Below are 271,931 nucleotides of genomic sequence, written 5' to 3'. Positions count from 1 at the left end.
CTGTAGTGTTCTAGGTTGAAGAAGTACTTCAGAAGACTGTTCTTTAGTACCTTAGAAGATTGCTGTAGTGTTCTAGGTTGAAGAAGTACTTCAGAAGACTGTTCTTTAGTACCTTAGAAGATTGCTGTAGTGTTCTAGGTTGAAGAAGTACTTCAGAAGACTGTTCTTTAGTACCTTAGAAGATTGCTGTAGTGTTCTAGGTTGAAGAAGTACTTCAGAAGACTGTTCTTTAGTACCTTAGAAGATTGCTGTAGTGTTCTAGGTTGAAGAAGTACTTCAGAAGACTGTTCTTTAGTACCTTAGAAGATTGCTGTAGTGTTCTAGGTTGAAGAAGTACTTCAGAAGACTGTTCTTTAGTACCTTAGAAGATTGCTGTAGTGTTCTAGGTTGAAGAAGTACTTCAGAAGACTGTTCTTTAGTACCTTAGAAGATTGCTGTAGTGTTCTAGGTTGAAGAAGTACCTCAGAAGACTGTTCTTTAGTACCTTTAGAAGATTGCTGTAGTGTTCTAGGTTGAAGAAGTACTTCAGAAGACTGTTCTTTAGTACCTTAGAAGATTGCTGTAGTGTTCTAGGTTGAAGAAGTACTTCAGAAGACTGTTCTTTAGTACCTTAGAAGATTGCTGTAGTGTTCTAGGTTGAAGAAGTACTTCAGAAGACTGTTCTTTAGTACCTTAGAAGATTGCTGTAGTGTTCTAGGTTGAAGAAGTACTTCAGAAGACTGTTCTTTAGTACCTTAGAAGATTGCTGTAGTGTTCTAGGTTGAAGAAGTACTTCAGAAGACTGTTCTTTAGTACCTTAGAAGATTGCTGTAGTGTTCTAGGTTGAAGAAGTACTTCAGAAGACTGTTCTTTAGTACCTTAGAAGATTGCTGTAGTGTTCTAGGTTGAAGAAGTACTTCAGAAGACTGTTCTTTAGTACCTTAGAAGATTGCTGTAGTGTTCTAGGTTGAAGAAGTACTTCAGAAGACTGTTCTTTAGTACCTTAGAAGATTGCTGTAGTGTTCTAGGTTGAAGAAGTACTTCAGAAGACTGTTCTTTAGTACCTTAGAAGATTGCTGTAGTGTTCTAGGTTGAAGAAGTACTTCAGAAGACTGTTCTTTAGTACCTTAGAAGATTGCTGTAGTGTTCTAGGTTGAAGAAGTACCTCAGAAGACTGTTCTTTAGTACCTTAGAAGATTGCTGTAGTGTTCTAGGTTGAAGAAGTACTTCAGAAGACTGTTCTTTAGTACCTTAGAAGATTGCTGTAGTGTTCTAGGTTGAAGAAGTACTTCAGAAGACTGTTCTTTAGTACCTTAGAAGATTGCTGTAGTGTTCTAGGTTGAAGAAGTACTTCAGAAGACTGTTCTTTAGTACCTTAGAAGATTGCTGTAGTGTTCTAGGTTGAAGAAGTACTTCAGAAGACTGTTCTTTAGTACCTTAGAAGATTGCTGTAGTGTTCTAGGTTGAAGAAGTACTTCAGAAGACTGTTCTTTAGTACCTTAGAAGATTGCTGTAGTGTTCTAGGTTGAAGAAGTACTTCAGAAGACTGTTCTTTAGTACCTTAGAAGATTGCTGTAGTGTTCTAGGTTGAAGAAGTACTTCAGAAGACTGTTCTTTAGTACCTTAGAAGATTGCTGTAGTGTTCTAGGTTGAAGAAGTACTTCAGAAGACTGTTCTTTAGTACCTTAGAAGATTGCTGTAGTGTTCTAGGTTGAAGAAGTACCTCAGAAGACTGTTCTTTAGTACCTTAGAAGATTGCTGTAGTGTTCTAGGTTGAAGAAGTACTTCAGAAGACTGTTCTTTAGTACCTTAGAAGATTGCTGTAGTGTTCTAGGTTGAAGAAGTACTTTAGAAGACTGTTCTTTAGTACCTTAGAAGATTGCTGTAGTGTTCTAGGTTGAAGAAGTACTTCAGAAGACTGTTCTTTAGTACCTTAGAAGATTGCTGTAGTGTTCTAGGTTGAAGAAGTACTTCAGAAGACTGTTCTTTAGTACCTTAGAAGATTGCTGTAGTGTTCTAGGTTGAAGAAGTACTTCAGAAGACTGTTCTTTAGTACCTTAGAAGATTGCTGTAGTGTTCTAGGTTGAAGAAGTACTTCAGAAGACTGTTTTTTAGTACCTTAGAAGATTGCTGTAGTGTTCTAGGTTGAAGAAGTACTTCAGAAGACTGTTCTTTAGTACCTTAGAAGATTGTTGCAGTGCTCTAAGATTAAAGGAGCACATCAGAAAACGACAGTAACAGCTTCTAAAGTAGAAAAAGTCATCATTACTTTAGAATCTTTAAGGAACCATTGATTTAAATTAGCAGAAGAAAATAATTAAATAAAAACAGAAGAGAAAATGACAAAATTTGAGTCATAATTACAGAAAAAAAAGACTTTATAGAAGTGTCATTTATTTGATAGTAAGTTGATTAGGGAAGAAGGCAAAGGAAAATCTTTGAAGAAATTGTTAATTTACCAAATGAGAAACGACACTTTCACGAACAAGTAACAATCAAAACTTGTTTATTCTTTTAAAAGTCATCTTTCTAATTTCTATCTGCATTATAAAATTATCCAGTTAATGACTTCATCTTGTCTTTTTTTATGCTACTACCTTGTATTAAACATTAGTGGCTGTACATTATATTACATTAGTGCATACATTGGGTAATTACAAATGCATAAATTAGCATTTCAATTATCCGAATAAACGTTTACAGAAATTAACGTTCGAGATTGGGCTAGAATTGCCGAAAAATTGGGCTGGAAAAACTTTATTCAAAATTGGGTAAGAGCAGCTGGAAAATTGAGCTTAAATAACTGCAAAATTGGGTTAGAAAAACATTAAAAATTAGGCTCGAAAGCTTAAAAGTTGAAGGGAAAATAATATAAAATTGGGCTAAAGTAACTAAAATTGGATTAGAAAAATATTAAAAGTTGGGCTTGAAAACTTCAAAATTAGGCAAATAATATTATGAAATGAACTAAAATAATTGTAAAATTGGGTTACAATAACTGTAAAAATTTGGCAGAAATGAATTTTTTATAAAATGGATAAGAACAGAATGAGAATATCACATTATAAATTTAAGCATAAGCCCAATGTTATAATGCATTTAAAGCCCAATTTTTCAGTTATTTTCATTCCCAATTAATTTTATTATCTCCATAACAAAATTTAGCATAAAGCTTACGCGAAGAGCAGACATAAATTCAATTGAAGCCATTTGAATGACCCCATTTTTGGAAATAAAACGTCAATTCCCAGCAAAAAAAAAAAGAACTGGGCATGGCACAGTTTTTTCGTTAGATATAAACAGTTTATTTCGAATTTAAGCATTTATTTTATAAATATTTATTGAAAATAAAGAATTTAAAACGTTTTTTCTTCTTTTTTAGATTTTTCAACTTTATTTTCTAGGGGGAGGGAAATGAAAATTCAATGCCGGAGGCATTTCTCTTCCAACACTTCTTAGTAATAGCGTGTTACTAAAAATAGCAAAGTCAACCGATTATTTTCTTTAAAAATATTCAAAAATTTGAGGGATTTTTTTTGTTGTTTATAACACTAAAAACTATTCATTGACCAGTTAAATATTTAATTGTGTTCAATTCAAATATTCCTGAGCCGTATTCATTTGAATAATCCATCAACTAATTGTTAGATTGGCGACGAACGGGGGTCGAATTGGATACAATATATCTAATTAATATATAAAGGATCCAAATATCATTTAGGTTCCAAGTCATAATTGGCCCATCTAGTTTTGTAAATGACATTATTCTAGTTAAGTTTATATCCAATATACATACAACTATATCAGATTTTACATGCGGATTATAACGGCATAAATCCTCTTAAAATGTGGAATTTATATATTAATTGAAGGTTTTTTATTGTTTAAACGCGTCCTTTTCTATCCAATTTAGTAGCACGTTCCGTTTTATGGGCAGAAAAAAATCGACGTAATCAGAGAAATGAGCTTTTCTTTATAGGGGGATCGCGATCTACTGGTTGAAATTATTTATTAAATAAAATTAAGCGTATTTTTACAGAAATTTTAAAGTCTTGCTTCAAAATATGAACTGTATCCTTGCAAAAAGTATTAGTTTACCTAAAAATGTAAATTATAGAATATTTTGTTCGAATTTTGACAATTAAAGGCGTATCAAACTCATTAATTATTATCAACCCTAACAAATAGCTTGTACTTTTTAAAACGCAAATTGAAATTGATTTAAACTGTAAAATTATAAAATATATACATTAATAATTGTTTCTCCATCTATTTTAGTTGCATGCTCCATTTTATGGGCAGAAAAATCGACGTAATCAGAGAAATGCGCTCCCCATTTCAGGGGATCGTGATCTACCGGTTGAATTTATGTATTAAGAGAAATTAAGCTTTTAACCGGAAATTTTAAGAGTTTTGCTTGAAATCTGAAACCAGATCCTTACATAAAGTAATAATTTACCTAAAAATGCAAATTATAAAAAAATTTACTAAAATTTCGGCAATTAACGGCATATCAAACTCATCGTTTATAACCAACCTTAACAAATACTTTTTAAACGCAAATTACAACCGATTTAAACTTCAAAAACTTAACGATTTATGAAATCACTAATCCTTTAAAGCTAGCCAATAAAATCTCTCGTATTTTTACAGTAATTCGACTTCGAATTTAGTTTTTTTTTTTTAATTACTCTTTCCGAGAGCTTCACGCGGGCTTTTCCTAATTTGAGTAAGTGCTCGAATTTACGTATAGTTGTCCTATCGATCAACAACAGAAGAGGAGGAACACACACACACAGACAAAAAAAAGGAGGAAGAAGGGATCTGAAAGGGGTGTAAAATCCGAAAATCCATTCATCATATGTCAGAATGAAGGATGGATTCTTCGCTGTCATTGTTAAGCAGAGGGACTTTATATGACATTATTCAGATCCTTCTTGAAACCCGAAGAACCCTCCTTTTTTTTCTCTTCCTTTGTGCTAATTGTCATCCATTATATCCTTATTTTAATCTTTAATATTTACAGGAGCAATTAATGGATACACCGGGCTTAAGGGCAGTATGTATTGCATTTCTGTATATTGGTCTTCAGCCATTTTGTCCTCCCCCCTCTCACTAAAAGACTTTGCTCTTCCATGTATCATCTGAAATAATCCCTGGCCCAATGGATAGATTCACTGACTCATCGGCTTCTCTTCTTTTTATAGGGAAGATCGTCCCTAAATAATTGGTCCATTCTGGGTTAGGACATCCCACTGTGTCATTACCCAAGTTTGATCGTAATGATTTGGTCTTGTAAGTCATGATCTGGAAAGACATCCACGACGGAACCCAGGACAATGGAGCGTCACGTGACTCCAGATGTAAAGGCTATGGGACGACACGTGACTTCCGATACAGGCGGCTATCACGTGGTCTGTGTAAGCTTTTATATTTTTTTTTCTGTGCGCGCGCGATTGTTAGGGGATGATGTAACTGCTATTTTACTTTAAAGTGCCCGCATTTATTTGTAAGGAGGTAGCTTAATTGTTTGATTTTTATGGTTTCGCTGCGTTATTTTTCATTCCCGTTTAAATTTAAAGCGATTTATAAGTGCATTTGTTTCGGTGCTTGAAACTCTGGCAGCAATCGACGAGGCATTAACATAATCACACACAGATATAACCAGATAATAAAAGTAAATAGGGCTTATAAAACCGTAATTTACGGACCATAATGCTTAATTAAATAAGAAATAAATATAAGTTCGAGTCGTACGAGATCAATAGAAATTAGTTATGAATGCCCTTTTAAAGGCACATCAATTCAAAGTAGTGTCCTTCAAAGGCGTACATTAAACGGTGCCTTTACTTATTCCCAAATACAGAAACAAAGCCAAACCTCAACGCTTCCATTTTCCAAATGAGCTCGTTCATTTAGTCCCCAAAAAATACGCAAATCATTAGCCAAAGATTCGGAGATGATGGCACCATCACTCTGGAAACCGGGCTATTACTCAGCGCAAATTCACGAAGTGGAAGATAAAATACACATCAATTCGGATTTAAATAGGAAAATTTGATAATTTAATGGAAAAATAACCGTTGGTCACAATGGAATATGCCCATTTATCCGATGACGTACAGCCATTATTTCCTGTAAGGTTGAAAGCGCGCTCTTGTCACAGGAGATAATCCTTCTTGTGTATCGGGCATCTGTTAAATCCTGACTAATCCTTACATTATCTCTTTTGGCCACAAAAAGAGACTGTCCTTTCGCTTATGAATAATAAACGACTCGCACCTTTCAAAAAATTAGTTCTTGTTTTTTTAATTTTAATTTTAATCGTTCGATCCATTGATAAATTTCGGGCTCCTCTATCCGCCATTTTCCGCTTTTTTTAAATGTTAACGATTAAAAACCTTTATATAAAATAATTTAGAAGACAGAAGAGATTGAATAAAACGTCTTATGGTAGAGCTATGGTAAATAAATTAACATAAATCTATGGCAAATGGGGAAAATAAAGTGTAATCTATCTACACACCTATTTACTGTAGTAAATATGGAATATAAAGTATGGAAATCTATGGTAAATATGGAAAATAAAGTAAATAAATGGTAAATAAACTATATATATATATATTTTTTCAAAGAAACAAATCATAAATTATCGATACGTATGCAGCCGAACCTCTAGACAACGGCCACTGACCGTCGTTTAGAGGTTATTTTATATGCATTTTAGTTGTAAAAAATGACCATTTAGAGGTGTCCGTTATTGGAGGTTAAACTGTACGTATATATAAGAGATTTTTTTAATAAAAATTCTAATAAATATATATATAAATAAAGAGAAAAAATTTTAAAAAATGAAAGGAAACTGTTTCATTTTCATGCTGCAGCATCACTTCAGCCATAGAAAAAATCAATAAGAGGTAAAGATAGATGCATTTCTATGCTTCTATGCTAACATTTTACACGTTTATTTTATTATTTTTTAATTATTTAAGTGTATAAACTATTTATTTACATAATAAAATAAATTTATCTCCTTAAAGAACAAGAGGAGGGAGAGATTTTTCTCTTAATTTTCTTTATCGCGTGTTAATTTGTACGTAATTTTAAAGTAATTTAAACACTAAATATTAAAGATTTAAGGGAATTAAGAAGTAAAATTCTTTATATTTTTACTGGAGAATGATATCTGAAGCAAGTTACACGCTCAGTTTACTGTTGGAAGGATAAAATGGCTGTTAGAAAGGAGATTGAATGCGCTCGACATCGAACTGAAAGACTCAATCAGGATCCTTGTTAAAGCGATTTGTTGTTAATCCAGGATAAAAAAACAGATAAAATATCCTTTCATACATACAAATACATTCTTAAATATCGATTTAGAATATTTAAAAACTTTATAAATCATCCCTTGAAACGTTTTAAACATCATTAATCTTGTATATGAATATTGAAGATGACATATTGAAAATGAAGATGAATGACACTAGATATAGACGTTTTCTAAAATTATTTCAGCACCATGCTTCGTTGTAATGCGATATTTTAAGGCTTTGATCGTTGTATTTACTTTTAAAACAATTTTTTTTTTCTTTTAAATTTCAATTTTTATTCATTAAGAGTATGTTAGGAATGAAGGAGAGTAGTAGACACTTGATCTTTTCTAATAAAAATATCTTTGTTGCGAGATGTAAGAAGCGTAAAATATGCAGTTTTATAAGAAAATAATACATTTTAAGAGTTAAATATACCTTTAAAGTGATAGAAATTGAACTTAAACGTATAATTAGAACAGTAGAAACGATGAGTACTTTCGTGCTCATCACTTTCGAAAGTATGCAGTTGTTGTTCTCTCTCACACAAAAATATACACCTGTAAAGACTAAAAAACATAAAATATTCAATTTTCTAACAAAATAATATATTTTAAGGGCTAAATTTACCTTCAGATTGACAGAACTCGAATTCAAACATACAATTATTCCAGTAGAAACGACGAGCATTTCAATGTTCGTCACTTTCAAAACCGTGCAATTGCAACTCTGTAAAGTTTAAAAATCACAAAATATAGAATTGTACAGTTAAAACAACTCAAAAAGTAAGCGAAATTTAAAAATTTAGCTTTAAATTAACCGAACAAAAACAGCGACAGCTCCCATTTTCTAGAAGGAAAAAAGAAAACACAGAGAAGAATTTTGTAATGTGGCACGGAAAAATCGAGAGAATATTTGATGTAAATAAATATATATATATATAAAGGAACCCGAATTCTACAATCATGTAACCTCGGTGCATCAACAAACCAGACAGCAATGCAAAGATATTAAAGTTCAAAGAGCTTGACTAACAAGATTAGAAACGGTAGCATATACTAAAATCGATCCTACGTAGGTCCTAATCCTGACTCAGTTTTGTATGGAAATGTCTGTAACAGCTTGGAAATTTTAGAACATTCTAGGAAAAAAAAAAAGGTATAGGAGAGTCACCACCATCCAGAGAATAATTTCCAGACCAACGCTTTAACTTAGCATCACATGACGTCAGAATTGAAGCAAAGTCATGTGGTTCACAATAGGAATTAGTGGAGCCTACTCAATGATTGAAGAGGACCAGTGGAGTGGAAGAAGGGTCACTTTTACAACAGCTGGGTCTTTACAAACAAGGGTCAACCTCGTTGCTAAATATATAAATATATTTATAGGGAGGATAGAAGTGGCTAGGAAAGAAAGAAAGGAAAAAAAAAAGTCATTCTGTTAAAAAAATAAAGGAGGGGAGGAGGATTTTCGCGTGCAGAAAAATGGAAGAATGTTGCGTGATCGGTGATGGAAATAGTTAAATTCTCTTCCCCCCATTTAAATTCTCCTTTTTTTTATTAATTAATTGTGCCTTTTACTCTACGTTAAACTAGATTTATCGATTTGTAAAATTTGACGGATTGATTACTTCGCCTCTTCGTAATCTTTCTGGTTTATAAATTAAAAATTACCTGTAAAAAAACGAAGTTTTTAACGTTTTTTAGAACGTAAATAAGCGTTAAAATCTTTAATTCTTTCAGTTATATGAATAGGAATTAACGTTAAAAGGTCGTAAAGTGATCAATGAGTCGAGATTTAATATAGAGATCAATGGATTTACGGCGGTTTAAAGTGAATTAATTGATACATTTAATGAAGTTTAAGCATTTAAAGTAATTTTTAAAGCATCGATATTGTTATTTTTACAGTTTGTTTACAAATACAGCGAGTTTTACTGAAGTCATACCCCTTTTAAATTCAAGAACTGATTGGATTTTGAGATGCCCGGTCTCAAAATTCGATTTTTTACGAGAATTTCCAAAATCTTAACAAAATTCTTACGATATTTCTAAGCTCGATGGCTTCTAAATAAATTAATCCGCCATTAAACTTAGCCGAAATCAACAAGCGAAGGCGGAAGACGTCATAGAAAATCGAATGAAAACGACAGAAAAAAATTAATTTCACAATAAAATATAAGGCGAATTTTATTGCGGGGCGACGTATAAATTGATTTAAAGTTAAAAATTAAGTTAAATTTATCGGTTAGAGCTTATAAAACGGCATAAAAATCACGATCTGGTAGACGATTTATAAAAGAGATACGTCAACCGAGCTCATTCTCTTCTGTCGCATCTCGTTGGCAGAAACTATTGTTTCACGGTAGACTTAACATTCAACCATCGATTCTTAGTATCGATCGATGGCTGGAGAGAGATTGTGCACATTGTTAACTGCTGCCGACTTTAGGCCTCCCGCTAACCCTAATGTCGTAGTGCATTATTGATTAAACGACTCCGCCTGCTTCTGTCTAAGAGATGGAAGGAAGTAGAAAAGGTCCACCCAACTGATATCTCTCGGGACCTTAAAAGAAATCTCAGAGTTTACTTGCACACTACTACTGTAAAGGTCGATAAGCTATTGACTCGTACTGAAAGCCTTTGTTTACCTGATACTCCCTTCCAGTTGATATTAAGAACGTCTAGAGCGCTTCCACAGTAAAATGTTTAGAAATCTAAAGATCTATCGATTTAATTCCTTCAAGCACTTCTTTTATAATGCTCCTATACAGTACAGGATCTTGAAGAAGCTTAGAATAACGCTTAAGTTTGTATACTGTAAGTTGAGCCACGCTGCGAGTAACTCTATCAAACGATATACCTAATTTGGCTCCGTGTTTTTTAATCTTTAAGATCTTCCAAAATATTCTACACCGAAGCGCTCTTAAACAATGTCGTTAACAACGAAACGAAATTCAGAAGATCTTATCGAAAAAATGGGCCATTTTGGACCGGTTCCATCTATCTTAATGACCATACAAGCGATAAATACATCGGAAACAAGGCTAAGGATGGCATCCTTCGAGTTGAATAAAATTTGCAAAGATGCTACAACTCTAGGAATGGTTGTATTTATTGTGGACGTTAGAAGAAAAGCAGATGGTTCCACAGAAATAAAAGATATCTACAAGTTGTCGGATTGAAACGAACATCAAAAGAACAGAAACATTCTAGATTTAAAGAAGAGGAAGAAGAGGAGGAAGGTCTGTGTGCAATCGTTTCATCTAAATCGCTACATTTTTATTTTTTTTTTATTTTTATTATTTTATTTCTGTCCTTTCTTACTGTTCGATTCTTGAAGAGATTGAAAAAGCGTCTGAGAACCAATCTGAGAAAGATGAAAGGTTTCCGATAAAACGAATGATTCATGATCTACTTCTACTGGAGTAAATATCCCGCATATCCAAAACCATCGATCTTTCTTCTAAACTTGTAGGAAGTCGACAAAACAAAGTTTTCCTTTAATCTGTCGTTCAATTGAAGGATTTATAAATTCAAAAAATGAAAGGTTAATAAACCGATATTTTTTTTCGAATTAATTAATTAATTTGGCTACGTTTGGGCGAGTAATTTAATAAAACAAACGAAATAATTTGGCACAAAAAACAAAGATTGAGTCGCCATCTAGTAATCGCCTAATTTGGCTATATTTTGGCGAGTAATTTAATAACGAAAACAAAATAATTCGACGTAAAAGCCAGAGATTAAGCCGCCATCTTGTATTAAATCTAAAAATTATAAATTCATTTTAAATTAAAAAAAATTCTTAAAATATTATTATTAGACGATTAGCGATTGTAAACGATCATTTCAGCGTTTTAATCGCCAAAATATTTGAGAAAATCCGAATTAATTTATATTTAAATCGTAATTTCGAGACTTTTGTATTCGTCAATGGTCTTCGATGTGTACAATTCACGAATCAAAGGAACACTTAACAATGCGACAATCAATAGCAGAATGTCGAGAACTTGAATTTTATTTATTCAACGAAATCTATATTCATATTAAACAAATTAAATTTATTAATTACTAATAATATAATCTAAACACTAACGGCGCTATTGGCGCGATTCGTATAATGGGACTAAAAGCCAATATCACTAAATGAATGAATATGTATTATACTCTTTGTACTTACAAGTAATATCGAATTGCCAAGCAGGCGCGCGAGGCACACGCTCAGGGCCCTATAACTCGGGGGCCCCGATATTGGAAAGAATAAAGTTAAATTTATTGGTTTATAATGTAAAATTACATAGGTTACCCAATCTTCTGTGCTTAGGGCCGCTACTTACATAAGTAGTAGCTTGCTACAATGATACTATGTGCTCAGCAGTGCTCATAAGGGTTTAATGCCTTGTTTACTACATTAATTAGTCAGTGTTCACTGTTTCGTGACGGAAACAACGTACTAATTTTAGATCTTTAATATTATTAGTTTTAATACGAAACAAAATAATTCAATTTTTATTTTAATAATGTCTTCAATTTGCTGGTACTTTATCTAATTTATGAAATGTGCAAATATATTCTGCGTATTTTCAAAATTAATTTTATAATTAAAACTTGTATGCATTTAATCCCAAAGAATTTCCTTTGCTTGAATTTTGTACCATAAAAAACATTTTATAATTATCAATATTTGATGTTTTTAATGTTAAATGTACTTTAGTTACTGTATTATTAATGTATTACTTTACTGTATTGTTTATATATATATATATACCTATGTTACTGTATTACTTTATTATATTGCTTACTACTTTACTATACATTACTTATTGTACTGTCTAAACTTACTGTATTAATCTTCTATATTGATTACTACTTTACTGCACATTATTTATTGTACTGTATTATTTTACAGTACATCAGTGTACTAATTTATAAATGTATTCAAGTGCAAATTGTTACAAGTTTAGTAATATTTTCAATAATTCTAGAATTAGCAAATCATAATTCTGATTTAATCTGTTTTGATTATTACATTCCAAGAAAAGTTATCCTTTGAGTAAAGAGCGATGAATGATGACATTTCAAAGGAAAATCTTTTTAAAATTCGTGTAGAGAGGGCTTAAAGATTAAAATCAATGCTGTAAAATTTGTCATTTCAGTAAATCTTCCCTAGAAATTAATGGAATAAAATTTAAAACCCGGCAACACTAATGTAAAAAAAAAAAAATGTTTTTTCCCCTGAAGAAAATAATGAAATAATATGATCGATATCAATTTATAAATTGAAAATTCCTTTAGAACTTTGCTTTCAAATTTAATTTTCGGTCTTTAAAATGCGATAAAGATATTGGTATGGGGGAAAAAGTTAGGCCCTTTTGTCGTTAAAAGCGCAATCTTGATGAAGAAGTAAATGAACAACGACGACTCTTACCCAACATTGATATGTAAATAAAGCGAGGGAATTAATTAAGTTGTCAGAAATGACGTCAATCGGAACATTATCAGACCACAGGGCACAGAAGGGTTGCCATGCTAATTGTAAGGATCCACACCGTCATGAGTCAAACGGCCATTTTCGAATAGTACAGAGCTGATTAATTTTATCAACTGAACTGATTTCTATTTATTTAACAGAATAAAACGTTTCGCGGTTTATTTAACAATTTAATTATCTTTTATTTTATTAATGTAATGAATTTTCATCATTTAAATAGCGGCAACATTCAAAGCATTTCGTGGATTTCAAAGAGCGATGGTATCGACCAATCAGAGTTCTTCGTTTCAAAATTTTAAATTAATCATTACAATAAATTTACTTCGCTTTTTAAAAATTTTTTAAAAAAATTATCAATATTTTTAAATATTTTAATTAATTTTATAAATTTATAAAAATTAAATTAATTAACATTCTTACTTTAAAGTAACTTTTAAGTTTAAAAAAAATTTTTTTACTTAAAATTTATCATCGTTATTGACATCTGGTGGAAGTTATTTGAATCATCGTAAAAGTAATCAATATTACTTAATTTTTTCTTAACTATTTTTTCTTCTAAATATTTAATTAATTCACTAATTTAATCGAGAATAAAATAAATAATAAATTAAAACTAAAAGTAATTAATCTAACACAAAATTTATAAAAATATTTTTAAATTCTATTTTAAAATTATATTGATAGATGGCGCATTATGTATAACACTAGCATCTAAAATATTACTTTAAAATTAAAAGTATTTACCGCAAAATTTTAATTATTTTATTTTATCAGAATGTTACTTTTCAAAATAAATTTTAATTAAAATTAAAAAAATATATTATTGACAGAAAATCCGAAAGATGGCATAACTATCGATCGATACTTCCATCGATACTGAAGGAACACGATCATGGCGCCATCTTCCGATTTAAAATATCGATTTTTTTTCTTTCTTTTCTTCCCGTTTGTTTCGTATTCTAGAAATTGAAAAACAATAAAGTAAAAAATGGAAATAAGACAGTAACAAAATTTAAAAACTATTTCTCTGGTAAAATTTGTAAAAGACATCACATCCTCTCCAGACGTAACTCAAAAAAACTTCTTATGGAGATTCGACTCTTATATAATGCGCAAATCAAATAAAACTTCAATTTACTTCACTTCAGAGATAAATTGAAAGAAGAAGAAGCGAGAGAAGAAAGGAAATTTAAAGAGTGAAAGTTGCTTCAGCCGTGTTTATTTTGTTAACTTTATCTACGTCAGTGATAGATACCGAAGCAAGATCCTTGATGCCGAGGATTAACAAGGATTACCGTGTTGAGACGAAAATGGCGGAGGGAAATATATCGCCTGTTCTTTGTTCTAAATGTAACATTACTTATAGTCGACTTGAGACAAGGAAAAAAATGAAAATGGACATTCAAAAAATAAAAATAAAAAATTCACCAAAACATAGTGATTAATTTAACAAATGTCTACCTCTTAAAATTATATATATTTTTTAAAATATTAAATAAATTTACTTTTCCTATTTTTATTCGTTTTTGTGTTCTGAAAAATAGTTTAACTTTTAAATTAAAAAAAACACGCCATTTTATTTTATTTTTTAATTATTTGCACATAAAGTATTAGTCTACTTAAGTACTTTTATTTCATTTTTGTTATCTAATTTAAGGATTAAAATGTCTGACGAACTTTAAAGTCTGCTAATGAAGTCTTAAATTGCTTTTTAATTTTAATTGATTTATGTTTCTACTCGTACAATTATGTCAATAGAAACCTTTTTTTACTATTATTATTAATTCCTACAGCAGGTTTACAGCCAAGAGGAAGAATTTTTTGTGCCCATAGTTGATTTGGAGGTTCCATAATGGAGTGATCCATAAGAGACAAACATACCACAATTTCTTTCATGATAGTAAGGAAGGCCCGTACATTCTACAAGATTTTAAAAATGTAGGATCCACATTTAAGGTCAAACCTGTTTATGACAGGGTCCAGACTCGACATATCAGTATTAAAAAACCCGTAAAAATTTACGAGGTTTTGAACCGGATTCGAACCCGGTACCTCAGAACGATAAGGTATAAGATAGCGCCTATACCAAATCAGCTATTCGCTCACGATACAGTAATAACTCTTATGAAACTTTTATGTTTTAACATTGTTTTTATATTTATAAATTCATATTTTAGGATAAAAATTTCCCTAGAAAAATTATCTATAAATCAATAGATTAAAAATTTAGGAAAATTTCATAAATAAATCATACATTTTAAGAGAATAAATTATATGGATTTTTTAGACAGATATAATTATATAATAAATTTTATTTATTTATTTTAATTTTTAAAATTTACAAGGGACTTTTCTACTTAAAATTTACGATACTTTTTCGTGTTTTGAGAGGGTTAAAATTATAAAACGTGGATAGAAACGGATCTCAGATTTACTTTCCTCGGTCGAAGAGGTAAAATAAATTTTTTAAAAAATTCCTAAAATTATTATTATTATTATTATTATTATTATTTTTCTTTTGTTGAGAAAAATCCAACATTTTTCTTAAGAATAGGGATAAAAAATATATGTGTAAAATTAGACACCGGTATCGTAGTATATCACGACTCAAAAGTTATTCCGAATCTTCTCACGTTTTAAGCAAGACTTTCATATATAATTACTTCTTCTTTGCTGGTCATGTTACCTTCTTGGTGTCAGATTATTCTAAAGAGGAAAAGAGGAACTAAGAAGCCAATTTCGCAAATGGAAGAAGAGAGAGAGGGGAAAAAAAAGAAATAATAAAAAATAAAAAATAAAATAAAATAAGGGTAGAAGATTGCCATAAAAATCTATCTCTAGTTTTTCTCTTAAGAAGGATGGAGGAGGGTGAAAGAGATAAAGAAAAAAAAGGTACACAAAAATTCGGAATTTAATTCTTCGCATGTTGTATTCTTTAAACATCATCCGAATTCACGTAATTAAATAAAGAATGATTCGAATTTATTGAAAGTTTCTTTCTTTTTTTTTTTTTTTTATTATATTTTTAACTTGTTATCCACACCGATGATTCCTTCCCAACTCGAATTTGGATCTTTGGTTATGGTTCTTTAAACTAGAGATCGATTGCTTCAATATGTCTACCACCAGAATTGAAATTCGCCTTGTCATCGAATAACAAAAGATTTTTCTTTTATTCTTTCTTTTCTTTTTTGTATTTCTTTGGTTAGAATTTTTTCGAATTTTTTTTTATTATTTATAAAGATTTAACTTGTCTTTAAATTATTTAAAGTTTGTTAAATGGAAACTTTTAATTTCTGATAATTTGACTACTGTTATGCCATTATTTCTTGAGGGTTCTATCTGGTGTCTGTACGTAACGCTTTATATTTCTAGAATTTTTTAAATTAAAGTTTAGAATGATTTGCATATTATGCCATCAAAATGGTAATTATGTGTTTATGCATTGTTCGTATCTTTTATTCCCTCCGCCCTACTGGCACGACTAAGAAGGCTTTTTTAATCATGTTCATCGTTCCTGGCCCGTAATAGGGTGAACGGAATGATGAGGATTTGCTATGGTTCCTATGGTTTGGTAGGATACGGTCACGCAATATACGGGCTCCGCTAGAGGGGTTCCTCCCGGGGTCTTTCTATGGAAAAAAAACACCTTTTTGGGTATTACAAACGTGAATAAAACCCGAAAAACTTCACGTTGGTGAGGTGCGAACTCGGTGCCGGATCCCGAAAGCGGTAGGATGACGCCTAACCATCTTTAGTAAGTACTCTTAGTACCCGCCTTTTACTTAAATAAAGGACGGACATCCGGCCTTTATTCATTCTTTATTCCCATTTGAATCAGCATGATAATGGGACGGACGGACATCCGGCCGTCCTATCATCATGCTGATTAAAATGGGAATCGTTCTAAAGGTATTAACAATTTAGAGCGAGAACTATAGAAAATTTTAATATTATAAATATTTTTCCTATAGAAAGATAGGGAAATCTGAATGATCGGGGGTTAAACATGGCAAGGCAATCAATTTTGTACAGATTACAATTGTAATTTCGCAATTTTTACTATTACAAAATAGCAATAAATATATATATATATTTTTAATCAACATTAAAGTATATTGAACTTTACGATTCAAAGAAATTGTGCAAACAGAAATTTTATTGCTGAATTGCTTCGGTTCATCATCTTTGCCCTATAAACTGAAATTCACCAAATGGAAATCTGCAAAAACAATTCTAAAATTGTTTTTGCAGATTTCCGTAAAAATTCGTATAAAATAACCTGTAAACAACGGCCACATCCTAACAGCTACCATTTTTTAATGTTCCTTCAGTGGCCATTGTTCAGAGGTTTTACTGTATATAAAATGAAGCGGTTAAGGTCTCAGTCTACAACTCTAGAGGAGTCGAAATCGAATCCGGGCTCCTTCAGAGCGGTACTCTGGAGGAGCCCGGATTCACTACCCATTGTGGGCCTTGTCAAACCCACGATAGGTATGGGAAAAAAGGCCCTCTTAATATCCATAGGGTACCAAAAACGAAAAAATTTCCAAAAATTCCCCGAGAAAATGGTCTCCGCTGTTATCGACTGTACTTACGAAATTTAACTATTCTAAAAATGTTATTGGCATCACATAGACATTTCTACCCATTTAAAACCGGGCATTAATTTTAAATTTCGATTTTCGACTGGCTTTTCCAACAAAGTTTCCTTATTTATCTCACCTCCAGTAACGGTTATACCCATAATAATAAATCTTTATTATGTTGCAAACCTCAATAAAAATCTTTACTATAAAGTCCAGGTAATGGCCAACAACAGAAATAAACATTTTTTTGTCAATGTGGCATCAATTTATCCATATATTTTTCTCTTCTATTATTCCCAAAATTAATTTTGAAGAGTACCCTCGATTTCCTTCCTGCTTTTTCTCCCCCCCTCACCCGGGATTAAATTCATTTATTACGTGATCGGGTCTTATTTTTTCCCTGTTCATTCTTAATTAATCAAAGCCACAAGGTACTTTTAGTGTAAGAAATAACCATAGAAAAGATAAAAGGAGTGTCAGCAATAAACGTGTTTTCTTGGATCAACAGTCGAACCATCAACAAAGAGATTGATATAATGACTCCTTTCTCTCATAAAGTATCCAATGGGAAAGGAAGAAACAAAACTGTTTTCACGCTGTGTTAGAAAATAAGTGCATTAGTGTAAAGTTGATCGATCATTTTCTACATTTTTTACTTTCTAAAATTCCAGGATTTAAGACGTTTAGAAATTTAAATTTCTAATGTAACTTGTAATTAACTCTCATAAATGGGCTTGCGTGTAATAATGGTTCTGTAATTATATTAAAAAGTAAAAAAGAAAGCGAATTTGGGAAGTTACTTCTCAACAAATCGATCGCGATCTACTAGTTGAAAAGCTAATGTCTTTTTTCTCGTTTAAAATGTATTGTAATGAGCAAATTAATAATTCAACGGTCGATCGCGAACTACTAGTTGAGAATATATATTAACAATTTCTGGCTTTATTTCTACTAGTTGGATTGCTACTTTTTTTATTTAAAATGTATTTTAATGTACTGGATATATAATTTAACAGTTGATTCGCGAGCTACCGGTTGAGTAATAGTATATAAACAATTTCTGGCTTCCTTCCAAAAAAAATTTAAAAACAATTCAACACGTTAATTTGCTAAACCGAATAACTACCTAACAATTAGCTTACGAACCACTGGTTGAGCCATACTATTAACAATTTCTGGCTTTATTTCGAAACAATAGTTTAACCGCAATTAGTTCGCGTTCTACTAGTTGGATAGCTATTGTCCTTTTTCTAATTTTGAAATGCATTGTAATAAACTGCGTAAACAATTCAACGGTTGACTCACCGTCTATTAGCTGAGCAATACTATTAACAATTACGGGATTTATTTCAAGCAACAATTAGTTCTCATTCTACATTTAAATAGTATTCTAGTAATGTCTTGCCCCTGTACATCATACTTTTCCTGATGAATAATCCAGTTTGTTGATAAATCAAGAGAAAAATAAAGTTTTTTTTTGTTTTTTTAAAATAAACTCATTTATTAAACTTTTTTTTATTATTATTTTTAATTCTTTCTGTGATTATCACATTGACTTTTTCATCTTTATGAATGGAATTTTAATATATTAAAAATTATTCATTTATTCAAGAATATATATATATATATATTTTTTTTTAATGAGACTAAACTTTAATTTCTTTATAAATTCATTAGTGTGTCATTAATTCGATGAGTAAATCCATTTAAAAAATAAAAAATAAAATTGTAGATTCCATTTTCTTTAATAAAGTAGTGTTTTTTTGGTTCCTTTTTAAAAAGTTTTTAAGCCTAAATATACCTTAAAATATAGGGGGGTGTTTTTTTGCAGATTTTATTTATATTTTTAATTATTTAAAATTAACTTTTACAAAAATGTAGATAAAATTTAATTATTAATTGTTATAAAATTTATTTACAATACTTTATTTGAAGAATTTATAAAAAAAAATGGAGACAAATAAAGTTTAAAACATTAAAAATTAGTGTAAAAACGGATTTTTTTTTTAAAGGTTAAAACAATTTTTTAATATAAATTTGACGAATTTATTCAAATAATAATATTTAAAAAAAAATTAGTAAAACCTGTGTAAGCCGGAATTACGTAGTATCGAATATTTTTTCCGGTTTTCCAGGTTCCGTTTCGGACAGGTTTTACTGTATTTCGGGGCTTATTTTTAAATTAAAAAGAACTGAAAATGTTTGATTGTTTTAAATTAAAGCTTCTTTCCCATTTCAAAACATTTGTCAGATAATCGAAATCGATTATTGATCGCATAAATAATCAATCTGAACATATCAATATTTTATAATTAATTATTCAAAAATATTAGTTTTTAAACGATTAACACGACATTTTCAAATTTGAAAATGGTAAGAAAATTGATGAAAATTTGATTAAGTTTTATAAATTTATCTTAAAAAGATGCCAATAAATATCTTTAAAATGTTGACAATATTGTCGCTAGGCTTTCCTGTATTCTTTACTCGTTTTCATTCCTAATAATTACCACCATTGCCTCTGTCTTCAAATTAGTTCGGGAGATATTAGAGGGTGGGGGCCATATCTCCGGAACCAAAAATCCGATTTTCTTAAAAATTTCTAGAAACATTTCCCCCAAATACACAAACCTCCCTGAAAAATTTCAGAAAATTTCGGCAAAAGGCACGGGAGTTATTAAGCCTCAAAATGGATAAAAAATCGTGTCTCACACACAAACACATCCATATGAATTTGATTAATGATTTTTACGAATGATTAACTATAAAACATGTATTTATGAGTGAAATGCGTGTTAGATTAGCCATTAATACAATCAAAGATCGATCGATTAATCGACTGATCGATCTCGATCAATCGCTTTTTTTCTTATTTTGAAAGGGGAAGACATTTGAATGTACTGTACTTTTATATGGCATGCTTATCCACGTCGATTTTTTGGAATTTTTTGACTATCGCCGAATATATTAATCTTTTTATGATCTCATTAATCTTTTTTCCGACTGGTTTTTTAAATAACAGCCTCCATTTTTCATAGTTAATACATAATACGGCAATCAATCGGACCGCTGCAGAGTTAGAGGAGTAATGCAAAGATATAGAACTATCTCGCTCCGGAGCGTAAAACCATCTAAAAAATGAATTTAAAAGTAATTTTTTTTTTTAGAGAGAGAGAGAATTTTAAGCGAAGAGAAGTTTTTGGAGAGAATTTTCAAAGCGAAAAACCAGAGATTTTCATGCATAGCCAGTGAATCTACTGAGTCAATTTAATGGAATGAGGAATTTTGTTAGCATCTAACTCGATACCAAGTTTCAAAATATCATCGAGATGCTGTTAAAATAAATAAAGTTATAAATTTTCGGGTTTTTTTTATTTTTATGTCGCTTAACGTAACAATAGTAAACGGCCACCATTAGCGACACGAAATGCTCGTTTTGAAGCTTGGTAAAATATCAGAAATATATGTTAACTTTTTGCTTGAAAACATTACAATTTTTTGTTGTTTTAAGAATATTTTTATATTTTAAAATTCGTCACAAAATAATACGAAATTAAAGCATTAATAATCAAATAATACAGCTAAATTTTTATTATTGGGCTATATTCTGGCTACTTAATTATGCAAATACTACGTAATTTGTCTTGATTTCTTATATAATTAGAAATTAAATAAATTAACTTTTAAATTTAAATTATTTTAATATTACGATTAATAATAATTACTTTATGCTTCTGATATTTAAAAACTTACTTTATATAAATAATTTATGTAATTAACTAGCTGTTAGTGTCGAAATTTGAATATAAATGTCACGTGATTCATAACTTTAACAAAATTATTTAAACATTAATCGATAACTTTTTAAAATTTTATTTCTCTAATTCATCGTGCAAATATTTTTTTACGTATTTGAAGTAAATAAATAAAACTTAAAACAATTTTAAACGTACAAAAAAAAAAAAAAAAATCCCTAACGTTTTCGAAAACGACATGTAGTAGTTAAATAATCTACCACTAGAGGCGCCTCTCAATCTGAGAGAAATAGAAAGTAAGAATCTCTCCCTACTGGGTAAACAACAATCGATTACTTTCGACACAGTTGCCTGACAAATTCCTGTTTTTCTTTCCGCTTGAAATACCTACATCACTATCTAACATTTGTGAAGCTAACATTTGTGTTATTCAGTCAAGCGATAGATAAAACAATATTTAATTCTTCCAACGAGCGAAAAGTGTTTGATTAATGAGCATTTATCACTTAAAAGAGTAGAGCGGGGAAGAGAGGGAGAGAGAGAGAGAGAGGATGAAGTTTTATTAATGAATTTTAAACTTGTAATTCAATGCCATACTATATATTTTTATCATGTGATACGATGCCGGCCGTTACAATAGTTAAAGTTAGCTTATACCCGTAGGATCTTATCGGAGTTGAAGAGGGAGATAACGCTTAATCTGTAGTCAAGTTCCCAAGCCTTTGACTTCTAAGCACAAATGGCTGGCCATAAAGTAACACATCCAAGCAGTTTCTGCCTTCAGAATTTCCCCATTTGACGATTCTTACACAATCTATAGATTTTGCTTGCAGTTCCTTCTGACACGTTCTCTCGTATCGATTGGCGATACATTAAAAAAATTACATCATTTGCCCTAATTTCGTGTCTTAATCCTACGGGATATGAAACTAACAAATGCAATAATGAGTTAGCGAGTTAATGAACGGAGAGAAAGAAAAAAAGCCAACAAAAAAAAAAAAAACTTATTGAACAGCAAACAATTATTTTATTAATAGAGTGTTTATCAAATTAATGTATTTTTTTTTAAAAATTTCGCTTAAAATACTTTAAAATTTTCGGGTTCATAAACCCTGCAACCGTAAAATCGGTATTTAATTAATCCTGGTCGCCATTTTGTTTCAAAATGGCTGCCGAAGTGTCTTAAAGCCAGGATTAAATAAAACAGCGCAAAATTGTTTAATTTTAAAACACGAATAATAAATTCGATAAATTATAAAATTCTAAATAAAAGAAACACGAAAAAAAGACCTTGGTATACAATTTCCCAACGAGTCGATCGCGAACTACATATATAACGCCTAACACATTAAATGAAGTTACCAATAAGGAAAGGTTGGGAAGTGTTACTAAAAAAAGAGATATTTAAAGGAAAATTTCGTGCAGACAAACAAACTTGCACCGTAAATAAAAATAGTAATAATTGCTTTAAAATATATACTAAATAATTTAAAAATTTCGTTTTTTTTTTTTTCGCTGGATATTATCGGTGACGAAATTCATAAAGAGCAATGTCGTGTACTCGACTTAGTAATGACTTAAAATTCATAAAATTCAACTCATGATATTATTACGAGTTCATAACGTCATTCACAGGATCATAAATTTTCTTGTAAACTTGCATTCATGCCAAACACACAAATTTTCTATTTATTTTTAGTTTTTATAGCGCATTATTTCATGCCATAGGTCAATGTCTCTCAACTTTCCTCTTTATTTGTCGAATTCCTTTATAAAGTCATAGAAGAAGGTGATCGCGGTCTACCGGTTGAATATCTCAAAACATCATACACATCGAGAGAAAAACACGAGTTTTTTTTTTTTTATAAAATTCCATGCTAATAACATATTGTCTCCAACCTTTTCTCTTTATTCAGCAAACTCTGTTTAAAAACAATAGAAGAAGATGATCGCGATCTACCCGTTGAGAAGTTAAACATATGAACTCGTTAACAATTTTAAAACAATAAAAATATAAATTTTCTTATAAAATTTGTTATAAAATCCAGAAAAAAAATTTCATTTTTATTATTTTTTTTTATGACGAATTATTAAGATTTAGCGTTTAACTTCCCAACCTTATTTTTTTGATGAACAAATAGCATAGTCGAGTGGGCTCGCGATCTACCCGTTGAGAAGTTAGACATATTAACTAATTAACACTCTCAAAACAATAAAAACATAAATTTTCTTATAAAATTTCTTTATAAAACCTTAAAAACGTACAAGTTGACTTTTTATGGCGAATTATTTCGGTTTATTGTTTAAACTTTCCAACCTTTTTTTTTTTATGAACAAATACCATTATAAGTTTATAGGCGAGTGGGTTCGCGATCTACCCGTTGAGAAGTTAAACATATTTAACTAATTAAAAATTCCAAATAATAAAATACAGCATAATAACAAGTAATTATCATTTCAGGACTTAGAGCGTGTCATTAGAAGTGACGCGGTCGTCAAGCGCATTAATTACTTAGTGCAACAAGAGGTTTTAAAACTCACCCTAAAGCATCATTTTCGAACTTCGTAACAAAGTGGATCTTTATTTAAATAACTCATCAAAATAAACTACACCGAAGCGAAATTTAAACGATATTAGAACTATTGTAACGCCAAATTCCTCATTAAAATAAATTATGGACTATTTGCAGCACGGGATCATTTACGGCAAAGAACGTTCGTGTGTCTGTCGACTTCCCTACTAAAAAAAAAAAAAAAAGACTTACAAAAATCTAATGTTTTTTTCCTCCCGATTGGCGCGTGATTACTTGTATGATATTCGTGCTCAGATGTCGTGACTTGTGTTACGCTTCAGAACGGGAATGAACCCCGCAACAGCTGGTAACAGTTGTCACCCCCTGGCTATCATTACGGAAGAATAACGGGAGCATTATCGTTTACTGATTATCAGGGAGAGTAAACGACGTTGCTGCGTTACGTTACGTTACGCCGGAGTGTACACGTTTTATTGCGATTTTCATCGATTGGACGGAGAAATGTTACGATATCGTATTGGCATTTTATGTCACGACACTTTATACTGCGCTATTATTCTAGTCACAGTGACGTTACTTCCTCGATGGGTCCTTTAGAATGTCAATGAGATCAGGGAGTTGAATATTTACTTCGTGCACGATCGCCATCTTCGATTGCTCCATATTGAAGTAAATCGTAACTGTATCCTGGCGACCTTACTAATTAGAGATTTTTAATCTCCGTTTACGCGTTACGCATGCATTTCTTTACATTGCTGGAGTATCGTAACGTTATCTTAAAAGTTCTTGCTGCGGAATTACCGAATACGTTACGTTGTTTACGTTGTGTTACGTTACTTTTACTCGGCTTACATTATCTCGTTTCGTGTGTATAGGATTTCTCCTGTTTCGACGATAAGATTATCGGGTATACAGGGATTTTTCATAGATAAATCTCTCACGAGATTACGTTGTTACGCTATTGTTTGCATCTATGACACGATAATCAGGAGAGATAACGTATAATTCGCACACATTTCTCATATGTAGATATGTGTTTCTGATGAATTTTTCATGGTATATATATCTTAATACAGTAGAAACCTGCAAAAAACGACCACACGGCTTTTCCTGAAACTTTTTTTTAATGAAATGCATACAGAATAACCTCTAAACGAAGGCCACATTCAAATAACGGTCATTTTTTGTTTTGTCAGTGGCCGTTGTTTGGAGGTTTTTGAACTGTGTTTGATTTTTTGATAAATTTTTCTTAGACGAGCGTTAATGATAACACTTCTAATTAATAACCTGCAATAACGGCTACCTCTTAACAACGACTACCTCTAAACTGCGTACATTTTTTCAGGAAGGTTTTGTTTCTTAAACGCATATAAGAATAACCTGCGAACGACGGCCGCACCCGAATAACGGCCATTTTTATGTATCCTCTAGTGGCCGTTGTTTGGAGGTTTAAACTGTATTTGACTTTCTGGTGGATGTTTCGTAGATAGACATAACCTGTAATAACGCTACCTCCAAAAAACGAGCACCTGTAAACGGCGGTCATCTTTTCGGGGACGTTTCTTTTTTGAAGCGCATAGAAGAAAACAAACTTCGAACGACGGCCACCTCCAAATAACGGCCAATTTCTTACGCTTCTGTCGGTGGCCTTTGTAATAAGACTACAGTACTCGCTACATACCTAAACACCGAATTAAATTGGAGGAAAAATAAATAAATCATAAAAAAATAATCAAAGTATAGAATAAATGTTTTACAAACATATTTTTATTATTATTAGGATCATTAGGAAAATAATGTTTTCATACGGGAGTAACCATCATCATTGATTATCAAGTAAAAGGTTCCAATCTCCCAATGGACGTCTTTGACACGAACAAGACGATTCTCTTGGAGTTAACTAAAACCCTGTAAAAATAAACGTTACGTTGTAAGACCTCCTCTTAAAGGTCAGATAAAATCCTAAAAGATTTTTAGAGCCTATTTGCTTTTAGTGAATCAAATCTTCCTCGATTTAACGCTAAAATTTTAAACGTTACGCTCGAGTCCATCTTAAACTAATGGCAATTCTTGTCTGCCAGGTCATACATTATTATGATGTAAAAAAAAAAAAAAAATTCAAAACTTTCGAGAAAATGCTCGAAAAATTGAAATATTTTAATGTCTCGTTAGAAATGAATATGCCCGCAAGATTTCTGTGATTTACGCCATTTTACTTTGAAAAAACCCAAAGGATATCCTTTAAAAGTACCTAAAAGTCGAAAAAGATGGAAGATTTTAACTCATTTTTCTGGAGAAATTCTATAAAAATTCTGGAAAAAATTTTAAAAAAATTTAATTTTAAGAAATAAATTAAGTATTATCTCTCTTTTTTACCAGAAAAATTCAAAAAACTCTGTTAAAAAATTGAAGAATGTAGAAAATTTTGTCATTTTTCTGAAGAAAATATTCAAAAAGGTTCTAAAAAATGCAAAAAAATTTAATTTTCTTAACGTTACAATAGATGCATATAATTGTTAATTTTCTGGAAAATTTTTTTGGAATTTTTGTTTCTGTAAATTAAAAAAAAAAAACGAAAAGAAAATTCAAACAAATCTTCAAATAATGCTTAAAAATCAAAGAATAGGAAAAATTTTAAATGTATTATCCTTATAAATGTTTATTTACAGAAATATCTACAAAACCACGGTATGATCTAATGATTTTTCTAGAAAAATATCCAAAAAAATCTCTATAAAAATTCTTAACAAGTTATAGAAAAATGTAGAAAATTTTAAATGCTATATTTCTCAAGAAAATATCCCAAATAAATAAGTAAATAAAAATAAAAATAACCATCCTAAACGTTGAAATCCGCGAGGCCATAATTAGTTTCCTCAACCGGGAAAACAAAGGGAAAACAAATTTAATTGTATTTTTCGAACAAATAACGACTTATTTGTTACATTGTTATGAATAAAATATGACTGATACACCTTATTTTTCAATGAAACTGTTAGGAGAAGGAGGCAATCGCTGAACAGAAGTGACACCGTAAATAATATAAAATAAGTTTATTTAGATTCAGAGAAAACAAATAATAATAATAACAATAGCAATAACAATATAACTATTTTTAGATGTAATACAGTTTCTTATTCTTTCTATTTACGGCGTCAAACATGTAAAGTAATAACTGAAACTGTCAACCATCTACAGTTTTGATTTCGGATTTTTACACACACAAATTGTTTTTACAATCTCTAAACGTTTTATTTATATTTTGTGCGCGGTTGAACCCGTAAACGACGGACATCGATGGGAAGATGTAAAAGTAGTTGTTGTTTGAAGCTTATTAAAAAAAAATTAAAAGATAATATTCATTTTCAATCTCTGAACAACGGCCAGTAACCGGAACATACGGAGAAATGGCCGTTATTGGAGGTTTAGAATCCGGAAATTGTGTCAAACCTCTATATAAAGCCACGTTCGCAAATTTCCTTCGAGAACGGAGGAATTACCCCCTATAACCACGTCACGTGACTCGCAACGCTCCCCCGTACTCGAGCCTTGGGAGCAGACCTCGTTATTACACATAATTCTCATTACTTCATATTCTTTAATTTAGCGCCACACTCGATTTAGTGCCGATTTCAGAAGCCAACCAATGGTGCGCTTCACATCGGATATTCACGATTTTATTTCTGAAAATGCTTTTATTTAAATTTTCTGAAGTTTATTCCCAAGTATTTTATGGAATGTATTCGAAAAATATAAAATGTAATATCATAATTATATATCCGCGTCTCGATTTAGCGCATAGAGCGTGGCGCTAAACCGAAATACCTGTACTTAAACAATGCAGAGTTACAGTCCTAAACCGAAGTTCAGGACTGTAACTGTTTACACATAAATATTATAAAATGCACTCCTTAAAGTTTAATAATTATACATTTAAACCTCGATTTAGCGCCAATGTTTGTTGACCGCTAAACCGAATTACTTAAATGACAAAGAATTACAGTTTTAAACACAAGATGGAAGCATAAAAGTCGCGTTTATGGGGGGTAGCGCAATATTGAGGTTCTACTACGTATCGGAAATTTATAGTTTATTTTATCAATAAATTCGATAAAATTTAAAGTATTCATACTACAAAAAAATAAGCAAATATTGTGAATAACATGACGAGGTATTCGGTATTATGCCAATTAAACAGATTAAGTGAAATATTCCGTAATTTCTAGATAAATTGTAGAGCATTCGTGATAAGAAATAATATTGGTGGCTCAACAGAATTTTTATTTAGTAAAAGCAAAAAATTTTCATCGATTATTCAATGCTAAGATACCTTTACTCAATCCTAATAAATGAAATTTATTTAAAGTGGTACTTCACCAATAATGGTTTGTTGTTCGATAGATAAGAATTACTGCAAGTTTTTTGAACACGTTCTTCCATACAGAAATTTCTATTTTTTCTTTATTTTCTGAACTGTTCTAAACGAACTGTTCTGAACTAACTGTTCTAAACGAACTGTTCTGAACTAACTGTTCTAAACGAACTGTTCTGAACTAACTGTTCTAAACGAACTGTTCTGAACTAACTGTTCTAAACGAACTGTTCTGAACTAACTGTTCTAAACGAACTGTTCTGAACTAACTGTTCTAAACGAACTGTTCTGAACTAACTGTTCTAAACGAACTGTTCTGAACTAACTGTTCTAAACGAACTGTTCTGAACTAACTGTTCTAAAAGAACTGTTCTGAACTAACTGTTCTAAACGAACTGTTCTGAACTAACTGTTCTAAACGAACTGTTCTGAACTAACTGTTCTAAACGAACTGTTCTGAACTAACTGTTCTAAAAGAACTGTTCTGAACTAACTGTTCTAAAAGAACTGTTCTGAACTAACTGTTCTGAACTAACTGTTCTAAACGAACTGTTCTGAACTAACTGTTCTAAACGAACTGTTCTGAACTAACTGTTCTAAACGAACTGTTCTGAACTAACTGTTCTAAACGAACTGTTCTGAACTAACTGTTCTAAAAGAACTGTTCTGAACTAACTGTTCTAAACGAACTGTTCTAAACGAACTGTTCTAAAAGAACTGTTCTGAACTAACTGTTCTAAACGAACTGTTCTGAACTAACTGTTCTAAAAGAACTGTTCTGAACTAACTGTTCTGAACTAACTGTTCTAAACGAACTGTTCTGAACTAACTGTTCTAAAAGAACTGTTCTGAACTAACTGTTCTGAACTAACTGTTCTGAACTAACTGTTCTAAACGAACTGTTCTAAACTAACTGTTCTAAACGAACTGTTCTGAACTAACTGTTCTAAACGAACTGTTCTGAACTAACTGTTCTAAACGAACTGTTCTGAACTAACTGTTCTAAAAGAACTGTTCTGAACTAACTGTTCTGAACTAACTGTTCTAAAAGAACTGTTCTGAACTAACTGTTCTAAAAGAACTGTTCTGAACTAACTGTTCTGAACTAACTGTTCTAAACGAACTGTTCTAAACTAACTGTTCTAAACGAACTGTTCTGAACTAACTGTTCTAAAAGAACTGTTCTGAACTAACTGTTCTGAACTAACTGTTCTAAAAGAACTGTTCTGAACTAACTGTTCTAAACTAACTGTTCTAAACGAACTGTTCTAAACGAACTGTTCTAAACGAACTGTTCTGAACTAACTGTTCTGAACTAACTGTTCTGAACTAACTGTTCTAAACGAACTGTTCTAAACGAACTGTTCTAAACGAACTGTTCTGAACTAACTGTTCTAAACGAACTGTTCTGAACTAACTGTTCTAAACGAACTGTTCTGAACTAACTGTTCTAAAAGAACTGTTCTGAACTAACTGTTCTAAACGAACTGTTCTAAACGAACTGTTCTAAACGAACTGTTCTAAACGAACTGTTCTAAACTAACTGTTCTAAACGAACTGTTCTGAACTAACTGTTCTAAGAACTGTTCTGAACTAACTGTTCTAAACGAACTGTTCTAAACGAACTGTTCTGAACTAACTGTTCTAAACGAACTGTTCTGAACTAACTGTTCTAAACGAACTGTTCTAAACTAACTGTTCTAAATGAACTGTTCAAGACGAATACCATCTTGCTTATTTACTTTCTAATGTTTGGTGGAAAATCTTCGGTTGTAAACACCTTCGTGGTCATTTGCTGCTGTTCTTCATTGGAGAGACTTTTGTAAATGAATAGGTTCTTGGTTGATTTTCTGTGAAGGAACGGTTAGAAATGAACACGTTCTTGGTTATTTTTATTTATTGTTCGATGAAAATTTGTCAGTGAATAACAGTAAAAAATGTCCAAGAAAGTTTTCTTTATGAAAGAATTCTCCATCTTTGATAAAAAAAAAAACTTTTGTGGTTATTTTTTACTGTTCTTTGCTGGAAAATTTATTGTAAATGAACACGTTTTTGGTTATTGGGCTGCAATTTGAAAATATCTCTAGACAAATTCCCACATGTCCATCTGTCTGTCTGATTGACTTTCTTTAATCTCGAGAATGGAGTTAGATAGACGAAAAGCGAGACCAGATATGGTAAACTTAGGTGCAGTAGACCCCGATTAATTAACTATATACGAATTTCCAGTCTAAACAGGAAGTCATGTGATTTCAATTCAAAATGTTCTAATAGTTAGATAGATGACTGGCATGACTATTGCTATCAGAAAAAGGATGATATACAGAGGCTTGCGAACAGGAAAAATATGATGTACAGGACAAGCCACTATAAATTTGTGGTAGAGAGCATATAATTTAAATTAAATTAATTTAAAATTGAAGCCTGGCATTGTGACTATATGACAATAAATAATTGTTGGTTTTCCTTAGTTTTTTTCTAAAGAAACTGTTCGAATGAACCCGTTATTGCTTTTTTTTTGTTGTTTAATGAAAAATCTTCGATAAAGAACACTTTCATGGTCATTTTTTGCTGTTTTTCAATAGAAAGAAAAACAGTTGTAAATGAACATGTTCTCAATTATTTCTGTAATTTATTGTGAAGAACAGTTCTTGGTTATTTTCTTACATTTTGAGCTTTTTTAATAGGAAAAAAACCGTTAGAAACGAACACTTTCAGGTTTATTTCTCTTATTTTTACACATTTTCATCGATCCGTCAACAAAAAATATTAAATAAACGAAGATAATATCATTATTAATGCGTAAAATAAGAGTATACCTTCTTAAACTTGCATGACAGATTATAATTTGACGTGAAAGTTAAACTATTTTTTATCGATCTGTAAGAAAAAAATAAAAAATCCGTAAACGAAGAAAACTCATTAATGACATTTCAAATAAAACTAATTTAAGTTTGGCTTCTTAAACATTTGTAATAAATTACAATTTATCACTAGAAATTGCTTGTGTAGCATGATACAGCCTATCTGGAAGACAGTGAAGATAGGTTATTTCGAATAATTTAACCTATTTTTACGGAAAAAATCATAAATTCTGCTAAAATAATCCAATATTTTCAACAAAATTTCACATAAATTACGGTAATTTTATAGAAAAAATCAACGAAAACACCCGCTCTTTCGGGTTCTACCACGCTGAACATGATACTAAATTGAGATGACAATGTCCTAACTTGAGATATCTTTAAGGCTTTTCTGGTCTTCTAAGCCAAGTTAAGACATCATAAACTTTTTCTTTTTTATAAATTGGTTCTTAAGTTGTAATCCACTTCAAAATAAAAGACATTAACTTGGAAACAATAACAGAAAAAAAAATCTTTAAACGTTAGGAATCGCGCCTTGTAATTCTATTAGAGGTCTTGAAGCGCTTCAAGGCTTATCTATTGTTTAAGATCAGAAATAACTCGTAAAAAAAACCTTTATTTTTCTAGAAATTTATTCTGGTTAGAGCTTGTTTAAGATAGAAATATCTCATATAAAGATTTTTTTTTTCTAGAAATTTATCTGGAAGATTTACCTCTTCAAAGTTTAGCTCTTGTTAAAGATCAGGAATATCTCATACAAAACTTTATTCTAGAAAATTTATCTTTTGTTTAGGATCTGAAGTAACTCATACGAGACTTTATTTTTCTAGGAATTTATCTGGAAGATTTTAGCGCTTCAAAGTTTAACTCTTGTTTATGATCAAGGATATCTAATACGAAGCTTTATTTTTCTGGAAATTTATTCTAGAAAATTTAGCTCTTGTTTAAGATCAAAAATAACTCATAGAAAACTTTATTTTTCTAGAAATTTATATGATTTTTTTCACTCGATATCCTTTCTTGATGTCTTCTTACACTAAGTAAGCTCCTTTATTGACTTAGATGAATTTGTTAGCACATTCTCCTCTTTATCTCCTGTTAGAAGAAATACTAGACTTCAACTTAAGATGTTGTAGGAGAAGGTAGAAGAGAATCGAATTTTCCTTATCTAGAAGAAAAGATTTTCTTACTTCTTTGTGATTAAAACCAACTTTCGTTGCTTCATCGATTATTTTCCAACTCTCGTTTGAAGTCGCGATAACGTTTTCGTTATTACTGCATAGATTTTTTTATTAATTACTAACTGAAATGTACTGTTTCACACGGCAGCAACGTGGAAATTAATCATAAAAATGTCTAAAGTTTACAGATAATTCCAACTAACAGGAATTGTAGAGAGAAATCGCCTTTCTCAAGGTCATTCCTATCGTCAAACTGTAAACGACGGCTGCTCCGTAGTTTGCAGGTTATTTTATATGCCGGTTTGTTCCCGTTTTCTTTTATCTGGCCGTTGTTCACGGGTTTGGCTGCATTGTGGTAATTTACAACTAAGAAATAATGGAATATTTCCTATAGACGTAAAAATTATTTTCGCAGTAAATTTACATTCTTTAGTAAATAATAGACAGGTTATTCGGAACATAATTTACATTCTAAATTATTAAATTATTATACAAGTCGAAGCTCCGAACCTGCGAACCCCGGCCAGTAATTTTGTACGTAACGTGTCTGAAAGAAGTGACCGTTACCGGAGATTGACCTGTATAACGCGGACACGAGTGATAATTCACTTACTCTAATTACAAGATATTTTTTTACGGGAAACTGTAAATAAAAGTATTTTTTTTTTTTACGGTTACATCGGATTTTATACGAGACTTTTATAACAAGATCCAGGGAAAGGACCCATCTGCTACATTTTAAATCCTTCCGTATACAACAATTTTATTGGGAATAAGGTTTATATATTTTATATTATACGGGCAGACATATAGACGTGCATGCGGGGGAGTTACTTTATTATTATCTATAGATTTGTGTGTCTTAGTAATCTGTAGTTGTATCTCGAGTATCTCATACTGCCAAATTAACGCAGCTGTATTGATCGCAGGCAACATTAGCCAAGTTGTAATTATTGAATCTATGTTATCAGCTTTAATTATTAGTATAAATTTATAATAATTTTTATGCTTAATTTACATAATATAAATATTAATTAATTAAAAATAATAATGGATATTTTCTCCTTGTTATCGGGGAAAAACGCTCGCTGACGTCTTTATTTATTCAAATTACACGCTTGATCTTTGATGAAGTAGCGTAATTTTTACGTGAAATAATATAAAATACATTATATTAAACAAGGAATGTAATTTTTTTTACTGGTTTAAGTATAAGTATGCATTTTAAGGCTTAATTACGATTTGTATGTTGTAAATGTAGAGCATTCTTGCTTGGTTACATTGAAAGGAAATTAATAATTACTGATCAAATTATGGGAAAAAGTCTATAAATTTCTCAGATTTTATCTTATTTTGTTTAAAATTCGATACATACGAACCTGCAATAACGGCCACCTCTTAACTACGGCCATTTTTTTCAGTGACGTCGAAAAAAAAACCTCGAAAAACGGCCATTTTTCAGGAACTTTGAATGAAAATACATACAAAATAATCTCTAAACGAAAAACATTTTTAACGTTCCCGTCAGTGGCCGTTGTTTACGGGTTTTATTGTAATAAAAATAAAAAGCCACTATCTTGAATGCACATTTTACTATCCGATACAAGAATACATAAAAAAGAAGATTTCACTGTAATTATGATTAATGTACGCAGCAAAACCCGTAAGCAACGGACACTGACAAGAACATAAATAGATGACCGTAGTTTAGAGGTTACTTTGTTCGTATTTAAAAAAAAAAGACTCCTAAAAAATGGCCGCCGTTTAGAGGTTCCCATAACTAAGAAAACGGCCACTGTTTGAGGGTTATTTTGAATGGATTTTAATAAGAAACGTTCCTGTCACCGTTCAGATATGACCGTTGTCAAAAGGTGGACGTCATCGGAGGTTCGACTGTATTTCTAATGGGTAAAATGTAGCAATTTCGTAAATAAATCTAAATTATATTGTAGAAAACCAGTAGTTTCATGAATGGACAAGTTTAAACGAGAATGGACACGTTCATTTCCGTTGTAACACGTAAATAATATGAAAAAAAGTCCACGAAAGAGTCAACACGACTAGTTAATTTGCTTGTTTATTTATTTATTTATTTTTTTTTTTCTGTATTTTTTGTGGGCAGAACGAAACGAATTTTTTTTATGTATGAAGGAAGGTATTTAATTAGTTTTATTAAGTAAATTATTAATTCTTTTGGGCCAACATCGATCACAATTGAGGCCACGTAAAGGAGAAATAATTCACTAATTAAAAATGTCAGAAAAACTTCATTAGATTTCACACAACGCCTTCCTTCGAGACTTAATCTGTCACATATCATATCAGGGAAATTTCAAAGAAGAAAAGAAAAATTCTTTTTGATAATTATATAAATTAAGAAAACTTACCGTGATTTTTTATTTCTTTTATTTTTTCGAATTATTTTTCCATGGCATATTTCCCGCTTCGGGCTAATTTTAAAATTAATTTTTACATTAATTTTCGGACATTTTTAATACTTTCATCCGTTAATACTCGATTATTTTTTAAGAAAAATTTTCAAAATTATTGTAAAAAATTCGTTTGATTAATAAAAAGTTTGTATTTTTAAATCTTTTTTTTTTATAGAAAATTTTTATTTGAAATCTTCATTAGTCTGATGGTCTTCGGGTGGAAACGGCGCGATTTCTCTGCTCGGACGTCAGAAATACGCGATTTTATTTTAAATTATGAAGGAAAACTTTATAAATTCTGTTGTTTAAAATATATTTTGAGGGGTTTTAATGAAATTTTTAAAGCAATCGGTAAATTTATTGGCGCATCAGTGGCCGAGTGGGCGAAACCGCCGAGAGAGCTTGTCAACGGGTTGGCACCCCACCGACTTACCGACCACGTAACGTTTTCCAATTGTTTTTCACCTATCTAACATCTAAAAAGGAGCCAGTTTACCATAGTCAATGGGAAACTTGGAGGATCTCTTGGAAGGTCTTCCAGTGTTGTGTACCTTATCTCATCATTCATGTACGCGTAATTATAAATTTATGCTTATTTATTTCTTGATTATCAAAAATACTTTCATTTAAAGTTATAACGTTACTAAGAAGTTACGCTTTCAATAGAAGAAACCATTAGTTTCAAGATCCTTCGAATTGTATGATATTGCACCACGCTGAAGGTGGTGCAATATCATACAACTCAGAATTTATTGTATTTTTTCACGTTAAGAACTATAAAAAGAGCTACTATAAACAATTTGCTTGAGGTTTATTCTGTATTTTTCATCAGAAATTACATGTAAAGAATATCCGAATCCGCCGAAGATTGCATCTTGTATGCAAGAAGTAACACCATTCAAGACGACACGACGGGTTGAAACATTAAAAATCGAACGAATGATATTGATTTTGATATAAAATCATCTGATATGGCAATATCCTTTAATTGTTTAGAGCAGTGAATTAATCCTATTGTAATCTTTCAATACTGAATCTGGTAATTACTAGTTGTCTAGTAATTACAATTGCAAAATAACTCAATACAAAATGAGTCAATTTCTTGAAATTCTAGTTTTTTTCTTGTGGAATAAATTCGATTCCTGAAATTATCAAATCTTGATTATTTTCTCAAGAATTCTACAGTTTCTTCCGCCAATAAAGAAAGCTTTCGTGAGAAATTTCACGTCAATTACGCACGTAGTACAACAGTTTGCTTTTCTTTTTTTACGTTTCAATGGCATTTTAATTGATTAGCAGTTGTAATTGCGGAGTAGAAAGTTGTCAAATTCTCGAAATTAGATGTTTTCTTTATCGTATTAATAAATTTCTCTGGAATTTTACACTTTCTAGATGCAGAAAAACTCGCTTTTTAGATGCATAAAAGCACTTTTTAGAGAATCCCACACTTTCTGAATGCCTAAAAAGTCTTTTTGTAGAGAATCCTACACTTTCTAGATGCGTAAAAAGTTGATTTATCGAAAATCCCACGATTTCCAAATTTAAAAAAAAGTCAATTTCTCGAAATTCTATAATTTCTTGACGTAGAATAAGTCAATTTTTGGAAATAGAACTGATCAATTTCCCATAAGTGGCAATTCTTTCTATTAGATTTATATAATGAGTAGTTATAATCATGGGATTCCTATTTGAAATTCCGTATTAAAAAATAAATAAAGATACCTCTTCTTATCAAATGGTGCAAAATTAATTTCTTCCCGTTGAAAATAAGTTCAATCCAATTTGCAAATTGGATTTTTGAGTTAATAAAATGTCCATATTGAAAATATCTCGTAATTTCATAATAAAGCATCCATTGTGACTGGAAAGATATTATATTCTTGCGTTTTTTCCCTATTCTATCCATCAACTTTCCCCAATTTTCCCGTTTTTTCGTTGAATAGCATTATTTTCTACATTGTTTACATATCTTTACATCGATGTTGATATTCCTAAACATGAAAAACGCTTCCAAACATTCTCTGTGATAAGATTTTTTCAAGATTACTTCATCAAACAACTGAGATTTCTCATATTTTCTCTTCATCCATTTATCTTTAAGGTTCTTCAATCTCTTGATGTGTAACCAATCAGTTTCCTGAAATTCTGTAATTTCTCATGGCGTAACAGTTCAATTTCCCAACTAATTTCTTCCAGAAATTAACGAGTTTCAACTGATTAACCTTTCCAAATACCGCAATTTCTCGAAGTGAAGCGATCGTTTCCCGAATCTCACAATTTCTCAAATTGCCGTTGATCAATTTGCTGAAATTCTATAATTTCTTTGGCAATTTTCTGCAATTTCGAAACTAGACATAGGCTTGTTGTAGCCCTAATCTATATTGTGTAACAGGTGCAAAGTAGTGCGAGGCCCTAAGCAGCAGGGTATTTAGATCATAAAAAATTCTAACATTTACTTAGAAATTTCTCGAATTTCTTCGATGTCTCTGCATAAAACTACAATTTATCGAGTAATCTACAGTTCTCTTTCATTATTATGCAAAAATTCCTGAGAAATTCTAGAATTTCTCATACGAAAAACGTGTCTGAGTACAACACGAAAGTTTTTCTTTTTTTATATCTGTACCAATGAAAACTTTATCCGGAGAGAACGTATAATAAATAAGTAAATTGGCAGAGGAAGGAGTGGATGGGAATAAGTGCAGGAAGTAACAAATAGATTAACATGGGACAGGAGATGTAGTAAATCATATTATTTCCATCATGTCTTCCTTTGTCCAGGAACATATTATCACTTCTTCCCTCCGACTTCAATGTTGTGCTTGTCTTTTCCTTATTAAAGACAATTTACGAGCAGATACCTTCTCCCCTCTTCCATTCAACACCTGATTATTGATTGATGATTAGAATTTTTTTCTCTACTGAATAAACTTAGGAGGAATTCTGATAATTATCTCTTGCCATTTTAGACATTTGGTGCTATTCTCTGAGGATAATATCAATTATTTTGAAGAGGGGAATAACTTTTAAGTCCATTTCGACATTGATAAAGGGGTGCAGATCTTGTGATAATCTCATAGAATTCCGTTTCAATTACGTAGAATCGTGTATAATGGTTTGTAACGCAGCTTTGCCCGCCTTTTGCTTAATCAGTGATGATAACGGATCTCTTCACAATGGTGTAACCCTGTAGTGTTAACTGTTAAGATGGAATTTTCCTTCGTAATCTGTTTACTTATAGGAATTACATAGTTATCAAGCAAAATTCCATAAGTTAAAGTCATTCTGGTGCATTATATACGTTAAGATTTTTCAAAAAATTCTGCAATATGATGCTTCGGGATGTCGGTTTCTTTATGGTGCATCAGGGCAATTCTTCTGTTGTGGTGTACCATAAACTAATATTTCTAAGAAATTCTGCGCGATGCATCAGGTAATTTTTAGATTTTTTTAAAATTTAAATTTCAGGAGGGGCTAGAATTTAAAAAAAAAACACATGAAATATTAAGCTTTATCCTCCCAAAGGTCGATGTGACAGTTTTTAAGAGTCGAAAGTTGGTTAGTTTGGGGTCGTCGGGGCAGTTCATGATATAAATCTTGCACACTGTAAGCAGATCTTTTCTATAAAAATGGCGGATTAATACTGGCTCAGTACATTTATTTATTTATTTAATAGCAAAAAAGAGAGTCAATAAAAGGCCGAGAGATTTTGAAGGAGTGAACAGTGAAAAAAGTTTTGGGCATCCCTGCTCTAAACTGTAGCACCCACTAATGCCTTAGTGGATAAAACCTCCGAACACTATAGTTGGTAGTGGGTTCGCGCCTCACCAACGTGCTGTCCACGTGGAGTTTTCCGGATTTTCTTCACGTGTCTAACACCTAAATAGTAGCCAATTTCTCATAGCAAGTTCTCATCCCTATTGGTAGATAGTTTGTGTTGCGTTGTCTTAATTCATAAAAACCTTGAATACTGGGTCGTGGGTTCGTGCCCGACCAACGGGCTGGCCACGCGGAGTTTACCAGATTTTTATCGCGTGCCAAATACCTAAATAGGGACCAATTTCTCACACAAGTTCTCCCGGTGGGCATCCCTACTTGGTAAATCGCCCGCGTGTTGCGTTGCCACATCCCATCAGACCAAACGTCGTTATTCATTTTTCTCAGGGTGATAAGAGGCCAGGATGAACAACTGTTCACCATAGCAACCAATAGACAGTGTGGTTTCCGACATTCACAAAAAATATTGTAGAAGAAGAAGAATGTAACCTACACGATCCTCATATTTCTTATGGTAATTGCAGGTGGTATTTACCTTTCTGATAAGCAATTGCGCGCGACGACCATTCTTCCGATTGCAATTGCTTACGTTATTCATATTTTATGAGGTGGTTCCTATTATTCCCGTCATGTTTAAACGATAATTTTTGAAATAAAAATCCCGTTTATTTTCAGGCTAAATTGAAATAATTACGATTTAAAAATAACACCGCAGGAAGGGCCTAGCACGAGAGGATCAACAATACAGGATCATATAAGAAGTACGCGACACAGAACCAAGGCAAACAAAGGGCAATAATTCGAACTTATTATTAATAACAATATTTTGGGAGGTCGACAGAAACGAAAGACAAATGAGTAACGTACGATTTTTTACGATGGCCATAAAATAGAAGAGAACACGAAGTAGAACAGAACAGAATCTTTAATAAAACGGCTCCACCCTTGCCCCAACTTGACGATTTTAGGTCTTTCGTTACTAAATTCAGCGCAGAGTCATTTTCAAGTCTTACTTAAAACTCGGCCAAAGGCTCATTTTCTCACCGCAAAAAATTATCTCCACGGATCCTTTCTCAGTAATAATAAAAAGAAAAATCACAATTTTTCATATTCTCGAGTTTTTATCTCGATCATTCGAGTTATTTTTTTTTAACCATTTAACCCCGTTTTTTAAAAAATGCATTTAATTCTTCCTTAAAATTATCTTGCCTCATCCATCTCCTCCCTCAAAAACACGCTCAATTCCTCCTTCAGAATTACCTTTCCTCATTCATCTCGACCCTTAAAGGTGCGCTTACTTTCTCTCTAAAAATTACCTTTTCCTTAAAAATGCACTTAATTCCTCCCCAAAATTACCTTGCGTCGTCCATCAAGACCCTTAAAAAAGCATTTAGTCTACCCGAATCGTTAATTTTGTCCTTTAGAATTACCTTTATTTCTCCAACATATTTTAAAAAAAAAACCACTAACCCCATTCGAAATTTAAAGAGAAACGATTAAAAGAAATCAAAATATCCTATCAGAAACTAATAAAAGTAAAGAAAACTTAAATATTCGACTTAGAAAGGAAAACGGATTGTGTCGAGTTTATCCAGGAAAGAGCGCGAGGGAGAGAAAGAAATCCAGAATTTTCAAGAATTTATCTAAGCGACACATTATAGAAAAACCTGTTGCTTGAAAGACGAAAGAACGAAAATAAACAAACAAATAAAAGAAAAAGAAAAGAAAAAAGAAAAGAAGAGATTTCCAATATTTTTCTGCTGGGAACCAAAATAGAATCTGGATACCGGCAACGCATGCGCACTAGGGAAGTCATCGTGCACCCTCCTTTAGTTGAGGACGTAGCAGTCGATCGCTCGAGTCGGACCCGGTGCCGTCGCTTGACTACCTACAAACGTCATCACTGTCCGTGGGTAAGTACCACGTCATTTCCTTTTTCCGAGTGGCTTTCGGTCACGTGACGCCGCCATTATTTTCCCATTTCTTCTTCCTTTTTTCCCCCTTCTTCTTCTTTTCTCGCACGTTGCGCAAAAAAGAAACAAAAGTAAATAAATTCCGCTCCGGGGTAAGTTTAGATAAGCGCTCGGACCAATCGCCACGTTTCTTTTCAGTTTCGGATTTGGTTCCTTCGACGAATTTGGATGCTTGAGGATCTTTCGCTTTGAAGATCCTCAAGCATCTAATTCATAAGAATTCTCGTATTGAGGATCTACAGTGCCTTGCACATCCTCAACACCAAAATTCTTATGGGTTGGGTGCTTGAGGATTTTCAAGATGTTGAAGATCCGCCACACGGGAATTGCTGCTTTTCACTTTTGTACCAATAGGGCTTACTTTTTTACTCTGTTTTAGTCTCTCACTCCCTTTCCTCCCCATTTTTCCAACCGTAGATGGACTTTTGGCTCACCAAAAATAAAAAAAAAATCTCCTCCACTTTACTACTTTATTGTAATACCCCATTGAAGGGATACAAAATGTTACGTCTTATGAAAAAATGCAAATGAGATTCTTGCAATTTCGTTTTTTTTCCACATTGAAGTTCCGCTGATTTTCCTGTCTTTTATTCCATTTTTCCATATCTTTTCCAATAATTTTTGCATATTTTTTTTTTATATTAAAAATTATCAAGTTAAGTATAATGGGCGCTCTACTGATATTTAGTTTCTACTTCCTTCTCCCCTTCTCGCTCATTCGCGAGAGTCAGCTGACCGGGATTTTCTTTCTTTTTTTCTGATTTTGTCACGGCTCACGTGACTGATTTTTGTTGGCTCCTTTTCTTTTATTTAGTTTGAAGTTTTTTGTTACTATAAACGTACTTCTATTTACAGAGGCGCCTGTTTGCTTAACCTCCCGTCAACTTAGTGTGTTTACACACCGGCTCCTGCAATTCCCCAGGGGATCGTCTCCCCCACATCCCAGACACGTGACTCTAGGAAGCCCCTCAAACGAGTACTATCAAAAGTGATCTTTCGAAAAAGTCTGGAAAAAAAAGGAGGATGCTTCACTAGAGTTTAAGTATTCTCCGTTTTTCTGTCCTCCTCTGTTGTTCGGTATCCCCTTACGTATTTGGATAATGTAGATATTCAGACAACACATCCCTATCTTCCTGAGTGGCCTTATATTTCTGAGGAATAGAAAAACAGAACTCCTATCATTTCAGAATCCTTATGCTTCTCGGAGTAACTAAATTTTTCCACATTCCTAAATTTTACCGACTACTAAAGTCCTGAAAACAGTCCTTTGAAGAACAGGGAAATGGAGTTCCTGTGGCTTGAAAGTATTTATGTCATCTAGAACCTTTATGTTTTTTAGGGAGCAGTGGAACAGAATCCTTACAATCTTTACAGAGCAGAATCTCTGAAGTTCCTTATAACTTTAATAATTCTTCATTGTAAAGATTGTATACATCTCTTGTTTCCAAAGTCCTTTTTATAAATTGAGGATGCACGAGAAGTTTGTTTCTAAAAGTCTTGAAAGTCCTTCAGCTCGTTTCCTTGCGGCTTTGTTTAAACCCCTTATAACTTGAGGACCCATGGAAATTGTGATTCTTCAATGTCCTCCAGGTTTCTTCTTATGGAGTATAGGGCTGTTAAGGATGGATACGTAAGGGATCCATTCCTAACATCCCTTATATCTTTGGAGAAAAGGGGGAAAACCGGCCTTACCTCTAGGGAAACAGAGCCCAAATATTCTTGAAAATCTCTAAAGTAGAGAGCTCTTACGCTCTTGAAAGTCCTTGCCTTCTCGAAATTCCTTAAGGCCCGGCTGGGAACAGAGAAACAGAATCCCTGTGGCTTTCATAATCTACCTCCTAAGCGAACCAAAGTGCCACCGATCGTACAGATTGGCTCATTACGTTATTAAGTTAGTTAATTTCGGCAAATCACGTGATTACCTCTAGCGTGGCCGAAAATCGATTGGGCTGTTAGATTATTATCACGTAGAACGTTATTATGCTCGACAAAGTGTGAAGAGAAATAAATGTTTGTATTTCGTCCCGCTGACAGGTTAAATGAAAACGTATCAGGCCAATCTGCCGGCGACTTTTTGGCTGGCAGTCACGTGACCGATAGCCAGCCGCACGTGGAAATACGCGCAGAATTTATTTATCTCCGGTCACATGCCGTTTATCGCCGTTCCCCTCCCCCGTTTTTCGGGAGAGGGGGGTGATTAAAGGCGCGAGGAGGAAAATGGGGCAGCTAATTATAAAACGAAAATAAATAAATCAAAATATGCAAATTTCGGCAGTCACGTGATAAATTTGCGCCGCTCGATTCGAGTGGTGTCAAATTCGTTGACGCGCTTAAAATATCGCCCACGCGACGTTGAATAAATGTCGTAACGTGTGACGTATGACACGTGAAATTCCCCCTTTTTCCCCGTCCCTCCTCTTATTTTATTTACTTATATTTCGAATTTTTTCCCCCTTTTTTAAGGATTCGAAACACCGTTAAATTTCCATTATTTCTTGAAATTGATAACGTGACAAGTTTAGCCGGGAGAGAGAGAGAGAAAGGCGCGTAACGTATATACGTCATCAACTTCTACCCTTCTGTCGAACGTCACGTGATAATTTCGCTTTTCTAAATCCAATTATAGAACTTTTTTTTTAAATAGGAAAAAGGGGAGGAAACTAGATCACGTGACGGCCTCGCTCGCTCGTGCAGTCGCACTTTCCCAACCTTTCTTCGCTCCCATCCCGTTTCGAATTAGCAGCAACGAGTATACGATTCCTTAAGTAGATCGCGAGCTACCGGTTGATAAACTGGCCTGTATGGGAAAGGGGAAAATAAGTAGCGTTACAAGTGCCATTAATATGGGCATAATCACGTGAAATCAGCGGGGAAAACAAAATTCCCACAGCGAGAACAGTGACAGCGTTCAAATATTGGAAAGGGAAGACCATTAATTTTTGCATAATCACGTGACGGCACGTTAACGCCCAAATCCTATTAATTTCGAGCCGATCACGCGCCGGACTTTATTCCAATCCATATCAAAGTTTAAAAAATATATGTATATACATATATACTATAAATCACGTGACTTTCCTAACATCTGTCACGCTTAAGAGGGTGATAATATTAGAAATCCATCAGATAACAGGGAAAGATGTGGGAATGGTGTGCTTCACGTGCAACAAATAAGCGAGTTGGCGTGACGGTATCGTGACTCAGACGCTGTTATCAATTATATCAGACAGATCACCCGCAATCGGACAAATTTCGTTAAAAAAAAAGAAAAGAAAATGTTTCTGTTTTAACACAGAACGTTGGCTTCACGAATACGTCACGAATTCGTTCACCCGACACAGCATTTCGTTACTGGATAAATAGGCTTTGTGTAAGTCAAACTGAGCTTCACGTGGGGGATGCAGCCGGGCCTTGTGCATTCCCCCTGTCGGGAGGTTTTTCCCAGTAAAGCCGGGTGTTAATTGTCTCCGTCTGCACCCCCGAGCGTACTAAAACACGACTGAAGGAGGGAATTTGCATACAAGCTGCGGTTTAGGGCCTCGCATTTATGTTTGGTGGTGGGCCTTTTGTCGCGGTCTGAGACACAAGAAGTCTAAGTCGAGGCCCCGAGTAGAAGGGGTGTCGTACGGTTCGCGTGTCGATCTACGGAAAAAAAGCGGATCGAAGCGTTTAATATTGAAAGATGTCTGTCAAAATTGAGGGATGATTGATTTAATTATCATCCATTTTTGCTCGTCCACACTTAAATTAACCGATTTTTGAACATCTTCAATCGTCACGTAACGAAACTAAACGTGGAAACCCCCTGCTTTAAACATTTATGAAATGACGGCGTCACGTAATAATTTTTTTTTAAAAATAAAAATTTTATAGAACGATAGGCCCTTATCCTAAAATTAACCTTTAACCTTTCGCGTGTTTCGTAGTAAATTTATCTTAGCTGAGAATTAATTTAGTTGGAAGCGAAAGAAGAAAATGATTAGCGTGATAAATGTCGAATTTGTCCCTTCCTGGTTGATAAACACTCTAACGGTGGAGTGATAGCATCTCGATGGATGTGCGTGTGTCTGTGTGCAATCACACCATTGTTTCGTGATGGTGTGATTCAATAGATGTTAATTCGGTGGAAGTTCAATAGATGTTAGTTCTATGGATGATTAGTTCGTTCGATAAATGCTTTGAAGATATTAGTTCTATGGAATTTAGATCAATAGATGTTCAATGGATCAATATATTCAGTGTTCAATACATGTTAGATCAATAGATTACTGTTCGATTAATGTTTAATGGATGCCGGTTTGATTATCGAACCGTCACACATTAAACTATTCAATATATAATGTTCAATGGATGCTACTTTGATAGATATTCAATAAATGCCAGCTTGATTGATGTTCAATACGTGTAATTCCATAGATTTAAGTCGATAAATATTCGCGTTCTTTCGTATGTTAAACAAATGTTAATTTAATATCTGTTCGATATGCATTTTATAAACTTTTAATACATGTTATTTCAACAGATGATTAGCAGCAATCGATTTTACTGATGTTCAATCAGTAGTGTAACTAGAACCGATATTAGGAGGGGCCCTAATTACAGCGTGCAAACGTAACATTCATCCCTGTACCTATTACGCATATAAGTGTGTTTTCCCTGTATTTATTTAATTAATTTATTTAGATTATTTACAAAGGTGAAGGGCTGATTACTACTATGTTCTGCTGCGTGTAGTAGTAGTGTTTGTTAGTTCATACATACAGACGTTCAATAAATGGCAATCAAACTACTGTTTTGTCAATGGTTTGTTTCAATCAATGTTAAATGAAACAATTAATGTAAAACTGCATATTCTCACTTTTCACCCCTATAAAGCGGCTGATACACGAACATTCAAGCACGTAACATTTAGCAAATTTCCTACTTTAATGCGTTTACGACCCTTTATTTCCACAATAGGGTAATTGCGGTTACGTGACACCACGTATATATATTTATACACTTATAAATATACAACCTAAATTGACATTCCACATGTTCCTTTTGTTTAAGCTCCCCTTACCCCGACGTTACTATTTTCGTTACGGTATCCGGTGTCGCGGCCAAATTCACCATCGAACTCTGTTACGCGTTACTCTTCCAATTGCGAGGATTACCGTGGCCATATTTACGGAATAACCCGTACAATAATTTGCATAAAAATATACAGGCGATTTGGAGAAATAATTCGCTAGATTTTTCGATTCGAAATTTCGAAACGTGACGCACGTCACAATAGATAAAATAGGAAAACTGTCAACCGGCGTGATACATAACGATATCGAAAATCTCGTGACAGCCCGTAGATTTTTTTTCCTATAACGAGTACAGGAGAAACGGGGGGTAGGAACGTCAAACGGCGATCGAAACAAACACCGAAACAGTTACGTGAGCGTGCAAAAGTATCGAGAGGGACGTGATCTTGGTTAAGTCGTAAAGGCACGTGACCCGGAGTAACCGAAATACCGCGCGTGGCGGGCCGTATCACGTGACCGACGTTCCGCACTAGCCTATTAGTAGCAGTTACGTTTCCCGTCGTGTATTTATATCCTCTTTTCGGCGGAGGTGACGATACAACCGATGCTCTCCCCTCCTTTCCTCCATCCCCGCGACTCCTCTCGATCATTAATTATACGAACCAAACAAAGCCGGCGATCCACACGCTCTGTTCTTTCGAATAAATAAACATTCCGGGTATCGTCTCGTGCGAAATGCGTGCACCCTTTTGCCTAGTGTCGAGCGATCACACCCACACAATAAAGGCAAAAATCGATATTCAAAGTCGGTGGCTGTAAAATGAGAGAGGAGAACTCGCGTACAAAATCGAACCGCATTAATTAAATTTCTTAATTTTATTTTCGTTCTGTTCATTGATAAATGTTTGGATCTTAATACTGTTCAACGATTGGATCCAATGAAATTCAATTAATAAAGGATTCAATAAAAATAACTTGGTTATGTCGGTTGTTATTCTCGGTTACTGAGAGAAACCGTGATACAGTTGTTAGGCTCAATTACCGAACGCTAAGGTGATGCGGTGTTACACCCGGTTACTGCGGTGATACAGTTGTTACGCCTAATTACTGGGCGCTAAAATGATACAGCTGTTACGCTCAATAACTAAAATGCGGAGTTACTGAGCACTAGTTATACAGTTGTTACGCTTAATTACTGAATGCAGTGTTATACTCACTTATTGAACACTAACGTGTAGTTGTTACGACTGGTGGTAAAGTTGTGCTCAATCACTGACGATAGTGATGCAGTTGTTAAACTCAATTACTGAACGTTAAAGTGATGCAGCGTTACCGATGCTAGTGATACAGCTGTTACACGCCGTTACTGAACGTTACATTAATACAGTTTTTCTTTAAGCGCAACATGGGATCTACAGAGTAATATAGGATTAATAAATTTACCGAATCATTAATAAGGGATTGTTTTCATAAGAATTATCGAGATGAAGATACACAAAAGAACACTGGATTCTTCTAGATCCATCGAAATTCTCGGAGGTATCGAATTGATTCGTTAAAATAAGACTCGCCGAAACGTTCATTATAACGGATTTATTAGATATAGAATGCAAATTTTGGCAAGATACATTGATTATTGTGAATCATTAGTACGTGGCAGTATTACAACATTCACTAAGATTCAATTTAGTAAGAGATTCAACAAATAATACAGGATTTACGGTGAGTAATGTTGGATTTTTTACGGGTACTGTATGATTTATATAAGTATGCGATTTATTGGAATTCACGAATGATCTGCTGATGATAATGTAGAATTCGTAAGACCTATAGAGAACAATGGAATCAGAGCATGATTCAATCCTAAAAAATAGAGTAGAAAATGGAATTGCATTTGATTTGCTTTTTCCTGTATGATATGCCATCATCTCGAGCTTAGAATTGGGTGCAAAATGCACCTAATTCTTGCGAAAAAAAAAAAAAATCTTCTAAAATCTCAATGGCAGAGTCGCATTTTTTAATATATTTTTGGGCCATTCAACAGATGAAATACAAAGTTATCGACGATTGTATTTTTAACGAAATCGACAATTTCTCACGTACTTAATTCGTTTCATTTTTGTCATCCATTTTTAGTCCAAATTCTTTTCGTTTTTCGCTTTCCTAACGTCAAAATAAACACGCGAGCAGCTGCCAAAAATGTTTTCGGTTCCTTTAGTAAGGTGGAGACTTATGGATTTTTGGGATCTTTGGTATACCAACACAAAATCGGAACCTTCTAACTAAATTTACTTCCAAGAATTCGAAAAAAAAATTGAATAAATGATATTTTTACAAGGTTTTATATGTAAATCTCGGAGATTGCGTAGATTTTACAAGCTTTTCTTTGTAAGAGCAATTTTGATTTTTGAGTTAATTACCGAAGCAGTTTATCTTAAATTTTTGTAAATTTAAGGCAAACCGTGTCTTAATTTTTACTAAATTTAAGTCACAGTTTGTACACCTCCCACACCTCTACAAAATTAAGCGCAAGTTCAGTATAGTTGTAGCTAAATGCCCCCCAAAAGTAGAACAAATTAGGACATTTTAACGAATAAAAATACATTTTTTCTCCTCACTTAACAAGTCAAATATTTGCCGAATCCATTCTAATTTATGGCTTGGAGCTTTGGATTAGACATTGCTTGGAGCTTTAGTCCAACACACCATAATTCTATTGAGGGCGTAAAGAGGAAATTACTGTAACAAATGTAATCTTATTAAGAGTTAACGACAAAGTTTTATTGTTTGTGATTCTAGAAAAGAATATTTGTACGCCTGGACGAAAAATAAACTTCAACTTCGACTAAATCATCACAATGTCCACTGCAGAAATCTATGACTCGTCCTCCATAACTGTCATGTAAACGATGTATTTGTCCATGTAAATTTAAACGAACCTTTGGCACGGAAGATGACGGTTAATTAACACCCAAACTTAATTATAATTTATAAGCATAATAAAGTTATAGACTTAATTTATAATTTAAGTTTGTAATGTTCCTCGAGCGAAGTGTAATGTTGTCGATTCTCTTACACGAAGGCCATACTTTAGACAACAAAGATTCGCTGTGTGCTCAACGTGCAAAGGTCACGATTACGGTGGAGGAAAGTGTTTTGCACGATAAAATATCGAGATTTTATGCCATAAATTGTGTTTTTTTTTATTTTTGTAATAACTTCGACCGATTTGGATGAATCCCCTCACTAATGACAGACTAATTGGCTCCTGGGAGTGTTCCTTTGCTATAATTGCCTCTTGGGACAGTTCTTTTCTAAATGGTGCCACTTATAGTCCGAAAACGTTTAGTTAGTAGGCTTATAAAAAATAAAAGAATTTTTCTAATCTAAAAGTCCTATACGTTGTTAATCTATTTATATTTAAAATCTGCTAAAGTAGAACCGAGTTCTGCAATCAATGGATCAATGGAAGCTACACATAACCAAGGTTCTCTATATATAGCTGTCCGGTGCTAATTTTTACGTAAAATTTACTTAAATTTTGAAAAATCGCGTGGTTTAAGAAGCAATTTATCCGAATTTTTAAAAAATTTGACAATTTTTCTTTATTTTTTCGTGCGCAAAGCGTTAAATCTATGGAAGCATAGAATGGCTTAATACAAAAAACAATACTTCCGAAACGAAATTATAGCAAACGTTGGACAACTCCCGTAACAAAAATCCTGTGTAGGATCCAAAAATATTGGAAATTGGTTCATTCTTCCAACTTACCACCATAAATCCTCTACAGCGAGCATCGAAACTAAACAATTTTTCTTCAGATTTAACAAATATCCAACAGAAGAAATTAAACGAACGGGAGTCAAAAATATAAATATATATTTTTAAAAAGGACAGGAATATCCTTTAATATGAGATTTAAATTCACAAGCCATTATACATCTTAAAATTTTTTTTTCTCCATCAAAAGAGGGAGGACACAAAAGGAGAAAAAAATCCTTTACAAAGATCCTTTCTTTCTCACCTGCCAAAACAGTTCTGTGAATGCGCAAGACAGCAACAAAAGGAATTGACTCACAAAATACTCAACGGAACGTAAAAAGGGGGTGAACATAGAATCATTTGTAATTCCAAAACAGATTTCAGAGTTAAAAATTCCAGATGACAGGCATCAATAACGTCATATATTGTGCGAGTTATCACTATATTACATACATATCTGATTTATTTTCTTGGGTTTCGATAACTTTAACCAGTTTCTTCTTTACTTTTTTTATTTTTCTTTTCACATTCCTCCAGCTTCGTCGTCTTTTATCCCTAAAGTACTCCAAGATCGCGCCTCAGGATACGCGCTCCCAGACTCTCATATCACAAAAAAATGCTCCTATCTACGCTTTGATGTATTAACTGCCCACTACCCTACGGGGAATAAAATCTTCCGTGGTGTGAACATTTCCCCCCCTTCAGATAAGAATACGGGAAGAGAATATTACTTTCGGTTTGTCTAGGGAATGTCCAATGTTCATAAAATATCGTCGGAGGTAGTTTCTGGCAGCATTTTCCTCCCTCCTGTATTTTATGGCGGCTTCTGTTTTATATGGATACAAATTGCACTCTAATGAAGATGACTTCTAACGAATACTTTTTTAAAATTTCTTCTTTATATTTCTTTAAATTTAAAGATATATAGAATTTCGAACCGCGATCTTTCTTCCTGATGAGGATTTGAAATTAATTTCTTGGAGGATTTTCGAGTTTAATAAAGAATTCTGTGCGTAGAATTAAAATAAATCAAAATTAAAGTGCATTTAGGAATTTATATTCATGCCATTAGCTTATTTTCACTATTCTTATGGCCGCTTCTCTTTGTTCTAGACTCAAAATGGCGTCGTTTGACAAAGCCATTTTTGATCTTTGTTTTGAATGGCGTTCAGCAAGGAATTTAAAACAAAGAGAAGATTTTGAAATTAAATTCAAGATTTTTAAATTAATTTTTAAAATAAAAGTATAAATTAAATTATAAATTATATTTTTATTATACGCGGTTACTTTGTATCCATTCACAGTAAGATTTTAGCAATTTGGCTTCAATTTAGCCAAACTTTTGAGTTTTGCTGCCTTAATTTACTGAAAATTTATTCATTTTTGAACTAATGCAATTACTTCGAGTGTAGATAAATATATGACCGTAACACAAAACTGAAAGAAATATAATTATAGAGATAAAACGTTATCATTTTTAGAATCTTGCAGCAATAAATTGGAATGGTTACTCTCATATCATTCCATTTCTATCATCGGGGGGACTTTCTCCAAATTAATCGAGTTTATTATTATTTTATGTCCTAATCTCGAGTGCCTTACTCATCACGGTGAATGATGACAGATCTTTATTGACCTTTCTACCAACGAAGAACGTTGCAAGAGGTAGCGGTCCTCCGATCTATAAAATTCTAGAAAAAAAAACAACAAGATTCTTGAACAGTTATGATATCTCTCTAGTGATTTTAATGTAGATAACTTTTTAAAAAAATGCAAAAATACCATAAACGCGTGATTGAATCTCTTTTAATTGCATGAATTTCGATTGGGTTTTAACATGAGATCGGAATTTGCCATCAATTCTCTGTTCATTCTTGCATCGCTCCAATTCACTCGCCAATTAAACAATTCCTATTACACTTTCCAATAATTGTATGCCAGTTTTTTATATTGTTAATCAAATTTATTCCGTTGTGCAAGACTAATAGCCTTCCTAATCTCGAATTTACAGCGTTTGACTTATCTGATCCTCCATCTTCACCATTTTGCTCCATTGATCTCAGTCTGACATCTTTAGAGGCCTGCTAGGAAAAATTCGATAGGAGTTGTCGACGAAGACGTTTATTTATAAAATTAATTTCATTTTGGCTTCCTTCTTACCTTTTCTTCTTGGCACAGAATTTCCTCCATAACTCTCTGCTGCGTATTGAAAATTGCATGCGGGATCTCGGACACGTTTACCTGTTTTAATCGCCAGATAAATGGACATGCAATTGTTATGAATAAGGGCACACAACAGAGAATGGTGAGGGAGCTTAGACGTATTATATATTATGCCATACATCACAAGGAAGTCGTTTAGTTTGTCGTCGTGTGTCAAACAACCGTTACAACAACCGTTGGATCTTAAATGGCGCGCGAATTCCTCCAGAACGCTCTTAACTTACAAAACGTTCGATTAGCTTTTTATGATTCGGATTAACGCCCCTAATCTATCGTTTTAAAATTCTTCACCCGTTCGGTAATTTGCTTGTCAGATTTTTTTTTTGGAAATTCTTTCAGCAGATGTGACCGATTTGCACAAAATTCCTAGTCTCCATAGTGAATTTTAATGGTAGAATCCCTCGAAAGAACGTTGTAAAAACTACCCGTTTTAACGTCCTGGCAAGAAGTTACGCATCGAAGAACGTTCTTTTCTTTCTTCTAATACGTTACACCGTGATGGATTTGTTACTTTCTTTTATTTACGGGATGTTTGTGGTTGTGTGATTCTCATTGCTCTTACTAATCCTTCGGCCGATTGCTACGACTAATCCTCTTCTTTTTTCTTTTTTCTTCTTATTCTCTCTTATACTACATCAAATAATGTCTATCGTAGATTAAATTATAATACTTTCTAAGAAGATAAATCGAAGAATTTAATATTTTCTTTTAATTTGAAGAACTCCGATTTCAAGATTTATTAAATCTCTTCAGCGCGCTGCAATGTGGCACCGAGTTATGAATTCCATATAATTTTTTTTTTTTTTTGGTAATTATTAATTTCCATCAATAAAATATATTTTTTTCCGGTTCCTTATTAATCTATCTTCGTGCCTTATTGTGTTTGTTTACATCCAAAAGACTTAAAGCTGGTCTTTGTGCCATTTTTTTTTTTTCCTTTTGCCGCTCTCCTCCTATCCGTCCTCCCACCGTGTGAACCGGTTTTCGCTGGTTGCACTTAAGAGAAACGCGATTAATTTCTTGTATTTGTGTCAAAAGAATAAAGAATATCAAATATTAATGTCACTTTATAAGACGTCGAGATATTTCTTAGTTGAAGACATTAATAACCGTTTCTATATTGCGAAGATTAATAGCGAAATGCCTGTTCGTGGTTCTTGATTATTAATATTCGAAAAGCGCGTAACTTTCATTTTCTTCTTCGTGTCACTTCCCCCCTTTTTTTTCATGTATCAGATTTTGGAAACAACCGAAATCTTTCATATTCTTCAGCAGATTTTTTTTTCTTCTCATACCCTTACTCATTTTTTCCCCTCTTCTCGAAATTTACTTTTCTATTACGCTTTCAAAAATTTAAATAACGATTTTTATGAAAAATTCCCCTTTAAAAGTGGAATATTTGTAACAAATTTTACTATTTCCATTACTTAAAAGCGATTTATTTACGATTTTTTCATATTTAAATAAATTTCTTTGACGAATTAAAGGTGTTATTTATAGTTTACTTCGCTCTCTCGCGCTTCGTCAGTTTGATGTCTTTTTTTTTGAAATTTCTCGAAAACTTTACGGTTTAGGATGATGAAAATTTGCACTTATTTTCTCCGTCTGTCTGTCTGTGCGGCCGTAAAATTTCTTTCGAATCGAAAAATTTTAAGTTGGTTTAATTAGCGATTACTTTCATTAAGGTAGTTGCCTTCGTAAATCAAATACTGTATATTGGTTGTATAATCTCTAAAATTGTAAATTTTAGAATCGAATTTGTTGCTTGAACATAAATATTTATTTAAAATGCAAAAAATATAGCTTGAATTGTAAAAAATCACGCCGATTTATCGTCATAAATCCAACTTTTTCCTATTTGTTTCCAATTCGTAAACGATAAAAAACACATTTTAAAGTGAAATATTACAAGATATTTTAAAAAATAAAAATTATTTTTCATGTAAAATTACTATCAGAACAGATATTAACGATGATTTAAATACATTTTTTGGCTTTTACAGCTTATTTTTCTTTAGAAATTTTACTGCCTCCTGAAATTTATTAGTTTCAATTCATGTTTTTTTTTTGTAAAATTAAAAAAAATATTTTTTTTCTGCGAGCAAAATTTAAATTTAATGTAAAATTTATAACTTCGTATGGATTAAACTGTGAAACAAAAATTATTTTCATATTTTTTTTTTTTTTAATTTATTGAAATATATTTGAAAACAACTTTGTATTTTATGGCTTTTTAATGGGAAAAATAATTCTTTACATTAAAAAATATAAATTACTTTTTTTATTATAAAGTAAATTTTTACCGTTTTAATAAAATTCCTTACATTTAATCTTAATAATAACTTTCTATTATTTTAATTATTTATAGCTGTGATAATAGAATAAGTGCTTTACATCAATAATTTAAATGTTAGACGAATAAAATATTTCTTATTAATTGCTTAATAGCATCGGTTGCTTTTTAAACACTATACCAGTAGATTATGACTTTAATAATTTATATCTAGATGAGGATTTTTTACATTAGTTCCTTAAGATGTATTACATTTTAGTACATTGGTTTGGAATGATCCTCATCTTCTATTCAGGATGCTCCACATCTTAGTAAGTTGGCTTGGAATGATCCTCATCTACTCAGAATGCTCTACATCTTAGTAAGTTAGCTTGGAATGATCCTCATCTTCTATTCAGGATGCTCCACATCTTAGTAAGTTTGCTTGGAATGATCCTCATTTTCTACTCAGGATGCTACACATCTTAGAAAGTTTGCTTGGAATGCTTTTCATCTTCTACGCAGGATTTTCCATATCTTAGTAAGTTGGCTTGGAATGATCCTCATCTCTACTCAGGATGCTCCACATCTTAGTAAGTTGGCTTGGAATGATCCTCATCTTCTACTCAGGATGCTCCACATCTTAGTAAGTTTGCTTGGAATGATCCTCATTTTCTACTCAGGATGCTCCACATCTTAGTAAGTTTGCTTGGAATGATCCTCATTTTCTACTCAGGATGCTCCACGTTTTAGTAAGTTTGCTTGGAATGATCCTCATTTTCTACTCAGGATGCTCCACGTCTTAGTAAGTTTGCGTAGAATGATCGCCATCTTCTACTCAGGATGCTACACATCTTAGTAAGTTTGCTTGGAATGATCCTCATCTTCTACTCAGTTTGCTACATATCTTAGTAAGTTGGCTTGGAATGATCCTCATCTTCTACTCAGGATGCTACATATCTTAGTAAGTTGGCTTGGAATGATTCTAATCTGCAACGTAGAATGCCTTACATCAGTGGTTTAGGATATTCAACATCAATGGCTTAGAATGATCTATATTGACAACTCTAGATGTTTTACATTTACAACTTCTCAACATCTGCAACTTAAGACTCTTTATATCAGCAGCTTCAGGGGATCTACATCTGCAACTTAGAATGATCAACGTCAAGAACTTAAGGTGATCTAAATCTGAGACTTAAGAGGCTTTCCTTCAGTGTCTTTGACTGTTTAACGTTTGTGACCTGGAATGCTCTCCACTATTTAAAAACTCTACATCTTCAGTTCATGATGCGGCGATGAAGTTAATTTACATACTCCACGTAGCTTTAATATAATTATTCACCTACTCATTTTTAAATAACACGTTGCCAAAATTGTCACTTTTCGGTGAAATTTAACGAATTTATAAAATAAAAATTAATTTAGAATTACATTTTTTTCAAATTTAAGCGAAGGATTTAATAAAATAAACAAATGAAAATAAAAGGAGAGGATGAGAATCTAGTTCAAACTAAGTTTTCCGTATGTGGACTCGATTTTATTAGTCTCACCCCTGCAAATCATACTTCTCCTGATAATAGCGAGTCATTTAACTTCGCTCTGGACAAAATTTCGAATTGAAACCACGTGACTTCCGGTCCAACCCGGAAGATCGTGAATAGCTAATCGGATCCTCTGCCTTCCTAAGCTCTCTATATCTGGTCTCGATTTTAACAGTGTCTTGTCATCTTGGGCTGTAACATGAAAAAAATTGTAGACGTATAAATTCCCACTGTCTGTCCATCCTTCCTTAATCTCCAGAACGGTGTTAAATAGATAAAAATCGAGACCGGATATGAAAAGATTAGGAGCTGGAAGCCCGATTAACTATATACGAACTACCTGTCTAGATCGGAAGTCACGTAATTTCCAATTCAAAAATTTTCTCCAGAACGGAGTTACATAGAAAACCGACACGACGATATTGTTATCAGGAAAAGTATGATGTACAGGGGCAGCCACGACTAATTTGAAATGGAGAGCATATATTTTAAATTATAAAATTAATAATACAATTAAAAATTGACGCCCGGCATTGTGACGATGCCACAGTAATTTCTTTCCTTCTAAAATTTGCTTTTTTGGAAAGAATATTCGAGAATTTTGCCTCATAAACCAGCAACTAGATTTCAGAAGAATACAGAAGAGTGATTTACCTCAGGATCAAATTTCAAGTTTACCCCCAAAAAATTCCAAAAAATACCACTCGAAACTCCCTAAAAAACACCCCATCCTTCTAGATCGAATACATTTCTACATTCATATTTGTTTTCTCTTCGGCTCAAGATACTAAAAAATGTCCAGAACGATAACTTTCGAATGGCCGTGCGTGTGTCTGTTTGTATATATATATATAAAGGAAAAGTTAACCGAAACCAAATGATAGATAATTTATCAGTCGTTTAGGATTTCAAGGCTTTACTCCGAATCCTTTTAGTGGAATTGACAAATTGCCATAGATATGAAAAACAAATCAAGTGAAATTCGGTAACTCTCATAAAGTCAAAGCTAAAGAAACGATTGTAGTATATCAAGAGTGGAGAAAAATCATAAGATTTAGGATTTTTACAGGATAAAGTTCAAATTGCTGATGTGAAAGAATCCACGCTTCTATACAGAGCAATACTTTTTTTTTTGCATTCTTTCTTTCTATCTCTTCGAAAAAATCCCTTCTTCCGGTTGTTTTTCTTTGTTTCCATCCCCTTTCCTTCCTCCTACGCAAGCGCCTAAGAGTGAAAAATATATTTATTTTGAATATAAGAAAAATAAAACTGTTAAAAATATAAAAAATAAAATAAAATAAAAATAAAACTTTTGAGTCGATTGTGAAGTTTTAGAAGCGGAAGAATTTCTTTTTTTTTTTTTTTTTTTGGAAAGAGATATACAATATCTACATATTATTTTCCTTTATCATAATAGTGTAAGTTAGATTTACTGTGTGGAAGTATGAATTTTTTTTTTGTGCTTCTCTGTTGTGTAGGAGTCTTTTAGTGTTGTATTTTTGGATATTGGATGTTTGTTTTTTTTTTTGGAATTTCTTTTTATTGGACTCATTTATCTGGTGATTATATTTTAGTATAAATCAAAGAAATTTTTGTTTTTTTTTTTTTGGATAGATTTTTCTTATAGATCACCCCTTCTTTTATGCTGATTTTTGGATAATTTTTTGAGAATTTCTTAAACAAATTTAAGAATTTTAAGTTAAATTAATGAAAATTAATTACAAACCAAAAAAATTTTGTATTTTTTTATGAATTTTTTCTTACATAACGCCTTTTTTTATGTTGCACTTTATGAATTTTTCTCGATATTTTTCAATCAAATTTAATCATTTATGTCATATTTTATTTTTTAAAAAAATCAAAGAAATTTCGTATTTTTTGATGAATTTCCTTTATTTATCAACATTTTTTGGGTTATATTTTTGATATAATTTCGAATTTTTCGATTTTAATTATGAATTTTAGACATTTGATTAAATATATTCGTTTGTACTTCTTTTAATTTTGTGTTTCTGAATTTATTTTTACCATTTAAAATAATTTTTACTAATCAAAGAAATTTATTTATTTATTTTTTGTTACTTTATTATTAAAATTCCTTTGTCTAGAGATTTAATAGCTTGAGTAATAAGCTTTATTTATGTAGCTTTAGGCTTATTTCAATGAATTTTTGCGATGTTGTCACGAATTCAGTTGATTGTTAATAATTTTATTAAGGTTATCACTCTGTAAAGTGAATTTTTGACAATATTTTTACCAGTTTTAACGACGTTTTTTTACGCTTAAAAATTAATTTTTCGATTAATTTGACTGATAAAAATTATTTCGGGTAATTTTTGTGCGAAATTAAACTCAATTTTTGTGGAAAATCGATTCAAATTTCAAGGTTTTGCATAATCATAGTTTGATTACTTTTAGAATACCTTTGCTTCTATTAATAACAATACACGTGTCAATTACTGCGGACAAGTTCATTTTAGAATTTAGGGTGAGTTGTAACTTATTTTATTGTTACTTGTAGGCTTTAATTTAAGGAAAATATGGGCTTATATTATGGTCCAAGATTTAATGGAAAAATATGGGCTAGTTCATGATTTATGGGCTTTTATTTAAGGTAAATATGAGATTATATTATAGTCTAAGATTCGAGAGAAAAATAGGAACTAGTTCGTTACTTATGGGCTTTAATTTAGAAATAATATGTAATCGTTTATTACTTGTAAATTAACAAACAAGATTAACCCATTTAACTTCCGTAAATTTTCTAAATCATAATCGTAAGTTAACGAATTTATGGGTTAAGATTTAGGAAGAGGATAAGCTGTTTGTTTTGTTTATGGGCTCTATGAGGCTACAAAGTATTTATTGTATTTGGTTTTATTTAACGGGGGTGAGATTTAGAGAAAAATACGAGCAACTTTATTATGCACGAACCTATTTTATGAGGTTAGCTTTAGCTTCATAGGAAAGTATGAGTTGATTTATTATTTACGGGATGATATTTAGGGAAAATATGAGCTCATTTGTTTTATATAAGATTATTTTATAGGCTGTCTTTTAGGGAAAAAATGTGAAGTAAATTTTTTTACCTAGTGTGGTTGAGGTTTAGGAAATTTATCTATAAGGAAGATATCCTGTCTCGCTACATACAAGCTTATAACATAAAATTCTATAGTATTCAGTTATTTATATAAATATATTTTGGAATTAAATCTCGGAATTAAACAGATGAAAATCGAGACCAGAAATGTAAAGATGGAGGCCGTAGGACAAAAATACATATGAACTTCCGGTTTGGACCGGAAGTTGCGTAATTTTTTAAATTAAAACGCGATTTAAAAACTACATCCCAGTAATACGACAACGTCACGATAATTTCTTTTGATTTTTCACATTTAAATCACAATATAAATTTTCAGCGCATGAAAAATAGAAGATTTTTACAGGAGGGAAAAGAATAAAATAAAATAAAATTCGAAATACAGCAATTATATATAAAATAGACGAAGTTAATCTTTCTGTTCTTCATGAATGAAAATCTGCTTTGTTTTCACGCATGAACGATCACGTGATCCCCGTGCAGACTGCATTTGTAGGATGACAGCTCAGCTGATGCCTTTAGCAGGAACTTGAATCATCGACTAACTTAACTCATGTCCACCATGCAGAAAGCGAGTTCTTGCTCCTATTTTTTTTTCCTTCTTTTCTTTATTCTTTTCTTGCTACTCGCGTGTTTTTTTTCTCTTAACCTTTCATTCTTTCCTACAAAGTTCTTACCTGTTAGCGAGTGATTTGATGCTTTTCACCTGCAGCCACTTAGTTATTTCGAGAATTGAATTGAGTGACGTACAGTACCTGTTAGGCGAAAAGAGTCTTAAAAAGCACTAATTAAAACTCGTCGCGCCATTTTTTCCCCTATAATTTTTATTAATTCTTCGTTCATCGAGGAATTCTGATGATTACCTCTTAGTAATTTTTACTCGCGCCATTCTTTGTTAAAATATGGAATAATTAACGCTTACAATAATTAGTCCGGATAACGCGGATTATCGTTTAATGTGGGTTAATTCGTAAAATGAGGGTTAAAAAACGTTGTATGGCAGGGAAGATGGCGCTATTCAAATGATGGAACTCGCTAAGTATGCTAATTTAAAAATACCTAATTCTATGCAAAAAGTACATTGCACAGATTCTAAACGTTGTGCCGTAAAATAAGCCCATAGTTAAGATGTTTGGTTGTGTTTTATGCCAAATTTTAACCCGTAAATAATTATATATTTAAGAAATTACATTATATTGTATTGCAAATTAGCAATATTTAAGAAATTAGCTTATACTTCACCAGAAATTTAGCTTACATATTTAAGAAAATAGCTCATTTTTATCGTAAATTTAGCCCACAAAATAAGTTCATATTGTATCCCAAATTTAGCTCCCAAAATAAGCTCACATTTACGAATTTGGCTGATATTTTGCCTCAAATGTAGCCCACAAAATAAGCTCACGTTCAAGAAATTGGCTGATATTTTGCCTCAAATGTAGCCCACAAAATAAGCTCACGTTCAAGAAATTGGCTGATATTTTGCCTCAAATGTAGCCCATAAAATAAGCTCACGTTCAAAAAATTGGCTGATATTTTGCCTCAAATGTAGCCCACAAAATAAGCTCACGTTCAAGAAATTGGCTGATATTTTGCCTCAAATGTAGCCCACAAAATAAGCTCACGTTCAAGAAATTGGCTGATATTTTGCCTCAAATGTAGCCCATAAAATAAGCTCACGTTCAAAAAATTGGCTGATATTTTGCCTCAAATGTAGCCCACAAAATAAGCTCACGTTCAAGAAATTGGCTGATATTTTGCCTCAAATGTAGCCCACAAAATAAACTCACATTTAACTCAAATTTTAATCCGAAAACGAAAAATAACAAATTACGCTTTATATACGTTATTTAAACGTCTCGTTATTTCGAGGTTCTTATAATCGAGGTCTAATCATTATTATTTTAGTAAAAATACTCTCCTTTGATTGGAAGGGAAGTACTTTTAATATAACCAAAAACAAAAAATAAGCCAGAGATTTTAAATTTGATGTTAATTAACATTTGCAATTTTTATTTTATTTCAAATTTTTTTTACAAAAAAAAAATTACAAATTTTGTGATTTAGATTTGCTGTAAGATAGAGAAGGAAGTTATTTTTAGATTGCCAATTGATCCCCGATGATGGCAAAACAGATAAAATTCCAGTCATTTGTTTCGATCTTTGATATTTTCCAATTAAAATTATTATCTTGTATCGCGATTAAATATCAAATTTTGATTTTACTCTGATAGAAAATAAATAAATAAACATAAATTTGCATTAATTTAGATTTTTACAATCGTTTTTAATAAGGAAAATCCCTTAATAAGAACGGAAAATCGAAAAGTTTCATTAAAATTGGATTATTTGTACAAGAGCTTTGTATGCAAATTTCTCTTTTTTAAGTTTTGTTTTATTTTATTTTATTTTAATTTAGTTATTTATTTTTTTTTTGCTAAAAATAGAATTTTGGTTTATTTTTAAAAAATCTTTACGATTTTTTCTTTGTTTTTTTTAAACACCTCTCCTTTAATTTTGATTTATCTTAACAATTTTTTCCAATTTTAGTTTTGCTGAAGAAGTTCTCTCGCAATTTTCCTTGCTTAAAATGTTCTCGTTTTAGTTTTTGTTCTTTTAAAACTTTGCTTATTTTTATATAAAGTTCTGCTTTCGTTGAAAAGTACCCGCTTTAATTTTGTTTTCGCTGGAAGCATTTGTTTGTGGAGAAATTCACCGGTTTCAATTTTGCTCCTTCCGGTATCAATTTTTTAATTTGGCTTTATTTCACTCCGTTTTGAAAGATTTCAAGTTTTTTTTTCTTTCCTTGATAAATTATCTTCTTTAATTTCTATTTCCTCGAAAATTTCCCTTTTTTAATTTTGCATTCTTTTAAAAATTTTCTCCGTGTTTACTTTCCGTGAAAAATTCTCCGTTTTAATTTTGCTTTTCACGAAGGAATTCCCTCTTTAAGTTTGTCTTCCATGAACAAAATTCCCTTTTTAAGTTATCCTTCGTTGAAAAATTTCCCCTTCAACTTGACAATTTACCCTTGAAATTTTGCTCCTTTCCTTTTTCGATCATGTTTTCCTTGAAAAATTCCCTCTCAGATTTTCTTTCCTCCGATAAATTTCCCTTTTAATTTCTCTTGTTTACAAAAACCAAACCCTATAAATTTTAAATCTTTTAAAAATTTCCCTTTCAATCCTGTTTCCTTAAAGAAAAAAAAGAAAAAAAAAACAAAAATACCCGTTCAATTTTACTTTTATTGAGAAACGTTTCCTGTGGATTTTCTATTTTTATTTATTTATTTACATTCGAGTAAGATAAATCCTTCGTAGGATCAATAGCAATTGATCACAGGATGATTCTTTAATTTTAAAACGATTGGAAACTGTATATTAGACATTCTATCAATTAATCCTTCATTATTTTGCATCGATATTATCCTGGAGGATGAATTATTACCAAATTTTCGGTAGTAACCATCAGCCATGCGATCAAGGAAACGTAATTATTAAGTCTATTATCAATTAAACTAACTTGGTTAGATTAAATGAGAGAGTAAAGATCAGATGGTAACTTGCTTATTAATTAAACTATGCTTAATTTATAAATGAATTATTATTCAGCTGTTTAAATATATGTAAAATATAAATCGAGTAAAACCTGCCTAAGATGGAATCGTATGCCATGCCGGCATTCCGTTTCGGACGGGTTTTTATTAAATGTAAGTAAACATGAGACATGGTAAAATGAAATATATAATTAAATACGTAAAATGTAAATATGGCATAAACCTGTGTAAACCGGATTTTCGAGTTTCGTTGTAGAGAGGTTTTATTAAACGAAAGTTAAGACGAGATGACAGCTTGCTTATATAAATAAATATAGTAAAACCTGTAAAACCTGAATTGTATGCGATGCCGAAGTTTTCGTGTTCGTCTTAGACAGGTTTTATTAAGTAAAGAATAGGTAGTAACTTGCTTATTTATTAAATTATGGTTAATTTATAAATGAAACACATAAATACCCGAACTGTAGATACAGTAAATCTGTGTAAACCGGGTTTTGGGTTCCGTTTTAGAGAGGTTTTTATTAAACGACAGTAAAGATGAGATGATCGATTGCTTATTAATTAAACTATGAATAATTTATAAATTAGTATGTAAAAAATAAATTTAGTAAAACCTGTGTAAGACGGAATCGCACTCGATGGCGATATTTTCAGGTTCCATTTTAGCGAGGTATATTAAATGACAGTAAAGATGAGACGGTAAAATGGAATGTATAAATACAGTAAAACCTGTCCAAAGCGGAACCTTAATAAAACGGAAACCTGCGTAAACGGGAAGCTTTTTTCGAAACGCAATGATTTTCTGTATTTAAAAAAAAAACCTGTTTTAAACGGAAACCTACCAAACATGAAAAAAAATTCTGTGCCGTGCGTTCGGTTTACACAGGTTTTACTGTATGTTAAAGATAAATACAGTAAAGCCTGTGTAAACAGGATTTTCAGGTACCGTTTTAGACAAGTTTTACTTTATTTTTAAAAGAATATTCATGATTTTATGAATAATACTTCAATTTTCTTCAGAAATTAAATGTTTCCTCGTACGTCTGTCTGCTTGTTCGCAACATTTCTTAGAAGTTTTAAAAATATTTGAAAATTAAAGCAAAATGGAGTAAAAATGAAAGAGAAAACGAAGATCATTGAGTTAGAAAGTTTGATAGAGTGATATTAATCATCCTGTACACACGAACTGAAGGAATGGTTAATCAGACATGGCCTCCCTTTTGGGATTTCTTTTGCTTGATTAGTGATTCAGCATTCATCTGGTCCTGAAATCTAATTGTTACTTTGGTGGGTCAATCATTTTCCTATTATTACGTTACACACATTACACACATCGGTTGACTGTTTACTTGACGATTCTATTAAAAGAAAAGAAGGAAAAAAAAAAGGGAAATCCTCCATTGTTAGAGACTGACATGTCGAAACCTGTCAAAAAACAAGAATTGACGTGTCTTAACACGTAAAATTCAAATATTGACGTGTCGAAACGTGTCGATTTTCGTATTCCGCGAGTGATTTAGTGAAACTGGTTGTATATTTATTTATTTATTTATTTTTTACTTTTTCCAATGTTACATACGGTGAAACCTGTCAAAACGGAATGGACTGAGCGATTTTCTAAAAACCTGTTTAATTAAAGCGGAAACCCGTCAAAGCGGAAAAAATATGCGGTATCGTGCCATTCCGATTTGTACTGGTTTTATTGCTTAATAACTCCTGTTCCTTTTGTCGAAAATTTCTGAAATTTTGCAGGGAAGTTTTTGTATTTGTTGCGTCGATGCCGTTAAATTTTGGAGGTTAAAGGTCGACGGAGTGAGGAGATAGAGGAGGTCAAGTGTCGAATGAAGGATTTCCTCGTAGACTCGTCTCTACCCCAAAAATTAAGCTTCTTGTCACTTTATGATAATTAATAACATGAAAAGCTTTTAGAATAAAATCGCGCAATAGATGGCGCCACACGCAATTTTAACTTTTTTGCCTGTAAAGTTACGCAACTCGTTGCTGAATTTTTTTTTTAAAGAAATCGATTGTATTTTAAATGTAACACATGTAAGTAAATTTGTTTACTTCATATTTTCTTTGTAAATTTTTGAAAATTTTTGCAGGTTTCTTTAGGTTGGAGGCCGATGTTTTTAGAAGCTGTTGGGATAAAATTTTCTATTTTAAATCGAGCGTATCTGGTGTTTTTTTTTAGGTGATTCTAATCCAAATTACCGATTAGCATACGTGTAAAATGTCTAGAAATTTGCTTTAAAATCGAATTTTCTATACCTTAAAGGAAGGGAATGCTCTTAAACTGCGACGAAATCAATTTTTATAATAAAAATTCACTACTTAAAGGCTTTTTCGTATATCTGTCTGAAGGTCTGTCTGTACTTTTCCCAACCTTTTAGCATAATGAATGAGCGTGACTTACATAGAATAAAGGCTTTCCTAAACCCCTAGGGAGTCGCGATCTACCAGTTGAGCGATATTAATTGATATGAATTAAGATTGAGTTTGAACCGTTTACTTTAATTCCGTCGAAATTAGATCGGAAGTATAGCAAATTCTTAATTATAAGGCAGGAACTTGTTTAAACTGTAAAAAAAAATTAGCCATTTTTTAAATAAAATACCCTTTTAAAATAGCTTAATCTCATTAATGAAAGGTTAAATACTATAAATTTAATTATTTTTACCTGTTTATTCGTCAGTATTTTAAGAAAATTTATATTTTTCTAACCTTTAGAGTTGCCCAGATTGCTGGTAAACCGCTAAAAATTACTAAAATACCCATTTAAAAATCGCTTTATCTCATTAATAAAAGGTTAAACACTATAAATTTAATTATTTTTACCCGTTTATACATGAATTTTTAATGAAACATTACATTTTTCTAAAGTAGAGAACACGCAACACGGCTCACCAGTACTAAAAAAAAATCGCCATCTTCCATAAGACACATCGGACAAAACCTTATAAATATCGTTAAATAATATAAAGCAGGAGATAATGAAAATATACGTTATAAAATTTCATGAACCTATGATTATATTCATGCTAATAAATCAGCATCATAAAAACACAGGGAAGAAGAAATATATATATGATCAAAGGAGCCAACGTCAGCATTGATATTCTAAGAAAGGACTGTAGTAAGTATACAGAAGAGCAATTCTGTGCAGAGGGGGAGAAGAAAAAAAAGGGGGGAACCATCAAAAAGGGGAGAGATTGTTCATGCGCAGATTCGTTGTCATGCAGATTAGCTATCGTTCACCGCCATCCCATTTCATGGATGAGTAAGCCCGGCCTTCTCTTATATTCTACAGTATCTTGCTCACAAAACTTTCTCTCCCCATGTGTGTTATGGTGTCAAAACGACGATAACCAAAGTCGTCCTCCATTTCCACCTCCATCTTTCCACGTCTTAATGGTGGACGTGTCTCATATACTTTGTTCCCAAGACGTTTTCTTTCGTCCAACTTTTATTTCCTCTCCTCTCTTTCTCTCCGAATTGAAATTAAATAAATTTATTGTTGTAAATAAAAATATATGTGATTAAATAACTTTTCGATTTGTATTTAAAATTGAAAGAAATTTTTATTCTTTTGTTTTGTTTTATTGTTTGAATAATTCGCGTGTTTTCTTTTCTTTTGTTTCCTTTTCTGATATGATGTTAATGATTGTGTTTTTAAAAATGATGGGAAATTCGATCTTTAAACTATTCTTTAGCTTAATTTTTTCCTTATTTTTACCTTTATACCTTACTTTTTAATATACTTTATTTTCTTCTCTTTATACCTTATTGTTTACCTTATTTTCTTCCCTTTAAACCTTATTGTTTACCTTATTTTCTCCCCTTTAAATCTTATTGTTTACCATATTTTCTCCTCTATAAACCTTATTGTTTACTTTATTTTCACCCTTTTATTCTACATTTTACCATATTGTCTACTTTATTTTCTCCTTTTATTCTACCTTTGATTTTTTTTACTTTATGACCTTTTACCTTAAATTTTAAATGAAATAAGATTGACTTTTTGAAGTGAAGATTGAATCGTAATCTTCTCTCTATAACATTAAACGAAAGTAAAATTCCAATTTGTAAGATGAAGATCAATCGAGATCGTTTAAAACGAAATAAAAGATTGACCTCTAACCTTCAATATTTGAACTTTAAATAAAGTTAAAAAGAAGTAAAGCGTCCAAATAAAATTAAATGATCGATCTTGTCACATTTTAAAGAAGGAAACCATAAAAAAAAAAAGCCACACGGCACTTAAAAGACAGCTAAAAAGTGACCACTTACCCACTCTAGTGATAAATTGATGCCGGAAAAACCTCCAGAACTTGAAAAAATGTCAAATTTTTAGACTAAAAATCGCATTTTTATCGAATAAAAATTAGAATTTAAAGTTAAAAATACGTTTTAAAAATTATACGGCAAAAATAAAAAAAAATAATAATAATAAAAACACAAAAAACAAGCAGTAAAATGTCAAAACTTCACTCCAAAAACTTGACTTTTTAGAAAGTAAAAAGCAACATTTTTTCTATTTCTCCATGTTGAATTACTTTTGGGAATTACATCAACTGAAAGGAAAACGAGTTGAATAAATATATTTCAACAATTCAATATCTAAAAACACACCAAATACAGCGAAACCCCTGTGAAAGATCACCCCCCTCTAAAGACACCACCCTTCATAGAGTAGTAGTCTTTTATTTAGTATTGTTATTATATGTTGAATTGTCGAGCTTCACTTTTAAAATTTCAGAATTTGTACATTCCCGTCGTCTGTCCGGCAGTCTGTCCTTCGTTAAACTCGAGAACGGAGTTTGATAGACGAAAATCGAGACCAGGTATACAAAACTTAAGTGCTGGACCTCTCAATTAACTGTACACAAACCCCCCTATTTTGGCGGTCGAAAAGTAGGGGATTCGAATGTAAAATTAGCAGAGAAAAATCAATTAAATAATTCTTTTTTTTAAAAAAAAAAAAATAAGACCATTAACCTTTACCTTCACTCCAACGGGAAGATTCATTCTTGTAGAAGTAATATGATCAAAGTTAAGTACGGAACCATAAATCAGTAGGAAATTAATAAAGGGCGCAAAGTTTTGTTGCCGTACTTTGTGGAACGAAAAGGGGTGATGCAGTGGCCGAATTTTACGACATCCTAATCGCCCAAACTGTGAAAATGACCAATTGAATGGTCGATGGCTAGAAGCTTACCGTTTCTAAATTACCGACATCATAAATCAACAAGCGTTAGAAAGTGCAAAACTTTCAACATGGTGAAAGATTCTATCTCATGCATAATGCACCCCCTGTGCCTCTACTCCAGAATACATCGTTACAACAGTTTATTTCGCAGAAAGCCAAACTTTAAAACATGGAAATTTTATTTCTCTTAGGAATAAAATATGTGTCACTGAAAAAATAAAAGAATGTAAAGATAAAAAATGTATGTATGTATGTATATATATATATATATGGATGCGTAATGCTTCCGAAAATTTCACGGAAATTTTTACCTGTTAGTGTGATTTATTTTCATAATTTTGCATCCTATTTACTGATGTTTTTTTTTTTTTTCCTTTCTTTCCGTTGTTTTAATGGTATGGTCTTCTTTTATCTTTCGAGATGGTTTGGAGTAGGAATTTGTTTTTTTTTTCTTGGGGGGTGTTTCGTGGGTTTTTGGTCACTTTTTTTGTTGCGATTTGGTGGGATTTTGTGGAGGATTGTTTGCTCGGATGTTAATCTTTACATCTTATTGGTATTTTGGAATGATTTTGTACCTTATTTTATCCATTTTGTGCGATTTTGGTAAGGTTTTCGTGTTTTTTTTTAGGTTGGTTTATGTGGGATTTCGCTTTGTGTTTGGGACTTTTCTAGTGGGCTTATCTGTTTGGATGTTAAATTTTACATATTACTGATATTTTTGGACTTTTTGCACTTTATTTTAATAATTTTATTGTGTGGATTTTATATTTTGGAAGGTGGTTCTGTAGAATTTTGTATTCTTTTTAAAAGTGAGTAATAGAAATTTGTTTCTCTATAGAAGAGTGTTTAATAATATACAGTACTTTTTAGAAGATAATCTGAACTTCGATATAGCCTATTAACTTAATAATTTTCCATCTCATTTGGGGTGGACTTTTAATTTTATCTTAATTTTTTATACGTTTATAGGGCATATTAATAGGATCTTAGTAGACTTGGTGAGATTTTATGTTTTCGGATGTCGATTCGGAAGTATTTTGCTCCCATTTTTGGAGAGGTTTCATTGAATTTTGTAGTGTTTTTGCATGTCCTGGAAATAATTTGGTATGATTTTAATATATTTTCAGAAGATTTAATGCAATTTTAGTGAGTTACTTCTTTATTCTTCATTAGTGAACAGCGAAACGCCTATAAAAGACCACAATTTCTCGGAACCATTGGTGGTAGCGAAATACAGAGGGGTTTTTACTTAATTAGATAAAGATTTTTCGATTTATTTATTTTATTTTATTTTTTTCAGGTTTTGGAGAGATTTTGCACCTATTTTTAATGTGATTACGCATCTATTTTTGGAATGATTACGCGAAATTCCTCCTCATTTTAGAGGTTTCCATCATTGCAGAGTCCAATTTGGTGGTATTTTTCACCTTTACGGAGGTAAAATTTCCAAGAAAACTTAACATTTTACAGGTTGTTTAGTTTATATATTGATACTTCAACTTTCGACTGTAGTTAAAGTTGTGTACGAGTCATTTGTTTTGTGTCATATATGCGGTGTTTGGAGTCGTAAAAGGATAAGTGAAGCACTCCAATAAAACTAGTGCTTCACTTTCAAACTTCAGTTTTTTTTTTTCTAGTGGCTAAACTACGGGTTTAAATGCTCTTGTTGGATGTTATTTATGTTGAATGGAGACTTTGCTACCTTCACTTACAAAACTGCCCTTTGGGTTATACAACTCTCCATTTTATATTGAAGTAAGAATGCGAAGATGATGGAAGTCGAGGCATGAAAAGCCATGAAAATAATACATTTTACTTTTATTATTAGTAATTAGATTTATGATCTTTGAAGTAATTTATTGAAAGTGGCCAGTGGAATAAAAATAATTCCAATTTCGTTCGAAGAAATTGATATTTTATTACTTTATTTGCCTTTTTTTTTTTTAAATGTAGGCCTAAATGATTGGTTGCTCTTTACATTTATTAATGCATGACTGAAGGAAATTTATTAGAAATTAATTGTTTTAAAGTGTTTTGAATGTTTTAAATACTTTAAATTTAATTTTTTTTTTTTTTTTAGATTTTTATTCATTTAAAAGGATAAATTTTCCTTAAAATTCGTGGAATTTATTTTAAAAATTTGACTAAAATATGTGAAATTTGAATAATTTTTCATTATTTTTTCCTATTATTTACCAAAATTTTGGTAAATAAATATTAAAATATTTATTAAAAAATCCAAAAATATTATAACTTTAAAAACTTTCGTATTTTTCCTATAATTTTACTTATCAAACTTGATTAATTCACGTAAAAATTGATAAATTTTGAAATAATTCTTAAAAAATTCCTTAAAATATACATTTAAAAAATAAAATACCTTTTTTTATTATTAAATTAAAGCGTATTATCATATTTAAAAACATAGGAATTGATTTAAAAAAAATGAAAAGTAATTAATTTTCCCGACAGATTATTTATTTAATAAAAAGCATATATATATATATATATATATATATTTAAAAAATAACAAAAATTATTATAAATTTAATAAAACACACATCACAAATTTATTAATTCCGAATATTTTTAATTATAAATGTGAAAGGGAAGGAATTTTTTTTAAAAAAATATTATTTTATTTTTTAGAAAGTTTTAATAAATTCGAAAAAAGAAATTCAAATAACATTAATAAATTAAAAATTAGTTGGAATGAAGTAAAAGTTAATAGAAAGGGAAAGCAATTAATTGAGATATAAAGCTAGTCGGACTCACTTAAGAGGATACTTCTTCATCTTATCAACTAGTGCAGACGAGGGGGCATTAGATACCCTGCGACCTTTGACCCCGTGAAAGAGGTATCGATCACCTCTGCTACTCCATTTGTCATGGCATCGGAGTACTGAAGAAATTTTCCGATCCGTTGAACATAATCTCAGTCCCTATCGATTTTGGCAAGTCGGGATTGGAGTTTTGTTCCTCCGGCATAATCAAATCAGCGAAATTTACCCTACCAGGGATTATTATTGTTTACAAATTTCCCTATATTTTTTCCCCCCACTTTCGATATTTATTGAGCTGTAAACGTATAATTGACGTTTTACTGTATTATTACAGAGGGTATGTTTACGAGAGGAAGATGCATTTTACCTTTCACAAACACTGACTTTTCGAGTGGTTTCGGGGGGGTCGACGGCAACTTCTGTTGCCAGTTTTACTGTCACGGACGTTATTTATCACTCTTCTTTACTGAAAAGTTCTTATCTAAGGCTTGACGTCCATCTGTTTCACGACAAATGGTTACCTATAAGTATTGTCTTCAGACAAATATTGTCACCAAACTCTATTTAAGGGTGCTTTAAAACTTTCTTAATGCTCGACTCGCATGATAAGTGTTTGAAAAATAAATGTTACTTTCCGTAAAGTTACTTGTAATATCTCTTAAAGGACTAAAAGTTGAGTTGTTTAAAGAGAAATTCTTTTTGAAATCGTTTGAAAACGACAGAAGAAAGACGTGAGGAAAGTTTGAGAATATGAAATATTTTTCTTTTGTTTTATTCAGTTTAACATATTCACAATACGGGAGCAGATATTCAGTTCAACATATTCACAATACGGGAGCAGATATTCAGTTCAACATATTCACAATACGGGAGCAGATATTCAGTTCAACATATTCACAATACGGGAGCGGATATTCAGTTCAACATATTCACAATACGGGAGCAGATATTCAGTTCAACATATTCACAATACGGGAGCAGATATTCAGTTCAACATATTCACAATACGGGAGCAGATATTCAGTTCAACATATTCACAATACGGGAGCAGATATTCAGTTCAACATATTCACAATACGGGAGCAGATATTCAGTTCAACATATTCACAATACGGGAGCAGATATTCAGTTCAACACATTTAAGCATAGGAACGAATGTGCAGTTGAATACATCCGCAATATAAGAACAAACATTCGACATATTCACAGCACAAGAACAAATATTCAGAACCCTTCGAATATTCTTGTCAATATTTATGAATTTTCTGTTTTAATTTTATATTTCCAGGGAAAAATACGTTAAATAAAAGACCAATTCTTCGTGTTCAATATTAATGAGCCTTTATATTGGCTCCTACACTTACAAATTCACTGTATATACTTAACATTAAGTAGCAGGAACTCCTTCAATTACCGATGTAAGTGATTTTAACTCTATAAATTTCTATTCAAACAAATTTCCAGCCAATAAAAAAGGCATAAAACTAGATTAGTTTTCTCGTAAGAAAAAAAAAACTTTTATAATTTTCATTGAACTTACACAATTTAAAGGATCTGTAGACAAACTGATTAGCTGGAAGTAATGTTTAAAGAATACTTAACGTAATTACACATAGTAAATGCTATAGCAAATATTTGACTGAAAACTTTGTGACAATTGACACATTTTTTATCCCCCCCTAAATTTTTCTTTCTTTCTTCTCTGTAATTAGTTAGATCTTCACCAATTCTAGCAGGAAAAGCGAGAATGGTAACCAGCTAGAAGTTTGTAGCGATGTCGCAAGACAAAATTGTGAGCGAGAGAGAGAGGTTTGTAGCTATGTCGCTTATTAGCTTAATTCGTTTTCGGCGTGTGTACGATTCAAACACGGCTTCTTCGTCATGTACGAGCGAGAGACAAGAATCAAATTGTGTTAGATATCTGCGAGAGCGAGACGATCCAGAAATCTTTCGAGGGGTGCAGGAAAATCTTTTACTATCAGTTACTCGAGAAAAACTCCCAGATCCACCTCTGGAGCGAGAGATTCTATTTCTCGCCGGTGCACGCGAAAGAGATATCTCCACAGACTTCTCTCTCGCTACCATTGTTCGAGGTAAAAAGTGTAAAGCCCACTTACGAAGCACGTGTTTCAATTACCATTTTTATTCTTATAATAGCAGTGATATGTTATCACTTGGCACTATCAATCAATCTACTTCCTCTACATGATATGAATACGTTAATTTCGGTTATTTTTCGCGTGATAAACACTCCTTGTTCCTGATCGTTTAAAGCTCCATTGTTGATAGGGTTTAATAAATTCATTATATTTTTAATACTTAATTATTTCGGCTCAGAAAATGATTAAAAATAAAACAAATCTGCATAAAATTATAAAGGAAAGTAAATGAATATTTATATTATATTGATAATAATTTTGGGAATGTTTACAAAGTGAATATTTAGCATTATTAGGTAGAAACAGTGTAAAAGTTGCTTAAATATTCGTTTCATGTTGAATTTCGTCTCTTTAAAGTTGAGGCCATTTTTAAATTTTTACGAATAACTCGAGCAACAGGAGCGATTTTAGGCTGAGTTGCACCCTATTCTGGGATTTCCTAAATAAAATCGGTCACCTGGGGTTAAAATTTTCCCTCTATAACCCTCTATAAAGATTTCCGGATCCGCCATTGTCGAGCAATGAGTGACAATTTAGTGTTTGTGTAATATATATTCGTACCATTGTTATACCACAGCTGATACCACTTTTAATTGATCGTAACTCCGATACTGACTTACGAATAATTCGAGTCGATTTAGGGATGCTCGGGTTGCAGCTGGCACCCTTACTCAAAAGAGGGTGTTTCTCGAGTAAAACTGGGTATTTTAGGTTGTAGCATGTCGTTTTCTTTTTAAAGATCCATCTCTAAAGATTTCTGGATCCGCCATTGTCGAGCAATAAAGGATAATTTAGTGTTTGTGTAGTATTCTGTCATGGCATTAATTAGGGCCTGATTTGCACGTAACCTAAACAAGCTGCAACTTAGGGCCTCACGTTTATAAATATATCCTCATTTGTTAGAGGGGAAGGGCCTGTTATAGTTTAGGGCTCGTAACAAATCTAAGTTCAGTAGTCAACAATTAGCTGCAATTTAATGTTTGTGCTATTCATAATCATGCCGTTTCCCATGCCACATCCATAATTACATTCGTATATCATTGCTTATAATTCTGCTCGAGTATGAGTAACTTAATTGATATCTATTGACTTTTTGACAGAACGCAATACAAGAAAATATTGACTTTCTGTCGCGTCGTTTCGCGTCGCATCGCATTCCAATTCATCATGGCGAATGTTCCCTGGTACTAACACTCTACTTTTTTAAAATTTTATTATTAAATTTACTTTTATTTAACTTTCTAACTATTTTTAGAATAAAATTTCGAATATAAATGTACAAAAGTTTCTATTTATAACTGATAATAATAATAATAAAGCGGTAGATAAATGAAACTAGTTTTATTCATAAACATAAAATATACTTTAAAGAATTATATTATTTTCGGTTTTTCAAGCTTATAATTTCTAAGGGAGTAATAAAATAAAATAAATAAATAAATACAGTCAAACCTGTGAACAACGGACACCGACAGGAAGCATTGTTTGGAAGGAATGAGTGCCGTTTAGATGTTATTTTCAGAATGAAACATCCCTAAAAAATGTCCGTTGTTGGGAGGTGGCCGTTGCTAGAGATTCGGTTTCCAGAAGGAAACGTTCTCAAGAAAATGGCCGCCATTTAGAGGTGGCCGTTACGGGAGGTTCGACCGTATTTTATTAATCGCATAAAATAAATACTACTGACATTTTCCAAGATGTCAAGCGAATAATTTCAAATTGAAATAATATTGAATTATTCAGACCAATAAATTATATAATTAAATAAGTAATAAAAGAACAAATATTTAAAATTCCCAATAATTATAAAAAGGACATTAAAAAAAAAAGGTCTGATAAATTTCTTGAGGCAAGCGAAAACTTTTACCTATGGTAAACTTAATTATTCAATATTTTTAATGGTAGAGGATTTAATTTTGCCCGAAGGCATATTTATTTTTATAAGACAATACAGTTTTGTTTGGCTTTTTTCGTCTTTGTAAATAATCCAACATTTTAAGGTAATCAGAAAAATCCCCCCACCTTTTTTTTAAAATTGAAAATCAATTATTCTGATGATCTAAAAGTTGATTTTTCGTAATAAACTAAATATATAATGGCAAATATTGAAAAGTTCTCGGATTCCATTTTACAATTGATTATTCAATGTTTTTATTTACTTAAATCGTGTTTATTCTTCGAATAATGTTCTTTTAAAATTAATTTTTTTAAAGCCACGTAAATCTTCTGCGGTAAATCTTATTGTACACTATAAAACCTCTAAAGAGCGGCCACTGACTGGAACGTTGAAAATGGCCGTTGTTTAGAGGTTATTTTGTACTCATCTTTACTTACAGAAAATCCACGAAGACGTGGTCGTTTTTTGGAGGTGGCCGTTATTACAGGTTCGACTTTAAAGCGCTAGCAATCGTTTGTGTGTGTATGGTGGAAAACTATAGATCATTTCGCAAAACATGCTGAATGTTCTATAATGGAAATGTATGGTACAGTTATACGAATTCGTTTATCACGAATTGTATTGTGTAATACGGACGATCCTTTCATTATTAAAAATACGTGATGCGTCATCAAGAATTCTTTTATTGTATAATTACTATCCTTGAAATGGATAATGCGATACCAAGGATCACTTTACCGCGATGAAATACCGTGGATTGTATTGTCATAATAGGAATTCGCATCAGACAAATAATCATTTTATCATAATGCAACGCCTTAGTTCTTTTTTACCATAAGAATACCCATACGAATGGGTGCTTTAGTACCAAGGATTGGATTGGATTGGATTGATGGAATAATATAATGCAGCATGGGTGAGGACTTTCCATAAGAAATTGGCCCATATTTAGGTGTTAGACACGTGAAGAAAACCCGGAAGACTAAACATGGCCAACTCGTTGGTCAGGTTCGAACCCACGACCCAGTGTTACGTATTTAGTCAGTAGTGGGCATAATACAAAGGTACGGTACCTTTTGTCATCCCGTTTCCTTGATGCAATACGAAAAATTCTTTTATTATAACAAATGCTGTAATACTAAGGAACCTTTTATCGAGTAAAAAATTATAAAAATAAATAAATTAGAATAAGTAAATTTTTTAAAAGATCAATTTTAGATTAAAAGAGGAGGAGGAGAATAAAAATTCAAAGAATAAAATTATTATTCAATTGAAACGCAATTGGAATTATTCTTTTCTTTCGCTTCTTTTACTCTATAAAATTTATAATAAAAGAAATTACCTTTCTGGCAGTTTAGTTACTTCAAAAATTAAACTTTATGCGATAAAATTCTTAAAAAAACTCAATTTAAAAACAAAGAATACTTTTTAAATTGTAGAGAGTTATTATAATTTCGACTTTTTTTTTGCGCCTGTCAATTTAATGTACTTTATAGAAATTCTTATTTTTCGTAAATTAGAAAGAAAATTCGACAAATCTTAACTTTATTCGAAGGATTTTAATTAATTTGAATCATTAATTCTTCTTTTTAATGAATTATAAAGTTTCCGGATGGTTAATTATAATTAACCGCATTTAATTGGTATTTTGTGCAAGACTTTTTGAGGCCCTAAAGTCCAGTGGAGCCAAATTACATAAAACTTTCTAATTTGGTCCCAAGCGGTAGTTAGTCGCGGGTTCGCTCCTCATCGACAAGCTGGCTACGTGGAGTTTTTCGAGTTTTCTTCACGTGGGACCAGTTTGCCTAAAATTCCTTTGGGGAGGCACCCCCTTGTGAAAATCGCCCACGAGTTGAGTTTGCCTTCTCCCATCAATCCAATACAATTGAGGCTCTAAAACGTCAAAATTAGCAAGTCCCAAGGACTGTAATTAAATACCAGGACTCATATTATCGCCTAAATTATGAATATTTTTAAGATAAATTGAAAAGTATGAGGCTTTATTCATGAGGTCATAAGGTATAAAATATAAGAAATTGAGGTCTTTGAAGTATCAGATTAAGAAAAATGACTGTGGACTGTGAAACATTGAATTGTGAAATTGGATAGATGCGAGGCCCTAAATTGAGAGGCCTTAAGTTATCGAATGCGAGAAACACGTGACTGTAAATTGTAAAGTATTAAGGTACGCAATTTGATAAATGGGTACGAGGGCCTTAAGGTAACAAATATGAGGAAGACGAGATTCTAAATTGTAAAGGCCTTTTAGTGGTTTTTCTCTGGTGTTTAACGACTGAAAATTCCGTAAATAATTTATTTTCCATCGTGTAAACCTAGTAAAAATCTTAAATTTCTGTGTATATCGTGGAAAATGTCATCTTATTATATGACATTTGTTTCTCGAAAAATAAACGTGACTTTTTTTTAGGAAACGGCAGAAAATCTCGCTTTTTTAAGAAAAAAAACATTAGAATATTTTCTTAGAAAACAGAAGACCCTTCATTTACTTTTACAAAACGGAAGATTGTTCCACTTTTTTGAAATTCGAATTTGATATTTTCTTCAAAAAATGAAAGAGCGGTTCCTCTATAAAAGGAAATTTTGCTATTTTTAGGAAACGGTAGAATATTATTTTCTCGAAAAGCGGAAGAACATGTCTTTTTTTTTATAAAAAAAAGAGATATGTCACTTTATATTGGTAAAATGGATCTATGCCTTTCTCTTTGAAGAGGAAGACATACTTTTGGAATGCAGAAAATATATATTTTTTGTGGAAGAATAGAAAAGTATTCAGGTTATTTAGAAAATACACGTTGTATATTTTCTTCTTTTCAAAAAATTACAATTTTTTTTAAAGCGTGGTACCTCAGAAAACAAGATTTTTAGCAAGCAGCAAGCGTACAATTTTTGGAAGAATGATAAAGTATGGAGGTTTCTTAGAAAACTCACCCTGTAATTAACGGCATAACTGTAAATATACTCAATATTAGCTGTAAAACCTCTGTACCAATGTGGCCCACAGTGGTACAGAGGTGCCACAGTGGTAGATACTCTTCATTCACAGTCGCCAGTTGTTGTGGATGAACATGTATATATTTATAGAGAAACCTGTTAATTCGACCACTCTGAGCGGGTCCTTTCAGTGCCATTATTTGTCTTCTTTCTTGATTTATTTATTTAAAAAGGGAAGGGAACCAGGGCCGTTTCTAACTGCGCTATTGACTGTAGTTTTCAGAAAGCAAAAAGTACATACGAAAACTAAAAATAGGTGTTATTTTCTTCAAAAATTCAGTTTTATTTCTAAGAATATGCAATTTTCTTCCTTTACACGTATATAAAAATATTGAATTAGTAAAGGTTTCTACCCATTATACAATAACTAAACCGTTTTATTTTTATAAGTGATTAACTATAACGGGAGAAAAAAATAATAATAATATTAATTTCCATTTTTATGTACAGTAAAAATCTTTAAAACAAACAGAAAAATCCTTACCATGAATAAAAATAAAAGAAAAATCCCCACACTAATATGGACGAAGATAACGTTGTGGTGAATAAAGGAAAGAAAAGAATGACCTAAATTTTAGTCGTGCAATTAATTACATCCCTTCAAAAGGAAAAAAAGAAAAGGATAAAGAAAAAAAAAGAAAAGAAATTTGTATAAATTTTACTTAGAAGCCTCTTAAAGATAATTCTGCTTTGCCAGACATAGCCGCAGTTTGAACAGATGATTAAACCTGAATTTTTTTTTTATTTTATTATTTTATTTATTTTTTTATTTTTTAAGTTCTTTGCCATCAACTTTTCGAGAAAGATTAGCTATGATGGATGAGGAGGTTTGCTCACAAGAGCTTCTGTCGAAGGCCAAATGGTTCGTTTCTAACTTCAAAAGGGTTGCAAGATTTTCTACTTGGTCGACGAAAAGGAAATTCCACCTTCTTTTTTTCCCCCCTCTCTGTAGATTCTAAAGTGTGTTTCAATGTCGTAAAAACTGACATTAACTTTAAAAAAAACACGCGCGCACACACCAGCAGAAGCTAATTTTGTTAGTTACAATGGCGATCAATTAATTCCCTCTTCACAGAAAGGTATAATTCTTCTTCTACTAAAACTCGTTTAATATTTAATAGAGAAGAATTTAAACAATGATTTAAGAAGGAAAAAATATTTATAATCGTATTATAAACATTAAAAACGAATTTAAATATTTCCCTCCCTCCTCTCCAAAAAAAAATGGAAGTGGATAAAGATTAGTCCGCCATTTTTTTTCCAATTTGAGAGAGAAAGATTAATTGGTTTGGAGTCAAGATTTTGATTTCTTTTTTTAAATATACATGTACAAAATAAAATAATTCGATTATAATCTTTAATGATTCGCTTTATTGATTCTAAGATTTAATTATTGAAAGTTTTCATTTCGTCAATATAAAATACTTCGCTTAAATTATATTTAATGACTGAATTTTTTCCCTTTTCCGAAGCGAGTGCAGTTTAAGTGTCTAGGGGAAAAAAAACGGTTGATTTTGATGGCTATTCAAATTGCATTCAGTAAATATTTTTAGTTTTAATCAAGTCGTAATTGAGGCTTTAATTGAAATTTAAGTAACGAAGATAATATTTAGGATTGTCACTGTAAATTGTTCAAATAGTTGTTACCATTCTTATTGTTTGTCATTATTAGAACTGTATTATAATTCATGTAATTTGTTACCAGACAAATTAGGAGAGCTGCAAAATAATGTTCTGTACGTCTTTCTAATTTACTGCTATTTGGGTGTATTTATCAATTGTCAAGGGGGGAGGGAGCAAAATTTTGCAACTAATGCCTTATCTTCTTCTTATTAGTGTATTCATTTATAATAAGCTATTAACTAAATAGCTAACTATTTCAAATACGCATGCGGACGTCTTGTAAATTTCAATGGGCAAGGAACTAGAGGGGGCCCTAGAACCCTAAGTCCAGGACTGTTCATTGCCATTGTTTTAATTAAGTCCTTCGAGTAGCGTGTTGCGTTACTTCAATCGTTATTATTTGTATAAATTTATTATCGTTTAATGTTTTAACGGTTTCTTATATCTAAACGTTCACAATAGGTTTTTTTACGTATGTGCTCTTTAAAAATGGTTTCATACATTGGAATTTCTCTATAAGCTTTCGTGTTAGCTTTTTTTCTTACATTTGAATTATTTTAATATTTTCCTTTACATTTGAGTTTTCCTAATAATTTCCGAGACATATACTTCCAATGGATCCTTACATGCAAGTTTCTCGTAATGGTTTCTCTCGCCCGAGTTTTCTAATGATTTCTTAAACTGAAATTCTTCCAACGGTTCTTTACACCCAAATTTCTCCTAATGGATTCTTAAATTTAACTCTTCCAATGGTTTCTTACACTCGAATTTCGTCTAATTGGTGCTTAGATTTAGGCTCTTCCAATGGTTCCTCAGATCCAAGTATCTAGTAATGGTTTCCCTTGCCCGAGTTTTCCAAAGATTTCTTAAACCGAAATTCTTATACCCCAATTCCTTCTGTTGGATTCCAAGATTTAGACTCTTCCAATGGTTTCTTACACCCGACTTTTCCAAATAGTGATTTCTTCACGTAAAATTCGCCCAATGGATTCTTCTCACCCGATTTTTTCCATTAATAATCTAAGAAATCTTGCAGTATTTTAAATCCGAGAAATCAAATTATTTAAACTCTCCCAATGGACTACGAATTCTTCAACTCGAACATTTACAATTGTTTATAACGTTTATCTTTAATTTATAACCATTGCAACTGCTCCGAGAGTTCGTTTAATATTTCACTATCAATTTTTACTAATCAAATAGTAATTCGAATACATAAACAAACAACAAATAAATTTTAAAATATAGATAAACTTACGACGATAAACAATGAATATTTAAATATCTTAAAACGACAATTTACTCAGGGGTGGCAACACTGCTCGCACCATCTATCGCACAAATAAGGCACTAATATGGCCCAACCGGAAATTTTCTAATAGAATTGGTACAATATTGACCAAGCAGGAGTAATTTATCTTCAAGGAAACATTTCTCCCAAGCTATTTCTTCTTAGTTTAGCTCATAAAATGCTATTTCAACAACAAGAAGGATTGATAGACTTTTCTAAACAATGGAACGTATAGAGAGTAAGAATAAAACTTCTACAGTAACAAATTAAATTGAATTCGGAATTCCTCTGCTGATTGCTCAATCTATTAGCCCTTGATTGGTTAAGGTGGAAGTCGAGGTAACATGATTTTGCCGTTGACATGATAACTTTACTTCCATCTCCCTTATATATTTTTTTTTTTCGTAGCCTTAATGGAGAATAGCTTAGGATCAATTCACTTTTTCCGTGTAATAAACCGCCCGAGCCGCCATGTTTATGTATCGTCAACGTTTTTTTCCCCTGTATTTTCCCTTTCTTAATGTGCGATGAAGGAAAATTTGATATTTTTTCGGACGATTTTCGACTTTTTCCCCCCGTATTTTCCCTTTAATCTCTCGTGTTATCAGAGTGCCCCTTACTTAAATTTGTATTACACGTAATTCGAGTTCTCATAGTACGTGAAATATTTTAAATTAATTATAATTAAATTGTGTTATGAATGAATAATTAATTTTCAATATAATTAAATGGTTAATTAGCTAATTAGCATAAAGAAATTAATGGTTATGGTATGCCGTTTCGTTGCTGTATTTAGAAATGTCCTCGCATTTTTGATAAATTCTTCTGTTAAAAGTTCTATATGATTAATTTTTTAATGAAAATTTGCGAAATTTATGGCTTTTTTTCTCATCAAAAAGCTGAATTTTATACAAAAAAAACCTGTCTAAGACGGAACACGAGAGACATTGTGGCTTTTTTTCTCTCCAAAAATAACTAGATTTTATATAATAATATACCAAATTCCGCTTTACTCAGGTGCGTAGAATGTATTTCGTTTGCCGCGTTAGACAGGTTTTCGACTTGTAATAGTATTTTATATAAAAAGTCGTTAAGTTTCTAGATTTGTTTTCCGTTTAGACGGGTTTCCGTCTTGTAGAGGGTCCGATTTAGACAGGTTTCACTGTATATTTTTCGCCAAGAAAATCATATTTTATATCATTTCCTTACGTTTAATTTTGTAACGGTCGTCGTATAGACGTGGCCGGAAGGTTCGACTTACATTTCGTAAATACGTACAGTACAGTATTATCATTTATTTTATTTACATTTTTGGGCGGAGTATGACATATTTTTAATGATTTCACTCATTAATTTTACATTTATTCATTCTTAATTTGATTTTTGGGCGGAGGAAAAAATATTTTTTGAATTTTATATTCATTCATTCATTATCCAGTTTAATGAATTTGGGTGGAGCAAGCTACGTCTTCACTTTCATTCACGCAATTTCTATTTATTTGCAGTAAAACCTGTGTTAATCGGAACATATTTTCGCTTTGGCGGGAGTCCGTTTTGAACAGGTTTTTCTTAACATAGAAAATGGTTCCGTTCCGAAGAATTTTTCCTATTTAGGCAGGTTTCCGTTTTATTTAAATTACGTTTCAGACAGGATCACTGTACTTACAATTATTAGCTAATTTATTATTGTTATTATTAATTAATTACTTTTCAAGAAATAAAATTCGTAAATTAGAATTTTCGGTAGGAAATTTACTTAAAATAACTCAAGAAAATCAAGCAACGAGTTGCGCAACTTTCTCGGCTAAGAGTTAAAATTGTGTCTAGCGCCACGTGTTACGAAATTTTATTTAAAAAACTTATTTTATTAATTATTACAAGATGCAATAAGCTTAATTTTCGGGGTAGAAACGAGTTTTATAAATTAAAAAAGAATGTAAATGCTAATAACGAGTGAAATCTTCATTAAGTTCGACCCCACTCGAGATACCACACGCGACCCGCTGTATCTCCCCATTCCTTCGACCTTTAACCTCCAAAATTTAACAGCATCAAACCACTTAATACACAAACCTTACTGCAAAATTTCAGGAATTTTTGACAAAAGGCACGTGAGTTATTAAGCTTCAAAGTAGGTAAACAAAATCTTCCCCCTATACATAAACATCCATACATACAGAAAAAATCACTAAATATTTACGTTTGCAGGTCCCTACGAGTCCGAAAATGTAAAGAATCTTGATGAGGGGGTCATGTCTGACAATTTCCCTCTATTATATACAACAGCATGGGGATTAAAAACGAAGAGAGAAATGAAGAATTAGCAATAAAAATCAAGTTTAATTTCTAAAAATAAATTTAATAAATGCAAATTTATTAACGTCAAATAAATTTATTGACTCGTCTCTCAAAACTCTTATCTTAAATTGATCTGGATACGAATTGGAAATGAGCAGAAAACAAAAAAAAGAAGGAAAAAATTGGAGGAGGATGCTGAGGATGCGGAGGAGCAGCAGCAGCATCCCATCTTTAGCTCGCAGATAATCAAACACTGCGATATCTCAGCCTGTTACAGTTAATTACATTTAGGTCTTATCGGCTTTTAGTGTACGCTCCACTGCATGAAACCAGGTATAACAAACGAAAGAAAAACGTTAAGCGACGTAATAATGATGTAATTAGTAAGTGTAAAGTTGATCTTCAAAGTCTTTGGCCGTCTATCAATGTGTATAGTAAGATAAGCCACGACTTGATCATTCTTCAGGGAATATCACCTGCTAACTGTGGAAGGGGGGTTGAAACTTCCGAGAATTTCCTACACTAAATTACAAAATATTTTGTATTTTCTGGTGTTTCCGACAATACTTTTCCCTTTTCTTGTCGAGTGAAAGTGAAACGGAGAAAAGGAGACAAAAGTAAAGCACTCGTGGGACTACTGGTGTAGAAATGATAAGAGGGATGTGTTACCCAATTAGAAGCTTGGATACAACGATGTACAGATTGGAAAGAAAAATATCACTCCGCTATTGTGGGGTGAGAAAGTAAATTATTGCTTTGTTGGCCCCCCTCCAACTATTATTGAAGAAGTTGCAGCGTACTTTTTTTGAAAATATTACAGTTTTTCCTTTTTTTTCCTGCTGCTTTTGATTAGTGTAGTGACGCGTGAGGTGCTCTTCCTTTCTTTCTTTATCGTGGTAAAGCGTTGTAGTAACTTACTTTGCTGTCTGTCTTCATTATTTCTTTTTATTGTGAAAAGTATAACCTTGGTTATTTATTGCTTTCCTTTTTTATATCTGTAGTGTATTTATAAAGAGGGTACAGCTATAGAATTTGTAGGAGTTTCTATAGATTTTTCTTATCTACGGGTTCTTTATACAGGTTCTTTATAAGATCTACAGGTTCTTTACACAGGTTTTGTAGTTTTTACAATTCTTTATACAGGTTATATAAGATCTACAGGTTCTTTACACAGGTTTTGTAGTTTTTACAATTCTTTATACAGGTTATATAAAATCTACAGGTTCTTTACACAGGTTTTATAGTTTTTACAATTCTTTATACAGGTTTTGTAGGTTTCTGCAAAATTCTAGAGAATAAATTAAATAAATCGAAAAAAATCACAATCCAACCTTCGAGCAACGGCCATAGACGAGAACATAAAAAATGTCCGTTGTTCGGAGGTTATTTCATATACATTTGATACAAAAAAAGAATTTCCCGAAAAGAAAATAGCCACTTGATCGTTACTAAGAGGTGGCCGTTTTAAGAGGTTCAAATGTATCAGTTTCCAATTGAACAGAGAAAGAAGAAATTATGTTTTGATTTTCTATTTTATACAGTTTTTTCCTCCAATATTAAAGAAGGAAAACAGGAAAATAAAAGATTTTTTCTTTTGGAGTATTTACCTAAACCATTATTCTACTTTGGAATATTCAAAGAAAGAACTTTCTTATTGATATTCGAAAATGTCCGATTTAATAAAATATATACAAGGAAAAAAAATAATAAAATAAAGAAGAATAAATATAACGATTGACATTAGTTTGGAGGGAGGTCGAGTTGTTTTTAGTCAGTTTTACAACTTTGTCCTCCTGAAAAACTTGACAAAAATCAATAGAGAAAGTAGCTCTGTATGTCGCTCTATATATTTATTACTGAACGAAATTCTGCCTTTCAGTTTTCTGTTCGATAAAGGACGTTAGAACGATTTATCCTCTAAAAAATAAATTTAAAATGCATCTATAAATCTTTTTTTAAAAATGTATATATATATTACACACAGACACACGCACGTACGCTCCAATCAGATAAAGTAATCTAGAAACAATCAGTAAAAATTACGGGCTGCAATTTTTAATCATATTTTTATTTAATTTAATTTAAAAAATATGCTCTCGATTTCAAATTAGTAATATATTACCCCTGTAAATCATACTTTTCCTGATAACAGTGGAGTCGTGCCGGTCATCTTTGAAAGGAAATTTTTGAATTGAAATCACGTGGCTTCCGGTCCAGGCCCGAAGTTTGTATATAGTAACCCAAAGCAGTATATAGTTAATTGGGGCCTCCTGCCTTAAGCTTTCATCTATTTAATTCAATTTTATCAAATTGAGGCCCCGTACAGTACGTAAATAACACTACGATACGCTTCCCTTACGTGATTTCCAAATGAAATTCGAGCTTCAAATCTTAATTATAATCTTAATTAAGTTTAATTAACTCAGTTAAATTTAGAAACCGATTAAATACTTGGATGGAGGATCAGAATCTTTGGAATGGAATCAATTGTTTCGCGTACAAATATAAGGGAAATTAATTATGTAAATTGATTGGAAATTTAATTTTTTAAGGAGATTTTACAGTTTATTTAAAGATTTGATCGTAAAATTGTGAAAATTTCCATGTCTTTAGAGTGGCCATGTGTAAACCACCCCTTGGGGAGAGACATAAAACATTCAAAGAAATTGGGTAATTATTATACGAAGAGAGAAGTTATGAAAGTGCAAGAAAGGCATAGAAGATCGTAAAAAGTGCTTTATACCCAGAGAAATGCAGAATTGAGACTTTGGTTAAGAGACGGAATCTGACAGTAAAGTGAGAAGACAATCCCGAGGGTGCAAGAAATCCTTTAACTCGATTTGCTGCTCACTGAACGAATTAATAGCTTAGAATATGACTTTGCTTCTTTTGTGTTCGCGTTTCACGCCCCTCCCCTTCTTCTTGGGAATGGTTTTGTATTTAGTTATTTCCTGTTTGCATGTCTACAAACACCCACTCCACACACCCAGCATTGAGAGAGTTTTATATTGATACTTGCATTCTTGAAGCACTCTTTGTACGTAAACCAGTTATATCTTTCTTCAAAATCTTCGATATTCCCACTTTAATTTTTTTTTCTGTACGTGGATTTTGAACTTTATTGTACATTTTTACATTGCGTTTTTCAATATTTTTATACAGTTTAATACAGTTGCCAGAGATCTTCTTGAAGCAATCTTTGTACATTAATCATGATCTTACTTCATTTTCTTTTGTACGGGAATTTTGGTGTCTTACTGTTCACTTTTGAATTGTGTTTTCCTATATTTTTATCTTAATTTGTACATTTTTATACAGTTTTATGTAGCTCCCAACGATCTTTTACATACAACTTGAGGATTACGTATCTAAGCACCCCCTTACGCATGTTTTTATGCTGTTTAACTTTTCTTGATTATGCTTTAAACGTTTAGAGCATCTTTAACGTGTAAAATTACACAAAATAACGCAAATAAGACACGTAATTTATGAGAATTGATGCTTAGGATCGAAGGACGGTTCAAGTGATGAGCCTCTGGAAACCGATCATTAACTAATCATAAACGTCATAACGATGAGCCGAGAATAATCAAATTAATTTTTAACCACTCCGAAACGTAATTTGGACTAAGAAAGACGTTGCAGATCCATCAGGAAATGTTGCAAATGTCCAGATTTCGCTTAACGAATTGCAAACGATGTTTGAATCCTAACTTTATGACATCAAACATCGATCTGAGGCAGGCGTTAGTACCAATTCGCAGAGTGTTTATTAAAGGAAAGAATCATAAAACCATTGAAGCATCTTCCTCTTTGTTAATTTGCTAACCGTTGAAGCAATCTGTTTAATGTATTTTGACATCTTTTACAACTTTTATATCAGAATTTATTCTGGCGTTATCAAACTAATCAACACTCAGCAACCCCCACCAAAACACGAGATTTTTTTGGAGTTCTTTACAGTATTCGACACTAAAATTTTACAAATATTTACATTTATTTTGGATAAGAAATTGTTTTATTTATTTTTTAATTTAATACCTTTCCGAGTTATTAATTATTCTGTTCAATCAAAATGCGTATCGACCCTCCTAGTTGCCTCATCCCCTCCTAGTTGCTTCATTCCCCTCCTAGTGGCTTCATTCCCCTCCTAGTTGCTTTATTCTCCTCCTAGTGGCTTCATTCCCCTCCTAGTTGCTTTATTCCCTTACTAGTTGCTTCATTCTGCTTCTAATTGCTTCATTCTCCTCCTAGTTACTTCATTCTCCTCCTAGTTACTTCATTCTCCTCCTAGTTGCTTCATTCTCCTCCTAGTTGCTTCATTCTCCTCCTAGTTGCTTCATTCTCCTCCTAGTTGCTTCATTCTCCTCCTAGTTGCTTCATTCTCCTCCTAGTTGCTTCATTCTCCTCCTAGTTGCTTTATTCTCCTCCTAGTTGCTTTATTCCCTTCCTAGTTGCTTCATTCCCCTTCTAGTTGCTTCATTTTCCTCGTAGTTGCATTATTCCTTTCCTAGTTTCTTCATTCTCCTCCTAGTTACTTCATTCCCCTTCTAGTTGCTTCATTTCTTTCCTAGTTGCTTCATTCCTTTCCTAGTTGCTTCATTCCTTTCCTAGTTGCTTCCTTCCTCTCCAAGTTGCAAGAAAGAAAAAAGTAATTTTATAAAAAAATTTTTAACAGGAAAGGACTCATTTTTTAATTCCAAGAGAGGTAAAAAATCATTCCTTCATATTTTACTTAACTCCAGATTAAATCTGCACGTTTCTATTATTAAAATTTGATGAGAAAACGGGAGGAATTCCGCGCCCCTTCCGATTGTCAATTGAAAGACATTCGTAATGAAAATGGCGGAGGTTTTAAAAAAATACGCGAAGAACATTTAAAGATAATACATCTCTTTGTCTAACAAGTACTTGTCAAGGAGCATAAAAAACTATTATCGCATCTCGCGTATCAAAAAATAATTGTTTTTAATCCTGCCGTAGGAGTTTGTTGAGACAAAGGAAATTACCTCTTTGCAATAATTTACTTTGGTTTTTCCACCGAAATTTTTTTTTCTCCTTTTATTTTTTCTCTCTTTTATTCTTCGGTTTTTTTCCACTGCAGAAAAGGGGGAAAACAAAGATTAGATAAGCAAACAATCTATTTTGACCACTTACACATCTTTTTTAATGTGAAACTTTCGTTCTATTTCTATCGAGAATTGCTTTAAACTCTCATTAAATATTAAGGAAATGTTTTTTTTATGATAATGGATTGTCCCCTACTTTAATGCCCTTTTACTATTTTGGAAATGATCAAGTTTATATTTATGTGTAATAATCAAAAATGCCTTCTTTACTCCAGTGTTAAATTAAAGGTGACTCGTAAGGCATTTATTTTAAATTTACCTTCCTATAAATCTAGATGATGTTGAAGAATTTTTTCTCTCCTACTCCTCTAATCTAATGAGTTTTTCCCACTTTCTTTAGCTTAGTGAATTTTATTCATTTTCTTTCTAACCTAGTGAAAGTTCTTCTCTTTCTAGTCTAGTGAATTTTCCCTTTTTCTTTATATTTCTTTTCTCTTTTTTTCTTGTAAAGTTTTCTTTTTTTCTAGCCTAATAATTACCTTTTTTGTTTTTCTTAGCCTGGAGAAATTTCCCTTTTTTTTCTTAGCCTAGTGAATTTTATTCAGTTCTTTCCAACCTGGTGGTGTTCACTAGACTATTTTTTTTTCTTGTCTAGTGAAATTTTTCTTTTTCCTAGTCTAGGGAAATTTCTTTTTCTTAGTCTAGGGAAATTTCCCTTTCTCCTCGTTTAGGGAAATTTCCCTTTCTTCTAGTTTAGTGAAATTTCTCTTTCTCCTAGTCTAGGGAAATTTCTCTTTCTTGTAGTCTAGGGAAATTTTCCTTTCTCGTAGTCTAGGGAAATTTCCCTTCTTTCTAATGTATTTTAGTTACTTTTCCCCTAACCTAATGAAGTTTCTCTTCCTTACCCTAGTGAATTCTTCTTGTCCTAGTGAGTTTCTTTCGACTTCCTTCTGAATTTAGTGAGTAATTTCTTACTTTTTCTCTATTCTACTTGATTTCTCCACTTCTTACTTATTTTCCACTTCTTGTAAATCGAATATGCATGGAATATTCGCCCCTCATACACTGAAAAATTTCCCATTATTAGTTTTATTCCTTATATTTTATAGGAAAATTCGGAATTTCGTGGAGTTATAAAAGTTACAGTCGTTAAAGGACACTTGCATTTACATAATGGTTCAATGATACATGATAGGGAGGAGTTAAAAGCGTTAAAAATTTCCATTGTGAATAGTTTTCCACTGTCTACTGTATTCCAGTTTCCATTATTAATAATAGTTCGGTTGCGATTATTGTACATATAAATTTATAGTTGAGTAGATTAGAGTAAACATAAACTGTAACTGTAAATTTCTGAGTTTTCGAGTACTTTCATAATTGCCCTTCATTGTAAATCACTTTAATGGCTGCACTTCGTTAATAATTCCCTTAAATGATTGCATTTCAATAAAGACTTCCTTCGATAATAATTGAAGATTTCTTTCAATTATTGACTTCATTAAAGATTTTTCAATGACCGAAAGGCACTCGAATGGGGTCAGTAAGTGGAAATGTTAATAACAATTATAGAAAATCTCGAGTGAAGGGCAATCACTGAAATGAAGCTTCAATTTTAAGAAACGTTCACTGAAAGTACGCTTCAACTTTAACGAAGAGCAGCCATTATGGAGTCTTTTTAATGCTTGCCCTTCGTTAATTAAGGGGTTTTCTCTAATAACTGAAAGCGGTCTTCAGTAATAATTGCCCTTTATCGATTGCCATTGGCTTTCGATTATTATCTTTCGTTAAAGATTTTCTTCCTCTGAACGATCGCTCTTCAAAATTTCTAGAACGATTGCTCTTCTTCAAAACATCTTTTCAATAATAAATTCCCTTTCGTTGAAGATTTCTTTTAATAATTGAAAAGAAATCTTCAACGAAAGGACATTTATTATTGACATTTTCTATTTAATGACTGCCGTTTACTTTCACTTTAAGAGCTCTTTCAATTATTGAAGGATACTTTTAATGAAAAAGAAACTTCCTTCCAAAGAAATCTTCAAATAAAAAGGAAACTATTCAGAGTAATTTCAACAAGGAGCAGTTATTAAAGGTCAATATGCCCTTCATTAAGTGGTTGCCCTTTAATTAAATGCGGTAGAACCTGCGTAAATCGGTATTCTTCCCCAGCTTTTGTTCTATTCGGGTTCCGTTCTGTACAGGTTTCACCGTTATTACTTTGGCGAATTTTCAAAACAAAGGTAACTATTTTCGGACACGTGACTTATAATCTTATAAATAAGAATATTTGGTATTATTTTACATATTTTTCTTTCTAGAATTATTTAAATGATGACATTTCAAAAATGTTTAATAATTTAGTATTTACTTTCAAAGCATTTCTATCATTGAAAATCCGATTTAGATGTTTATGAATATTTAAATTTATAATATTTGCTAAATTAATTTAAGTTTATTTATAAATTATTATTAATTTGAAGTAGTTTTCATAGGGTTTTTATCTTGGTAGTTTCATCTCTCTCATCTTAACTTGCAATTTTATCAGAAGAAAGTGAGAGAAAGAGAGATGGAAGTATAGAGATAATTGAGAGTACAGAAAAGGAGATGAGAATAAAAAAAGAAGAGTAAAAATAGAGAGAAAGATGATTGAGAGAGAGTAGCGAGATGATGAAGAGAAAGATGATGGAGAGAGGAATGATGCTAAATTTAGAAAAAAAATATATCATCGTTAGCTTGTTAAATTCTTAAAATTGAATAAAATAAAGAGGTTAAATTTATTAAATTAGAATTCTGTAAACAATTCTGCACCGTGAAGATGTATAGAAATGTATTCTACTCGAGTTTAGGAATTTAAAAAACAAGAAAAAAAAAATATTGTTTATCTCGATGCAGTTTATTTTGGAAAATATTTCTTTGTCGAGAAGTGAGAGAGGAGTATTTTATAAAGTGAAACAAGGAGCAAATAAAAAGCTAAAGTGATAATGAATTCTTTTCTAGAAAGAGAAAGTGTTTTTGCTTCACATCATCGATCGTTTCTTCGCCTTGGGAGAAAGTCGTTACCTACTCTCTGCACGTTGTCCCACATCTCGCCAATTACCTGTGACATTTTGCTGATGAGTAGAACAAATATCTGCTTCGCTTCTATTCTCTCCCCTCTTGGGAATCTGAGAAATGGCCAAAACTTGCCAACTCAATACACCATTCCGAAATATTAATTGAGAAACGGGTTGTTGCAGACCGAATTACCGCCTTTGTTTACTTAACTTACTCTTTGTTTAAGTGTTACGTGGGTTATAATACATTCTAAGCCACGACTACTGTCCCACTAAATAAATATCTAATCCTGATATTCTGTATAATATATCCCCGACGTACGCCACATTTCAACCAAACACTGGGAATTTAACAAATGCTACGGTATTTTGGAACCTGTATAATTGATTTAGGGCAAGTTTCCGAGTAAAATAACCCGTACCACGCATAGAAAAATTGTCAGATTACTGATTTATGCATATAAATTATACATCTATAGTAGATGGGTGCGATGATTTATGCATTGAAATCACAGATCAATAGAGAGATAAAGTATTGCGATTGCTCTGTATCGTCGATGCCCTCCCCCTTAGCGATTTACACCAAAGAATACAGGCAATAGAAATGTAAAATACCTAAATTCTGCTGGAAAAAAGTAAGAACTTGAAGCAGTTTAAGCGCAGGAAGAAGATAAGAAGTTCCTTAAACAAGACAAATTACAGTTTCAACTAATGTCTGGCATTATCTTTATCTTCGTTCGCTCTCATAACAGAGATTTATCCAGAAATTAATCTAAGATCGGGAGCCGAAAGTTAGAGGAAAATTAATAATTACCTTTATTATAATGAAGACACTTAAAACAACCAACTTTAAACGCGTGTTTAATTAATATATATATATATATATTTAAAAAAGTATATAATTAATTGTATTACTTCTTTATTATTAAAAAATAGTAATAAAGAGTGAATGATGTAATTGACTTTTCTTTATCTTCGGTATTCTTGACAGAAAGGGAATTTTTCAACCGTCACATTTCTAAGCCCACTTAGAAGTAGAAGGCCAAAAAGCAATCTTCTGTAAATCTCTAGTGTCAGCAACGTTATCTTTTCTTCTTTCAGGTTCATTTTAAAGAGAAGAAGATCGTCTCAAAATGTGAGCGTCAGACTATGAGAATAAAATGCACCGCTAACTTTTTCTTTCAAAATCTTTTTCCTCCATGTTAAAAGGTAATGGCACTTTCTTAAAAAAGAAAGAAAAAAAAAACCTTAAATCTACTCTCCATTTTATTATTTTCTCCTTCCATCAACAGCAGAATTAAAACTTTACTTCTTCTTTACAGATGCCAATAGAGACTACCATACTGGTAGTTCTTCTTCTACCTTTTTTGGAAATCTCTTCGGAGCCCTGTTTTTTTAATCCATTATGCACCTGCACCTTAAGCCAAGCTGACATTATGTGTTTAGGTGTGCCGTTTTCTTTTCTACCGGACATACCTACAGACGAGCTTTACCAGTTGAGCATCATGAAGTCCGATTTGCTGGTACTCACCAACGATTCGTTGAAGGAAAGCAAAATATCTTCGTTAAGAATAATGCATAATAAATTATCTCAGGTTCTCCCCAAAGCTTTCAAGGGTACGGAGCATTACTTAACTTCCCTGGATTTAAGTTTTAATAGATTAAATGAGATTCCTAGTTTATCCATCAGGAAGCTCTACCATCTTCAATGGCTCAGTTTGCATAACAATGACATTGAAGAGGTGAAGACGAGAGAGGTGGCGAATTTCGGCTGTAAAAACACGTTGAGGAGTTTGTTTCTAGGTGAAAATCACTTAACACAGATTAAAGATGGTGTTTTTAGCAAATTATCGGCGTTAACTTCTCTAGATCTCGACAATAACTTGATTACAGAAATCGAAGGGAGGCCTTTTCCGCCATCTTTGGTTACACTTACACTTTCGCACAATCAACTAACCTCGGTGCCTTTGTATGCTTTATCGAATCTAAAAAACCTCAATTGGTTTCAAATAGGTGGTAATTTATTTCACGAAATCCCCCAAATCCTACCGATACCGGTCAAACAAATGGAAAAGTTAGATTTCAGCAATAATTTAATAACGTCACTTCCTGAGAACTTATTTAATTCGTCTTTCAACATACGAGATTTTCATTTAGAATTTAATTTTCTTAAAACATTAAATAATTCAACTTTTAATGGATTAAAACTGGAAAGACTTTCCTTATCGAACAATCGATTGTCTTCCTGTTCTTTAGATTCTTTTCGTGGATTAGAGTCAACTTTAAGAACGATCGACCTCAGTTTTAATCTGTTTTCTGAAGTTCCTTCTTGCCTCTTTAATCTCAATCAACTCACGCATCTTTATTTACGTGGAAATTTCCTGAAAAAAATTAAGCAAAAAGATTTCGGACGTTTTAAGAAAGTGCTTCAAGTTTTGGATCTTTCGAGTAATCTCCTGAAGAGAATTCCATCCGAGGCTCTAAACTCTTCAACGAATCTTCTACGCTTGAGTTTGCAAGACAATCTCATATACCAGATCGGCAAAGACGATTTCATCTGGGCCGAATCACTCACCAAACTCAGTTTGGCCAGCAACAAGATAATGGACCTCTCCGAAGATGTCTTCGGCCATCTGAAGAAACTCAGAGAGTTGAGGCTCTCCTACAACATGCTCACTTTTGTTGATCCTCACTTCTTATTGCCGATTTCTGAAACCTTAGAGATGTTAGATTTCAGTTATGCATTCACGGAACATGTGACACTGCCAAGGATTCGTTTCGAAGAGCTTCGTAGATTGAAATGGCTCCAATTGGACCACAACACTCTCAGCAATCTCACCGTCTCACCTTTGATCAGTCTTCCAACCCTTTTTCATTTCGATTTGGAGGGTAATCGTCTGACAACTGTCGATGGTTTGTTTCCCCAAAGCACCCACAAACACGTGAACAGTTTACTTCTATCCAATAACGACATAGACGTGATCAATAGTGGCACATTCACTAAATTCCCGTCTGTCACCAGCATAATTCTATACAACAATAAAATCAAAGCCATAAGAGAGGATGGATTTAGAGATATGAAACTCTTGCACACCATAGTTTTAGCCCATAATCAATTAGTTTACGTGGAAGATGGGAGTTTTAGAAATTTGAACCATTTAACTAACGTTTTCTTGCAGGATAACTTCCTGACCGTGTTTTCGCTCAATATTTTCAATGGAAGTGGTGATTCCTCCAACCCCATGTATCTCAATTTATCAAATAATGACATTAGAGAATTAGTGGTGTCACCAGAATACGAATTAGAAGACGATAATTTAGAGGTTAGAACTTTGGACTTAAGTCATAACAGCATATCAATTATACCCGAAGGTTTCTTGAGTCCGATGGGAGAATCGTTGTTTAACTTGTTCCTTTCTCATAATTCGCTCTCCAATATTACATACGAGGCCCTAGCAGATACCCCATTGTTACAAGTAAGTTCTCAAGTTAATACGTTAATATTTTTCCGACTAGAAATACACCAATTAATATAATTTTACACCCCATTAAAAGTATTATTAATCAGCCTCTACATGATTTGAAAAATTAGCAAAAAAGATGTACGTAATTTACAGTCAAACCTGTGAAAAACGGCCACCGACGGGGACACACATTGCTGCAGTATGGAGATTATTTTGTAAGCATTTCGGAAAGTAACGTTTCTGAAAACACGGGCGCCGTTTAGAGGTGGTCGCCGTTGGGAGGTTCGTCTGTATTAAGAAACATCCCCATGAGAAATCTATCAGAAAGTCAAATACAGTCGAACCTCTGAACATACTTGTTTGCGTTTCAAAAATGGCCGCGTTTAGAGGTGGTCGTCATTGGAGGTTGGGCTGTATAAGCACATTTTAATAAAAAGAGTAATTAATTAATTTTTTTAATGTATTTTTAGGTGCTGAGGCTGGATCACAACTACTTCACTTCGTTGTTCTCCCACGTCTTTTACGGTTGTCCCTCATTACAGATCATATCCCTGAGTGACAATTACCTAACAGAGATATCTGCCCAATTATTTTCCACTTTACAAAAATTGCGAATCGTAGATCTAAGTGGAAACAACCTAACAACACTACCGGACGATTGTTTTACTGGGACTAAACTTCAACAAATTAATTTATCGAGGAACTCCATTAACAATTTCCCTACAAATTCGTTCCGTGGTGTGAAACACAGCCTGAGTTTGGTGGATCTGTCGCACAATCTCGTGCAATCTGTAAAGGGATTAAGTCAATTAAGAGCACTTCAATCACTAAATTTGTCTTCCAATGCAATCAATCATTTGATAGATGGCGCTTTTTTCGGCCTTGATAACCTACTAGAGCTGGATCTATCGAATAATCTAATTGGTGAATTGGATCCTGAAGTATTTATGCCATTAAAAATGCTCAAATATTTAAATTTAAAGAACACCAATCTAACCCATTTACCGATTTTACCCTTAAAAAGTCTACGAAATTTAAAAATATCCAGGAATTACCTTTATAATTTATCTGATCAATCTTTTATTCACCTGGCAAATCTTAGACATCTCGACTTATCCAGAAATTATCTCCGAGATGTCCCGCGACATATTTGGGTCAGGATACCCGATCTATCATTCCTTGACATATCTCATAATCCTGTTGAGATTCTTACCACAGCAAGCTTTGTTGGGCTTCGTCGATTGATCTATCTCGATATAAGGGGTTTAAATTTGAAATTTCTCGATTCTGGAACCCTCTACGGACTCAGGTAACTCTTAATTATCATTTTCTACATCTAATTTATTAATTTTAATTATTATTACATAATTGTGTCGTAAAAAATTCCATACTCGTACAGGATCAATAGCTCCAGAAATCTTTACAGGGGGGTGAGGAAAGTAAACAATACACCTTACATAATTCTTTACTACCTGAGGCTTTACACGGGAAAGACCCCCAGAAGGGATGTTTACAAAAACGTTACATAATATTAGGGTCTAAACCATTGTATGAGGAGGTTGCACCCCTTAATCCTCCACTGTTCAAGTGTCTAAAACCCTTGAACAGTGGAAGATTCAGAGGTGCGACCTCCCTTCCGAGGTCCCTACTGCCTCAGAAGGGAGGTTGTACCCCCTTTTGACAAAATAATTTGAAAATTGCAGCCAAATAAGCGCAAAATTCATCTCTTACATTCTAACCACAAAAGAGTGTAGTTACAGAAAAGTGAATTATTTAATAAATTGAAACTTTTATATTTATTTAATGGTTGAATTTCGAATCCATTTGTATCTGGCGATTTTTTATATCAAGTTGGGAGCCGCGAGCTATTCTGGAGTAGATAATGCTCTACTCTATCAACTTTTAATACTAGATACAGGAGCATTAAAGATAAATAAAGTCAGGAAAGATCTAGATTTTTATAAAATATATATTTATATATTATAATATTGAATATATTTTTATTCTGATGTATATATACGTTACTGTTTTTCAAAATAAGATATATATATATATATATATATATATATATATAATTCAAGTTAATGCAAATATACAGCTAAAAACTATATATTATAACTTTAAAACTCAAATCTTATGCAATAATTTTAATGTTAATTGACTCAATTTATAATTTAAAATATGGGTTAATGTAACCCTTGGTGCCAAGATGGCGGCTCGTCTCCGATTCCAGCAAGGAAACAGTGGGACGCACGTTCTAACCTAACCTAACCTATTTTAATAAATTATCATAATTATTAGCAACCAAGTTATTAAAATAGGTTAGGTTAGGTTAGAACGTGCGTTCCACTGTTTCCTTGCTGGAATCGGAGACGAGCCGCCATCTTGGCACCTAGGGTTACATTAACCGAAATATGTTTACAATTCTATTAAGTGTTCTGTAATTTTTAAAATAATTTCTAAGTTCAAATTATGAAATTTTGTACAATATTTCTCAAGTGTACACCATTCACTTAAATATGAGGTATGTTTTTGTGGTCGTTGCTTTAAAATTGGTAAAAAATCTTCATTTTACCGAAGATCTACTGCAAAAGATGTGAGAATCCTTCAACAAATGATTAAATTTTTCAAAACTGTACACACAAAAATAACAAGAATGAACCTAAAAGAATAGAAAAGCCGTATATTGAACTGTTACTAAGTGCTGTCATTGTCATAAATTTAAATAAAAATTAAAATAAATTCAAAAAATGCAAGAAGAATTTACAACTCCATTAATTCATTTTTTTTTAATTTGTAGAAATTCATATTTTCCAGAAAAAAAAAATGCATATTTTTTCCTCTCTTCTGACGTAGTTAATTCTTAAACAAGCAGTTTTAGAAATGATGTACTCATCGTCTCATTAAAGCTGAGTTTGCTGAACAAATCCCCCATCAACTTAACAATTAATGGACGTATTTGATAATGGCAAGTTTGAATAAGAATTAAAAGAATTTTTTTATTAAGTCAGAGAATTTTTTCCCCTTTATTTTTCTCGAATATAACTGCGGATACAAACTTTTATTACTTTTGCTTCTTCTGAAGAGTTCCTGAATGATAATGTTAAAGGATACGTTTTAAATATAGTTATTTCAATCTTTTAATATTTAATTTTACTTATCCTACAAGAAATTATTCACCAGGACGTCTCTTTAATGGTCACCTTTGCGACATTCATCAATTCCGCTTCTCCATCACGTTTGAATTCACGAGAAGCGGCCCCGTCCTTTTTTTTTTTTTTTTTTTTTTTTTTTTTTTTTTAAATTTAAAGAAATGCCACGAGTTTATTTTACTTTTTCTCGTGATTTTTGTGATTATTTAAGTTTAGTGTTTGTTAATATTATAAATTTATAAAATAATTTCTTATTGCTAAAACGTTTTCGATATTTGAAGGACTTCGATCCGCCATTTTACATGATAATTATATGCAGCGTTTTATAAAATTGGCATAAAAGAATGTGTTAAAAACATTTATAGCTTATTTTAATAAATACAAATGATCCTATTGTTATTTAAAGTACAAAACGAAAAGCCAAATTCTTTTCCGGGCTATATGGCTACATAATTACTAAGCAATTTGGCAAGAGGCACGCCACTAGGCTGCCATCTCTTGTTAAATATAATAACTATAAATATTTTTAATTACTTTATTTATAGTTATTATATTTGACAAGAGAGGGCGGCCTGGCAGTCTTCCTCTTGCCAAATTGCTTAATAATTATTTGTCTTTATAGCCCAATAAACAATTTGGCTCTTTATTTTGAATAGCTTTTTTGTAAATTTTTCAAAATGACAGAATTTCTTATTCATCTTAATGTATTAAAATATACAAAACATTGAAACATAAAAAAATTCCAGCATTGAACCTTACAGCAATTCAACATTAAAGTAGGTTGCTAGTATTCAAGCATTGAACAACAATTTGAATATTGAAATATTACAACATTTCATCAACGAAGCTTTAATTTTAATGTTCATATTACAGCATACGAGGCACATTTCAAAGTACAGTATATGACACTCAAGCATTCAACATGGCGGCATTCTTGAATTTCGGCATTATTGCAGCAAATACATGTTAAACATTGCTCGAGTAATGTTTATTACTATTATAATTGATCTTAATATGTGTTTTGTTTTTAACTTTAGATATTTAAAAACTCTAAAAACTGGAACGTACGCTTCAGTCAGGACGTTTCGCCTTCACGATTTACTTGCAAAGTGTTCGTCGTTGAGGCGTTTTTGGATAGAAGTAGAAGAACCAATGTTGAATCATCAATTACAATGGACTTTCGGAATAAAACTGAGAGAATTAACAGTAACAGGAGAGAAACTAACAAAAATATTTCCGGATGCATTCTTAGGATTACAAACTCACGAACTGATTTTAAGAATAACAAATACTTCCATTAATACTTTACCCGATGGTTTGTTGAAATATCTCGCTGATGTTCGATATCTAACGCTGGACATACGAGGAAATCAATTATCTTCCATGAAACCTGAAGTACTTGCTTTAAGTAGAGAAAGCTGCACAACTTTCAGCAGTACAAAACATATCATAGGTAAACTCCATGTATTTTTTTGAAACTTTCTGATTTTATAAACTTCAAATTTACAAATAAATTGCTAGAATTTTTAAAAGTTTTTCTGAATACAAAAAAGTATGGGAGTGATGTGAAAATAATTATTTATTTACTTTTTAAAAATTTCTTTCGTGAGATGGCAGCACCGACTAACGATATTTTTATAGTGTTTTTAACACTTTTTTTCGTTGCCTTCTTTCAAATATATTTAAATAATTAAAAATTAAGTAAAATTTATAATTTTTAAGATTTTTATTATTAGAATTTATACAGTTTCAATACAACTTAACCGTGAAGTGCATCTGTATGAATGTAACATATCGATTACTTAATGCATCAACATAAATTATTTTCTACTTTACTTAAGTAAAAATACTTCAAATAAAATATATTAAAGCTTTTTATTACTTATAGGGAATTTCTTACGCCGGAATAACCATTTATTCAATTTAAAACATAATTTTTTTAATATAAAAAGCATTTTTTCTGAATCTCATTCAAACTTTTTGCTTCAGGTGGCATTATGCTGGAGGATAATCCATGGATTTGCAGCTGTGAAATTCTATGGTTAGGTCATTGGTTAAGAAGATGGATGAGGGAAACTTTTCGAGCTCACATCTTGCCATTTGATGCAGCATTACACGTGCAAAGTTTAGCTAGAAAGAGTATGTGCACCATGCCCGATGGAAAGATGAAGATACCGCTCATAGATTTACGAAGAGAACACCTCGATTGCCAAAATACTACGGATCATCCGCATTTATCTTCGGTTTCTTTCATCATCAGCATCTTAACCGCATGGAAACTATTCATGGGAAGATGATAGGTTCAATGAAAAAGAAAAAAAAAACGATCAGCGATTCATCCGAGGCTCAAATCGATCGGATTCATCATAGACTATAGTGAAGATCACAAAGTTTCAAGGTGAAGATCAAAGGGTTCATTGAGCCGACATATCAGTATTCTATTTGAAGTTAGATCGTGTTTATGAGACAAAACCAAAACAAAAAAATGTATGTTGAGTGGGTGAAATGTCCCACCTCGAAATTCCAAAATTTTATTTTTACACTTTTTTACAGAAAGTAAAAGATGTGTTTCAATGTTTATCTTTCTCGTAGTTTGATTTTTTTTTCTCCTGGAAAGTAGAACGTAGTAAGTTACAAAAGAAAAATCAGAGTTTTTCAAGCATTGGAGCTTCGGTATCTTAAGGGCGATCGATATCAGTCTCTACATCACAAAATCGAGTTGTGCAGAATACGGAATGTACAATTTTATTTTGTACATTTGATGTGAATACTACCCACATCCCGATTGAAATTACTGACATGGGAACAGAATAGACTTGTATCCGAGTTTGGCTTGTCGTTAGATCTATCCATTCCTGTTGTATATTAGACCAACGTGGGGAATTACTTGCTATACCTAATCCCAAGAGGTTATTGACTGTAAAGCTGTAAAATGGAACGTTTGAATCACGAAATTTAACTAGTCATTGGCGTGATGATTGTCTTACTTGTTATTACAACATTAAATGGTTCATTTAAGCAATTTATTAGGTCTTGCAGGCGTATTAGATAACGTAGTAGCAGGTTTATTCATTTTATTCTTGGTCTTTTTTTTTGTAATTTTTTATACTGTATTTAAATTAAAGTTACATTTAAACGGTGTAAACGTAACTAGCAATGACAGATAGGGGGTATACAGGCGGTCATTAGGCCTCAGCAATGTTAGGCCTTGTATAAATGAACAACATTTTGTTTTCAAAGTATATTTAGGATTTCTTTCCGTGAATGTCCGAGAAACATTTTAAAAAAACTGCTAAAGGGGATAGTCAAAGTCCCTGAGGCATTTTCTATGAAAGGAGGACTGTCATATAAAGAAATTAAATAAGAAATTCTAGATTTTATGGAATAAAATTTACAATATATTACAGGTCCACGCATAGGATTTTTAAAAGGGTGAAGTTTTAATTTAGTGAATTTAATTTTTTAAATTCTTCCCAAATGGAGAGCGTTAAAACCCCCAAATTACCGCGTGCACGGCCTTGAAAGAGTGTAACATTCACAAAGATCTTCAAAGTAGATAAGTAGTGTTATCCTTTGGAATGTCCTCGATGAGAACTGTAGAACTTAACAATGATAAAGTACGTTTTTCGATTGCAATTCGGGATAAAGATCAACGTTTCGACTTAATCCTTAAAACAGAAAACGAAGCATCAGGATCAGAAATGGGTGAAGATGGAGCGTGAGAGCAACTGGGCTACCATTTCAAAAATAAAAAAGAGTAAACTACGAATTATTTTTTTATTTTGAAATAAAATAATAATGGATAAGGCACGACAAAGAAACATTTTTTTATAAAAAAAACCTCAATAAAACACAATTCGAAACTTAAATTTTTGAATTTTATCAAATCACATTCAGCGCCGCGAAATATTAGCGGCAGGCATATGAAATAACGATTAATTTCTTTAATTAATAAAATGATTATGATCGATAAAGGAATAAAATTATTATTAATAATTATTCTAAAATTCAATTATCAATTTTAACATAATTATTAATAACTCTATTGTATTAAGGGTGTTTTCAAAATTATTTACTTATGTTTTAAATAATATTTCTGAAATACGTATTTAAAAATTTATATTGTTAAAGGTTAACAATCTCAAATAATTTTTAACGTTAATACAAAAATTATAAAGAATATTTTTTTAATTAAAATTTACACGTTTAATGCTAAGAACGACAAATTATATTAGATAGATTACGTGCCTGCCATTAGATGGCGCTTCTATCTACAGTTGTTCACACATCGACTGTCAGACGGCGCTTCAGTTCTTTTAACAGTAGTAATATAGCATTTATATTGTTTTTTATATAGAGGTTTCCTTTTTCTATTGTTTATTAAAAAAAGAAGCACAAACACAACGAAATCAAGTTAAATTTTTTGAAAGATTATCACAGAATTAGCACATAAAAAGATATTTTATATTTAGAAAAGTTATTTTAAACTTTATTTGCATCTTAATAAATATTAAAACACAGCTGGCAAGGACTTGCTTGACTTTCCCATCAATCGAATAGATTAAGTTTCCCCATCTACACTGGATCCGGGTTCGAATTCGATATAATTGTGAGACGATTCGGTATAATGGCGCCATTCTTCCAAATTACGATATTGTCAATGTAAAGTATCGAAATATTTTCGGTAAGAAAGGAAAAGTTCAAACAATTCGATCAAACAAGCCTAAAAATGTATCCGTGTTTTAACTATCTTTAACGAGGTGTGTTGCAGAGCCGTAACATGTTCAAATGTGCAGTAATGTATTGACAGTAATGTGATTAATATCACAATTCAAATTATGATTTTAACGTCTAATCAATTCGAAACAATGCGACGATATTTCACACCGTTCGGTTCTATAGATTAAACGGGAATGCTCTTGGCAGGCAGATTGATTAACAAGCTTTAACATTTACAGAAACACGTAATTGTAGAATTATTTACGTTATTTTTAGTACGTGAAATGAACTTTCTAGTGTTACTATTCTGTTAAAGTCGTCTTTCCATTGACGTAAGATACATCATTACTTATAGTTCTAATGTAGAATTTGTCTGTTCGAGTAATTTTTTTTCATTTAGTATTTCGTGTCTGAATAAAGGACTCTTTAAAGAAATATTTTTTTTTTTACGGATGTTCCCTATTAAATCGATGGTCAAGCTACTCTTAATACTCTTCTGTGAATGTAATAATTCTTAGAAATGGGCGGTATAATTATGATTATGGTAAATCTATTTATATGAATTGTAAAAGAAGCAAGCTGTAAATAACAGACGTGGATTTACGGAAATGATTTTATTATTGCGATTTTAATAATGCGAACAAAGTAAGATTTTCTAACAATATTTTCAAAAGTAAATAATTATAGTAGTGCTTAAAGTTTGCTTTAAAGTAAGAATCGTCAATAAAAATGAATATGAGTGATATGTCAACGGTAATTTTGCCGTTAATCATTTTAATGAATGCTCCTGTGGGGCAAAACTACAAGATACGGCAGAAAATGAAACCCAAACCCACGAGTAAACCAAGCTTGTCGTTCTTACAAATGGGCACGGGTGAAGATTACGATGAATTTGAGCAAAAGCAAGATATATCTAAACAGAGAATATTAAAAAATTCAAGACACGAAGTTACGAAGGTTTCTTCGTTTATAGAAAATTACCAAAAGTACAGGGAGTGGTATTTTAAGCAAAAATATACGAATAAGAAGCTCGAGAAAAAAGGCGGAATGGAGCAAGCAAGAAAATTGAAGAAAAATTTTAAGTTTTCGGAGGAGAGTGGCGATCAAAGTCGTTTTAATAGAATGCTAATTGGCCCAATCAGGCAGAAAGGTGATGGAAATAAAATATTAAAAGGTAGAACTGGATTGAATAGAAAGCTTACTGAGTACGAAAAGATCATATCTAAAAAAATGGGTCGTGCGATTTCGATAGCATTGGTTGTTTTCGTTATAGTGTCGTTGGTGTCTCTTGTGGCTACTGCGCTCGTACACATTTTCTCTAAAATATTTCACGAGAAACCAACTAAACAAGATGAATACGAAACACCTCAACGACCGAAGTCGATCTTCCTCATTGATATTGATTCATCTCTGCGTGATGAGAGCGAAAAACAGAAATCTGGGTCAGTTTTTTCCGTCAGTTCAGAAGAGGCACATAAAGAAACAGTTTCGCCATTAGAAGAAACACCGGAGGGCAAAGATACTGAAGAAACGTCTCCTTTATTACTTCCCAAATCAATATCGCAAAAAATTCAAAAGGATAGGTATCATTCCTCAACTGTACAGATGATGGTCGAAATTACAGAATCCCGATGATAAAAGTCCTATTTTTGGTGCTGTAGAAACCAAATATAGCTCTGTATCTTATTCTTCCAGTAGCTCGTCCGAAAAAGAGGAAGAAACCGAATTAGACACCAATGCCAAATTTTCTGAACATCAAAATGCAAACCATTTATACAAAGATGAGGTTTTTTATTTTCTAAAATCTTTCGGAATGCCATCGAAAGACGAAAAACGCTCGCCTGCCGTCACAAAGACGAATCGGGATGGTAATGCATTCCAGGACATAAAAACACGGAAAATCGATAATTTTAATAAGGAATGTTGGCTGGAAGAGCACCAAATTCACAAACTTTCATTAAACAATCAAGTGCGCGACTTGTACACAGTTCATACCATCAAACATACCAATTTACCATCAATTCTCCAAGTAAAAAATGAAAGCTTGAAGAATTCCAACTACATTACGCACTCGGGAGATACGTACGAGAAATCATCTAGAGATCGCGGTCTTAATTTTAAAGATTTTAAAATTAAGACCGCGACCGCGAAGATAATGAAGGATGGTGTCGAGGTGAGACAAAGAAGGAATGCACGTTAGAACACAACACACATTACAACAGAACTAAAATAACAACAGTAACAGTAACCGGAGTAACAGTGACACTTTCCCTTGACAGAGTTCCCATAACTCAACTCACCCCCACATAGCAGAAGAGAGGGCGCGACGATCACAGGGGTAAAAGGTCACCTTCATAACTTCCTAACACCTTCACTATCGGTGTGCCCGGAGTCTGCGTATACACTGAAACTAATCATTTGATAATTTTCTTTACAAGCACTCGCATCCGTTGTGATATATATATGTACAGTACATACATTGTGTTATCTGTCTTCACTATTGTAAATAGTTCCCGGTGGTTCTATCTAGGCTTTGTTTAGTCCAAGAAGCTTGATGTTTGCTTCGTGGGAGAGCCTTTGTTAAGCCAAACAATAAAGATGAATCGCACTGAATTCTCATTTCTTTTAAGGCATTGCCGCATTCATAATTTGTATAATGTTGAAGTTACGCTTGCAATGTGCACCAAACCGTTTCGTCTGAAGACCGGTTTGATTCGGTTTAATGGGAAGTGGCAATTCGACGTGTGGGTGATTCCAAAGGATATGTCACCAGGGAGGATTTTCTATGGTAAACTGGCTCCCATTTAGGTGCTTAATTAATGGAATGTGGTCACGACAAGCAAGTGATCTACCAAATGGATCGACCGGATGTCGTGTGGCCTCTGTGGGTTTTTCTATGTGAAACTGGCTCTACCACTCTAGGAACTTGGGATCAAATCTGGTTGGGTCAAAAACTCCCAGAATTTTTTGGGGATGGTGGTCTGGATACATTAGATCCTGTCCCTCACCACTTGGCTACCTCTGTTATGGGCCTGGCCAAACCCATAATAGTCTTCTTTTTTAGTAAGCCCAAGATGGGTTTTGCCAGGCCCTCTTAGTGCCCATGGGGTGGAAAGTTTTAAAAAAGTAAGAATATAGAAAATTTTCTGCATAATTATTATGGGTTAATGGTGATGACCAAATGGGTATGGGGCCCAAAATTTCCAGACTACTGTCTGAAAAATTCCTGACATCATTCTAAACTCAAAAATGGATTTCTCAGAAAATAAGGACTACTCTAATTGCACTGACCATCTGGCTGTCAATAATAAGACTATAGAAACTGCCATGACCATTAAAGAATACATAAACAAATAATAATTCCCAAACTAACCCAATCCTGAAATCAAAAATAAAAGAAAAGAAATAAAAACTTAAGAAATGAAGCAAATTAACAAAAATATGCAAATCAAATTCAGGTGGGATCCGAGTCACTAGTCGGTAACAAAGCACATTTGTTTGAGACCAAACTCGTCGTTAGGTCTCACAACTAATAAAAAAAAATCCGCATTTAAAAAAGTCTCAACAGAAAAACCTCATTATAATAGGCACGAAATTATAAATTAGTTTCACAAAACTCAATCTTTCCATAATGCAAACTACGATAATTTAAACAAATCTGATTAACCTTAACTATTCAAACAAAACAAAACACAAAAAATAAATCATATAACCTAGCACAAATCCCACAAAATCCTTCTGAGCAGAAATTCCAAATACAATACTTAACTGGGCTGCAATTTGAAATTGCAACCTATACGTTCCCACCGTCGTCTGTCCTTCGTTAATCCGGAGAGCAAAGTTATATAAAAATTGCGATCAGATATGAAAACTTTAGGGGACGGAGACTCCAATTATGTAGTTAATACTATACATAAACTTTTGGTCTGGACTGGAAGTCACATTTTTAAAAAAATCAATGATTTAAAATTTCATCCCGACATTGTAAATGATGTCACACTAAACAATTGATCATTTTTAATGTTTAAATTTTATAATTTGTAATTTTTGTAATGCTTAGCTTTGTTTTGTAGTGTAAGAGGGCATATAGCTGAAAAGTGTAACATGAATAAAAATATAAAGCTATTAAAACTAATTGGAAATCTTTTGACAGTGATACAATTCTATAGATTTCATTTTTTTGGTGTATCTTCAGAAATATCGTCGTCATACAATTAACGTATCCTCTAGTAAACATAGATGATATACAGGTTGTCGTAAAGTTACTGTGCAGTGAAAAATTTGTAATGACATTAAAGTTGTAAGTATAGTATTGCATCCAAGACCTATAAGTTGTATGTCCCATATTTCCACTTTGCAGTAGATGACATTATGACTTGCTCAAGATGTTCTGGTTATTGGAAGACTTCTTTGCCAATCACATAATCTCCTGTGAAATCTGGCCTGCTAGGTCTCCTGATCGTACTTCCCCAAACTTTTGGTCTTTGGGGATATTTCTGGCATTTGCCATAGGAGAAACTGCAATACCATACATAAAATTTCATTTGTATTAATAGACTTTTTCCACTTCACAGTAATTTTTCAGACATGGTACCTATAACATTCAAACAATAATCTTAAATCCTACAATAGTTTTGATAAACAAAGTTTTGTGTTTGTACTACTTATCAAATGTAATTACAGTTTTTTTTATGAACTAACTAATTATTATAGAATGATAGGCACAGCTTAAGGTTATGTAGCTAACTGCAAAAAATCCATTGCAAGTACACCTAATGCTCAGATGTGTGTGAATGAATTCCATGTAAAATGTTTTATACGTAGAGTTTATGCAAACTTGATTAAAGACTTTGGTTAAATAATTATTACAAACAAAATAAGGGTGAAAATTAATTTATTACTGTTCAAAATACTGTGCCAAAATACAATTTGCTGCTAAAAAGTGAAAATAAAAATTATTTTAACAGCAAAATGACTTTATACTACAGTATTCTAATTCTATAATATATGTTTGATGATTTTACAATAAACAATTTAATAGATGAAGAACGTTTATATGTTGGGAAAAATAGAAATTAAAAACACCTTTACTTAACTGCTAGGGTTTACTTTTTATCTATACGAAATATATTTAAATTTCCTATTACATATAAACTCTAAAAAGGGATATTAATCGTATTTTGAAACAATTTTCACCATGCCATATAACGAGAGAACACGTAAAATGTCAACGCATCATAAATGTGACATAAAACTTTCATCTATTGCAAAGTACTAATTCCCATCAAACACTCAATCTAAATGTTTGAACATCAAAAATGCAATTGTGTTTTGTACATGCGTGAATTGTATCACTAAAATGCAAATCGTATTGTATTTATTTATAGATAAATATAATATCTAATTTTAAATTCAAATAAATAAATTTTAACTGAATCAAAACTACAAATGTTTTAAAAATGAAACATATTTAATACATACAAACACACACACACACACACACACAAATTATAGATATATATATATGCATATATATTATATACATACATACATACATATATATAGAATACATATATATTTTATTTATTTATAACAAGCTATAGATTCAGATATTTTGCATATCTGATATGCCTAAAAGTTTTCACCTATAGCCTGGAACTACATTTAAATTGCATGGTTTTTCACATATAAATACTTAATGCATATTAATTCTGATTTTTAACAAAAATAAGAATGGAAAATAAATTACTGTTGACTATTTTAAACCCTAGCAGTGTGTTAAAAAAGTGCTATTTACTATCCAATTACAAAATACAGATTCATTTGATTATAAGTCACAAATCACTCATTCCTCATACTGAACGAATGCCAAATAAACTGGAGGGCCCAATTTCTTAGAAGGAATTACTAACTGTGCATTAAAATAACTACTCTCCAATCTGGTGAAACAAAAGCATGGTATTCTATTTTTTCTTTTTTTTTTCCTGTTTTTAATCACTCCATATTTATCCAGTTAGTTTACTATACATTTCCACCATAACTGCATGGTGAACTAATAGATTGCAGACATTCATGCATTACTTTTCCTGCATATACAGTATATTTGTATACATATACATAGTAGATAACTTAATTGCTATGTTAGGATTGTTGAGAATAAGTGGCTTTACGGACTTCGTCGATAGCCTGACACCACTTGAGGGCAAATCCATTTGGGTCTTCTAAATAATAGGTACGGTTTGGCTAAAACAAAGGAAAAAAAATGAATTTCTTTGAAATGTTTTATACTCATTTACATGTAATAAATATGAATCAGAATACTTACAGTATGAACAAAAAACGTTTTGAAGTTTTTTGGTTCTGGCCTTAATTCCGGAGACCTAAATAAAAACTAAGTTATCAGAATACATCAAAATCAAATCACAAATATAAAATGTAAAAAAATTAATTAATAACTGAATGTTCTTAAAAAGTATATTTTTGAAGAAAATCTATCACAGTTCTAAAAATTTTTTATTAACTAACTGCTTTTTTTTTAATGCAATGAAAATAATTTTAACTGATTTTTTAACAAAATAGAAATTTTTAATAAAATAAAAAAAAAAAAGAATTATTATTAAAATGATTTTTGTAAATTAAAAGAACTGAAATCTTAAAAACACACATTAAATGTAAGTTTTCAATACTATTAGCGTAGTATTTAAATATACAAATGCTCGCTGAAAGTTCACACATTTTAAAAATACAGTAATATAAATGGTAAATTGATTCTATGAGGGGGGAAAGAAATGCTGGAGATTGCAAACATGATCCAATTAAAATAATATTAACCAAATTGATAAAATTGGGTTTCATTATAAATCATTTTGTTAATGTCGCAGTTTCCAAGAACCTATTGATTGTTGAGTGAGGACTTGCTGAAATTGGAAATGTGACCAATTAAATATCAGTTATAAAAATTGGATTTAGAAATTTTGAGATTAAAATATTTTCAATTTTTAAGATAATATAATTTATATAACTATTTTTAACAATCATCAAAGATTACACTATAAATGCACTTCAAAAAAAAAAAAAGTCTTAAACTACTTCATCGATGTTTCTAGATCTACTCGAGTGTTTAATATTGTGAATTAAAAGATGAAATGATTGAAATAACTGTCCACCCGAAGCAATCTAAGAAAAATATTTCGGGATAAGACTGCACTAGCAACATTCATATCTTCGATTTTAGAAACAGCCATTTAGTTATAAACGAATCGTTTGAAAAGTCTAACAAAATAAGAATAATGATGACGTCATTCTCGTTTGACTTTACATACGTACCCTATATTCGATGATAAAAATTTTTTAAAATGACCAATTAGTAACTTTTTATGTAAACAAGAATTCGTGAATAGATATGAATACAAACATTAGTGAATTCCTTGTTTGTAACCTTCAGTTTCTTAAAAAGTTGTGACCATTTTATTTTTGGATATATTTTGATGTAAAAATGTTTCACTAAATTCACAACAAAATATTTTCATTCTCTAAAAAACTCAGTGATGTTACATTCTTTCTCATTTTCACTTTGAAATTACTATTAAAAAACAATTTAATAAATTCCATCATTATCAAATTCAAAAATACACATTAAGTCAATATGATCAATACATGTTTCCTTGTAGAGACCTTTCTTCCTTTCTAAATAACAAATTAAATTAACTGATCTTCCACTATATAAATAAACTATTTAAAGGATAAACTATATACGCATCATTTAACAGAAAAAAATAAAAATAAAACAAAGGAAAAAATATGCGCAATACATTCAGCAAACCAGAGCTTTGCAATATATAAATCTGTATGTGTAGTTAATATATAATTTATATTTGTTATTTGTTTAATTTTAAATGTAATTTAATTATGCAGGCTTCTATATGACTTTCCATTGCAAATGATGGTAATAAAGATATCTGTATTAAAAATGTTCATTTCTTATATAATTAAAAGTGATTTAAGTAGAAAATCAAAATACTTGCCAAGGAATTTGCCCTTTCAATACCATATTTGTAGGGTCTACATAATAAAGATGTGGACCTGTTGTTAACAGTAGCATTCGTCTTCTTGCAAAAAGTCCCTAAAAATTTATTACATTAACATTCATAAATTGAGAAGAAACATTGATAAAAATGTGTACACACATTTATATATACATATTGAAAATGCATAATACTTTATAATTGAATTAATATAATTTTTATAATTTAAATAAAAGGCTTATATCTAAAGGAATGATCTACTAAAAATCAAAATCATTTTCAGTGACATAATGAATACATACATTTTTATTTAAATACCTTTCTTTTGTCTACTAATCCAAACTTTAATATTAAATTTCCTTCAACAAATCGATGCCAAATATTCTCTTGACTCTGTACTTCTAAACGACGGTTATATTCCTCTGGAGAAATATCTAAAATTGATGGTTGTTTAGCAGGTTTGTTATTCTGCTCATCATCATCTTCTTGTAAAGCCAAACCTAATAATCTTGTCATTTGTTTATCATCTAAACCTGGAGTCAGATGATCTGGTACCTTTGATTAATAAAAATTAAAAATTGCAGAATATTAAATGTGTCATTACTTATTTTCACAAAATTATTTTGTTTTTGATAAAATAAAACTTGTAAATGTAATTAAAACCCTTTTTTCCTGTTGTATGAAAAAATTCTCAAATCTCTTCAAGTAAATACATAAGAGTAAATCTATGAAATTCTTTTCTTGCTAATAAGAATGAATGCCCTTGCTAAATACAGTGAAATGTCAGTATAACAAATTTATCTTAAATCTCCTGCCAATTTCCTATTTAGCTACATGCGTAAATGTTTCAGTTTAATAAATACACAGTTCCTACTCAAATTCTCTGACCCTCACATTTCTTACGGTGTGGAATATCGATATAATAAAACAGCATTTTATTTACTGTGAACATTGAGTACATCTATCCCACTTTTTGCACAGTTGATATGTTTCAAAGACTGCCACATTAAAAAAATACAGTAAATACATCCTGTAGAAAAATGTTTGATAGAATCCACAACTTCAATGTAATGAAAAAATAAGCAATTTACAGACGAAACACAAGCTTTTTATTTTATCATAATTTAGCATTATTATTTGTATGTAAATCTAGTAAATAGATGACAGCATAAAATCAACAGACAGTATTCTTTGATATACAAATAGTACTGTACTGTGTTGTGCTTAAAATAAACTCTTGACTTAGAAACACATAATTTTAAAAACAATCTTTCAACAAAAAGAATAACTTTCTTAAACAGCAACATAATTTTAACAAAAAGTTAAATTTAAAAATTTTTTCCCTCGTAAAAAAATCGATCATGTAAAAAAAAGAATTAGTTCTCTTTTGTCAACCAAATTATTTCAAAATTGCATAAAAATACATTGTATATAAAGAGGGATAGTGTGAATTTATACTATAGTTTCTCTAACAAATGCATCTAATTTATTGCAAAATCTTTTTATTTTTTTTACAAAATGGACAATGAAAATACAGAGAAACTTCTTACTATTAATTCTCTTTTTTTCAAAATACAGATAATTAGAAAATAAAAAATTAATTACAATTCACAAAACACAAGAACTATTATATTAATGTAGTTTTAGCTTTTTCTCCTCAAGTGTATTTATTTTCATTTCAATCTCTTTTTCTTCCTTTTCGTGATCTTTTCTTAACATTTTCTTGTGTTGTTTTAAATCCTTAAGTTGTTGTGTAAGTTTTCTTTTTTCTTCAGCCCTCAATGCCTGCTGCTTCTGAACATCTTTTTTTCTGTTGCAGAGATGCAATATATCGCTGTCTAAATCCTCTGACTGTTAACATTTTCTGGTCTATATTTATTTGATCAATACCACCGGCAAAATGGGTCCCATCATAAACTAAGTGTTGAGCAACTGAACTTTCTTCCTTAAGATTTCAGTCAACAGTAATTTGTTAACCGAAAAACCACTCTGAACACTTGCATTCCCATGTGAGAAAGAAAGAGAAATTTTGATAATAGACCATAGATCTTGCAGTTGCCTATCGTCCTTCATAATTTCACAATAAAATGTGTCCAGACCATCATCATCACTCCTTTCAGATATGAAGTCCTCAAACTTTGTAGAATAGGGTTTTATGGATACTTTATTGCAGATGAGAAATGTGCCGTCAAAGCAGTTCTTTTGCTTTGACAGCACATTTCTCATCAATCCTGTCTGTATCATGTAGAACCTCCAGTAAAATATTGAAACACAATTTTCCAATATTTGATTGCATTTTAATAATTTCTGGATCTAAGCTGCTCAAAGCCTTCACACATTTGTATTTGACAGGTCCCTTCTCAATCTTGTGTGTCATCACTTTCAGCACATTTCGACAATCTCTTAGAAAACACAAAATATCTTTATTGCTTACTTTCAATTCTTTTAAAACCTTTTCTGCTCCAAAACCAATATCCAAATTCTTCAGATGTACCAAGTTTTCATTAGCATTTAAATCGTTTGTTGCTCTGAAACCGGGTGAGAAAGCTCTCACTTTGTGTACATATTGACCGAAAAAATAAAAGTTTAACTTTAATAAAGGGATCATTGGTGCCTGTCTCAAGAATGTAGCCACCTTGCTGTCTTTGAACTTTGTACTGTTGTTTATATATGTCTTCACAGATTCAACAACAACTGCTGCACGTTCTAAGCACTCTCTATTCTCCTACCACATTGTTGAACCAAACTTTTTGGGAAATAATCTGCTTTTACTTATAGCAATGTATTCGGCATGCTGAGTGGGTGAGTCTTTTAACAAATAGTACAAATTCCGTAGCAGTGGTAACAAATTCAATCTACTACTTTAAAACCAGCTTTTACAGCACCATGGACTACATGTTAACCAGATGTTCCCATTCCCACAAATAATTTACCAACATTCTGTTTCTCCATGTGATCTAATTTATTCAGAAAACTTATGTTTACATTTGGTCCATCCATACAGATATGAAGAATTTTTGCTAGATCAAGATGAATGTCTGAAAGACTATTGAGAAATGCAGAGAGATCATCTGCTGTACTGTGATCCAGAAAGACACTATTTAAATATCTGGTCATAACCTTATCTTTACGCTCATCCCAGTATTTTATCACAAGATCCATTTGAGTTCTTCAAGCAACTTTGTTTAGTGATTCGTCAAAGGAGATAGTAATATTATCGCAACTTGTAACAGCATCAATCAATTTTTCTCTGAAATAATGGGCTAGGCCATAATTCATTATATAGGAAGCTTTATGTGGACCCAATTGAAATTGTGTGGCTATAACAGTCAGGAAACATTTTTTTTTTGAAAATGTTTTTAATATCAGAGCATGAATTGAGTGACATCTTTTTCTTTACAACTGCCAATGCCCAAGTTATCTCTGCTTTTATTACATCATCTTTTATCACAAAAGGTGTCAATGTGTTGCTAAGAAATGTTGATTTGGTGAGAGACTGTTCATTAGTGATCTAAGATATATCTTCCACAACAGAAGCCATTTCACACACATTTTGTTAACTGTTAGAAGAGTTTGTATTTGTTGGGGTTAAAAACCTTATAAGTGAAGTTTGTTCTGACTTCAATCTTTTTATTTCAACATGACTAGAACTATTTGCATGTGATACTAATGCACGCTTTCCCATATTACTTAACAAGAAAACTTTACAACAAATGCAGCAAAATGCTTTTGTATCATCATCTTTTACAGTTCCTAACCAGGAATTGAATTCTGAATGAATAGCTGGATCCAGCCATTGGAGATTAAATTTCATTTGTTTCCGGGCCATTATAATTTAAGAACGTAGAAAAACACAAACCTCAAACATTATTATTAAAAGACAAATGAACCAGAATCAGATAGCAATGTGTAAGACTTGTTTTGTCACAACACTAAATACAATATTCAAACAACATCTGCATATATATTAATTAAAAGTAGTGTTGCCAACTCAAAATTCAAATTTACAGCTAGACATTTTTAAATAAAAATACCCAAATCATATTGTTTCCATTAGAATTGTTTGATTTTTTTAGCTAGATTGTTCATAAATCCACTAAATCTAGCAAAAAATTAGCTGAATTGGCAACTCATTAAAAGAAAAAAATGTTCCATTGCAGTCATTTTGATTTCGGTTTCGGTGTAAAAGCCAGAGTTTTAATAATTATTTTTAATAATTTTTATTTATTATTTATTTAATTTTGCATTAAATTTCATCTTTGCATAAAATTTTAAGAATGTAGACAAAATTTATTTATTTTAACCCTTAATTAGAATTCTTATAATTACTGCAAATCATATCACAAACCATCTTTCTCACTTTTATATCAAATTTTAATTAAACAAACTAATGTTTCAGCCATCTTAAATAGACCTCCTCAGGTTTAGCATAATTTCAAACGTCAATTAGAACATAAAATTTGAAACTTTGAGTTTCACTTGTGTGAGATATGACAACTCTCCCAATTCTTTCCCTTTGGGAAAATAAAAGAGATAAAGTTAATTCTCCCAATGTCAGGAAAGTCGAGGGACTAATAAGTATGTGGGAAATGTGGTACAGATGGATGAAGAAGACACTTCTTTACCGTTTAACCCGTTTATTGTACAAATATGCTTACAATATAGTTAAAATTGTCTTCATTTCTCATCTTAAGTTCTTAGCGGCGTTACTGGAATCCGGAGCAATGTTCAGTGAATGATCCGGAAAGGAAAGTTCATTTGATTTCCATTCAATGGGTAGCACTAACGTAAATCACTCGTGTTTTTCCTGAGTTTTCTAACTCAGGAAAAACACGAGTGATATGCTTGCAGTACAATACTTTCAAGGAAAATTGTAACAACAAATGTAAAAAGCTACAAGTCGGTGCCAGCATTTTAAGCCCTGGTCACACTATGCGATTTCCAGCCGCGCGCGTGACTGCAACTGCGACAACTGTTTTCATTAACTAGTAATCCCCCTCGAAAACTGGCGCGACTGGAACCACAACTAGAAACAAAAAGTTTGTTCTACTCACGCTGATTGCAAACGTGCATCCAATCAGCAAACACCTTTGTGCCACGTCATACGGTGACAACATTGAAAATAGTTCGTCCTCATGGTGGATAGTTAGAGGATTTATACTTTCACAGATTTGAGATTGATTGAGCTTATTCGGGCTCACGAATACCTGTGGGATTTTAATTCTTCGTTTTATTGAAGATTTTATCTTTTTGTGTATTCTCGCCAGCTATATCAAAATAATTGCCTTTTTTATTTTATTCATTCCAGAAAAGGAACTGCTTACCATTCTAATAAGAAAAGTGGCTAAAATTCTGTAAATACTATGAAATAGAACGTAAAAGGTTGGTAAATTCAGCTTGTTTTTGACTACTTCTGTGTCAAAAACAAGCTACTGTAATTTTATTTGTTTATTATAGGGTCACATGTTTCCGAGTTGCAACGCCAGCGAAAATGTGTGACCATGAGAAGACGTGCGCGACTCACACCTGTTGCAGTCGTGGTCACCTGCGCGGCTGGAAATCGCATGGTGTGACCAGGGCTTTACTGTAAATGTCGGGTAGCTATTTATAATTTTTTATGTTTTGTAGTAATGTTTTAAATGTGAAAAACAATTAAATTACAGATTTTTACTGATCTATTTAGCTATTTTGAAGTGAACATTCTAATAAATTACAATTTGAAGTTTTAAAAGTTTGTAAAATAATTTTTAATTAGTTATTTTTTATTCTAATTAACAAATTCATGTTTTTATAATTGCCGAGTTATTAAAATTAAAAATTAAACACTATTACATAAAAGTAGTTTATCCTGTTATTAATCCACAACTGTAAAATTATATGTGAAAAAAGTGAAACAGTGAAGAACAGTGAAAAAAGCCATTTCGAATTCAAAATGGATTATGATATATTTTTTCATTAAAAATTTTGCAGCATTGCTTATTGCCGCCTGCAGATGGCTACACTTGGTCAGTCATATTCAGCAAACGAAATCAACAAGGCAGCTAAGAAGACAAATTCCCTGACTTTTTGACAATTTTTGACAAATTCCCTGACTTTCCAGGTGCATAGGAACCCTGTAAATCAGGGGTTCTCAAAGTGGGCAATACCGCCCCCCTGTGGGCGGTGAGTAAATCCAGGGGGGTGCTGGAGGCAGGGTACTGAACGGTAACCAAAGGCAGAAGTTGGGGTCACTGATGGGTTAGGGGGCGTTGGGTATAACTTTATGAAACAAAGGGGACAGTGAATCAAAAAAGTTTGAGAACCAATGCTGTAAATAGTATTATAATGAAATTTCAGTTTAACATAATAAAAATTCTGTCTGTAACAAAAGAACAGTTTCATTATAACGAAATCTATAAATGTATAAATCATTCATTTTTAGTAAATGATTATTATTATGTCAGTCTAGCAAACACTCATTTTAAATGTCTAGTTCAACTGACAATACTAATTTTAATCCCTTAGTTATGGTTTCATTTTGATGCTTTTGCTCTACAGTTATTTCTTTTTTAAGTTTACAAGAAAAAAATAAAAGAAAAACAAAAAAAGAAAGCAGTTTTCTTTGGAAGAGGAAAAAAAAATAGATAATGTGCTAAAAGAAATTAAACAAAAACATGTATCTAACAGCCCATTGGAGTGCTGTGTCACAGTATAAGATTTTATCAAAAACAGTTTGATTAAACAAATGACACAATAAAAAAATTAGACCTTTTAAGCAGAAATAATAACAATTAGAGAGGCAGGATTCCAATTAATTGGTACTATAACATTGTTATTTTAGTTGTTCACTTGCAATATTTTTGATAATTGTTTATTACAATATAAATTTTTATTCTGTATTTAATATAACTTACATTCTGAAAGTGTAAAATTTGGTTCTGTAATAGATATTATAATGGAACCACTAATAGATAAATTGCATTTTTAAAAACTTTTTTACTTCAAAATGTAAGCAATTCTTTTATTATAAATAAATTTCTTTTACTCTTGCATTTTGACTGTCTTCCAATATAATGATAATATTTTGATGGTCCCCACAACGTTGTTATACCAACATTTCACTGTATAACAAAATTAAAGATGCTTCTTAAAAAATTAACCAAAATATTTGATTAAAAAATTAATTGCTTAAATGAAAAATACAATAAATTACTTGATATTGACTGCGTAATTCTTCATTACTAGATGTTCCTGGAAGATAAGGTAATATTGGAGGAGCAATCTGTTCGTGTAGTACATCCCATGGAACATTCTTAAAAAAGGGATGATTTTTGATAGAAGGATAACCATTACTATCTGATGCACCCAGTCGTTGTCGTGGATCGAGAACCTAGTATAAAGACGTTTTAATTTTAAAGCTTACTTTGACTGTGCAGTGAATAGAAATATTCCTACCAATAATTTTTCTACTAAATCTTTTGCCAAAGATAAAAAGCCATCAGGAAAATCATACTCTAATGTTGTTATCTTCTGGAATATCAAATATTCATTTCTGTAAGAAAAATTTATATATTATAAATATTAATTACATTTCAGATAAGGGAAAATATTTAAGATAGGATATATTTAATACATGCAAGTTTGCAAAATTAAAATTTCCTTTAAATTGATTTTTTGTAAATGTTGATCTTAAGTGTTAATTAGCTGGTTAATTTTATTGGTGCAAGGGCCATTTTGAACAAACTGCACCATTAAACAAGGTCAGAAGTAAATAAATACTATACAAATGAATAAATGTAAATATGGTTTATAACAATAACAAAATATCTAAACATAAACAAGGATAAAAATTATACAAAATAATCATAATAATATCCATACAAAACTCAAACTACTACTTATAACAAAAGATGTCAAATTGCTTTAAGCATATTAATGACTTAAAAAGTCAAGGACTGCATACAAATTTGGTCTATGGCTCAACATCCACGATATTGCTAAAATGTACACAGTATTGCTAAAATGATGAGGAGAAATATTAATCAACTCACAGCATTCTACCAGTATGTTTATAATGCTCAAAGCATTAAAAACAATACTGGTAGAATGCTATAGAAGTACGACTAGCGACTTCTAGTGTCAAAAACGTTCCGATGCAGAAATGAGATATCTCAGGTCCACCGGTCAAGGTCATTATGTTTCGATCCGAGATATTTTGGGAATGCCACAGGACAGGTTAAATGACTGCTCAACCTAATTTTTTATAATAAGATGACTTAAGTAAATAACTTATCTTGCCAGTCACTCATGAAAACTGAAAAGTTAAAAATGAAACTTTCAGTTTCTAGAATTACTTCATCAAAATAATAATAAAATTTTATGCAACACACTATATGTATGTCAAAATACATACATTAAAAACATACTGGTAGAAATTTATTATATTATATCTTATATTATAATATAAGATCTGCAAGTAAGTATTATTATATTTTACTGGAAATAAAAAGGTTTTGGAAGAGCTAGTTATAAATTCCAGTACTTAATTGTGAAATTTTGCAGTCACATGCTTGACACACCAGTTGATCCTCACCCCACAGAAGATACTGAGGAGTAAGCTATGTATGTCCAATTCTCTATAATTTGTTTCATAATTTACTCATGTAATTTATTGTGGATACATCTTGCTGATCATCTCTTAATCTTTTCTTGATCACTGGTTTAAGGTCAGTTCTTGAATGAACAGAGCGGCAAGGTGACCTAGAGGAATGTCCATGAGTTCATTTCCATTACCAACATGGCCTGAACCCAATCGAGTTTTAGTGAGAAACTCGTTGCTGATAATAGTAGGAATAACACAATATGAACAAGGTCTATATGAGATCAACTGTAGTGGAAAATGTTGACCAAGGTGAGTATTATAAATCTGATACTGAGATTAACTACCAACTGTACTGTAAGTTGAGTTTGGACTTACAGTACAGTTGGCATTCTCACAAACTGTTTATCCACATTGTATCTTGTTCCTTGGAAAGATTGTTGCAAAAGACCAAAATACTGCTTTCAGTGAAGCAGATTGGCATGTATGGTCAAACATTGCAACACAGATAACCTTTAGTGATGATAGATGGTAGAGCTGATGAATTAAATGTCTAGATGAGATGCTTGATTAAAATAATTATTGAAATAATTCTGCAAACCTTATTTGGATAACAGATTCTTCCCCTGTAAGAAGTCAACTTATGACATCACACCTTGTGATGAGTTAAGACTCCCGACACGGTGTTGCAGAAATTGTAATATGGCCTAATGATGTTGCAGAATGTTTTAAGGACTATTGGGCAATAAGGTCTCTACAAAGTCAACTACAGTCAAACCTGTTTTTATGCGCTCCTTTTATGTGCGATTTTTTTAATGCGAATTTTTAATTTGTGCGGTATAGTTGGCGACTAGTCTCGTGCGATTCGTCATGTCTTACGTTGACTTATTATAGCTAAATAAACTTATTATAGCATAAATGCACTTATTATAGTAATATTATTGCATGAATATGCGAAAAATGAAATAATTTACTTTTTAAGTCAACAAAACACCACCTGGACAAAAATATGTAAAACAGACGACAGACCAGACGATGCAGTCAAGTGCTGACATCTGTTGTCAATAAATTCTATTTCGTACGGTTTTGAGTTATTTTCTATGTGAGACTTTTTTTATGCGGTCCCTGTTGACCGCATAAAAAAATTATTTTTTTAATTGTGTTGCGAAAACTATTATTTACAGCCACTCGTGAAGTTTCGTGAGATTTTTTTTAATGCGTCTTTTTTAATGCGGTCCCTATCCCCCGCATAAAAACAGGTTTGACTGTAATGGTAATTTTTGTACTTTCTTTGAATAGCCAACTGTTGATTCGAGTAACTTTTAGGTTACTAAAGGCAAACATTCCACTATTGGTTGTTCTATACTTGCATTTAGCATCAAATATCGTGGTTGCTGTGAGGAGGAAGACATAATCATAAGTGGTGACTGATCACAGTGCAAGGATGTTTTGGGGTAAATGAAATATTTGGCTCCTGGCAACCCCACCAATCATGGGTCCAACATTAAGATTCTGTCACATGAATAACTCCCATAGACCATCAAACCAGGTTTCCCAAAAGCTACAACCTAATGAAGCAGTCACGAGGAATGTATCTTGTCTGACACGACAACACTGTCACAGACATGTCCACGTGGTCTTCATCAATCAGTTAAACTCCAAGCTAAGGTCAGAAATGACTCAATGACTAGTCAACTACATTAAATGGAGCCTAATTTGAGCCTCTATTTATATGAAGAAAGTGCCAAACAGTGTATTGGAAACAGTATGTTGATTCTCAACTGCCAAGATCCCTCTTTTTGTCATACAGGTATATGAACATCCATCCGCATGATAAATGTGGATGGATGTTCAGATCCCAGAAATGGTAAAAAAAGATCTAAACCATCCTTACATCCCCTCACCACAAACACAAACCCATACTGAGGGGTTGAGCTTATATGAAGTTTAAGATAAAATTTATAATAATAAGCATCAATATACTCACGGAGCTCGAAAAGGTGGAAGTCCTGAGACCATTTGATAAATTATACAGCCTAAAGCCCATAAATCTGAACTAAAACAAAAATAAATTTTTGTTATCTTTTTAAATACATTTTAATAGTACTGTACATGTATATTTTATATTAAAAAATTTTTTCAAACCTTGATGAAGCATTCTTATCAGTCAGCATTTCAGGTGAAACATACTGAGCAGTTCCAACAAATGAATTCTTTCGAGAAGGTTCTGAACCTAAATTTTAATAAACAAAATTTAATCAAATAAACAAAAAAGTTTTCATATAAGTTTGATACATTTTTCTAAATAATTGTAAACACAGTTAACACATTTCTTCAACATAGAATTATACATTTTTTTTAAATATATTCTTCCACAGAATTGGTCAAAATAGTCAAAATTATAAACCACATGACAAAGTCAACATATGTAAAAAACAGTTTTATGATAAAAATCACTGACCAGATGTGAGAGAACAAAGACATAATTTCATTGAAATGTATTGGGTACAGTCACTCCATTTCTCACTTTCACTAGAGCAAATTTTGGATTTTTCAAAACTGTACTTCAAATAAATTTATAGCAGCGAGATTATTCAATTCAGACATTACAATAAATGTTAAAGAATATCATTTGTTGTCGCGGGAATTCCCACAGAGGGCGTTTAGATACTGGAATGGTGTATATAACGAAATATTCTTTAAACTTTTATATAAAAAATATTTAATTTTATATAACTTTTGAATTGTTTAATATTTCTTAGTTTTGATCAAAGTTCTTATTATTTTTACAAATTATTAAGAGTTCTTACCAGATTCATCATGCTGTAAAATTTTTGCTGATCCAAAATCAGTAATTTGAATATGCATCTTATCATTCAATAAAATATTTTCTGGTTTCAAATCCCTAGGAAAAAAAGCAAAAGTTTTCATTAATTTTTATGATGTAGTATTAATTTTATTTATTGATTAGATAAGTTTTTTTTTTATTTACTCTGCAAGACAACCAAAACTGAACATAATAATGAATATAATAAAGTAAACTCAAACAATAACTAAGTAAGTAACACTGTTAATAATAGCATTAACACTAATCTACCAACGAAAGACAAATATGTAGCGAGATATGTTTGGGTTCTCACAAGAGATTCGACCTAATATCTCTTCAGTTCTAGGGTTTGATATAGTATTATCAGATTTTAATGTTTCAGGTAACTAAAAAAGTATGCTTTTATATAATTATTTAATTCATTTCTGGCTGGTTTTTGCATTTTCTTCGAGTAGATATGTGATTTACACATTAAAGTTTATATAATTTAAAATTTTTGTATGTTAAATTATTATTGATTATTTTACAGATTTACCATTAAAAATCTATCACACAAGATTTTTATAAACTAGATGTCGCATATAATTGTAGATTTAAAACTAGAAGCTAACAAAAGTTTAACTCGAATTATTAACTTTCAATAAAATTATAACATTATTTTTTTTTTACTTTTCAATAAAGGATAAGCATACAATCAATATAACTTGTTAAATTTTTTAACCTAGCCTATGATGAAAATTTTCTCCAATGTGTGTCACTTCAAGTTGAATTTTTGTCAATGTTAAGCCTAAAGAAAATTATATGTTTTAGAAAAAAAATTATATTTCGGAAATTAGTTTCAATATAAAAATTATGATGACTAGTGACATCTAGTGTCAAAAACGTCCCAATGCCGAAATGAGATATCTCAGGTCCACTGGTCAAGGTCATTATGTTTCAACCCGCAATATTCTAGAATTACTTCATCAAAATAATAATAAAATTTTATGCAATACACTACATGCATGTCAAAAATACATACAAGTGATCAACCAAATTCCACTTCAATACAAAATACAATCTAATAGCCTGAAATATTGCAAAACAAGCATAAACTAAATTGAAATCCTTATCAAGTACACTCTTGATAATCCAGCGTCTCAATTACATGACAATCCCCACATGTGATTGCCTGTGTGCTTCTATTTTCATGAAAATGTTCTATCACACAACACGCTTTCCTATTTACATGGGTTTTCATTTCTGTATACAGTATTAGCGTCAGCATGGCATATTATTTTTCTTGCCTGTCTCCAAAAAGAATCGGTACCAAAAGGTGACAGGTCATGTCACTCATTGTCGAGGCCTATACATTCTCAGTAATCCAGAACACGCACTAATCTGGCACTCCTCTGTGCAAGGAATAGCCAGATTATCTCTCGTGACAATTCAGAATTTTCATATAATAAAATTTCTACATAAAAACATTTTAAATTTATATTATTATTATTATTAGATTTTTATAAGGTTATTGATGTCTGATTCTAGATGAGATTTAATTAATCCTACTAAATTTTGGTTTTAAAAATATTTATAATTGAATTTTTTTTGTTCTATTCTGGGCTGAAATTAGTTTAAATTAGCTATTTTATTTAATTATAGGGCGGCCCTTGATTTTCACACAATTCGCTATTTCGCACATTTTTAAATATTTTTGTTAATAATGAAAAAATTTGCTTCCATGCAGAATGTTCATACATTACAAAGTGCGGTAGCTTGCTCTACATTCTCGGACACACATTACTTCCTACAATAGCAGACTTCTCGGAACCGTAATCACTACCATGTTGTTCCAAGCAAGAGGTCAAAACACTTTCAGTCTTGCATTAGGGCATGCGTCTACGTGTCGTGTGTTTTCCAATTTATTTGTTTATGTTTAAATATTTTGTCCTTATAAATGTGTCATGACACTCATGTTCTTGATAAACATGAGTGTCATCATGTAATAAACATGATTGGTTGATTTGAACTGGTAATGAATGCTGCTGAGGAAAGATTGTTGAGGAAAATGATCGGTTAAATTTGAATTGGTAGCGCCTGTGTCTCAAGGAAGAGATAGTTGGAGAAATCACGAGATGTGGCGGACCTAGAATAGAGCTACGACTAGCATAGCTGCTGATTGGTTGACCAACAGCTGTCAACAACTGTATAAGGTCGACGTGGAAGCGAGAAATTCGAGTTTGGATCCATCTCACTGACTGAGTTCTACCATAGCCAAAGAAAGTGTTACTGTTAACCAACTGTTCATCAGTCGTTGTAAGGTATCTTCTTGATGGACAAGTACAGGAGATAAGAACTTCAACTTTTCATTGTTTTATTGGCGTACCGAACGGTCACCAATTGTAAAACTGTATATATTTTTAACTTTACTATGAGTGAGAAACAGAGAAACTGCAGTGTTGATATAAACAAAAAGAAATTAAGGACTCATAAACTTCATACAATTGAGACAAAGATGGAAATAATTAAAGGTTCTGAAAACGCCGAATCTTTTGCTTCAATTGGATGTTTGTACAATGTAAACAGATCTACAATATATTCAATTTTAAAAAATAAGAGTAAAATTAAGGAATACGTTCAAAATTATGAAAATATATCTTCAAAGATTGTTTCCAAAAGACACAGCATAGTGATGGATGAAATGGAAAGATCTTTGTCATCATGAATTGATGATCAACATCAAAATAATGTCCCTCTGAGTTTTTCAATTATTCAAGCTAAGGCTTAGTTTGCATGAAGATTGGAAGACTAGATTAAATGAAGATTCTAACATGGTGCCTCAAGCAAGTAATGGCTGGTTCAGCAAATTTAAAATGAGATATTCTTTACATAATATTAAATTCACTGGAGAATTGGCTGATGCAGATAAAGATGCTGCAAAAGAATTTAATTCCTCATTGACAAAATTATTGTAGATGGAAAATGTTTTCCTAGCCAAATATTCAATGTAGATGAGACGGGTTTATTTTGGAAAAAAATGCCTAATTGTACATTTTTATCAAAGGAAGAATCAGTTACCCCTGGACATAAACCTTCCAAAAACCAATTGACATTGCTTCTTGGTAAAAACTTAGCTGGTGATTTAGTTACCAAGTGGAAAATCCCAGAGCATTAAAAGGGAAAGATAAAGAATTGCTTTCAGTCATTTGGAAATCAAATAAAAATGCCTGGGTTACTGCATTAATATTTAAAGATTGGTTCACTTTTCATTTTGTGCCAACAGTTAAGCAATATTGTAAAAATAATAATTTACAATTTAAAGCATTATTAATCTTAGACAACACTTCAAGACACCCAAAATCTCTGCAGAATTTATACCCAGAAATCAATGTTGTGTTTCTTCTTCCCAATACTACCTGCTTCATACAGCCCATAGACCAAACAGTGATAACTATGTTTAAACAATATTATATGAGGACAGTAATGACTAAGGCCATCAAGGCAACTGACAGGGAAAATGGGCCAACATTAACAGATTTTTGGAAGAACTATAATATATGGAAACAATATTGGAAACTCGTGGACTGAAATAAAAGAGTCAACAATGAAAGGTTCCTGGAAACAATTATGTCCACGAGTGATTTTATAAATTTTGAAGAAACACTGGAAACTATCACAGATGAAATAATTAGCCTAATGAATGAACTAAACTTGGATGTCAACAATGATGTTAATGAGTTGATTGAATCTCACTCAGTACCTCTGTCAAATGAATACTTAATTGAGTAACAATGAAATACACAATGAAAGTGAGGAAGAAGCAGCTGATAAAAATGTCAAGACTTTGACAATTAAAAAAATGAATGAAGCTGTCATGCATCTTGACAAATTTTTGACTATCATGGAAGAATGTGATCCCAATGGAGAACATATATCTCAAGTACGTTGGGCGATGAGAAAGACAGCACGTTATAGAAATCTTTATCAAGAAACAAAAAAAAAAGAGCAGTATTCAACTAACTCTTGACAAGTTTATAAATAAAACACCTGAAAGCACTTAAACACACCTTGTTAACTTCATCATGTATACATGTTGATAAATAAATACTTTAAAATACAGTTTTTGGTGCATATTTTTTTACATTCCTCTACTTTCAAAGATTCAATATTTGCATACACTTTCAGGAACCAATCATGTGCAAAAGTTGAGGGCCGCCTGTATAATACTATAATAAAACCATATTACTATTTAGCTAAATGTATCTGAAATCATTTGAAATAATTCTAAATAAATGAATTATTTCACTTACATAAAAATTAAAATGTATAAACTAAACAAGCTGCACATTGCAATTAGCATTTAATTCTAATGTAAAGTGTAAATTAATTGAACTAATCGAATAACTAGATTAATTAATACTAATATAAATGAAGGACTGACTTACCTGTGAATTATACCTAATTTATGTAAATGTTCAAGGGCAAGAAGAATTTCTGCTGCATAGAATCTTGTACATTCCTCATCAAAGGATCCAACTTTGACAATATACGGTAATAATTCACCATGTTTTGCATAGCTCATTACAAAATCTTAATTAATTAAGGATAACTCTAAAATAACACAAAAGGTTTAAACTATTTAAGTTGTAAATCTTAGAACTATAGAGACAAAAATATGAAAACTTTATTTTTTAAAAAAACATTACATGATTTATAAAGAGTTATCATTTATACAAGACAACCTGCATTTTCATTTGCATAATTTGACAAAGATTTATAAGCTGATGTAATGTTAGCTTCAAAGCACCTTTGCTAGAAATATGCAGGGTGTTCAAAAAGTTCACAGAAAATGTAAATAAAAAGATAGAAAATTGAATTTAGTGCTTTATTTTTCAACATACATTCTATTTAAGTTAAAATATTTTTTCATACAATATCACCACTCTTCTAAGCCCTTCTGGTAGAAATTAATGCTCTTTGATTCTAGCCAGTGCACTACAAAATGTTTCACTTGATCTAGAAACTGCCAACCAATGCATTTAATCCCTTTTTTAAATCTAGAAATTAAAAATAGTCTGAAGAAGCTAGAAAAAATACCCGATAAAACAAGTCTCAACAAGTTTACGTTCACATCGATTAATTATAAATATAGCATCCTGTTCACAGATGATAACTACTTTCCAAGAAATTTTTGATATCTCATGTACATGATTCAATTATTAATAAATGGCAAAACAGTGATAAACAAGTGAAACCTGCACTGATTTACATCTAAAAATTGTAAAATGACTAGAAACAGTCTTGACCAGGGCCTAATTTGGCATAAGGCAGGCAAGGCACTCGTCCGAGGCCCATAAAAGGCTCTAAATGTGCCATTGTTTTATTAGTATTGCGAATTACTAGATTATTAGCGCCATATTCAAGGGTTAATATATTGATTATTTTATGTTTGTAATTGTTTTGAAATAAAAATACTTTAATTTTAAATATTACAATTTTATTTATATTTGTAGTAATATAAAACTTGTAAAGGGGCCCGTAAATATTATTTTGTCTAGGGCTCGCGAAGGTCTAAATTAGGCCCTGGTCTTGACTTAAACTTATTGAAGAAATCTGGGATAGAATAAAGGAAAAAATGTCAGAGTAAAGCCGCAAGCTGTGTGGCAATGTTGAAAACTGAAATCAGAGATGCTTGGATAAGCATTACACAAGAAAGAATCAATACCACATCATGTGGCAGCAGTAAGACTAAATGAGACTAGATGAAATATTATAGTGTAATTTTATTTCATTTACTATATATATTTTTAAAGTTTCTACATTTTTGTCTTTCATATGAATTTTATTTTCAAGATATGAATGAAACAATTTGAATAATAATTTTTTTTTTATTGTAACAAAACACATTAATATGAAAATAAAGTACATTAATTCAAATACTAACAATTTTAAATTTTTTAAGATACACATTAGTTTTATATAGTTTATTTAATTAAATGTATTAGGAGTAAACACTGAATTTTCATTAAAAAAAAAAAAAACTTTATAATTATGTATAAAACAACAAGTCCAATATATTATATTGAAATTTGGCCATCATAAAATTAAGGTATTACATTATTTGAATTAAAGATGAATGGTTAAGTCACCTTGTAGTTAAGTTTGATAATTAAAAATAAATTAATATATTATACAATATTCTGGAAGAAAACATTGGTCTAGAGCCAAAAAAATGAATCTAAAACTTCAGCTTACCATATAGATGTGTTGTCAATAATGCTACTTGGACCACATCTGATCTTCACTTCTAAACCAATTAATTTAGATACAACTATGGATATATAACCATATAGATCACTCACCATTAAGTTAATGTTAATTATAAATACTTAATTAAAATATATTTCAGTTTAATTAATATTTGATTGTATAATTAAAATTATTTAAACTAAAATATTTTTTAAAATAAATAAATAAATTTATATTAAACAACAGAGAGAGACTGATAATTAAACATAAAAAGTATAAGGGAAGCTCATTCCATATGTGAACAGTTTCACCAACAGAACACTTAAATTTTAAAAAGTGTATCTTTTCAAAAAAGTTCCCAAATTGTCATATTACTAAATATTGTTTTTTAATAATTTTTGTATTGCACTAAGGAGGGGCTTAGTGATTTAGATAAGCCCGAAATGCATATGAAACAACAAAAGAAGTACCTAACCTGAAAGCTGTGTGGATAGTTTACCGAAATTAATTTTTAATTTGGATTGAAGAGACATACCTTTACAGAAAGTTCCCATATTTATTGTTAACTGGTATCCATGTACTGAGTCTGAAGTATGAACTTCAGCAAGATGAAAGCAACCACATAGACATAAAAAGTGGTAAACCAATTTCAGAGGAGTCTTGTTTAACTTTTCCAGGTAACACTTGTAAAATTCTCAGTCAGCATGTTTTGCAGCATTCCAGTTGAGACTAAACCATGAAGAAATATGTCTATTGGGGGAGTCTATCCGCTGTTAGACGTGACTGCTTAACTCTTTTGCTTTTCTTTTTTAGAACCATCGCAGAGAAATTTGCATATATTGTCAGGGCGATCTGCCATTGGATGCTTTTCACGTGATAGCTAGATGTACAAACTTAGAAAAAATACGTGAAAGTATTTTTGGTATTCCTAGTATTCAGTTTGATAAGTTTTTGGCCCTCATTGTATACTTTTTGTACGAAGTTTGGCGTATATTTTGTGTTAATTTGCATATTAAAATATTTGATTTGACCGAAAGGCGGCATTCGCTTCTTTCCTTTAAAGTGTGTTCGTTGCAAGGGATTTTTGGGAGTCTATCCGCTGTTAGACGTGACTGCTTAACTCTTTTGCTTTTCTTTTTTAGGTAAGTTCTTGTTTTATTATGTCTCAAGGAGTAAAGAGGAAGACTTTCTCACCAACTGTTCCGGAGAGAACACCAAGTAGACCTAGAAGGAGTAGTTCCGGTCAGGACGAGGAGGTTTCTGAATTACTACAAAATTCGAATTTTGATGTATCGGAAGGTGTTCGTTTATTACTGCGTATGCATGCGGTTCTCAATGGTAAAGTGGAGGATTTTATAAAGCGGCTCGACCATCTTACGGAATGGCTTAAGAATGTGGATGAGGCTCTGGTTGACTTTGAGGTTAGATTAGTTAATATTGAGACTAGGATTGGTTCGGGTGGGTCGGAGATGACGAGCTCCTCCCTTATTGATAATATTAGTATGAAGGTGTCGAAAATGGAACGAGAGATGGATTATATGGACAATCAGCGGAGAATTAATAACTTGGTTATTCATGGTTTGGAGGAGGGAGCTGGAGAATCTGCAATGGAAACATTGGAGGTTGTTAAATCTTTTGCTGCGAATAAGTTGAATTTGCCTCTGTTGCGATATGTTGATGCCAGGCGAGTCGGTAAAAAATTGGGTGATAGGCCTAGAATAATAATTTGTCAGTTTAGTTCTCTTAGTGATAAATTATCTTATAAAAAAGCAGTTATTGAGTCGCGTAACTTAAATGTTTTTGTTAACGATGACTTTTCTCAACGACTAAGAGACATTAGATATAAGTTACGTGTGTTTGGAAGACAGAAGAAATCAGAAGGTGCTCATAGTATTCGTTTATCCTATGATAAAATATTTATTGATGGAGTAAAATATGGATATGATGAGAATTTGGGGAAAATTATTGTTGTCTCCTCATAGCAACCAGTAATCCAGGCTACCTCTATCGTGGCGTGGAATTGCGCCGGTATCAAAAATAAGCCGAATTCATTTTGGAAATATATATCGCAATTTGATGTAATCTTTTTATCTGAAACTTGGTATTCTGCTAAAGGTAATAATAGTAATTTTGAAGTTTTATCGGATTATAATTGTATCATTGGTGATGCTTTTCGTGATGGTAGTAGGGGTAGATTCAAGGCTGGATGGTTGTTGTTTATAAAAGTGTGTTTTTGTTATAAAGTAATTTATAGAGATGATTTTTTGGTTTTGATTAATATTATAGTACCTACGGGTGAATTTTTGTTATGTTTTGTGTATATGCAAGAGCATAATTGGCAGGAAATTTTTGAGATTTTAATTAATTTTCATTTTAATGAAGATTCTAACCTAATTATTTTGGGTGATCTTAATGCTCGGATGGGTGCGGAAAATATTATTCCTGATTACATTGGTGATGTTTTTGGTATTGATTATGTTAAAAGAAGCAGAATATCTAAGGATGCTATTGTGAACAGCAGAGGGCAAAAGATGCTTCAGTTTTGTATAGATAAAAATTTAATAATATTGAATGGTAGAATGTTGGGTGATGAAGCCGGTGAATATACGTTTGTGTCTAGTTTGGGTTCATCGGTTATTGATTTTGGTCTAACAACTTCCTGTGTATGGGGTTGTGTTAAATCTTTTTTTGTTGATGATTGTTGTTTATCGGATCATTTTCCTATAGTACTATGTTTGGACAATCCTGCTCAACTTAAGGTGACTAATAAGGGCAGCTTTTACGAAAGAATTTTTTGGAATTGTGAGACTATGAATACATTTGTGCGAGACTTTGAGAAATATTTGTTAGATTGTGATTCGGTTTCTCTATCAAGTGTTAGTAAAGTAATTGTTGAAATAGCTAATTTGCATAATATGAACTCTAAACCTAAGGACTATTTAAATATTAATAATTGGTTTGATCTGGATTGTCGCCTAATGATCCGTAACAGAAATAGAGCTTGGAGAGCGTTTAAGAAACGTGGTTTAGAATCGGATCGTAAATTATTTGTGTTATTTCGTAGTTTGGTTAAAAAGATTTGTGTAGCTAAGAAAAAAAAGTTCTTGTATACGGTTCAGAATTCGGATATCTTTCGTAAAAATAATAAATGGTTTTGGAATTTGTGTAAAATTAGAAATTATAATAGTAAAGTGAATATTTCTTTGGAGGAATGGTTTACTTATTTTTATTCCTTATATGGTTCTGCACTTCCGTATAGTGTAGATTTGTCTGTTTTCAATGAGTGTTTAAGTTGGTCTGATGAAATTTTGGATGTAGACATTATGGATTCCGAATTGAGCTATGTTTTAAGTAAAGTTAAGGTTGGTTCTGCGCCTGGGGTTGATGGTATACCTTCTGAATTTTGGAGAATGGATTGTGTTTTTCCGATACTGCTCAGAAGTTTTGATAGAATCTTGAGAACGGGGGCAGTCCCAAAAGATTGGGGCAGTGCTATTTTATGTCCGGTATATAAAAATGGCTCTAAAGTAATCCCTAGTAATTATAGAGGAATTTCACTGCTGAACTGTGTTTCAAAGATTTTTTGTAATATATTGTATCACAGGTTGGTTACTTGGTTAAATTTGAACAATATTTTATTTGAGAATCAGGCCGGTTTTCGTGAAAAATATTCTACGGTAGATAATATATTTATTCTGCATACCCTTATTTCTAAGACTTTAATGAGGAAAAGGCGAAAAGTATATGCATTCTTTGTTGATTTGTCCTCAGCTTTTGATACGGTGGATAGAAATTTAATGTGGAAAAAACTTTTGAAATATGGCATTAGTTTTAAATTTGTTTCTTTACTTACAGAATTATATAGTGAGTCTAATGTAAAGATTAAATGGGGTCGTCTTTGTTCTAGGTCTTTTTTTACTGCTACTGGGGTTAGACAGGGCTGTTTTAAGTCCGGTATTGTTTAGTATATATTTAAATGATTTAATTGAACAAATAACTAATTCTGACTATGAAGGTATAGAGGTGAATGGCATTGGTATCAAAATATTGGCTTACGCAGATGACATAGTCTTGATAGCCGACTCTGTTAGAGGTTTACAAGGATTTATTAATATTTTGGACAAATATCTTTTAGAAAATAACATGAGTTTGAATCTTATGAAATCTAAAGTTGTTGTTTTTCGTAACGGTGGTAAACTTGCTAAGTCGGACAAATGGTGGTTTAGAAACGATGTGATTCAGGTAGTTTCTCAATATAAATATTTGGGTGTTGTATTTAAATTTAACGGAAATTATAAATCCCATATTCAGATTGTGAAAAGGAATGCTTTTATTAAAACTGATAGAGTTATTCAGATGTGTAGGTCGGCTAAACTACGTAATTTAAAAGATTGTTTAAAGATTTTTAATTCAATTGTCACATCATCTTTGTTATATGCTGCCGAGGTTTGGGGTTATCAATCTGATGAGTTGGATCCGGTCCTGGCTAATTTTATTAAAAGATTATTTGGTTTGCCTCGTTGTACCCCAAGATATTTGATTTTTATGGAATGTTCGCTATTACCTTTGTCTTTTACAATACTAAATAAGTGTTTGAATTGGATCTTTAGGACTATTGATTTGGATGAAAAGCGATGGAGTAGAACGTGTTTAGGTTATGTGTTAAATAAAAGGGATCTGCTGTGGTCCAAAGGTTTAAGGAAAATTTGTGCTGATAACGGTATTAATTTTGATGAATTGCTAAATAATTATCACTGTTGCGCTACTTTGAAATTAAATTATTTTGACAACTTTATCTTTGATTTAAATCGTCGTATTAATGTAAGTTCTTATAATGTTTGGTATAAGCACTTAAACAAATCTTTCTTCGACTGCTTGATTTATAACAATAATCTCTCTTTTAATATTTGCTCCACGATAATGCAAATCAGATGTAATTCCCTTAATTTTTTACAGAACCATCGCAGAGAAATTTGCATATATTGTCAGGGCGATCTGCCATTGGATGCTTTTCACGTGATAGCTAGATGTACAAACTTAGAAAAAATACGTGAAAGTATTTTTGGTATTCCTAGTATTCAGTTTGATAAGTTTTTGGCCCTCATTGGTAATGAATGTAATTTTGATTTAATTAATTTTGTTCAAAAAATTAAATTATTTTTTAGGTAATCTATTATTGTTTTATTGTTTCAGTGTACTTTTTGTACGAAGTTTGGCGTATATTTTGTGTTAATTTGCATATTAAAATATTTGATTTGACCGAAAGGTGGCATTCGCTTCTTTCCTTTAAAGTGTGTTCGTTGCAAGGGATTTTTGGGAGTCTATCCTCTGTTAGACGTGACTGCTTAACTCTTTTGCTTTTCTTTTTTAGGTGGGTGTGATTACTTTTTTACTTATATAGTATTCTTTGTTCGGATAGTTCTCCCCACATTTGTTTTCTTTTTATATATATATATATTTTGGTTAAATATATAATGTTATCGTTTTGTGTAATATATTTCTTTATTTTTTGTATATGTTCAGTTTCTCTGTAAAATTTATGTATTGTATTTGTATATTAGTTTTGTTGTAAATGTTATGTTTTGATTTTGTACTCCCGCATCATGGGTTCGTCCTAGTATAACTAAAAAAAAAATAAAAAAATATGTCTATTGGGATGCATGTATGTTACATTGTTGTCAAATCACAAGATTTGTCACTATCACTCACATAGCAAAAAATGCACCATTTCCTCAATTTGATGTTCCACTACCAGACATGTCCAGTAGTAGAACATCTAAATTCATCCACTGGCAAAATGATTTTGTTTATGTTGTAACAGGGTTGCATCAAAATTGAATCTTTTAAAAATTAATCATTATTAGAGCTATATCTGAATAATTAATAGGTTTTCTAGGTGAATAGTGATCTTCAAATTGCCACCACTGAGTACTGCCTGAGTATAAATACAGAATGCAACTGATGACAAACTTCTTATCGCATATCTTGCAAGGGTTCACGGGTATTCACAATCACAAATAAAAAAATATTTAGTTGACATAAAATACACATTTGCTAAGCTGCCACCTCAATACCTACAGTTTCTTCATCCTTTATGAATGTCAGCAATGTTTTAGTTACTATCTCTCTTGATGGACATGCCAATGTTGGTTAATATTAAAACATTTTATTATTGGTATGTGCAACTTATGCTTTTAAGTGGACAGTAAATATTATGTAATCGGGGTTTTTATATTGTGAAAGGAGTGTCATTCATCTGATTTGAGAATCATTTTGTAAATCACTTAAATACAATGACGGCAGTTCTAAACTTTTTACAAAATGTGAATATTTGAATCTTCTTTGGACCTGAAATCTTTATGTCGAAGAAGGTAGAATGTCACCGTCCAGTTGTGTGTCACCCTGTTCCATGATTGAATGCATGAATGACTTGCTGTTTTTGAAAAGTTAAGTTTTTTCTGGGAAATTCACTTCTGATACTAATGAGTTGGTAGCTTCTAAAGTAGGGCAATGGATAGCACTGCAGCAGTGTATAATTAAATTTATTCTCCACAGCCTCAATTCACAACAAATGAATGTGAAACTAAAAAGTGTTCAAATGTGGAATAGCTCCCCTAAACTTTCCAATTTCAAAGATTTATTCTTAATGAGAAATAATCACTAAATAATAAACAATAAAAGGATACATAATCTATCTGAATCTTGAAATGTACAATACAATTTAATGAAGAAAGGACTTGGATGATTATTCAGAATATTCATTATTTGTTTTTCTCTCATAATTGCTTTTTGCTTTTTCTCACGAATAATGTGTCTTTTTTCACAAACTTTAACTAAAAATAATTTTGAAATCATTAGTATAATTAAAATATAATTATAAGAATTTATCAAAATACTTAGTATATTAAATTTAAAAATAATCATGTCTTTTATCTTTTCTTAAATACTGATTAAAAGTAGATAAGACATTTGTATTCTTACTATCAGATAAAATAAATAAAATTCATTCAGAAGAATTCAGTTAGTTTTAGTTTGTTAACAAACAGTACACAGACCAATAATTATCATTAAGGATATCAATAAATTTTTACATCAGTAAGCTATAATAAAGCCAATAAAACTTCATCCACACATTTAAAACTCTCATTAGCTATAAAGAAGAATGTAAATGTAAGTGTATATTCTAGAATTTTCATGATCTTAGAAAACTATTTCCATTTAAATTATAAATTTTCAAGGAAAATTCTAGTTTTTATCAGACACTCAACCTTACAAATATATTACAAGAAAGGAAAATAATATCAACTACAGATATACCTCGAGTTACGTCATTCTCGATTATACGTCGTCTGTCAAAAAAGCATATGGAAAAATAAAAATCAAGTTTAAGTAATTTTATCCGACTTTACATCCGTCTGCCACAAATATTGAAATCGTAATATCACTAGAAAAGTGTTAAAAGCACATAAAATCATATTAAAATACGTACATTTACAGTAAATGTTAATATAATCATAAATCCTAGAGAACAAAACATGAAAACATCTGTGTTTCTGCGTTGTCGTCTTATTTAGCGGTCTTTAAGTGCTCATTATTGGCGTTTTCCACCGTAGTTTCAACTTATGTCTTAACTACACAAGTAAATTAGACTTACGTCGCCTCTCCTAGAACCAATTACCAACATAAGGCGAGGTATACCTGTATGTTAATAATTTTGTAATTTAATCTGATAGAAACATCAAATCTGCATAAAAATAAAAACGTAGATACAAGAAAAAGCTGAAGCACTCCATCTTAAAACAGTCATTGTAAGCTACCAAATTTCAGAAAATTTGCTTTGTTAAATCATTATTTTACTAAATTAGAATTTAAGAAAGAGAAACTTTTACATGTTGAGGTGTTTCCTTTTCCTTCGGAATACACTGACAGTACAAAGGTTTTTGTAACATATTGTAACTTGGAGCATTTTACTTAGTAAAATGCTCCAAGTAACAAAACACACAATGTTTTAAAATCTATATGTAAATGACACATTCAAAAAGTAAGAAGCCTGAAAATAACTTTTAATTAAATAACAATGTTTTAACATTTGATTTTCGTAAAAGACATTTTAATATATTGTTTTTGTTTGAACACAATTATTTTATCATTCATAATTTATCACAATAAAACAGAAAATCCTGCTTGTTGTACAATTACTTTGTGTATAGTAATAGAACATAGAAACTAGTATTAAAATAGTACACTAATTTTCCCCCTAAAACATATCATCAAAGAGAAAAATTTCTATAATAAAGCATTAAAAAAATCAATACTTAAATAATAAAGAACAAATTACATCATATGCTTAAGATAATAACTGCATGATAACCATAGTAATTATATGTCTCTCAGCTATGATATAATTACACTGATTTGTGAAAACTGACTTCATGTATAGTATGTAACTTTTTATAAAAATAATTGAAATTTTTTTTAAATGTTGATTATACTAAAATTAGAGTGGAAACTGAAGCCCAAGGTAATTAAAATTTTAAAAATTTCATACATTCAAAAATCTAATCTTCACATATAAAGGTTTTTTAAGGCATTTTCTGAAACTTACTTGCATATTCCTTATTTGATTGCACATCTTTTCCAAGATATACCTGCAATAAAAAGATTTAGTTATTAACTCGATCTTCAAACTGTTAAAAAATTTTACATTTACAAATAAAACACTTACAGTTGAAAACGATCCTTCTCCTATAAGTTTTCCAAATATAAAATCTTTTGGAGATTTTTTCATTTGCGATGACTGTAATTGTACTGGAGGAGTTGACGTATCTGGACAGCTTAAATTGGTATCATTACCTATTGATGAGCTTCCTATTGAATTCTTCATGGGTGGTTCTCTTACAGGTCTCTGAATAGACTAAAATAAAAATGATTCATTAAAATGTAATGAAACAAGAAAGTTTTTTTTAAAAAAATAATATTTTGACATTTTATGAAAGTTATTTTGTAAAGTACTATTTTTAGTATCTTAGGAAACCGACACTAATTGCGGTCGGTAAAACTTCCGTTAACCTAACGGGTACTTTACGCGGATTTGAGATTAGTTTGCCAGGCCTGGGCTTTTAAGCGTGCACCGAAAAATTTAGTAATAATAACGATAAATATCAAGTCAAATCAAAAAGTTCAAATATATTTAATTAGTAACTAGAATTTACTACGTACAAATGTCTATAATCCAAAACAAAATTTATTAACGAAAATCAACAAGTCAACCCGACAATAAAACTCAGCTACTTAGCTTAACTTAATATTAATTCCCCTTTTAAAATTCGACAAATCAAATACTTAGAAACTATGAACAAAATCTCTTACTAATTACACGTCTATCCGTCACCTCACTATACGAAGAACCTATTTCCTCAATCCTTTCGATAACGTCAAATCGAACTCCTCTAACACCTTGGATCGTCCAATTATCAATCTGGACTTCTATTAGAAAACACTTCGCTTTCGAATTCACCTCGCTCTCAACGTCGCCTCAATTTGGAATTCATCTCCTCTTCTTCGGTTAACGTACGGGTTTTATACTGTGAGGTGACGTCACACTTCAGCTGGGTTACTCCCCTTATTTACATACTTAGTTGCTAACATTAATTTTCTTTTTTGGCAGCTTTAAGTTTCCGACAAAGCTTATAAACCGTTTACAAAGTATTTATCATAATTTTCTGGGATGTTAAGACGGTTTATAAGTATTTCTTTACTAGTGAGTGTGGGGATTCCCCCTCCATTTTTTTTTTCTGCGGACCGTTTACTTCCGCTGGGCAGCGCAAGTGCGCGAGATTTTTCCTACGGCGCTTATTTTTTTTTCGTGAGTTGTTTTATCTTCTTTTTTTCGTTACTAATAAGAGAGTGGTGGGGAACCTTCGTCCTAAATAAACATAAGCCCCAAACAAAATATAATAAAACGAAAAATAATAATAAAATAAAAATAACGCTCGGACTCAGTTCCTTACAATTTTTCTCTATCTTGTCAAAATTCTATTTTATGTACAGAATCTTTAAAAAAGCTGAAACTCTTTTAGCTTTTATTTAGGCTATCGTTTAATTTATGTACACATTCTTTGTGATATTTTATTTATTTTAATGACAACAAAAATATTCAGCACTTGCTTGGACAAACTGTAATCGCACCGCATGTCAATCCAAACAATGAAACTAACAAAACTCATAAAGGAAACAGTTTGTCAAAAAAATAGTGTCTGGCAATACTAATGTTTTTAAATCTGCTCTAAATATTTATAAGTGTATAGGTTGTAGATTAACTGCCCAGGTTAAGCTATCTAAAAAAATAATCTGGATAAGAAATCACTAGCAGCAGCATTTACAAATTTCAATTTACAATAAAATGGCTGTTTTTAGAAACAGCCATTTTATTGTAAATGAATTTATCAAAAGAAAAAAATAACAATGGCATGACTCTTTTTTAACTTGTTCGACTTTACAAACGTACTCAATATTTAAATAGCTAAAAGAATCATGTTTACTTTTACTTTAATCTTGTCTATAAGGTACTATTCTGCTTAAATCAAATTTTATTTAACTTGAAACAACTTACATCAAAGTGTTTTTACGTCTCATTAAATGAGATTTTATTAAAACTTGTTGAATCATTAATCAAAGAAACCAATCAGCTGTTGGTAATATCATCTGCTAATGAATTAAACAATGAATTTTTCACAAAACACTGTAAAAAGTGTTTTGTGAAGATGACAAGAAATACAACAACTGAACAACCAATATTCAGTTGGCTATTAGCTACAAAAATACACCTTTTGAAAGTGACTGACACAAACTACAATGGAACCTAAAAACATCTACCAAACAGTCATTTCTTGCAAATAGAATTTCTGATGATTAACAAAAATTTCTATCCACTTAATTCCTTGCCAAAAACAGAGAACTGATTACAGAATGATATAATCAAAGGTAAAATAGTGCAATAAGTAATTCACTCCATTTAAATACAAATTAAAAATTTATTGTGTAAACAGTTCTATGAACAATTTGCTAAATGTAAATTATTTGATACATGAATAGTTATAAAATATAGCATAAGAACATATATCACAACTTCAGGTAAGTTCAACAACATTATTTAAAAGCTAGGTAAATGTTTTAGAGGTCTATCCCTAAGACCTTTGTCAGGTAGGAATCATTCTAAAATGAAATGTTCAAAGAAAAAAGCAAAATTTGAACATAACAATGAAAATGTAGCACACATGCATGCTATTTGATTAGAAGACAGTTTAATAGTGTAGAATTGTATATCAATTGGCACACCTGCTTCTCGTCTTCGTTATTAATACAATTACCATTACTGTTAGCCTTAAAAATCCCAAGGCTTCCAGATCTCTAATCTTTTCTCCTGATAAGGACATTCTTAATAAAATTCTTATTTAAAATACATATGATATAATAACACTTCCCATTGACAATGTCATATCGGTATTTGAACATCCTCTTCATAAGTGAGTGCTTGGTGTGCCTATGAAGACATTTCCTATCAAATCTATTCTTGCAAAGAGCAATGGTATTCAAACATTTTAACAGTGCGACCCTAAGGTAGCTTTCCACGACCCCATTTGGGGTCGCGGAAAATTGATTGAATACCACTGGCATAGAGAAATCTGGTATCTATCAGGGTTTCAATTTTGTTCCATCACTTTTTGCTGATAAAGCAACAGTAAAATGATCTTTCTTGGTAGCAAGTTTGTTCCTATTGAGATTGTGTATCTCAGTAGGAACAAACTTGCTACCAGTTGCTGCAATCGTGGTGCTTCCATGCATATTACAACATACTGATGTCTAATCCACAGCTATAATTCCAACTCAATGATGCACTTTTCTTCTCACACATTGGAAATGGTCATTGTATACTATACTATAATGACACTAGCATATCAAGTAGTACCCAAGGATGTTTTTGCACAAGCAATGTCTTTTGTCTCATGGACAAGTGGTTACATTTCATAAATTTTTCTAGCCATCTTCTGCTAGCTGCGAACATCACATTTTGTTTATCGCTTTCATCTAACTAGATGAAGCTTTCTTGTCTTGTCCATCACCACCTGTCTGGAGACACAGTTATTTTTCTTTTGCTATTCACAGATCCATTGCAGAAACTTTTCTTCTAATTTTTCACTTATCTTCTCCTTCCAACCTCTGCTTCATTCTTATTTTTAATAGCTGTAAGTGTGTCCTGCTTGCTTTTTCACTTATGAATTTGCTTTGGATGCACTTTGAATTTCCATGCTGTTGCCTTTCCAGAATGTTCTTTTGTATACATAATTGCATTCAGTTTGAAGACAATGCTGTAAGACCTCTTGGTTGCCATTCCAATCAACATCTAGTTCACTGATCTATGTAAAATGAAGAGTTTGAAACAGAAAATAAAGGAAGAGGTACCTACTCACATATTATATACAGTATATCTCAGCTGCACCCCAATGTCATGGGAAAACATTTTTCAAGGATTCCTATGGGAAAATTACTATAGCATGTACAGAACATTCTTAAGCTTTACAAATTGCACATAGGAATTTAACAACATCTAGCATCTGTTCAACAGTTTCAACTAAATAGCCAGCATTTATAGGAGACCTAGCATCTATTAGAGCAGTGATTCTCAAAGTGGGGGTCGTGAAAAATATTTGGGGAGGGGTCGCTAAAAAATTGATTCTAGACCAATTTTTTTCAAATATTTTATAAATTTACTATGGGTTCATGTTTAGAAATAAAAACTATATAAAATTAATTTTTACTTAAATAAATTGCACATATAAATAATAAAAAGAATATAAATATTTAAATACGAGCCTAACCCCCTCCCTCCGGGATGTTTTTCGACACATACTCATTCTTCGGGGGTCCTTTGAAATTTTTAAGTGCAGAAGGGGGGTCGCGTCGAAAAAGTTTGAGAAACACTGTATTAGAGGATTTAGTTTCTTACTTATGTCCTTTTGCAATTATTTGATGTATGATATTCTTGACATACAAATATATATATTATAGTGAAAGGTACTATGATTAATGTCTCAATGTAAGTATATGGTATTATTATATGCTTTTGCCATACACTACCTCATTACATATATACATTTCAGTTCTAGCCTATTGGTAGCTTACAATATATCTGAGGTCAATATATGACTAGTAAGGTCTAAATCAGAATATTAAGCTGAATTCTGAGGTTAACTTATCCATCTTATATTGCTGGTATGCCAAAATAAGCAATAAACATTTTGTCATCTATCAATAATTTCAATGATTAAATAGGCAAACAAATTAAAACTGCCAAAACTTTTCTGACTGACTTGGACACTGATTATACCATAGACATTACCAATAAAATCTTATAAAAAAACAGAAATTTTGTAAGTTTGTTTGTTTGTGGCAACATTGTATCTGTGTGAGGCCTTTGTAGACATGTTTGTATTTAGATTTATGTTGCCGAATTTTGTCTCCTTTTCTCTCAACCGTTTTTGGTAACTTTATCTTTCTTTTTATTTATTATACACTTTTCTATAAACATATTCCATCATATTTCACAGAAAGATTCACAAAAATGCAAAAATTTATTTCAAATGATCAAGTTTATTTTAGCAAACAAATCTGTGACATTACTATCTGAAGACTAAAAAACAACAACACATTTAACTTCATATCTGATTACTTACATTTTGGAAACAGTGAACTAATAAAAATATTATTAAGAATACATGATCTAAATAATGATGTGCAACTGGCTAAAGTTGGCTGTGATAACATTACCATTTAATTGGTTAGTGTCCTTTCACCCAAATTTAATTTAGTCTATCACTTATGACATAAACCTAAAGATGCATGAATATTTTGAAAGTATTTTAAAATTATTATTATTATTTCCAATCTACTTTTGTTGTTTTTTGAAAATATAATGATTGTCTCTTGAAATATACCACTTTAAATTTTTGTTACAGACTGTTCAACAATTAAACACTCCTTTTTATGAACACTTGACGATCCTTTATGCCCGGTAATGTTTAAAATTCGTGAAACAAATATTTTCAGCCTCACTCAAGGTCTGCTTCAGGTTAAATTGAGAAGGAATTCCAAACTTAGAACGTCTGGTATCGAACAATTTCAAATGTTATATTTTAAAATAAAATTGGAATATGGTTATTAACCATATTCGACAGTTGCAAAAGCATGCCATCTATGTATAAATATGTAGGGTGTCCCATGCAAGCTTATTAATTGTGAGACTGGTATAAACTTGAATAATACACACTCACGGAGCGTCAGCAATGACTTGTCCCTCATATACGTAGTGCCAGGCGTACTATAATGCATTGCTGTCCTTAAAATTGAAACATCTACCTGCCAGGCCGACCTTGTATATATACTTTTTTATTCCAGAACAAATTACCTTAATTAACTGAAGAAACACATGACCATCATTTAATGGTCATCTTCAAGCTTCATTTTTAGCTTCATATTTTTAAACCATTTTTATAACATTTCTTTTGGTGGAACTGATTCATAGTTCACAACTTTAGTCTAGATAGAACCATTATAATTTTTAAACAATGTTCCAGATGTGAATGAACAAAAACAAAATCACAATATGCATAACAAAAATTAAAATTAATATAGAAACAAGAAATAACATTATTAAATAAGGAAATAAAGTTATTCTTATAGGTTTGTAAACAATCATCCAATTAAAGTGATTTTTTAAAAGCTGTGCACACCAGCATCTGGGTTACTATTGAAATTTCACATTCCAGTTTTTGTTATATACCAGAAGTTGCACTGCATAGTGCCTAATTTGCCAACTGGTAATATTTTTATTAAAGTGGCGATAAAAGTGCTAGTCCTCTTATTTCGATGTTCAGTGTGAAATTGAATTACAAAGCACACTTCAAGACAGCAGAATGTTGAGCTCCTGTACGATGGAAGTCCCATATACCATACACTTAGTGAAGTCATTACATCACGTGGCAGATTCGGACAGAAAAGCAGGAAGCGATGTCAACAACCAAAGGCAGTTTCGTGCAATGCTACCTAGTGTTTCCAGATTGGGGATTTTTTATCGACTTACAGAAAATTAGGGAAATTTTTTGAGGTGACATTTTTTCATTTTGATCTTTTTTAGTAGACTAATGCATAAAAATTTTGCCACGACAGAACATGTAAAATACCATTCAAGCATTGTGATCAAATATGTTATGCAGAATTATTCATAAAAAATTATTCCTATTTATAAGTGACAGCTTAACATGTTAATTTTGCTGTTGACTTCAAACCGATAAGGCTACCAGCACCTGGATTAATTAATAGGTAAAACTAGTGGCAACAAATAATTTGAAGTGGAAGAAAAAAGCAAAAACTGAAAAAATGGTTGGCAATTTAAAATTTTTCAGAGCTTTGTTGAAATTTGTTGATAAACATGTATACAAATTGTTCTACCAAAAATTATTTAATCATTTGAGAAAAATTTTTAACCATTGAAAAATTTCTGTAAAATATGATGCTTGGGCTATCTTAAGAAAAATATCAAGCCAATTTGAAAACTATACTTGGAGACTATATACATCGAATAATTGAATTCATTGTGATGTTGACAGGTTTCATTGTTTTTCTTTTGATCATCTCTTAATAAAATAAAATCTATTTGTGTGTTTTTGCATTGATTTGTTCCATTGTCAGGTATACCAGCTAGTTCATCATTAAAAGACAATGTCGCCATTTAATGATAAACTCATTAATCACTATTAAATCATTAAAGTAAAAATATTCAGAAAATAATCCAGCACTTTTGATTTGTTTTCTTGCTTTTTGAATTTACATACTTGTTTTTCAAGATCAAGATTTAATTAATCTTGAAAAAAAAATCTAAAAAAGACTGACTTAAAATAAAATTCAAATCTACTGTTTTAATAAGAAAGCATCTGTGAAAGTTACAGGTTTACAAACAAGAACTTAAATTATGTGAATATTCTGAACAATTTCTCACATGCATATAAAAAATATGATAGTATATAATCATATAATGATTATATGCTTTCTAAAATCATTTATATTAATAAATGCCAACAAAATCCTTATATGAGGTAATAATTTCTCAGAAAACTTCAAAGATTGCTTTCTAATTATATTAAACTTGCCAAAAATAAAATGTAATACACTTTTATATTAAGATCAGATAATAACTCAGAATGAAAATAAGAAACAAAATAGTTTTGACTGTTTCATTCTTTTAAATATAACTCAATAATGATTGCATCTACTAAAATTTTTCATGTACATAAGATAAAATTTATTTAAGAATCAAACTTCCATTGTATTGGCATATTTTATATCAAAATATTTAATGAACAGCTGAAGACTAACAACTAAAATTAAAATTGATTTAATGTCTTCTTAAGTCAATTATAGTCCTATATAAAAATAGTTGTTTTTCCAAAACTCAGTCAAAATGCCAAATCAACACCTCAAAATAAATTAATTGCTATTTTGTACTATGTAAAAGGGATTCACTGTTGAGTCACCTGACAATTATCATACAAAATTCACTTTGAAATATTTTAAATGTTTAATAACAGCTTTTAAGTATGACAATTACAAATAAAAATGTTATGACTTTTTGAAAGATTGTATTGTTTTTTAATTATTCTAGATATTTATTATGTAAAGGTGTATGTATGTGCATGCATGCACACACAATGTTTCATGAGGAAAGTAGAAATGTTTTACAGCAAGATAAGCCAAACAATCACAGTATTCAATCAGGCTACTTTACCACTACTATTAATAATTAAATTCCAAGTAATTTGGTACTAGAGGTAAGCATTACTCTAGTACGAAATTACTTAGAATTTAATTATTAATAATAGTAGTGAAGTAGCCTGATTCAATATGGTGATTGGCTTTTTATTAAAAACATCAGGCTTTGAGATGTTTATAGATATATTTTATAGCATGTTCTAGAGTAATGTTTCTCAACCTTTCTCTCATCATGGACCAGTGATTATACAAGATTAAATTATGCTTATTTATTACACTTATAGAGTTATTGTACGTAACAAAGTATGTACAGTAGACCTACATTACTACTGAAATGTCATCCATAATAAACTAGGCCAGTATCAGTACAGTCAAATCTTTTTCTACAGACCAGCAGTTGAGAGACACTGTTCTAGATTTCTAGGAGATCCAAAAATGTCCTATAAACACAGCTTTTCAAATGAAGTTTCAGCACTAAAGGATTTAAAGTTCAGACTAGCTACCCCTTAAGATGCTATTCTAAAGTACAGTACAGTACTTAGCAGAATCTGCAGAATAGTCCCAAACTTGTTGCTCTTCATTTTCTGTGCTATACTAAAGAGCCAAGAAACACAAACAATCTTATGTTTTTGCAAAAATGTAACATTTAGAAGGTAAGAAGCTAGAAAGTAGCAAGACTAAGGCTTTCCCACTGCTGAGTAGCATTTTGAGGAGTAGCTAGCTAGTCTAAACTTTAACCGTTTCTAGCACTGAAACAATGCATTTGAAGAGCTATTTCAATAGGACATTTCTGAATCTCCCAAGCCTCCAGAACATGCTGCAAACATACTACTACTATATCACTATCCTGTGTGTATAAAAAACATGCAGATTTTTGATTTAAACTGTAAAATCAGGAATGTGGAATAGATAAACAAAATGCTGACTTCAGCTCAGCTCCTCATCTTCCCTTCCATTAGAAAACAAATTTATTTCACAAACATTTTTGGCCTCATTGATAGGCTTTCTTTGGGCTAGTAACATCATAGACTATCCAAGGAAAAAACAAAAATGAAACATTCTCCAACCAAATCTGTAAAATTCAAGCCAGAGAAAGTCTATTTTACACACATTCAAAAACCAAACACATTTCAAAAAGAACATCTATTTCAAATATTCAAACATTATTTCAGTACGCAATGTATCTTATAAGGTTAGAATTATACAAAAATAAATATAGACATATATAAAGAACAAAACACAAATTAAGCCAAATTCCAGTAATAAATGTGCAAGATTTACAGATAAACATTTTCAACAGCTTTCAGCTATCATCATTTTCAGATAGATTGAAAATGTTTATCAGTAAATCCTGCGTGTTTCTTACTGGAATTTGATTTAATTTGCATTTTATTTTATGATTATCCAGTCTTTGTGGTGTTTATATTATATAGATATACAGACATACAAAAAATTTTTAAAAATCTAGGCACAATACATGAATAAATAATGATATACAGTGAAACCTTGCATAACGAGCAAAACAAATTGTAAAATAACAACTCACTTACAAGCAATGTTTCGCATAACGAGTGACGAGGAGAGAGGAAGTCCCGGATTGTGTGCATGTTCCATCAGTCTGTGTTTAGTACTCGTTCCGATAGCATCTTACTGTCACTTGTAATCACATATTATTCCAAACTTGTGTTCACACAAATTACGTATAAACATCAACAACCATAGTCCGTTTATAATAATTGACTAGAAATAGGCAGTTATGCTGCCATCTCGTAATAAATTTAATGACAAATTCCAAATTAAGTTTTAGAAATGTCTAAATTAAAAATTATTTATTTATAATTATTAAATTTAGGATGAGATTACCTCTAGTCAAATTAATTAATTTCTAATATTTAATTATAGCCTTTACATAGCCCAAGAATTTGGCACATCGTTTGGCATGTTTATCACACACATTATCTGTGATTTTTTTTCTGCAAATCAAATTCGCATTTCAGGTTAGTCCATTCCGCACTAGAAGAAATAATGAAGATGATTCTTGCTCCTTAACAATGTATACTGTATAATTTTCTTTGAATAAATGTTATACATAAAATATTTGAGTATTTTTTCAGCATGGAATGCATTATCATATTTTGCATCAATTTATATGAAAAAAAACAGTTTCGCTTAACGAATGTTTTCAATTATGAGTAAGATTTTGGAACAAATTATGCTCGTTAAGCGAGGTTCCACTGTATATAGAAAAATTAAAATGTTAACTTTTATATGAAACAAAAATACAGCCTATCTGTCACAAGTAGACTGAGGGAGGAAGTGTGGATAGAAGTAATCTTAAAATCCTGAAAATATTTAAATCATCAAGGAAAGATAACTGCATTAATTAGAAAGAGGTGGAGTCCATCTCAGGCTTGGAAATATTTTTATGTCACTCCTTAGCTTCCCTCCACTCTGTTCCATAACATAGCAGATGACAACTTACTTTATTTAAATTTGTTCATTCAATATTTTTAAATAAAAAAAAAATATTTTGACATATTGAGATCATAATATCTTTAATATCTAGAAATCAAACAAAGATTACTATCATAGTCTCAACAAAAAACAAGCATTAACAACAAAAACTACCATCATAATACACCATATAATTCTATAAAATATGTATCAAATAATAATATTTGTTTATTCTTTGTTTAACTAATTTTATGAAAAAAATATGGAAAAAGAACAAAAGAAACTAGCACTAACACTAAATTTAAGAAATATTAAAATGATAGATCTTTCAAATATTAATAGCTTTTATACATTACAATATTCGAATGCTAAAATTATAAGCAAGAAAAAAGTACAAAAAATGGTAAATTAGTAAAAAACAAATTACAATCTTAAAAATATTTTAAAAGTTACTGTTTAGAAAATATTTCAAAATAACTTTGAAATAACAATTCTTGTTTAAAAATTCCTATTATTGTTTTATTAGAATTTTAAAACCACTGAAAACTAAATAAAGTAACATGTTACTTTTACCAGAAATAAAAAAACACTTTTTTTTATTTCTGTCAGTAGAAGAGAAAATAAAAGTTGTGTTATATAACATACAGATAAGCTTTTATTGTTAAATTATAAAAGGTTTACTGGCAGGTATTTGTGTGTCGTAAAAAAAAAATTTGAAACCGAAATGTCTAATAGATTCAAGAGATGATGCAAAATATGATTATAGTCTAAAAAAAATATTTTTAGAACTTCATTCTCACTATTAAGCATAATATTTTTTGTAATTAATATAAATACTCTTTATAGCTTATATTTAACATTATGAATTAATAAGTAGTAATTTTTCTTTACTCATAATCATAAAGACTTTAATATTAAATATAGTTACTTATTTAACACCTTATATAGTTATTTATTAAACAAAGTCTGCCAATAGTTCTTTGAATGATTTGATAGAATAAACTATAAAATAATTTTGAGCAAGTTCAGTTGTAAGTTTAAAATCAATAGATGAATAAACAAACAGGTTCAATTAATGACTTCAGAAAATATTTAAGTATTCTAAGCATTATAAATCAAATTCAGTATGAAAATTCTAAATCATATTGTATCCTAGATAAAGATAGCAAATTCTTTGTACAAGTAGTTTCAAACTATAATAATCCACACAGATTAATAAGCCCTTTTCAATAATAATCAATAAAGTTAATATGAAATAATTAAAAATAAATAATAATGTTATTATTTCTTTTCTTGAAATGATATCCTCGTTTCTTGATTTCATTAGAAATCAATATATTTTCTATATGTTATATATTTATTGAAAATGACACTACTGCTATTTAGATAACAATGTTAAATTACAAAATATGTTAATAATATTTTAGTAAAATATTCTTGATTTGTAAATTAATATTATAGTCTTATTTTTGTTTATGTAATTGGATACTTCAATAAATAAATCAACAGCAGTCTAACTAATATAATACTGCAAGCATACATTAAAGATGTATGTTTAGAAATTAAAATTGTAAATAATAAAATATATTGATAAAATGTAATTCCACTACAATCTGACTTCAGAACAATTAATAAGGTAATTTTAATTATAAAAATCCCTCTTTGAATATACATACATTCTAACCATTAAATGATACATTACTGTCAAATAAGATCAATTCTAACAAGTATAGTTAGTTATTTCTCAGAATGCTCTTCAATAATGAAAACTTAAGATAAAGCTTAATACAAACAACACAAAACCAAAATACACATAAAAATCAATTACCACTTACAGCCATGTTTGTTATCATATTTGAAAATAATTCATTAACAGCATAAAGGGCTAAATTATTCTATTACATCATCAAGAGATATAAAAATGAGTTGATTTTGATAAAGTTTTACCTTTTTTTTTTTTTTTAAATCAAACTTCAAATTCAGACATTAATTTAAAATATATCTATGTTCTCAAAGTAATACTGTGAAATCTATGTAAACAGTAAACACACAGCACTGAACATTTTTTCATATTGAAAGATTTCTGTTTTGAATAGGTTTTAATATTTTTTAATCTTTAAACCATACCAAATAAATGTTATGTAGTTATGTTTGTTTTTATTGTAAAACCACTTTTATTATATATGTAAGAAACATTTTATATTAGCTTTCATCTAAATTAATCCAAAATTATTCCAACCTAAGATAAGAGTATATGAATGCAAAAAGTATGAAATAATCAATTCAATAAAGTTTGTGTTGTTTCTGAAAACTTACAATAGGTATTTGAATATTCGAATCGGAGAGTTCTTAGTTCTCAGGTGTGTGCACTCACATGCAAACTAGCTAGCACAAAAAATCAAAAACTAGTATCCCGCTCTCGAGACCATTGGAAGGCCAAGACAATTAAGACATCAGCCTATCACTCTGGGGCCCCTGGATCAACTCCCTAGGAGAGCAACTCTCCAGGAATTATTCAATAGTAGTCCATCCCAGATATGAAGGTTCTGACCCCCACCATCCAATCACTTCCTCTGAACCCCCACAGTGGGCAAAAGAAGCCAACTGTACCTGCAGAGTAAAAAGAGTTTTAAAAAAAATGTCTAACACTGCCATTAGGGAAATTCTAATCATATTACAGTAATACAAAAACCAAGTTATTCAGTGACCTGGCTTCTCAAGGATTATTAATACTCTAATTGTTAACTTTAATCTCTTCAATTACCAACAATGTTAATCAATTTGTTCCCAAATACTTTATATTATTCAGTTACTAACTACTCCAGACAAGGCAAACAGTCAGCTTAGTGTTACCTTATTCTCGAGAACTCATATGTTTCTTGAAAGTTTTTTAATTCTTAAATGTAATTCTACACTTGGTTAATTCCAGCAAAGACTAATATTAACAAAGACCTAATGTCTGTATGTACCTCATCATGTGATTTTCATTTTTCTGAAAAGGTTCAAAACTGTTTTCAGAATAGTTTTTTATGTTCTGCAATGACTATTATACACGAAGATGATTTTGTCTACAAGCAGAATTTTAATTTTCTGCTTTACTTGAGTTAAATTACATTTACTGTATCCAAAATCTGTTCCATTTGTGTTGGACAGGTTTCTGATTTATACCAAAATATAACAGAAAATCACTCCATTCTAGACATATTTTGAAACGTATTTTGAAACCGTGACGGTAGTTTTTGTTGATTCATAAACTCCATAAGGTTTAGATACACAGACACTTGGCAATGTCCATTCTAAAGTTTCTTCTATTTAGGCAGGTTTCACTTTCAAGTTCCATTTTTCACAAATTTTACTGTACTACAATTCATAAACTGGTTTACAAGATTTGAACAAAACTCTCCAAATAAGCTTTTACCATTAGTATTCTTTATTTTTCAAATGTTTCAGCTGTTCATGCAACTATTATGAAGATACATTGATGCAAATACAAAACAGAATGCCCAATTTAAAAATGAAACTAAATACAGAGAATAACAACAATTTGAAATGAGCAAACAGTAACAGTTGAAAAATAAATCAATAAGAAATAAAAATAAAAGTTTTATTTCTTATTGATTTACACACAATACAATAAAATACAACAAATACACATATACCATATATACTCAATTAATAGTCAATCCCATGTGAAAGTTGACCCTCTATTTTTTGGCCAAAAAAATCTAGAATTTTTAATAGACCCAATGTAAAAGCAACTCTATTATTTCACGGAAAACAGGTCAACATTTGCCAAATTTTTTTCATTCAGGACAAACATGAAAATTAAATATAAAAATTCATATAATTCCAGTTTCATATTTTTTAAACTGTTACAGAAAATGAATTGCTTTTTTCTGCAACTTTTACATCTGAAATATAGAAGCTGATTAGAATTTAAATCTATTTTTAAAAATCATACTTTGATCCCCTTGGCATGATAAATTACTACATTGCTTCATAACTGAAAGGATACCCTGTGTTATTAAAAAAACAAATAGCTGCATCTTTACTTTTAAAAAAATCACTTGATTATTTTATTTTTATGTGAATATAAAAATTTTAAAATTTTGCCTTCCTATGGAGTCCATTTTCTATAGCAGTACCAAATCGATACTATTACTGTAATTCATTGCTGTTTTGTTTTTTATTTGTTTAGAAATCAGTTCAACTTCTGCTACTGATTCAGCACTTTAGAATCTATCAATAGCTTGAATTTCAGCCCGTTAAAAGTAGCATCCATGTTAGTTAATAGTCAACCCCATATATTTGACCTTAAAAAATGGTCTAAAAAAATTCAACTTTTACATAAGTATATATGGTAATAAAATGAAATAAGAAATAAAAATACAAACAGAATGAATAAAATTAAATAAATACAAAAAATAATAATAATGCTATCAAAAATCAAAAAGACTACAAAAATTTACAAACAACAATGAAATTATGCATTTCAAAGGATGTACAGTACTTTCAACCAGATGAAAGATATTGTACATCTTTATGATTGATGCACATACAGTACCTGACATTCCTATATATGGTTAACTTTCTACAATGTTATCTTTAGTTCGGTTTCTGGCAATTCTGAAGAACTTTGCCCTGTTAAAATATGGTGTTCTTCAAGATAGTGGCAAGTGCTGCGGTGCAATTTGCTTTCCTCATGTTATATTTATGTTCCATAATTCTACTAGGTAGATTTTATGAAGTGTAGTCTATATATTTACTCACATAGTTTTCACTACCTGAAGTGAAAGGTATATTTCATATATTCTGAGGGTGATGTTTTTATCCATTGGGTCTTTTGTATTCCACAGGAGATTAATCATGTGGTTACATTTATGTAATAACTTTCTTCCTTTAATTTTTGTGACTGATTCATGTTATTAGGGCTGTCCTGATACTACTGGTATTGATACCAGTATCGATCTTAAAGTATCAATACTGGCCAGTATCAGCATTGGGTATCAAAACTGGAAATCTTGCAGACTATCACTGTTCAGTCTGTCATGTCACCTTCCAGTTGTTTTTACTGATAAGAATGTATTGTACTCATTACAATGAAGCTAAGCGAGCCCCAGAGCAGAAATTAATAGTTTGTTGGTTACTCTGGGGAAGTGAACTCTGGTTATCTGGTTCAGAAGTCAGTGTGTCAATGAGTATTTCAGTTTATACTTGTATGAAGTCTTATGCAAACAAAAGAAGCCCCAGATCTACAATCCTGCTAATGAGCTATGTAAGTACTACTATACATGGGATAAGAAGTTGTTGGTGAAGAGGCAAAAATAGTGTCTTCACATTAAAAGTTTTTTATTTGTTCAAATTTTACAAATATCAGTGCAAACAAGTATATACAAATTGTAGCTAATTTTAAACATAACTGATGATCCAAATTGATTGACAAACAAAAGTATTGCACAATGTTTAACTAAATATTTATTTATAAATTATAATCTGAACTCTTAAGCATATACAGATTCTGCAAATGAAATATGATGTAATAAATTTGATTTTTGGTCACTAATATTTTTTTATGTAAGTTTAAATTAACTGAAAATAATGTAAGCTTCCATTTCTGTTTCAACTACAAAATCCAGTTCAGTCAGATCTTACCTGTCTATGAAAAAGGTAACAATATTAGATCCAATACCTGAAGTAAAGTACAGTACAAAAAATACTCAGTGTCAAAGGAAAGTATTGATATGGTATGGTATCAGCAGTATTGAGGCATAACTACATGTTATAAAAAAGTTTGTTAAACATCACCACAGTAAACTTTCTGGTTTGAGATATGCTTGTTTTCGGTAGTTTACCATGCATTTATGTGAATGTAAGACTGCTAATAGTGTGATATGTATATCTATGTGTAGTGGCAGCTTCTCAAACTCTGAGACACAATGCTGGACTTGATGAGTCCAAAATTGTGTCTCAGATATCAGTGAAGTATGCATGTGCCCTTGCAATAAGAACCTTAAAAGCCACTATTATGTACTGAAAAAGATAATTTAAACAACCTGAAATATACAGAGGACAAGGTGGTGGTTTCACATGAACCACTGTTTTTTCCCCCCTCTTAAGTGTTAGGTCTAGATCAAGAAACTGTGCTGTGTTGAACATAGTACAAAATTATAGATGACATTGTCAGGAAAGTATGAGGTTCAAATAAAGCATATAGTTTTGACAAAGATATATTTTTGTTTTATAATGTTTTTACATAATTTAATGTCAAAATGTTTCAGGGAATATTGTCTTTTAACAAATAGAAATTTTAATAACCTAAGTTAATTACAAAAGTGTGAGTATTTAGTTAAGCAGAAATTAGATGGAAATATTTTGAAAAATACTTAGAGATACAGATGACTGGAAGTAATAGATAAAATTAACAGCATATTCAATGGTTCAGTAATTGATATAAAATCATTAAAAAAAGATGGAGTCAGTGGTGTTTCCGCACTGCTGCATAGAAAAAAAAGTAAATAAATCAAAAGTGTTATCTCCATCTCAAAATATTCTTTCTGAAGATAGAAAAACACTCTCTAGTATGATTGTATAGTGCAAGTGGTATCCAGCCATCTATACTGAATATAACAAAATTAAAGTTACAGACAAAAGACAAATGTCCACTTGTCTCTGCAAGACAAGAGAATCTTCAAGAGTAAAGTCATCCAGAATCATGTTCGGAAAGAAGCAATAATCTCTGGAGATACAAACAAACATTTAGTCAATCAATGACCAGCTTGTGATGTAGACATTGTCTCTCGATGAGAGACAATGACCAGTACTGTCCCTGGTCTAATTTTATTTTCAATCTGTAATGGTTTCTGTTGACCTTGCTATAAACTTATTAATTTTTAGTTTGATACTCCAATGTAGACAACATAAGATATATAGATATACTATTATCTATTTATCTTTTATAGAGTATTATGTTATCTTTGCTCTTTTTCAAGAAAACAAACTCACAGAGAAAACAAACCACAGGCACAACCTTTCCTGAACACAGACAATACTGAATTATAAATGCCCAACTTATTGATAACTTGTACTTACGAAAGCTTCATTTCATTATAACTTCATTATTAATGTTTATCATCATCATCATTATTATTATTATTACATACAATGTTATTGAGTTTAAAAGGTTTTAGTGGGTTTTAGTGTATTTGGAAGTGGATTGTGTTTTATATGGTTAGAAAATTAAAATATATACTATACACTGACATAAATTTGACTAACTGATGATAGACTATTAACCATACATGTTTTGATTACCTATAAAGTTGACTTAAAGACAGACTTAGGAATAGAAATCATTCATAACTTGAACAAACTACATATAGGGACCCTCTTTTCTCAAAGTATCTTTATTTGCAGCAAACACTCACTTTTTTTAATAGTTAGATAAAAATTATCAATGAACATTTTCAAAGTTTCTTTACTTTATCTTCAAACTGTTGTCCCATTTTAATACTTAGCCATTCAAAATGAAATATAGTTCAGAACAAATTGCACATAACCCTTTTAAAGCATTTTAAACTATAAAGATATAGTTAAAATTTTACATTGTTATAGTTAATACAATTTTATTTATGTAGTTAAAATGTTTTAAAAAATCACATGTGTTTTGTTTTGAACTATGTTCCAATTTGAATAACCATATATTAAAACAAAACAATTATGAAGTTTGCAAAGATAGTAAAGAAACTTTCAAAAAGCTATCAATAATTTTTATTGACTTATTAAAAAAGAGTTTAAGGTGTTTTCCACTTAGTGATCTCTACACATTACTAAATTATCAGTACATTACTATTAAACATAATTGTAATATGTATGTAGATCAAGCAATAGTAGAGTTACATGTAAATAAACAACCTTGCTAGACCCGATATATTATAAGCTAGACACCAACCAAATGCCGAAATTCTATCGGGCTAGATAAGGCTAATTACTAAATAAATTATGTAACCAATTTGGCACTAGAGGGAGGGAAGGATTACGTTAGGTGCCATCTCTTATATAAGAAATGGCACCTAACGTCTCCCTTTAGTGTCTAAGTTACATATAATACTGGAAACACACATACTTTTCAGTTAGGGCCATAGATGTTCTGAAAATGTACTACACTACTATAAGCAAATTGAAAGAGTGCAAAGCCACGAAAAAAAGTATGCAGAATTAATTTTAAAATATATGGTATGATATGCAAATACTTCTAAAAGGATTTACTTAAAAAAATAGGATAGTTAAACATTCAGCATTATAAAAACAAATAATTAGCATGAATTTTGATATTCTTACACAACCATTTACTGCAATACAGAATTTAGAATAATACTTATTAGCATTTGAGACAATATAATGTAACACAGGGTCAAAACGTGATGACTTTTTTGTACTATGAATACATTTTAGACGTTATACAGTACAAAAAAATTTAAAATATATTTCAGAGTCTGAATATAAAATAATTCAATTGTACATTATTTAATTTATTAATAATATTCAGTTCTTTAAATACAAATGAAGTTGAATATGTATAACAGAACATTTTTATCAACACTGAAATTAAATAATATATCAGTTTAATATAATATAGTCTTTTGTGATTTAATGTAAAATGAAAGAATCAAAATTAAAATTTCTTGCCAATTACTGCAAGCAGATTATTTGATTATTACACAAAAATGCAGTAATGTTCCCAGTTTTTACGATTAACTTCACCAAAACTGTCTGTAAGTTCTCAAATCTGAAGTTTTATTTCAAAATTCAACACAATAAAACAGCGTACAACACAGTAAAGCTGTTATCAACTATGAACATTTTAGTTTCTTCAGCATAAAAATAGTATTTAAAAAAACTTTAAATTTTACTGTAACTAATGTTTATTATTATGAAATTTATTAAACTTTTATAATTTTCTTCTCTGTTTCTTGACTATAAGAACTACATAGAAAATTTTCAGTGTTCCAGTGAAAACATTATAATTTAATTATTAAATGAATTACATTATTATAAATAAATAATGTATTTTATCACAAAATAAAATATTCAGTTTTGAAATCAGTTTCAAATGTAATAATACCTGAATGACTAATTTTTTGTTATTTTTATCCTTGTACATCTGACAAGGATAAAAATAACACAAGTTTCATATAAAATAGTCATGTAGTTGACAAGACATATGGATTAGAATATATATGTTTATATATGATATGATCAAAACTATTCAGTAAGATTTCGCAAGTAATTTGAATTATTAATAGGTTAAAGTATAAACAAATAAATTATTATTAGATAAAATTCATATATGCCTTAATTTTACATTATGAAATAGTTTTGGTTTATTAATTAAGCTTTACCATTTCTGATTAGAAATACGTTCTCAATCATTATGTATCATAATAGCATATTGGACATTTTATCATTGGTTTTAGCTTTTTTTTTAAATTAATTCTGTTGTGAATTAAATGTAATATGATTTTAATTAAATTATATCAAGTAACATCAATTTGAATCCATTACAAATGTAAAAGTACCTGAATGACTAATTTTTTCTTATTTTTGTCCTTATTAGATACTGTTGCATGTGACCCATGTAAAATATTAGTATAATTTACAAGACATGAATTAAAATATGATGTGATCACACACATATATCAGTAAAATATCACTAATAATTTAAGATATAATAATAAATATATATTTGGTTATGGTTTTGATTTATTAGATGAGTCAGATTAATCACCAATCATTTATCATTCATAATTATCTCAGTATGCAAAATATTTTCTTGTACCATCTTCTTTTAGAGATTTTTAAGACAAATTCTATTGTAAATTGAATTTAATATAATTATAATTAAGCAGCATTAAGTAACATCAATTTGAATCATTTTCAAATTAAATAATTTCTCTTATTTTTGTCTTTATTAGGTGCCATTTGCATACATTCATACAAAATATTCACTTAATTGCTTCAAACTTCTATTTGTAATATTTTTACTATACATTGGTGATATATTTACATCTTATTCTGTTTGGAGATAATCAAAATGGTATAAGTTAATCTTAGCTCATACATTTATTTATCTACATGTATATGAAAAGTGGCATTATAGCTTCACAGGGACTAGACATTTAAATTAAGGGGATTCCAGGTACAGCATCGACTTCAAACATTTTTCTTTGGAGAATTTTTCTCCCAGTATCTTCTCCCATTTTTTAACGCGACCTCTGTGCCAAACTGGCAATCTAGAGTCACCAGATATAATCCAAATTTAAATTTCGGGGTTCTTACAACAGTAACGAGTCTATAAATGGCTGCATTCAGCAGAATCAACAGTTGTAACCGAGCAAATAGGTAACTATTACATAGCAACCTGGATCTGCCAAACGAGGAGCGACGTTGCATCGGAACAAAAAGCCTCATTGGTAAGTTTCGGGTAGCAATAGGCAGAGTAAACGAAAGATGCTACCAAATGCGATGTCAAAACACCAAACACATTCCGAAAGAGCGCTCCCGTAGAGGGCGTTTGGCAGAAAAATACTCAACGGCTACGGAACTGCCGAGTCTGCCGAACGCAGCCAACGATAGGTTTGGGGCCCCCTGTTGGTGGGGGCCCCAAACCAATCGTTTATAAACTTTCTGCCCATAGGATAATGCACCACTGACCTTAGGTCATTCATTTATTTATGTGTATATACGAAAATAACTTCTACCAAATTTTACACAATGATTGTATTTAATCATCGATTATTCATTACCATTTTAAATTGAAAACATCCAATTAATTTTTTAAGGTCTTTTAAAGGTTTAATTCAGTTATAAATGTTAAACTGTAATTAAACGGTTTTTTTGAAATTAATCCAACGTTCTAATGCAATTATCGGCTTTGTACGGGATATAATTCGCATTGAAATCTTTCATTTACGCATAATTATAAATTGAAATTTGAATAATTACACACTTACTCAACGTTCTTATTATATTTTTATAAGGATAAAAGTCAAACATTAGGCCTAAAAATCTTCAGACGGAAATTACAAACCAGACGAGAGTAACATCTTAACAATAATTATTAATTACTTACAACTTCGCCTTTCATGGTAGACATCTTTTGTAATAATGGATTTAAAATATATATCTTATTCGTTTTATTGACGAAGGTACCGCCATCGAATGAAAAAATAAAAAAAATAAAAAATAAAAAAAATTCGAAACACTGTTTTGAGTCAACGAAGACGAGACTTGTTTTTCTCGTCAGCGGGAAAGCCGGAAGTGAATTACGAGAACGGAAGTAAGTAAGTGACCACACGTGGTAATAATTTTGACTAATTTATTGAGAAATTTTTAAATTTTATTTCTTAAATACATAATATTATTTATATCTTGTATAGTAGTATTAGTATTGTGTAATGTTATTTTAAAATAATTTCGTCTTACATATATTTTGCATTTTTGATTCTAACCTCTGTGGGGTACAAACAGGGCCCTTTTTTTTTTTTAATCGTATCCATTATAGATTTGGTTTACCATTTCTCGCGAATTTTACCATTTCGCGAATCGCTTCGAAGTTCGGAACTGTCGAGCTCATTCGCTAGCGAAAAAATTTCGCCACCAATTGTATTCCCATTAGTTGACACGTGGTTCTTGTTGTTTTCAAAATGGCTACAGAAACTTTCTCACGCAATAAAGTATATGTTGTAATTACGGATTTTTAATATTCCTCTAACCCAGTATCGTTTTCTTTTTGACATATCTTTCTTTCTCGATAAATAAACAAACACGGCTAACGACGGAATATCGGAAGCGGCCATTTTATTTTTCGAGATGACATTTTCTCTCGCTTAGAAAATGATTGGCTGCTTAAAATTTGCAATCGCTTTTCGCATTCCTCATTTGCTTTCACTATTATCTCAGTGTGAACTAACCTTTCAGAACCTTTTTTGGCAAGCCCATTATGGATTAGGCCAAGTTCACAACGCCCGGGTGATGAGAGACGGATTCAAACTGACCACTCCCGAAAACGCCTAGGTTTATCAACCCATTCGGATTCGAACCCGGGTCCCCACAGCAGTATGCTGCCACCTTACTCACTCGATCATGCGACCGACTTCTTCAATAAGCTGTCGAAGAAAAAATTTCTATAGAAAAGCAAACATTTTCTGATCGTATTTACTTGTGAGGTTACCTATTGTAGGAGATTTTTATAATCTAGATGTAATTCGTGATGATTAAGTAAAATTTTTAAACAGTAATATATAAATAACGTTTCTTTAAAAACTTTTGCTAAAACCCAATACTTTGAAGGCATTATCGAAAAATGTTAAAAATTGGTTTCTTTTCTCCTTCGATTATAACTGTACGAGGGCTATTTTTTAAATAAGGTCCGTTTTTTAATAAGAAGAAAAATACTGTAAATATCGTTAAAATATATTTTTTTCTATATTCTACATACTTTTATCTACTTTTCTACATAATTTCCATTTTGTTTAGACATTTGTCATACCGCTCAACAATTTTTTGAATTCCGACTTCAAAGAAATCTGCCGCCTGTCAAGAAGCCCAATCCACGACTTCAGTTTTCACTTCTCCTTCGTCGTTGAAATGTTGACCACCAAGGAACTCCTTTAAGTATTGAAACAAGTGAAAATCACTGGGTGCAAGGTCTGGACTGTGTGGATGATCGTATCGAGTCAAAACGATGAAGCACTGCCCAATCTTTTTGTTTTGTGATCCTCAGAAAGCAGTCTTGGAACGCACCGAGAAAACAATTTTCGATAATTCAGTTTCTCCGAAACAATGGTATACAAAACTGATCTTGAAATCTGTGAAAATTCAATTGATAACGTTGAAATCGTGAATCGTCGGTCCTCTCGAATTTTGTTATCCACATCACGAACCAAATCTTCAGAAATCAGAGAAGGTCGACCAGGGCGTGGCTCATCATGCACATTAACTCGCCCATCCTTGAACATTCTTACCCATTTTCGAACTTTACTGTCACTCGTAGCATTATCACCGTAAACTTCACAAATCTGACAGTGAATTTCCGCTGCTGCCAAGTTTCTTGCATTCAAGAATCGAATAACAGATCGTATCTCACAGTCGGCGGGAGACTCAATTTTCTTAAACATTTTAAACTTCTACAGCTCAGCATACAGACAGACGATATGGCTGCAAATGGCGTCAAAACGCGCGCCAAGCTTGCTCGGAGCAGAAGCATATGCATACTGCCGTGATTGCGCATTATTCTCACTTTTATTCACAAACGGACCTTATTTTAAAAAATAGCCCTCGTAACAACCGAAGACAGCACATCAGATCTAGATCATCTTATGAACTAGAATTTATTATACTGAGAGAAGAGAAACACACAATTTCCAATAAAAAGATATTTATTGTAACGAAATCTTATGTGCCACTACAATCGAGCATTTCGGGCCCTCAGCAAACGTTATCATTCCAAGTTTGTATTTTAAAATATCCATATATTTATTTCAACATTTTCAGAGTAGACTTTTAAATTTCTATTTTCTAAAATTTTCTAGTAAAATTTCTAGAATATTTTTTGTTTATTACAATATAATTTCATTCACTTAAACATCAGTTATACGTTCGTTAAACGAATTACCAACGCAGCAACCCACAGGGTAATTTTCCTGCTCACACCTTCTCATTAAACAGCTATGATTCCTCTTGAAGGCTCTCAAGCGCTTGAGATGTTCAGTGAGATAATGTGAGCAGGATAATTACCCCGTGGGTTGCTGCGTTGATAATTCCTTTAACGAATAACTCATAATTAAGTGAATGAAATTATGTTGTAATAAACAGAAAAAATTCAAGAAATTTTACTACAAAATTTTAGAATATAGAGGTTTAAAAGTCCACTCCGAAAATGTTTAAATAAATATATGGATATTTTAATAAACAAGATTTAATGTTATTTAAAATATTTGTACAGTATATCGTGTAATCTGCCAAAATATTATTCATATTTATATCCGAAGCAATTATTCTCAAGAAATAAAGCAAAAAATCGCAAAAGTTTTTTTCTCATTCGAAAATTCCTACTTACAACAAAGAAAGTGAAACAATGGAAAAATGTATTGTTGCCAATATTGTTGCGTTTCGCGTGACGATCAAGCCGATTTAGTAAAAATACCTCATTATTTTTAATTCAATGCATATTTATTAATTTATTTTCGTTTTAATGATTTTTATTTTTTAAAGCTTATTCTGTCATGTCGGAACAGCTGGGGGAGGGCTTTTTTCTTTTTAACTCTTTCCGCCCTGTGGGCACTAAGAGGGCCTCTTTTAGTAGGCCCATTATGGGTTCGGCCAGGCCCACAATGGGGCGACCGGGTGGTGAGGGACGGGGCCCGACATATCCGAACGGACTGGGGGAGGGCTTTTTACATCCTATATAAAGTAAACTCTTTAAAGTACTTGCAGGAGACAATATCTTACTTTATTTAGGAATTTTCTCTTGCACATGTAACAATTTTATTTATTAACCCTATATATAAAAATTAATAAATGAATTTATAAAGTATATTAAACAAAAGGCAAACAATAGAAATATCTATTTCAACTTTATTTATAATTTTATATTATAACAAAAAAATTCTAGATAACTTTCTATTTCAAAATGGCGGAGGCCATTGAAAATATCAAGAATTCTAATCTGTCAAACATTACGGTGAAAACATTTTGTATTTTACGTTACGTAATGTTACGCTACAGAAATTTCTACAAAAAGTATGAAAATAGCGAAAAAAATAACTTTTAATTGCTAGCGAACTTGTAATTTCAAGATGGCGGCGGCCAGTGGAAATACCACAAATTTCAATCTGTCGAACGTTACAATTAAAAATATTTTCTTTCTTACGTTACGCAATGTTTTACGTTACGCATATTTTAAACGGTTGTGGAATATTCCAAATCAGTTTAAAATATTGAAATTTATCTTTAAATGGATATTTTTATTCTAGTTCTGTGCTCTTACTCAACTTGAAGAACCTTATGATTACTCAATGATAAATTTCTAAACCTGTAGTTTTATTTATATTAATAGCGTAACGTGAGAAAAAAAATAATTTAATCGTAACGTTTGGAAATTAGAATTTGTTATATTTTTAATGGCCGCCGCTATCTTGAAATACAAAATTTGCAACAAATCAAAGGATATTTTATATTTATATCGATGTTTCTTGTAAAAATTTAATTACGAAACATTGCGTAACGTAAGAAACAAAATATTTTTAATCGTAACGTTCGACAAATTATAATTTGTTATATATTTAATGGTCGCTGCCATCTTAAAATTGAAAGTTTTCTAACAAATAAAAGTTATTTTTTTCTTTATTTTGATATTTCTTGTATAAATATACATAGCGTAACATTACGTAACGTAAAATACGAAATGTTTTCACCGTAATGTTCGACAGATTAAAATTCGTGATATTTTCAATGGCCGCCGCCATCTTAAGATAGAAAGTTCGCTAAAAATTAAAAGTTATTTTTACGCTATTTCGATATTTTTGAATTAAAAATAATGAGGTATTTTTACTAAATCGGCTTGATCGTCACGCGAAACGCAACAATATCGGCAACAATACATTTTTCCATTGTTTCACTTTCTTTGTTGTAAGTGGGCGATTTTCGAATGAGAAAGAAACTTTTACGATTTTTTGCCTCATTTCTTGAGAATAATTGCTTCGGATATAAATGTGAGTAACATTTTGGCAGATTACACGATATACTGTACAAATATTTTAATATAAATAGAACTACAGGTTTAGAAATTTATCATTGAGTAATCATAAGGTTCTTCAAGTTGAGTAAGAGCACAGAACTAGAATAAAAATATCCATTTAAAGATAAATTTCAATATTTTAAACTGATTTGGAATATTCCACAACCGTTTAAAATATGCGTAACGTAAAACATTGCGTAACGTAAGAAAGAAAATATTTTTAATTGTAACGTTCGACAGATTGAAATTTGTGGTATTTCCACTGGCCGCTGCCATCTTGAAATTACAAGTTCGCTAGCAATTAAAAGTTATTTTTTTCGCTATTTTCATACTTTTTGTAGAAATTTCTGTAGCGTAACGTAATAAACAGAATATTTTTAATCGTAACCAGTGGTGATATTCGGCGGGTTCGCACAGGTTCGGCCGAACCCGTTGTTAAAATTTTCAGTTTCCCGAACCTTGTTAAACACACGGAACATTTCTCAGTGGGTTTGTTATTTTTAAAAAATATATTAAAATATGCGTATTATACTCTGTAATACTACTAAACTAGAGCCTTATACCCCGTTCGTACTGTGGCCGGATGGCCGTGCGGTCAAGGTTAGCAGCCTCCCGCCCTGGGGGACCCGGGATCGAATCCGGACGGGTCGAAAAATCCCCAGGAATTTTTCGGGGGGTGGTCGGTTCGGATATGTCGGTCCCCGTCCCTCACCACCCGGCCGCCCCATTGTGGGCCTGGCCGAACCCATAGTGGGCTTGCTATAAGAGGCCCTCTTAGTGCCCACTGGGCGGAAAGAGTTACAAAAAAAAAACCCCGTTCGTACCGAGCATTTCAATCTAGATTGTGAGCAACGTCAGGGAGTATGTCTTGGTGCGATCTCTCTCGACCGTTTCAATCGAGGTTTAATCGCGATCGATTCAAGAGAGTTCTTGATCCAGTCATAAGAGAGATCCCAGAATGCCACGCGCGCGACATAATACAAGATGGCTGTGGAACACGTGTCGGGCTACGGACAGCGAAATAAAAAGGATATTATATTTCGAGAGATGATGACATCTGTCTATTATCAGCAGTGCCATTCGGGGTGAAAAATTTCTCTCCCTAAAAAAAGAAGGGGACAGCACTAATATACTATTGTTACCTGGTCTTCGCCCAGGGCTCGTTACATTCCAAATACGCCACTGATTATTAGATATATCGCAAGAAAAAGTATTGTATTTATTTCTAGCCAAAACTTCCATTTTGTTTGTCGGTGATTGTTAGGGAAAAGTTTTCTGCTAGCGAACCCTTTGTTAAATATTTCGAATATCACCACTGATCGTAACGTTCGACAGATTAGAATTTGTTATATTTTTAATGGCCGCTGCCCTCTTTACATAGAAATTTCGCTAGAAATTAAAAGTTATTTTTTTCGTTATTTTCATATTTTTTCTGGAAATTTTATACAGTACAGGTATACCTCGACTTACGTCGGTAATTGGTTCCAGGAGATGCGACGTAAGTCGAAAAACGACGTAAGTCGAATTTACTTGTGTAGTTTCGACTTACGTCGTAACTAAACGCCAATAATGGAGGAAACGCCAATAATGAGCACTTAAAGACCGCTAAAGACGACAACACAGATGTTTTCGTGTTTCCTTCTCTAGGATTTATGATGATTATATCAGTGGCGTGCCGTGACATTTGATGAGAGGGAAGCTGTGTTTCTGTAAGAAGCCGACTTCCAGGGGCAATCAGTTAATTGCGCGTCAGTAATGGTCTGGGGTCCATTCGTACATGGGTGGTGGCTGTAGAGACAAAGACTACAAGTATCTGACAAAAACCGTTTATTATAACATAAAATAAACATACACTATGTACAAAATAGTTTGCTTTAGGACAATCAGCCGTTCGGACGTCCTGAGCGTCGATGTGGTTCTTCGATGGTCGATCGAAGGTTGCCCCGGGACTGGCGTTGACGAGTCTGTAAGGCACGGGGAGACTTCGTCCGTTGGAGTCGGGGACACAGTCTAAGTCCGAAGTGGCACGGGTTACAAGTTGGCACAATAGACGAGAAATGGTATTTTTTTTTTTTTTTTTTTTTTTTTTGCGCGTTGACACACGGCGTTTTGGTTATTCGGAACGTTAACCGAGTGTGAGGTGTCCTCGATTATCAGAGATTATATCAATCTCCGTTCTTTCATCCATTTTGATTGGTCGTTCTCCCTTAATCACGCTTCCCGAGTGGTTGGTCCTTGGTTACTAAACGTAACGAGACTCTTACCTGGAGAGTGAGAAAAGTCAAATCGAAGACGAATTCGATCTTCCACCGATCATAGGACGACTTCCTTCCGCGATTTATGGTTTCCGCCTTGCAGTTTGATATAAACAATGGGTGTCCGATACAAACAACTTTTACCTGTTTTTTTAAACTAATAAATTTTTCTCTAAATTAACCGTTTTTTCGCGTCTTTCGTGACGGGTCAGACCTGTTCGGTACATCACATTTCCATAAAAGTTTTAAACAAATACTGGAAATGACAAAAATAAACAATTTATGTATTTTAGTTCTAAAGTACAAATAATACATACCCTAATACAAATTGATATGATACAAACAATGACAGAAAAACTTGTTTTTTTAATTTTTTATAAATTAACTCTATTCGGCGATTTTTCCCGCAAAGTCGTTAATTACTTTATCATAAAAGTCGCTGCTCGTCGACTCCATCGACGTATTTAAAACCACTTTTTCTATCGAAAGCAACGCTAGCGACAATTTTTCCTCCCACCGAGTGTTTCTGGCCAATGTATGAATTCGTTCCGTGGTCGAAAAACTGCACTCAGCAGACCCACTGGTAGATGGTACCGTAAAAATTAATGATATTAAATCATATAATTCTTTTAGTACGTCTTTGTTCGGATAGATATTAATTATAATATGTTTTATGTTTAAGAGTTACTTGTCGATATAGTCCGGACACGAATATTTGCGATTCGCTACGTAATTTAGATAAATCAAAAATTTTTCCATGAAATTTACTTAATTTAAAGAATTAAAACACGCTTGGAAAAATTGTTAATAATTTTAATATTATGAAAAACATCTAAATGATAAAAATTCTAAAGATTTTATGTCTGAAAATCTGTCAACATAATTATAATTTTTTAAAAATTATACTGTAATTAAATATAATTTTGCAAAAAAAAAATACATAAAAATTACATTAAATACTCTTTACTTTTTAAATCTTAACCAATTCACTTAGTCAGATAGTTCCCTGCCAGTGGCTAAGGGATAGAATGGTTGGAAGCGTTACACGTGTGTAGTTTCCACCAGCTAAACCGGCCGAGGTTGGTGCTCTGTAAAGCGCATGCGCCAATGCCCTCTGGCTGCTTTACACCATTGTTATTCTCGCCTTGAAAGCTGTCTCGGAAGCGCTTCCATTCCGCCACTGACATTCGAATATACAATAGCAATGTTATCGTTTTTTCACATATAGTATAGAATTTTTTAATGAGATACATAATGCAGTTGTAATAAAATATTAATTTTAATTAATTCAAAGTATTATAATTCTAACTTTTCATATTTTAACGTACTTTGAACGTCAAAATATGAAAATTTATATTTTAGAAAATACAAGGGAAGGTCATTGGAAGGTGAATGCGGCGCTTCCACCGCTTCCAATGACGGCACGCCACTGGATTATATTAACATTTACTGTAAATGTACGTATTTTAATATGATTTTATGTGCTTTCAACGCTTTTCTAGTGATATTACGACTTCAATGTTTATGGCGGACGGATTTAAAGTCGAATAAATTGACTTAAACTTGATTTTTATTTTTCCATATACTTTTTTGACAAACGACGTAACTCGAGAGGGACGTAAGTCGAGGTATACCTGTATAAGCATTGTGCAATATCAACGTTAATAAAGGTGACCAGACCCTAAACACCGGAGTTTGATCGGAGGTTCGAACCTCACTCGGACGAGTTGGCAGCAGGAGTTTTTTCCGGGTTTTCCTCCTTGCATATGACGCCTGTATAGGGGCCAGCTTCCCCCCAAGTCCTCCTGGAAGGCACCTCTATCTCCCTTTCTTGCGGGGGCCGCCTCCTATAAGGCCGACTTTGGTCGCGTCCGTGACCTCTCCTCTGTCTTCTCGGATTGGCTGTCTTCTATAAGGCCGACTCTTCCCACTCTGTTCTCTTCCGGCGTAAAGGCCTGAGTAGCCGCAGACGCCTCTAGAATACGAATACGAATACGAATACGAATACGAATACGAACGTTAATAAAGAATTCTCTCTTTTTTTACGCTGTTAGCGTCTTTCTACCGACATCCCATCCTGAACGTTGTCAAGTATGAATAATTGAACTCTAATTAATAGAAAAAATAATAATAATTAAGTTTCTAACATCGATATTAACAGGGTAGAAAGATTGGAAATTTTTATAACAAAATCACATAACAGATGGCGCCACACACGATTCTGTCTATATCTATAAATATAATCGAGACGAGTTGATGATGATGATAATAATAATAATAATAATAATAATAATAATAATAATAATAATAATAATAATAATAATAATGTCACGTCATGCCAGAAACTATACAACATATCACCTCTGGTTGCAAGCTCTTGGCACAGACAGATTATTTACACAGACATAATCAAGTAGCAAATATAATACACCAAGAGCTTGCAAAGAAACACAAATTATTAGACATCCACGAACCATACTACAAATACATCCCACAGACAGTATTGGAAAACAACACGCACAAAATGTACTACGACAGAGCCATAATCACAGATAAAACAATTTACCACAACAGACCAGACATCACACTCATTGACAAACACAATAAAATCACATACATTATAGACATATCCATTCCAAACACTCACAATATACAAAACGCATGCACTGAAAAAATTAGCAAGTACACAGAACTCGCCCAGGAAATAAGGCATCTGTGGAGGATGGATAGGGTGCTTATTGTACCTGTTGTTCTCTCCTCTACAGGTGTCATACCACACACACTACACAAAAGCCTGGGCACATTACAATTGAGTAGAAACACATACATCACACTACAGAAGGCCACTATATTGAATACATGTAATATTGTGAGAAAATTCCTGAATACAGACACACACACTGATACACTTCTTTAATTTCTGTTTTGGTTACTATGCCTTGACTTTGGTCCGGCATAGTACACAGCCACCGGTGTTAACCGAGTATATCTCAATAATAATAATAATAATCAGCGCAGAGCCCAAACGGATAGGAGTTGAAAGTTGAAATTTAGTACACAGTTTTTTTTTTAAACTCTTTCCGCCCTGTGGGCACTAAGAGGGCCTCTTTCAGAAGGCCCATTATGGGTTCGGCCGGGCCCACAATGGGGCGACCGGGTGGTGAGGGACGGGGCCCGACATATCCGAACGGACCACCTCCCCGAAAAATTCCTGGGGATTATTCGACCCGTTCGGATTCGATCCCGGGTCCCCCAGAGCGGTAGGCTGCCACCTTAACCGCTCGGCCATCCGGCCGTCTAGTACACAGTTAGGGTACGTCACCAGAACGCACACTAAGAAGGGATTTTTCGAAATACATCCCCACGGGGGAGAGGGACAAGATTAAGTCTTAACACTTCCATTGTTGATGGAACAATGGAAGTGTTAAGTAACAATGGAAGTGTCAACAATGGAAGTGTTACGTAACAATGGAATTGTTAAGAGAAAGCGACGTGAAAGACGCAGATGCAGTTTTTTTCGTTTTTACGGGAAATCGAACATATTTTTTGACCCATCTAAATATTCTCTAATTAGTCCGGAAACAGAGGGACCCAATTCTTGCATTCTGTGGAAACGGGTAAGGTTGACTATAACGTAATAATCTTAATCTTCGCTATCGTTACTTTTGCCCGAGCAACGCCGGGCCTACCTGCTAGTATATATATAATCGAAACGAGTTAATAATAATAATAATAATAATAATAATAATAATAATCAGCGCAGAGCCCAAACGGTTAAAAGTTGAAAGTTGAAATTTGGTACGCAGTTAGGGTGCGTCACGAGAACGCACACTAAGAAGGGATTTTTTGAAATACCTCCACAAGGGGGAGAGGGACAGGATTAAGGCTTAACACTTCCATCAACAATGGAAGTGTCAAGTAACAATGGAATTGTTAAGAGAAAGCGACGTGCAAGACGCAGACGCAGTTTTTTTCGTTTTTGCGGGAAATCGAACATATTTTAGACCTATCTAAAAATTCTGTAATTAGTCTGGAAACAGGGAGGACCCAATTCTTGTATTCTGTGTTAATATTCGCTAAAACGGTTAGGAGTTGAAAGTTGAAATTTGGTACACAGTTAGGGTACCAAATTTAAGTACCAAAGTGTTAAGTAACGATGATAGTGTGAAGTAACAATGGAGAACAAGAGCAACCGACGTGCAAGATTTACGGGCTCTGGGGGGGAAAGAAAAAGAGTAATATGTTAGAACACATTCGATTTTCAAATTTAAACACATTAGTTCTCGACCTTTCTTCTTCATTCGATGAAAATCAAACGATATAATCAGAACACGTCGTGAAAATCGAACAATATTAGAACATTCGATTTTCAAATTCGACCTTTCTGTAGAAATACTTAGTTCGTTGATGAAATTATTCTTTTTTTTTGTGACTATAACGTAATAATCTTAATCTTCGCTATCGTTACTTTTGCCCGAGCAACGCCGGGCCTACCTACTAGTATTTTATAAACACGGTCAAAGAATAAGGATTATTTATAGAAATTCAATTCAAAATTATTTAATACTAACTTTAAATACGAATTCCATCGTAATTTTAATTAAAATATACTTTGGTAGCATTGATGGACGAAGACCGTATTATGAAGCAAGGGATGTTCCTTCGACGGGTCAAAAATTTTGCCCTTTGACCTCCGACTTCTCCATGCAATTTATGTATTAGTTACAACGCTTTTCAATAGCTTATTTTGCCAGAAATAAATTGCCTGCAAACACATCTAATACTAATACACTTAACAGTTATCCATACAGGCTGGGCACAAAGAATTCTTTTCCATAGGAACTTTGTCTCTTTCCACAAGGTGGTCTTTTCCGAGTGCAGTCGATCTTCCACATTTACGTAACCCTCTACCAATGTTTTGTGCCACTTAAACGTTCGTGTCCCGAATGGCGGGTTTCGCTTCTTCGTACGTTTCTCTTGTGTACGTTTTTTTTTCTTTCTTTCTTTACAGAATGAAGGACTGGCGGTTTTGGCGGTGGCTGCGGCCCAAGAAGACGGAGAAGTGTGAAGGGCGTTCTCCTTCCGCAATGGATGAAGAGAGGGCCTTTTCCCTTTTTAAGCGGGGAGAGGAACTCTCTTCCATCAATTGCGGAAGGGGTTCTTTCTTCACGGGAACGACTTCAGGAATAGACGGTGTCGACAGCATTGTCTGTTTTGCGTTGAACGGAGAGGAGACATTTCGCCGTTCGGACTTGTTCCGAATAGTAAAATGTCTCCATGTTGACGACATCATCTTTGTCGCACTGGGAGGGGAGGAATGTTTCGATCATTCCTCCCTTTTCCAACGAGTGGGATCCTCTCGTTCAGTGTGGGCAAGGATGCAAAGGAAAAAGCGTCGCTTCGCAAGAGATGTAAACGACTTTTTCCTTTGCAATTTCTGAAGTATCATTTGAATTTAAGGTTTCAGTTTCAATTTACTAACGTAGTATAAGAAGGCAAGAGGTTTTTAAATTTTTTTTCTTCTTGTCATACTAACATTTAAACTAAAACCTTAAATTTAATCTTTACCGGATTAGACACTTTTCACCCAGACTCGACACCTTTTCCCGGACTTGTCTTCCGAACCTGACACTCGGTCGACGACAACGGATTTGACTCTCGATTGTGACCACCCGAACGTGACACGTTTCTTCACCGGACGCGACATTCAGCCGACCTTTCTTCCCAAACAGCTGTTATGAGGATCGATCTTCCGGTTAGGATCAGGTTAGGCTAGGCTAGGTCAGGTCCTTGGCTCTTCTCATAACACTGTTCGGGAAGAAAGTCTGTCTGATAAAGGTAATAATCTTCATCTTAGGTAATAAATGAATCAACTTCTCCTTTTCTAAATATATATATATAAATGGTTTGCTGTATATGTAGATAATATGACGAATTTAGTCTCTGTAATCCAAATTATTATTGGTAGACCAATCTCACAGCAATCTCATTGGCAAATTGATTTTATTTTGTAAAGACTACATCATATGCATTTCGGGCTGGTCTAATATTTTCCAGCTCCTCTTCAGTGAATAAACGTTGGTGGGAATTACAACGATATTTTCATGGATAGGGATGGTAAACCTTGCACACATTTACAGGTATCAAGTTTAAAAAAATTGTTTCCACACATATTAAAACACTCATTAAAACACCAAATTACAAAATAAGCTGACAAACAATTGTATAGATATTTCCAAAGCTCACAAATTTACTACATTATTAGCACCATTATACAACTCGTTTACAACAATTAATAAAATCAATTTGCCAATGAGATTGCTGTGAGATTGGTCTACCAATAATAATTTGGATTACAGAGACTAAATTCGTCATATTTCTCCTTTTCTCACCGTCTTTGTGTTTTGTAGGAACATTTGGGAGGGAGATTCTTCTCCCTCCCCAACTTTACCACTAAGAGGACCGAGTGGACGTGTGAATATTTTCCGAAATCTCCGATGGTAAGAACTCTTTCGTTTCATTTTTTTACACATTTTATTCTCGTATCGTAATTTACTGTTTTTCTGTTTATAGACGTGCCGAAGAAGTTCTTCGATCACACACACACACGGACACAACATCACTGTACACGAAGATATACATCGTTTAACTTTTACTCGAATTCTCGCACTCACGCACTTACACGTCAAGCGCCTCGTTCTCTGTAATTCGACACAATGAAACAACCCGAACACTCGCTTCCCACAAATCCAACCCCTGGGTTTTCGTCCCGGGAAGTGGAAACGCCAATTTTAATGATTAAAACGCTTTAAATTGGCGGCCGAAAGGGCTCTGGTAATCACACATCATACATCAGTTAAATAGAATTTACACATTCGCATCAATAATCGCTTTGCGATGAATTTTTCTGCTAAATCTCTGTAAATTTATTATGGTAAGAAATTATCTGCGCACAAATCTCTCTGGTATTTCAGTATTGCTAACTCTTACCTAAGATCATCAATTAAAGATCTTCGTGCTCATCGTATATTTCGTTACACTTGCAATATGGCAGCTGGTGATTCTTTGTTTTGTTTTGTTTATGGAGGGCCGTTATAGTCTTACCCATCGTCGGTTTCTGAAGATCCACAATTTGGACTGCCGGACCGTCTTGACACACCAGGTGCAGATCGCCCCGCCCCGAGTTCTTCAACAGCCCGAATTTGATGTCAGAGCGATATACTGAAGTCTTAACAGCTCAAACATCCGGCCGTCACCTTATTATACCAGGCGTTGAAAGTATAACAAGTAGCGACACTTCCATATAAACAGTTTCTTATTGTACGCAGGACACTTGCACATAAATTGTCTTTAGTTGGTCCACAATGTACCATATCTCTTATACAATATATTATTTCGGTGAGAAATTAACACCGTTTTGTTCACGACGCGTTTTAGGATCTTAATTGCCAATTATTTCAAACACGACCGGATTTCAACAAATCTAACCAAACTTGGGCCGAACATATGACACATAGGAAAGATGGATGGGAGGCGGACAAAGTCTCGCTTGGAACGACTCGGACAGGCATACGGACGGACGACAGTGGGAATTTATAGGTCTTAAATTTTTTCAAATTGTAGCCCAATTTAAATAAACAAAGAGGTGCGCACCAACGTTGTTAATTTAAATAAATTTTTATATACACATATTCATATACTAAATGAGAAATATTTCATTTTAGTTTGCAGCTTCTATTTCATGGCGGCGCATAAAGGCGCCTATTATCAACGGGGAGGTTTGATTTGAATAAAATTAAAATTAATATATATCAAATATTTTAATGGATTTTTTAACCCCCTGTCAACTACACGAAACTATCGATAGTACGCTCTCACGGGTTGGCTTGGGTTTTGAACTTACTCGCGATCAGCACTGATAGGGGCGGTCAAATATGTGTAGCACGCAGGCGGCTAACAGTCCAAAACATGTCCTAGTGGCGTCGACAAGAAAAGGTCAACATCCCACGTATCGTAGTATTTTCCATTATCAGAAATTGCTTCAACAGCTACCATGAGAAACTAAATTCATTCTACATTGAATAAATGTTCTAAAAACTGAAATAATTTCCTCAGGCTACAAAGTATTAATCAATCATACCATTTATCTTGGTTCCAAGGGTGATCACCTTAAACAGGTCCTACTGTATTTCTATTTTCATATAAAATTTCAAATTATATGTCTGCAAAGACTTCAAGTTTATTAAACATTAACTAAATATCTGGTGAAAAATATGCTTTTTCCGAAATTCGTTAAAATTTTATTAAAAAATTAGTTTATTTTTACTTAAAATTTGTTACTTTAAATCAGCGTTTCTCAAAGTGGGCAATAACGCCCCCTTGTGGGCAGTGAGTAAATCTAGGGAGGCACTGGAGGCAGGGTACTGAATAGTGATCAAAGGCAAAAGCTGGGGTCACTGACAGCTGTTCCCTTTCCTCTGTTAAACAGATAAGAGGAAACGTTGCGTTTAATGGTTTCCAGATGTTGAGAACAATGTACGATAAGGGCACAAAGTGTGAGATTAATAGAAAAGTTTTCCTAAGAATATTTCCAATCCTTTCTCACACAAGAGAAAATGAGTTAAGCCCTGGTCACACTATGCGATTCCCAGCCGCGCGGGCGACTGCAACCGCGACGGCTGTTCCCGTTGACTAGTAATCCCCCCTCGAAAACCGGCGCGACTGCAACCACAACTAAAAACAAAAAGTTTGTTCTACTGGCGACGGTTGCAAACGCGCATCCAATCAGAAAACGTCTTCGTGCCACGTCATACTATGTGTTGTATATTTGTCAACATATCTTGATTATAACATTTGTATTAACTCAGTTTCAGTACATTTAAATGCTGTATTTGATATAAATAAATCTGAATTTATAAAAGTTATTGTTAGATTTATTCTAAAAAGTTTGATTACTTTTAATAATATACAGTTGAATAAAATAAATGCTTACATAAAAGAAAAAAAATATATCGATTATAAATGAATTAAATCATTTAATCTTTCCTCTAAACAACACTCACCCTCAAATATTCAGTTTTATAAGATCGATAAACAGCATCCAAAACTTCTGGGATAATGACTGATATCGAATTATGGGCCATTCTAAATTGGTATGCCAAACTACGAAACGTTTCGCCTAAATTATATATAAGTATAAATTATATTCATACGGATATATCCCCTATAACCTTCGGCATCCGAAAGCCTTAATTCATTCATCAGCTGGTGAAAGCACGATTGTTTAGCCCGTTGATTTTCATTTCGCCAAGTTTTAACCCAGAGTGAACGTTTTTTCTTATTTTTCTCTTTGTATATTCTCGCCAGTTCTAACAAAATTATCGCCTTTTTTCTTTTATTCATTCCAGAAAAGGAACTGCTTGTTATTTTAATAAGAAAAGTGGCTAAAATTCCGTAAATACTCTGAAGTAGAACGTAAAATGTCGGTAAACTCACGAAAGTAGACAAAAACAAGCTACCGTAATTTTATTGGTTTATTATAGGGTCACGTGTTCCGAGTTGCAACGTCAACGAACAATGTGTGACCACGAGAAAACGCGCGCGACTCGCGCTTGTTGCGGTTGCAGTCGCCTGCGCGGCTGGAAATCGCATAGTGTGACCAGGGCTTTAGGAAGCGCTGGGTGGACTTTATGGAACAAAGGGGGCAGTGGATCGAAAAAGTTTGAGTATCACTGCTTTAAATAAATAAATTATTAATCCATTAACATTAAGATAATTAAAAAGGCAGGATTAACTATGTACAGGGTTCCTCCCAACAATCTCTCGACCCTTCTGCTTGTGCAAAATACAAATGCAACGGCCGGGAATCGAACCCGGGCCGCCCGCGTGGCAGGCGAGCATTCTACCACTGAACCACCGATGCTGGACGCAATGGCACCTCTATTTATACATTTATAATGTCGTCGACCCGTATTCCAAACTGGTTTTCCACTCGTCAACGGAAAAACGATCTGTCTTCTTCCCGCTTACGTTAATTAAAATTACTTTAATATAACACTGCTCGAATTACTTACGGGTGTTTCACAATAATGCATAACGGACAACCTCGTTTACTAGCAAATGCATACGTGACGTCGCTGCTTAAAGACAGAAAACATCATAACGTATATTTAGATTCACGTCTAGGTATTTTCGTTTTGAAATTAGTAAATTAAAAAAACAAATTAAGTTACCGGAACAAGCGATATAAATTAGAAATTGCACTTAAATTGCGTAATAGGTTAAGTGTTGTTATGGAAATAACTGTTATTAGGTTGAAAAGTATTTAGAAATTTAAAGATCCACAATTACTGATTTAGATGCAGGTGTTCGAAAGTTGCGCCTTATTCTGTTTTGCACTAAATAAATATTGAAAAAAATTAAGAAAACTTAAGCCACATTTGTCATCAAAGTCAATAATTTTATTTACAACTAAACATCAGTTTTTTTGCCAGTAAAAAACACTATACAGCATCTGTAAGGCGACCTTCTCACCGGAAAGTGTATTAGAACAATAACGTTGATTATTTTAGATTATTTGTTTACTGGTAATCACATACAAATTAAAACTCTGCACGCTTTCGTCACATCAAACATGGAAATATGATTTCAGAAGAATCCGTAAAATGTGCTTATGTGTATAAAATGCCAACTCGAGGTTGCTCGAAATTTACAAAAATGCACTTAATATAAAAAGCTTCGGGATCATCCTTCGTGTCTATTTTACACGGCTCTATTCCATACGTGGAAATTTCTATTGTTTTTAAACGATATTCCTTTTACAAAGTTGACAAAATATGCAAAATTTTACGGCTCAAGTCGTACCCGAGGACTCAATCCTGTTCGAGTTTTTCGATTTGGTCCACGTCTTCGGCATCCAATAGGGTGATCTTGCGCTCTGAAACAGAAAATTCGCAACGTTTAAAATTTTCGTTCGTGTTCAAACTTAAAAATCGTCTAACTACTAAACAAAAATACAAAAATTTACTATAGTATTTGTTTAAATTAATTTAACAAAAGTCGAGAAATAAAAAATATTTTTGAGTGTGCAGAATAACAATTAAAACATTTGTTTTTCTGCACACATTTACGTGTTAAAGAAAACACGAAAACTTACTGAAGTAATCTTCAATTTTTTCTAACATGTCCATTGTTCTTTTTCCATCTATCATGTTTATGGCAATTCCAGGTTTTCCGAACCTGCCCGTACGCCCAATTCGATGAAGGTAGGTCTGGCAATCCACGTGACCATGCTGATCGACGGGCAAATCAAAGTTTACCACTAAAGTAACTTGTTCGATATCGATACCTATGGAAAAAAATTGCATCTTATTAATATTATGTCCAAGTGAATGCAATTTCCATTAATTTAACAATAATAAGAACTCGCATACCTCTCGCACAAACGTTGGTCGTAATGAGGACCTTCACTTTTGCATCTCTAAACATCTCGATGACAGCAATTCGTTGCTCGATGGACAAATCGCCGGATAAAAGGCCAACTGCGTGTCCCTCTTTTCTCATCTTTTCGGACAGCCAAGCAGCGGCTCGTCTCGTCTGCAATATTAATTTAAAATATTTCAACTTTTTATTATAGGAAATGAAATATCTAATGAGTATTTTCTCATTTCTCTGCTCGTTACGCAAACTTTTGCCTTAAATATAAATGATATTCAACGGCGTATTAACAATTCCTTACAAAAACATTTTAAATACAAGTTTAATTTCCGTCTAATTTTCCATAATTAATTAATTCGCGATTACTAGTTTACAATATACACGAATAAACAAAACTTACCTGGCAAAATATAATTGCCTGGCCAATGGATAAAACTCCGTAAATATTCGCTAACGCATTAAATTTCTCCTCGATATTTCGGCAAAGCACGTAATACTGTTTGATGTTGTTCAGGCTCTCGTCTTCTTTCTTCAGCCGTAAAACAACTGCATTAGGCACAATCAATTCGGCAAAAGCCACGATTTCTTCGGTGTAAGTGGCAGAAAACATCATCACCTGGCACTCGGGTGAAAGTTGACTGTTAAAGACACAAGCCATTAATTCTTTCATCGACCACTCGCAGGCCGTATTTAAAAAGCTAAAAATAACTTAATGTCTCGCTAATGTCCTAGGTAAGAGGCGAAGACTCTCTTTTTAATTTTACAGGGGATTTCATTAAAAAAAGGCTAACTTACTTGTGAATTCGGATCGATTGATCGTGATAGCCGTGGGTGGCGATCATGATATCGGCTTCATCCAGTACAAACACCTTAATTTTCTTCGGGTCGAACAATTTGAATCTCCTGCTCCAATCTAACATTTTGCCGGGGGTTCCAATAATAACTTGCTCCGATATCTTTTCACCTCTGCCCACTAAAGGCAAAAAATAAGCGATTATTTCACGATTACTTTCGTAAATGTAAAGGTTCCAGTGGCCCTCCTCGTTGCCCAATACTCATCAGTGAAGCAGGAATATTGGTGAGTAAGAGGCTGTCGGATGGATCGTTACTCGGACAGAAAGACGATAATATTTTAAAACAAGACTTACGTGTTTGTCCTTTTACTCCAAGACGAATTCCAATTTTCGGACAGAACTTTGTCATTTGCTTTGCAACACATCCGGTCTGTTCTGCTAACTCGTAGGTTGGCGACAGAATTAATAACTGAATTCGAAATAAAATGAATTCAATTTACAAATTCTAAAAGTTTCTATTTGCTTTCCAAATTTAATTCTTTGACAAGTTTCTTATATTAAATAAAATTAACATAAATTACCTGTGGAAATCTCTTATGTGGATCCACTCTGTTCAAACCGGCCAGCAAAAAAGCGGCAGTTTTTCCAGTACCACTCTGAGACTGAGCAATCAGATTTTGAGGTCTGTTTTATGACAAAAATTATCGAAATTACGTACTTTATAATTACAGACTGCACATTTATAAATAAAGTAGAAAAGTAAATGTACTTACGGATCCGCCAGTAACGTCGGAACTGTTGTTTCTTGTATTTTAGATGGCGCATTGAATCCCATTTCGTAAACACCTCTCAGAAGTTCTGGACGCCTGCACATGCGAATAGAAATGTGTAATTTGTATTATCACGTTACTAAAATATAACAAAATAATTGTAAAAGTAACAATTGATGAGATATTATGTACAATTTACAGTCAAAATTTCTAATTGTTTACTGCATTCCGTTTACGCTTTAAAGTCATTTCCTTCGCGTATTTACAGAAATATCCAATAAAGAATTGAAAAACTCATCTAAAATTATACCGTTTTGAACATAAATTTATAGCCACGTCAATTAATACTATAAGGAATAACACTTTTCACTTAAATATATGCCCGATACATAATATTTATTTTAAAGTGTTGAAAATTACACTTACAAGTTTAATTCTTCGAAAGATTTGACGGAAAATAAAGGAGAATTTGGGTTCTTTCTCTCGACTTCCAAGTTTTGAGAGGTACGAACAAGTTTCGTATGTAAAAATTTTCTCATTAACGATGTTTCGGCAAGGGAAATTTCTAAAAACGTAAGAAAAATATTCAATTTCTTCAATAGAATAATATTCGTGTAATACGGTTAATCGCTTTAGCATTAATATGTGAAAAATTGCTAGAATTTAGAAAAAACAAAGAAATTTAATGGATTTAAATCACTTCGTTGCTAATTTTTAAGCGATAACAACAAAATTCATCGTACCAGCTTCGTCGGGTTCGCCATTAACAATAGAATTTTCAGGAAAAACGTTTGCTGCAATCTTCACCGCGGGTGCCAAGTCATTTGCAGATTCGATCTTTATACTTTCAATCTGTAAAATATAATTAAAAAGTATTTAAACTCTCATCTCTTCATTATTAAAATTAAGGAAGGATTTTGTTCGATTTGACTCTAAGTTGGACTTTTTTAAAGTACACATCATACAGGAAGCATCTATGTTTGGTTTAACCGCTTACCTTCTGCGATAGACTTTTCTCTCGATCTTCTGTCCGTAGACCGCAACCTGCCATCTTTCCATCCATATTTAGCTTCCAAATAACAGATTAAAAGATATTTTAAAGAACTTCTTCAATCACAGACAACTATCGAAGTGAACTCCGTAGATTCTCGCTCCCAACTGACCAACGTCACTCTCTCGAAAGACAGACAATGTCACCTGGCGTCAAAAAGTTATTGTAGGGGCTCGAACAAAGCCTTTCGGTGCCGTGTGCAAAAGTGTGTCTCGCATACGTTAATTAGTTAAACGAACTAAGACCCCCAACTAAGCAAAACACCTGGAGCGTGAAAATACGCACAAGTAGCATTGTCTTTAAGCCTAGCCATAAATAAATGGCCTTTTCTTTTCCATTAAATAATAATATGCTTAAAAGCACGAGGCCTTAATTGATCTATAACCTTCGTAGGGTGAAGCGGTATACGCGAATATCTTCAGCTTTGAATCAAGCTCTATACAGAGGAAAGTTAGAAATTAACTAATGAATATCGAATGAAATTTTGACGAAAACGAGTTTTATTCTCCAAATTTAACGTAATTAATGTGATTGAAATTATTATTACACTTAAAAGCCTTAAAATATCACAGAGATATTCTGTATACATTACATAGAATGTATTATGAATTCAAAAAAATATGTTATTAAAGTATCCGAGGAGTTTCTGTTCCTAGATATTGATCTGTATTTATGAGGTGAAAGTAAATTGCTTCCTTTACAGACACTCACGAATCAAGAATATTTTTATTTGTTTTAAAATGCATTCTTTTCTTCTATTCGTAAGCCCCTTGCGGCTAAATCTACTTATCTCACTTGTTAACAGGTGGGATACGGTTGCCTTCGACCCGCCATTAAAATGAGAAATTTCTGGAATGGCACGTGGTTTCCTGGAATGTATTTTCCGGAAATCTTTTTCGACTCGGGGTAGGGCACGAAGTTACAATTGGCGAAAATATAGAAAATAGTATTGTCTTTCTCACAATACAACAATTCTTTGGCAATCCGTTAATTCAGCCGGAGCGTATAATTCTAATATTATTTAACATATTTGTTTTTACAACAACAAAAGAGTCGTAAACAATACGTCAGGACTTATTACATTAGCAAGCAAACATCTAAAACACTTATTAAGCTTTGGTTATCGCAAAACGCTATAATTTAAATACTACAATTATTACGAACTTTAGCTCTTTCTTCAGTTTAAATATTGTTACACATGAAACCAATGAACTTTATAAAAATCCAGCAACGAGTTGCATTAACTACATTTAAAACTTTTACCATTTAACAATAAGCCATTAACCTCTTCATTATAGAGAACCAATCGAACGACCGAGTACGTGTGGTCAGTGCAGTTCGTGGGGTTACTACGGTATAAGCGAATTTGAAACGGTAATAATCTATAAGCTGAAAAACTTGCGCATGGAGCGACTAAAATGGTGATACTGAGGTATATTCTGCACGTTCGTGCAAGTATTAAAGTTCAATACACTACTCGAAATGGGGAAGGTCAACATGTATGATCCTTCGAAAGAAGTAGTTAGGGTTCGGTGAAGTACGAGAAGTAAAATATCCACAAAGCTCTTTGACAACAACACCCCTTTTATATAACCCCCCGTGTGACGTAATATATCGTCGAGATGTTTACAGCGCAATTGTAAAGTTGTCGACACGGTTTTTTAAATATTTGATTGTTAATAGTTTTATCATTTTATCGTTTTGTAATATGTTTCTTCGGTTGTTCAGTTGCGGCAACGCGACACTTGGCGATCTGCCTAGGGGGATGCCTTCCGGGAAATCTTTTTAAGGGTAACTGGCCCCTATTCGGGCTTTACAGAGGTGGGAAAAACCCGGAAAACTCCGCGTGACCAGCTCGTCTTGGCGAATCCACGACCCAACTCCCGGTGTTTTCGGGGAACGGAACCGCTCGGCCACCGGTAGCCCGACTCTTGTAATAAATTCTTTAGGACAATTTTTTTTCCTTATATTTGACAGATGCTCACTTAACTGACCAGGTCTATAAACACCGTTGTCGAAGTGCATTTTAAAAGATACATAAAACATTAATTGTTTCCCGTGTGTGACAACCCTTTCATTGTAATAATATTCTACGTATGCGTAATAAAATATATTTGTTTTTAAAAATCTTTTAGTACTTTTCATTATTATAAAATGGGAGAAAGCTGTTTCGAAGTTTGACAAAAAATAAAATAAAATAAATGCTAATAATTAGTAAAACCTTTATTAAGCCGGAGCCCATTCGAGATACGACGAACAACACCACTATATCTGCCCACCCGTCGACCTTTAACCACTAAAATTTAACAGCATTAATTCACCTAATACACAGACCTCGCTGCCAAATTTCACAAATTTTGAACAGGACCTTTTATGCTTTAAAGTGAATGAACAAAATCGTTCTCTCCTACTCACACATACACGAATTTTTTGCATGTAGCGACGTTACGAGGTTCCATGACACGAAAAATATAAAAAAAAAATTTGGCGGGTCATATTTTGACCATTCGGCATACTTTCACTCTTATATACAATAGATCCTGAAAAGTGAAAGTGCTGAAGTAAACTTAATTCTTTTAGATCACACTCGGTAAATTTTACTTTCTATTTTTTGTCATAGAATCGAGTTTGTTTCTCATTTCCCGGTATTTTGCTTGTCCCGGGATACGATTAATTATTTTCAAGATATACAAAATATCACGAAATCAAGTGATATGATTATTTTTAATTTTTTAAAGTAATTTAAAACGTTCCGCAACCTCCAAAATCATATTAATAATGCCGTGTAAGATATACATTAAAAATTTCCTATGAATTACGTATACATTTTCACATATGGAAAAAAGTTTGCTAGAAACTGCATACAACAAAATGCTTTGAATTGAGTTGAAAATTTGAAAAAAAATTGAACTTTGATCAAACTTCTAACTTAAAAGGTACAGTAGAGCGTCGATAAGTGGAACGTCGGTAAGTGGAATGGCCGGAAAGTGGAACGATTTTCAGTCGGACTGTGTCGTGCTGAATCGAATGTTTTTGATACTAAATTTACTTCTAAAGTATAATTTTCATGTTTTTTATATTCTTTAATATATTTATTTTGTTTGTACAAAATGCAGAAATAATTTTTAACGATACGATAGCCTCGATGATTATTATAAAAATTTTCGTTAGGCTTAAAATCGACGAAAATTCAACAGGAAGCGACACGCAACGGAGAAAAATTCAACAGGAAGCGACACGCAACGGAGAAAAATTCAACAGGAAGCGATACGTAACGGAGAAAAATTTGAACATCGGACAGGTTAATGTATTTTTTCGTACAAAGTCGGAAACTGGAACAAATCATTAACTGGAAGGACCCCAGTTCCCAATTGGTTCCACTTATCGACGCTCTACTGTAATTTTCGTTTTTTAAATAAAACATAATACGAAATATTATTGTAAATTTTTATAAGATTTTAAAAAGCAAAGATGGTCAATTCTCCAATCACACGATGTAGTTCTAATGAAAAATCTTGCTACCAAGAATTCCCTTGCCGATTCAATCGATGTGGGTGGAATCGTTTTTAATGCATTTAAGAGAAGACGGATGTTGTGTTTTTTCAGATTGTGTTACTGCTCTCTAGTATTCTCGATCTGTCTACCTCGGCTGCTTGAATAGAAACATCGAGCTTATAGCCCGATAATTCGGCAGTCCGTTTGTCTTTAATAATCCGGTTTATGAGGAAAACTTCATACTCGCAGACTCCGTAGTCGTTTGTATCCTGGCCCAATTTGCACAACTTGGCGTTACGCTGTTATAAAAGCTACCGGGCATGGTTAAAAATTAAGACAGCGTAAGCGCAATTATTACAGTTTCCGACAAATAAAGAATTTTCAGAGTCCTGCCACACACAAGCGGAAAAATGAAAAAAAAAACTAATAAGTAGGTTTAAAATTAATGAATACAAATGTATTCTGACAGTATATGATTTAATTGTACTTTCTATTTGCAAAATGTTTTCAACCTTAACACAAAATAAGAATAAAGTGAACTTTTAAGAAATTTGCGGGATTTCCGGGGTTAATATTTATATTTCACGATTTTAGACTTTAAATCGATTAGACAGTTTGTGTTCATTTTTAAACATTTTTGGAAGCTTTCGTAAAAAGAAAGAAAAAATAGTCAAAATATATATAGTTAAGCCTGTACATAAATTACTAATATGGGATGCCTTCGAGATTCCCGAGAACTCGGGACGAAAAGGGATTGATGAGAATTATACACGTTTAATTATGGACATGTTAGCGTTAAGATAGGATTGATTAAAGAGTTACAATAATGGAGATTTTGGATTTAGTGTTTATCCGTGTTAAGCTCGTATCTTTTTTTTCGTATTAGGCAAATCACTGTAGTTTTCGTTAAAAACGGAGATACGATATAGGTTATTCACATTATTTATTATATTGGTAATTAGAAAATGTTTTCGTTCGTGTAATGGCAAAAAATTGATCTAATTATTCAAAATTACATTTTCTCTGATCAGAAACTTTGAATCTTATAAACAAAATGTAACTTTTGTTTGTTGCGGTGTTGTACTATTTATAAACGAGTTTGTTTGGAAATTTGTAGTAGAATTTCGAGTTCTCCATAAAATTATCATTCATTTTGGGTTTATTTACATACTCTTTTATGGTCCTGTTACATCTAATTTTATAGAAAAGTTCCCGAAATTCAATTCGTTTCCGCAAATGACGAGAAAAATTCATTATAGCAATTGAATATGTGACGTCGCTGCTTAAAGACAGAAAACATCATAACGTATTTAGATTTACGTTTAGGTATTTTCCGGTATATTTTACTGTATATACCGTAAATATATACCAGGGGTGCCCAACCCGCGGCTCAATAAATGCGTAAACAAAACCGACAAATTTTTGAAATTTTATTTTTATTTATTCATTTTAACGGCATAAACTCAAAAAAGAAGTTTCGCAAAGCCGTAACCCTTTATAAATATTTTATATTTGAGTGGAAAGGAAATGTTTTCAAATACTTGGAAATGTGCGAATGAGGAAAGAATACTAAATAAAGCTAGAGTCGTAACTCAAAGGATTATAGACCCAATTCGGTGAAAGGAGAGAAAGGCCAAAAGATAAAAAGTAGTGAGAAAGGTTAAATAGATCTTCCGTTATGCAAATATTGACCCTTAATTTTCCAACCTTTTTCATTTCATCTTTTGTTTTTTCTCTCCTTTCCCCGCATTTGGGCCTATAATCTTTTGAGTTCCAACTCCAGCTTTATTTAGTATTCCTTCCAGCGTTGCAAAATTTGGCTATCTTTTTTTTAGTTTGGCGTAAAAACAATATCATTTGGCGCATTGGATACTTCCTGGGTTACATATTATTTATAAATATATTAGTTAATAGACGGCCGGATGGCCTGAGCGGTAAAGGTAGCAGCCTACCGCTCTGGGGGACCCGGGATCGAATCCGAACGGGTCGAATAATCCCCAGGAATTTTTCGGGGGGTGATCCGTTCGGATATGTCGGGCCCCGTCCCTCACCACCCGGTCGCCCCATTGTGGGCCTGGCCGAACCCATAATGGGCCTACTAAAAGAGGCCCTCTTAGTGCCCACAGGGCGGAAAGAGTTTTAAAAACATATATAAAAATATATTAGTTGAATAAAAATGCACTTTAAAATGGTGTTTCGTCGTTTTTTATTAATTAGAGACCCAAATAAAACAAATATTTGTTTTTTTCAAATAAATTTTTGTTTGTCTCCTTTAAAATAAATGAATTTATCTACAGTATTTCTAAGTAAAAATTGAAAGTGTCTGTAGAAGTAATTTTCTAAAATATCCTTTTTCGTGATAAAGTTTTAATACTTATTACTATAATCTAGACATGTTAATCCTTAAATATACAAGTATATTTAAGGATTGGGCCACAAGTATACTCCACGACTTCTAATGTGGCCCAGAGAAACAAAAACGTTGGACACTCCTGATCTATACCGAGATTTATGATGTGTTCCATCTTGATGCGTCACGAATATTGATATTGCACGATGATTGCCTTTGTACGACGTTTTGCTATGTTAATACTTCTTTTGTTAAGGTACATTGTCTTTTTCTCACCATACTGAATATTTTTTCTTTTTACCATACAGCATTGCATAGCCTCTCCTGCATTACTGTTCGTCAAAACCATCATAAACCTTACCATTTTACAAAGTCGACCTTTTACCATTGTTTGATTGTATAATGTCTTAAAAAATTTTTTTCAGTTCCAACCAAGGTAATTTTTCCCAGCATAAGCCAAAAAAATTGCATATTGCTAGAAAGGAGGGATTTTCTGTTTCCTCACTCGGCATTATAATTCCTTTTGCACTTTGAAATAAATGTTAAAGGTCTATTTCTAAGAGTTCGCATTTTTTGACTCCCCGAGAACAAATAATATATTTTGAGAGCCAAATAACACGTGTCCGGCATTATTAAATTATTTCGTTTCTTATTTTAAAACCATCTTGTATAGTAAAAATCATTGTTTTTATATATATAGTTTTTCAGAAAAACTGATTTTGTTTTAAACTATAATAAAAATCGGCTTTTTTAAAGATTTAATTAATTTCTTACTGCCAAGAAATAAATAAACTTTAAAAATCCATCAATCAGTTGCATAATTTTCCTGCTTTAATGAGATTTTATTTAAAAAATAACTTGTATATCATTAATAATAATAAATAAAATTGCGCGTGGCGCCATCTGTTAGGAAATTTTGTTATAAAACCTTTTTATTATTTATTATGAAATGGCAAAGAAGGTATAATGTTATGGTTACAGGAAAGTATTTGAAAATGTTGTAAATGGCAATAACTGATGAAATCTTCATTAAGTTCTACCCACTATGTCTCCCCTCGACCTTTAACCAACAAAATTTAATCGAAAATCCAAATCTAGCAAGAGGCCAATATTCGTCTTTTAATTTGTAATTTTTATTATTTACGTAATGTAATAAATTATGGAACAGTTAAACGAACAGTAGAACACTTTTATATGAAATTAATTAATTTTTATACTTTATCTTCGTGTCTTATTTCGTAATGGCGAATTACCCAATGGGGCGCATTAGGCGCCTCTTCGTCCTGAAGGCCTCACAAATGATATAGCAAAGGTATGCCTTGAAACTTTAGTGAACGTGTAAAAACTTTATTTTCTCATAATTCATTCCAAATCGGTGTAAAGTTTAATGTAAAAATATTTATTTAAACTTTAAAACGGTTAATCTTAAATACATACATATACATATATATATAAACCCGATTAATATAAAAATATATATTTCTTCTATTAAAAATTTCTCTACGAAACAAACTTTTACAATTAAGATCGTGGCAAGTCTGTAAAATGTACATGCAAGGATTCTGGCGGTTTGCAAATTTCTTTCGGCCTTTTCGGCAGCAAAATTCTCGAAAATATAACCTATCTTCGAGAAAATTTGTAGTGCATTGTAAATAGAACAAACAGAAGAAACGTTTTTTTATCGCAGATAGGTTATATCCGGGCAAAAATTTTTGGAGGAAATAAGACATTGTGTAACAATAGACGACGAGGCACAAATGATTATGCCAAACAGGGTTTAAACAAAATGGCTGCGTTCAGCGGAATGAACAGTTCCGGAACTGCTCGGTCTGTTTTGGAACAAGTTTGGTGTTTTGACGTCACATTTAGTAGCGAATTTCATTTTACACTACATTCGGGCAAAGATGGCTGCGCTCACGTAGCACGTGAAGCATATATTGTTTACTTGTATGAAGTAATGAATTACAGTATTAATGCATTTAAAAAATAATCATCATCAACCGAAAACAGAAATATGCAAAATAAAACTTAAAATGAATACAGTTTTATATAACTTTAATATAAATATAATTATATTCGCTCAGTTGAAACTGTTGAGTCTACTGAACGCAGCCATTTTGTAACAAGGTAGGAGTTGGAAAAAATGGCCGAAGACTGGAACAGATGGAAAGTTGTAACGCCTGTCTGAAACAGTTATTATACTGAATCGCTAATTGTGACGTAAACAAATGACTTTTCTTTATTGAATCCATTCATATTTATAAAATTCGTTAGTTTTATAACGTATAGCCGCTTGTTTTCCCGTAGATATCGAGTTAACACCCGGCATTTTGGTTACTGGTGCGAAGACACGAAAATCGATTGGACAATTTGAAATTCTTTTGAAAACACCGCAATCGTCCCGTCTTTGAGACGGTCTGTAAATTTCCGTAAAATAATAGCGTAAAGATTAATTAACGATTATTCTATTGTTTGGCAGTTTGTGGATGGATTTAGCAGAAAATATTCTATTTAAAGACATTCCCGTGTATTTAATACAGAAAAAGTGGCTGGTGTCTCGTGCTTTTAAAGACCAAATTAGGATACCGATTGCTTTCTTGTGTTTAGTGCCAGAAGGTTCAAAAGAATGAGAAAACCGCTTGGCCAATGCCGTATTGTCTGTAGATTTTTTCCGAAGTTTTGGAAGATTTACACGAAATTCCAAATTTATACAAGTCTGATTAGTCAGTGGCAAGAAAATTCAAATTTTTACATGGTTAAGTACAGAAAAACTAGAAAAATTAAGATATTTTCGTGTTAATTGATAAGATCCGGTCCAAACGATTAAAATACTCTCCGATAAATAAATTATTTTTAAAAAAATTTAAATATTGGGTGAATTTTTGTGGGTATCAGACGTTAACCAGTCGCGACCCGATTAGATTATTAATTAATTGTGTTTTTTTCAGCTGATAAACACGCGGAGTGAGCAATTGTGATTCACAGTTCGGCCGTGGAACCTCTCCACGACATCTGTCCGAAACTGGTTCCGTAGGTTAAACCAGAACCGAAATAGTCGGACGGAGGTAAGGCCCCGGAATTGGAGGGAGGGGAATGGTACTGTCCTTGCAAGTAGTGATTTAACTCCTCTTGCGTGTCGAAGATCATGACCATAAAAGGAGATCCGGGAACGTGCTCCCCGGACCACTTCACTTCGATCCTGTAATCTCCCGGTTCGGTCGGATCGTATTTACATAAAATGGTTCGGTCCTTCTGACTTTCTCGCTGCATTTCCACCCTGAAAGCACCTAAAATGAAAATTCCCGAGATATTAATTGCCGTAAGCGAGACCTCGCATTAGCATGTTATTATTATAGTACACCTAAACAGAATGGCAATTTTTTTATACACGTGCTCTTCATCGATTACTATTTTTTATGTACTAAGACGTCTCTCTCTAGTGTTCTGATGGGTTTTTGGAATATTAAGGAGTATAAAATTAAAGTATTACCTTTTGGACCCCTAATACGGACCGTTAGTTGTCCGGCTCCTGCACCTCGAGTGTCGCATATGAATCGACTTTGATATATGGCTAGAACTCCGGGTTCGATTCCGGGTCCGTAAACTCTTACTTTAGAAGCGTCTGGAGCACCAGCAATTCGCAGAGTGAATGGACTTCCTGAATAGAAAAAAAATTGTAAGATATACAGATGTTAAGAAATAAAATTCCATGATTATATTTAAATATTAGAACAAATCTTAATGGTGGTGCAGATGTTTTTCCTTTTGCTTTCCTGGCTTGTCATTTATATAACACGGGAAAGTATTGTAATCGTGTCAAATTTGACCCTCTGGTTTTCTGCATAGAGTGGCTGTGACCATGGTTACAGCGCTCTTGATGGCAATGACGGGTACTATCGATCGCCATTTTATTTTGACTCAAAATATCCATTTTATTTTAAGTCAAAATATCCAATAAGTGAGTACCACGTTTGGGGGCAGGATTGTTACTTTAGAATATATTTTTCTCATCTAAATCTGGATTGTTGCGTTTGTTCCTAGATTTGACATTTAGGTAATTAGATAAGTGATATAAAGCTAGATTTTTTTCATCTCGAATCTAGCTATTTTGTAGATCGTATTAAATTATTATAAAGAAGGTCAGATCAGAGTTTAAATTGGTATGTGTAGTACTTAACCCTCAATATACCAATATTTTCATAATCTGAGTACGTGCCAAGTCTTGAAGGTCTTTATGCTCAGCCATATAACTGTTTGTTATGGTGGGCTCAGGTCAATCTGATCCATATCTTATTCAGTACGTTGTTGATATTTTCGGGCAGTGTTTTTTTTTCTTTTGCAGAATATAAGTATTGTTGTTATGTTTTTATTATAGTTATAGTTTGTTTATGAACATTTCGGTTTCAATTCAAAAATATTTACGATGAAAAACTACATTTTGACCTTTGTCACGTTATGGATCCACATTGTTGAAGTTAAAATCCTTCTAAAAGGTAATAAGTAGCTAATAATTGTGGGAAATGGAAAAAGTGTTGCATTTTCTCATCAAAAATAGACAAAGAAAACATGCCAATAAGTAAAAGACTCATGTAGAAATGCACAATTAGGATGTGTACAAATTGTGCACTATATGCATCATTCTGGATAACAAAAGTACATTAACACAAACAAACCTTTTGTTCATTATGTTGTAGATGACCTTAGACACCGGCAAATAATTGTGTGTGTGTGTGTGTGTGTGTGTAGACATCTTAAATATCTGAGGACCAGGGCTGTGTTCAGTAACACAGAATACCTAAGTTAGAATTCTGAGTGGCTTAGTGGGCAGAGCTAAGAATAGATAAAAGAAGCTGACTGAACTAGCTAGAATTCTAGTGGTGGGAGGAATCAAGAGGTAGTTAGAAATGAATTGAACATTCCAGCTTAACTAGACTTAGAATTCTGTGTTACTGAACACAGCCCAGGTCAAGATTAAGAAAGGAACTTTGGCACAGTAGTTTGTGTATAAGGGGCTATTAAATTTTGGTGGGTAAAAAGGTTGACAGGATGGGGAGATAGAGGATGGTCACGTGCAGGGCCACCCCTAGCTTTTGTGGACCCGGGGCAAATCTGAAATTGCGGGGCCCTTTCTAAATATAAACTAAGTATTAGAAAAAAAAAAGAAAATTTACATTTTAATTATAAAACATTATTATGCTGCATCCTCCTAAGTGTGGAGCCCAAAGCGGTTGCCCCAGTTGCCTGGCCCTAGGGGCGGCTCTGGCCACGTGTTATATCTAGAGTGGGTTCGAAGGTAAATTAATAAAGATTTTACTCGTTGTTGGTATTTAATTTTTTTTTTTTAAATAAAATTTATCTCTATTTTAAAAATTAAGCCTTTGCCATTTTATAATATTTAATAATATAAAAAATTTTTATAACACAATTCCGTAACAGATGGCGCAACACATAATTTTATTTATTGCGATTAATAAAATAAAAGTTATTTTTTAATAAAAGCCAACAAGCTCGAATATACTACATAGAGTGGCTGTAGCGAGGTCATGTTTAAAGAAAATTGAATACACATCTGCCATTTTCCTTTTAGTCAATGGGGCATACCATTTGTGTTGTGTAAAGGCAACAAGCTGGAATATTCTAACTCATGTAAAAGTGTACAAAGGAAAATAAGAGTTTTAACCCTTAAGTAAGATGGTGAGAATAAAAATAAACCTCTCTAGTTTTTTTAATTTTGAAAGTAAATAACAAGATATGTCTTGTTATTTACTTTCAAACGTTTCTAAACAAGACAAAATATTCTGTAGCGATAAGTTAAATGCATTTCTAAACATTCTTAATTTTACTTTCCCAGCTGTTATGCTTTCTTTTTCTTTTTTCTTTTCTTTTCTGTACATTTTTGGGTTCAGGTCTCAAAATGTAAAGATTTGCAAAAAACTCTGAGGGTCAAATTTGACACAACTCTAATACTTTCTCTTGTTATGTATACATAACAAGGGAAAGTATTTGGAACTGGAACAGTGGCGTGTTATCCTATGGACAAAAAAAGCAATTGCCTGGGGCCCCAAATCAATCTTCAATAAGAAAATATTTCCCTGAAGAAAAATGTCTGGATCCCCTAAACATCAGGGTAAAGTCAATACTATACAGTACATGGTAGCCCCTAATTCAAATTTACCTGGACCCCCAATGAAGTTATAATGTCCTACTGGCTGAGAAAGTAAAAACAAAGAGTCATGTTGGTGGGTGCAAGTACCTAAACATATTCAAATAAAAATTTGAATTAAAACAGTTAAAACAAAATATTTTTTCCTGCAAGTCTGAGTCAAAAACGTGGGCACGCATTGTACATGGCAGAATAGATATGTATCAAGGCATATTCCAATATTGTCCATAAGATCAAAAGCATGTTTCGCACACTGCTATTAAAATTGTTACCAAACATCATTAGATATCGAATAAGACTTATTCTCGGTTCACCTATATTAACACACAAAACATTTTACCTGAAACGTGTTCTCCGCCATATTTTACTGTAAGTATGTGACGACCACCTTCTTGAGGTTTAAGATATAATGTAAAAGTGCCGTCACGATGATCGTAAAGCTCACAATAGGCAACTTTGTGTGGACCCATACAATGCGCTGTCAATTCACCTAATGGGAAATATAAACATTAAAGTTGGTTGAATTTTATTTCATGATAAATTTATATAAAAATAGTAGAATATATCAAAAACTATTTATCTACGTCAGTGATTCTTAACCTTCTTGATAATTGGAGACAACTTAGACACTGCTTAAGTAAACCTGGAGCTTATTAATAAACTGGCAATCTTGTGTCCATTTATAAGGGAATATGATAAATATTCTCATATTCACTTTTCAGAAATTTTCACTTTTTAGTGGTTCTTTTCAGTTTCCAGAAATATACAACACTTAATGCATTCATGGTAAGAGTTTCCATGCAAAAGCAACATTACAATGAAAAATGAATACCGCGTTTGACTCTAACTATTAGTGGCATTGTCTCTGAGATAATTCACAATTTTACCATTTATCATTTCTTAATGTTATCAAAAATGATAAAATTGGGAGAAAAGTTTCCATAACCAAAGCATGTTAATGAAGTACGTAATGAATGTGGTGTGAAGGTAATATACTTTGGCTAGGTTTAAGTGGCAAGCAACTAAGTAAGCAAGCCAATGACATACTTCATTTCATATAAAACAGACTCTGGCTTGCTTACCTAGCTGCCTGTCACTTAGAAGTGTCCTTTATGCCCATCACAATATCGGCACATACATGTAGTGAGGTTTCTTGCTAGAAAAATAAAATTTTTCTTACTAGCTATCAATACTTTTTATGCTATCTGCATTATGGCATACCAGCATGTTCCAGCTGAAAGACAGCTTTGCTCGTCACCATCTATCAACCTGCTGTCACCCAAGTTGGCTTATCAGAACAAATTATTCCAAGGTTAAGAACCACTTAGCTATATACAAAATTATAAGCATGTACCTGGTCCGGCCCTTCTCGTATCTATAAATGCTTTAATTTCTTTTCCGACGGTTCCTCCACGTAATCCTTCTCCGGAACAGCCAACTTTGCTGGCATCACAATTAGCAACTACTGTTACTTTCAGAGGGCATCCTTTAACTTGTCTTTCTGACCACATTACATTAAGTAAATATGCTCCTGAAATTTTATTTGGTAAATGTAAAACATTTTTAAATATAATGAGATAAATTATTACATAAACATCTCTGTTAAATCATCTGTTCAGTTTTAATTCTACATATTTCTGCATTTCTACTCAAATTTTATGTATATTTTTACTGAAAAGTAGCATTTTCAAATTACAAAAAATAGTTTTACGTAGAATTTTCTTATTAAAATTTCATATTCATTGTATTGAAAATATAAATAAATGAAGAGAATGGATTTAAATTAATTACCAGGTATAGAAGGTGTATAGAATGCTTTATAAACATTATTTCCTAGTGATGTTAATCTGATAGGAATGTCTGCTTTCACTCCACTTAAACTAACTTCTGGAGATCCTAAAAAAAACATTCATTCATTCATTTTATTTTTCCTTCGATCGTGCAAAGAATAAAATAATAATAATCTGATCAAATGTCTTGAAACAAATCAAAATTTACAAATTTAAGACATTCAATCAGAACATTAGTTTTTTTAATGCTATATTCTTGTTGTATTGAGGAAAGTCATCCTCATTTCTTTATGATCTTTATTTATTTATTCATACACGCATAAGTAAAGTTAAAATTGTTTAATTAAACAGCAATCAAGCGATATACAGGAAACAACATGATGCCATTCCGAAAGCATTTTCTGCTTTTTGTTATATTTGAATATATTAATTCATATTATATAATATAATATTAATCTTTATTACAGTATATTTTAGCTTTCAATTTAGTATTAGCTTGAAAATATTTTCCCTAAATGTTTTACAATATATATAATACAAAAGTATAAAAAATACTGACCTGGTCCCGCTTCCGATCCATCTATAATAAACTCGGCTTCGTCTGCAACTCTTGCACCTGTTAATCCGTGGCCACGTAATACGACTCTGGTGTGATCTAATGTTAATCCGGATTCTCCGGCAAAGGCCAAAAATGGTGACTTTGGAAGTGGGAGATCAGAATAGTAAATGTAGATGTAATATTCACCTAAAAATAAAGATTTTTGAATCTTTTAAATGATTGAGAGCTAAAGTAATTAAATACAATTAAACTAGATTATACAGTTTTATCATATTTATTAAATAAGGTTCCTATAAAATAAAAATGCTTAAAATAATAATTTCTTTTTGTTGGAATTATTTATCCATAATTAACAAAGATATTCTGTATTACAGGTACTCATAATAATAGAATAACATCAAAATACTGCGTTTTATGTGATAAGATGCAGTAATGCATCACAGACCAAATTACTGCATATAAGATGCACCCCATTTCAGTGAAGAATATTTGAAAATAAAGTATTTAGTGTATTTAAAAGCTATCCCATGCCTTTGGCTCTTGGCTCCCAAATTATTTTTACTGTATTCTGGTTTAAAAAAGTCAATATTTACTTTTATTTATTGGGGAAAAAAGAGGAGTTCAAAAGTAGTCATTTGCAATTAAAAGTTTGTCATTAAAATATTCTACACAAATACATGCAAAAGCTGCTGCTTAGTGTAGCAAATAATATGTTTAGTTAAACATAACATTTCTATTCAAGAGTTGGACAAGGTTGTAGTTATCTTTAGCCTAATGAAAACTGCTTGGGAAATTTATTAACTTATAGGAGATTGCAATTTCACATATGAGCCATTCAAAGTAAAGTCAATTTTCATCTAAATTGAGAAATGTAGACCTAAAGTTAAGTACTAACTTAAAAATTACCGCGGATTTATTGCTAAGTGCTTCGTAGTGGGTGAGTAATGCAAATATTCCTATTTCTTTACCATAAATTCGTAAATACTGCTGTCGGGAACTGAAACTCAAAAGCAATGTAGTCTTTTGGAAAAACTCTTACACTACTTTTGCTTTCAACAGTCCATATAAGACACAAGGTTTTTGTTTTGTTAAGAAAAGTTGCATCTTATGTTATGTAGACAAATCAAGAATCATTTTTTTTTAATTTTCTGCACTTTAGAATCATTAGTTTAATGAAAAAAATGATGTTTTGATGAAATAAGGTAATGTAACATAAGTGAGATGACTACTGGGAGGGCTTTTTTATTAGACACATGAACTCCACGTTGGTTGGGTGCAAACTCATAACCAACTATCTTATCTACTTGATTACCAACAGGCAATAAAAATGATTATTATTAAAAGCTATTTTTCTCAGTTTTATACAAATACACAATTATAAATACCTTCTTCTAGTGGAGTAAAGCACAGATGATAACGATGACTGCCTATTTGTTCGACATGAGAATCTATTATTCCAGTGGGACTTCTAATTTCAGTTTTTAGTTTACCTAATAAAATAAAAACAAAAATTAATTTTTTACAATATCTTAGAATTTCACCTTTATTTGAATTAATTATTTTTAACTCTATCTAACTCTATCAAGACTAAAGCGACAGAACTGTTACAATGTAGTACTTATCCAGTCAGAAAGAAAGGTGCAGATTTCATCACAAAGATGGCCAAACCCAACAGAAAGATAATGGAAAGAGAACTAAAAGAGATTTGCAAGAATCTGACTGACCACAGAAATAAGCTGGAGCAAAGAACTGAAGAATTTTGTTCAGAAGGGAAAGGTTGGACATTATGGGTGGACACCAAATAATTCTGCAGAAAAGAAAAGACAGAATAAGCAGAAGAAAGATTGCCAGATGATCTTGGAAGGCAAATACATAACTATAACGAATGCTGATTTATAACAACAGTGTGAAGAAATTGAGAGATACAAGATCAGGTGTGAGTTTCAGAATTATCTGTAACTAGTAGTTGGCAGAAAAGCCAGAGATGTTTGTTATGCCAATACACATAAAACAGAATTGGACTAGTCAACTTCAAAAAATCCAAAGCATGATTCATTTAAAATCTTAATGGCATACTTTGAGATTCAGAACTCATAAAGAAAAGATGACCTGTATATCAGAATAGATAATAGAAACCAATTTAAGATATTTAAGAATTAAAACTTGTTTTACTCCATTAAGGTTACTCTAAACTTTTACTAAAAACCATAGCATTTACTGAGGAAGATCAAAACAAAGATAAAGTGGAAACACTGAAAGTATTCTTTCAAACATTCATATTCATTTCTATTTTGAATTGTCGAACATTAAAAATATTTCACCTGGTCCAGCATCTCCTACATCAAAAGGAATTCTTTTTTCCTCTCCAATACTCAGAGCGATTCGATGTTGCTCGTCCATTAGACTTTCCCAACCTCCAATTATTCGAACTTTTTGTGGACTAACTATTCTCGGATGGAACGGACTTCCTATAAGATATATACACAAAAATGATCTTATCGTATTGTCTTAAAATAATTTCTAAATCTAGTTGTGTATAGTGCTATAGCTATAAGATGGCTAAGCACCTCGTAGTAGCTGCCATCTCAATACAGAAGTGCTCATATGCAGTACGTATTAATTAATATGTATAGGGTCTAAATTTTCAATTTTATTAATCAAATATTCAGTCTATTGATCTAGTAAATTTAATAGATTTTTAAATTTTCAAAATATTTATTTTAATCACAATATGTTTAAAGAAATCAATATTTTGGTTTTTAAGGTAAGTTCATTTACTTAATTACTGTTTACACAAATAGCTATAAAAATCCAATTTTTTAAATTACAGCACAAACTATATTAAATATAAAGAATACCATTGACTAAGATTAAAACTGTAAAACATTAAAAACAATTAAATTAATATAATTACCGGCTACTTCTCTGCCATTCCATAAAATTCTAATGTCAAATACACCAACTTCTTGTGGGATATAAGTAACAATATAAATGCCTTCTTCCTCTTCTTCGATTTCACAATCGACTTCACTCTGAGGACCTAAATAAGGAATATTATAATTCATTAATTTTAATTAATTAATTGAAAATTTTTGAAACATTGATAGTTACCATCAATATGGACCTCTGGTCTACCCCAAAGTCCCTTTCCGTTTAGTTTGAAAGATGCCGGTATGCCACACTGAGCCACTGTTAGACCCGCTCCTTCAATTTTAGGATTGCCTTCTTCTTGAGCTATGAAAGTTATTGGACTACCTGGAAATGATTTAGTTTTTTATAAAATTATGTATTTCGCTCAAGAATTCAATTACTGATTTTAAAATACTATCCTTTAGAGAGTATGTAATGATTTTTCCTAACATCCTATGAAGACTTTTAAAATCACAAATGATTATTATTAATTATAAGATAATGTCATTACCTGGAACTTCAATTCCACCATAAGTAATTGCAATTTTATATTTTCCGGGAACAGTGGGTGTAAATTCTATTAGTTCGCCTTCACCGTCATCGGTACCTTTCACTTCTATCGGAAGATGTCTGCCCAGTGGACTAGTCACGGTCACGTCTAACTCGGCGAAGCCCGCGTCCTTTCGATTTACTATTAAAATATTAAATTATTTAATAACACTAAACTATAGATAAATGAAAAGTTTTCAAAAATTTCCATCTTACATGTAAAGGATATTTTCTCGTGAACAGAAAATGTTGTCGTCTTCACTTTCTGCATGGTGACGGAGTTTGCATCGAACACTTGACATATATAAGGAGAACCGGATATACTTTTTCCACAATAAAAAATTTCGACTTTATGACTTCCTAAATAATTAATACAAAAATAAAACCATCAAATCAATACTCGCAGATATTAGTACAATGTTATTTATACTAATCATTGATTGTCGAATGCCATTTGAAGTTAATATTAATAAAATAACTTCTTAACACTTAACAAGCAGAGTGATGACTGAAATGAATGCTTCTAGCACTTTAGTCACTGAAGATAATTGTAATATTCAACTACTCAAAACTGGGTATACTTTAATAAACAAAGTGTATGGAACCAATCTCCAACACAATTGTACAGAAAGCAAACATTTTCGACCATGTTAAACAGATATTGTCGAGCTAACTGACCTTCACAGTTCTTACGCAGCTGTTAAAACAAGGGGATTCCATCCACGTGTTAAGTGGGGTGAGATAAGAGAGAGAGGAGGGAAGGAGAGAAGGTTGTAAAATTTAAATTTGTAGATCGAGTTCCATGCAGGGGGGAAGGAATCAATACATCATGAATGTTCATAGCAGCATTTTTTCTTGCAACATTTATCTTACAACCCTCTCTCCTTCTCTCTTTCTCTCTCTTATGTCACCCCTCTTAACAAGTGGGTAGCAATCCCCTCGTTTTAACAGCTGTATAAGAACTGTGAAGGTCAGTTAGACTGAAGACTGCCCATTAATTAAACATGGTCAAAAACGTTTGCTTTTTGTAAAATTGTGCTAGATTGGTTTCATTTGCTTTGTTTATAATTATTAATACAAATTAATCACAATCTACATTGACATATTATTATAAGTGAAATTTTTATTGAACTTCAATTAAATACTTGTAAAAATGATGGTACTTGTCGGTTATCCTCCCACTTTCTAATCTCGTGTATCTGTCGCATTGCTTACAAAACAATATAGTTTAAACGGATGACCAAACGAAATAATATCTTTGATTTTGGCGAAATTTAATTATTAAATTTTATTTGTTTCAATAACGTTAAAACAAAATAGCTTTTTAACTTTATGTTTTTAAAGAAATTATGCATTAATCTGCAAATTATTCTTTGAGAAGTTGTGTTGAGGGGACATTTTGTGGAGAATGGATTATCCATTCAATATTTGGAATTTACTTTTATCCAAAGATGACAATGATCATGTCTTGCAGTAATGTAATACATTACATTACATGATTAAACTGTTAGGAAATTGTTTACTTTAATTAATTTTCTGAATTATTTTTGATTATTCACAAATAATTATTTTTATATGTGTATAAACCGATTTCTTAACCAAAAGACCGATAAAGATTTCAATAAAACAATCTAAGTTAAATAATTTAATTAGTATTTTTAATATTAATCAAAAGCAGTTTAATATTTGAAGCTTACCTGTGTGTTGCGGTGCCCATTCTACTAAAAGACTACCATCTTTTTGCTGATAACATTTTACCGGTAATGGGGAACCATTTGGACCTATACATATAATGGATATAAATAAATTCATCAAAATTGACCAAAATACAACAGTATTGAATATTTTCTAACCTGATACTAAAATATCGAAATCTTTCGCTTCTCCGTAACCGCCAGTTTCGACGAGAAATGATGTGTTTTCGCCGTACGCTACAGACTTTAATCCGATTCCGTGTGCAATAATCGAATGGCCGGGGTCTCTAATGTCGACGATCTGAGGACAACCTATACACGTTGCAATTTGTACAAAAAAATAAAAAATTTTTAGTAAAATATTTTAAATTCAACATGCATTAATAATGAAAATATAACCACTTTTCAGCTTACAACAGATTTCCTGTGAATTCTAATACAGTAAAATCTATCTAATGCAATGGTACCACAAGCCAGAATTCTGCTTTAACAGGTTTCTGTTTTATAGAATGGTACATTTGGTTAAAGTAGGAAAATAAAATTTGAAAATAATTTTAAATTGGAGGAGAGGCATTTCTAAATATAATGAGCAAAAATTATTGTTATTTTGCAATTTTTAATTTAAAATATATGCTCTGTATCTCAAATTATTAGTGTCTTGCCCCTACACACCATACTTTTCCTGACAACAAAAGAGTCATGCCGGTCATCTACGTCAGTGTTCCGCAACCGGTGTGCCATTGCAAGGTGAAAGGTGTGACGTGAACTTTTACATATTCTTTTAATTTCAAGTTTCATTTATGTATTTTTATCACAGTTGCTGTGTTTCTTATGCTTGTATTTTCTTTTCTGCACATCACTGATGAAATAAGATGATGTTTGTTTATTCTTTATTACAAGCTATGCAATTTTATGTATTCTAAGAAATTAAATGTGAAATAAATTTGCTTACAGGTGTTGATGTTTGTTTAATACTAATACTAATACTAATAATAATAGGTTAATGGCATTATGTAATTCTATTAATAGTATCGTATCATACGTTTTTGAGGGGATTGACATTTTGGTGTGCCGTGTTGAGTCATGTCGAGTCATGGTTGCGCCACAAGTAGAAAAGGGTTGCGGAACACTGATCTACGTAACTCCATTCTGGGGAACATTTTTGAATTGAAGTTATGTGATTCCTGGTCTATACTGGAAGTTCGTATATAGTTATTCGAGTTTCCGTTTAAGTTATATTATAAGTTATTCCCATCTCCATGCTTTCCATATATGGTCTAGACTTTCATCTATCTAACATTGTTCTTGAGATTAAAGAAGGACAGACAGTCAGATGGATGACAGTGGGAATTTATAGGTCTGCAGCCCAATTTAAGTACTTTTACCTCATATATTTCAAAGACACGTTAAAAACATTGGAATGTATATATGATGCACAGAGAAAAAATGTGTGTAAAATCCAAAACCCTTGAAATATATTTCAATTATCATTAAGAATTAAGCTTCTTTTACATGAAAAAATTTTGTTTTACTTAATTACTGGTTATGCTATGCAATTAAAGAAAAAATTTTCTGTTTTACATTAGACAGGTTTCCAACTTTCATAGTGTTTTACATAGAATATCATTGTTACAAAATTTATTTTCTTTTTTACACAGAATTCTGTCTTATAGAGGGTCTACTTTAAACAGGTTTTACTCTACAATATTTTCAAATGGAATTTCGGTCTTTGCCAATTACCAGAATTATTTATTTCAATATTACTCTACTTTAATATTTCATGATCTTTGTCCCTTTTAATAGATGATTTTATCTATCTTTTTCCCTTAATTTAATAACTGAAATTTAAACAAAGACAGCTTTTTAATCAGCTCCATAAAACTAATACAAGAAGATCGCATATTCATCTTTCACAACAAAAATATGAGGGTCATTCTAAAAGAAAAGAACGTTTTAATCTGATGAGCTGTGCAGTTCTCCTACCACCCCCCACCGCCACGTCACGGACCTTCTCATTTTTTCATGCCAGTCTGACGCTAATAGCAAGTGGGAACGATCGCTTACTGTTTATGTTGTGACAAAATTAAAGATCCTGCCAAGTGTGAGGTTCATAGTGTAATAAGCTTTTTGAATGCGAAAAAGTCTGTCCTATTGAAATTTACAGACAGATAACCGAGGTTTACGGTTATGTGATGAATGAAGCTTTAGTTCGAAAATGGTGCATCATGTTTAATGGCAGGAAAATGAATATTCGTGATGAAGAACGCTCGGGCCGACCTTCAGTTGTGACTGACGAACTCAAATCCAGGATTAAGGAAAAAATTCAACAGGAGAGATGTTTCACTAAGGATGGACTCAGTTCGTTCTTTCCTGAAATTTCAAGAACAGTTCTTTATGGCATTGTTAGTGGTGATTTGGGCTACAGAAAAGTGTGTGCCAGGTGGGTTCCTTAACTTTTGACAGATGAACACAAATAAAACTGGATGGGAACTGCACTGACTTTTCTCAGTCGGTACAACAAGGATGGTGAGGAGTTTTTGAACCACATTGTTACTGGTGATGAGACCTGAATTTCGCATAAAACTCCAGAAATAAAGCACCAGTCAATGGAATAGCATTATTCTGGATTTCCAACAAGACCAAAAAAAGCCAAACAAATTCTGAGCACCCCAGACAGGCTACAGTGTTTTGGGATAAAAAGGACATCCTACTCGTCGACTACATGTCTAGAGAGGAGACAATAAATGCAGCAGCCTATTGTCCAGAGGCATTGTGCTTCTTCAGTATAATGCATGTTTGCATGCTGCTGCATTGACAAAGAACTTGCTTCTGTAGTTTAAGTGGAACATCCTCATTATAGACTGGACTTAGCTTTATGTGATTACCATCTTTTCCCAAAATTGAAGGATTTTTGGCCAGGAGTCACTACGGAAGTGACAACGAACTGAAAGAGGACGTTAATGACTGGTTCAAGAACTTGGCAGTAACTGAGTGTGCAGAAGGCATAGAAAAGCTGGTGATATGCTATGACAAATTGTATGGCGACTACATAGAAAAATAGCTAAGGTATCATGTGTGTTGTAAAATAAGTTTTGTTTCATTATCTTAAATAAAAATATCTAGAGAAACAAACGTTCTTTACTTTTAGAATGACCTTCATAATTCCATTAATATTAAAGTATATCATTTGTGATTTTCAGTTTTTGGGTAAACCAAATAATTTAAATTTGTTAAATTATTAAATTAGTGGCACAAATTATAAAGATTAAAAAAAGAAAATCTTACCTGGTGCTTGATGACCATTGTAATAAACATTTATTTTATGAGGCACGTCAGATTTCGGAGTGTAAAGTACCTGATACACTCCGGAATTTAATTCTTGTAAAGAATGTTTTACTTCGTGATTACCGGCCATGATCGAGACCATAAGATTTCCCCGTCCGGCTCGAGAGGTGTCGACTATATTAAACAAATGCCATATTTTAGTTTCATCAGCATTATAATTTAGATGAGAAAATATATGCCAAGTCATAATACCTTTGAACGTCTGCTCTCTTCCTATGACGCCGTCTTCTATGTCCATTACTTTGACGCGACTCGGATCGCAAACTTCAACCAAGAATGGTTTTCCGAATATGGGAGAACCGGAATGAAGCACTTCGATTTTGTACATCCCCACTTCGCGGCAATTATATTCAACGTGATGGGTCATCTGATCAGTCTTAACCAGCGTAACAGGTACAGGAACGCCCATTGGCCCTGAATATGTATTAAATTTGAAAAACAGAAAAATTTCAGTTTAGGAAATAAGCCGGCAGTTGTTCGGCAATACACAGTATATTAGTAAATTAGGACAATATATCTAATAAATTAATTAAATATAAATTTTATTACATTGTTTAAAACTTAAATAATTACCTAAAACTTTGACATTTATGTCACCCTCCAATCCATTCGTATCGATTTCAAAACTGTTCACCGAACCAACGAGTCCCTGTCTCAATCCTTCTCCGTTAATGGTAATGGAAGTTTTTGTCATTTTGCTGCTACCACTTAACGTTCCATTCGACGAGTCTCGGATATCGATTTTAAATGGACTTCCTGCAATAAAACAAATTGAAATTCATAAAAATTTTTAGGATTTTTAAATATTATAAATATTAATTTTTTTAATCTAATTATATATCAATAAATTAAATAAAATATAATTAATTATTTAAACATAATCTTTTTGTTTACAGATACTTGTGGGTGCACAGGGTGGCCAAGAAAAGGTGTTACAAAATAAAGGGCTCTCCTCAGTTTACTGGGCATTCTAGTCTTGCTATTTTTGTTTGCAGTACACTATACAGGTTAAAATACGAAAATGTTCGTCATTTCTCAAAAATGTCTTCAAAACAGTGTCCCTTGGCATGAAGTGGTGACTATTTATAGTTTCAAAATGTTATGCTTTGGATCTAGGGCAAAATGTCAGACATTTATGTAAGGAAATTTGCTTGTTTGCGGAGAATGGTACACATTCACATTGAGTCACCATTGTGTTTTCCTGGCTACAGGACACATTTTAGGACTTATCATCACTTCAGGCACAGAGAGGTTTATTGATTGCACTATGATATTTTTCTGTGAAGTTATTTGGAGAGCATCTTTCAGACTGGCCCAGATACCAGCATGGGTCTCATTACAAATAAAATCCAGACCATTGAGAGAAACACGATGGAGTGTATTCTCGGCAAATTCCAGTCCTGCCTCTATAATATGGTTTATGGAGATGAACCAATTTTGAAAATCTGCTTTGTTAATTTCACTTATTACTTGAGGTTCTCTGAAAATTTCAGTAATAACAAAGTTGAGTTATTTTAACACATTTCTTTGCCTACTCTGTATATACATCCACATGCACAGAAGCACGTCTATACTAAACTCTGTTAATGAACATAAAATTTCAAGTGTCTGAGAACAATAATTTAGGGCCTTCTGATAAACTAGACTGAAAAAATTATAAATTTTAAGCTTACACATGTCTGTCTATCTGACAGTAATTAATTATAATAGTAAAAGAAAGTTTGATACATTAAGTGAGATTTTATAAGTATATTTTAACTCGTATGTTTTAGAGCATAACTTTTTTGGAAAAATTCAAAAAATATTTTTAAAAATATCTTCGCAAATATCGGGCTGCAATTTGAAAAAATTTTAGACCTATAATTCCCACTGTCGTCTGTTTGTCTGTCCTTCCTTAATCTTAAAAACAAAGATGAAAGCCGAGACGAGATAAGGAAGGATTAGGGGCAGGAGGCTCCAGTTAACTATATATGAACATCCAGTGAAACCGAAAATAATGTTATTTCAATTTAAAAATTTTCTCCCAAAAGGAGTAGATAGATGACCAGCACGACTCTATTGCTGACAGGAAAAGTATGTTGTACAGGGAAAAGGCACTATTAATTTGAGATTGAGAGCATATATTTTAAATAAAATAAATTAAAACTATGATTTAATTAAAAATTGAAGCCCACCAGTGGCCGAGCGGTTTTCGTACCCCGAACACTGGGAGTTTGGTCATGGTCCATGCCTTGCTTGGACAGGCTGGCTACCTGGAGTTTTCAGGGTTTTCTCCATGTCTGTAATGCCTAAATAGGGGGCCAGTTTCCCTTAAAAGACCTCCCAGAAAGCATCCCCCTAGGCAGATTGCCATACTTAACAAACAAACAAACAACAAACATTAAAAATTGCAGCCTGGCATTGAGATGATGTCACAATAAATAACTTCTTGTTACTTTTATGTTTCATTTAATTATATCAGAATCTAATACAACTCTTTGGGTCTAAAAAAAACAATTAATTTTCACATCTAATTTTCTTGTTCTTTTCCTTTATCAATCACTATAGACAACTGTTAACATCTTTACAATTTTTCTCAAGTCATCAACAGTGGAGGCTCAACTGTCTAATGTGGGAATGCTGAGTAACAACACTACTACTTTGCATAATAAACTATATATAATAATTTATTTTAATTAAATTATAATTTAAAAAAACAAAAATTTCAAATCATATTTTTTTAAACATTTACAGGTCACAGAATACTTAGCACCTTTGCTCTGATCCAGGGATTAGTTCCTGCCATGTGCTATCCTGCAACAGAACTATTAAAAATGCAGTGCCGTCTCAAGTGGCATTGTATTATGAGACACAAATGACCGTTCTCCGAGCGGGAGATGGCACTGTACTATTTAACAGTGCTGTTGCAGGAAGGAAAACTATGTTTCTGTCCACTTTTAGAATCTATTAATAACAGAGAGTTTTGAATCAAAAAGTTTGATATCAAGATATTTACATCTTTAAGAATTACTTGTGTTGCGACGTTGTCAATTGAAACTGCAGTTTAATTATTTTAGATCCATTTACCTGGAACATCTTCTTCGTTAAAAGTAATATTTATATAATGGGACATTTTTTCTTGAGGAACGAACGTCACATCGTAAAGACCTCTGCTTTTCATGGATACTTCGGCTCTTACTGATGATTTTCTTGTTGTAACCACTAATTCGAGTGTTCCTTCTCCTGCATGCGAGGCATCCACTAAACAGAAATAATAATCATTGTACATTTAATTCACTCGTCAATCACATTACGAGTGAATTAAAATTTAAGAATTTTGTAAACACAATAACAGATCATATAGCTGAAAGTCATAATTAATTTTAATTATAAAATAAAATTTTAAACAACTTTGACTTTAATTCTTGTGTCACTGTCTTTGAGGAATTAAAATCATTTGTATCAATGTTATAACACTAAATATTTCAATTGTAAATAAGGGGCCATCCATAAATTACATAAGGACGCTTTCGGTCATTCTAGACCCCCACCCACCCCTGTGTAAGAAACCGTAATATTTTCTTTGATCCCCGCTCCCCTTTCCTATCTTACATAATATTTAGGCATGATTAAAAAAAAATTTTAACAAAAAAAATTTTTTATGAAACCCTAAAAACCTTAGGTCCAAAATATATAATTATTAATTAGTTAATTAATATGTACTATTATTTATAAAGACTTTATGTGAACAAATTTAAAAATATAAAAATTTAATGAATTCGAATGAACAATTTATTTTAAGAACTTTATTTTTTAATTATCAACAATCTTTTCGTTATTATCATTAATCAACGTCGTAATATTCATTTTTATATTAATTTTAATTTTCACAAAAGAACGCGAAAAACTTTGACAGATCGACTAGCTACTACACGTGTAAATAGAAACGTCATATAAAACAAAACAAGAGAAAGAAACTACCACACTGTCCTTCTCCCATGATAAAAAATGTGTAGAGCGTGAGTCTGCTAGCGTTATTATTCTATCAGTCACACGAGATGGCATTGGTACAACAAGCGTTCTTAATAGAAACTGACAAATTGAAGCCAAATTCAAAACTCCACCACTCAACGAGATCAAAAAATAAAAATAAGAATATTACGCAAGACGAGATCTATCACCCCCTACGCCTGAATAAGAAATCATAAGAAATCCTTGACCCCCACCCACCCCAAAATACCTTACGTAATTTATGGACGGCCCCTAATTGGTGAAATAACAATAAAATATTTAGTTTCGTAACATTGATATAAATGATTTTAATTCCTTGAAGATAGAAACGTAAGAACTAAGATCAAGTTAAACATTTTATCTTATAATTAAAATTAACCTTGCTTATAATCTTTCAAATAAAATAATACAAAGCAGGTTCAATATAAAATCAGATAAGTGTCATTAAAAGTCAGGAAGGTGAGCAATAATGTAGTAATTTTGACACACAAAACTCCCAATTCTATTGATGTGCAACAACATACAACAAAACACTGATAAAATGGCAACACTTCTCTAGCAGTGCACAAAGGAAGAGCAGTGTGGTGGTGTCCAATTTTTGACAAAAACCAATTGAGATCCATTGGCATGTGCAGATATAGTAAAGAGATAACTGCACGAGTTTACACCCAGGCGTGCGTGTAGAGTTCTTAGCTTCAAAACCACTACAGTTATGTGGAAAATTCTTCACTGCATTCATTGCAACCTCGGCTGTGGAGAATCTTCTGCATAACTGTGGTGGTTTTGAAGCTTAGAACTCTACACATACACCTGGGTGTAAACTCGTGCAGTTGTCTTCTCACTGCACCCACACATGCCATTGGATGTCAAATGGTTTTAATCAAAACCACACGTTACATTACTCTTCCTTTGTGCACTGCCATTTTATCAGTCTGATGTCTTATGTTCTTGCACATCAATAGTATTACCAATAGGAGTTACTGTTGCTTAGAGTTGGAAGTTTTGTATGTCAAAATTACTGCTCACCTTCCTGACTTTTAACGGCACTTTAATGGTTTTCTATTGAACCTGCATCATATAATACTTGGTGTATATAGATGTTAAAATTTGAAAAAAAAAATTAAAGCACTGAATAATAAAAATTCATTATAAATGTGTTCAAAATCTTCAATATGTTTGGCTTTTTTTGAGGAAACTGTACATTTAAATTCTTTATGTAACCTTCATCTTTGGTATAATGTAGATTTGATCTGTTGGTTCTTTTAGTGTGGCTCTTTTTAGTACAGAGCTGTAATACAACTGCATGCAATATTTCTTTCTTCTTCACCTATAAATTATACTTTAGCAGCTTGATTACTTAATTTCAGAATCACTAAAATATTATACTTTTATATGTGGTATGCTTATATATTTCATTTTAGTCTCTGTATATGCATTTATTTTATAATATTTTAATCAATTTTTATTTATTTACTTAATTTAAAAATCTTACCTTGAAATGTACACTGTTTTCCGATTATTCCTTGACTCAATTTTGAAACTTTTACTTTAGAAACGTCGTAAACATTGCAAGTAAAAGGGCTACCGGGTGAATGAGAACCATCTAACATAACTGCTACAGTATGGGGACCTAAATTTTATATGTGTATTTTATTAAAGATGATAATTTTGTTTAAAAATGAAAATGCAAAAGTAGCTTACCGACGTCGATGGGATTAAACTGAACTTCAAATGTTGTAACGGACGTTTTTGTTAAAGTAACGGGAATTTTTTTCCCGGAAGGACCTTGGATTGAAGATTAAAAAAGCTTATTAAATTAATTTCTCAATTGGTGTATTGTTATTTTAAAAATGACATTTTACCTGTGACGATTACTTTACATTCGGCATTTTCGGCACCTCTTGTATCGACGGTAAAGTGAGCACCACGAGATAATGAAGTCATTCTCAACGATGATCCCGTTATCACCGACTGACTGCTGTCTGTGACTTTAACATAATACGGACTCCCTAATGTTAATTAAATGGTAAATTGGTTAAGCTACATTATACATTAAATTTAGAGAAAATATTTTGTAAATTTATAATTTTATCTGACATACCTGGAACTGGTTCCCCATTAAATTTAACACTAAGCATATGCATCTGGGGTTCGGTTGGTTTGAAATTTACTCTAAACTTTGCATTTCCTTCGGACTGAACATAATTTGGAACGTTTCTACCATTCACGGAAACGATAATTTCTAAATTACCGGCTCCGGCTTGACAAGCGTCGACTAAAACGACAGAATTACATGTAAATAAATTCAAATTATATTTTTAGAAACTCGTTAGGAACTACATAACTTACTACTAAAATATACGGGTTTCCCTACGATTCCACTTCCAACGTCGGTTACCTTTACTCTACTAGCATCGTACACTTTAACGAGAAAAGGGCTACCCATGATCGGATGACCATGTAATCTAACGTCAATAGAATGATCACCTGAAAAATAAGATTGATAATTTTCTATTATGCTATGAAATTAATCATTACATTTAGTTTAAATAAATGTATCTTACCAACTTCAACAGGTGTATATTCTACTCTATATCCACTGTGATAATTTCCATTAATGTATTCTTGTAACTGTTTTTGATTTGGACCTAGAATTTACATAATTAAATAATAGAATAATAATGAAATTTAGTTTGTAAGTGTTAAAATTTCACATTAAGAAAGTCTTAATGAAATTTACCTAAAATAGTGACTTGAAAATCGCCCATGTCTGTACCGTGTGTATCGATAATAAATGAGGTAGGTTGTTGAATGGGAACTCTCTCTATACCTTCGCCTTTAATTTTAATTTTAGTGTAGTCAACTATTTGACATTCAAATGGACTTCCTGTAAACAGTAAATTAAAAAATTCAGATGAATTAAATTCATTAAATGGTTGGTTGTTTTCAGAAATAATTAAAATTTATTTATTTAAAGAACCACTCATTAAACTGCTTATAAAATAAATTTTAAGTTTTATTATTCCATTCCTTTGAATCCTTTCTAACACCTTTCGGGAAGAAACTTTTGAATAGAATAACCTGACTTCCAATATAAACAGGAAATTTGTATATAGTTAGTTGGGCCTCCTTTCCCTAAGCTTTCCACATCTGGTCTTGGCTTTCATCTATCTAACTTCATTCTCAAGATTAAGGGAGGTCAGAAAGACCGACAGACAGAGGACAGTGGGAATTTTTTCAAATTGTAGCCCAGTTAAGATTGAGTGATGCTCGAATTAATCATCAAACAGATGTTACAATAGTCTACGAGACAGAGGATCTAAGATATTTGACATTTTTCGTGCGTGCGACATCCTCTTTTAAATGTTATTTTTCGTTTTTCAACATTTTTCTTCAAAGAGGTCTTTTTGTAAAAAATAAATCCAAATTAATGAATATCTACTCCATTTTTATAAAATACTTAGCTTAAAATTGGAAAGAAAAAAAAACAAAACAGAAACAGCAGCAGAGAGAATTGATGAATCGTCTTGAAATTTTTGAACAAGTGAGCAAAGTAAAGGAGGTATGGCCTAAGGGGAAAGCAAAGTAAGTGGGTTGGGCTGAAAGGGAGTGAAGAAAATGGGGAGTGGGAGGGTGGGTTGTCTGCCCCATGAGAGGTAGAGCAAAGTGAGTGGGGATTGGTCCGAAGGAGATTGAATAATTGCAAAATCTTTGTTACGAATAGACTATATTAGAAACAAGTGGGTGAAGCCCCCTAGAAAAGATATAAAATCAGAAAATTTCTTACCAGGAACAATTTCCCCATTAAATTTTAAATCAATAATGTGCCTCTTAATATCTTTCGGCACAAACGTAATTGCATATAAACCGGAACCTTGAGCTTGAGGAACCGTAGGAACCTGTCCGCTGTTTTACCATCACCTCCAAATTTCCAGGACCGGCATTTGCCGTTTCCACTAAAACATAATAAAAATTATTATAATATACATTTAAGATATTATTTTAAAAAATAACACTAATTTTCAAAAATTCAATCTTAAGAATTTTTAAACACGTCTATCAAAGAACCTTAATTGAATTCCAGTGAGATTTAATTTGAAATAAACTTTTAAACTAACGCTTTTGATCTGCAAATGGAGATCTTCTTTGGGTCCGTATATTCAATGATGGACTCGAAGTCTATTCAAGCATTCCGTCATCAAATATACGTATAAGCATTCCATCATAATATATCATATCATCAAATATACCATTATTTAAAATTTGTTTGCATAGTTTTTTCGAATTTCACATTCGATTTAAGGAAAGTAACTGATGATGGATGTTTAATGCATTTGAAAATGTTCTTATAATATTAAAGAATTGTGCTGGATGTTTGAATGGTTTTTTTATTTTATTGGGTTATTAAACCCAATAAAAGCTTATTAAATGGGCGTTCCAGTAAAAGCTTTAATAAGCTTTTACCAAAACGTCCGGATAGTAAACATTTTTTTAATATAATAATTAATAATAATAAAAGATATTTTCACCACATAAAAGTTCCTTTAAAATTATATAAATAATTATTTTTACCTATGAATGATACTGGTTTTCCTATAAACCCTTTGGGCATGTCTTTCACTTTTATCTGCTTGATGTCATAAACTTTACTGATAAAAGGTGAATTAACGATTGGCATTCCTCTATAATTGATGCAAATTTTATATTCACCTAGAGTTAAAATAATTAAATATAATAAAAACTGTAAAATTTTAATTTGAAGGTAGAACTGACAAGCATAAGAAAACGATATTGTTTAACAAGGATGTAAATAAAAGATAATTAAAATAAATTTTTCATTAAAATGATTAATAAACTTTGACAAATTTACAATTGTCTCCATACTAATAAAAACGATCGATAACGGTACCATTAGTACTTAATTACCTGTCTGATTTGGCACGTATTCCACTTTTAAATATCCGTTGCTAGCTTCTTTCATACTGTAAGGAACCGGTTTCTCGTCCGGACCTACCGATAATAAAACCTTTTTGTTAAAGGAATGTTAACAAGGGATCCAGTTTACGAAGAAGAAACTAAATGGATACATTTGTAGCAAGAAACAGCAAATAAAAATATAAAGAAACATTTTAAAATATATTTCTATCCCATTTGCTTAGGAAATTTAAGGCCATCATCTAGGAAGATATTGTGTTTCTCCTAGATGATAATGGCCTTAAATTTTCTCCTAGATAATAAAAAAGTATGGATGAACGACTGTTTTTGTCTGTCATTCGTCCACTATTATGATTTAGAGTACTCGATGACGTACTTATATAATTAGGATATTCAAAACTTAATTTAGAATTTACTTCTTGTTTAGTTTGCCAAACTTTGTTTATACTAGATACGTCTAAACAGAAAGTTCAGTAAATCATAAGAAAATTATTTTAAAACCAGTGTTTTTTAACCCCTTTCTATAAGATAGTAGTTCCATAATTTTCTCTTTGCAACCTATAAAATTATATTACTAAAACATCTTCCTATCTCAACTATAAGTAATTTACTTAATAAGTAATAATACTCAAGTGTTTTATAAGTTTTCTTACCTTCAATTTTAACATTAATATCTTGTTCCAGCCCCGCTACGTTCTGTATCATGAATATTGCCGTTTTATTAATTGAAGTTGCGATTAATCCCGCACCGGCTGCAGATATTATACCAGCTTCTATAATATGAACTGTGAATGGGCTACCTGAAAAATTCCAAATATATTTTAATATAATATAATTTATACAGCACTTATCGTCATTTTTGCTACATGTAAACAGATTTCTATAACATGTAATATACGAAGTAATACATTTTAATGTTATTAATATCACGTGAACTGATAGGAAGTCTCGTTATTTTGAAAATACATTATAAAAGGACTAGTCATACATAACAGCTACATAATATAATATTATTATAATATAACATAATATTTAATTTTGAAGGTAAAGACAAAGTTTTTAAAAACTGTAAATGCCAATAATGAGTAAAATTTTAAGTCCAACCCACTGCGACGCAAGACACTCCCTTGACATTTAACCACCAAAATTTAATTGTATTGATGCCCTTTATATAAATATTACTGTGCCAAATTTTGTTTCTTAATCTTTATCCCATCCAGAGATATTAAATAAAATAGAGGTTAACACAAGCAGACACGCGTGAAAATTTTTTTGGCATTTTGAGTTTGGGGGTCTCAAAATGTCAAGATTTGCAAAAAACCCATATCAGCCAGGAAAGTAAAAACCACGAGTTTCTGTCAATGGGTGGAACATATACAAAAACTAAAGTTCATAAGTTTATAATGGAAATTGAAAGCAAAAACAAGGTCAAAGTTGATTAATAGATTTATTTGCCTACATGTTATACTGTATAACAGATCATTTTCTAATATATATTATTAGTTGGCCATTAGTTATTATCATCATTAATACACATATAACTACTTTTTAAAGTTATGAGATGTATAAAGTATGTACAGAATCTCTCAAACAAATATTAATTTTTCAATAATTCATATTTGTTTTGGAGAGAGACAAAAAAAAAAAAAAAAGGATTGAGTCAAAAAGGAGTTTTGCTTTCTAATGGCAAATCTTCATTTAAACCCATTAAAATAAAAACAATACAACATCAATATCAATATTTTTATTAGCTAAAAGTATTTGCTTTGGCCAAAATGCTGCAGAACCATTCATCCATTATTAAAAACTCGTTCTCAAAATTTAGACAGTCGAGTGACGTTCGTTGGAAAGAACTTTTATTAATAATCAATTAATAAATACAGGTAACTCCCGTATAACACAGGAGTTACGTTCCAAAAAATTGCCATGTTATGCAAATCCGTGTTATATGAAACAAAGAACGAGTATGAAAAGGGGGGTTAGGTTCCAAAAATTAAAAAACACGCTATTATATTTTCATAATTAAGATAAATATCTTTATTAAAATTTTCTTAAGAAGTGATACATATTAATATAAATTAAACAATGTTTTCGTCGTCATCACTAAGCACTATTACCGAAAATTTTTAATCTACGTAACGGTCCCAACGGTTCAATGCTTAAAAACCGGTGATGGAATAAAGCAAGTATGGAATAAGGGAAAAACATCTGACAACACTAAAAGCAGAAGCGTCGAGATCTGGCGACACTGAGAGAAGTTTCGATAAGGACCACGTGTATCGACAGAAGGCGGGAAAAGAAAGTTTACATACTGTACTTAAGTACTAATAGTTCACGAAAATTATGCATTAAAATCTGATAGTACGAAAAATGTCAAATGAGTTATCTTTCGCACTTAAAAGCTTTATCACGTTTATTGAACGGGGATTTCCCTATTTTCAAATTAGATAAAGTTTGCTTTTAATAGTTTTTATTACATTTCATGTTGCACGAGGGTTTTACCCAATTCTCGAACCGTGTTAGAGTGAATCTGTGCTATAAAAGTGCTGTGTCATACGGGGGTTACCTGTAATTTGGCACACAGGCTAAGAGAAATAGCAAATGTTATAATAAGAATAATGATAATTCATAAATGAAAACTATTTAATCAACTTTATCTTTTTGAAGAGATCTTGCAATTCAACCCCTTCAGACCTCTAAAATTTTCAATTTAACTGTAAATTTTAGAGGTCTGAAGTGATTGAATTGTGATCAAATACTTTACTTAAAATAAAAATCTCTTTTTGGCTATATAAATCAAGCAGTATATTCATTCATATAATTTTGAAAAATACAAATAAAGATATTCAGACCAGGATTTTAATACATAGACAAGATACAGAAAGTTTATCACTAAGCACTTGAAAATTTAATTCTCGGATGGAATATCATAATTCGAGTCTAACAATATATTAAGTCAGAAAAACAATTTCGTGTATCTTCTTACTGGTTAAAATAGAACAGTAAAAATGATTTCTATTGATTTACGTAGTACAATCCAAAAGTTCGGGGACTGCAGTAATCTATGACAACAAAAGCATGTATTTGAAGTTACAGCATATGAAATGGATTCTACCAAACCACCTCTACGTGTTCAGGTTAATTTCACCCGTGTCATGTGATTAAACCGTGAGCGCTGCTGGTTTTTTTCCGGAGATGGTTACCTTTGTTCTGCGACGTAATCAAAGTGGAGTTTCAAGAACAACCTCCAACATTAAATTTTGTCAGCGTTTAGGTAAAACACCTACGGAGATTTTAAAATTGCTAAGAAAGGTGTACAGTGATTCTACCATGGCAAAGTCGAAATGTTGGAGGTTGTTCTTGAAACTCCACTTTTATTACATCGCAGAACAAAGGTAACTATCTCCAGAAAAGAACAGCAGCGCTTGCAGTTTAATCACATGACACGGGTGAAATTAACCTGAACACGTAGAAGTGGTTTGGTAGAATCCATTTCATATGCTGTAACTTCAAATACATGCTTTTGTTGTCATAGATTACTGCATTCCCTGAACTTTTGGATCATACCACGTAGTAATAGAAATTAACACAAATTTTTATTGCAGTTTCTTCCGTATAATATTTTATTTTCAATATTTAACGGTAGATTGGTTCTCGGGCAATCATTTGATTGAACTTTTAGTCCATTATTATATTAAAAATTAAATTAAAATTAAAATTAAATTGGTAAGTTTGTTAAATTTTCATTTAGAAATCTAATCAAAAAGTATGAAAACCAGTAGACAATTTTTTGACAATGATAATGAAAATGATAAATACATTTAAGACATATTTCTTATTTATATATCAATAATAATAAAAACAAATTTAAAATAATAATTTATAACAGATACCTGGAACAGACTCTTTATTAAACGATATACTAATTATGTGTTCGTGAAGATCCGTCGGAATGAAGGAGACTCCAAATTTTGCACTTCCCAGAGGATGAACCTGAGTCGGAATATTCCTTCCTTTCGCGCTTACCGTTATTTCTAAATTCCCTTCTCCAGCTTGGCTCGCATCCACTAAATATAAAAACATAATATTAGAAAAGTACAGTGGCCCTCCATGTAACATGTTATATGAGTCAATATGCATAAAATGTATTTTAACTTTTTGACTATTTTGCTATTATGCCACACTCACTGTTCATAAAAAATACGTGCGATTCATATAATGCAGTTTCCTATAAGACGGAGCATATTCCCTGATTTGTATGTGGTTAGTTTATGTATTGTTTAAATAAGGTTAAATTACATTAACTTTACTTTAAAAATTTAGGATTATTTACACTAAGTCAGTTTAGGAACTGAAAACATAAACAGTTTTTATATGTATAACATATAAAATATTCATTTGAAGTGTATAACACTCATTTAAAGTAATTTTTAAATTCTTAATCGATAATTTTTTAGTTAGTTAAATCAAATGTTTTAATGTTTTCTTGACTAAATTTATTAAATATTAAATTTTTTACCTGTAAACTGGACAGTTTTACCCAATAAACCTTCGGGCATTCCACTCACTTCTACCCGCTTGGCGTCGTATACCTTTATCGTCGAGGGCGTTCCGTTAACTCTATTTCCCAAATATTCGACCAAAATTGTGTGTTGACCTAACGGAATGTTAAACAAAGTGGTGTAAATATATTTCAAATGTTCTATAATATAATAATTCTTTAAAAATATTTTTTATTACTCTAAACAAATTATTATATGGCAGAATCTGCTTATTGGTATTTAAGGCTCCTCAGAATGAAAAAATGCAAAAAAAAGTTGGGGTTTTTTCTGTATAAATGGATGTCAGTGTGTGTGTGTTTGTGGGACATGATTTTGTTTACTCATTTTAAAAGTTTAAAGTACCTGTGCCTTTTGTCAGAAATTCCGCAGGGAAGTTTGGGTATTAGGGGCATTGATGCTATTAAATTTTAAATTAAAGGTTGAGGGGGGAGATGGAGGGGAGGTCACACGTTGTATCTCGATGGGGTTGGACTTAATGAAGATTTTACTTGTTATTAATAATTAGAATTTTTTATAAAATTCATTTCTACCCACAGAATTAATTTTTTTGTCATTCATTTTATAATAATTAATGATATTATGAGAACCCGGGCTAGCATTTTTGTAATTTAGGTGATTTAATATTTGTTCGAAGAGAAAGAAAATTATTTAAGCCCAAGATGACAAATGTAACAGAAAGTTTATGAGATTTTCTCTTTAATAGACCAGGTCTGTAATCCACACTGGCTGGACTTCTTCATTCTCTTTAATAACATTTCATTCATAAATGACACATCTGGCAAAAACCTACTCATTGAAGGAACTTTCACCAAAAGTTAGAGATTGGACTAGCAGCCAATCCTGACACAAACTTACCAAATTTGGACATCAGAATGGAGGGAACAAGTCCCCAAATAAAAAGAAAAATGAGAGAAAGACACAGGGGGAGGAGTTGAAGAGTTTGTCCATTTTCCTTTATAGTGTGACCATCCACCCCAATACTTTGCCGCCACTGATCTTCTCGATTCCTGACATTTTACCAGACCTTAGCTGCTCTATGTTAGAGAACTGATGATTTTAAATATTGGCGATCAATTCTGGATATAACTACGATATTACAAATATTACTGCGTGGACTCAAGACTTTAATAAAACTAAGAAACTCTTTTCCCTCTCAGAAGCCCAAACCAGCCATCAATCACTGCACTTCAAAGGTATTTATTGACATGTTAAATTGGCTGTAAACACTCTCTCTCTCTAAGATAGGCACATGTAGAGATTTTAGACTCCCTCTATTTCTATTCATTTCATTTGTATTTAGGACAACAAATGTTTACTGTTTAATTCTTAACCAGTCTAAAGTGCATTACTTCTGGGTTCCCTCTGAGTTGAGCTGACACATATTATCTATCATTTCTGTAATTTAGCTTAATGTGTATTCTGAGTGTTCAATAAGAAGATTTATATGAAATTTGTCATGATTAATATTAAATAAAAATCTTTCTGTTTCATAAATGAATATTAATAAGACATTCATTGTAAATAGCTTTAACTTGCAGTTTTTAATTATTAGAAAGCCAAAATACATATGCTTACAGTCTCAATTTGCTACATTTCAAGGACTAAATCGGTAAATTAAACTGGCATTTATAAATTTTTGTTATTCAATAAAAATAAAGTTCGTTTAATTATACTTGATTCTATATTTTATTTTCAATTTTGTGCTTTGTAAAATTAATTTTAATTTGGTGACAGCTTTAATAGTCAGTATCTTTAAAAATATCAAATTAAACAGTGGCTCCAACATTAAAGTTAAAACAAATATTAAGAGAAGATATTAATAATCATTTTTCTTCTTCTTTCCTAACATTTATCCCACATTGGTGCAAGATCTACTTGTTACAGTGGCATAGCGAGGGGATGCAAGGGGATGTATCATGCACCGTATGCCACTCACACAGAGGTGCCCAAATGGTCACGAAGACAAACTATATGTGTTTCTAGAGGGGGGAGGGGGCACCAATAAAGTGTCATGCCCCGGGCGTCAGTTATGTTCGCTACGTCACTGGCTTGTTAACATACATTTCTTCATTTTACCCGATCTAGCGAATCACTTGGTGAACTTCCCATTGTTTCTATTTCTTGCTTGATTCAGTCAAGCCTCCATTTTTTGGGGAGTCCATGAGGTCTAGTTCTCCCTGGGTCATAACAAAGGATACTTTTTACCATCGAGTTGTCATCACATGCATAACATGTCCATACCAGCACAATAGAGCTTCTCAATTCTTGTTTCATAATTGGCCTAACTCCTGGTTGTTTTCCGATGTCATCGTTCATTTTGTGATCAAATCACATAAAACCCAATTGCTATCTTAGCATTGTCGTTTCCATGGCTACACACCATGGAAACGAAAATTTTCCATTAATAATCATTATTAATCATCAGTTTTGTCAAGTAATCAATCGAAATAACTACTAACACATTATTTATATTTATTATTGATAATAATCATGTCATTTCTTAAATTATATTATACACAACAGAAAAATTTAACTTTCCAATATCTTACCGACTTCTTTTGGAACAAACTCTACAAAGTAACCGTTTCGAATGTTTTCCCACATTTTAACAGGTAAGACGGCATTGCTAGGTGCTGAAGCAAATTTAAATAATTAAATTATTAAAAAGTTACGAAACAAAACAGAAATTTTAAAAATTACAAAAAGCTTATTTACATGTCACTGTAACTTTAAAATTTGACTCTTGAGCTCCTTTTGTGTTGATTACGAAACGAGCGGCATGATTGACCGGTATCAGTTCTAATTTATGTAAATCTACGGAAATGCTGTTGGTGTCCGACACTTCAATTTCGATGGGACATCCTGAAATAAAATTTTAAAAATTGTTAATTGTTAAATAATTTAAATATTTTGTGGTTTCTTTAGTGGTACACTAAAACAAATCCATGTAAACAATGTTTTTATCCCTCCCTCTCCACTGTGTATAATAATGTACGTTTTCTGATCCCCTTCCCTTATTTATCAATCTAAATAGACATAAATGATGCAATGTAAAAATAATAACTATTAGCCATTAAAAAACACAATCTGATAATATCATTGTTTGCTTTTATCGTTACCCGCTAAATATTAAATGAAGAAAAAATATAATTTATAAACATATAATTAAAAATTTCTATTGCCAAATTAAAATACAACAACGTAAATTAAATGTTACCTGGTACATTTTTATCATTGAATTTAATATCGATTATGTGAGGAATTGGTGCTTCAGGCCTGAAACTCACTAGACATCTCCCGTTACCTAATACTTGAACTTGATTTGGTACGTTTCCGTCATTAATCGATATTTCTAATTGTCCTTCTCCGGCTAAAGAGGCGTCGACTATATTATAAAAATAATTACGATTATTTATAATATAAATAATTCGTACTGTTAATTGTTAATAAATTGAACTTTATTATTAAGTTTGATTTCTTAGCAACTATTATACAAGATATTATTTCTAAATATATGTTATTTTATTTCTATTTTTGAAATTATCAAAATCGTGAAGAGAAACAGCATTGTTAAATATTTTTATTAAATAATAATTTATTTAATATTGCAATTAGAACTGCCGATTGTCTTTCTTTGGGAAGATGGTCCTATATTGAACTGTATTGATAAAAGAACAAGAGGATAGCAATGTCCTCTATAACAAACCCCAAAATATTAAAAAATCTATATATTTACCATTAAATTGGCACATTTCTCCCATAAAACATATTCGTGGTACTTCGGTTACTTGAATTTGCGATGCATTGTAAGCCTTGGCTAGAAAAGGACTCCCGGATACTCTCTGTCCGGCTACTTTTACGTCAATGGTGTAGGTACCTAAAAATAAAAATGCTTGCACTTACTCTGTTCCGTAAAAAAATCAAATAAATATAATAATTCCCATTTCAATACATCACATCTGCTTAAATTTAAAGCTACAGAATCATAGTTGTATTGGATTTCATATTTCCAATTTATTTTGTCACTGGACTAATATAATGTGGTGTATAAAAATTTTAACTTACCTACTTCGTATGCATTAAAATCCACTCGATAATTATCATTGGCAAGATCAATTAGATGATATTGAACATTGTTTTGAGAAGGGCCTGAAAGATTGGACAAAAGTATACAAAATAAATACATTATAAAATAAAAAAAATAAAGTATAGAAGAGATGGAATTTACACAATATGACACAATAAAATGCAAAAAAATCATAATTAAAATTGATGTTACAGTCAGTGCCTTGTTCATTTTCATTTTATTATTCTCAATTTGTTTCCAATTAAATATATGATTTCTAAATTTCTAATTATAACAATATTTATTCTTATTCAGAAATAGCTTGCTCCTCATTACTCTGTTCAAATCGACAAAACACCCGCTAGCTAGTACGGGAAATTGGAGATCGCCGAGCGGCTTCAAAATCACGGTGTAGAATGCGATTCACCATATTGCAGTTTATAACGTGTGCCAGAGAATTCAATTGATGCACAATGATTCGCTATCATGCAGACACTTGCATCCCAATGTAAATGAGAGAACTATTGTTTTAAAAATAAATTTTAACAAAAAATAGCATAAATGTAAGTAATAAAAAGTGGATCAACATCAATGTAAATACCATATTAACTAATATTATGTATTTTTTAAAACAGAAACTTGCATCTCCTCTTCAAAAAGTGTAGAAAAATTATTAATCACTAAATTTTAAAGTAAAAAAATGCTGTAATACACACTGCTGGCAGCAATGTTGGCAAAATGGCTAGTGGCATTCGATTCAGCCACTAACCCCTCACTAAATACTCATCTTTAGGAGGATTTCCTCTATGCATATTTTTAAAAGGTCTGCTTCTGGCATAATTTTGAATAATGACTCAAATGAAGAATACATTTACAGAGAAGAGCATTAGTAAATGTAACTTGGTGCAGTCGGGAGCTTTGCGTAAAAAAGAAGAGGAAGAAAGTCCAAATGACACTTTATTAAAAGAAAAAAATTACTCACACATCTAAAAATTTAGTTGAATAATAAAGTAACAATGTTTAAGTTTAATAGTAATATTTCATTACATTTTGTAGATTTTTTCAATGTTTATATTACTCGTACAAGACAACATCCGTAAAAAAAAAATTCGATTAATGTTACCTATGGTTCCAAAATGGCAGCTCGTCTCTGATTCCAGCAAATAGAAGAAAAGAAACAGTGGGGATGCAGATTCTAACCTAACCTAACCTATTCTAATAATTTTGTTGGTGATAATTATGGTAATTTATTAGAATAGGTTATGTTAGGTTAGAACATGCGTCCCAACTGTTTCCTTTCTTCTATTTAAGTAGTCCATAGATCGATAACTTTAAGAACTACCATTCCACAAATTACATTACTCTGTTGACTATTGTATTATGAATTTTAAATTTGTGATAAACAAGATAAAAATTCAAATTATTTACAGTTTTTTTAACTGTATTTACTGCCTTGCTTCTTCCTCGGCAACAGTTTGGTGTAAACTGCCCACTTGTCAGTGGATGGCTGGTTTACATTTTATGATCCCGAGAGGTTGGGATTCTTTTTGTTAGGTCGAGTGGAGAAGGAGAGAGAGGTCGTCGATAAGGCATAAGCAATAAACGAGTAAATGACACCATTTAACAAGAAAATCAAAAATTTATTGGATAACAAATAGATGTTACAAACAAAAAAACTGACTATTTATCAGGATTCCCTAACTCTTAAGTACAAGTTAAAGAGGGCCGAGAGAGAGAAAGTTTACACAAGTTGAAGTGTCGGAGATGCCTAAGAGGTACACGTTGAAAGTGTCTAAGAGGCTTCCACATGGGTTTGAATCAGTCCTTCCTTAATTGTTCGCACAAAGTTATAAAAATCTAGGCTGAGACACGGATTGCACTTAATAAAATGATGCTCAGAGATACGTCTCCTCGATAGATCCCTCGATGTCACTGAGCTGGCGTTCGATGAGAGACTCCCCTGAGGGGGGACAAATAAGGCTTACATTGGTTCGGCTTGGGAAAATATGTCACGTGACTGAATGTTGTCCGAAGCAAAGGTTATTTTTGCAGGGTTCAGGTTATAGGTGTTCCTGGGACCATAATAAAGAAAAGAACTTGGACAATAACTGTAAACTTATGACTTGCAATATTAGCTTGACAATGTTTAGATGGGTGAATGTTTACATTCTTGAAGGCAAGTTATAACTTTCTATCGTTGTTGACGAGATATTCAATCTCTTTTCTCAGCGATGTTGGTTTTTTTTTCGTGTCAGTCAAAATGTGGGGTGAAATACTTTGAAATTTAGAGGAAAAACAAAATGTTTATACAAATCTGGATCCCACATTCCAGTTCTAGTTTTATTTTCTGTCTCCACATTACAATTAAACAGTCTTAAATGATAATAATCTAAGGAGTCTTACTATTTTTACTTCAGATAAAATATTTTTTGAGATCGACCATCTCAGCATCTGTATATTTTGTCTCTCCAGTAAATGAATGTAAAAGATACACGATGAATTAAAATGTTCTTTTCTCTAGTTAAACAGCATAGAATTGCCCTTTGGAAAAATGACTAGATCAATCTGTGGACCTTTTCAAAATTGCTGACCCAGACAATAGGTTTGTTCCAACACAAGTCCCTGACTGGTTTGAATTTGAAACCGCACGAGGCATGCACAATGTCATTTTACAGCGAAGAACTGAATAATGCACATGCCAGTTTTAAACCAGTTAGTGTTGAAACAGTAATATCTGCCAGAGATATTTGCAAGTTAGAATTTTAAAAGTATATTTTCTGTCACTCTTAGCCTAGGGATAAGTTTGGGTGGGGGTGTGAAGTTAAAGTAAACATTTAACTGTTAAAATAAAATACTCGCAAATATTTTTATAAATTTATTTTGTTTTATCATAATTTCACAATTTCTACAGAAACCAGACAAATTAATAATCAATCCAGACCACGAATTTAAAAACCGGCTTGTCCGGGTGAAAGTCAGCATGGTGGCAACACTAGTGGACACTTTGAGAACTGCGTGACACATTAACTTGAAAGTAACAACCAACTGATAGATAATTCTCAGTTATATAATACTAAGAATTAATTTATTGTAATAAAATCAACACAATCAATACAGAAAATTCGTCAAATAAACTTCTTATATTTGATATATAAACATTTATTTCGCTCTCCTACATAATTATTAATCTTAAAAAAAAAACAGACATCCGATATTAAAACTGTGCAGAAAAACTTCCCATTAAACCAATCATCTGTAAGATTTACACATTATCATTATTAATACAATAAAATTAAGATATTTACTTACTTGTAATGTTAACGCGAATATCTTCTTTACAATATCCAGACGTGTTTATTTCAAAAGAAGCAGTAGAATCCGTGCTGAACGTTTTTAAAGATTCCCCTTTTACCGAAATTCCCGAAACTCTCTTATTTAAATCGACAACTTCGCATTTCCAAGGTGATCCTGTAATAAATATTATATTTAGAACTAATATAGTAGCACTGATTTATGTTTATATCCATATAACTCTTCTAAGATAGCAAATATAATTAAAATTGATAAATTATCAGTCTCTTTAGGAACAATCAAATTGATATAAATCTACAGACTGATAAATAGAAAACCTCTATCAATCTTTTATTGATACATACAAAACTAATTACACGAAACAAAGTTCATTTCGAATTTAAATGATAAGGATTTAAATATATTTTTTTTATAACTTCCAAATAAAAAAGATTATTGAATTTTAATTTAACAGTCCAATTGAAAATAATCTATTAGATATACTTTTCCATAATTAATTAAATGATAATTTTTGATAAAGAGATTTGATTACTCATAACATTTATGGTAAAACTTCATTCAGTTGAACTGCATTAACTTGAAACCATTGATAGATCCCTGGGCAAGGTATGCAGGCAGGCCCTCCGTAAGCGGGCGTGCAAGGCGTGCACCGCACGCAGGCAGCACGTCCAGGGGGCGGCAAATTGGTATTGCTGGCAAGCTCAGCGTAGGTAGTCGTTGTTAAACAGCGGCGGCATAATCGGTATTGCACACGGGCGCTCAAACAGCTAGCGGCGCTGCTGTATGCAGGGTATTCCATGTAATACAGCCTTTCAGTATGCAGTATTCCATGTAATAAGTCAAAATTGCAGTTATTTTTAACTCAAACCTATTGTCCCATGTATCTTTGCCCTTTGCTGAGTCCATGATTGTCATTTTCTATTGTATTCTGTGTGAATATAGATGATTAAAATAAACAAACACTACAGCTCATTCCAAATGCACCACACCATTAAAATGCTGCATTGATATCCTTTTTCCCGATTTACTATTGAGAGAATCTGAATTTGGAATTCATTTATTTTATAAAATTATAAAATTTGATGTAATATTTTGTAACTAAAAATTGTACCTTTTTCTAAATTTTGAAGGAAATTAAGGGAAACCAAAAAAATACACTTTCCTTTCCCTACAGTTTATTTCCTTTCGAAAAGTTTATCACATCCTATGACTAAATTTCGATCTAACTTCATCATGGTCAGATGACAAAAAGTTCAGCTCCTCATTGGCAAAAAACTCTATTATAAAAGGGTTATACGTCTCAAATTCTGCGTGAATTCCTCAGTTCCTTAAAAGCAATAATTTTGTTCCTGGTCTCTTCTTGCTACTTAATTTCCACCTAACATATACTCAATGTATCATTACAAAAGTTCAAGATTGAAATTATCATAGAGGTATTATTAAATATCATTGTAAACTCTCTCTCTCATCTAGGGTTATTTTTAAGGTGTATTTAACTTATTTAGTTTTCGTTTATACTTAAGTCATTTTCTTTGTATAATACATAGATATATTAAATTTTATTTGTTTTGTTATTCCTTCAATTGACACCTATCGACTCACCCGTGATTCTCCCCACTCATTGATAATTAGCCCTCCTTCCTAGATTTATTTTTATAACTCTTCTTGCGAGTTAGGATGCGTCATTCCAATCCTAACTGGTGTCAGGTCCTGATAATTACAAGGATTTCTCAATGCTTGTGATAAACATAATTTAGCCATCCTTCGACAGCAGTGAGAGAATCTTACGACTCGTCGATTAGAAGATACGATACCTTCGCACGTAATCTCACACTGTGTACCGGAATTCTGGGTAATATAGTATATCGGTAAAAAGGATGCCACAAGGGAGCATCCTTTTTATGAATATGCTATGGGTATCTCAACATTGCTCTTAGAAGCACCTTAAGCTGTACACAATTTTAGAAAATTAGGTATTAAACTCATTAATTTGAAACTTTAAGGAGTAAAATATCCCAACTTCAAGTTAAACTTTGACTTAACAATGTTTTACTGTATTAGAAAATTCATACCTTAAAAGAAAGGAAAATTATTTTTATGCATTTCTGTATTTAAACTGCAATCAAACTTATAAAATTAATGTAGAAAAGATAAAATTAATTTATTTTTCATAATAGACTAGATCATTCAAATAACTAAATATGCTTGGGTGCGCTCTTTTATTCCTCCGCATAACTCTGTGCGAGTGACGTCTGTTTAAAAATTCCTGCGGAACGCATTCCTAAATTCTGGTTGGAGTGCGCGCTGTCAAATGGCAAAAACAACCGCTTGTAGCAGTAGTTTACGGTGGAAAGCAACATGGCGTCCTCCATGGCTCAAATAGTTTCATTTTGGGGTCCATTATGTGGTTTCATGAATGAAAATTTAGAAGTTGTGAAGGCGCAAGTTAGTGCACACGATGATGCAAGTGTCTTTTCGAATTTTTTTCGAATGGTAGCTGGCATTCTAATTTTTTTCGTGGCTATTTTGAATGCTCTTTCAACAAATAATCCATTCTATAGTTAAATTTTAACAATTGGGACCCTTCATTTGCCTTTAAAACCTCATAGTTTAGAATTATAGATTCCTTCATCACAATACTATTGATAGTGCGGGCAATGCCATCTTTCTTTCACCGTCATTCCTAAATGCCTACAAACGGCAGCGCACTCCCGTAGTAGCGGAGACGCAGAATGACCGCTATTAACGAACGCACCCCTTAACACCAATAATTGAAAAGCATCAATTGTCACATTCGAGTGGTCTTATTTAAATGTTATACAGAGTGGTCTAAAAAAACACCTATACAACTTAATGCTTAATTATAATCAAACAATGGAATATACAAATATTACTCAATTATTACTTAAAACAGATTTCAAAAACAAAAATTTCTTTTAAGTTTTAATCAAATTTTATTAAAAAAAGTTACAGGACATCGCACAACTTTGTTGTATTGTGATGGAATTGAAGCAAAGGCGAAAGGAAAGAAGCAATCTCTGCACTTGTTAGGCACAGCAGAGGCAATCCTTGTACAGTACCCAACAAATGCACACAGATGAACATTGCACTTGGCACCACAAAAGAGGCTATCCTTGTACCTGCAGTCCACAGGAAACACGATCCTTGCACTGGCCATGTACAAAGAGACGATCCAAGAACAAAGCAATTGACAGCAATCGCTTTGTTCTTGTGTTTTGTTCATTTTTTGCACCTATTTTCCATTAGGCGCACGCAATATTGTTTTTATTTTTGATCCCTGGGCCTAAATTCCATTATGTTCTCGTCGCATCGGAGAGTATGGACATTGTCACTGTAATACCTTTGCATATTGAAAATGAAGTCATGAACTCCTGTCTTTACTTTCCTGACTCTGTTATAGATAATAGAGGAAAAGTATGGCAATCCAAAAAAAAATGACCTCCCCGAAAATTTTTACATTTTTGAACATAGGGGGCCTTGAAACATCAAGAAATGCAAAAACATTCAGTTTTTTTCTGTATGTATTCGTGTTTTTTCTGTATGTACAGATGTTAATGTGTGTGGCATGATTTTGTTTATCCTTTTGAAGCTTAATATTTAACTCCTGTGCTTTCGAAAATTTCTGAAATTTTGCAGAGAGATTTATGTATTAGAAAGATTCATGCAATCAAATTTTGATGGTTTAAGGTCAACAGGATGGGGAGATAGAGGGTGGTCATGTGTCATATCTCAAGTAGGGTCGGACTTAATGACGATTTCTAGCATTTACAATTTTTTATAAAACCCACCCCTGCTCTGAAAGTTAAGCTTTTTCCATTTTATAATAACTAAAAATGTGAACAGCTTTTTTAATGAATATCATAATAGATAGCACACCAGAATTTTAAATGTTGCCGAAAAAGTTAAGCGATTTGTTGCTGAATTTTTTACATTTAAATGGACCCACATTACATTTCTGGATTCCTCGTCTCAATTAATGGAAAATGCCAAAGTTTTATTGAAATCGATCCGTTAAATTTTGAAAACAAACTCGATTCCATAAGCCCATACAAGACATGCTGGCAACCGTGAAACATCGCACAACAAAGTTGTACAATTCATGCAATATCGCTTTATCATGCACATGCATAAAACGACCTTATATCTTGAAAACAAAGTCATAGACCTCTGGTTTTTATTGAATTTTTTGGATTCTGCTTTGAAATGAATAGAAAATCACAAAGTTTAATCAAAATCTATCGAATGGATTTTGAGAACGAACACAATTCTGTAAACCTCATAGAAGCTTCGCTAATGCTCCACTTCAATTAACTTAACAAATTAATTGGTTTGCAAAGTTTTGAGTGAAACTTCCATTTTTTTTCTTCTTAGAAAATAAGTTTTAAGTTGATATTTTTATACTAAACTGCTATATAAAATACAACAAAATAAACACCGCAAAAACGTTTTGGCAGAAAAGAAACAAACCATTTGTTTAATTTAAAATGACCATCCTTGGGCAACCAAAACTCAAACACAACAGAATAAAATGTGTAAAATAACAAAATAACTTGGAGATATACATATTTCTGAAATATATTTATAATTATAATAATAATAATATACTTGTCACACTTAATTATAGTTTAACTTAAAGAATTTTATTCTTTTACTTAAAAAGAAACCATACCTGGAACTCTTTGACCATTGAATTTCATTTCTATTGCGTGCATCGTAGAAGTATGAGGAATGAACGATGCGAGAAAGCGATGATTACCGAGACTTTTGACGTTGCTCGTCACGTGACCGCCATTAACTAAGATTTCTAAATTTCCGGAACCGGCATCTGCGCCGTCGACTGGTTTAAAAAAATTAATTTGTCATTAAAAACATTTGTTTAATAATTGGTTTTTTTTCATTTAAGATTTGAATATAAATCAAAATTCTTAATATTTTGCTAATTGTAATTAAACTTATGTATTAAAATAATTAATTATTTTGATACAAAATAACATTAATTGAAATTTAATGGCATTTTGAAATTAATTTTTTAACATAAAATAATAAAACATTACTTTATTACAATAAAAATTGAAGCAAAATTTTATGTATGAATTTCTATTTTAGTTACTTCGTTAGTTAATGTTACCTACGGTTCCAAAATGGCAGCTCGTCTCTGATTCCTGCAAATAGAAGAAAGGAAATAGTGGGGACGCACTTTCTAACCTAACCTAACCTATTCTAATAATTTCGTTGGTAATAATTATGGTAATTTATTAGAATAGGTTAGGTTAGGTTAGAAAGTGCGTCCCACTGTTTCCTTTCTTCTATTTGCAGGAATCAGAGACGAGTCACCATTTTGGAACCATAGGTAACATTAACCACTTTGTTGTTTTCATAACATCACACAATGAATTGATATAAACTGTTGCATAATTTGCATTTTGTATGCATGAAATTTTACATATTTGTAAAGCAACGAATACTGGAGTTTCCAACCTGATTTTCTTTGACTTTGAACAAAAGCAAATCGCATGATTTCAACATCATATAAAAAACATCCTGGATTATAGTCCACTTTCTGCTATTTTTTCTCATTAACTGTTGAAACTTTGGTTCTTAAACTACTCTATTATCATAGAATATGGTCACAGGAAAGGAGAGAACCTCACCCGGGGGTTTCGAATTTTTCTAAAAAATAACAAATTTTGACTCTGCTATTCATAATATATAAGTAATCCTCCAGCAAATAAATATTATTCTCAATGCAACTGTCAAATAAATTCTTGCAATGTAATTATTGATCAATTTGATATACATTGAGAACAAACAGCAAATTGTTTATGTAAAGAAAACTGCATTCTCTAAATTCTGTCATATCCTCAATAAATAAATCGTTCCCTCTTAGTCACCTCATATACTTTGTAAGTAAATAAGGTGAGATGCAAATCTATTTAAAAAAAACAAGTCATATATATATCCCATATTTATATACTAAGCTCATCCAGAAAGTAAGTACTATTTGGGTATAAAAAAAGATTTGGAATTTGTTTTCATTTGTATTTTATTACAGAAAAATCTACATACCTTAAACTACTTTTCAACATATTCACCATGTGAATTAAGGCATGTGTCATATCTTGGCACTAATTGCAACATACCCGCTTCGTAGAATTTGGCCGCCTGCGACCTGAACTAGTTCTGGACATTCACCTTGATATCATCATCACTTGCAAAGTGGTGATGAGATCTACAGCTTACTGTGAGACATTGAAGAAGTTATGGCACAAGATACAGAACAAAAAGTGTGGACTACTGATTTATAGCATTGTGTTCGTGCACGACACCATGCGACCAAATACAGCACGCATAATGACGATGCTGCTTGATTCATTTTGCTGGAAACAATTCTGTCACCCTCCTTATAGTCCGGACCTAGCTCCATCCAACTTCCATTTCTCTTCTCTTCTCAAGAAATTTCTTGCTGGCCACCACTTTGCAAGTGACGAGATCAAGGTAAACGTCCAGAAGTAGTTCAGGTCGCAGGCAGCCGAATTCTATGAAGTGGGTATGTTGCAATTAGTGCCAAGATATGACACATGCCTTAATTTGCATGGTGAATATGTCGAAAAGTAGTTTAAGGTACATAGATTTTTCTGTAATAAAATACAAATGAAAACAAATTCCAAATCTTTTTTTATACCCAAATAGTACTTACTTTCTGGATGAGCTTAGTATAATCAACCAAGACTGAACTTCACAATTATCCAATTATTAAATGCCAAATTAATTTTGGGCTATAACACAACTACTATTAATAATCACTATAAAGCAATATGGACTAAAGGCGAATAGTTAAGCTGCCATCTTGTACTAATTTTAATAATAACATTTATTTTGAATTAAACTTATAATTTAGAATATTCTGGAAGAAAAATCAAGTCCCATTCTAGAATAAATCCAGATTAGGACTCAAACCTGCAACTTCTACTTTACCGAGAAGATGCATTACCAGTTAGGTTACCGAGATTTCTGTCCAATCTTTGTTTCCAGATAAATTAAGACAGTTAAACACTTGCCTTTCATAACTAGTGTAGTGATATTGGACCTATTCTTCTTCCTCCAACTGTGATCTTGTCACTCCATGTCCAATCCTTTTACTAGCAGTCACAAAGATAATAAGCAAATGTAGACAAAGGATTGTAAAGAGGGAGGGGAAAGCTAAACAAGGGTAGACAAAGAGTCATAAAAAAGGGAATAAAGGGAGAAAACGAGAGAAGGAGTGGGAGTAAAAAGGGAGAGTCAGAGTAGATGTGAGAGGATGGTAGAGGGAGTGAAGAGAGATGAACTGGTGGAGTTCGAAAGTGAGATTAAAGTTTTTTTTTGTGTTAAGATATTTGGTGGTTCCAGTTCAGTGCGATGAACCAGCAGGACAGAATCTATTAATTCAGATCAGATTCTCTACAACTAGTAACACATTACAAGCCAAAGTTCTATTCCAGATTAATATTTTTTTTTTTCTAACTTATATTAACCTTGCACACATTTCCAGCAACAACAAGACAATGCAGATTATACAGTACAAATGTTTTCAGCCCTATTTAATGGCCAGTTTCAGGATTCTACTGAAGATGGAAGCCTAAAGCTGGTCATTAAAAGGGCTGAAAATATTTACCCTGTTTAATTCACATTATCTTGATGCTCCTGGAAATGTGTGCAAGGTTAATGTAAGTTACTATTGTAATAATTCCAGCTTTACATATAGTCTGAGAGTCTTTTCTTCTTATAATATTCATAAATTAATGTAATTACTAAAATTAATAATATGAGATGGCAGCCTATCTGCCTACCTTTAGACGTAATTACTTTGTATTAATTATTAATAGTAGTTAATTATAGCCCAATATAGCATTTAATGATTTGATAAAAAGCAAGTCCAGCATATGATTCTAAACTTTCCTATAATCTTAGGAGCAAGAGTGCCGTATACATCAACATAAAGATCTCTTTTACTCGTTTCAAATCAAATTATGAAAAAAATTTAAAAAAGGAAATCATTTCTTAAAAAGTAAACTGCAGACACAGAATTACTATTATATTGTATACTATTTCTTATATTAAAATCCATTAAATTATTAAAACTTACTTTCAAATTCAACAGCTTTTCCAACAACACCATTCGGTATATTTCCAACTTTAATTTTAGAAGCATCATAACCATAACAACAATACGGACTCCCGGATAAAGGCCTACCATTTATTAAAACGTCTATGACATGTTCTCCAACTTCTGGAGTGATATATTCGACTTGATATTCACCGTGAGACAGCATATCCAAACGGATTGGAATTTCTCTTCCAGATGGTGCTACATAAATGAAAATTAAGTTAAAAATAAATATGTAATCAAGGTGATATTTATTTTTAAATGATGTAAACGTAAAATTAGACTAACCTGTCACAATAACATTGATGTCGTCCAACTTCAAATTTGGTCTAGAAATAGTAAAAACGGACGGTTGTTTTACCGGAACCATTCTTAAGCCGTCGCCCGATATAACAACTTGGTTAGTATTCAGTGTTTCTTTATGTAATAAAGATTCTGTGCTTTGGTTATTATCAACTGTCCTAAACTGATGCATAATATGGCTGTCTTGTTTAACGTTCGTCGACATGTTATCAACGTGACTAGGATTATACGGGAGATTAGCAAATTCTTCTCCGGAAAATCTCTGCCTACTCTTTTGCTTGGTTCCAAATTCCCCTTGCGTTCTTGATAAATTTTTCTGATAATAGTTTTCTTTCACTTTATTTTTCGTTAGTTCTGTATGATCGTGATGCAAATGTTCAAATTTTTCATTGGTTGTGCTTTGAAAGCGACTACCTTGTTCTCTCAGTGATGAACTTTGGGTTGTAACATCTACCGAAACCGGTTTTTTGGGAGTAGGAGGAGGAGGTTTGAACGATCTTGTCTCGTCTTTCCGCGCCATTAGTTTATTATTAACAAGTTCCGCCCGTTGATGAAAAGACAGCTCTTCGTGATCAATCTGTTCTAACGAGGATGAAGATAACGATTTTGAAGATTTACTTAAATTTTTAGAATCGTATTGTTCGTTGTTTTTTTCTTCTTCCCAGTAAGAAGTAATAAATTTTGATGATTTTGGCATTTGATTATTAAACGATAAGCTGCTGTTTACTATTTCGGCTCTTTGTTGAAATGATAAATCGTCATCATTGTCAGCATTTCTAAGAGATAATTTTGACGAAATACTATGACTACTTCTAATGTTTGAAGCATCACTCATTGTATTAATGTGATCAATTTTATGTTGTAGAGAAGATACAAAGTGGTTTTCTTTATTAAAACTTGAAAAATTTTCTAAGCCAGAAGACATCACGCTGTGATGTAAATTCTTTTTTGTTTCAAAATCGGTCTGATTTCCTTCAATTTCTCTATTTAATATTGTTAAATTATCACTTATTCTTAATATGAAAGGTGAACCTGAATGAAAATAAAATTAGAATTTATTAAATGTAATAAAAATAAAATAAAATAATTCTTCAATCTGATAAATGTGGTTAATACACTTGAAACCAAGATAAACTAGCAATTTTAAAACAAAAGTGATAATTATTACTTTAACATATCCAAATCAAATTGAATTATTTTCATATAAATTTAAGAATTTTTCGATTATTATTATTTAAAATAAAATTTCAATTTGTAATCATTGCAATTTTGCCCAAACTTTTTAAGAATCCATTGAACACTCACTAAAAACTGCACCAATTGGCAAAAATTAGAAACCAAGTTAAAAATGGATGAAGCAAATGGTAACACTCAATAAGAACTTATTTAATCATTTATTAAGAACAATAAAAAAAGTACACTGTCATAAAATGACAATTTAAAAAGGATACAGAAATCGACAAAAGGTTTTTTATCACATATAAATTTCTAATACAATGTAACTTCCAATACTATTCAACTCTACCAACACCGGGAATATACTACAATCATAATACAACAAAAATGAACCTGTTATCGGTGTGTATCTTGCAAAAAAAATGGTTTCACAAACGTTTTCAAACTCTACGAAGTTCTTCAGGTGGAAATGGAATATTCGAAAAATAGAACAAATTTCAAATCGAAAAAATTCACCGAATTCTGCTGCGACAGGCATGCGCCGTTATGGGTGTTAGTTATTATCGATACTTGTCCAAAAAGAGTTGCCAGGCCGGTGAAAGGTTGAGCTCTTCTTTTTGGTTGATGCATTTATTTGTATGGCTCATTTTATATATAGCCATAGCTTCTAACCATTTTATATGGTCTGGGTGGGGCATGGTTGCGATGATTTTCATTTTATTGAACTCTGCCTCGATGTCTTGGTTAGATGCATATATACTTACGGCCGTGGTGAGCCTTGTGTTGCAGGTCCGCTTGGTGTCCTTTTAACCTGGTCATTAATGAGCGCTTAGTGGAACCAACGTAGATGAGTTCTTTTTGCCATCTGTTATCCATTAGGGGGATAGAGTATATGCTGTATATCCTGTTGAAGTCTGAGGGTCTTTCCCATTTTTTAGGATGTCGGTTATTGTAGGACCTCTTCTATATTCTATATATTATCTGCACTTGTTGTTTCTTGGCTATTTCTCCATACACATCTCTAATATAAGGGTTGAAGGTGATTGGGAGTCTTGTTTGCTCATTTTGGTTGCTGCTGGCCATTGCCTGTACTGTGGGAGTGCTCCTTTGACAATGTTGTCTGATAATACGGTGTATTGAGAAAGGGTACCCATGCTCCGTTGCGACTTTCTTAAGATAATTCTATTCAGATCCAGAGCTTGTGTTGTGGAGGAGTGGGAGATTGCTCTTTTTACTAGGGTTTTAAATGCAGCTGCTTTATATGGAATATTCTTTCGAATATTCCATTTCCACCTGAAGAACTTCGTAGAGTTCGAAAACGTTTGTGAAACCGTTTTTTTTTTTTTTTTTTTGCAAGATACACACCGGTAACAGGTTCGTTTTTGTTGTATTATGAATATAACCTCCGTTATCTGATATTGGATAATGCAAAGTCCCATTTATTATGAAGTCATTTTCCAGTCCTGCAAGCAAAGATAGGGATTTTAACGTAAAGCTGTTCAGTTAATATGTAATACAAAGTGTATTTTGGTTTCCAGAATAAGGGGGGGTCATGCTGTTTGGGTTGATTAATACAAAGATAATAGTTGGTACTGTAAGTACTGTAGGACATTGTGAGTCTGAACTATGCAAAGACTGAGCTTTACTTTGACATTGTTGTAGTGTTTCTTATTATCTGCAGCCATGCACAAGTCTCATGTGCTTTTTTTGTTTAGGGGAAAGACCTTGTTAGGGTCTTTGTGAGTAATTGGAAATGGCAAAATGTCAGTGCATGTTGCCATTTCCAATAGTTATTACTTATTGGAGTTTGGTTAATGTAAACCTCATTATTAAGAAGTCTGTATTTTTTAGTCCCCCAAATTTCATAATAAAGAGGTTATACCATACTATTTTCTGCAGAATTTAAGTAGAAATGTCAGAAGAAGAATGGAATTTAAGAGAAATCAAACATTATATCAATTCCTTGAGTATGATAAAGAAAACTATAGTTATATGTTAAGAATTAGAGTTTATTAAGTCAAGTTGGTACTGTATGTACTGTACCAACTTGAATTAATACACTTAAATTCTGTGATAGTCACGCGAGTGTACAATAGTCTACGAGAGGTAGTACAAAAAAATAACAACAAAAATTTATTTCTTTTCATCTGATTAGCAATATACAGGATTCTTTCGGATTCCAACTCTTAGTGTTATACAATATCCAAAACCAGGGCGAGGAATTGAACAAATACAGATCAAAAGAACGTGCTCGCGGCAAATAATAACAGATTTGTAATCTTATGACTAACTTACACTAAATTATAAACTAAAAAGGAAAGAAAGAATAGAAAGAAGTTTTAGTATGATAGAGGAGGTTATAAGGAATATCCGGGTTCTCTGTTTGGTATTGATGCTCTTTTGGGAACCACTCTAAATCGTTTCTCGATGATCTTTTTCAAATGTCTTTGAAGATTCTCCTTATACAAGGGATATTTCTCTCTCTCTCTCTCTCTCTCTCTCTCTCTTTACGTTAGCGGAGTCCTTTCTCTTTCTGTAGGCTGCCTTCGTCTCTCTTTGTCTTTCTAGACAACAAGCAGGAGCATAACTTTCGCACGTCTACCTTCACCGAGAGTCCGACCCAAGAATGAACCTTCTTATCGTTCTAGTAGCCTCAGGGCCTTCACTTCCCATTGTTAATGTGGTTCGTGGAAAGGGTTACCCCACCCACAGGAAGGAATGTTAATAGAAAATTCGATAAAACAAAAGGAAGAACAAAGAAGAAAGAAAACTTAAAACTAAACTTATATCTAATATATACATTAATATGGTGTATTGCCACAAACTTAAACAAAACAACTGACTACAATTGGCTATGAAGAGATTGTTGCATTCCATACACTCGTAATTTGCATGTGTATTGACAGGTTCCATACCTTAGCTCAACCAAATCAAGAATAAAAATAAGAATAAGAATCAGTTCTTTTTTATACTTTTCATATTGCCAATCTCAACGTTTCCTCAATGGTGGTGTCACCTGCCACCAAATCTTCATTAGTTTCAACCTTCTTGATGAAGATTGAAACCAAAATGCTTTTCAATACATCATCCAATTCTTGGCAGTTTATATTTTTTGGAGGAATTCCAAGTTGAGAAGAGACAGAAACATATTGAGCCAAATATGAGATATAATTGTAAAACAATTGTATTTCATCTCAAGAGAAGTTTCTTCATACAGAAAATTAGACTACTAAAGAATCATTTCTGTCTGAAAGTACGATGATAGTAATAGTAAGACTTTACCTGATAGTATAGAAGAAAACTCATTCATACAGGAAGAGAATCCAACCATAGAATAACTCTAAATCAAATCATTCACATACTAACCATGTATCAATGGGCATCTGCGACAACTTTTCCAAGGGGACAAAGGATACACTCCCACTATTATAATTATTGTTTAAAATTCATCTCAGCTTATAAGACATAAGTTATTGTATTACTGAGTAAGGCATAACAATTTCCAACATTCCTTAAAGAATTATAAAGTTCTAATTTCCAAATTCCCTTGCCCTTGATTAAAAGGGTTGATCCAGTGGGGCAAATGACCTGTTTGCCCCCAATCTACACTATCAGCACTACATGTACATAAAAAGATCCTAATCTAGAACAGAACAAAGCATTAAGCAGAAGAAAAATTACTCAAATTAACAGTTATTTTAATAACTGTAAAAAATATTTTTAATCTATCATTAACATTATATATATATATATATTTAGTATTTTAATATTAATTAAATGTAAAAAATTATAACTAACCTTTTACTTCTAAATTATTAAATAAAATATGGATTTCATATTTTCCACTGTACACAGGAGTAAAAGAAATGTGATAAATTCCATTTCCTCTCTCGTCGACTTCGTGCGGAATGCTAAGTCCATCTTTTTTTATATTCACTTTTACTTTGCCCCATCCTGCATTACTTGCGTCGCACTTAAAAGTAACTTCTTTATCGGATGAACCCTTCTCAAAACCGGAAACCTAAAAGATGAAGTTACTGTTTATAAACTGCATATCGTCATAATTAAAATCTTGAAATGTATTTTATAAATAGTTTTTCATAATTACTTTAACTTGTAAGGGATCGTAAACGAAACAAGTAAAAGGACTTCCTTGAATGTGTTCACCCGAGTATGTGACGAAAATTTTCCATTCTCCTACAAATTAATAAAATTATTTAATATTATAATTTTAATTATAAAAATGTTAATTTAAATTTATTTCAAACTTTTGTAACAGTGGCCCCATGGAAAGAGTTAAGTGTGAATTACATGTGAAATTATGGAAACAAAGTGTGCGTTAATATAAAATAATAATAATAATAATAATAATGCTACTGTGAATCTGTATATAAATTGTCGGTTAATGTTACCCTAGGTATCGAATATGGTGGCGCTTCCGGTAATCTCGATGGCGTGAGTGTTTAGAAGTGATTTCTAGATGGCGCATGTCGTACTGATGGTAAAATAAAATTCTTCATTAAAAATGACCAATAATATAGGGTCTACAGAGTGATGTATAGATACAACAGTGACCTAAGTGATATTGTGAAAACTTCTAGTACTGTGTGTTGTTGGGATTGGATCCTACAAGAAAACATCAGCATCAAGTTTTTAAAGAACATGTTTTTAATGTCATATCACCAATCATTTTTAACAAAGAATTTTATTTTATCTTCAAGTTGTTAACTGTCTCTGGCTGGAATTTAAAAAAGGATAAAGATTTAAATTGACTCAAAAATGCTTGTTTGATCGTTATTATTTAAAGATGTAAATTATCCTTGGAACAATAAGATTTATTCAATCAAAAAGAACTTAATTCAACCATCCACCTAGGAAAGTATGCAAGAGAAATCTGGGGAGGAGCTGAAGAAGACTTCAAGAGGACAATAGAAGTCCTCATCCTTGCTGTCAAATGGTCCTTGGTTGTCCTTCTGTAAAATGAAATTCCCAAGCTTACTGTAAAGAGTCTTCAAAATCCGACAAAGTCTTCAACCTTTCCAATCCACCAACCAGAGAAATGTCTTTAAATTGTGAGTCAACTTACCAGAATTAAACACTAATAACTTAACAGAATTAAACAAACAATGCAACACTTGTTTGAATCATACAAGTGTCTATGTCTGGAAACATCTTGAATTCTCTCTTTCTCTCTCAATATATGATAAATAAATTGGCATTGGCTTAAAGTGTATATTCAGAAATTTATTTGTAAATAATGTATAGAAATAAATTAAATATTGTTCATTACAATCTTCTGAACAATCATCCTCTTATCTATGTACAAAGGTGAAATTTTCACCTGTACACAGATTGAGTTTGTTAATTCTCTGAAAAAATTGACTGTTATCCTTATGTAAACAAAAAAGCAATTTTGACTTAATATAGGAGCTCTCTTATTTAAATATTTACATATTAAAATTAAGAAATTTAATATTTCCGCTTTTTTTCTATCTAATTTTATAGAATACACTTAATGTAATTACTTTGTGACTTTCCTGTACTAATAGCAAGAACTGAATGATAACATCAAGCGAGGATAAATAAGTAATATTATAATTAGTGAAAATTACAGTTTTATTAACTCTGACATCACAAGAACATGTTAAAACAATTAAAAATTGTAAACTTCAAAGATTTATTAATTAATAGTAATTCATCTATGGGTCTAATGATTGCCTGATGTTTTTTGTAGTACTATCTTTAATAGCAATTAGAGTATAATTGAAATTGAAATAAGAAATTCCCACAATTCAAACTACTGAACTGCAAAATATTAGCACTCAAATGTTTAAAATACTGTTTAAGACTGATAAAAACTATGCATTATCATTAAAACCAAATTATGTTTTGAGATGTGCTAATTCTGACATAACTGTAAATGAATAACAATAATAAGCAAATTCTACACTGAGTGTGTGTGTGTGTGTGTGTGTGTGCGTGCAAACATGCAGGCTCATTTATAGAATGATATCTTATTAACGATGTGTACATTTTAGAGAAAAAAAACATACTATGCAATATCATATGACATAAATAAAACTATGAGCTTGCTACAAAGGTCCTCTTAGTGTTACAGGATGTTACAGGACCATACAGGATCCAAAATATCAGAGATAATTTACAAAATCAATTAAAATAAAATAAATAATTGATTCATACAGCTCTATTTTTACTTAAGTGACAAAATACATCTGTTTAATCACATGTTAATTATATTTTATTTGAATATATAATACTACATACAGTAAAACTTAAAAACAGAATCTCTAGAGAATAAATTCTTGCCTAACCAAAGAATAAATGTCAAAGCAGAACAGTTTGTTATATAAATACTATTTTAAGCAAGAAAGCCGTAACACAAAAACAAAACATTTTAGAAATCAATTGCATAACAAACTGAATAAAACAGAATATTTCTTCATAACAGTAGCTGAAATTTGTATGGCCGGTCCTTTTGTATGGATCAGAAACGTGGACCCTCCGAAAGACAGAGGAGTTGATGTTGGCGAGGACCGAGATGCGAATGCTGAGATGGTTGTCCGGTATTTCGCTCAGGGAGAGAAGGAGAAGTGAAGAGATCAGGAGAGAACTTGGGGTTGAATGTATTTTGGACAGGATAACTAAATCTCGATTGAGGTGGGTTGGACATATGCTGAGAAGAGGAGAGGATGATATGGCAAGGAGGGCTTTTGACCTGAGAGTGGAGGGGAAGAGAAGTAGAGGAAGACAGCGAAAGCGATGGGTGGATGTGGTGGAGGAGGATATGAAAATGGTAGGACTGGAGAAAGGGGACGCTTTGGATAGAGAAAAGTGGCAACGCAAGATCCAGGAGGCCTACCCCTGTAAAGGGACAAAGGCAGCAAAGTAGTAGTAGTAGTAGTAGCTGAAATTTAAATTATATTAATGCTGTAATGTGAAGGTTAAGATCGTGGCCAACTTCTTGATAATAAAAGCTACAGTCTATCTTTTTTGCTTTGTTAAAATACTACTTTCGTTCTTGAAACTAGACAAAATTCAGTACTACAATTACTGACATGGGGAATAACAAAAATTAATTCCTAATAGTAATTATTCTTTTAGAAATTATATGATAAGGTGACCAGATGTCCCCAATATCCCAGGACTGTCCTTGGTTTTGCCTGTTTTTAATATTTGATTATAGAATAAATTTTCATATAGAGCAGTTTTAGTAACACATGTAGTGATCCATCACTTAATGTAACCGTATTTCTCTCCACATTACGGATGATAGACTTTTTTTTGTCGGGTTGTATTTTTTGTATAATTCGTATAATTTTGTATAATTTGTTTTTGTATTCGCGTCCGTTTTTGTTTGTGTCGGGTGTTCACCTTTTGGGTAAACTCACGGGTCTCTCATTGGTTATGTGAAAGTTGACGTATGCAAGTTATGACGTCAACAATGGTATAAAAGGGAGGAGCTTCACTAGAGACGAGACCTTTTTGTTGGCCTTCGGAATGAACTCGTCGGAGATTGTCGTGTACGATAAGAAGAAGATTGGAGAATGTTTGAATGTGTGAAGCAATCCACTTTCATCCAAGTCCTGCCTGAAGACACGTGTATGAATTGGGTAGATATTCCTTATTAACTACAAAAGGACACATGTAAGACTGTTTTGTTAAGGTTTTCGATTTGTGGTGTTATAAAATTCTTGTTACCCCACAGAGAGGTAATAGAATAGTTTGTAAATCTATGTTCATGTTATTTAGAATTTTGTATGTATATAAATAAGCCTGCAGGGTCCAGGAATAAATCTTTGTTAATACCTCACTGTATGAGAATGTGTGAAGTCCTTGTTTTTCTTTATATTGTATCGCCTGTTTCCCAATCATGTACCATGTATACCCAGGTATATCAGGATCTTAACACACATCACTATTATATCATCCATTTATAGATAAATAAATAAATTTTAAAAAATAATTAAAAATTCAATCAGTTTCAGACCCCATTTTCACAGATTCTGAAATGTGTTTCTGGTTGGATCACAAACAATATGGTCCACCTATATAAGAGTAACTTTCAAATAAATTTTAAAACTTTTATGTCAGTCCGATGTGACAATAGTTAATGAATTAAAGATGTTGGATGCTGCTGACTAGCAAGTGACAATAGCAAGTAATCTTTGTGACTAAGGCAATTAAACACTATAAAAATTCAGTACTCAGAGTCTGTGGGTACTGAGTTTTATAGTTTTTATTCCTTTATGCACAACTTATATGTCGCCCACTAGTGACTAAATGGATAAAACTGAATACTGAACACTGATAGTTGGTCATGGGTACGCACCTCACCAACAGTGGCCATGTGGAGTTTTCTAGGTTTTCTTTGCATTTGTAATATCTAAATAGAAGCTAGTTTCCCATAGAAATTCTTTTCAAGAGTTATCCCGTTGGCAGATCACCCAAGTGTTGCATTGCCATGTAAAAACAAACAAACCACATACATGTTGATGTTTTCATTATGTTTTGAAAGCATATAACACTTATGTTGAAGAAGAAGATGAGTTTAGAAATACTTACGGTGGAGAAACAATTCTAAATTCAATTCTGACATCTTTTTCAACTTTTCTCTTTTTCTGCATTAATAAAAACACAACCCTCTGAAAAATGGAAGCCTGCCAAAATGGAAATTTCTAGCCAGTATCCATCCAGCTCCATTTTAGACACATATTACGTATGTACAGTACAGTACAGTACATATATATTTATACAAAAGCTTAAAAATTAAACAGCATCACAATTACAAAAAGTGTGATAAAATATATTAGCTTTTTATAGTTTTGAAAATCATGTAATTGCAATAATAAACTGTGTCATTGAAAGTTCAAAAAATCGGATTTGTGATTGCAGAACGTTTGTTAGAAAATGTCAACGATTCCGAAATTTTGTTACATTAGGAAACGCTTGTATTTCATTGTATTTTAACTATTAAAGAAGCTAGTGTTGCCTGTTATTGTATAAATTTCTCAATTGGCTATTACTGGCATTCTATACAAATTTAAAAACAAATATGCATATCTATCTTGAGGAAACCGTGTTTTGTATTTTCGTTTCTTTTCTTTTCTTTCGAAGACACAATGTAGTGACGTAAACTTAAACACTGGGCGAATTTTTCATCCTTTTTATCCTTTTTATCCCAACCGAATAAAAAGGATGAAAAATTCGCCCAGTGTTTAAGTTTACGTCACTACATTGTGTCTTCGAAAGAAAAGAAAAGAAATATGCATATACTATACAAAGAAATGAGGTTACAGCCATGTATATTCATTTATATAAAATGGCTCCACATGTTCAGTATTTGCCGAATGCCATGCAAACATTTTGTCAGTATCAAGTAGTGTGGGCAATTTACTTGTGACTAATAGTTGGTATTCACCATTTCCCACTCCTTGTCAGTATATTGTGCCAAATCAAAGGGGACGAATAGGCAATTATTCGGCAATTGGCAAATACCGAACATGTGGACTGCCTTGAGGCAAATATCAGTTGTATAAAACTCATTTAGATATGTTTAAACAGGTGTATCTAATTGTAAAACAGAATGATAATTGACAAAATAATGCATAATTTAATTATTTTCAAAAGATTTTGAATAATGGAATTTATTAATATTTTTTTGTTGTTATTTATATTACATGGCATGATTTGAATACTGATTGATGGAGCAAGGTATGGCATTTCAGAACAAAATTTTTTTCGTTTTATTTAGGGGAATAAGTTGTTCCAAATGCATGTCTTGCCCCGACAGCATAAACTGAAGTGACGGCTCTGATAATTATTTTAATCAAATGCCATATTTTCCTGTTAAATCTAATAAATTTAACAGGAAAATACGAAAATTAAATAAGTTTTCTAAGTTTAATAAATGACGTAAATGAAAAATATAAAAAGTTACCAATTTCGTCGGGAGTAAAAGTTGCCGTATAGGCACCGTCATTCACACCAATGGGGCAATGCTTATTTTTTCCACTTGGTGCTATGGCTTCTACGTCTATTTTTCCTCCTCCGGCACCATTTGAATTTATCTGAAAATAACAATATTATAATTTTTTTTAATGTAAAACATTTCTTATGCATTGTTTGAAACTGAATTATTTGAATTCTTTGAAATATGAAATTGGAAATTAAATTTTTTAAAATATTTAAATTAACTTACAAAGTTTAATTTCTAAAGTATAGGATGGACAATTTATCATGAATATGAATCATTAAACTTTAATAATCCACCTAAATACAGTGGAAACTCAATTACCTGAATCTCTGAATTATTTGAAATGGTTAAAAAATCCTGTATGTAAAAATGTGCAGCACTGTACAGTACATACCACAGAGTATAACACATAGAGATCAAACTCTTCACATATCTGGAAACCATTGTGTCATTCGCTGATTAGTGCCATGAAACTAAGTTATATATGTAACATTATGTTAAATTTCGACTAGTGTAAGTTAATTTACCTTCAAATAAAAGCAACTGCATTACAGTATTTATTGTTAACAAAACTTTAAATGCACAGTGCTTGATGTACCCAAAACACAAAAAAACAAACATGTTTTTGAATTATCTGAAATTCTGTTTATCTGAAAGACCCCCTAGACCCATAAAGTTCGGATAATCTAGTTTCCGCATTATTCAGAATCATTAGAAGTAGAGTTAATCCAACTGCTAAAGAAGCCAGCATCCAATGCTAAACATTGTCCAACAATGGTCTTTTTCCATCTCCAAGACATTGGATATTTATTTCCAAATTTGAAATTCTCTTTGAATAGAATAATTAAATTGATATGACAAAACTGAAAATTTTATGTTGGTGCCAAGAATCTATGGATAATTAACATCAGAAGAAAAAAGTACCAATTATAATTCAAATCATAACGTTAGTTACTTAAATCTGATTAATATTAATTAATTATTTATTTATTAATGTCAAGAGCATTCAACAAACCAAACTGAATAATTATAGTGAGAATAATTGAATGTAAAATCCTTCAAATATATGAATACATCTATGAAAGGTTCATGCATTACCACAGCTCATACATCAATTAATATTACCGTATGTTACGGACTATAAGACGCACCTGAATTTTGGAGGCAATTTTTCGAAGAAAAAAGTGCGTCTTATAGTCCGTAAAACACGGTAGTGAAGCTTAGGTAATAGATTTTACATTTATGTTTTGCCTGTTCTTAACATTTTTCTACACCCTAGATATATTTTAACTATCAAGAATTTTTTCAGAAGTGTAAACTGCACATGACATTTCAATGAGTAATGCAAGATGACTGATAACAATTATATCATCTATCACTTGTATCAATATCATTTATGTCACTATCATAATACACAATATATCTGACTAACAGCAATATGATCTTTGAAAACAAATAATTCTAATTCCTATTTTAATTTTTATATTGCTAAAACACAAGTTTTTCAACTCTGTTAAGTTTGTCAATGTAACAGTTTGGCTAAAAATAGTTTGATTTATTTGCTTACTCGCCAACATGAAATATTTGAGTACGAGCGAACTTCTTATAAAAAATAAAATGATACAATCAAAGGAGACTTCAAGTATGTTACCAATGAAATATTTTATGGCCTAAGGGGTCATCCCAATCCATTGTCTGATTGGTTAATTTAAATGCCATCTGACTATTTTTAAAGATGTTTATTATTTTAAAGAACAGTACTTTCTTGTATCTTACTATCAATTATTCCTTAAATTTTTTAATTATTATTAGAGTTATTTAATTAATATATGTAATAATATAAGTAATGTTTGGATACAAAATTATTATAAACTGCAACAAAGATGAGAAGAGCATCGTAAAGTGACGTAAAACTTTGCATTAGACCATCAAAGTAAATATGTAATATCTATATGACTATTTCACTGATTATAAATATATTCAATGAAAATAAATGAATTTATATGACTTTCATTGACTAATTAATGACTAAATATTTAAATTATTCAATTGCCAACTGTATTAATCTTATTTTATTTTGAGAAATGTCTTCAAGTTCTGTCAGTATAAAAACCTTTCAGGATCCAATAGAACTGTTGATATTGTGTTAATCATGTAGACTGATGCCAGATAACAGTCCACATTGGCATGCCCCTTGATCTTAATTAACTCTGTATGTCTTCTTTCTGTGTGTCTCAGTTTGTAATCTGTCGGCCATGTTCATAACCACATACTCGTAATGAATGACCTCTATGGCTAATGAAATATTTGTGATATATGTAATCAGAGTAATCATTCATTTTATGGACCTTACACCTCGTCATTGTGTTTTTGATAATTTATTTGTAACATAAAACTCGATAATTTCATTTTTTTCTTCTTCCAAATGTAATAATTTCATACTCCAAAGCCTATTTCATTATTTAATTTTCCCATTTATGTCAAACTAGCAGGTAAGCCCGGCATTTCCCAAGCAAAAAGTAAGTATAAACATTAAGATTATTTTGTATTTCTAACCCTTCTATTATATTATAGTATTTAATTTATATAACTACAGATGTTATCTTACGTAAGGATTTATCACACTGAGTGACTAATCTAACACATTTTAAAAATTCTTTAAACTGTGTATGGTAGAGGAGGAAAATTTTTAAAGTGTGTGATCAATCCTTACATAAGATAATACTTGTAGTTATATAAATCAAATACTGATATAACAAATATTAAAATATAAACCATATAAAGAGTTTGGTTATTTTAGCCTACCATTGTCATGTTTATCACAATAGCCAGATGGTATGAAATGGCACAATTTTATTGGTCAAGTAGACAGTAATAAAAATATAATATATTAAATTTTTTAAGATATCATATTTTTTCTAATGTTAGCTCTAACAAACTGTTCCATTCACAGCCGAATATCAAATGGTAATCTGCAAATGAATCAAATTTTGCAAAAAATGAACTAAATATTTAAACTCGGCACCCTTGAAAACCACTTAAAACATATTTTGTGCTTGCTGGTAACTTTGTATTGTGTAATTTTCCTATTCATTCCTTAATCTCAAAAATGGGAAAAGTATGATATACAGGGGCAAAACACTATTACACTCCAAGTAGGCAAGTGCTACGTGCTACCTGTCACAGTAATAGCATAATGGCACATCTATTTCCTGCTATAACATTGTCACAGTAATTCAGTGAATATAATGTCTATTTTGAAAAATAGACATTATATTCACTGAATAGACATTACCTTTTTTGTAAGAATTTTATTTAGTTAATTATTTTTGTTAAATTTTTTCCAATAGATGGTCCTACATGTAAAGTCAGCAATCAAATGTAGACAGAAATTAATTGATATGTAGAAATCCAATCAATAATTTGAGGTGGAAGGTACAACATTATCTAAGTTAGAAGTATTTGAATGTAACTGCTGAGTTTTGTAGCAAATCAGTCAAACAGCCTAGACATGCATAGTGAACAAACAAACAAGGTATTTACATTCTGTCATTGTCATTTTATTAAAATGTAATCTAATAATTTTTCTCATGTATTACAATTTGATTTTTTTCTGTTATGTATTTTGAGTTCGATAAAATGCCAGAACATGTGTAAAAAAATCCTGCAACAAGTTGCTTAACTTTTCCAGTGAAAAATATTTATGTTTAAGAAACACTAAGATACATTAGCACAAAGTTAAAATTGAAGTGCCATATGTTATGAATTTTTATTAAAAAATAACTTTTATATTATTACTTAATATTAAAAATAGTTTAAAAACTTAATTTTGAAGGTAGAGATGAGCATTTTAAAAAATTATGAATGCCAATAACAAGTGAAATTGTCCTTAAATCCAACTCGACTCCCCACCCCTCAACATTTAACCACCAAAATTTAATAGCAACAATGCTCCTAATATACAAGTTACCACACCAAACCTTTTTATTAATCTTTACCCCATCCATCCTGAGTTATTAAATAAAATAGATGCCAATACACAGATACGCATACCCAAACACACTGAATTTTTTTCTCTGTTATTTTAAGTTCAGGACTTCAGTCTATAATTAATGTCAAATGTTACTGATTCACAAATTGAACAGTACAGATCAAGTTCTTTCAGATTTATTTTAATTTTATATAATTATTTAAAATTAAAATTAATACTTAAAAACTATAATATTTAACTTAATAAATTAAATTTTTTTTAAAATTATTTTACAGCAACAGTTATCAATTTGCAATAAACTTACCAAGACTTCGACAATTGAACCGAGGGCACAAGGATCGATTCCCGAGAACAGGATTTTGGAAATGTCGGGTTGCACGCAAATTTTAAGTGGACAGCAACTAATCATTTCTTCTTCACAATAAACAATTAACTAGAAAATACAAACAAAAAATGTACTGTACATATAAAAATTATAATTTATAGTAGTAAAATTTCAGTACCAAAAAGGAAAATGTGTCAAATTATGAAACTCAAGGAAAGGTAGATATGCCTGAGATAATAAGTAAATGATCAAAATAAATGCAAGAGATACTAAGTAGGAACATTCATTTAATAATAAATATGCGCACAAAGCACAACAATACACATTGCTATACACCACAGTAAACAATCAACAGCATTGCCAATCATTACTCAAAGTATTTCGTGACATGTAGATAACCTGGGCATACAAAACATTTCTTCCGAGTAAAAGTAAGGCTTCTTAAGACTTATTAAAGTTACCAAAAACAAAGTGAAAGAGAAAAATACGTTCTACAGAAGATTTTTATGTAAGAGATTAAAGAATAAAAGAGTTCTAGAGATAAATAAATGCAAAAGCAAAAAACACAAAGCTTTTATTTATTATTTTTGCAAGATCTCTATAACATACTTATTTCAGCATCTACTACATTTCTATACATTCTACGAAAGCAAATATTTTGTAGTTAATCACAGTTTCTACTGTCCTACTGTCGGTACACATTACTTAAGTTTTGGGACTTGGTTCGACGAGGACAGATGTCACAAAAGTGTAATTGTTCAGGAGAGCCTAAAAACTACTTTTTATGATATAATTATTAGCCTATTGCAATTGGACATCCTATCTTTGAGAATAAGTTAAAAATCGTAATGGTTACAATTTGGACATGCACTTTCAAAGAATTAGATACAGCTTATTCATAGAATACTAAAGCCACAAAATAATCAATTCTGTGAAAAATATGACATATACACTTAGTGAATCATGCTCCAGAATTAGATTATAAAGATATCAGCTTTAGTTTTCAAAGCATACAGGAATATTCTAGATCTTAAAGATCCGGAATTGTATTCAAAGGTGTGTTTTTTTTTCAAGTATTTAAATATTATTCTGGTTTGGATTCTATTAATCTTAAAGGTCAAAAAAACAAATACTTTTATTAAAATTATTTTTAAATTTTTAATTAAATTAATTAAAATTAATATTCTTTTATAAAAAACTTCTTTGGTTTATTCAGGGATGGGCAAGAAAGAGTTCAGTGGGAGCCAAAATGTAGGTTTTGCAAAATGCATGGGAGCCGCAGTTCTGTACTTTTTTATTCTGTACTGCAGTTTTCTACCACGATTTTATTATATAATATAAATATAATATAAAACAAATATTGAATTTTTTAAATAAACATATTTTCACAAAATTGTGGAAATAAAATTGTAAAAATAATAATAAAAAGCAGAAATTAACACTTTCAGCAAGAGCCGCACGTAACTCAAAAAGAGCCGCATGCGGCTCTCGGAACCGCATTTGCCCATGTCCGGTTTATATAAACATTTTCATCAATCATTTTATAAACTTGCATCACTTTTTTCTCTGGACAATCAATAAAATCCTTTTCATTTTTATAAGGAATTTTTATAAGAAAACAATAACATTTTTACAAAAAACTTTCATTTCTTAAAAAGAAAAGTAAGGAATCATAGTGTTAAGTCTATCAAAAACAGATTATATTGAACTCATCTTATACTTAAGACAAGATTTTTGCAAACAAGATAAAAACATTGTTGCAAAATTACTTAAATTAAATCAGCTAACAGCAAACTAAATTTTCTAAAGATTGGAGTCTTAAAGCTTTATTATGAAATAACAGACATAATTTATAACAAAGCATATTAAATTACCAAAAAATTTAATCGTCTATAATAGGAATTTTTTACTGATGAAATGCATTGCAATTACTATAAACAACTTAATTTTGTGGCCATAACAGCTGATAATTTACAAATATAATTAAATTTTTTTAAAAAGAGTTAAATTTTCACTCTTTCTTAAATTATTTCATATTAAAATAAGCATTTAACAAATTATTTATATGAGTTAAACTTTACAACTCAAACATTTTAAAGTCATTAGAAAAATCTACAAGCCTAATCATGAGAATATTTTATTACCCAGTGCATCTACAGTGGGTGATCGATTAACAAACATTTAATGAACAAATCGGATAACAAACACTTTCGCGAAAGATTTTTATGTTCGGATTACGAACACCTCACAGAACAAACACAAGAAGCAACGTAAAATAATGAATACCGATTGGTCTTCCCTTGTCTTCGGGCAACAATTCGAAACTTTTCGGAGCACGGGAGGTGTCGACATCAACGCTCAACCCAATATATACTAATCAGATAGTATTCCTCCGAACTTTAAACTCTCCCTTGTAATTCCAGCCTTTTATTTTTCTGACAGAAACAATTCTTTTATAGTATTTGCAAGACTGTCAGGCGAGCACTCGGCATTGGTTTTTATTTTCGAAAAGTGAGAGTATAATAGCAAAGGTAGAGAGTGGACAGAAGATGTCTGATGTTGCTGGGCAGTATGGCTTGAACAAGTCTACAGTAGGCTGCAGTTCAATCTTATCTAAGAAAGATACAGTACAATGAAGAAGATTCAAGCAGCTTAAGGAGTAACAAAAATCACATCTGAGAAATAAAGAACATTGAAGAGCTCATAATGGAACCTAAAACTGATCTGACGATAGACAAATGCCAAGAACTCTTGAATGAAGAACACCAAGAACCTCGGCAAGATATGTTTTCTTCTGAAAAAGATGATTAATGCCAATATCTGCTATTAAAAATCTTTTGAAAAAGTGGGAGGATGTCAGAACAACGGTTTTAGATTGACATCCAAACCAGGTTGAGGTTAATAGACTTAGGGATGTCTACAATTACAATGCTATTAAATACTTCTGAAAAATCCTAAAGAAGAGAGAAAAGCAATGGACATTAGACAGATTCTTTAACCTCCACAAATGAAAAAAACATGACTAATAAAAATGCGAGACTGTGTATATGTATTTTTATTATTACATATAAATAAACGTAGTAAAAAAGTATATATTTTTTTATTTTTTGGAGTTTTCAGAACGAATTAATCAAATTCTCATAAAAACCTATGGTAAATTGATAATCAGTTAACGAACAATTCAGATAGCAAACAAAGTCTTGGAACGGATTATGTTTCTTAACCCAGTGTTCCACAACTGGTTTGCTGTCACAAGGTGAAAGGTGTGACGTGAACTTTTACATATTCTAGCTTTATTTATGTATTTTTATCACATTTGTTGTGTTTCTTATGCTTGTATTCCATTCTCTGCCACAGCACTGATGAAATAAGATGATGTTTGTTTATTCTTTATTACAAACCATGCATTTTTGAGGATTCTAAAAAATTAAATGTAAAATAAATTTGCTCACAGGTGTTGATGTCTGTTTAATAATAATAATAATAATAATAATAATAATAGGTTAGTGGCACTACATAATTCTATTAATAGTATCATATCATACGTTTTTGAGGGAAGTAACATTTTGGTGTGTCATGTTAAGTCATAGGTGTGCCGCAAGTAGGAAAAGGTTGTGGAACACTGCATTAACCGATCATCCACTGTATTACTAAATGAATTAAATATTATTAAAATTATAGCTTATTTACAGTAAAATTTTTAAAACTCAATAAACTGTTTGAAACATTAAAAAATTCTAACAGATTAATTACTTAGAATCAAATTATTCTCCTATAACTTCTATCTACTTAGAAGTAACGTTAATTAGATTTGTTATTTTCGCAGTTTCAAAAAGAGAATTCCTTTCTTTCTGATTTAATATTTCATTATGCTGGGATGTAAAAGCCCATACACTACAGCCATTTTTTATACTTTTATTATTAAATTATTTATAAAAATTAATTTTATTTTTAGTCTTTCTACCCTGTGAGCAGTAAAAGGTGCTTTTTCAAGTGCATTGTTGGTTTGGCTAGGCCTACAATGAGATGCCTGAGTGGTAAGGAATAAGGTCACTCATGAAAATTTCTTAGTCGCTTCTCTGGATTCAATTATGGGCTGAGAATAGAAGCCTATGCTGGACCAGAGCATAGGCTGACACCTTAACTGCCTCAGCCAGCTGTCTAGCTGATATTTTTTCAATTATAAATAATTTGTATTGTACATTTCTTTATAAAAACTTGCTCTGTAAAGGTAAAACTAATTTTTTCTTAATGTTAAAATCTTCTATACTCTATAATTTTTGTTTTATATATTTTTTGCTCTTTTCTACATAAAACGTTTCCCTGATTAAATAACAAAATTGTAAACTGTATATCTGACTCCTCCTATTAAGGCTGTTTCACATTATCATTTTTTACAAAGTCAAAATTTGTAAAATTGCTTTTAAAAACAATTTTCTTCTTATTATATAAGATTCGCCGACTTTAAAGGGGGATACAATTAATCCCGCGTCACTGACACCAGTGTAAGATTTGGACTAGTGTAGACTGTGCTTAAATATCTCGCGTCAGGATGAGCTTAAGGGAACCCGTGTATGTGGGCGGTTGCGAAGGAGACAAATGATGACAAAAGTAATGTTCAAAATAACCACTCAGTCAGTGTAACGTAACACAAAGTTTATATTTACAATAGAAATGTACAAAATAATACAAATTAGAGTTACAATTAATTATGCACAAACACTAATCCACACGACAACCGACTCTATCCGTACAAGTTCGTCGGAAAAACTCCTTACGACCTTCATAAACAGATTTTTAATTAACAACACCTCCGAGTCAGGAGCAAGTTCGTACCAAAACCACTGGAGTTCACTTTCTCCAGATTTCCGTAACGTCCGACGAGAGAGATAGAACTTCGATAACAACGGTCCCAACCCGATCCGATCCTATCCTATCCGATCTTCCCAATACGATCCTGGTTCCCACCAAGACTACTGCTTATATAGCGGTCGGCGTTTAAATCCTCCGCCAATCAAATTCGAATGTTTCCACAACGTCTGGCCAACGGTCACTTTCCGCCAGCCAATCGTCCGTCTATCGTCGATTTGAAACTCAACGGTTCTTCTAACGGATCTTTCTAACAGTCCATTCTAACGGTTCTTCCATTATGAAAGTTTGTTATATTAAAACAGGGCGGGAATCGCTTGCCTAGGCAATTCCATACCCTACAACAAGTGTTTACATGCGGAAAACTGTTTATTTGGATGAATACATGCTTACATCGGTTAGGTTATTCCAAATCTTGGTGATCTTCAGAACGTGAGAGTTCAGCAGGTAGATCTATCCAGTCCCTGGCGGTGACACACCTAAAGTTCCAAGTGATGACACTACACACACTGTCTTAATCCACAAGAGGCATGTCCGTCATTCTGAAAAGAACTCCTCTTTTGACCTTGAAGTCCCAGTTTTTATATGTTTTTCTTGTGTACTATCCACCTTGCGGATTGGTCCCTCGTTTCTTTCCTCACTTCCCGATTGGTCTCCCCTTTGTTTTCAAGCGCAAAATGAGACCATGTCGGGTCGCGGGAAAGGTCCGATTCAAGGTGTCTATTTGACACCCTTTGTCGACTATGCTCCAAGATTGTTGATAGAACCACAAAACCTGCACTCATAATTTAATCCGTTGTTTGCAATTGATGTCATTTTGGAATTCTAACGATCACGCGATATTTTTCTATCTCTCCAATTTTTCCCTTTTTCTGAAATTGTTTTCCTAAGTTCAATTTTTTTCTTTGAATACTTGTGTCAAACTTATACCTCTTTATGAGTGCGTGTGTCAGAGTTCTACCTTTGGACTGAACATTAACAGCTCGTTTAACACGCGTTGACATCATCCCGAGACTCGTTGTTTACATTTTTCGTTACATTGTTTTGATCAAGGGTTTTTTTTCCTCTCTCTTATATAATTTATCGTTATTTTTTTCACAACAGGATTCTGCATTTTTTTGCAATTTCGGACCTCGTCTGGGTCCTCAATTATTATTCTTAAATTTACTTTCTGCGGCAGTTAGCCAACTAGCAGTCTAATTCCTTAATAATAATAGTGTCCTTGTAATTACATTTCATTAGTAAAATCATAAATTGCACATTGATTAGGTTAAAATTTGGAAAGATCAACTCAGCTGTTTGGAAATGCCAAGCTGAACTGTGAAATTGGACCAGAGCTGAAAGCTAAGCTGATGTAGGATGTGTTGCGGCAAAGTCCATTTTTGAAATTAAATTGAATCTATAATAACAACAGATACATAGACAGTTTGTTGGATATGTTTTCATTTATCTGTTGTTAAGCAAGAGCATTCAGATAAAAACTACTCAAACATTAAGCAATTAAACTATAAACAATTTTTAGATTAAGAAAATTATGAAATATTTTAAAGTGATACAAATAACAACAGTCACTTCTAGCAAAACATTTACAGTACAGTCCCAATAATTTAAAGTGGCAGGCCCAAGATGACCTCAAATTATACAAAACTCATAATATGGACACCTGTGCAGAAGTGAGCCATAAGCTGATCTCAACTGGAGTCCAACAGAGCTGAGCCGACCATCAAAATCTGAGCTGTAGCTCAGCTCATTTCATAGAACTCTCGTTGAGGCTTCGAATATATTTGAGATGTATAAATTTTAACCTTACTCCGTATGAAAGCATCACTTAAAATAATTTATTAAAAATATTTAATAATTAAACTTACTTCATGAATTCCAACTTCGGTAGCCATAAATGTACCTGTTCCTCCTGATTTATTCAAGTTTAAATGGCACTCTGTTTTACCAGAGGGACTGTGAATTTCTGCTCTTATTCTTTTTATATCAATATTTTTCTCTAAGTAATTAATTTTGAAGTGTGCCTAAAATATAAATTTTCATAAATAATAACTAAAATTAGAATCTTTTAATGAATATTAATTTAAAATGTATAAAAAAAAACAAATATTACATATATTATTACGGAAAATACTAGATTTATTCTAAAAAACAGTGCACTGTCAATAGCTTTTTCACATTAAAGATGCATTGTTTATTAGAGAGCAACTATTACTTCTATTCTTTGGAATTTTGCGTAACTGATAATGAGATAAATCCGATAACTTTCTTCACTTTATTATTATTCAAAGAACAATGCAACACTGAACACACTTTATTTCAACATATGATAAGAGTGACAATGCTAAATGGAATGTGCAATTTTTCAGTTTATAATATGCCTTATCTTTCTCCAATAGACAGCACACTTACTATTACAGGAGGATGTTTATTAGAAAAAATACATGAAAAAATATGACTTTTTATTACGACTGTGTATCTGTTCTGATAGTCAAAAGAAAAGTAATATCTTTGGTCTAATTATAAATAAAAATGATGAAATGGAAGAATGATTAGATTATTACAGTGAATAGATTAAGTGGATAAAAGAAGAATTTATAATATTAAAGCAATAATCAATTATGAAAGAATTAAGCATAAATTTACAGGAAATGCAAGACATTTAAAGGATGATACAAAAATCACACAGAAGATATATACAGCCGAGATCATTTCAAAGTTGACATAGCCTGTTTTCTGAACTTTTGAGTTTATCATCATCTTATCAATATGCAAAAATTAAATTAACCTTAATTTTACTTTTAAGACTTAATTTTTTATTAAATCCATCAAAAAATTTTGAAGAAAATATTATGTACATTTTACAAATTGTAAATTTGTGTTGTATGGCAAAACCATTTCAAAGTTGACATGAAATAAAACACCTTTGGCCTGAATTACATGAAAAGTTGACTTTGCATACTGTTAATTAATTTACGAAAGATATCCTGCCCAATTTCTGGCCAAATCTTAAATAATTCTTCTTTGTACAACAATAAAGACTTTCTATGGCTACGAGGAATACAGCAGTCTAATTTGTCCCACAGATGTTCTATTAAATTTAAGTCTGGTGACTGTGGTGGTCATTCAAGAACTTTGATATCATTTTCATTGAAATATTTTTTCAGAAGCAATGCTGTACGTTTGGGATCATTGTGTTGTTTTAAGACAAATTTATTTTCAGTTCTCATTTTCCTTGCTGATGCCATTAAATTGTCTTTAAGTATCTGTTTGTAATCTACTGCTTTTGTGCAATCGTGAATTTGAACGATATTGCCCACTTTGAACCCCGAAAAACACCACCAAACCATTATGTAAGGCGAGTGTTTTATTGTTCCTACAGTTTTATTTTTATCGAATACTTGATTTTTCTTTCTCCAAACAAATTTCTGTCTTTTAGCATCCTGCAACTCTTGTTTTAACTCATCACTCCTAATAACATGCTTCCAAAACTCTAGGGGCACAAATTTTTTGGCAAAAACTAGACTTTTCTTCTGATTCACTGCTGAAATCATTGGTTTTCTACGAGCCACTCTTCCATGCAGACTTTTTTTATTTATTCTTCTCTTAATAGTTGAAACACAAGCGTAAGCTCTTCTTTTATTTCTTTAGCTGTTATAAAAAAGTTTTTGGTGGTCACATGGAAAATTGTGGCATTTTCTCTTGATGTTGTGGCCTTAGGGCAGTGCCTCCATGGTAAATTTCTCGCTGTATTGTTATTTAAATATTTGACCACTATTTTTCCGACTCCTTGCGATATTTGATGCTTTTTTACAATAATAGAAGGAGAATCGCCATTTTTTCCACTCATGTACAATCTGCACTCTTTCTTCAAGACTCGATTCTCTCTTCATTAACATACTTTCTTATTGATACTAAAAAACTATTTAATTGGCAACTCCGGAATTAAATTTTGTGTTATAACCAATTTGAAATTAATTTCTTACTGTATTTACAATGTTTTCTTTATTGTCAACTTTCAATTGATACAACAATATTTTACTTGTTGCTCTTCAATTGTTTATTGGTGAAACAAACTAATTAGTTTTCTATTGTTTTACACCAATTAACAAGGCTATAGCAATATGCAGAGTAGTTAACAGATCAGAAATGCATTTTTTTTCCTTAAAATGTTAAAAAAAAACAATTTTTTCAGTTGTCAACTTTGAAATGATCTTGACTGTACATAAGATATATGAACATAGAGATTTTTTAAAAACTTTTTGCCCTGTGGGCACTAAGAGGGCCTAATTTTAGCAAACTTATTATAGGCTCGGCAGGCCCACAATGGGGCAGCCGGGTGCTGAGGGATGGAGCTCAACATATCCAGATGGACCAGTGGGCTAACATCTTAGCAACTCGGCCATCTGGCCACCTTCATGGAGATGTCTAAAGTAACGACAAACAGTGCCTTAGACGAAACAATAACAATTAAGAGGAATGTACATTTGAATTAGCCTACTTAGAAAATCTTCAATGAAGATTTTATTGCTAAGCAATAATAAAGAAAAGCATTAAGTAATTTTCAATAAATATAAAATATAAGTAACTTACTTGCTTATTAATATAAACATTATTTAAATCAGTTCCTGTCACAGTAACTTTATCTTTCGGATGTTTACGAGGTTTTATCCACTGGAATCGTGCTACATATGCCATAACTCCCAAATATTCAATGTCTGGATCGGCTAATTGTTTTGCTTTTAAAAGTGGCTCCACTCCCAAATAAATGCCACCATTAATTCCTTTAAATAAATAAAAAAAATGCTACTGAAATTATATGTAAACATTGAATTCAAATTAATTTATAAGCAATAATTTAAGAAAAACATTAAAAACTTTGTAATTAAAAGTCAAAATCATCATGAGCAATTTAGTAATCTAAAAAAATGTAAAATTATATCATTAGCTAATCATTAATTGTTATAAAATTATAAGAAACTAAGAATATTTATCCAGCTCAATTGAAATACCATTCTAAACCATGTATATGCAATCAGAATTGTACATATCCAAAAGTAAACAAGAAAATATCCAAAAGAATCATGCATCTAAGAGCGATTCTTCTCAAGGTATTTGTTTCCAAAGTTTAGTTATTAAAGCACATCTCTTATGGATTATGTATACCCAAAAGAGGTGTACTGAGTTTCCTGTGGACCATAACAGGTATGAAATGAAGTTCTTAAGGATTAAAAATAATTTACAGTGGCTCAGAATGAAAAATGACTTGAAACATACCATATATTAGATTATAGATTATGAGTACCGTGGATTATTTGAGCAGAGGTTCTCCACCATAATCTTTACACAAATGTCTTTCTTGCATCTCTTATTGTATTCTATAATGCATGAATATTATCTGTGTGTGTTGATCGTGTTTTCACTACATTGCACATTCCAACAATTACAATTTTGATCACAGATACCAAGAAACAGATAGTAAAATAAAATGTATATATAAGAAATATCTGCATTAATATTTCATTAACTTTTTATTGCAGGATCAACAACAACAACCAGTCAAATATCAATTTATTTTTACTTCAAAAATCAAACAAAAGCTATTCAAATATGTTATTAATGATTTTAGCCTTATCTCTGACAGTTCAAGTATATTTTTCAATGGTTAATGTAACCCTTGGTGCCAAGATGGCGGCTCGTCTGATTCCAGCAAGGAAACAGTGGAACGCACGTTCTAACCTAACCTAACCTATTCTAATAAATTACCATAATTATTAGCAACCAAATTATTAAAATAGGTTAGGTTAGGTTAGAACGTGTGTCCCACTGTTTCCTTGCTGGAATCAGAGATGAGGCGCCATCTTGGCACCAAGAGTTACATTAACTTTTGGGTTAATATATCTCTTAGTTCTGTTCCATTGCTATCTTAATAATAGTATATTTGTTCAATTATAAACTTTCAAAAACATATTTTTGTTAGCTAAGAAAATTTGTAAACTAGCTATTTTTATAATCTGCATTGTGTGTGTGTGTGTATATATATATATATTATGTGTTATTGAACACTTACTATCCTATACGTTCATCAGTATCAATAATTCGAGAGGCTTAAACAAAATATCAAATACCATACCTATAATGTTTCTTTACACGGATAAGGTTTATAAGGTTATTTTCTCTACAGATTCTACAGATTACATTTAACAATTTCTGCTTAATTTGTCAACATTATTAGCAAGATTCTGGTATTTCATTTGAGAAATTAAAAATTAGGGACATTTATTTAGGTTTCAGATATCGGAGTACTTTAGACCACTAGAAAATTGGCAGCATACATGCTATTAAATGAATGTTTGAAATCACTGTACAAAACAGATGAACAAACAAAAGCATTATTTGTTTGTAATCATTAGTTTAGCATAGTGTTTCTCAACCATTCTGCAATAATGGGACAGGTAGTCCACAGGCAGACTTAAATTAATAAAGATTAAAATTTTGTTCAATGATGATTCATTTTTAATAATTAATTAAATGAAGTAAATTGTTTCCATATGTATTCAAAATATGCTTTTAGATTTATTATGTTATAAATGACACAGTATGTCCCAAATGTTTGTAATACCCATACAGATTTTAAAAAATTATGCCTACATAACTTAGTGGTTCGTAGAATTTTTTCAGATATTTCACTCCTTCTTGGACTTAAAAACATTGAGAGACACTGGTTTAGCATAATGTAATGGTGGAAAAAGTTACTAAAGCTTGTTAATCTGACTTTTTTTCACGAGCAAGAAAACTGCAATAATAAAACGAAAATCTTGGAATAGAAAATTTCTTAGAATTCAAGCAATCTCAATATAATTTCAATCACAGTTTCAGTCACAACCTATACAGAAATTTTGGGATACATCCCACAAAAGTGCCATTTTCTCTTGTTTTGCTCATGAATCTATATTCCTCTGGATTTTTGTTCTTTCAATAAAATATACAATCCCGACATGATTTATATAGATTTAAGAAAGTTCAGTAGAATTATTAATCAAAATATAATCAAAATTATAAGTAATTTATGTACAATATGCGAAAAATTATATACAATTATATATGACAAAATTACCTTTTTCGAGATTCTCTTCCCAATGAGACCTATTACAACTTAAATTAGGAAATCCTGGGACGTAAGCTCCAAAGAAATGAACCAGTGAGCAGAGTGCTATACCACTATTCCAGTCAGTCTAAAAATTAAAAATGTCATTAGTAGCATTAATATCAAACAAAAAAAACGTCACTTTCTTCTTATATATTAACAGATTACAAGAAGATATCAATACAAGAAGTAACCTGCATTTGTTTCTGACATACTTGTTATTTTTCTAAGAAATGTTCAATAGGACTCTTGTCTCTCACCAGCAGAAGTCTTTACAAGTATGTAAATTCATCCCAATTCAAAACAACACATCCTCTGATAATTGGAAAGGAGATAAATCTGATCCTTTGGTATCTCAAATAAAAAAAGGGCAGAGAACAGAAAAAGATGGCCCTCCTGGCAATCCAGATCTCCTTACCTTACGGGCCAGGAGATCCTGATTACCAGGAAATATTGGGAACCTCTTTTTCTGTCTACTTCAAAAAGTGGAATTCAAGACTTGTTTCATGTCACGAAAGTAGAAAAACATTTCGTCTTGTTGAAAGATCTCAATGAACATGCTAGAGCACCATTCTGGTACTTTTTCCAGAGCCAATATGTTTTGGAACTTTTTTAGCTATATGCAAACAAAATGCATAATTGTAAATATATACATAAATCAGTAAGTTACAATATCCTTGATAAAAAATTAAAAGTTTTTCACAAATATATTGCCAAGTCCTGTATATTTAAGTGTATTCAAAATTCAGTGATATGAATTTGATTTTCAAGTATACTACACACTAGAGCAAAGCAATGCAACTGTTAAAATTGCATTGTCTAGAAAGGCTGTTACCAACGTTAACTCATTGCACGTTCATCTTACGATTTTAATTATAACAGAAAAAATAGCCCACAATCTTACTGAACACATAGCAAATTTATTGTTTATTAAATTATACAGTCCACTACTAGAAGTATGCAATCCGGATTTTCAAGTACAGGCTCCAATCTCTTCTTTCTGCTTTTGAACCAAATGCTACAGTTACTACAGCAAATACCAAAAAAGTTATAGTACAAGAATACATCAACAATCCTACTTAGGAATTTATTTAGTAAATTGACATTATTTAGTAATATTGATTCAGTAAACATTTCAATTTTGATTTATGTACATGTACCTTAAGTTTAATATATGAATGACCGATAAAAAAATCACACTGTAAAAACTACTTCATTTTTTAATAAAGTGTGTACTTGTGGGTTAGAAAACATCATTCTAGAACATTTCATTTTAGGCTGTACACCGCTAATCACAACTGATACAGCTAAGGCACCAGAAGGCCGAATTTAGAATATATCTAGGTGCCTTTGTAACAATTAATTGTCCCATTTTTAACAAATAACAAACATTTGCAAAACATTTTTTTAAAATACAGAAACATTGATTAAGCAGTTTTTCTAGATTTAATAACAATTGTATTGTTCATTTTGTAGAGCTCGCAGTGGTGTAGCGAACATAACTGGTGCCCCCTTCCCTCTCCAGAAACACAAATAGTTTGTCTTGGAGACCATTTGGGCACCCCTCTGCGAGTGGTGCCCGGTGCATGATACATCCCCTTGAACCTCCCTCGCTACGCCACTGAGAGCTCATGATGAAACTTAAAAAATACTATGAAATATGTTGCTAAAAATAATTTTTTTTAATATAAATAATAAAATAACAATATTTTCAGTAAAATTATTTACATAATTTTAATTTATATGTATGCAATACATGTAATATACAAAGTATTACATGCATATAATATATTGTGTATATATACAGTATATATACAATAATGAATGAAAAATCAACCAGATACAAAGTAATAAATAATTTATTTAAATATTTTACTGTTCTATTAAGAAAGACTGTTAAACATGGCCGAAAACATTTGTTCAGAATAAATTTAAGTTACCAGAACTTAAAAATGGGTTAATATTACCCTAGGTATACAAAATGGCGGCTCGTCTCTGATCCCAGCAATCAGAAGACAGGGAACAGTGGGAACGCACTTTCTAACCTAACCTAACCTAACCTATTCTAATAATTTACCATAATTATTAGCAACCAAATTATTAGAATAGGTTAGGTTAGGTTAGAACGTGCGTCCCCACTGTTCCCTGTCTTCTGATTGCTGGAATCAGAAACGAGCCGCCATTTTGTATACCTAGAGTAACATTAACCTACATTGAAATATATATTAAATATTTTAGTATTTTTATTTTATAAATATATAGCCACGAAAGTGAATATATCGCAATTCAAAAAATATTTTCACAATCATAGGTTACATTTATAATTTATACAATTCACTGTAATGATTCATTTTGTAATTTACTATTAAGTAAATTACATTTAATTTTAAATATTAAACGTCGATTAAAATAGAAAAAAAATCCCATACTTTAAGGACAAATAATCCTATTGAACATATTTAACCTTCAGTTAACATTTTGTTTTTTCTGTTTGGAAGGAAAATTTCTGCTAAGAAAATGTTAAATCTTAAAATTCTTTGATACTGTGCCTATCTTCTTTTAATCTTCATTCCAGTTTTATATTCTATTAATTATTCTAAAGATCTAAATACACATATAAATAAATATGCATCTTCCACACATGTGTATCTATGCATATATGTATGTGTATGTATGGCTACATTACAGGTAGAAGACACATAAATCAAGATAGGAGTGTTTTTTTTCTCTAGTAATGCATATGATTTTGTTCACAGTAGACGTGCTTTAGGCACTATCCGGGTAAAATGCTAATTATCCACGGTGACTTGTTCTTCCTCAATCACTTGCCCAGCAATAGTAGTGTTGCGTCACATTACAGGTGCAGCGTTTTTATAGACGGCCTTCAAAATGGCGCCCGATGCTAAAACACGTTCTAACTCATCAAATCGTCGTAAAGAAGCTGTTTTATATAATGTTTAACAAAAATGCCAATTCTCTTCCGTCATCCAATGGCAAAATGGATGGAGCATCAAAAAAAAAAAAAAAATGTGCTGCAGTAAGTTTTTAGCTACCTCCTCAGCTGCCTTTGATTCTTAAAATGGAACAGTAAACTGTTTAATGAGTTTGTGGAATCTCTAAAGGCTAGCTAAGTAGCTATTCCTACTTGTATTGTCTACTGGACACTGCAGGAAGCATCGAATAATAAATGAAGCGAAGAAAAAGTATAAAAACATCACTTGGAAGCTAAATTAGATTTATAACTACAAAATGATATTGTAGAAGAAACTAAAATCGTTATGAATGAGCATAACACTTCCTGAAACGAACAGTTCCCACCAAGCAGAAGCAATGCGACACGGGAGGACTTTCTATAGGAAACTCATCCTTATTTAGGTGAAGAAAATCCGGAAAACTCCAACCCACCACCAACTGCCAGTGTTTAGTGGTATTATCTACTCGGACACTAGTGGACACTAATACCATGACGGAAAAGAAAAACAATTGGCGAATTCAAATTGCCAACATATGACATATTACGGAAAAGTGCTGTAAAAGATATTGCATACACAATGGATGTTAGTTTTATTTGAATATAAGTCTTACTTCTACTTACCGGCCTTACAGGCTAACTTCTCGAAAATCGAATCCTTCAACCCATAAATTGTCTTTTTTATACGTTTCTTACAATAATGCACTTAACACCTGTTTAATCTCATGAATTTTACATCGTATCTTAATTAAATAAGGAGAAAACAATTTTACAGCAAGCCTGGAGGATTAACACCGTCATCCGAACCTTTCTAAAAATCTACACACCCGTGTTAACAAGAAACCGTACAAAACATAAGGTTTATAAAAAGTCCAACTTACTTTTATTCAATAAAATTAACTAATAAAGTAAATTTTACGGCAAAAATTCGAATATTTTTGTTTTCAAATCCCGTAATTAGAATGTTTCCAGCTGCGTGAACTGGTCAGAAGTGCAAAACTACATTATGGATTCATAATGGCGCATCATCTACGCTACAATAAACTCTACCAATGAGTCGATGGGGTCAACCATCGGTTACGATATACGCGCAGATCCACTAAAAGGTTCGACACGTTTAGGCTATATCAAAACCCCTTTCCTAGTAAGAGTTAGAAAACTCAGATACGATTTCAGATTCAATAGTGAGGTGGTGGGTTCGCACCTCGCCAACGGGCGTGTCTAACACCTAAATGGGACTAGTTTTCCATAGAAAGTCCTTCCGAAAGACACTCCCTCTTAGCAGATCGCCCACGTGCTGCATTGCCGTATCCCACCAGACCGAATCAAACGGCACGAGAAATCCGTGTTAACTGTGGATTTTTTTCCAACATACGTGCACCATGTGGGCAATAATGAGGGATTTTTTCCATGCCCATCACGGGTTCGGCAGCCGGGTCCACGAAAAATACCTGAAGGTCGATCCCGGATCAGTTTTTTGGTCCAGGGGAGACTTTTTTATGAAACGTAAGCGGCTATCGTTTGCCATTATTGACACGATTACCATAGAAAATATGCCATTCAGTTATGCAGGTCGGTACTCCCGCCGGCATTCGTCTGCCACGGTATTTTAGTCGCAACTGGAGTGTAATGACCTCGCGACACGTCCAATCGTACGGCTCAATTACGAATGACGTAAAATAAATCAAGGAAGAAAACAATTAATGAATTAGCCATACAATACCCCCCCGAAAGGATGAAAGATTTTACAATAAAAATGGGTTTATGGCCAATTTCTGGCCAAGATAATGGAGGTGGATAGACGAATTTTGATTCAATCAATCAAACTATCCGAGAATAATCGATTCAGAGTTGGAAACTAAGGATTTTTGAAAGTTATAACCCCGATACAAGAAATTAATTGTATAACAAAGAAACGCAGCAGCAGCAACGCCCTATTTTAAAAATAAAACATATAAATTGTACAACAGCGTTAAAGAATTAAATGTAAAGTTGCAAGCATGCTCATCCAAGCATTCGTTAATATACAAGTACAAAACTTGACCAAAGTACAGTACATGCCAAATTCGCTCCCCTTCTTTTATTGTTTACGAGGAGATGGACGGTTCGTCTGTGTGTGAGAGTAGAGACTGCTATACCCATTATGTACTTCCATTCACTATCCAAACGCCATTTTGTCACGTTAGCGGGCAGACAAAGCACGAACGATAAAGAAAAGAGGAAAACTTGATCATTTTAACCACGTAATTAGGGTCAAGCGCGAGTCAGACTAGAAGTTCGAGAAACAGGACAAAGATACAGTTTGGTCTGCATTCAATTGTTTAAAAGTAGTGTATTAATTGCGATTTTATGCGGGCCGCGCGCTCCAGTGAACAAATTTCTTTTATTTATTTTTATAATACATTCATCCAAATACTTTTTTTATAAAATTACTTTCGATTTAAGACGAATGTCGCCAGTTCGTAGGACGAGAAATTTCCTTTCTTGTCCTCGAAATTTTGCGTTTCGCGCCCTTACAAGCGACGATCGAGGTTAAGTGTGTCATTTATTTTTAAAAATAAATCATGCCCGTTAAATTAAAGGATATTTTTCCGTTATTCCAAAGAAATTATTAAACGAATTTGCGAAATTACAAAGAAATTTCGTCGAATCATCTTAAGTAATAAAATACACTCGACGCCATTTTGAAAATCCTAAATAAGCACGTTCCTCCGGTGGTAAAATCTCTTAAAATACAACTTTCGATTACCACTTTGTTCCTTAATCTGCTAGAAAATTCTCCATTTAATCAAATTATATACAAAAAGCAGCAAGAGACACGCGATTTCTCGCTTCTTAAACGACAGTTTCGGAAATTCCTGACAAATATTCACGCGTAAATACTATAAACATCACACTGGAGCGTACACGTAACGGGGCGTAGAATGGCCTTTACGTCTTTACGACACGGACAGGTGCGTATCATTTTAATATTTTGCGGGTAAGTAGGCGTGAACGTCTGTAAACCTGTCTGTTGCAACTTTATAAATACTCCGACCGGCAACTCCCCGTGTTTATGCGATTACGCTTTACATAACGTCGACCAATCGTTAAGCGTGTATGTGTGTTTGATAGCCAATTAAATCGATTAATAAAATATCCACTTTAATACCAGTTACGTTCCAAAATTTGGGGGATTTTTTTTTAAAATTAAAGCTCGAGATTAATTCGATATTGAAAGGGGGAATCGAAAAATACGAGGCCCTTTTTTTTTCTGTTTAAAAATGAGCAATTAAAACGAGATCTACTCGCCGGATCCGGTCGACCGTGACGACTTCCGCCGTTTTAAAAGGTAAGGGAATTCGCCTGGATATCGCCAAGCACAGAGGAGGGCGTGAAAGCACCCCGAAAACACCCCCACGAATAGTTCGAAATTTATTCGAAACACGACGTTAACTGTTTCAAATTACGTCATTAAAATCCCGCCGATATTGTTTTGCCGATTGTAACGTAATACACAAGAAACGGTCAATCTGGTGTATATAAAAAGTCATCCTTTGTCTCTCTAACACAACGAAAACACGAGACTTAACCTACTGATGTTTACAACAACGTATAACACAACACGCAAAGTTGTATAAACAATTAACGATTGTTTTTAGTGTTGTTTTTTTCTGTTTTGGTCACGTGCGTAACTCTTTAACGCATGGATAAACGCGTACGTTACGTACTGTACAGTACGTGACGTATTACTTCTTATCGACGGATAAGCGGAATACGTCGTCACTCCGTTTAACCGTGACAAGTAACTGTATTCGCGTCGGAATTCGAGGATAACCGGTTTGGACAGACCTAACTTCCAAGTTAAAAAACCGTGACGTCGAATTATAAATTTGACGATGTTTTCACACAACTCGGCGGTTTGAGGATGTCCGAAATTAATACATAAACTACAATTAATAGGGAATATTTATTACGGCGTAACAGTCGGGAGTAACGAATGTTTTTTTAAATGGAGCGTATATCCGAAATATAAAGCGTTACCGTATCAGAATTCGTGAGTTTATGGTTTCCATTTAACAAAAACGTTCGTCGGAATTCAAAGGAATTCTCTAAAGAAATTACTTTATAAAAAATATTTTCTGTTCTTTATAAGCAGATTGGAATAATGGAATAAAACAGCGCAAACACGTAGGCGAAGTGCCAAGGGGGAGTATCTCTGGAGAGGACTTTCTACGGAAAACTGGTCCCTTTTTGGGTTTTAGACACGTAAAGAAAATTCCGCCAGACCCGCGGATGCGAACCAGCGATCAGTAGTTTTATGGCGGGCTCAAGTTACTCTGCGAAAAACAATACGGATTCGTCGAACTTTGGAACTGAGAAATGAGTAATGTATTATTGTTATAATGTTACACAACTAGATTTGTCAGTTTCTTCAGTTCTAGGAATTTTTCGGGAAGTGGTCTGTCGTGCACCTGCTCCAAGATCACCTTGATGCGGTTTGCGTGTTTTCTAGACTTTATGACCTACGTAGTGGCAGCTTTGCTAAGGATAGGGATACCAGTCAGAGGATAGGGGCCAGGACTAAAGTGGGATCACCGGTCCTCCATGTTGGAGATTGTGCGTGGGGCTAACACTCCACCATATAAAGAACTTTCTCCTGAAAAGAAGGCAAAATAGAAACGTCTATGCACACGTGGAGCCCTATCGTAAACGTGGCTAAACTCAGGATGGGCCTAAAAACAGGCCCTTTAGAACCCCAATTCGATTCTTCTAATTACAGAACTATGATTTTCGAACGCAAGGCCGCGCACACGGAAGTTTTGGGGTTTAACCTCTCCCATTTGGGAAGAAAAAAATTAAATAGGGTATTATAAAATTTGCATTGTAAAATTTATTATGAATAGAGCCTAATCAATGGAGGATTTAGACGGTGCGTAGGGCGCAGATACATCCCTTTCTGGGATTGGTAATTTAATATTAAAATAATAATTTTTCGATAATATATACAGCCCATAAAAGCGAATTAAAGCGTAATAAAACACTTTGCATTTATTTATTTCTCATTTTCAATTAAATTTTCTCTTTGTTTTCACAATGACAGTTCTGGATCGGATGGCACATGTCAGCCCTGCATTAGTTGGAACTGAAAATTCACGTTCGATTTATGCATGTGTTTTTTAATTTTTAACTTTAATGTATTAATTTCCCGAGCAATCCTCATGTAGTAATTTATAAATTATCCCTGCGCTCCCCTCTAAACAATTTTTTTGGATCCTCCATTGGGTCTAATGTGTGTTTTTAAAGTCCCTCCACCCCCAATTGCTACCTTGTAGGAGCACTGATCCCACATTGAATCATAGTTTGAAGCTTCTTACATAATGCACGATGCCCTTTTTTATAGCTCGTGCTCCGTTTTTCATAGTCTGCGGGCGCTGCTATTATTGGCAAATACTTAAAATACATAGAAGTGTTCGTCTTTACTGACTTCAATATATTTACTTTCATCATCGAAAAGTAAATACAATATTTTGCCCGTCATTATTATTATTACTACACAAAAAATATTCCGTTGTTTAAGTCTCCAAATACTGAAAACTACGGAATTAAATTGTAATTCTACAAGACGCATCTCCCTTTAGTAACCCAGCACTCACCGTGAAGTTTTGAATGTTCAAATCGGATAAAGTTCTGGAAATCCACCTCAAAGTGGCGTGGTAACCGGGACTTTCTTCTCTCATAAAGTAGGACAAATACGTCATTCCCGATAATTCGTCCAGATTTTGACTACTCAAGTCTTCGGGAGTCAGTATCATGGGAATGTTAAATTCTTCTTTAGCCACCATCATGGCGTTGTTACAGTTTTTTATTCTGAAAAATATATTAATTAGTCCTTTATTTTCTCTTCGAATATGCTAATTATCTACACGAATTTCCTCAAATTCCGATTTTTTACGGGATTTCAAAACATCAGGAAGGAATGTTTCGAATTCCCGTAATTCTACTTAGCCTACTCCATATTGCCCCGCACCACTCCTCCTTGTGTTACCACGTATTACTCTTAATTACCTCTGTTACTTTATATATTCGTTAAAAAATATACTAAAGTCGAAATTCTCTACAAGTAGAATATTACAGGAATAAAATTAGAACTACACATCGCCTTATACTTGATCCTGACCCACTAGCGACTTTCCCTCTTTCCTAATTTGCAATTGTTCGAGTCAATCACAAATGTGAAATTTATTATACAGTGGTGCCTCATATAACGTACTTAATCCGTTCCAGGTGCACGTCCGTTAACTGAAACGTCCGTTATACAAAACGCATTTTCCCGTAGAAATACATGTTAAAACATCTAATTCGTTCCGCAGCATAAGATAACCGTACTGTATCAAAAAAATGAACAAGGGGTGCGTTCTTTTATTCCTCCTCGTAACTCTGCGCGAGCGACATCCGTTTAAAAATTCCTGCGGAACGCGTTCCTAAATTCCGGTGGGAGTGCACGCCGTCGAACGGCAAAAACGGCCGCTCGTAGCAGTAGTTTACGGTGGAAAGCAACATGGCGTCCTCCATGGCTCAGATAGTTCCGTTTCCAGGCCCATTATGTGGTTTTATGAATGAGAATTTAGAAATTGTGAAAGCGCGAGTTAGCGCACGCGGTGATGTAAGTGTCTTTACGAATTTTTTTTCGAGGCTATTTTGAATGCTCTTTCAACAAATAATCCATTTTATGGTTAAATTTTACAATTGAGACTCTTCTTTTGCCTTTTAAAGCTCATATTTTAGAATTATAGATTCCTCCATCACGATACTATCGATAGTGCGGGCGCCGCCATCTTTCTTTCTTTCACCGTCGTTCCTAAATGCCTACAAACAGCAGCACACTCCCGTAGTAGCGGAGACGCAGAGCGACCGCTATTAAAGAACGCACCCATGGAGCAGTTACCAATTATGCCGGAAAGTCCGTTGTTCGCAGCCAGTCCGTTATTCGAGGCGTACGTTATACGAGGCACTACTGTATATCATTCGTTAAAAAGGGACATTTCATACGTTTCTAGGTATATTCCATCACGGTGGGGGAATGAAATCAAAGGAGGGAAGACTAAAAAAACGGGGAAGTTAGGAGCAGTGAGGTGAAGAACACTGTAAAACGGGAACGAAACGCCCGGTTAAAAAAGGCCCCTTAATGCCTAAAGGTTGAAATGAGTACAAAAAGCAAAGAGGAAAAAATGGACGACCTCGGGAATTTATTAGATAAGAGGAGAGATGGGAGGAACAATAAAAAAACGTACGAAAAACACAAAACCCCCTCATAACTGAATCGCGTCCCTCCCGACTTTGTAATTTCTAGAAGTATAGAAGATTTCTTACCCCTCTCGACGGTCGAGAGACTTCCAACGTGGAAACAGACCGGGTTTACAATACTCCAACAGGGCGCTAAACAATGGATCAAACAATTAATTCGAGTGTGTTAAACAAAAAGGAAGAAAGGGAGGTAAAAAGGATACCTGAGAGCGATTCCGTCGTTCCAGTCGGAAGTGAAATTGGTGACATTGAGATCGGGGAGGACGGCCCGAAGCCACGACAGCATGAGTTTCTTGGGGGGAAAGCTGGTCCTCCCCATCTGATACCTTAGTATCAAAGACCAGATCAGTCCCAGGATCAGTTTCAGGTTTCCTTCCACGATGTCCGTGTTTCCTGTCGTACAAAACGTAAGCATTAAATCGAAAAACATTCGTCATTTCCGATAAAGCGTTCACGCGTTGAAAAAATCCACCTCCCGTCGAACAGGGTAGGCCTCATCTGTTTCTCTGTTGGTAACAGATGAGGCCTATCATTTCTTATATTAAAATTATGTCATTATATACGTGGATAAAGCCGCCGTTCTTCTAGTTTGGCGCCACAACAACGTGGACTTCACGTGTCTAACACCTAAACAGGGACCGGTTCCCCCTCCCCCGTAGAAAGTCCACCTGGGAGGAACCTTCCCCCTCGGAGGATCTCCCGGGTGTTGCTTTATTCAATCTCTCTTATCCTATCATTATAAGCGGTACGTAACCCGAGCGCTGGGTTTTAATGGCTAGGTTATGTATAACTGTATTTATCGCCGACAAAACCCCGATTTCACGAAAATAAATTTTCAGTCGAAAGGTATAATTTACTCCGTAGTTTCTACTCGATCCTCTCCAAACTGACCTTAATCCATTGTTAAGAGGTGAGAATAGAGGAAGAAACAATTTCCCACCTAACCCCGAAATACCGTTGTTACTGTAGTATTTGTCTTGTTTTCATTCCCGTTACGGCGCCGTTGAGCTCTTTATAACATCTTAACCCGACAGAAAGTAGGGGTGGGTGTTTAACCGAAGGGGGCGGGCTGCCCCCAAAAGAGAAGAGTCTCGGAAAGACTCGAAATAAGGAAAAGAAGAGAAGAGGGCGGGGGCGTCCGCATTCCCGCGTCCGGGAAAACCGGTCGTCGGAGGTCGTCCGGGGTCGGAACGCTCTTCCTCCTTCCGGCGCCCCCGGGCCCCCCGTCCTCCGCGACCCAGAAATGAAGTTTCTCATTCGAAGACGGACAGACAAAACAAACAGAGGTTGCCAGGAATCGAAAAAAGTTTAGAATCTCGAACGCAAATTTTAATTAGTCTCGTTAAATTAGCGACAGGGGCGCCCGCATCGATACGAGGGGAACGATCGTACACGAACCCCCTATTCCACGAACGATGGAAACTATAGGGGGCGGTAACGTATCCGGTCGTCGCGCTTGCCAGAATAGAAATTGTGCGTAAATTTTCTCGTAGAAGGGCTGGCGCTTTTGTTTAAAGATAAGAAAATGCCTTTTCTACCGGAGTATAAGACGAGCGAAGAGAAACCGCCATGGCGTGACGAAAGGGCGGGCGACATCGACGCCACCGACGCCGTCCCACGCGCTGGTATATTACGATTCATTCACGCTTTAGGAAGAACGCCCAAAACCCTTTAACCGAATTTACGGTTTCTCCCGGAACCGGAAGTTCCTTCCTGCGTTTTTTACGGGTGGTTTCGGAACGCTTCTCCGTCGATTCCGAATTCGAGTTCCGCCTCCGATGCGGACGGCCGCGCCCTCTTCTCCTTTTAAACGCTCGGGCAGAAAAATCGTTTCCGGCGGAGGTCGAGGGTATCTCCGTTTCCTGTGTTTCGGCCATCCCCTGTCGTCGATCCTCGTAGGTGGTCACCCGGACCGGCGCCTTCGGAGGGGGGCGGCCACGCGCGTTCGAAAGTGGCGCGTGGCGGAGACCCAAAAGTTCCGTGTAGAAGGCGTTTCTCGATTCGCTTCTTAACTTCGGCCTAGACGCGCCTTCGAAAATTCTGGACCCGATTCCGAGATTCCTCGGAAATTATCTCTTTTGGCGGGTCGTCTTCGGTTGAATTGGGAGTCGGTTTTCCAGCGGACGAAAACCGGAAGTTTCACCAGAACGCGCCGGAAGACGACTTTAACGCCAGGGACTCTTTGCCCGGCGGAAGAAGCGGAGGCGGCCCGCCGATGTTGCCTTTCCTTCCGACGCGCGGTCGCCTGCCGGACGCGGCGGCGGCGGCCGTTCGGAGCGTAGAAGAGGACTCACCTATGTTGACCAGCTTGATGTTGTCGGCGGCCATGGCGTCCAGGGCCGTCTGCACGTTCTCTAGGTACTGATGCCTGTTGACGGGCGCCCTGATCTTCTTCAGCTCGGTCTTGCGCAGGACTTCCATCAGGGCAATGAGCTTGAGCCCGTCGGAGAAGTCGCGGGCCAGGTCGACGACGCCAGTGCCCGCGCTCCTCAGCTGTTCGTTGACCCAATTGACGAATGTCTTCTGTTGGATTTCCACCCAGACGTATTCGTCGCCCTTTATGTGCATGGCCCTAGCCGCGTGTCCCTCGGCCGACCTGGCCTTTAGCCCGACGTGGCTCACTTTGGCTTCTTCGGCCTCCATCTCCGACCGACGCTTTCGGCCCCGACCGGTTTAGAACGCACCGTCCACGTATCGGCGCCGCGCCGCGCCGCTAGACGATCGGCGCACCGATACTCCCAACACAATAGGGCCTCGAGCCCTTCGAACACTTCTTCAACTAAAGACGAAAACGAAAAGAACACTCGCCGCTTCGATCACCAGCTCCGTCCGACTTCCTCGCTTCTGCGCTCCGTGCGGGCTCGGCCCCGAACTCGGTATAACGCTGCGACCGGTAGTTCCGGTTGCCCGCCGACGCTATACCAGAGGTCGCCCGCGGCTTCCCGCGTGGAATTCGTGGCGCGCTTCCTTCCCGTTCGAAAGGCGCGCGCCGACCTCCGCGTCGCTGACGAAATTAGTCGCTCGGCTTTAAGGCCCGAAGGAACGTCGTCTTCCGCGTCGCGTGGACTGGCGAAAGAACGCCGAAAGGAATCCGCGCAGGCCGGGAATATTCGGAGACGCAGCTTTTACAAAACGCTCCAGCCGGTTAAGGTGAGTCGAAGTTTTCGAATTCGACCGTCCTGCCATCTGGTGGCGATCGCCGAAACAATGCGGCATTTTTTACATTAAATGTCAATTGCCCTCGTAGATGGCGTTTAGTTTACGGTTTTTGCACAGCAGATTGAGAACTGTAATGTACTGTATGTGTCCAGCTGTGGTATATGAGGAGTGCATGCAACTCAATGAGATTTTTGTTGCAATTAAATTTTTATCTTTACAAATAAGTCTGTACGCCGTTTCGGCACTTTTTTTTTTTTGTAACTCTTTCCGCCCAGTGGGCACTAAGAGGGCCTCTTATAGCAAGCCCATTATGGGTTCGGCCAGGCCC

General features: G+C 32.3%; 4 protein-coding genes and 1 non-coding gene across 5 annotated transcripts; 1 reads left to right on the top strand and 4 right to left on the bottom strand.

Moving 5' to 3' along the window:
* Window positions 1–40,120: 40,120 nt before the first annotated feature.
* Window positions 40,121–99,318, top strand: LOC136986154 (chaoptin-like). Its single transcript, XM_067283638.1, has 6 exons — window positions 40,121–40,199; window positions 91,224–91,331; window positions 91,445–93,598; window positions 94,057–94,895; window positions 97,776–98,191; window positions 98,728–99,318. The coding sequence occupies exons 3-6, from the start codon at window positions 91,445–91,447 to the stop codon at window positions 99,033–99,035; spliced, it is 3,717 nt and encodes a 1,238-aa protein (XP_067139739.1). The 5' UTR covers window positions 40,121–40,199; window positions 91,224–91,331; the 3' UTR covers window positions 99,036–99,318.
* A 7,016-nt stretch (window positions 99,319–106,334) lies between these two features.
* On the bottom strand, window positions 106,335–157,717 carry Pdk1 (Phosphoinositide-dependent kinase 1). Its single transcript, XM_067283596.1, has 14 exons — window positions 157,521–157,717; window positions 135,840–136,028; window positions 135,720–135,762; window positions 133,801–133,947; window positions 125,311–125,455; window positions 120,870–120,964; window positions 120,205–120,292; window positions 120,047–120,115; window positions 116,916–117,012; window positions 116,674–116,850; window positions 109,800–110,036; window positions 109,482–109,579; window positions 107,783–107,837; window positions 106,335–107,700 (listed from the first exon to the last, which is right to left on the bottom strand). The coding sequence occupies exons 1-14, from the start codon at window positions 157,542–157,544 to the stop codon at window positions 107,599–107,601; spliced, it is 1,566 nt and encodes a 521-aa protein (XP_067139697.1). The 5' UTR covers window positions 157,545–157,717; the 3' UTR covers window positions 106,335–107,598.
* Window positions 157,718–174,294: 16,577 nt separating this feature from the next.
* On the bottom strand, window positions 174,295–174,365 carry TRNAG-GCC (transfer RNA glycine (anticodon GCC)). The gene has a single exon. It is a non-coding gene; the product is annotated as a tRNA-Gly (tRNA).
* Window positions 174,366–175,234: 869 nt separating this feature from the next.
* LOC136986165 (ATP-dependent RNA helicase DDX19A-like) lies at window positions 175,235–177,982 on the bottom strand. Its single transcript, XM_067283647.1, has 9 exons — window positions 177,870–177,982; window positions 177,447–177,539; window positions 177,255–177,357; window positions 177,028–177,142; window positions 176,675–176,852; window positions 176,280–176,517; window positions 175,876–176,038; window positions 175,599–175,790; window positions 175,235–175,379 (listed from the first exon to the last, which is right to left on the bottom strand). The coding sequence occupies exons 1-9, from the start codon at window positions 177,980–177,982 to the stop codon at window positions 175,315–175,317; spliced, it is 1,260 nt and encodes a 419-aa protein (XP_067139748.1). The 3' UTR covers window positions 175,235–175,314.
* A 7,735-nt stretch (window positions 177,983–185,717) lies between these two features.
* Window positions 185,718–271,725, bottom strand: jbug (filamin-type immunoglobulin domains fbug). The gene is given in 52 exon segments (XM_067283595.1): window positions 185,718–187,626; window positions 187,830–187,997; window positions 190,843–190,992; window positions 191,857–192,033; window positions 192,294–192,398; window positions 192,852–193,037; window positions 194,237–194,341; window positions 195,173–195,319; window positions 195,766–195,891; window positions 195,963–196,106; window positions 196,273–196,452; window positions 196,527–196,670; window positions 198,008–198,091; window positions 198,164–198,316; window positions 201,290–201,463; window positions 201,542–201,763; window positions 201,923–202,105; window positions 204,416–204,589; window positions 206,832–206,969; window positions 207,041–207,124; window positions 207,202–207,348; window positions 207,441–207,614; window positions 207,689–207,826; window positions 207,904–207,987; window positions 208,080–208,226; window positions 209,127–209,250; window positions 209,252–209,295; window positions 209,912–210,049; window positions 210,266–210,349; window positions 210,928–211,074; window positions 214,168–214,341; window positions 214,794–214,931; window positions 217,386–217,469; window positions 217,552–217,698; window positions 218,054–218,221; window positions 218,573–218,713; window positions 218,902–218,985; window positions 222,212–222,370; window positions 226,905–227,072; window positions 230,361–230,582; window positions 230,670–231,716; window positions 235,659–235,881; window positions 235,969–236,057; window positions 241,819–241,948; window positions 246,150–246,278; window positions 252,908–253,063; window positions 255,633–255,823; window positions 258,157–258,274; window positions 266,794–267,007; window positions 268,511–268,576; window positions 268,648–268,837; window positions 270,739–271,725. Coding segments are annotated over 52 exon segments (8,766 nt in total). The 5' UTR covers window positions 271,088–271,725; the 3' UTR covers window positions 185,718–187,318.
* Between the last annotated feature and the right edge of the window lie 206 nt (window positions 271,726–271,931).

Source organism: Centruroides vittatus, unplaced genomic scaffold, assembly GCF_030686945.1.
Source record: "Centruroides vittatus isolate TY-2023 unplaced genomic scaffold, ASM3068694v2 scaffold_1014, whole genome shotgun sequence".
Classification (NCBI taxonomy): Eukaryota; Metazoa; Arthropoda; class Arachnida; order Scorpiones; family Buthidae; genus Centruroides; species Centruroides vittatus.
This window is presented reverse-complemented; position numbering and strand designations above follow the sequence as displayed.

Bases quoted from the DNA above. Each gene is read 5' to 3' on its own strand.
- LOC136986154 (XM_067283638.1), top strand. From the start codon at position 91,445: ATGCCAATAGAGACTACCATACTGGTAGTTCTTCTTCTACCTTTTTTG. The intron at 93,599-94,056 runs GTAAGTTCTCAA...ATGTATTTTTAG, and splicing joins CAGATACCCCATTGTTACAA to GTGCTGAGGCTGGATCACAA. The intron at 98,192-98,727 runs GTAAACTCCATG...TTTTTGCTTCAG, and splicing joins CAGTACAAAACATATCATAG to GTGGCATTATGCTGGAGGAT.
- Pdk1 (XM_067283596.1), bottom strand. From the start codon at position 157,544: ATGTCTACCATGAAAGGCGAAGTT. The intron at 133,948-135,719 runs GTAAGTTTCAGA...AATTATTTTTAG, and splicing joins ATCAAATAAGGAATATGCAA to TTAAAGTTTGTGAAAAAAGA. The intron at 110,037-116,673 runs GTAATTTATTGT...TATTAATCAAAG, and splicing joins AATTACGCAGTCAATATCAA to GTACCAGATCATCTGACTCC.
- LOC136986165 (XM_067283647.1), bottom strand. From the start codon at position 177,982: ATGAGAAAATTTTTACATACGAAACTTGTTCGTACCTCTCAAAACTTG. The intron at 176,853-177,027 runs GTAAGTCTTGTT...TTTTGCCTTTAG, and splicing joins TGGAGTAAAAGGACAAACAC to TGGGCAGAGGTGAAAAGATA. The intron at 175,791-175,875 runs GTATGCGAGTTC...TTTTTTCCATAG, and splicing joins GACCAACGTTTGTGCGAGAG to GTATCGATATCGAACAAGTT.